The 288,358-nt window shown below is 41.2% G+C and overlaps 1 protein-coding gene across 5 annotated transcripts; it reads left to right on the top strand.

Moving 5' to 3' along the window:
* Positions 1 to 147,354: 147,354 nt before the first annotated feature.
* On the top strand, positions 147,355 to 260,664 carry itgb8 (integrin, beta 8). 5 transcript variants are annotated; one of them, XM_087987088.1, is made up of 15 exons: positions 147,355 to 152,428; positions 152,655 to 152,740; positions 154,405 to 154,573; positions 164,079 to 164,325; positions 164,413 to 164,578; positions 175,055 to 175,213; positions 191,077 to 191,172; positions 191,601 to 191,690; positions 219,701 to 219,835; positions 230,521 to 230,929; positions 247,435 to 247,657; positions 250,660 to 250,757; positions 252,419 to 252,538; positions 254,516 to 254,625; positions 254,753 to 260,664. In XM_087987088.1, exons 1-15 carry the CDS (start codon positions 152,305 to 152,307, stop codon positions 254,861 to 254,863), a joined length of 2,343 nt encoding a protein of 780 aa, XP_087843214.1. In that variant the 5' UTR covers positions 147,355 to 152,304; the 3' UTR covers positions 254,864 to 260,664. The 5 variants fall into 5 exon arrangements, 4 of the variants coding, with proteins under 4 accessions (XP_087843214.1, XP_087843215.1, XP_043545722.2 ...); XR_015757172.1 differs by lacking the exon at positions 254,753 to 260,664 and adding an exon at positions 254,124 to 254,249 and having other exon boundaries at positions 147,357 to 152,428; positions 254,459 to 254,595; XM_087987089.1 differs by having other exon boundaries at positions 147,357 to 152,428; positions 254,459 to 254,625; positions 255,676 to 260,664.
* The last annotated feature ends 27,694 nt before the right edge of the window (positions 260,665 to 288,358 follow it).

The raw sequence follows: 288,358 nt of genomic DNA, 5'->3' as shown, positions 1-288,358 counted from the left end.
TAAGGGAATCCGGAGGCGCTTTGTTCAATGAAATCCAAGAAGAAGTAATCTGTTTTATTATTAGTCACAAAAGATCATTTAATATCGGTTGTGCCATACTGAGACTCAGAGAACATAATAAACATACACTTGTTATTCAAAATCTGATCCTTGCATCAATTGCATTATTTAATATCCCTCAGTATGGTTCATAAAGACAAGCAAAGACCTTCGACTGTAAAGAAGTGAGTTTGGTTGTGACCAGCATCGCTGAACAGTTGTCATACACCCAGAAACATCCTGCACCTTTCTTAAATTTTGTTGCTCTTCCAATTCCAATGGATAATAGGCAATGACTGCCATGAAGTGCTGCTAGTGAGTCAAATAATTTGGGAAAGGAATCCCTTCCTACATCTAAACATCTACAAACTCTCTTTTGGGAAAAATTAAAGGCAGGACTGGAAATCTGAAAGAAACTGCCACACCTTGAAACATCTGGCTATCTACAAGAGCAGGTTGAAACCTAATCTTTCAGCTCCAACTTACTTCTTATCTCCCCAAAAATATTCACCGTCTAGAAGACACATATCAGGACTATGATGGAGTGCTCTCCACTTGTTTGGAAGAGTGCAAATAAAACAATGGTTGAAACTTGATATCATCCAAAGCAAAGTAGCCTGTTTGGTTGGGTGCCAATCAACCATCTTCAACATTCGCTTCCTTCAATACTGACACACAGTAGCAGCAATGTGTACCATTCGTGAGATTGACAGCATTAACTTACCAAGTCTCCTGTCAAAACCTACAACCTGGCCTTTCTAGAAGGACACGGGAAAAGCCATCATCTGCAAGTTTCGTTCCAAGCCACACGCCATCCTGAAATGGAACTGTATTAACTGGGTTAGGGTTAGCGTTAAAGCTTCGCTGTTGCTGGGTCAAAATTCTGGAACTCACTTCCTAACTGTGCTGTTGGTGTCTATACACTCCAAAGACTACCACAGTTTACGGAGAAGGTAACTCTCAACAAATTCTCTAGGGCAAATAGGGGTGGGTAATAATGTTGGCCTAGCAAGGGATGCTAAAACCACTTGATTTTTGTTAAAACTGTATCAGATTGGAAGTTCAAAATTTAATCCAAAATTAACCTAACAAGGTGTTTATCTTGAATAGATAAATATCCAAAATGGCTGAGGAATTTCAGTTCACTTTTTTTTACTGTATTGTGCTATAGTTAGAACTTGAATTAAAAAGAATTAGTATATTTTTAAGTGGAATATTATCTTCATGTTAGCAGAAGAACAATTTTCATACAGGATCAAATAACTGCACGTATCAAATTTGTCATTGACATTATTTTAAAAACTTCTAGTTTATCAATTTAAGAAGTCTTTTTGTTGCTATTTGGTAATTGAGAAAAAAAGTACATAAATCTTCATTTAACAAAATTAAACAGTAATGTTATAATCAGGAAGTGACTGCTCAAGGGGTGATGATATTATGTTACAAATGTGGAGGCAAATTAGTTTTTTTTTCTTTATAAAATTACAGTATTGAATACAAAGCAAAAATAGCAGACTTTTTAAACAATCTGTTTGAAATAAGAAAGTACAAGGGGGTGGGGGGAGATGGGTGGGAGGAAGCAAATTTGAATTTGCATCTCAGGGGATAAATTCAGTATTGAGGATCAACTATCCATTATGCACCCCAATTAATCAGACTTAAATAGAAAGAATTATTGATAGTTGATCTTCAATGCTGAGTCTATCTCCAATTAGTAAATTTAAAATCTATACAAATGCAGTTAGACATCAAAAAACTGGAATTATAAGAGTGAAGGCATAAGTAACCAAAAATGTCTGTAGAGCTGAGCTATAAAACATGAAAATACTGAACTTCATCAGTTTCTGGCAGGGTCTTTTTTTCAAAGATTTTAAGCATTAAAAAAACTGGAAGTTTTATCACTTTCACATCATAAAAAATGTACTTGGGGAAAGTTTGTGCATGTTCTTGGGCTTTACTCCAGTCAATTTTACAGTAATTTGTGGACTCGTTCTATTGAATCAAGATGTGCCTTCAACATCAGAAAGTTAAACTTATAAATTAATTAAATCTCCATATCTGAGTTCTGAGGTTGTTGGACACAACCACTAGATCTGTAGGACATCTGCAGAGATGTAGCTCGACTCAGACTCCACATGATCTATTGATGTCTCTCTCTTCAGTAAGACATGTTGCCATGAGAAGTATTATAAAATCCAAATAAGGTTATGGTTATTTTGCCAAGTGAAGAATATGAGCAATAAACAGGAAATCTATTTATCAGCAAATGAAATGAAATGTGAAATTTTTTGGAGTCTTTATTTAATTTAACCATTTTCGCAGAAGCAGCATTGCTACATCACAGAAGATGGTCATTCAGCTTGTCAATCTGCACCAATACTCTCAACAAAACTTACTTCATGCTACTCCCCACCTTTTTCCTGTTGGCGTGGCCATTGTCCTTTTAGATAACAATTCAATTCCCTCCTGAATGCTTCAATTGGACCTTCCGCCATTATGTTTTCAGGCAGCGCGTTTCACATACTAACCACTCAGTGTGTGAACGTTTTTACTTATGTTGCTATTGCTTCTTTTGTCAATTGACTTTAAGTTTGTGCCAGCTTGTTCTTGATTCTACCACCAATGGAATCAATGTTTCCTTTTTGAATCTGTCCAGACTTCTCATAATTTTGAATATCTCAATCAAATCTCAAGCTTCTCCAAGAAAATAAAGCATCCCAGCTTCTCCAATCTATTTACATAGCTGGAGTTTCCCCCCCTTGATCCATTCTCAAGAATCTTTTCTGTATTGTGTATTATCTTTTCTAAGGTGTGTTGAAAATGAATCTGAAGGGTCTGAAAAGGTTACGACTCGACTGTGTTCAGTAGCACTACTCAGTATAATGATGTTGTGTGGATTTGTGCAGAGCTCAAAGTAGGATCTTTTGGTGAAAGATATGTCCTCCCAACAGTTTTTGCAGCATGGGTGCTGATACAGGAAAGGTTGGGAACCACTGCTCTAGAAGAGTTGTCGCCTTAGAAAAGAGGAGGCTACCCTTACACACACCAGACTATTCAGCCCCCCAAGGACTTACACAGGTAGAAGATATGGATGATAGCACACAATCAAAATGTGACACCTTGAATTAAGTGTAATACTCCAGTTGGACAAACTAGTTTCTGAATAGGTTTCATCTAACATTCTGGGTTTTATACTCTATGGTCCCAAGAATAAAACCCAGCGTGCAGTATGCTTTATCTCTCAATTTGTCTTGCCACCATCAGTGAATTATGCACCTCTTAACCATGCCTTTCTACTACTGTACCCTTTGCTATATATTGTCTCTTGTCATTCTTCAGGCCAATGTGACATAAAGATAGATAGCAAAGTAAGTTGTGAAGAGAACATAAGGTGTCTACAACAAGATTTAGATGGGTTAAGTAAGCAAGCAAAGATGTGGCAAATGGAATATATTGTGGGAAAAAAATGAAATTATTTATTTTGGCAGGTAGAATGAAAAAAGAAGCATATTATCTAAATGGTGAGAGCTCTGAGATATGGAGGGATCTGGATGAATGCGCGCATGCATCACAGAAGATTATACAGGTACAGCAAGAAAGTAGGAGAGCTAATAGATGTTATTGTTTAGCACAAAGGTTGGGAGATTATGTTGCAATAGTCAGGGTACATGTGATACTGTGTTTTGTGTATTGTGCACGAAAATGAGACAGGATGTAAATATGGAGGGACCATTCAGAGAAGGTGCACCAGACTAAGATATGGCAGCCCTGCATGCCACAGTATGTCTTCCACTTATCAGCATTACACTCTCTGTGCCAATTCTCACAGCTCCAAATAAAAGGAAAACATGGAGGATGCTGGAAATCAGAAACAAGCACAGAAAATCATGGAGAAACTCAACAAGTCTGGCTGGCAGCATCCATAGAAAGAGTAATATAGTTAACATTTCCTATCCAACATGAATCATCTTCAGTGCTAAAATGGTTGTAAAATAATTAATGTTTTTTATACTTTTGACACAGGAGGAGCAAATGGAACAGATGTTGGGGGAGTCCAGTACAAAATACTGTTGTCTTATGAGAAAAAGTTGGACAGGTTAGGATTGTATCCATTGGAGGTAAAGAAACTAAGAGCTGACTAAATTGGAACACATAAGATCCCGATCGGTCTTGAGAGGGTAGATATGGAGAGGATCTTTCCTCTTATGTGACAATCTAGAACCAAAGCATGGTGGTGAAATATAAATAGACATGTAAATTAAGGTGTGAAAAGGAGACAATGAATCCTCTCTAGAGAGTAAAATATTTTGCATTGGACTTGTTTCTGATTTCTAGCATCCTCCATGTTTTCCTTTTATATGGATACTGTGAGAATTGGCACAGAGAGTGTAATGCTGATAAGTGGGAGACATGCTGTGGCAGGAGGCCTGCCTTTTCAAAATACAGCTAGAATGAAGTCCTAGAGCACTGAGGCTGGCCTTGAAAAAGACATGAGGGTTGCCTCCATATTGTTTCCATGAGGCGGCAGGCCTGACACCTGTTATAGCCAATGTTCTCCTCAAATGAAAATACGAAGATCTGAGGCATTTTCTCACAAGTCAGTTTGTGAATTTTTACGACTCAGTGCTCTGTAATCAGAAATGAATACTCAGGGCATAGTGTAGATTTAAATCTTCCAGACTGGCCTCTAACATGGTTCTTGTTGCTAGACAAATCCAAGAAAAATGTCTAGAGCAACATCAAGAACTCACCATTGCATTCATTGAGTCAAATATTTTGTTTATGTCAATAAAATATGCAAAATTTTGTGTGAACAGGAAGCTTCATAAAATTTGTGTAATTGCTTCATGATAATATGACTGCAATTTTCTATGGAAAAGGAGAACATTTACTTACATCAGTCATCTTTTTAATACCAAATATCTTTGTGCCTGAGTATTCATCGATGGATCCTGTCTTATCATGAATATTCATCCTTTTGATCCTTTTCTTCACTGGGACATATAGTAAGTTAGGGGAGAAGCATGACTATACTGACTTCAGTCTGATCCTCGTCCTGCAATGCCACTAGCCTCTGAGCAAAATAATTGTCTAGAAGTACAGTGAGACAAGAGAGCCTCATGGTCTTCAGTACTAGAGGCAGTAATCCAGAGATAAATTGTTTTTTTAAGGTGTTTGTCGTCTTCTCAAGGTTGGTGCAATCTTGTTTGTGAACGTTGTGATTTGACTTTGTTCTTCTGTGCCTGAGAGAAGAGGACACAATAGGATAGATTTTGGAAATTTGCCATTCAGCAGGAAGAAAAATCAGAAATAGAGCATAGAATTTAGAATGAATACCTGAAAAATCATGTGGAATTGGTCATTTTCATGACCCAATTCCAAATATATATATATCCAACATGCAAAATGCTACATGTATGCACCAATGCATACAACCTGCCATATATTGACATGCTGTCTCAAGATTCATGATCAGCAGTATTTTTATTGCTTGGTATGTCCTGTCAATTATTGAATTGATATAATTTATGTATGTTTATAATGAAATCATCAGGGTTATGTGTGGTATAAATATAGTATAATAATTGTTTAATTGATTGTTTGAGTATTGTGATACCTTGGAAGTATTTATGATTTGGTTTAAGACCATAAGGCATAGGAGTGGAAGTAAGGCCATTCGGCCTATCGAGTCCACTCCGCCATTCAATCATGGCTGATGGGCATTTCAACTCCACTTACCCGCATTCTCCCCGTAGCCCTTAATTCCTTGTGACATCAAGAATTTATCAATCTCTGCCTTGAAGACATTTAGCATCCTGCCCTCCACTGCACTCTGTGGCAATGAATTCCACAGGCCCACCACTCTCTGGCTGAAGAAATGTCTCCGCACTTCTGTTCTGAATTTACCCCCTCTAATTCTAAGGCTGTGTCCACGGGTCCTAATCTCCTCGCCCAACAGAAACAATTTCCTAGCGTCCACCCTTTCCAAGCCATGTATTATCTTGCAAGTTTCTATTAGATCTCCTTGTAATCTTCTAAACTCCAATGAATACAATCCAAGGATCCTCAGCCCTTCCTCATATGTTAGACCTACCATTCCAGGGATCATCCGTGTGAATCTCCGCTGGACATGCTCCAATGCCAGTATGTCCTTCCTGAGGTGTTGGGACCAAAACTGGACACAGTACTCCAAATGGGGCCTAACCAGAGCTTTATAAAGTCTCAGTAGCACAATTGTGCTTTTATATTCCAACCCTCTTGAGATACATGACAACATTGCATTTGCTTTCCTAATCACGGACTCAACCTGCATGTTTACCTTTAGAGAATCCTCGACTAACACTCCCAGATCCCTTTGTACTTTGGCTTTATGAATTTTCTCACCATTTAGAAAGTAGTCCATGCTTGTATTCATTTTTCCAAAGTGCAAGAACTCGCATTTGCTCACATTGAATTCCATCAGCCATTTCCTGGACCACTCTCCCAAACTGTCTAGCTCCTTCTGCAGCCTCCCCACTTCCTCAGTACTACCTGCCTGTCCACCTAACTTTGTATCATTGGCAAACTTCGCTAGAATGCCCCCAGTCCCTTCATCCAGATCATTAATATATAATGTGAACAGCTGCGGCCCCAACACTGAACCCTGCGGGACACCGCTTGTCACCGGCTGCCATTCCGAAAAAGAACCTTTTATCCCAACTCTCTGCCTTCTGTCAGACAGCCAATCCTCAATCCATACCAGTAGCTCACCTCGAACACCATGGGCCCTCACCTTGCTCAGCAGCCTCCCGTGTGGCACCTTATCAAAGGCCTTTTGGAAGTCTAGATAGACCACATCCACTGGGTTTCCCTGGTCTAACCTACTTGTCACCTCTTCAAAGAATTCCAACAGGTTTGTCAGGCACGACCTCCCCTTACTAAATCCATGTTGACTTGTTCTAATCCGACCCTGCTCTTCCAAGAATTTAGAAACCTCATCCTTAATGATGGATTCTAGAATTTTACCAACAACCGAGGTTAGGCTAATTGGCCTATAATTTTCCATCTTTTGTCTTGATCCGTTCTTGAACAAGGAAGTTACAACAGCGATCTTCCAATCATCTGGGACTTTCCCTGACTCCAGTGACTTTTGAAAGATCTCAACCAATGCCTCCACTATTTCCTCAGCCACCTCCCTCAGAACTCTAGGATGTAGCCCATCAGGGCCAGGAGATTTATCAATTTTAAGACCTTTTAGCTTTTCTAGCACTTTCTCTTTTGTAATGGCAACTATATTCAACTCAGCCCCCTGACCCCCTTTAATTGTTGGGATATTACTCATGTCTTCGACTGTGAAGACTGATGCAAAGTACTTATTAAGTTCTCCAGCTATTTCCTAGGCTTCCAGCATCAGTTTGAAGTGGCCCAATGTCTACTTTTGCCTGTTGTTTGTTTCTTATGTATTGAAATAAACTTTTACTATCATTTCTAATATTACTGGCTAGCCTACCTTCGTATTTGATCCTCTCCTTCCTTATTTCTCTCTTTGTTATCCTCTGTTTGTTTTTGTAGCCTTCCCAATCTTCAGATTTCCCAGTTCTCTTGGCCACTTTATAGGGTCTCTCTTTTTCTTTAATACATTTCCTGACTTCCTTTGTCAGCCATGGCTGTCTAATCCTTCCCCGGATAATCTTTCTTTTCTTGGGGATGAACCTCTGAACAGTGTCCTCAGTTTTACCCACAAACTCCTGCCATTTTTGCTCTACTGTCTTCCCCGCTAGGCTCTGCTTCCAGTCTATTTTCATCAGCTCCTCTCTCATGCCCTCATAATTACCTTTATTTAACGGTAACGCCATTACATCCGATTTTGCCTTCTCTCTTTCAAACTGCAGACTGAACTCTACCATATTATGATTGCTGCTTCCTAAGTGTTCCCTTACTTTAAGATTTTTTTATAAAGTCTGGTTCATTACATAGCATTAGGTCCAGAATAGCCTGCTCCCTTGTGGGCTCCATGACAAGCTGTTCCAAAAAGCCATCCTGTAAGCATTCCATGAATTCCCTTTCTTTGGATGCACTGGCAACATTATTTACTCAGTCCACCTGCATATTGAAGTCTCCCATGATCACTGTGACCTTGCCTTTCTGACATACCTTCTCTATTTCCTGGTACATGTTGCACCCCTGGTCCTGACCACTGTACATAACTCCCATTATGGTTTTTTTGCCTTTGTAGTTCCTCAATTCCACCCACACAGACTCCACATCATCTGACACTATGTCATTCAGTGCCATAGATTTAATTTTGTTCTTAACTAATATGGCCACCCCGCCCTCTCTGCCTGTCTCCCTGTCTTTTCGATAAGTTGAAAATCATTGGATGTTTAACTGCCAGTCCTGACCCCCCTGCAACCACGTCTCTGTGATGCCTACCACATCATAATCATTCATGATGATCTGTGCCATTAGCTCATTTGCTTTGTTACGAATGCAATGAGCATTCAGGTAAAGTGCCTTAATGCTAGCTTTCTTATCATTAGAGTTATTGGAAGTCATAAGATGTCTTAATTTATCCTTCCTTTTTTTTGCATTCCCAGTCTGCCTCAAGTTTAAATCCGCCTGCACACATGCTATCCTGCTGCTTATCTTTCCATTAACTCCATACTCCCTGTTGCTTTCACTTTCCCTTCTCCCCAACACAGAAGTTTAAAGATCTACTGACCACCCTATTTATCGTCTTCCCAGAACATTGGTACCCGATCGGTTCAGGTGGAGACCGTCCCAACGGTACAGATCCCCCCGTTCCAAAACTGAAGCCAATGCCCCATGAAGTGGAATCCCTCTTTCCCACACCAATCCCTTAGCCACGTGTTTACTGCCCTAATTTTCTTATCCCTATGCCAACTGGCACGTGGCTCGGGCAGTAATCCAGAGATTATGACCCTTCAGGACCTGTACTTCAATTTCCTTCCTAGTGCTCGATAATCCCCAAACAGGTCCTCCATCCTAGCTTTGCCTATGTTGTTAGTCCCAACGTGGACCACAACAACTGGATCCTCCCCCTCCCGCTCCAATATCCTTTCAAGCCGGTCGGAGATGTCCCGCACCCTGGCACCGGGCAGGCAACACACCATGCGACACTCCTGATCCGGCTTGCAAAGGATACTATCTGTCCCCCTAATTATAGAATCCCCTATAACAACTACTTGTCTTTTTGCTCCCCTCTCTTGAATGGCCTTCTGCACCATGGTGCCGTGGTCAGCTGGCTCATCCTGTCCAGAGCCCTTTTCCTCATCCATACAGGGAGCAAGAATCTCATACCTGTTGGACAAGGTCAAGGGCTGAGGCTCCTGCACTCTTGAACTCAGGTTCCCCCTGCCTGCCTCACTTACAGTCACACTCTGATGTCACTGATCACTAACTGAATGTGAATTACTTAATCTCCCAGGTGTGACTGCCTCCTGAAACAAAGTGTCCAGGTAACTCTCCCCCTCACGGATGCGCCGCAGTGTTTGAAGCCCAGATTTCAGATCATCAACTCTGATCCGGAGTTCTTCCAGCAACCAACACTTGCTGCAGATGTGGTCACTGCCATTCACAATGGGATCAGCCAGCTCCCACATCATACATCATTTACTGTTATCCTTTAGCAATTTTTATAGAGTAATCAGAAGACTTTGAAATGTTCAGGATTTTTTTTAACTTGTATTCAGCTCCTCAGCCTAGGATGGTGAACTGGTCAAACTGTGCATTCTCTGAACAATTGTGACCTAAAATGGCCAATAGAATCCTCGGATTTGCGTATTTAAAATTGAAGATGATTAAGTGAATATTTCAGGCATCTAGCAAGCTGCCTCTTTCAAGGTTTTGCCTCTTCATCATGTTAACTGCATTTTGAGGCCATTCCCTTCCTGCTCATACTCAAGGATAGAAGGAAAATTAACCAAACATTTTTATTCTTGAAGTTTTTTTTCCGGTGTTTTAGAGTCATAGAGATGTACAGCATGGATACAGACCCTTCGGTCCAACCCATCCATGCCGACCAGCTATCCCAACCCAATCTAGTCCCACCTGCCAGCACCCGGCCCATATCCCTCCAAACCCTTCCTATTCATATACCCATCCAAATGCCTCTTAAATGTTGCAATTGTACCAGCCTCCACCACTTCCTCTGGCAGCTCATTCCATACACATACCACCCGCTGTGTGAAAACGTTGCCCCTTAGGTCTCTTTTATATCTTTCCCCTCTCACCCTAAACCTATGCCCTCTAGTTCTGGACCCCTCGACCCCAGGGAAAATACTTTGTCTATTTACCCTATCTACGCCCGTCATAATTTTGTAAACCTCTATAAGGTCAACCCTCACCCTCCGATGCTCCAGGGAAAACAGCCCCAGCCTGTTCAGCCTCTCCCTACAGCTCAAATCCTCCAACCCTGGCAACATCCTTGTAAATCTTTTCTGAACCCTTCCAAGTTTCACAACATCTTTTCCCTAGGAAGGAGACCAGAATTGCACGCAATATTCCAACAGTGGCCTAACCAATGTCCTGTACAGCCACAACATGACCTCCCAACTCCTGTACTCAATACTGTGACCAATAAAGGAAAGCATACCAAACGCCTTCTTCACTATCCTATCTACCTGCGACTCCACTTTCAAGGAGGTATGAACCTGCACTCCAAGGTGTCTTTGTTCAGCCACACTCCCTAGGACCTTACCATTAAGTGTATAAGTCCTGCTAAGATTTGCTTTCCCAAAATGCAGCACCTTGCATTTATCTGAATTAAACTCCATCTGCCACTTCTCAGCCCATTGGCCCATCTCGTCAAGATCCTGTTGTAATCTGAGGTAACCCTCTTTGCTGTCCACTACACCTCCAATTTTGGTGTCATCTGCAAACTTACTAACTGCACCTCTTATGCTCGCATCTAAATCATTTATGTCAATAACAAAAAGTAGAGGGCTCAGCACCGATCCTCGTGGCACTCCACTGGTCACAGGCCTCCAGTCTGAAAAACAACCCTCCACCACCACCCTCTGTCTTCTACCTTTGAGCCAGTTCTGTATCCAAATGGCCAGTTCTCCCTGTATTCCATGAGATCTAACCTTGCTCACCAGTCTCCCATGGGGAACCTTGTCGAATGCCATTACTGAAGTCCATATAGATCACATCTACTTCTCTTCCCTCATCAATCTTCATTGTTACTTCTTCAAAAAACTCAATCAAGTTTGTGAGACATGATTTCCCACGCACAAAGCCATGTTGACTATCCCTAATCAGTCCTTGCCTTTCCAAATACATGTACATCCTGTCCCTCAGGATTCCCTCCAACAACTTGCCCACCACTGAGGTCAGGCTCACTGGTCTATAGTTCCCTGGCTTGTCCTTACTACCCTTCTTAAACAGTGGCACCACGTTTGCCAACCTCCAGTCTTCTGGCACCTCACCTGTGACTATCCATGATACAAATATCTCAGCAAGAGGCCTAGCAATCACTTCTCTAGCTTCCCACAGAGTTCTTGGGTACACTTGATCAGGTCCTGTTGATTTAGCAGTCAATTATGAGAGAGCATAGTTTTAGGGTAAGGGACAGGAGATTTGGAAAGAAAAATGTTTTTACTCAGAGGATGGTGGGAATCTGGAATGCACTGCCAGAAACCATGCAACCTTTCAAAAATATTTGGATGAGCACTTGAGATATCATAATATTTGGGGATATGGAACAAGTGCAAGAAATTAGGATTAACGCACCTTTAGTCTTAGTTATGTTGGTGCAGACTCAATGGGCCAAAGGGTCCTTTCTACACTGTATGAATCCATCTACAAGAGCAGGAGGCCAGTGAATTGCCTCAAGTCAGAGAAAAATTATTTTGTGTTACTCCATTCATTGGTCAGAGACCTTAGATCATTAATGATTAAACACTGAGGAAAAACAAGACACCCACTTCTGTGCCCTTAGTTACATGGAGAGCATCCTTGGAGATTATTGATCCAAAGCCTGTCATTATCCCTATCCTAGAGGTGCCTAGGGTGCATAGAAGCAGGAACTCAAGAACATGAGTTGATCTACCAGGCTCCCATAGTTACTTATATTTTCACATTTTGTACATGAAATTTATCCACCTTTACCTGTTTCAAGACATCCAGCACTTACTCCTCTGTAATATGGACATTTTGGAAGATGTAACCATCTATTTCCCTACAGTCTATATCCTCCAAATCCTTTTTCACAGTAAATACTGATGCAAAATACTCATTTAGTACCTCCTTACTGTTATACTCTGTGCCATGGCTGATGAAAGCAAGTGTCCTATATGGCTTTTTAACTACTAAATAGAAACTGAAAGAACTGTGAATGCTGTAAATTAGAAACAAAAACAGAAGTTTCTGAGGAAGAATCATTAACTTTGATTTCTCTTCACTGATGCTGCCAGACCTGCTGAGCTTTACCAGCAACCAGTTTTGGCTTCTTAACTATCCTATTAACTTGCTCTGTTGACTTCAGGGATCTGTGAATAATTACTCCAAGGTCCTTCTGTCCCTGTAAGCTACCCAGCGTCCTGCTATTTATTAAATACTCTGTCATCTTACTTCTACTTTCAAAGTGCATCGCCTTGCACTTACCAGGATTCAATACCATCTGTCACTGGTCTACCCATCTGATTAACCTATTTATATCATCTTGTAGCGTACAATGATCCTCTTCACTATTAACCACTCTACCAATCTTGGTGTCAACTGCAAATTTGCTTAACATTCGCCCACAATTTCATCTATATCATTAATGTATAGAACAAACAATAGGGGTCCCAATACGGATCCTTGTGGTACACTACTAGACACTGGCCTGCAGTAAGTCAAGCAGCCTTCTACCACTACCCTTTGTGTCCTATTACTAAGCCAGTTTATAATCCATCTTGCCAAGTTTCCCTCAATTCCCAAGCAGTCTTCTGTGTGGCACCTTGTCAAAAACTTTGGTAAAATCCATATAAAGTACACCAACTGAACTTCCCTCATCAACACATTTGATCACATTTTCAAAAGATTCGAGCAACTTTGTTAGGCTTGAACTTGACAAAGCCATGTTGACTATTCCTAATTAACCTATGCTTTACCAAGTGGTTGTTAATTTGCTCCTTCAGAACTTTCTCCAATAATTTCCCACTACTGATGTGAGATACACCGGTCTGTAATTTCCTGGTTCATCTCTACCACCGTTCTTGAAAAGTGGAATCACATTAGCCATCCTCTTGTCCTCTGGTACTTGCCCCATGCCCAGAGACGGAGTGAAAATATGCATCAGAACCTCTGCAATTTCCTTATTCGTGCTCCCGCAGCAATTCATCTGGGCCAGGGGACTTGTCCCTTTTTTAAAGCCTGGCAAAGCCTCCAATACCACCCTCTTAGCAAGGTCCAACTGTGCAAGTTCCTCGCAGTCCCTTTTCCTGAATTCCATACCTGCATTCTCCTTTTCCAGAGTAAAGACCAAAGTATTCTTCTAACACTCTTCCATTATCCCGTTGCTTCACACACAAGTTGATCTCTTGATTCCCAATGGGCCCAACTCTTTCCTGGGTTAACCTCTTCCCTTTAATGTATATATAAAATATCTTTGACTCTCCCTAATCGTGTTTGCACGTCTTTGTTCATGTCCCCTTTTTGCTCTTCTAATCAATTTTCTTAATTTTCCCCTTGCACTTTCTGTATTCCTCTAGGGCCACAACTGAATTGTTTCATTTGGACTTGCTAAAAGCCCTTCTCTACTTGATCATCCAGTCTTAAATGTTCCTAGACATCCAGGGTTCCCTGAATCTATTGTTCCTACATATCCCTTTAAAGTGTACATGTGGGGTATGTTCTCTTCTCAGCTTCCTTTTGTATGCTCCCCCTCTGCACTGTTATAGACTTAACTGCAAGGATCTGTTCCCAGTCAACTGTGGCCAGATCCTGCTTTATTTTAATATAACCTACCTTCCCTCAATCCAAAGCCATTTTCTGCAGGCCACCTTTTTCCGAGTCCAAACCAAATTTAAACCATACCATGTCATGGTTCCAGCTGTTACAAAGCTCCCCCTTTGCCACATCGATCACTTATTCACTTCCTCCCATAGAACTAGATCCAGTGCTGCACCATACCTTATTGGACCTTCTACATATTGATACAAAAGACAACCCTGAATACATTTCAAAGCATGGAACTCCTCTAAACCCTTAACACTATGCCCGTTCCAATTATGTTGGGAAAGTTGAAATCCCCTGGTATAATTTGTGGAACTTCAAAAGCAAAGCTTGTTTTCTTATTGTGTTCCCTAGAGGGATGCAAATTCCATCCCTCTCTTTGGGAATAGCCTACGTCTGTCTGTTCACAACTATAGTTCCCCATTTGAACCCAAGATGAGCTTCCAATTTCATATTCCTCCTATCATGAAGATACTGTTTTCACTTCTGTTAACATCACTCAACTTTGTTACTGTCTCAGTTCATCCACTGCTGAAACCCTCATTCACATCTTTGTCTCTCCTAAACTGAACTATTTTAATGCACATCTTAATGACAGGCTTGCATTTTATTAACTTGCAAAAGTCCTTTCCCCTTCTGTCTTGTATGTGTTGACTTACATTGACTCCCAGTCAATTGATTTCAAAATTCTCATCCTTGTTTCCTCCATGTAGTTTTGCTTCTCCCTCTGTCTATAATCTTCTCCAGGCCCACACCCTGTGAGATTTCTGTGCACCTCTAATTTTTAGATTAGATTAGATTAGATTTCTTACAGTGTGGAAACAGGCCCTTCGGCCCAACAAGTCCACACCGCCCCGCTGAAGCGCAACCCGCCCATACCTCTACATTTACCCCTTACCTAACACTACGGGCAATTTAGCATGGCCAATTCACCTGACCTGCACATCTGTGGGAGGAAACCGGAGCACCCGGAGGAAACCCACGCAGACACGGGAAGAATGTGCAAACTCCACACAGTCAGTCGCCTGAGTCGGGAATTGAACCCGGGACTCTGGCGCTGTGAAGCAGCAGTGCTAACCACTGTGCCACCGTGCCGCCCTAATGTTGGCTTCTTGTGCATTCCCAATTGTAATTGCTGCACCATTAGTGGTAATGCCTTCATTAACTAGGCCTCAAGTTCTGGAATTTTCTCTCTGAACCTCTCCACTTCATTTGTTTCCTTTAAAACACTTCTTAAAACAAATCCTATTTAACACATCTGATCTAATAACTCCTTTCTATGGCCCGGTGCCATGCTTCATTTTATAATGCTCCTCTGATGTGCTTTGTGATGCTTAGTATTCCAAAGGTGCTATTTAAATATAAGTTATTATTAATGGCAACAGGTTCACTCATTACACTTGGGAAACCTTCCCTGCAAATTTATAATCTTCAAACCAGGAATATTAAGTATAGATGTGGCAGTCAGGGTGGGAAGCAGGCAGATGTTCCCTAACTTGATCCTCCTCCAATTTAGCTGAAAAACAAATCCAGCTCTTGGATGCAAATAATTCATTAAATGATGTTTACTACAAAGAGCACATTTCTTTTCACTCTGTTCCCTTATTTAGAAAAAAAAGTGTAGATGATTTTGCTGTATTTATTTTCTGCCCTAGAGCGCCATCTTACAGAGAGAATTGTTATTAACTTCACTTGACATCACACCTATCTCCTTTAAAGATACAACTTTGTGATATATAATCTGGTAAGCTTGATCATTATAACATAGTGTTCCTATTTTTGTCTAATGTTTAGCCAACCAATATTTTTTAACACTGAAGTTGGGTTAGAATGAAAATGAATGTTGTCAGAATTGTGAACTCTGCTTTGGCAGTTGTTTTAAAAGAAAGTACATTATCTATCTGTGCTCCTGGAAGAGGGTTCTTTTGCACTGTGGTAGTGTCCCTACCTCTGAGCCAGGAGGATTAGCTTCAAGTCCTATTTGCTCCAGAGGTGTGTCATAACATTTCTAAACAGTTCGATTAAAAATCTATGTGCTAATTGATTATTTGATACATGTAACATTGGATAGCAATTTAACACTATTAGATAGTTATTGCTCATTAAAAGAGGGACTATCCTTGGTGTTCTCAATAGCCTTAAGGCCATATAAATATGTTCTTGGGAACAAAATGCTTCTCATCAAGAATTTATGACTGATTTTCAAGAGCAAAGCATGGACAAAAGTTGGTACTGAATTCCAATTTTATGCTCCCAGTTCATGACTTCTAATATTCTGAAGATTAAACATAGCATAAAATATATTGGGGGAGTTTCCAATTCCATGCAGTTGAATCCCATCACTGTGTGTTCCATCAATGCTGGTGTCCAGTTATAAGATTATTTAATTTATATTTATCACTGGCACAAACAGACTTAGTTCTCAAACATTGTTCTGACAATGGACATGGGGGGGGCACACCATGACCTTAACTGCTGAAATTATTTAAAGCTTAGGAATCAGAGTTACAACAAGGATGAAGAGTGAGACAGTCATGTTATTTGAACAAATCCCATCTGAATGAATGTGTTCGGTTTTGGTTGCAAAACCTCAGGAAAGATATTTTGAATGAGGAATAGCACAAATTCACCAGTATAATAACAGAGCTTAAGGACTAAATAGTGAGCACAGTGTTTCTTTATTGACTAGAAAGGACTTTGAAATGCCCAGTGATCATAGAAAACACTACAGTGAGGATTCATTGACTAGGATGGCTGGTTTGTGATGCAGATCATGCATGGTCAATTCCCACCCCATCTAAGGTTACCATAAAGGCTCCACCTTCTCAACCTCACCCCTCACCTGAGGCATGGTGGCCATTAGTTTACATTCACTGTTGGTCATTTCTCTCAGTTGAGAGAGCAACTTATGATCCTCTGGGACAATGGTGACTTTTGCAATTAAAATGCTGTCTTTTCTTTAAACAGCTTGGGGAAATTTAGCTTTTTTTATGAAATGGAGACAGTTTAATATTAGCAAGTTCATGCATATTTATTTAAATACATGAGAAAAGATAGTGAACTGAAAATGAACTTGTTAGTTTGGACTTGAGTTCTATGGAAATTGCAAGGCACAGCCCAAGATTTCAAAACCTGCGTTCCAGAATTACAATCTCCAACTTCAGTCAAACAATTGATAATGATTGATATTATGGAATTATTGATAATTCTTCATGGAGCATAGTCAAAGCATTTCATTATTATTTAAGTGCCATTTATTTGAGAACAAATAGCATATTTGACACTTGACACTGTGCAGAAATATATTTGAATTTTGCATTTAAGTTCAGATCCAGATAATCTAATCCAATGCCTGAATAATGAGACCAGTTTACAGCCTGAAAAAAAAACACTGTTGACCCTCATGAATTTGGAAACAAATATTACCAAAGCCATCAAGAGTCAGATACGCATTGTTTGTTCGACTAAAGTTTAGTGTCATTGCTTTCATTCAACAATAGTTGTATTGAAGTTACAATGTGGGAGGCCCAAAGTTTTGCAGCTCAAGGCATTAGGGAGCAACAGAGAACACAGTGGGAGTCCCAGGCAAGTTATATACAGTTGAAGTGTCTGACATTTTCCTTTTCTTTTTCAAACACATCAAAGAGAAATTTCAATTGTAAAACCCATTCTGCTAGTAGTATTGCAGGCAGCAAAACAAAACCTATATCAATTGGCACCAAGGTTACCTGATAATGAACTAAAATATATGAAAAATGTTGGCCATAAACTACATACAATTGGGGTTTGACAACTGTGCCACTTACATGAAGTTTTACTTCAAGAATGGCACAAGCCCAACATAAACACTGTAAAAACATTCTGAAGGTGTGAATCTGTGAAATTAATGCCTGAGTTTTCCAGAAATGTACATCATGTGTACAAAATGTTGTGCATAAGAACTTCTGTGAGGAGCAAGAACCTTTTCAGTAAAACTGTTATTGAAATGGAAAGCATTTGTTAAAGTTTTGAACAGTAAGATTCCTACAGTCAAGTCATGCAATGACAGGAATCCTCAATTTTAGTTGCAAGAAAATGGGGATCTTCCATTTTAGCTGCAAAACAATGGAAAATGAAGAGATTTGAGTTATTTCTGCATGTTTGGATGAGAGTGAGTGAGGGCCCCAGAATGGATGAGCTAACTCACATAGCATCACAGTACAAGAAACCATTCAAGTAGAGAGAACAAAAAGCAATTTAGTGGTTGTAGAGGACGGTATAGTGAGGGTGAAAGACACTGTCCTGGGCAGCCAACAGCATGAGTTGAGAATGCTATGTTGGTTGCCTCATGTTAGGGTTTGGTCCATCGGCTCAGGGCTAGACAGGAATTTGGAATGGAAGTGAAAAGATCTCATTGTCATGGTCCATGAAGATAGTAATAGGCAGGATGAGGTAAGAGGTTCTGTTTCGACACTATAAGAAGCTAGGCACCAAACTGCTCTTCCAGCACCACTGATCCAGAATCTGGTTTCCAGCATCTGCAGTCATTGTTTTTACCAAACTGAAGAGCAGAATCTCAAAAGTTATAATTCAGAATAATTATCTGAACAATGTGCCAATTGGCAGGTGGGCCATCAGATCACTGAAATGAATAAATGGCTCAAAGGCCTGTGAGGGAAAAGTGGATTCTAGTTCATGGGTCACAGGTATCAATACTTGAGAAGGTGGAATTTGTATCATTGAGATGGCCTAAGCCTCAATTATGTTAAGACTAGTGTTCAAGTAAACTGCAAAGCTCATTTAAAAACTAAACAGTAAGAGTGAGAACTTAAGCTTGTATTGATGTAGAAGTCAAGAAGTTGAGTCAGTCACATAATGTTGGAAACAAAAATCAGACAATACTAAGAATGACTGCAGTACACATTAAAGTTGAATGCTGTCCATAGTCTGAATGAATGCTCTGCAGCATCACAAGAAGGTTAACGATAAGTGCGACCAAATTCTGTCTGATACCTCATGCTCACTCTCTTTGGTACTGGATCCACCTCTGAGCAAGGTTCTGTCAATATGACTATTACATACAGCATTGTCAGTCAATGGTTCTCATTGATCTCATCCTCCTAAACTACTAAGCCAATGGTGCTTCCAACTCTCTCACTCGGAAAAATATCACCATCTTTGTTATGTCTACATCATCACTAACAACAGTGCCTGCACTTTCATCTTCCTCAATCTCACCCTTTGTCTGATTGCAGGAGAAAATGACCAACAACGTGGCTGAGATGCCAAAGGAAGATGGCAGGGAGATGAACATTTAATTTCTCACCCAGTATGAGGTTCTTGAGCTCATGGATGTACAGTCTACAGTGTTCAGCAACTGGGGAAGCTGGTATTGCTGGCAAAGTCCACTACTCAGGTTTGTACCACTGATCTCAGCACAGGCAAATAAAGAGCAAAGAAAATTACAGCACGGGAACAGGCCGTTGGGCCCTCCGAGCCTGCGCCGATCCAGATGCTCTATCTAAACCTGTTGCCTACTTTCTAAGGGTCTGTGTCCCTCTGCTTCCTGCACATTCATGTATGTGTGTAGATACATCTTAAATTACGCTATCATGCCCACCTCTCTACCACCTCCCCTGGCAACCTATTGCAGGCACCCACCACCCTCTGCATAAAGAACTTTCCATGCATATCTCCCTTATACTTTTCTCCACTCATCTTGAACTCGTGACCCCTAGTAATTGAGTCTCCCATTGATGAAGTTGTGCAATTTGGCATAAGTTGTATCAGTCACTGCCCAGTTAAATTTGAGAGTTGAGGATTGGGAGATTTCAACAGGATCCCAGAAGATCCTTGGAGACAGCCAATCACATAAGTATTAAGTGCTGCTGTCTCTTTGTTGGACACTTAAATTAGGATCGCCACCCCTTCCTTCACATCAAAAGTGCTGCTCCAGCTCACAACACACTTGTGTTGCAGTCTCCCGGGATGTGCCCACTCTGTGATGGCACACCAGTTCACGCATCTGAAAGAAATGATACACTCTCAGCTTCCTGAACCTCTTCCATAACCTGAGGGCTTTCCAGTGCAGCTTCTCCATGAGGAGGTTGTTCAGCAGCTGCTGGAATTTCCTGTTAGCCCTGGGCTTGCTGAAGTCTCAGTTTCTCTACAATGTCTCTATGTTATGGTACCATAGTGATAGTAACATCTCTATGTACAAGTACCTAACTGACTGTCACCAACTCCCCTGAACTAAGATCAGATGGTACATGTACTGGGTGCAGTGGACTGACCACTATTCTGCCCTCAAACCCCATCCCTCCAAATGCAACAGGGACAGAGACCCTCTAGACCTCACCTTCCACCTCACAAATCTCTGGATACAGTGCATTATTCTCTGCCACTTCCACCACCACCACGAAAGATATATTTCCTTCTCCACCCTTATCTGTGTTCCGCAGAGACCATTCGCTCCGTGACTCCCTCATTAGGTCCTTGCCCCTCACCAACCCAACCTCCACTCCTGGCACCTTCCTTTGCTGCCGCAAGAGGTGTAAAACATGTGCCCACACCTTCCTCCCACCCCTCCCCACCTCCGTTCAATGCCCTAAAGGATCATTTTATATCCAGCAGAGGTTTTGCTGCACATCGACCAACCTTACTTACTGCGTCTGTTGTTCTCGATGTGGTCACCTCTACATTGGGGAGACAGGACGCCAACTCATGGAACAGTTCAGGGAACTTCTCTGGGACACGCACCAAACAACCCCACCGCCCTTTGGCTGATCACTTCAACTCTCCCTCCCACTACCAAATCAAAGCTACCTGACCTACCATACATGGACTTTAGTACGAATTTGATAAGGTTCCCCATGGTAAACTAATAGAAAAAGTGAAGTCACATGGTGTGCAGGGTGTTCTAGCTAGGTGGATAAAGAACTGGTTGAGCAACAGGAGACAGAGAGTAGTAGTTGAAGGGAGTTTCTCGAAATGGAGAAAGGTGACCAGTGGTGTTCCACAGGGATCAGTTCTGGAGCCACTGTTGTTTGTGATATACATTAATGATCTGCAAGAGGGCACTGTTGGTATGATCAGCAAGTTTTCAGATCACACGAAGATTGGGGGAGTAGCAGAAAGTGTAGGGGACTGTCAGAGAATACAGGAGAATATAGATAGACTGGAGATTTGGGCGGAGAAGTGGCATACAAATGTGAGGTGATGCATTTTGGAAAGTCCAATTCCAGAGCAAATTATACGGTAAATGAAAGAGCCTCGGGAAAAGTTGATGAGCAGAGAGATCTGGGAGTTCAGGTTCATTGTATCCTGAAGGTTGCTGCACAGGTGGATAGAGTGGTCAAGAAGGCAAATGGTATGCTTGCCTTCATCAGATGGGGTATTGAGTATAAGAACTGGCAGGTCATGTTAAAATTGTACAAGACTTTGGTTTTGCTGCATTTAGAATACTGTATACAGTTCTGGTCACCACATTACCAAAAGGATGTGGACGCTTTGGAGAGGGTGCAGAGAAGGTTTACGAAAATGTTGCCTGTTATGGAAGGTGCTAGATATGAAGAGATATTAAGTAGGTTAGGTTTGTTTTTATTAGAAAAAAAGGAGATTGAGGGGGACCTAATTGAGGTCTACAAAATCATGAAGGGTATGGACAGGGTAGATAGAAACAAGCTTTTTCCCAGGTTGAAGGATTCAATAATGAGAGGTCACACTTTCAAGGTGAGAGGTGAAAAGTTTAAAGGGGATACATGCGGCAAGTACTTTACACAGAGGGTGGGAGGTGCCTGGAATGTATTGCCAGCAGAGGTAGTAGAGGCAGGCATGGTAGATTCATTTAAGGTGCATCTGGACAGATGCATGAGTAGATGGGGAGCAAAGGAATACAGATGCTTAGGAATTGGGCAACAGGTTTAGACAGTAGATTTGGATCGGCTCAGGCTTGGAGGGCTGAAGGGCCTGTTCCTGGGCTGTAAATTTTCTTTGTTCTTTGTTCTTTGACTGGCGGAAGAACACCTCATCTTCTGCCTCAGAACCCTTCAATCACATGGCATCAATATTCCTGCCCCCCACCTGATCCCAGATCCAACCCTCCAACTTGACACCGCTCTCTTGACCTATCATACCTAGCCCTATTGTACTTCCCACCTATCCACTCCAACCTCCCCACTGACCTATCGCAATTACCCCCCACCTGCATCCACCTATCACCATCCCACTGACCTTCGCCCCACCCCCACTCCCTCTATTTATCTCTCAGCCCCCTTCTCCCTCCACATTTCTGATGAAGGGCTGATGCCCAACACGTCAACTCTCCTGCTGTTCAGATGCTACCTGACCTGCTGTGCTTTCCCAGCGCCATTCTTTTCAACTTTGATTCAACTAAGGATTATTCCCCTCAGACTTTCAAACATTGCTGTATGATTGAAGCACATGTAGATTGTTTGCTACATGAGCTGATAGCATATACTGTCGTTGTGACATTACTGTAGCGCAGTACTATACAGCAGTATGTTCACTTACTTCACTATTGAGTGCTGGCACCCATGAAAAGCTGCCTGACTTTCTTCCTGCGCTAAAAGAAAGCAATGACAGGACTGTGAGCATGTAAATTCTGAACAAAGTAGCAATATGCAAAAAGGCAAAGCAGGGCAGAAATGCTGGCAGTGTCCATGTAAGTACAAAGTGAGAGAGTCTTCTGAAAGCAAGTAAAGAACCCTGACATATATCAAGTACCAATTCATGAGATAGGTTTATATTCCTGAATGCAAGGTGGTCTGGCAATGTCACTAATGCAATGTATGGGTAAGCTCTAAAATGCAGTACTGGAGTTCTGAACTTTATCATAAATTATTGTAATCATATTGTAATTGATAGTGATTGCAGGGTTATATGAAATCATTTGTCTGGCTATTTAAAAGTCCTTTTATTCACACCCAGCTGATTTCCATAGAGATATCATACAGTTATAGAGTCATAAGTTATACAGTACAGAAACGGACCCTTCAATCCAACTGATCTAGTTCCATTTGCCAGCATTTAGCCCATATCCCTCTAAGTCATTCCTATTCATGTACTCATCCTGATGCCTTTTTGAATGTTATAATTGTAACCGCCTCCACTATCTCCTCTGATAGCTCGTTCCATGCACCACCCTCTGCTCCTCAGGTCCCTTTTAAATCGTTCCCCTCTCACCATAAACCTACATCCTCTAGTTTTGGACTCCCCTACCCTGGGAAAAAGACCATAGGTATTCACCCTATCCATGTCCCTCATGATTTTATACACACCTATAAGGTTACCCATCAGCCTCCAAAACCCCAGCCCATTCAGCCTCTCCCTAGAGTTCAAACCCTGCAATCCCAGCAACATCCTTGTAAATCTCTTCTGAACCCTTTCAAAATATGTATAAGAGGCAAGCAATATGCTTAATAAATGTTACCGAAAACAAAAAAAAGTCCCTCCTGGCCTGTTTACGATAGGGAGTGCATGTAAACGTAGTTGTGTGGCTAACCAACATCCATCCACAACTTGGTTTAAAAGATCTACAAAAAGAGTGGTGGGAAGTAAGCAGTGGTACCTTCATCAGGGGAGGATGCCCTCTGTGCCCTCAGGAGCACCCCACTGAGACAGTTACCCTATTTCTCCTGCACAAACTGCTTTACACAGCCTCCTGGCCCAAAATCCTTAGGTGTTACCTTCTCAGGGAAGCCTTTATCTTCCCGAGTCTTTCCCTGCATTATCGATAGTGTCCACAACTGAGCTCTGGCACTGCTGGGAGTGAAGGGGTGAAGTATTAACCAATTAACCAACGTAACTGGCCTGCAGTGTGGTACCGTTGTTGGAAAGGCACAAGGAGGTGGGGTTTGGAGGGAGTGAGTCAGTTTTCAGCTGCCTTTCCTTCCTGGGTTGGAAATGAAATGGTGGTTAGCAGTCCACCAACCCCCCACCCCCGCCGTAAAGTCCAGCCCCATATACAGCCAAACAGCTGGTTTCTCTGGTGTAGGATGGAAGTGTCATCTCCTCTGTGATTCATGCCAAGGTTTATTTATTTACCTGTCAGTGATCTGTGAAAGGAACCAGTTTATTTATTTCTCCATGGGCTGCAGATAAACAAAATGCTATTGGTTCAACTTTTAACTCACCTCCTTTGGTGAAGTCCAAAGCCAAGCTTGCAGTGTCTTCTTCAAATATGCAGGTTAGGCCCCATTGATGAAGACCTAATCTGACACCTAACCAGAGGAGCAGAGATGGATGCCTGAATGCAAAGTAAGTTTACTTCCTAAAACAAGTCCTGCTCTGGGCCAAGAAAATCAACATTGCTGCACAAGGACCTAACAGGAAAGTTTGGAACTCCTGCTGAGTGGGCCTCACTCTCTCCTTGCTCAGCTGGGATTTCCTTCTTACACAATCGAAGTTGCACAACCAAGATCACTTGTCTGCATCTGCTTGTGATTACCCAAGCTTTATCACCTTTTCCCTCACTATGGGAGAGTTTCTTGGAATTGCGTTGCTGAATCTGATTGGGTCAGTCTTATGGCTTTTTATTTCATTCATTTTAAGTCAATAAGAGGAATTTAGGCAAGTTGCTTAGAGGTGTTCTCTGACCGTCCAAGTTTCCAATATTCAAAAAATAAAAACAAAAATTACTGTGGATGCAGGAAATAAAAACACAAAGTGCTGAAGAAATGCAGGAGGTCTGACAGCATTGTCTCCCCATAAGTGCTGGGTTTTTCCAGAATTTTCTGTTTGTACTTCAATTATTCATGACATTTGACCATAAGATATAGGAGCAGAATTAGATCATTCGGCCCATCGAGTCTGCTTCACCATTCAATCATGGCTGTTGTGTTTCTCACCCCCATCCTCCTGCCTTTTCCTCATAATCCTTAACCTCCTAACTTAAAAAAAACTATGTATCTCTGTCTTAAAGATACTGAATGGCTTGGAGCAGGGATAATGTAGTATAGGAACTCTCCCATAATTCCTCCATTATCCTCTACACTGCTGTCCTGGTCTCCATTATCTCTAGTTAATCTAAACCGTAACTGTCCTTCTCCTGGCTGTTAGCTCACCCAAGCACATTCTTCCTTGCTGACTTAAACTAGTTTCCACCATCCGATTTTAATTATAAATAATATGCATCGTATTCAAATTCCTCCACAGACTCACCCTATGTAGCTGTGCAAGCTCCTCCAGCCTTCAGTCCTCTGACTGTGGACTTTCCGTATTTCCATCTACCTTCACACCATCATTCAAGCAAAGGTATTCAATCATTTTTCACCTGCTATTTAAAAGTTACTTTGTTAGTTCTCCCCTTAGTACAGGCCGATGCTACAGTACAATAACAAAGATGTACCATTTTGTCAGAATGCAATCTTCCATCTGAGACCAATCTGTCTTCTCTCGTCAACACAAAAGATCCCATGACACTGTTCAAAAAGACACAAGGCGCTACTTTTGGCATCTTGATTGAGCATTTAGCTAATTGATATTTTTGGAGACCACACTGTATGTGACATGGAGAGAAAAAGAAAATCCTGAAGTACTTTAGAGGAATAATGAACTTGTGGCTGCCATTTTACATATTTTATAATATTGCCTTCAGCACATTCCTTATATCTTTTAAAGTGTCGTTCTTTAGGTGTGACCTGCTTCAGAATATTGTAAAGACATAAAGGGCATCATATTTCTTTTTCATTGCTACAAAGGCAAAACATTATGCTAGATTAGATTAGATTAGATAGCTGGAAGTATAAAATAAAAATAGAAAATGCTGGAAATGCTCTGCAAGTCAAGATGCATATGTGGAAGTTAATGAGCTGAATTTTATCAAAGTGTCAATTTCAGGCAGTTTTATGGAAAGTTTCTCTGCATGAGCTGTAGCAAGTTTTTTCTCACCATTTTCTGGTGTTCTCCTTATTATGTATGCATCATGCTTCCATGGCACTGCTGTTGCATGATCTAGTGTTTCCCAGCAGCAAAGATACGCACCACTGCCAGAGCTTGCCAGGATTTTCACCAACGGTGCCATATTTAAAGCCCAGCTGTGCAGCAGATTAATAGCTGCCCACCACTTAGAGACATTCATAGGACACGTAGCAGGAGGGAATCAAGAAAGAAAAGCCTCTGAGGGCGCATAGATGACACGGTGACACTTCATTGCAAATAGAATCTCACATTTTAAATGTAATACCACTTTATATCATCAGCTATATAATTGACTGATATTGTAACTGCAGCTACAAGAATCAAGCTACAAACTACCCATCCTTAGCACTACACCATGTTTGAACACTGTCTAATCAAGTGCTACACTTTCTCAAATTCCCAACATTCTTGTCATTGTTCAGGACTGACAGTGCCACCCCCCCCCCCCCCCCCCCCCCCCTCCCGCCCCATCTGACTTGGAAGGAGAGCCCTGGTTGATCAATGACCAGACCCATGACTGATCTCTGTGCAACTCCTACCTGACTTACCACTAATTCCCAGTTTGATTGCTCTGGACTTTCAAGATTGACATGACATACTCCCTAATGGTATGGAACCCTGTTCCTGACAACTCCTAGCACCTGACTGACCATGCCCAAACCTCTGGACTGATATCAGTTGATGCCCTTGACTTAGTGTGGCATTACCCTGTATGGTGTCAATCTGCTTTGACTTGACTGAGGATAATTTCCCTTAAAATTTGAGACACTTTAAATAATATGGTTGAAACACATAGTGTGTGTGCCATTAGGTTGCTGGCACATCATGTAGGCACGATATTGAAGAAACATGTCTGACCCTGTTGCTAACTCATATAAGAGGCAAAGCAAGACAGAAGTAAAGTGAGCCTGTACATTCTGAACAATGTGGTAATGTGCATAACAACCATGCAAGGAAGTGGTGTGAGAGTCGAAGTAGAGTGAGTATATACTAAGAAAGGAAGCCAAAAACTCTGAGATGTATCTTGAACTAATGCATGAGATGAGTGCCTGTTCTGTAGTCTGTCAGTAACATTACAATGAAAAGTGTCAGTGTGCTCCAAACCACAGCATTGAAGGGGTGAATTGTATTTCATTTTGCCTGAAACATGCCATGATGATGTCGTGAGGCTGATGCATGTTCAATGCAAGTGGTTTTAACCTTTTATCCCCTCTTCAGACTAGTAAGACTCTGGTTTCTTTATTTAAACATATATCTATACATGCTTGGGTGAAGTACTTATCGAAGGTGACATACAACTAAAATCTTTGCTATCAAAGCAATAGTTGTAAATTATTTTACGGATAACAATCTTCCAATCAACTATTTCTATTGATAATTTCCAGTCAAAAGACTGCACATTTACTCACTCTCTCTCTATCCAACAACACTCATACTGTTGACATTTCAGGTTAGGGCATATGACTGTATCATCCAATCCTATTCAAACTAATACATGGTTATATTATCCAGTCATCTTCTAACGGTAAGTGTGTCTTCTAACTTTAAGTACATTTGGGGTGGCACGGTGGCTCGGTGGTTAGCACTGCTGCCTCACAGTGCTGGGGACCTGGGTTTGATTCCCGCCTCAGACGACTATGTGGAGTTTGCACATTCTCCCTGTGTCTGTGTGGGTTTCCTCCAGGTGCTCCACTTTCCTCCCATAATCCAAAGATGGGCAGGTCAGATGAATTGGCCTTGCTAAATTGCCCATAGTGTTAGGTCAGGGGTAAATATAAGACTGGGGAATAGGTCTGGGTGGGTAATTCTTCAGAGGGTCAGTGTGGACTTGTTGGAGCTGTTGGGCCTGTTTCCATACTGTAGGGAATCTAATCTAATGTAGGCATGTACTTGTGATTATCTGAAAGCCTTTACTGTTCCTTTTATCCCCTTTTAAATGCTAACCTCTGTATACAGGGGGTGCAGGCAGTTGCTGCCTATGGAGTATACACTGAGATGATGCAATCATACTGCACAGAAGAGGCTCTTTGGTCCATTGGGTCTGTACCATCAAAAAATATGCTAAATCTACACTCGTCTCCCCTTCCAGCTTTGAATGATAAGACATTTCAGGTGCTCATCCAGACCCCCACTATCTGGGTGAAAAATATTTTCTTCAGATCCTTTCTAAAATTCTTGCCTTTCACCTTTAAATTATGCCCCCTTTTTATTAACTCTTCAACCAAAGAGAACAGCTGTTTTCTATTCACCATGACCCTGTTCCTCATAATCTTATACACGTCCATCAGATATGCCTGGTGCTGCTTTTGGCATCAGATGTTTTGAACATAAGCCCTTCATCAGCTTATGCTCGAAACATCGACACTCCTGCTCCTTGGGTGCTGCCTGACCGGCTGTGCTTTTCCAGCACCACACTCTGACTCAGCAAAATCTGCAGTCCTCACTTTCTCTGAGCTGCTTTTGGCATGCCCACTTGAGGTCTGCAATAAACCAGAGTTGATTTCCTTAATGGTGATGATGGAGTGGAGTATATGGTAGGCTATGAGGTTACATATTGTGCTGGAGTACAGTTCTCCTGCTGTTGATGTCCCACAGTGTCTCATGGATGCTCAGACTTCAGATGCTAGATCTGTTCGAAGTCAGTCTCATTTAGCTTAGATTAGATTCCTTACAGCATGGAAACAGGCCTTTTGGCCCAACAAGTCCACACCGACCCTCCGAAGAGTAACCCACCCAGACCCATTTCCCTCTGATTAAAGCAGCTAACACTATGGGCAATTTAGCATGGCCAATTCACCTGACCTGCACATCTTTGGACTGTGGGAGGAAACCCAAGCAGACATGGGGAGAATGTGAAAACTCCACACAGACAGTCACCCAAGGCTGGAATCGAACCTGGGACCCTGGTGCTGTGAGGCAGCAGTGGTAACCACTGAGCCACCATGCCGCCCCGGTGATAGTGCCACAAAATACAATTGAGGGTATTCTGAATGTGAAGACAGGACTTTATCTCTACAAGAACTGTGTGGTGGTCACTGTTACAAATACTGTAATGGACAGGTGCATTTGCAGCTGGCACATTGGTGAGAATAAGGTCGAGAATGTTTTCCCTCTTGTTGGTTCCCTCACCACCTGCCGCAGACCCAGTCCAACGGCCACGTCTTTTAGGACCCGACCAGCTCAAACAGTGGTACTGCTGCTGAGCCACTGTTAGTGGTGGACATGAAATCCCCCACCTAGAGAATATTTTGTACCCTTGCCACCCTCAGTGCTTCCTGCAAATGTTGCTCAACATAGAAGAGTACTGTTTCATCAGCAAAGGGAGGAGGGTATGTGGTACATTGTGAGGAGGTGATGATTCCGTGAGTATGACATGTAAGGCTATTACTTGACTGGTTTGTGAGACAGATCTCTCAATTTTGGCTCTAACCCCAGATATCGATAATGAGGGCTTTGCAGGGTCAACAGGGCTGTTTTTGCCTTTGTATTTTCCAGTGTTTACGAAGTGTACCCAATTTCATTTCTTTGAGACTTTGTAATAATTGATTCAATTGAGTAGTTTCTTCAGTCAATTCAGAGGGCAACTGAGAGTCAACCACATTGCCGTGGGTGTGGATTCACATGTAGGTCAGACCAAGTGAGGACGATAGATTTCTTACCCTGAAGGGAATTGGTGAACCAGAAGGGTTTTCCAACAATGGTCATTAGGAGATTCTTGATTCCAGGTTTTTAAAATTTGAATCCAAGTTCAAACCTGATTCCTAGAACATTTACTGGGTTTCAGGATTAATAGTCTCGTGATAATGTGACCTGACCATCGCTTCCCCGTATAGTTGCTTTGTCATTTTAATTCATCAGCTTGCTTCCATTCTGACATTTCTGCCCATGGCTTGTCTTCTAATGATCTCAATGTAAGTTCAAAGAACAGCACCTAATTTTTTATCTCTGTACTCAATATTAAATTCAACAAAGTTAAACTGTAATCTCTGGCTCTAACATGATCTCCGTTTTTTGGGACCTTTTTCTTTATGCTTCAGTCCTTTCATGTTTCATTCTTGTTCATCTGTCATCTGGATACAACCTTGTTCCTTTACTATTTTCATTACCCCTCTCTTTGGCTTTTGCATCATTAAATATGTTATTGGTTAATAACTTCCGCCCTTTGTCCCATCTCAGACCTAACCATTAATCTTCCTACTCCCTCCTCCCCTCTACTGGTTTAAAACTCTTACATTTGTATCTTCCTTCTGTTCTGATGAAAGGGCATCGACCTGAAATGCTAACTTTGTTTCTCTCACTGCAGATGCTCCCTGACCTACCTAATATTTCTGGAATATTATTTTCTTTATACATCATCTGTTTTCTTAACATCATTGGTTATCCCTAGCTTATCAAAACTCAAAATTTGCTCCTTTCAGTCCTTGGGTTATATTTTGTTTCTCCACATCAGAAGTGCTACATAAATGCATGCTGTTTTTGGAATGGAATTTAATTGGTTTGGAACTGTTTGAATCCGGAAAAATAAACCTCAAAACATCAGCTGATTCTGTATTGTATCTGCTGAGAATCATCAGTGACTTGGCAGAACATTGTTTAACCTTTATCGCTAAAATTGAGTTGCCAAAACTACCCGACATTTAGTTTCTAAGAAATAAACATATTTTCCAGTACTTCATTTTGAAATTAAGAAGCTGAAGAAAGTATCACAGAGGAACTGAGCATATCTTCCTACTGCCCAAGCACTTAGTACGCAGAGACTTGTAAAATCAACTGATGTCAGTATATTCGAGAGAAGTTACTTTTGTACTCTCTACCATGTAAAGGAAATTTGGGGTCAATTTCATAATGACTGTGCTGTTGTACAAATGTGACATTTGTGGAGCCTCATTACTTTCTATTTGAGTGTGTGACATTAATAAATTGGTGTCATCCCAGTATCCATGACATTTCTCAGATTCATTTGTGCCGAGCGATATTGTTAAACACTCCCCCCCCCCCCCCCCCCCCCCCCCACCGCCATCCACAATGAAAGCAGAAAATTGGTGTTCTTCAAGTATTAAAAAGAAACTAAAAGTTTAATTTTCTATTTTGCAGCAACAGTTCATCTTCATGCTAAAAATGAACAGCTGTGATTTAAAAAAAACTAGTGCAGTCTTGTTTTAGTTTGCGCAAGAAATAGCTTATTTTTACCCATGATTCAATCTGAAACAGTCTGCCCTCACAAGGTAAGATATCAACTGCACATTTATTTTCTCCTAAAGAGGGTGACCAAAATTCTTAGCATTCATGGCTATTTATTTCAGTTTGTACTCTTTTAAATGCTGTTGTCAGCAAATATAAAGCCTGACAAACAATTTAAACATAACCATATGCAATAGTTGAGATAAAACTTAACGTGTGGTTGCTTTAGTTGTTTTGCCTTTAGGGATAATGAATGAACTGGAGTTTTCTTGGAAAAGGTATGCATCACTGATTTTTATCATGAACTACTACCAATAGAAATTATTGAAAAGTATGGTCACACAACATAAGTAGGTTAAATTACAACTTACTGAACTAAGGAAAATCACTTAGGTTTATATGATTGCCAAATAATTTTAATGAACAATAAGAAGTAAAAGAAATCACTACAAAAATGGATTGTAAGTTACTAAGTAACAAGGAATCTTTTATGGGAACTGAAACATGTTTGTGATTGGAAACACATGCTTTACAAATCCCTTAAATATCTCACATCTCTGCCTGTTGTTTCAAAGAAATCTGCTGTTCATGAGCTTGGATGACATAGCATTAAAGTCATAATGTTATACAATAGTTTGTACAGTGATGCAATGTTAGTTTTCCCGCCACAACCTCTTTATTGTACTGTTAATTATAAATGCTCTTAACTACCAATTATGATGGTAACAAAAACTTGCATTTTCCATCAATCTTTCAACATGCAAAAATATTTAAAAGCATTTCACAAATAGGCATAGAAAAGAACTGATGCTAAACTAGGAAGGAAAACATTATAAGAGATAGTTGGGTGTTTGGTCAAACGATGGATCTTGAGGATGCAGAGAAGCAGTAAGTATAACCAAAATGCACAAACTTTCTTCCACTAATGATGGGATAGTAGAAAGGTAGACAGAAATCAATGGAAGGCTGACAGAAGGGTGTGAGGGTTTGTTTAGATTAGATTCTCTACAGTGTAGAAACAGGCCCTTTGGTCCATCAAGTCCACACCGGCCCTCCGAAGAGCAAACCACCCAGACTCATTTTCCTACATTCACCCCTGACTAATGCACCTAACACTATGGGCAATTTAGCAATTCACCTAACCTGCATGTCTTTGTACTGTGGGAGGAAGCTGGAGCACCCGGAGGAAACCCAAATAGACATGGTGAGAATGTGCAAACTCCACACAGACGGTTGCCCGAGGCGGGAATTGAACCCAGGTCCCTGGCGCTGTGAGGCAGCAGTGCTAACCACTGACCCACCGTGCCGCCCCAAATGTACTTAAAGTTAGAAGACATACTTACCGTAAGAATATGTGAACACGTCATGACATGACTGTACTAGTTTGAAAGGGATTGGATGATACAGTCAAATGCACTAACCTAGAATGTCAATTGTACGAACATTGTTGGATAGATAGGGTAAGTAAATGTGTAGTCTTTTGACTGGAAATTATCTATAGATATAGTTGATTGGAAGATTGTTGTCTGTAAAAATAATTTAGAACTGTTGCTTCTAAAGGTTCGGCCATTTACTGTTTACTATCGTCTGCATTAGACCTCCCAAAATTTATCCTCTTGCATTTGTCCATATTAAACTTCATCTGCCATTTCTCCATCCAAGTCTCCAACCTATCTATATCCTGCTATATTCTCTGGCAATCCTTCCAGCACAGATCCCTGTGGAACACCACTGGAAAAGATATGATGTGGAAGGCCATGGTAGACAAGAATGAAAACTTTGACATTAAATCATGATGGAACTGTCAGTGTAGCTCAAATAAATAGTTTTGCAGGTCTTAGTTTGGAAGATGATAGATATACTATACAAACGTTTCAGTTGTAAAGAATAAAATACCAGGAAGGAGAGCATTAGAGTTGTAGAGTTGTACAGCAATGGAAATAGACCATTTGATCCAATTCATCCAACCCAATCTAGTCCCACCTGCCAGCACCAAACCCTTCCTACTCATATACCTATCCAGATGCCTTTTAAATGTTGTAATTGTACTAGCCTCTACCACTTCCTCTGGCAGCTCATTCCATACATGTACCAATCTCTGTGTGAAAAAAATGCCCCTTAGATCTCTTTTATATCTTTCCCCTCTCACCCTTAAACCTATGCCCTCTAGTTCTGGACTCCCCCACCCCAAGGAAAAGACTTTGTCTATTTATCCTATCCATGCCCCTCATGATTTTATAAACTTCTATAAGGTCACTTCTCAGCCTATGATGCTCCAAGGAAAACAGCCCTAGCCTATTCAACCTCTCCCTATAGCTCAAATCCTCCAGCCCTGGCAACACCCTTGTAACTCTTTGCTGATCTTTTCAGGTTTGACAATATCCTTCAGATAGGAAGAAGACCAGAATTGCAGCAATATTCCAAAAGTGGCCTAGCCAATGTCCTGTACAGCCACAACATGACCTCCCAACTCCAGTACTCAATACTTGGATCAAAAAAGGAAAGCATACCAAATGCCTTCTTCGCTATCCTATCCACCTGCAACACTACTTTCAAGGGGCTATGAACCTGCACCCCAAGGTCTCTTTGTTCAGCAACACTCCCAAGGACCTTACCATTAAGTGTATAAGTCCTGCTAAGATTTGCTGTCCCAAAATGCAGCACCTCACATTTATCCAAATTAAACTCCATCTGCCATTCCTTAGCCCATTGGCCCATCTGATCAAGATCCTATTGGAATCTGACTTAACCTTCTTCGCTGTCCACTACACCTCCAATTTTGGTGTCATTTGCAAACTTACTAACTATACCTCTTATGCTCACCTCCAAATCATTTATATAAATGACGACAAGTAGTGGACCCAGCACCGATCCTTGTGGCACTCCACTGGTCACAGGCCTCCAGTCTGAAAAACAACCCTCCACCACTACCATCTGTCTTCCACCTTTGAGCTAGTTCTGTATCCAAGTGGTTAGTTCTCCCTGTATTCCATGAGATCTAAACTTGCTAATTAGTCTCCTGTGGGTACCTTGTCGCACGCCTTACTGAAGTCCATATAGATCATGTCTACCGCTCTGCCCTCATCAATCCTCTTTGTTGCTTCTTCAAAAAACTCAATTAACTTTGTGAGACATGATTTCCCACACACAAAGCCACGTTGACTATCCCTAATCAGTCCTTGCCTTTCCAAGTACATGTACATCCTGTCTCTCAGGATTCCCTCCAAAAACTTGCCCACCACTGACGTCGGGTTTACTGGTCTATAGTTCCCTGGCTTCTCCTTACCACCTTTCTTAAATAGTGGTGCCACATTAGCCAACCTCCAGTCTTCCAGCACCTCACCTGTGACTATCAATGATACAGGGGAGCAGCAATCACTTCCCGAGCTTCTGAGGTACACCTGATCACATCCTGGGGATTTATCCACTTTTATGCATTTCAAGACATCCAGCGCTTCCTCCTCTGTAATATGGACAGTTTTCATGATGTCATCATCTATTTCCCTACATCCTATATCTTCCATGCTTCTTTCAATGCTATTGTCCTTAATGTATTTGTAAAAACCCTTTGGCTTTTCCTTAAACCTATTTGCCAAAGCTATCTCATGTCCCCTTTTTACCTTCGTGATTTCCCTCTTAAGTATACTCCTACTGCCTTTACACTCTCCTGAGGATTCACTCGATCTATCCTGTCTCTACCTGACATATGCTTCTTTCTATTTTTAATCAAACCCTCAATTTCTTTAGTCATCCAGCATTCCCTATATCTACCAGCCTTTCCTTTCCTCCTAACAAGAATATACTTTCTCTGGACTGTTTTCTCATTCCTGAAGGCTTCCCATTTTCCAGCCATCCCTTTACCTGCAAATATCAGCCCCCAATCAGCTTTTGAAAGTTCTTGCCTAATACCATCAAAATTAGCCTTTCTCCAATTTAGGACTTCAACTTTTAGATCTGGTCTATCCTTTTCCATCACTATTTTAAAATTAATAGAATTATGGTCGCTGGCCCCAAAGTGCTCCCCCACTGACACCTTAGTCACCAGCCCTGCCTTATTTTCCAAGAGTAGGGCAGGTTTTGCACATTCTCTAGTACATACATCCACATATTGAATCAAAAAATTTTCTTGTACACACTTTACAAATTCGTCTCCATCTAAACCCTTAACACTATGGTCATCCCAGTCTATGTTTGGAAAGTTAAAATCCCTGCTGTAACCACCCTATTATTCTTACAGATTACTGAGATCTCCTTACAAATTTGTTTCTCAATTTCCCTCTGACTATTAGGGGTACTATAATACAATCTCAATAAGATGATCATCACTTTCTTATTTCTCAGTTCCACCCAAATAATTTCCCTGGATGTATTTTTGGGAATATCTCCCCTCAGTACAGCTGTAATGCTATCCCTTATCAAAAACACCAGTCCCCCTCCTCTCTTGCCTCCCTTTCTGTCCTTCGTGTAGCATGTCTATACTGGAACATTAAGCTGCCAACTCTGTCCATCCCTGAGCCACGTTTCTGTAATTGCTATGATATCCCAGTCCCATATTTCTAAACATGCCCTAAGTTCATCTGCCTTCCCTGTTAGGCCTCTTGCATTGAAATAATGCAGTTTAATTTATCAGTCCTACCTTGTTCTCTGCTTTGCCCCTGCCTGCCTTGACTGTTCAACTCACTTCATTTCTCAACTGTACTAGTCTCAGATTGATCTCTTTCCCCACTATCGCCGGATCCCACCAACCCCCCCCACCCCCCCACCTTGCTAGTTTAAATCCCCCCAAGCAGCTATAGTAAATCTCCCTGCCAGTATATTTGTCTCCTTCCAAGTCTGGTGCCATCCATCCTCCTTGCACATGTCACTTCTACCCTCGAAGAGATCCCAATGCATTGAAGTGATCAGGCACAGTTGAGGGATCCTTTTATATATTAGTATTCAAGACAGAGCTGACTAATTTTGACCTAGAGTGGAAAGTATGAATTCAATTATTTGGTCTTCATGACATTTTTATTTCATTCCTTTGTTTGAATTAGTGAAAATCAAGGTGAAATGTGAAAGGGAAATCATTTTGACCAATAAGTTCGAGTTTTTTGAAGAAGCAACGTGTTCTCGAGATAAAGGGCAACCTGTGGATGGATTGCAGTTCGGTTTTCAGAAGCATCTGATGAAGTGCCAAATCAAAGGTTATTGCAGAAAATGAAAGCTCAAGGTGTAGGGATAACATATTGACATGATTAACAAAAATCAGGGAGTAGACACAGATTGTTTTCAGATTTGTTAGATATAATGAGTCATATGCCTCAACGATTGGTGTTGTGACGTCACAGTTTACAATCTTTATAAATGACTTGGATGAAGGGAAGGAGATTATGGTTGCCAAATTTGCTGATGGCACAAAGATATGTGGGAAACTAAGCAGTGCAGCAGACATAGGATGTAGGTGAGTGAGCAAAGATATGGCAAATTGATTATAATGTGGGAAAAATGTGAAATTGTCCACTTTACCAGGACGAATAAAATATGCATTACAGCAACTCGCAATGACTCATTTGACAGCACCTTCTAAACTTGGGACCTTTACCATCGATTGTTAAAGGGGAGCAGAAGCACAAGACAATCACCTTCCCAAATTATACACTTGGAGCTGCATTTCCATAACTTCAGTGTTGCTCCCTTCCTAACAACAGAATATACCTACACTACAAGGACTGACAGTCCAAGAAGGCAAATCACCATCACTTTCTCACAGAATCATAGAATTGTTAGAAAAATTGCAGAAGAAGGCCTTTCTGTAGCAAAATTAGGGATGAAAAGTCAATGCTGGGCTCGTCAGTGATGCCCACAGCCCATGAAGGAAAGAAACACAAAGTGTTTATGATGCTGCCATATGCTGTAGATGAAGTTTCATGAATCTTTCATCTATTCAGATGGGGAGTTATAGCAGTACATCTCTGTGTTAACACAATGACACTTGTATTTTTGATGAGAAATTTGAAGGTTCAAAGCCTTGTCTGCCTCACCAATCCTCCTTCTCAATGCACATTGATAGGTGGACCCTGGTATGCATGATTTGTTTAACCTGGAAACTAAGCGCACCATTCAAGAGTTTGTGATCAGGTTTCCAAAACACATTATACGACAGTAACTGGCATTATCGTACTACTTCTTCCACCATCTCAGCCAGTGAGATTTATAGTCTTTATTTACCAATTCTGCAGTTGAGGACCTTTTGGAAAGTCATCCTCTTGACTGTTAAAAATTCCTTAAGAATGGTCAGCTGCTCATATAAGGTAACCAAGGAAGGTCACAAAGACAAATGTAACATTGGGAGGGAGGGAGAGTGTGACAGAGGAGTGGGAAGCAGGTCAGAGAAGAGTAGAGTCTGGGAAAGGGAGAGAATGAGAAGCAGATGCAAAAGAGTGAGGGAGGAAGAAACTCTGTGAGAGAAAGAGTAAAAGAGATGGACAGTGTGTGAGAAAGTGTGTGAGAGAGGAAGAGAAAGTGTGTGAGAGAACCTGTGTATGAGATAAAGAGTGTGCAATAGAGATAAAGAAACTATGAAAGAGGGCAAGAGAGATTAAGAGACAGTGAATGGATGTGTGATATGGGGGAAGAATGTATGAGAGGAAGGCAGGGTGTAAAAGGAAGTGTTAGAGACCGTGTGCATAACAGAGAGGGGAGAGTGTTTCAGACAGGGAGAACAAATGTCTGCTAAAGAGAGTGTGTGAGAGAAAGTCTGAGAGAACGTGAGCTATGAAGTCTAGGTAAGAGTGTGACAAAGGGAGAAAATGTGAGAGAGAGATGGAAGTGAGAGTGAGTATGAGACAAATAGACTGTATGTGAGGGAGAGAGAGAGAGGGGGAGAAAGAGGGCAGCCTTTGGATAGTTTAACTAAACCTTTTCACATTTGTGTGACTCCAGGAATAGTGAGGTTTGATTGACTGCATACCCCAGTCAGTCATCATAAATATGAGCAAGAGTGTGGGAGAGGTTCTGAGAAAGAGAGCATGTGAGGATGTTGTTGCAGAGCACTGTGCTATGTTTAGTCCACACCTACAACATGCGCTAGCAACAAACACAAAAAAACACTTAACCAAAAGTCTCGAGGGAGTAGTCCTCAGTCAGGTCAGGGAGACAGCCTTCTAGCTTTTTTTTTGGGGGGGGGCGGCGAATTGTGGGGGGAGTCGGGCAAGAATAAGTCAATGGAATCATCAATATCTGTCCAGGGGCTTAGACGCGGTTAGTTGGCTGCTTGGGACAGAGAGGGTTACTGTACACAAGTGAGTGGCTCTGGTCAGTCCAGTGCAACCAGTCTGGGGAGTCACAGTAAGTCAGTTGGGAAGCTGCGCAGAGATCACTTTGTGGTCTGATCACACATAAGTCCATGCCATCCATTCAAGCCATCAGAGAGTGGGTGATGGTCAATCCTAGTGTCTGCTCAATGTACATTAAGGGGCAGAGGTGGGGAGGGGAGCCGGGTGGGTTGATTGGTGTTATCTGGGCCCATTGCTGCAGTAGGGAAGTTGGCAATATAAAATTCTGGGATGCAGGGGGGAAGATGATATGAGGCAAGGAGATGATAGTACATCAGAGGACATGAGTTACATTGTGAAGATTGTCTCATCAATAGTCACAACCACCCTGACTTCGATGGAGAAAACAGCGCAGCATGATGGTTAGTATCTCTCAGCTGTAGACTAGCTCTCCACTCAGAGAGGGTTCTAAGATGGATGAGGCTCAGAATGGGTGACCATAGTTCCCGAATCACAATACCTTCATACAGTACTCTTGTGTGTGCAGTGAAGTGTCAGCCATTTCAGCTGAATGCCCTGAGAAGTGTTTCTTTTGGTTCCCTTCCCACAACATGCATTGTGAAGGACAACTCCTGACTGGCAGCATTGACATGGGGCTTGGCTGGTCTTTAAAGTTGGCACTGGTCCCCTTGTAACCCCAGGAGATCCTGGCAGTGATAACTGTGATACCTCTACCTCTGTTGAGAGGGAAACTAGACTGAGTGGATTGCCTTTGAAACCTGGTACATAGGTAATGAGAGAAGTTTGAAGAAAAGTGTGAGGATTCTCACAGAGAGAAGCCCTCCCTGCAACTCACTAAAATTGTCATTTAGCTGATTACTGGGTAAAAATCAGCCCAGCGTTTGTGAGAGAGTACATATGAGAGAGTGCTTATGAGACAGTGAATGTGAGAGAGAGTGAATGAGAGAAGGAGGTTGGAAGTGAGTGAGAGAGGGAAAAAAGAAATTGTGAGAATGAAGGACAGAGTGTGGCAAGGGTGAAACACCAAGAGTGACAGAACTTTTGTGCATGAGACTAAGAGAGAAAGAGTATCTGAGAGCGGAAACTTAGAGAGCATCAGACTTGTGGGAAAGGCAAATGTGTGAGTTACAGAAAATGTCTGAGAGAGAGTCTGTGTGAGATACTGTATGAGACAGAGAGTAAGAAAGTAAGTGTAGTAATGGGATTATGAGAGAGTGTGTATGAATGAGCAGTAATGTAAGAAAGAGAGAGAGAGATCGCGTGAAAGAGAGGAAGAGTGGGAGATGGAGGCCTCGAGAGAGTATGAGAGATAAAGTGTGGGGGAGAGTGGGTTTTTGTGTGAGACTGAATAAGAGAGAGGGAGAGTGGGTCAACATAAGCGACTTAGTAAGAGCAACAGAATTGTGAGAGAATGCGTGAGTGAGTGTGTAAGCAAAACAGTGTGTGAAAAACAGAATTCAGAGAAGGGGGAGAGAGAAAGTATTGGAGGATGTGAAGGTGAAGGAGAATGAATTTAAGGGAAAAAGAATTTGAGGAAAAGTGACACCAAGGGAATACATGTGGGAGAAAGAGAAAATGATGCAGCAGGCAGTGAAGAAGGCTAACTATAAGTCAGCATTTATAACGAGAGGAGTCAAGTATCGAAATAAGGCTGACTTGCTGTTATTGTCGAGGGCATTAGTGTGATCACACCTGGAATATTGCAGCTTCCACCGTTTTTGAGGAAGGATGTTCTTTCTTTGGAAGGAGTGCAGCAAAGGTTTACCGAATTGATTGAGGAGCTGGCAGGACTGATGTATGAGGAGAGATTAAGTCAGTTAGGATTATATTACTGAAGTTCAGAAGAACGAGGGGGGCTCTCGTAGAAATGTATAAACTTCAACAGGCCTGGACAGGATAAATGCAGGAAGGCTGTTCCCAATGATGGGGGAGTTGAGAACCAGGGGTCATTGTTTAAGGATAAGGTGGAAACCCTTTAGGAATGAGATAGGAGAAATTTCTTTACCCAGAGAGTGGTGACCCTGTGGAATTCACTATCACAGAAAGTGGGTGAGTCCAAAACAATCAGTGCTTTGAAGAGATGGCCCTTGTGGCCAAAGATATCAAGGGATGTGGGGGTATTGTATTGAATGGTGGAGCAGGTTTGAGGGGCTCAAATGGCTACTCCTGCTCTTCCGTCTTATATGAGAGATTGAGAGAGAGAGAGCAGAGATTGTGTGAGAGGAAGTCTATAAGAGTGCATGAGAGAAACCAGAGGCAGAAAGAACACAAAGGAGATGGAGAGCGAGTACAAGAGTGAGTGTGAGAGAAACTGAGGGTCCATGAGAGAGAGTTTGAAGGGAATGAGGGAAAGTGTGAGACAGAAAGGTTGAGTGTGTGTCAGGGGAACAGCAAGATGGAGAGAGGGAGATTAAAAGATAGTGAAAGGATGTGAAGAGGGACACTGTGTCAGAGGATGTACAGTGAGCAAGAGAGAATGCGATACAATATAAGAGAGTTATGTGTAAAAGAGAGGGAGCATACACGTTAGAAATAAAATTAAAGGAACTATAAAAGTAGAGGGAAAGTGTGAGAGAAGGTGAGGGTGTAAGAGATACACTGTGAAATAAGTTTTATGTGAGAGGGAGACAGATAGAGAGTGTGCTTGTGGGAGACAGTGAGTGAAAGAAGTAGAGATTGATTGAGAGAGTGAGTGCGTGTGTGTATATGTAAGAGTGTTAAAGAGAGTATGAGTGAGTGTGAGAGAGAAACAGAATGTGTGAAAGAGGAAAAGAGAGTAGGAGAATGAGAGAGAAAGAGGGTAGAAATGAAATGGAACATGAGAGTGAGGGAAGGTGAGTGTGGGAGTGAGAGCATTTTAGAACCAAGAGATGGAGATTATTAGAGTGCATCTATGAGAAAATGCACTGTGTGAGGACAGAAAATGAAGTAGGAGAGTAAAAGAGTCATAGAGATGTAGAGCACGGAAACAGACCTTTCGGTCCAACCCGACCATGCCGACCAGATATCCCAACCCAATCTAGTCCCACCTGCCAGTGTCTGGCCCATATCCCTCCAAACCCTTCCTATTCATACACCCATCCAGATGCCTTTTAAATGTTGCAATTGTACTAGCCTCCACCACTTCCTCTGGCAGCCCATTCCACGTACATACCACCCTTTGTGTGCATACTTTGCCCCTTAAGTCTCTTTTATATCTTTCCCCTCTCACCCTAAACCTATGCTCTCTAGTTCTGGACTCCCCCACCCCAGGTAAAATACTTTGTCTGTTTACCCTATCCATGCCCCTCATGATTTTATAAACCTCTATAAGGTCACCCCTCAGCCTCTGACGGTCCAGGGAAAACAGCCCCAGCCTATTCAACCTCTCCCTACAGCTCAAATCCTCCAACCCTGGCAACATCCTTGTAAATCTTTTCTGAACCCTTTCAAGTTTTACAATATCTTTCCGATAGGAAGGAGACTAGAATTGCACACAATATTCCAACAGTGGCCTAACCAATGTCCTGTACAGCCGAAACATGACCTCTCAACTCCTGTACTCAAAACTCTGACCAATAAAGGAAAGCATACCAAACACCTTCTTCACTATTCTATTTACCTGCGACTCTACTCTCAAGGAGCTATGAACCTGCACTCCAAGGTCTCTTTGTTCAGTAACACTCCTGAGGACCTAACCATTAAGTGTATAAGTCCTGCTAAGATTTGTTTTCCCAAAATGCAGCACCTCGCATTTATCTAAATTAAACTCAATTTGCCACTTCTCAGCCCATTGGCACATCTGATCAAGGTCCCGTTGTAATCCGAGGTAATCACTGTCCACTACACCTACAATTTTGGTGTCATCTGCAAACTTACAAACTATACCCCTTAAGCTCACATCCAAATCATTAGTATAAATGACGAAAAGAAGTGGACCCAGAACCGATCCTTGTGGCACTCCACTGGTCACAGGCCTCCAATCTGAAAAACAACCCTCCACCACCACCCTCTGTCTTCTACCTTTGAGCCAGTTCTGTATCCAGTCAACTAGTTCTCCCTGTATTCCATGTGATCTAACCTTGCTAATCAGTCTCCCATGAGGAACCTTGTTGAAAGCCTTACTGAAGTCCATATAGGTTGCGTCTATCACTCTGCCCTCATTAATCCATTTTGTTACTTCTTCAAAAAACTCAATCAAGTTTGTGAGACATGATTTCCCACGCACAAAGCCATATTGACTATCCCTAATCAGTCCTTGCCTTTCCAAATACATGTAAATCTTGTCCCTCAAGATTCCCTCCAACAACTTGCCCAGCACTGATGTCAGGCTCACTGGTCTATAGTCACCTGGCTTGTCCTTACCACCTTCCTCAAATAGTGGTACCACATTTGCCAACCTCCAGTCTTCCAGCACCTCACCTGTGACTATTGATGATACAATGAGGCCCAGTAATCACTTCCCTAGCTTCCAACAGAGTTCTCGGGTACACCTGATCAGGTCCTGGGGATTTATCCACTGTTATGCATTTCAAGACATGCAACACTTCCACCTCTGTAAAATGAACAGTTTTCAAGATGTCACTATCTATTTCCCAACATTCTATATCTTCCATGTCCTTTTCAACAGTAAACACTGATGCAAAATGCTCATTTAGTATCTTCCCCCATCTCCTGCAGCTCCACACAAAGGCCGCCTTGCTGATCTTTGAGGGGCCCTATTCTCTCACTAGTTACCCTTTTGTCCTTAATGTCTTTGTAAAAACCCTTTGGATTCTCCTTAACTCTATTTGCCAAAGCTATCTCCTGTCCCCTTTTTGCCCTTCTGACTTCCCTCTTAAGTATACTCCTACTGCCTTTATACTGTTCTAAGGATTCACTGGATGTATACTGTTTATACCTAACATATGCTTCCTTTTTCTCTTAACCGAACCCTCAATTTCTTTCGTCATCCAGTATTCCTCACACCTACCAGCCTTTCCTTTCACCCTAACAGGAATATACTGTCTCTGCACTCTTGCCATCTCATTTGTGAAGGCTTCCTATTTTCCAGCTGTCCCTTTATGTGAGAGCGATGATAAAGTTTTGAGAGATAAGGTATGCATGAGGAGAGAGCCAGGGAAAGAGTGTGTGGGAGACTTTTTGAAGTTATGCCAAACCAAATCTCAAGCAGCTTCTACCGGGTTTCTTATTGAATGGGAATGAGAGCCTGAAAAGATGACTGATAGTTTCTTGTAGCAATGACAAGAGGGATTACTTTTGCTCAAACTAATTGGGCCATTATGGTATAGACTTGTACATTGAACTGAGGCCAGTAGCACCATTGGTCAAACTGGTGTCAGAGGTAGCTTCGTGGATCATCATCTACTGGGATCAGTATCCAGGGATGATCCAATGAAAGTTGCTGTCATGATGGCTACAGTGAAGAACAGGGCAGTTAAACATGCTGTAATATCCACTCCTGTGACAGGAAGATCAGGTTGATTCAGCAGCAGCAGCAAGGCTGTACAGTCCCAAGTTGTTGTCACAGATATTCCTACCTTCTTAATGTTTCTCCTTGGCCGACTGGAAGAAGACCTCAAGTATGCTCCACTTTATTCAGATGTTGATTGAAAGGAGCCCTCAACTGGGAGAAGCAAATGATGCACTCCTTTCCCAGCTTTCTGCGCATCACTAATTTTGAAAATGTTTGATTTTTGTTCCCCTAAACATTCCTGCATTAGATGCTGTTCCAAGTGTAGTATAATAATAGCTAAGAAACCATCACAAATTCTCATTTTCCATTGGTCTAATCAATGACGGAATTCATGGTGATCAGTTTGGTTTGTCACACTCCCCTTTGGGAAGCCCCAGTAAAGCCCTATACTGCTGTACCAAAATGGTTTTGCTTCCCTTTATTTGGAGGATTATGGTAGCTGAATTTTAATTAGGTTAATCAGCTCAGGAGGCCATCATGATCATTTTGGTTTATCAAACTCCACATCAGAAAGTTACAGGAGGGCTCCACAAAATAAAAGTCTCTTATTCTCAAACAGGCACAAACACATGACACACCACAGACCTTATCCATTTATAGTAGATAGAAACAGGAAGTAGTGGAGATGCTTACCAAGTCTGTAGCATCTGTGCAGAGAGCATGACAGGTCAGTGAACCTTTGTCAAAGCTAGTGCAGATTGTGGATCTGAAACATTCATTCTGTTTCTCTCTCCCCACAGCTGCTGCCTGGTCTACTGATTATATATGGCATTTTCTCTTTATCTTTTAAATTTCCTCCACCTGTAGTAATCTGCCCTCTTACTGTATACCATGTACTGAGCATTTGTAAGTATGTTTAATTTCAATTTATAGTAAGAAAATATTCATCACAGATTGCAAAGCATATGTTTTTTATCTGTTAACAAAGCCAATGTCTAGATATTACGATAGGGCCAGATTCAATGTTAAGGCCTGGGAGTGTGGGGATGCTGCAAGAAGGAACCAGCAGGTGTTTCCTTCCCTAGGCTTCATGGAGTCAAAAGTCAATGTTCAGGACTCCCAGGATATCATCTGTCCCACTGTATAATGCAATTCTGATGCCTCTTGGTTGATCTGCCTTGCTGGTGGCACAGGAAGTAACCAGAATTGGTTATGTTGGTGTCTGGGTAATGCTGGTCTGTGAGGTATGAATCCATGAGTATGACTATCAAGCTGTTTCTTGACTAGCCTGTGGGTCAGCTCTTACATTTTTGGCAAAGATGCCCAGACGTCAGTAAGGAGGACTTTGCAGAGTTGACAAGGCAGGGTTTACCATTGATTTAGGGTTAAGGTGCATCTTCCAATTGATTTCATTCCTTTTAATCTCTGTAGCAGTGTGATTTAACTGAGTGGCTTGTAAGATCACCTAGCAACAACCATATTGTTGTTGATCTGTTGTCAGATGTAGGCCAGAATGTGTAAAGATGGAAAATCACCCTCTACAGGGCATTATGGTACCAGATTTTTTTAATGACAACTGACAATTAATTCAAGGTAAATATTACTGTGTGTGGCTTTAAGTTCCAGTCATTATTCATTAAAATCCTAAGACCATAAAATGGAAAAAAAAATAAAACGTATGCCATTAAGCCCATTGAGTCTGCTCTCCCACTCAATGAGATCATGATGAATTGAAAGTCCTCCACTTTCCTGCCTTTTTCCCATAACCTGGGATTCCCTTACTGATTAAAAATGTTAAATAAACTGAGTGCTCTAGGACCAACAGCCCTCTGCAGTGAAGAATTCCAGAGATTCACTACCTCTGAGAGAAGAAACTCTTCCTCATCTTTGTTTTAAATTGGCAGCTCCTATTGCCTAGAGGAATTGTACCCATGTTCCCACAGCATTAACGTAGGCCTCTGGACTGTTAGCCCAGTGACATTACCACTGCACCACTACTTCTTGCCCCTGACCCAGTAGAAAATGTTTAGTAAATGTTCTATTCTGTACTTGGTGACGCACTCACTGACATCCCAAAGAGGAAAAAGAATTATCCTTCTCAGGAACTTTAATGACTGGGTTTGCCATGATTCTGAAGTCTGTAGTGGAACCATTAGTTTAAAAACAATGGCATGATAAAGCCAATGCACATGGCGCCCTCCTGCTGACAAAGTGTGCTCAGCATGGCCTCTTTCAAACAAACAGCTTCTTCTACCAAAAGTTGAAAAACAAAATCACATGGAGAAATTGGTGGCAGATGGATTTCAATCTGGATAAATATGAGGTATTGCATTTTGGTACGACAAACAAGGATAGGATTTATACAATTAATGGTAGAAACCTAGAATAATAGAAAATATTTACAAAAATGTTGCCAGGGTTGGAGGATTTGAGTCATAGGGAGAGGCTGAATAGAATGGGGCCATTTTCTCTGGAGCACCGAAGGCTGAGAGGTAACCTTATAGAGGTTTATAAAATCATGAAGGGCATGGATAGGGTAAATAGACAAAGTCTTTTCCCTGGGGTGGAGGAATCCAGAACTAGAGGGCATACGGTAGCATAGTAAAACAGAGAGACCTAGGGGTTCAGGTACATGGTTCTTTGAAGTTTATGTCACATATAGACAGGGTGGTTAAAGAGGCAATTAGCACACTCACCTTCATTGCTCAGTCTTTTGAGTACTGGAGTTGGGACGTTATGTTGTGGTTATACAGGACATTAGTGAGGCCTGTTCTAGAATACTGTGTCCAATTCTGATCGCTCAGTTTTAGGAAACATATTATCAAGCTATAGAGGGTTCAGAAGAGATTTACCAGAATGTTGCCAGGTTTGGAAAGTTTGAATTATAAAGAAAGGCTGGATAGGCTGGGACTTTTTTCACTGGAGCAGTGAAGATTGAGAGGTGTCCTGATAGAAGCTTATAAAATAATGAGGGGTATAATTAAAGTTGATGGCAGTTGTCTATTCTCTAAAGTGGGGAATTTCAAGACTTGAGAGGAGAGAGATTTAAAAAAGACACGAGGTAAATTTTTTACACAGTGTGTGGTTTGAGTGTGGAATGGGCTTCCTAAGGAAGTAGTGGATGTGGATACAATTACAACATTTAAAAGACATTGGAATGGATACATGAATTCTAGTTTAGTTTGGGATTATATTCGGCATGGACTGGTTGGACCAAGGACTAAAAGGTGTGTTCCCATGCTGTATGACTCTATAGCTAGATATTCCAGATCAAAACATTGGCACCTCAGGGAATATATTATTATTCGACTCACAGGTCCAAGTGATGTTTATCTTTCACTTCACATGGGCCACTGATGCTTTGTGAAGAGGTTATGACATGTTCAATTGCTGATGTGCCCCTAATAAGCTCCAAGATATCACAAAGCTCAGAATTCCAAGGGGAAAAAGCATAATGTCTTAACCTAAAATAGCCACATTTAAGAGAAGATTTCCACGGACAGCTCATGACAAATTTGGAAAACATTCACACATACAACTCTATTCCCAATCAGCAGAATCAGGTTTAGTTAACTGTTCTAGAATTCTATGCCCAAATGATATGCCCAATCATCAGCACCAAGATTGATCAGACAAACTGATTTTATAATATGACTTCCTGGAAGAAAACCAAGCAGGTTTCATTGTCTGGTGGAGCAATGCAAGGCTGCAAATCAAGAAGACAGACTTCCAAGACTAATGTCCAAATACAGAAGTCAGACAAGACACGGTGGGAAAATCTGACAGATCCAACAATATAACAATATTGTTATGATGTACAAAGCTTGTATGAAGGCACCAGGTTCATTTATAGACCGTGATCAAATGTGTAGCATCGCCTTCATTCACAGGATGATGTTTCTCTTCTTACAGTTAATAATGTCATTAGTCATTGCTGGAAAAAACAGTTATTCAAATGTGGTTCCTAATTAAGCTATTCCCTTATTACAAAGTAGTAGAATCTGTGGATGAACTGCTCTTGATGGAAGAAATGCAAGAAGCAATCAAAGAAATTAAAAATCCTGTGGTCTTTATGGCATTCCTGCTGAGGTCTTCAAAGCTCGGAGATCTTTGCCATATATAGACTCCATTTATTCATCCAATGGATTTGTGAGGAAAAAGAATGACTTCCCAACTTCAAGAAAGTGATATTTGTGACTATCTCCAAATAGGGCAGCTAGTCTCTCTTTCAGAAGTTGCAACCATCTTTTAGACTGGCTAAAATAATAAAGAGCAAGATAAAACAAGAGAAGGTTTTGCTCCTCCCAACATTATTCCGCACTTGCTACTCTCCTCCACAAAGATGCACAAATGATTGACGTATGATATTGCAACTTACCCTAAACAGGAAATATCATGCTGTCAGCAGCTGCAAATGTTTGCTAACCTAAATCCTGAAAGGTTGAAAGACTAGTTTGATCAAAAGCGAGAATATTTGATTGCTGCTTGGCAAGATCACAGAATCATTGAAGAATCCCTGCAGTGCAGAGGTCATTCAGCCCATTGAGCCTACACCCAGGCTCAATGAAGAGCATCCCACCCAGACCCACTCCCCCACCTTAACCGTGCAACCGTGCACTTACCATGACTAAACCCCCTAGTCTGTAGATCCCTGGATGTTACAGGGCAATTTTGTGTGACCAATCCACCTAACGTGCACATCTTTAAACAGTGGGAGTAAACTGGAGCAGACAGCAGAAACCCAAGCAGATACAGGGAAAAAGTGCAAACTCTACACAGACAATCACCTGAGGGTGGAAGCAAACCCATGTTCCTGGCACTGTGAGGCAGCAGTGCTAACCACTGAGTCACAATGTCACCCTGACTGACCAATCATCTTCCATGATTTCAATGCCACAGGTGGCACAGAGCATGAGATTTGGTAAGGACTTATTGAGATTAACAGATGTAGAGAGGAAAATTAGCAGGAGAAACATTTGACAAGTAAATTAGTAAAGGCCTTCTTCTGTTGAAGATGTGCAGAGCATGGACTTCTCATTGTGAGCCCTGTATTCTATCTATCAAACTGGTACAAAACAACTTGTAATCACTGTGCTCTTAGGGCTGGCATCAAATTGATCATATTATTGCGAGAAAGAAGTTATTGGTCAGAGTATTGAGTACAGGCATTGGGAGGTCATGTTGCAGCTGTACAGGACATTGGTTGTGAAAATATTTCCAAAAATGTTGCCAGGGTTGGAGGATTTGAGCTAAAGGGATAGGCTGAATAGGCTGGGGACGTTTTCCGTGGAGTACCGAAGGCTGAGAGGTGACCTTATAGAGATTTATAAAATCATGAAGGGCATGGATAGTTTAAATAGACAAAGTCTTTTCCCTGGGGTGGGGGAGTCCAGAACTAGAGGGCATAGGTTTAGGGTGAGAGGGGAAAGATTTAAAAGAGACCTAAGGAGCAACTTTTTCATGCAGAGGGTGGTGTGTATACGGAATGAGTTGCCAGAGGAAGTGGTGGAGTCTGGTACAATTGCAACATTTAAGAGGCATCTGAATGGGTATATGAATAGGAAGGGTTTGGAGAGATATAGGCCAAGTGCTAGCAAATGGGGCTAGATTAATTTAGGCTATCTGGTCGTCATGGACAAGTTAGACTGGAGGGTCTGTTTCCGTGCTGTATAGCTCTGTGACTCTTATGTCTCAATGACACATGTGAGAAGCCCAAATGCAGCAGGGCCATCTGAACTTAATGCTGAAGCAAGGGCCATATACTGCAGTATATGTTACAAAATGTTAAAGTAGGTATAAATGCTGGAGCAAGGACCATATACTGCAGAGTATGTCATAAAATCTTAGAGTAGGCATAAAGGTTCAAGAAGGATATCAATGGCATATAGAACTGTCAACCTTTCAAGGTCTTCAAATAGCCTGACTTCTAAAAATCGCAAAACAATTGCATTCCTATATCTGTGAGTTGGTAATAATTGTTTTCTAGCAGGTTCAATGGCTGTTTGTTGACATAATTCCAAACATTATCATTATTGCATTATTAATGCTTGACTGCTTTCTGCAATTGATTAACATTGCAGTAGGGGAGGATGTCTGCACTGTTGAATAGGCAGATCAAAGAGATTACTAAAGGATTAATGGAAATATAGAAAATAAAAGGTGACCTATTTGAAAAATGCATGATTCTTAGAGGACTTGACTTGCAGAAAGATTGTTTCTCCTTGTGGCTAAGATCAGAGGGCATTATTTCAGGATAAGGAGTTTATGATAGAGACATGGAGGAATTTTGTTTCTTAGAAGGTGGTGAATCTGTGTAATTCTTTAACACAGAGAGTTGTTGAGGCTGTGTCATTTTGCTATATTCAAAGTTGAGGCAGACAATTAAGAATTATAGAGAAAAGACAGGAAAATAGAATTGAAAATTATCAAATCAATTATAGCCTTATTGAGGCAGAGCAGACTTGATTGGCTGAATGGTCTGCTTCTACTCACAGTATTTAAATGTCTGGTCCAGTTCAGTTTCTGATTTATTGTAACACCAAGGATGTTGATGAGGAGGGATTCGGTAATACCATTAATGGTAATGCTATTGAATGTCAAGGGGAAATTGTTGGATTCTCTCCAGTTACAGAAGGTCATTGCCTGGTACTTGTGTGGCACAAATATTACTTGCCATTTGTCAGCCCAAACTTGAATGATGTCGAGGTTTGCTGCCTATGTATACAGACTACTGAATTAACTGAGGAGTAGTAAATGCTGCTTTAAATTGTTCAATTATCAGCAAACATCCTTAGAATGGAGGGTTGGACATTAATGAAGCAGCTGAAGATAGTTGGACCTAGGACTCTACCCTGAGGGACTTCTGCAGAGATGTCCTGGAGCTGAGATGATTGAGCTCCAACAATCACTACTAGCTACCAATGTGCCAAGTACAATTCCAATCATAGAGTCAGAGAGATGTACAGCACAGAAACAGACCCTTTAGTCCAACACGTCCATGCTGACCAGATAGCCTAAATTAATTAGTCCCATTTGCCAGCATTTGGCCCATATCGCTCTTAACCCTGCCTTTTCACATGCCCACTCAGATGCCTTTTAAATGCTATAATTGTACCAGCCTCAACCACTTCCACTGGCAGCTCATTCCATAAACACACACCAACCTCTGAAAAAAATGTTGCCCCTTGAGTCCCTTTTAAATATTTTCCCTCTCACCTCAAACCTATGCCCTCTAGTTCTGGACTCCCTTATCTTTGAGAAAATATCTTGTCGTTTCATCTTATCTGTGAGTTCAGAAACTTCTATAAAGTCACCCCTCAGTTGTTGACACCCAAGGGAAAATGGCCCGAGTTTATTCAGCTTCTTTATATAACTCAAACCCTCCAATGCTGGCAACATTCTTGTAAATATTTTCCGAACCCTTTATAGTTTCACAACATCTTTCCTATAGCAGGGAGACCAGAATTGTGCACTGTATTCAAAAAGTGGTCTAACCAAAGTCCTATGCAGCTGCAATATGACCTCCCAACTCCTATATTTAGTGCGCTGACCAATAAAGGCAAGCATACCAAACCAGAGGAGAATTTTCCCCCGAATCCCATGGATTCCACTTCTGAAGACCTGATTGCAGATGACTCAAAGTCAGATGGAAGTACCAGGTTCCTACCATTGACATTCTGTCTTTGACTGACATGCTCAGTAACCACACTGTACTGAAAACAGCACAGATGAGTTGGGAAAGATACATCGCAATAATGTTTAATGAGCATTTGCTAAAAATGAGCTAATTAAAATCTTCACATTGAGGACAGAAATGAACTCTTCAAGAATCAGTTCTTACTGAGAGTTTCAACATTGTTCCTGAAACATACATGGGATCACAACATCATATGTTACAGTGTTATCAGCAAAGACATCACCTCTTATAAACAGAAGTCACACTGACAGATAATATGAATTTCACAACTCCAGAGCTTTTTCTCTGTCCAAAAAACAACAGATCTTTTCATGGTTAAATCACAATAACTAGTCATCTTTGAGCACATTGCACCTGAAATTTATTTCACTGATTTCTAGGTGATCTCATGGTTATCTTTGACTGCAAAGGATGAAGACACTTTTGTTATATAGTACAGTATCTTCTGACTCAGCCTAAGAGGTTCACCAGTTTTGAAAGCACCCACCAGAATATAAAAACACCACAATCCATTTGTAACTTCCATAACATGTCAACAAATCATAAACAGTCATTGAAGAAGAGAAAATAAATCCTATAATTTTGTTCCTTTAAAACAATGTGGAGGAGTTGTTGACATTGATATTTGAGTTTATGAATTGTTACTTGAGAAAAAAGCTAAGAACAACAGCAGGAGTTAGCCTGCCATTGAATCTTGGATCCACTTAGACCATTTTCCCACAGGCAGTCTCTGAATAGTAAACTTGATGGGATCGACTGAACCCACATAACTGTCATCTATATTCCAGTATAATCAATGGCACATACCACAGATCAGTTAATTCTCATAAAATGGTGAATTTCTCCTCATAAATCTAAATTGTAACCTCAACCTAGAATTACTGCTGTTACATTTTATGTGAGTGAATATTTACATCATTTTTCATTGCCTATTTAAATGGAAAAATGAACAATTTTATTTTAGATTTATTACTGCCTTATATAGAATTAGAATTCCTACAGTGTGAAAACAGGCCCTTCGGCCCAGCATGTCCACACCGGCCCTCTGAAGAGTATCACACCAAGACTCATTCCCCTATTACTTGACATTTCCCCCTGACTAATGCACCTAACCTACACATCCCTGTACACTACGGGCAATTTAGCATGGCCAATTCACCTAACCTGCACATATTTGGATTGGAGGAGAAAACCCACACAGACACAGAGTCAATGTGAAAAATCCCCCAGACAGTCGCCCAAGGCTGGAATCAAACCTAAGTCCCTGGCACTGTGAGGCTACAGTGCTAACCACTGAGTCACCATGTTGCCCCTATATATAATATAGAAAATAAAGGAATTTGATAATAAACCACTTACTCATTTATGCAACATGATTTCTGAATTCACTTAAAAAACCATTCTGAAATAAAATCACAAAATGTAAAGGAAACACATACTAACCTTGTAACCCAGCTGACTGCAGGAAGCCAGAGAACCAGAGTTTATGCACAGACAAGCTCTACTTTCAAGTTCAAAAACACCTGAATATAGCTTCACAACATTGTAAAATATTATGCAATGTACTGGTAAGTCTGTTGTCATGTTGTATCTTAATGTTTGGTGTGCACTGCACAATGGCAGAGGTAGAGGTATGACTCAAATCCTTCTCAAAGAAATTCATTATCCAAACCCTATACATTCTAACTGAGTATAAGGTCCAAGCTATTGCTTCTGTTTTCAGAGACTCACCATCAGCATGTGGTCATAGCATCCTCATTAACAAACCTTCCTTTAGGCATGCTGAGCAGCTAACCCTTTACAAAAGAGCCATCCTGGAAGGTAGTATTTTCATTTGAGTAGATTATTAAAACTTGAAGTGTGAGTAAGACTGGTAAATCCAGTGTTATTGCCATCTTCAATTGCCTGACTCTGAAACAAGGTAATTTATAAACAAAACTGGGAAACAAACTACATTGTTGCTGCTTTTTGCACCTCCACAATCTTTCTTTTAACACTCGGATACTCTGCACATTATAACAGGTCCAACAAATTATTGTATGATATAGCTTGATAACATTTGTGACAATGGTATTTTGTTAATGGTATTATTGAAATGGACTGTTCCACTAATGCTTTCACAGATGGCACTGAGAAAATGCTAGATGTGTAACCAGATGTCCAGCTCGCAGACACCTCACCAGAATGCAACATTCAGATATGAAGCTTGAGCATCAAATCAAGAACATAAAATCCCAGAATCGTTATAGCGCAGAAGGAAGACATTCTGCTTATCATTTCTGTGCCAGCTCTCCCAATGAGTACCCCACCTCATCCCATTTTCCTGCTTCACCAGGAAACCCTGCACATCATTCCTTTGCAAATAACCAGTTGTTTCCCTTGTGATTGAATAGAAGTGAGTCTGTGTAGTAGAAGAGGAGCTGACCAGAAGGCCAGCTCAAGACAATTGTCTCTGCATACAAAAGAATATGAGGAAGATACCAATGCTAGAACACTCTGTTAAGGCAACTCGAATCTCCAAAATACCTCACTTCCCCCTTCAAATTACCTTTCTACAGTCAGAAAAAGTACATGTTCAAGATGCTGTCACAACATCAAGTGCGATGTCGGCAGTTGCAGGGATACCATATGACCTAGCTTGTAGATGTAAAGAGTCATATACCTCCTAGGAAATACTCAGCAAAATCAATGAGGCAACCCTCCTTCTCTCACAGCTCTTTGACACCCCACTTGTCAATTCTTATACGTGCAGTCAACAGGCATTCTCCTTACTGCTGCTATGACTGATACTGCTACCCAGCTGTGCATCCTGTTTTACGTTGGCATCTGGAGATGTCCTTCAGTATTCATATGGTGGGACAGGAACCACAAACCAACACTTCTCAGGGCACATAGATGGCATGGCTGACACTTCATTGCATATGCAACTGCAGATTCCTCCAGTTATCACTGTTTGAGTACCAAGTCACACATCTTACCTGTCCTTAGCCACATCCCAACTTCTAAGTCACTGCTACTCTTTCCCCAGTGCCCAGCATCTTATCATTGTTCAAAGTTAAAGCATTACATACAGGAGAGCTTTTGAACATCTGAAAGCATCTGATTTATTCACAAAAGCTTACTGAAAACAAACAGAAGCCGCATTTGCTTCTTGAAACAGAAACAAACTGCTTTCATGTTTGAGCACCAGCCATTTTACAGTCACTGAGTGATTACTGCACTCAGCTTTCAGCTCCTGGAAATCGGTATCAATTCAATTCTTTCTAGTTTGTAGCATGGAATGCTGCTGTGCTTTTTTTATTCAGATGGTAATGTTCTTTCGGTTTAGTGTCCTTGTCTTTCTCCATGGAAGATTGATACTGCTCTCTTAGCTCTTCAGCTTCAAATATATCCCCTCTTTGCCTGTTCTGATTGTGCATAGCCTGTAATTTTTCTTTTATTCATTCACAGGATAAGGGCCTCACTTGCTAGGCCAACATTTATTGCCCATCCCTAATTGCCCAGAGGGGTGTTAAGAGTTAATCACATTGCTGTGCGTCTGGGGTCACATGTAAGCCAGACCAAGATGGCAGTTTACCTCCTTAAAAGATATTCGTGAATCAGTTGGGTTTTTCCAACAATTGACAATGGATTCATGGTCATCATTAAACTTCTAATTCCAGATTTTTATTGCACTAAAATTCCACCATCTACCGTGGCAGGATTTGGCCCTGGGTCCCCAGAATGTTACCTCAATGACTGGATTAAAAGTCTAATGATAAATGCACGCTATCTATAGTGTACAACAAGGCTGCACAAGCTGATTCAAGCATCAGAACCTCATCTTCAGGAAGTCAATCACCTGCTCCATTATGGCCCTGGTAGAAGAATTGGCTACATTTATCTATACTTAGCCTTAGTCAAGTTGTTGTGTAATGGGGTCATTAGCCATGGTTACAAAGGATATTCCTTGTCCCCCAGTAACCATCCTAGTAAAGCATCTGGCCACTTAAATGCAGCAACATAAGAATTCTCAAGAATACAGTATCATGGTTGCTCCCAGGGTACCTGGCACAGACTTCCAAAATGTGGTACCAATGATCACAGATGATTTGTACATTGGTGGAGTGGAAATTTTTTCTATTGATGAACACAGTTGTTTTATGGTATGGGTCCCTCTATCACAAAATGTGTACAGTTTATTGTAACCTACACCTGAGAGAAATCAGCAATATTGGCAAATCTTACTGCCCAGGCTGCAGCACTTATGTTTTTGTTTTGAAATGAGATGAAGAGGCAGGATGAGACTCAAATAGATGCGGTAGCAGGATGGTTACATTTGTGGGTGGACAATTGATCTCTCTCTCTCACACACACACACACACACATCTCCAGTCACACCTTGGTGCAGCCATAGCAAAATGATGGCCACCCACTCCTTCGTAGACTTTTACAACACTGAAAGAGATCATTTGTCCCATTGTGTCCATGCCAGTGAACAAATATCTGACTATGCTAATCCCATTTTCCAACACTTAGTCCTGGAGGCTATGGAAATGCAAGTGAAGTTCTAAAACCTGCTTAAATGTTACAAGAGTTTCTGATCCAAATGGCCTTTTAGGCAGTGCATTCCAGACTCCCATTATCTTGTGGATGAAAAACATTCTCCTCAACTCTCCTCTGAGCTTTCTGCCTCTTACCTTTAATCTATTCACCCTGGTTATTGACCCCTGTACTAAAGCCAAAAGTGCCTGTCTATCAAACCTCAATGTCCCTCAATCCCTCTAGCAGGTCCCATCTCAACCTTTGCTGCTCCAAGAAAAATAACCCCAGTCTATTCAATCTTTCCTCACAGTTCAGATCACCTAGCCTGGGCAACATCCTGGTGAACTTTCTTTGCAACCTTTCTTGTGTAATCACATCCTTCCTCTAACATGGTGACCAGAACTGCACACCGTAGTCCAGTTGTGGCCTAACCACCATTTTAGACAATTGCAGCATAACCCTCCTGTCCTTGTACTTTAATGCATCAGCTAATAAAGGCAACAATCCCACATGCCTTTTTAACTAGCTTACCCTACCTCTCCTGGTACCTTCAGGGATTTACAGATATGCTCCCTCTGATCATCAATGTTTTCTGGAATTCTTCCATTTATAGTGTAATCCCTAGTCTTGCTAACCAGTCCCAACACTATTACCTCACACTTTTCCAAGTTGATTCCATTTATGACTGCGCTGCCCACCTAACCAACCTATTTCCTCTCGAAATAAATGACTCATCAATACATACCATAGAGTCATAGAGATGTACAGCATGGAAACAGACCCTTCGGACCAACTCATCCAAGCCGATGAGATATCCAAACTCAATCTAGTCCCACCTGCCAGCACCCGGCCCATATCCCTCTAAACCCTTCCTTTTCATATACCCATCCAGATGCCTTTTAAATGTTGCAGTTGTACCAGCCTTCAACACTTCCTCTGGCAGCTCATTCCACACACATACCACCCTCTGAGTGAAAACGTTGTCCCTTAGGTCTCTTCTATATCATTCCCCTCTCACCCTAAACCTATGCCCTCTAGTTCTGGACTCCTCCACCCCAGGGAAAAGACTTTGCCTATTTATCCTATCCATGACTCCCATGATTTTATAAACCTCTTTAAGATCACCCCATAGCCTCCAATGCTCCAGGGAAAACAGCCCCAGCCTGTTCAGCCGCTCCCTATAGCTCAAATCCTCCAACCCTAGCAGCATCTTTGTAATTTTTTTCTGAATCTTTTCAAGTTTCACAATGTCCTTCTGATGGGAAGAAGACCAGAATTGCATGCAATATTCCAACAGTGGCCTAACCAATGTCCTGTACAGCTGCAACATGACCTCCCAACTCCTGCACTCAATACTCTGACCAATAAAGGAAAGCATTCCAAATGCCTTCTTCACTATCCTATCTACCTGCGATTCCATTTTCAAGGAGCTATGAGCCTGCACTCCAAGGTCTCTTTGTTCAGTGACACGCCCTTGTATCTTACCATTAAGTGTATAAGTCCTGCTAAGATTTGTATACCTAAAATGCAGCATCTCACATTTATCTAAATTAAACTCCATCTGACACTTCTCAGCCCATTGGCCCATTGATCAAGATGCTGTTGTAATCTGAGGTAACCTTCTTTACTGGCCATTAAACCTCCAGTTTTGGTGTCATCAGCAAACTTACTAACTACACCTCTTATACTCACTTCCAAATCATTTATATAAATGACAAAACATCATACTAATTTTCAAGTAATTTGTGAACATCTTGGTCATACCTTCTAGATTTAAGACCAAATCATTAATGTACAACATAATCAGCACAAATATTGCAAAACCCTATTAGAAACAGACTTCCATTTACAAAACCTCCCTGCACCATCACCCTCACCTTCCTGCCTGTCAGTCAAGTTTAGATACAACATGTCACTTTACCTTATACCCTGCAGACAGCTTATTTCCTTAATCCATCAGCTATTAGGAACCTCATGAAAAGCATTGACAAGTTCATGTAAACCACCACAAATGCTTAGCCTTCATAAATATTCCTGGTTAACTTCTCAAAAACTTTGATTCAATTCATCAAACATGACCTTAGCATTTGCATGTTGATTATTTCTGATTGATCACTGTCTCTCCAAGTGCAAATATATTCTGTCACCTAGACTTATTTCTGATAACTTCCTCACCTTGAAGTTGGATTGACTAACCAGTAATTTTCTGGTCTATCCTTTCTTCCTAATGGGACAATGTTAGCAGTCCTCAAATCCTCTGGCATCTCACCTGTTGCTACAGAGGAAATGATAATTACTGCCAGGGTCCCTATCATCTCTGTGTTTGCCTCCTTCAATAGTCTGGGATACATCCCATTTCGTTCAGTGGATATATCCACATTTACGCCTGCTAACCCTGTTTATACCTCCTCCCTCTTTATGTTAATTTCTTCTGATATTTCAGTTCTGCACACTGATATCTGTACCTCCGTCAGCTTTTCCATTGTAAAGATTGACACAAAGTATTCATTAAGGACTGTGCCCACATTTCTGTGTCCACACATAAATGACCTCTAGGTTCTACTCTTTCCCTAGTTGATCTGTTGTTCAGGTCACCCGTTCTGTGCCAGTATCCTGGAATATGCCCAGCCTGGTTGACATGACGCCTCACTCTAGTTGAGGAACTGGTATCAAGAGTGAAAGGCTCTGGCTCTCCTGCACCTTCTGCACATCCTGGAGGGATTTCAGGTGTGACCTCTTCCTAAGGAGGCTGTTCAGCTACTGAACTTGGTCCTGAATTTGCTGGTGCATCTGTTCCTCTTCCATTTCTCTATTCCTTTGTTATATTGCAGCAACAGTGATAATAACCCCTGGTGTGGTGGATCCGTCAGTTATACTTGTAATGAAGCCTTTGTGGGGAACAGAAGAAATCGAACAGGCCTTTAGTAATATGAGTAGACAGCATTCATACGCCTAACACTGTATATTGCTCTGTACTGTGTGACTCCTAAAAATCTTCCCCTCAATTTCAAAGAAATTACTTTTGAAAATATTTCTATTTTATACTGGCTTTCAACAGTATAAGTTACACTACCATCAAAAATGACTGAAGCGACACCAAGGTAGCCCAGCTGGAGAAAAAGGGTCATGCAATTCTGACGCAGAAACTCTAATTCTCTCTCCAGTTACCCACGTGTCTTTAAACAGTTCTGATTTAAGGCTATTGCATTTTTACATTTGCCATACAGTGAGCATAGCATTTCCAGTCCCCTTGCTGAGGTGCCAGGATTATACCACAGTGAGCTTTGCACCCATTAATTTGTGTACAAGTTGACATCAGTGGTTTCTCATGACCATCCAATTACAGTAGTTATTTAAATTTAGCAGGACTGTCACTGGGAGCTGGAAGAAGAGAAGATAATGATAGGTCAACATTCCTTAAAGAGGTGTTATAATAGGAAATAGACTTCACCATCTAAATATATGACAGTGTACTGTATATGGGAACAGAAATTTGTGTATGCTTTAGGAACCCTGTATTAATGTCTTAACTGGGTAATTATTAAATGGTCTTGATGAGGCAATGTAGGGCAAAACATTGCCTATATTGATAGAGACTGCGAATGGACTCTTGGTCAATTGATGGATGGCTAAAACACACAAACTCTTTAATGGATATGCTGTTGGATCTGAGAATAATTGTTCTGCTTGGTGTACCAGGATATTGTCCACAGAAAGTATCACAACAATATGGCTGGAAGGAGGTATTGCTTATCCGCAATGTGGTTTGCATTCTCTCACTTACAACCTTCTGATTAATATTGAGTTAAACACCTTCAGATTGTGAATTCACTCCCATACCTTCCCTTTCTTTTAGCTTTACCTGTTGCATTCTCTGTCACCATGTCCTCTCTCCTCTCTCCCCAACTCCAGTGGAATCATCTTTTCGATCTGGCAGTGGGACACACCATTTGTTCTGCCATTCTCATATTCTGATCACTTAATATGCACTATCAACACACTTTCTTCCCAAGCACTCCACCCCACCACACCACTATTTCACAAATGCTGCCCCTTCCACACTTCATGTCAGCTCTGATGAAGCGTCACCTAGACTCGAAATGTTAGCTCTCTCCATGGATGCTGACTGACCTGCTGTGATTTCCAGCATTTTTTGTTTTCAATACAGATTCCAGCATCTGCAATAATTTACTCCAACCTTTCTTCTTTATTTGTTTGATCCAAAAAATTGCTTTCACATAAACAATGAATTCTGATAACATCACTATGGGAATTGGTTTTCAGAAGTTACAGAGTTTAACAATGCGATTCAAGTGACTTAATATTGTTGTTGATACTGATGATGTATAATTATAGGTAGCAATCCTATTTATGTATTTGATCACTTGGTGTCTTGGTCTTGGTCATTTCATTGGCTGCAGTGTAATTACATCTTGATGTAAAGCCAACTTTTGAAACTTGCAATAAACTGACTGCAAACTTTTCAAAATTAATTGAAAATCATCCGCATCCACCAATCAACAAGTGATTCACAGTTAACTGCCTTTTGGATGTTGGTGAGCAAGATTTAATTTCCTTGGGTTCAAAATTGTACAGTATCAGGTGGCTTTGTTATTATAATGACATAGATGGAGAGTGTGTTCCAGAAGGTAGGAAAAAATGGATTTGTCTGGTCGGATAATCCTCCATCTAGTACAATACATATCATCTGTATGTCAGGTAATACAGATGAGGGAAGCTTTTCCCACTGACTAAGAAATTATTGTAAGTTTTGGCCAGCCTGCATTAATATACTCTGCAATATCTCCTTAATGAAGGCCAGAAATGTCTTTGTTTTGTACTAACGCATTAAAAATATGATCACTGGACTGGAGGACATTGAGTTTTTTTGAGGCTGCGTTTTGCTGTCATCCACTGCAACTTCATCAGCAAAGATTTAGCCATCACAATATCACACATGAGAATTTAATTCCTGTGCCATTTCTGTCTGCCTTCATTTTTTCCTAAATCTGTTTTCTTCAGTATGATTTTCCTAGGGTGGGGGTATCCAAAGAGGGCATAAGCATAAGGTAAGAAGGGAAAGATTTAAAAAGGACCTGAAGAGTAACTTTTTTATGCCGAAGGATGGTGCATGTATAGAACGAGCTGCCAGGAGAATTGATGAAAGGGGGTAGGTGTAACATTTAAAATGCATCTGGTTGAGTATATGAATAGGGAATGTTTAGAGTGATATGGGCCAAATGCTGGCAATAAGACCAGCTCAGGTTGGGACCTCTGGTCAGCGTGGATGAGTTGAACCGAAGTGACCGTCTCCATGCTGTATGACTCTATGAGTGAACAACAGTGTCTCTTTTTCGTTCTGTCTGTACAGATTGGGTACCTTCACCAGCTTTTCTCTAACATCCTAGTCAGCAAATTTAAACAGAAATTTTGAGCTCTAACCAAGCAGGTAGCTATCTTTGTGTCCTGGGCTTGTTGTGATATTGGATGCAGCAATCAAAAGCTGGCTTTTTAGAGGAACTTAAAAGGTTTTGAGGAAGCAAAATGCATTCTGATAGAGATTTTAGATGTTTATCTGCTCAACATCAGAAGAGACTGAATATATGATTGAGTGAAAAAAAATGCATTGTGATTGTCCATCATGAGCCATATTTGATTATGGATATTTTGTAGAAGTGACCAAATGGTTTCCAGAAAGCATTGCCATGTCAAACAACCACTGATCCGTGAAAAATGCTCTCTATGCTGAGATCATTGGATAAAGAATAGTTCATACATATGTAACATGACTGACTGAACCTTCAGATGATCTGTGCCAAAGCATATTATTTCAAATTTCAGGCATGGTGAATCACCATGTAATGCTGATAGATTCTACAGAGGTCAGCCAGGCAATCTCAGAAAACAGTACTTAAGAACATTTTTTAAAAACCCAGCAAATAATCCAGCCTGCTCCACAATTCAATACTATCTTGGTTGATTTTTGACTTCCATTTCACTCCCTATCAATCAATTCCTTCAATCCCCAGGACACCAACATTCTGTCTGTCTCAGCCATAGATGTAGTCATTGATGCAGCCTAGGGTAGAGAATTCTCAAGGTTCATAAGCTTTAGAATGCTAGTCACACCTCTGCTAGAGAAACATTATTTATTTATCTGTTACACTACCGTTTCCTGAGGCTTTCCAAGATGGAATCATTTCATTTTTAATCTCTCTTGCCCTTCACACAATCCCTTTTATTCCTTTCCCAACCCTTCTTTCGCTTTCCACAAACCCATCACTTGCTTAAATTCCGTTACATTTCCAACAATGGGAACACATGCTGCTGACTGTGTTTGGAATGTTGACCTTATCATTTTTAAGCCAGAGGTGGAAAGCCTCCCTGTTTTGGCCACAGTATGTGAAGTGATTTGGAGGTCTATGGTGAGCCAAAATTACCGTGATGCCTTATCTCCTGGAGACACACCCATTGAGCTCTGTCTTTGGTTCCACAAATTTCACTGCATTTAAAATGTACTTGCGAACTTTTTAAAAAATTTTAAGTTCTTCCCACCAACCTCGACACACAAAACTCTGCTCAAAGCCCTCCCGATCCTGCTCACACCTTCATTGTGCTCCTGACATAGCTCAGCAACTCCCGTGCACTGATAAACACAGCCTGCTGCCCTCCTTTCCCTCCCATTGGGATGAGCAGTGTCAGGGGAGGAGGTGTGGGAGTGTTGACCAGTGTTGGGGCAGGGGAGAGGAGCAGCACTGGGGTGGGCAGGAACAATGGCTGGAAGCAGTGAGTTGTGTTGATGGGTAGGGCGGAGGGCAGGGTTGGAGGGGGTGAGCAGTGTCGGGAGCGGGTGAGGGGGAGGGTGAACAGTGGCCACAGGGGTTCGCAGCTTGGGAAATGTTTAAGCAGTCTCAGGCTTGCTGGGATGCTTTGACACCCTTGTTAATTTAAAGAGCTGCAGTCTTGGCACCAAAATCAGGGTCAAACTAAGTACTGGGAAAGCAGCTCAGGGTTCTCATGCAGACAGGTCCTGGATCAAATCTTCAACGACTCCCATGGAATCTAGCATCAGCAGAAATCCGCTTCCTGGAACTTCTGTTGCCAGTGAGACCCTTGCTAGAGACAAACATCTCATCTTCCTGCACAATTAACACTGTTTTTCTGTCCATGGATTTTACCTGAACAGCAAAGTCTTTCCAACCTTTCCTCCTTTTGTTAAACATTAACTTGTGGTGATCCAACAGAATTATGCCCTTGTCTCAATTATACACATTAAAATAAATGTTTAAATAAGAAGAAGCGTAACACCATATTGAGTTACTGTTTACTTTTAGTGCACTTCCTGGCAATAGCTGGATACAACAGCAGGCAACAAATTTAAATGTGTTAATTTAGCTTCCTATTACATCAACGCATGAGTAATATTGCAACTGAGATATGTAAAAGGTTCCAAAATACAACAGAGATTAGCAAGAATAATGACATTTTAATCATGGATATTTTAAACTGTTTGATTTTGGAGAGAGGAGCCCCATACGTTATGGAACAGGTTTCTGTGAAATGGGGGGTCTGGGGGTGAGGGTTGAGTAATTTTAACCTAAAGAACCACTGAGCTTTGGCCATATTGTGGGGAGGTGGGGACTTAAAAGTCTATAAAATCTGTTTCCTGACCAAACCCACCTCCAACTTGACCAATTCTGGCTTTTATTGTGACTGAAAAGTGGGCAGGTTATCGACCAGGAGGTGGGCTGGAATTTTCAATATGACAAGGCTGCAATTCCTATTGTGGATCCAGTTTACCACTTTACTTTCATAGATCGGATTTCCTGATCACTTCCTCTGATTAATCATCCCAATCAAAGTGCTCTTTAGTTTGCTCCTCCTTTGATTACTACTAGCTTCCCAAATAAACCCTCTTCTCCCTAAATAAAACTCGAAAACAGCCTGTATGATTGGCACTCCATTCACCACCTTAAAAATTTGCTCCTGCCACCACTCATAACCAGTGGCATCAGTGTGTGCCATGCACAAGGTACACAGTAATAATTCACTGAGACTTCCTTAATAGCACCTTTCAAACATGCAATCTCAAACAGACAGGAAGACAAATGCAGCATAAGCATGGGAACACCATCACCTGAAAGTTCACCTTCAAGCCACATACCATCCCACCTTATAATTTTATCTTCATTCTATCACTTTCATTATTTTTAAATCCAGGAGCTCCCACTTTAATAGATCTGTCGGGTACCTACCATCTCATGGACTTTAGTCATTCAAGAACGCAGTTTGACACCAACTCGCACGGACAATTATGGGAAAGCAACAAATTCCAGTGACACATATTTCATGAAAGAATTGAAAGAAAAAATTGTTAGCCAGAATATCAAAAGCAAAATACTACAGATGATGGAAATCGAAAATGAAAACAGAAACTTAAGATGACTCAAGTCAAGGCACCTAGGTGCTCAAATTGATACACTAGCTCCAACTCATCCTAAAGGAAACAGTGGTGTATTTGTAGAGGAGTCATCAATTAGTTAAGCAATCCTAGTATTTGATTAGTTTTGTGGTTAATAACTTCACACAGACGTGAGAATAATGATGCATGATTAACATCAATATTGATTCAGTTTTCCTTTTCCACATTTGGCAATTGATCCATTCACTGCATATACATTTACTATTTTATTGTTCTAATTTGTGTTGCTTTATTGTCATTTATCTTAAAATTCTACTGTTATTGTGTACTCAATTTGTTTTCTGGAAGTTACCAGTGTTCAGATTTTAATAGGTCTGACGTACATTAGATCGAGGGGGAGAATAAATTTTTGAAGTTTTACAGGTGCTGAACAAAACACTGTATAACTTTAGCAATACCACTATCTATATAAGTCATCAAATTATCATTTGGGCGGAAGGACTCTGATGTCATAACACCAATGCATTGGCTACGTATGACTGTCATTGAACCACAGCACCCACTGTTTAAATGTAGCTGAGCCACAAAGTGTGTTTAGACTTTGCAGTCATGAGAAAATGTGAGTAGTGCACCTAGATGAGTCACAAATGGAAACGCATGAACACTTGAAGTTGTAATGGAGATGTAGTGGAAAATAATCGCATGGTCTGTAGGAGTAAAATTAAGAAGCTTGATTAAATCTCTAATTTTTAAGAACGTACAGTCTATTTTCTGCACAAGTCAAGTAGAAACAGTGAATGATCTGGGGGAGAATTAGGAAGTTGTATTCCAGCTGTGAGATTCCTTTGCAGTTGGATAATGTGAGAGTGCAGCTGAAATAGTTTGTGAATGGTGGACCTTTGAATTGGCTGCCTCTTTGAACTTGTTTGCAATTTTATATTAAATACTTGATAACTTAAACTTTCTGAGTATGTGCCAACAACCCAAAACTATGCTCTCAAGCCAAATTGGAAAATTGTTGAGAATGTATTCGTGATTTTCTGAAATCAAGGAGCTTTGTTGCTGGCACATACTTGGAAAATGTATCCTAAAAATAGTCCATTATAAACATACTTGAGAAATAAGTTAATTTGGATAATGGTTTATAATTGAAAATGTGTTGCTGGAAAAGCGCAGCAGGTCAGGCAGCATCCAGGGAACAGGAGAATCGACGTTTCGGGCATAAGCCCTTCTTCAGGCTTATGCCCGAAACGTCGATTCTCCTGTTCCCTGGATGCTGCCTGACCTGCTGCGCTTTTCCAGCAACACATTTTCTGCTCTGATCTCCAGCATCTGCAGACCTCACTTTCTCCTTAATGGTTTATAATGTCTTATTAGGTTTTTTTTGTCAATATCACAAAATAAATTGCACTCAATTAATTACTTTTGAAATAATGTACCTGCTGGTGTTTGTGTAAGTAATACCTTGCAAGGCAATGTGTGACTATTTTTGGTGTTATTGGTTGAGAAACAAATATAAGTCAGGACAATAGGAGAGCGGCTCTACAAGAAGATTTTTTCTGAGATGTTTTTGGGCAGAGATAAGGCCTTGATTTAATGCCTTGTATGTGGGATGATACTTTAGACAGTGTAATATGTTCATACACTCAGTCACTAACAAACTGAAGAGCTGCTTAAATGTCTGCATGGGCACCCTTTGCTGATGGCTATGAGCTCCATTCATTTGGAGGACTGTTCCTGGGCAGAGCTAACTAACCAGTATTTTCAAGTTATTGTCCTTGCTCCATCAATGTAACTAACCAATAATGTGGACTTAATCTTAAACTGAGCCTGATGTCTGACAAGAGACCAGCATGTATCTGAGACGGTACGCAGAATCGTATAACTGAGCAACGTGAGCTATGGTAAGACATGGTGAAATAGGTAAGATGATCATCTTGACGTTAAGATGATGTCACCACAATATCCCCCCCTTTTTCTCTAGTGGCATGGCAAAATTCTTGCTGGCAAGTGGAGAGTTCCCAATGGCGATCTTTATTGTTTGTTAAACAGTTCGTTAACAGCCCAACGCGCCATGGGTTTCAATGTTACTCAAAGTGACATAAAATCTAGTTATTTGAAAAACTCAACATGGAAATCAAAGCAGGACCCTGAGGTTCAGCTCACCACCTGCTCCAAACATTCTCTGTGTTTCCCACATCCAAACAGAAGGGCAGGGCATGACCCATGATCACCAGCTAAATATACTTTTTTCACCTTGGGCACTGGAAAGCGACCTTCTGAGAACCATTGTCACCATCCTGGCATCTATGTAATGCCCTACATGTGCCCTCCAATCCTGCACTTGTGAAGAAGAGCACAACAGAATCTACAAGTACATGACTGCAGTGAGTACAGTTAGCACCCAGGTGAAACAACCGATGAAGCGCATAATCTACAGTTTGGTCAGACTGCTCTGTTAGTGCATACTCCCTAGTACATACCGCTATGCCCACAGTATGCAACCTTGCCAGGCTAAGCCTTGCACTGATAATTGGCACTGACACACACCAGGCATGGGCACAGCACTGTGCTGTGCTGTGCAGCAGTGCTCAGTCGAGGGCATCTACATCTTCTTGCTTGTCAGTCAAGCTACCAGAGATTGCACCAAACTCAGGGCATCTGCAGCAAGCAGTGGGATATATCTGAAAGTCATCAGGGAGTGATCTGCACCCAATCCATGTGGACGCCCGTCTGTCAGGGGAGTCTACAACAGTTGGTCAAGGAGCTTCCAAACCAAACCTGGACGCGGGCATTGGACAGGCATCCGGTGGGGTAGCTTTGCTCAGCAGGTCTGTGCGTTTGTGCATTAGGGACCAGATCATGGTCAGCCTTTGACTCTGTAGGGGCCATGCTGGGGACAAGACCTGCCATAGAGAGGGCATTTGTAGCTACCAGTCAGGGGTCTGTGTAGGTATCAGCCAGGGCTGATGTGGTGGGTCGCAAGGGTGTGGGTCACAGTCAGTTTGTCACAACCGGCCACAGCTGTTAAGGAGGAAGGGGAATAGGAGTCGGATGGGCAGAGAAGTGAGGCAGGTTTTGATACTTTTACCTGGTTTGGGTTATGAACTGGGGAAGTATGAAGCCTGTGGTGTTCATGAAAATGGCACCTAGGGGAAATGAATAGTGTTGCAAATCTCAGCAATGTATTAAACCTGAGGCTGTAGGTCAGTAGTGGAGGACCACTTGCTGTCATTTCCATCATGATGCAAATGGATATGGCGCAGTGTCCAAGAAAACCACCAGAAATACATTCATGATGGGAGAGTTATGTGAGCCAGGATGTATTTGGAATGATGGGGGGGCCCCATCTACAATCAGTCACTGGGCGTTCATAGGGGAAGAACTCTGGCACTGCATAAATGAAATGCTGATGACATTGGTTGACAGGTTGTGCATTCCCTGGCCATGGTGCAGCATTAACCCTCACTGTGTGTGGCACTCCACCAGCACCATCATCACTGGGCAACAGCTGAGGTAGACACTCTGGTGCATGCAGACAGCTGACCTGTGGCAGGTTTTGAAGGTGCGGAGATTTAAGGTGTCAGAGGATGCTGCAGGTTATAACAAAGCATTCAGGCCCTATACAGAAACACAGCTAACCGCGAGAACAATGAAAAACAAGCTTCCTCACAAAATCAAACTATGTCCACAAGTGTCGGCTGTGGGCCCCACCCCCAGAAAATATTTCTTTCTTTTATCCCTCCTGCTGTACCTGACTGAGCTTGTCTTTTGTGCTGGTGGGGTGGACGGAGACCCCACTGGGGCTGATGATTTTGTCAAGTGATTCCCAAAGCCATTTTGTCTGGATGTATCAATCCTGCCAAGTGTCTTCTTGTCTGAGGTAAGGTGACGCTTCCCAGCATGAACTTTCAACGATTGGATGGGGGTTGGGGGAGGCAATCAAGTTGAAAGTTGGAAGGCTCAGCAATCTCTGCAATCACCTGAGTATTCACTGCCAAGGGAGCTGTGTGTGACTCGTCCTCCAGCTAGGTGCGTCCTGGTACCACCCTGCCTCCATGTGAGAGCGGAACACCTGGACAGTGGCCAAGGTTCCCCACCTCCTACCTCCTACCCTCCTGAGGATCAATGTCTAGAGTGCAATTACTCAGAAGATTGAAACCAGGGACTGCTAGATAAATTCACAGTTGACATCAAGATATGTAGCAAAGAACTTGGGAAGACAACATAAGGAAATTCCAGAAAGATTTAGATAAGTTGAGTGAAAGGTTAAAATCCAGTATGGGAAAATGTGAAGTTATTCTCTTTGGCAAGTAAATATTTAAAAAGTCTCGTATTAATTAAATTATTTAAAGGACATAATATTTATTTTTTTAAAAAAACTTAAATTACTTAAGTTACACCATTATGGATCCATTAACACCAAATCAACTGCAACAGTTCAAGGAGGCAGCTCACCAACACCATCTCAAGGGCAACAAGGAGTGGACAAGAAAGACTGGTCTAACCAACAATAGCCATATCTCATTAATGAATAAATAATTCAAGAACAACTGAATAATTCTGACGTGCAAAGAGATTTAGCTTAGATTACTTACAGTGTGGAAACAGGCCCTTCGATCCAACAAGTCCACACCGACCTGCCGAAGCACAGCCCACCCATTCCCCTACATTTACCCCTTCACCTAACACTATGGGCAATTTAGCAGGGCCAATTCACCTAACTGCACATTTTTGGATTGTGGGAGGAAACCGGAGCACCCGAAGGAAACCCACGCAGACACGGGGAGAATGTGCAGACTCCACACAGACAGTTGCCTGAGGCGGGAATTGAACCTGGGCCTCTGGCGCTGTGAGGCAGCAGTGCTAACCACTGTGCCACCGTGCCGCCCATAAAGGTGTTCTGATGCAGTCACAAAATTTAAGCATACAGCTAAGCACATAATCAGGAAAACTAGTTTGTTGCAAGGAAGGTTGTGAGAGGTAATGAACAGAAAAGTAAGGATTTAAGCTTCATTTATACAGGACATTGCTGAGACCACATCAAATATTGTGTGCAATTCTGGTTTCCTTATCTAAGGAAGGCTGCAAATGGTAATTCAGAGAAAGTTTATTCAATTGATACATGGAATGAGAGTGTTGTCTTATGGGGATAGGTTGATTTAGCTGGGCTTGGTTTGAACTAAGGCTTAAAAGTGTGAGGGGTGACTTGATAGAAATTGTACGATCCCGAATGGTCTTGAGATGGTGGATGGGGTTTCCTCTTGTGAGTCCCTCCAGAACAAGGGCCCACTATTTTAAAATAAGGCATCTCCCTTTCAGGACAGGAATGTGGGGATTTTTTTTCTCTCTGAGAGTTGTGTAACTTTGGAATTTTTGCTTCAGAAGGTGGTGGAAGTGGAGTCACACAGGGTTATATGGGAATGGAAGATTCAAAATGCAAATTCGCCTTATTGAATGGCAGAGCAGGTTTGAAGGACTCGATGGTCTACTTCTGCTCCCATTTTGTGTACTTTCTACAGAGGGCGTAGAAGGATGGGTGAGTAAATTTGTGGATGACATAAAAATCAGTGGAGCTGTGGACAGTTCTGAATGGTTTTGCAGGTTACCTGGAGACATCAATAAGCGGCAGGGCTGTGCTGAGAGGTGGCAAATGGAGTTTAATGTGGAAAAGTGTAAGGTGATTCACTTTGGAAGGAGCAAGAGGAATAAAGAGTACGGGGTTAATGGTAAGATTCTTGGTAGTGTAGATGAGCAGATATATTTTGTTGTTCATGTACATAGATCCCTGAGAGTTGCCACCCTGGTTGTAGGGTTGTTTAAAATGGCGTACTGTGTATAAGTTTTATTGGTAGAGGGATTGGGTTTCGGAGCCACAAGGTCATACTGCATCTGTACAAATCTCTGCTGTGGCCACACTTGGAGTATTACGTACAGGTCTGGTCACTGCATTACAGGAAGGATGTGGAACCTATGGAAAAGGATCAGAGACGATTTATGAAGATGTTCCCTGGTATGGAGGGAAGGTCTTATGAGGAAAGGCTGAGGGACGTGAGGCTGTTTTCATTAGCAAGAAGAATGTTGAGATGTGACTTAATTGAGGCATCTCAGATAATCAGAGGGTTACATAGGGTGGACAGTGAGAGCCTTTTTCCTTGGATGGTGATGGCTAGCACGAGGGGACATAGCTTTAAATTGAGGGGTGACAGATATAGGACAGATGTCAGAGGTAGTTTCTTTACTCAGAGTCGTATGGGCGTGGAATTCCCCACCTGCAACTGTCGTAGACTTGCCAAACTTATTTCCATTTAAATGATCCTTGGAGAAGCATATGGATGGAAATGGAATAGTGTAGGATTGATGGGCTTCAGATTGGTTTTCACAGATTGGCGCCTGTACTGCACTGTAATGTTCTATGTTCTATGCAAAATAGCTGATAAGGAAACTCTCCAGCTCTTAGCGCCTGTCATCAGCTGTACTGGAAGGAATGACAGGCTTGCTTCTTTGGCCACATTACAAGCTCACCTTCTTTGGCTAACACAATCTGGCGTATACCTCAAATCTGGACCTTATGGTGGGGATGTTACCATTGTCCAATCGGCTCTCTTCCCAGCCTGTATCTATCAATAAAAAAATGACTGCATTTATTTAATTTGAATAGGAAGTTACTTTGACAAATGTCATTGTCACAAATGTATGGAGGAACAGTGCATTCCAAACAGGAATGTTTGGAATGACACATTTACTGCACAACTAGGCAGTTGATAGGAAGGGTGTGAATGCATTGGAGAGAGTACAGAAGCAATTTGCAAGGGTGGTTCCAAGAATGAGAAACTTTAGTTATAAGGATGGATTCAAGAAATTAGGACTGTTCTTCTTAACAAGAAGAAGGATAAAAGGAGATTTGATAGAGGTTTTTAAGATTGTGAGCAGGCTGGATACAGTAGATTGGGAAAAGCTGTTCTTGTTCATAAAAGGGAAAAAAACACAAAGGCATAGATTTAATGTGGTGCACAAATAAAACAAGGGCAATTTGAGGGAAAAAATATCACACACCGAGTGGGTAGGATATGGATTGCATTCTCTGAAAATGTGGAGGAGGCAAGTTCAAGTGAAGAACTCAAGAGGGCATTGGATGATTATTTGGATATAAATAGTGTGCAGGAAAAGGGGGAAATGGCAGTAGGTAATAGCACTGCTGCAGACATGATGGGACACATTGCCTGCTTCTGCACCGTAACAAATCAATGATGTTGTTGTCTGTCTTCTCCAGCTGGAACTTGCTGTGTCATTGTGCTTACCAGTGAGCAGTGTTGCCTCATCATTACTTTCACAGCTACATCTGGACCAACATAGTTACTACCACTTTCTTCCTGTGACATTCCACCAACATTGCTTACAATACTGTAAATAGGATGGGAAAAAATTGAAAATTGTTTTTGCAATTAGACACTATATTTCCATTTCCAGTTTATTTACCTGTTTAGTTTCTCAAATTGATATGAAGTACTTACAAAGAGTACTTAAAAAATCATGGACATTGTGAATGGTCCCTGCTACCTTATGCATATAATAGTTTTACATGTGTGCTCACTAAATAAGTTAGTAATCAAATGCATTCACTGACTCCAAAATAACTTTAACCAAAAAACAAAATGAAGATGAAAGGAAGTAAAACTGGAGAAGATGATGCATGAACAATTTTCAGATCCAATTAAATGAGCAATTTGATATTGGGTTTCAAATCTCCTGCTCAGCACTAATTCTGTGCTGGGAATTGTTTAGGATGCTCCCCACTATCCCTGAATTCCCAATTCCTTCCCACCTTGGCATTACTCTTCCTGATTTCAGGTATGGTGCAGGAGCTATAATAACTTGGGCTTCATGTTGAGCTCGCTCTGAGGTTTCTCTGTTCTTTCTGCTGAATCCACAATCCTAAAAGCAAGTAAACCAAATTAAAAAATCAATTTTTTTGATTTTCTTTTATGCATCAAATCTGCTAACTACGATAGACTAATAAATAACTTTTTCTGGTACTCACTTTAATGGCAATGTTTTATTAACTCTTTCATTCACAGGACACAGACATCAGAACTCAACTAATTGCCCGTTTGAAATTGTTCTTGAGAAGGTAGTGGTGAACTGCCTTCTTGAACCGCTGCAATCCATATGTTGTAGGTTCACCCACAGTTCTATTAGGATGGGAATTCCCAGAGTTTGCCTCAGTAGCAGCAAAGAAAAGGCACTTCAGTTCCAAATCTGTGATTCTGTAAGGTCAGGATGGTGCATGATTTGGAGAGACATTTTGAAGGTCTTTCTATACATCTGCTGCCCTTATTCTTCTAAATGGTGCAAACCAAGCATCGGACAGTGCTGTCAAAGGAACTTTTACACATAACCTAGAGCACAAAATCAAAACCTGGGCAACATTTCACAAAGGTTCAAATATATCAAAACAAAGATTCTCCCTTCAATAACCTCTCTGGAATACCTACCTTTGTGTTATCATTGTGCTGCACATACCATCACTTAGAGAAGAGTTGAATAAATGAACAGCTTCCCTAAAATGTGGTTTACAGGATGAGAGGAGACCTTACTGAGATATGTAGGATTCTTAGGGGGCTTGACAGGGTAGATGTGGAGAGGTCATTTCCCCTTGTAGGAGAGTCTGGACTGGAGCCCATAATCAAGTTTCCTGATGAAGGGCTTTTGCCCGAAACGTCGATTTTGCCTGTCCTCGGATGCTGTGCTCTTCCAGCACCACTGATCTAGAATCTGGAGCCCATAATCACAGAGTAAGGGGTCACCTTCGAAATGAGGAGTGATCTCCTCTCTCAGAGGGTAGTGAAGCTGTGGGATTTTTTTTACTACAGAAGGTTGTTGATGTTGGATCATTAAGTACATTCAAGGCTGAGTTGGACAGCGTTTTAATCAAGGGTTATGGAGAAAAGGAGGAAAATGGGGTTAAAGTCTATCAGATCAGCCATGATCTCATTGAATGGCAGAGCAACTTGATGGGCAAAATGACCTACTTCTGCTCCTATGACGCTGAATTTTTTTAAGGAAAGACTGAAGACTTTTGAAGGTGAGATTCATCCAGAAACCTGAAAAACCCTTTGTCAAACGTTGAACAATGAGCTGTTGACCAGGCTTGTCCAAAAGCTGGCCCGCAGGCCAGAATGTTACCGCATTCTGGTCGTAAACAGCCCACCATCAGATTCCGAGTGCAGGGAAACATACTGTGTGGAGGATTCCGCATGGCAATGTTCCTCCAATCAGAGGTCTTCCTCCTCTAAACCTGTCAGCTGCAAATGAGGAAGTGACAGAGCAGTGAGGTAATGAGAGAGTGTAGGAGGCAGTGAGAGAGAGATTGTGTGGGAAAGAAAGAGTGTGTGGGAGGCAGTGAAAGAGAGGCAGCATGTTGTCTTTTTGGGTCTGAGTCAAGGATGTCACAGAACATCTGCGGGACATTCTTCCACAAAAAGGTGAACAGTAAGAGGTTGTGGTCCACATTGGTACTGACAACATTGGTAGAAAGGGAAATGCTGTAGTCAGAGTTTATGGATCTTGATAGAAAACTAGCAAGCAGGAGCTTCAAAATAATAATCTCCGCACAGACAGAAACAGGAAAAAAGATGGATGAATGTGAGGCAGGAAAGACAATGCAAGGAGGAGAGCCAGAGATTCCTGGAATACTGAGACTAGCTCTAGGAGAAATGGCTGCAGTACACGGAAGACAGTTTGCATCTGAACAAATCCAGGACTGAGTTGTTCCCAGGGCAGTTTGCTCGTCCTATTAGGGAGAATTTGAATTTGTTCAACAGGATATGGAAACCAGGAGGAACAAGTACAAAGTAAAACCAAAGCGCACAAAATGCCAGAAGAGGCAGAGAGTCCTGGAGTAGAGAATTGTGAGTTAATATATCAAGTGGAATGTTATAGGGATCTAAATGATGTGGGCTGTGGGAAAATGTGTGGTAAAATCAGCTGATTAGTGCAGCAAGACCCATCTTGACTTTAAGAAGAACTCGTGACATCTTTTATGATGTGAAAGATGTGAGGTGAAAAAATTCATATTAAACTGTGGTGAGATACCAATTCACTGGAAGTAGCACTTATTAAATGCCTTATTAATGGCACAACTCACTTCTAACCAAATCATCACCCACGATTGGATCCATGGACACAGGCCCCTCATATTCATTGTCACAGATATTGGCATCTGGCAAGAGATAGCTTTGGCAAATAGGATTAAGGATAATCCAAAGGAATTCTACAAATATCTTAAGGACAACAGAGTAACTAGGGAGAGAAAAGGGCCCCTTAAAGATCAGCAAGGCCATCTATGTGTGGAACTGCAGGAGATGGGTGAGACAATAAATGAGTATTTTGCATGGAGGGTTCAGTGTGGAGAAGGACATGGATGCTCGAGACCTTGGGAGAATAAATAGTGATATCTTGAAAAGTGTCCATATTATGCAGGAGGAGGTGCTGGACTTGTTAAAAAGCATAAAGGTTGATAAATCCCCGAGACTTGTTCAGGTGTAACTTACATGTTTGTGGGAAGATAGGGAAGTGATTGCTGGGCCCCTTGTTGAGATATGTGCATCATTGATGGCCACAAGTGAGGTGCTAGAAGACTGGAGGTTGGCTAACATGGTGCCATTGTTTAAGAATGGTGGTAAGGACAAGACGAGGGAGTGATAGACTGGTGAGGCTGACATCAGCAGTGGGCATGTTACTGGAGGGGATTCTCAGGGACAGGATTTACAAACTTTTGGAAAGGTAAGGACTGATTAGGGATAGTTGACATGGCTTTGTGCATGAGAAATCATGTCTCATGAACTTGACTGTGTTTTCTGAGGAAGTGATGAATAGGATTGATGGGGCAGAGTGGTGGATGTGATCTATATGGATTTCAGTTTGGCTTTTGACATGGTTCTGCATGGTTAACAAGTTAGGTCACATGGATTACAAGGCAAACTAACCATTTGGATACAGAATTGGCTCGAAGGTAGAAGACAGAGGGTGATGGTGGAGGATTACTTTTCAGAGTGGAGGCCTGTGACTAGTCGTGTGCCACAAGGATTGGTGCTGTGTCCACTACTTTTCATCATTTATGTAAATGGTTTAGATGTTAGGAAGTTTGTAGATGACATCAAAATTGGAGGTGTAGTGGACAGTCAAGAAGGTTACCTCAGAGAACAATGGGACTTTAATCAGATGGGCCAATGGGCTGAGGGGTGGCAGATGGAGTTTAATTTAGATAAATGCGAGGTGCTGCATTTTGGAAAGGCAAATCGGACCAATACTTATACATTTAATGATAAGATCCTGGAGAGTGCTGCCAATCAGAGAGTGCATGTTCATAGTTCCTTGAAAGTGGAGTTGGAGGTAGGCAGGATAGTGAAGAAGGCACTTGGTACGCATGCCTTTACTGGTCAGTGAATTAAGTATAAGAATTGGGAGGTCATATTGCAGTTGCATAGGTCATTGGCTAGGCCATTTTTGGAGCCCTGTGTTCAATTCTGATCTCCCTATTATAGGGAATACGTGTGAAACTTGAAAGGGCTCAGAAAAGATTTACAAGGATGTTGCCAGTAATGGAGGGTTTGAGCTATAGGGAGAAGCTGAATAGGCTGGGGCTATTTTCCCTGGAGCGAAAGAGGCTGAGGGGTGACCTTATAGAGGGGCATGGATAGGATAAATAAACAAGGTCTTTTCCCTGGGTTGGGGGTGTCCAAAACGAGGGAACATCGGTTCAGGGTGAGAGGAGAAAGATGTAAAATGGACCTAAGGGGCAACATTTTCACACAGAGGGTGGTGTGTATATGGAATGAGTTGCCAGAGGATGTGGTGGAGGCTGGTACAATTCCAGCATTTAAAAGGCATCTGGATGGGTATATGAATAGGAAGGGTTTAGAGGGATATTGGCCAAGTGCTGGCAAATGGGACTAGATTAGTTTAGGATATGTGGTCAGCATGGACGAGTTGAACCAGAGGGTCTGTTTCCATGCTGTACAAGTTTATGACTCTGCAAATCTATCTAACAACTCATCAGGGCCATCCTGTCAGTTCACCGATGAACTGACAGTGCACTCTAAAAACACAAAGTTTCATTTCTGCTGGTGTACCAACAGCTCGCAGCAACATGTTGTGGCAGGGATACATTGCACACAGCAACAGGCACCTAGCTCACAGACTGGGCTCGGCATAACTCAGAGCTGCTTGTTTGCTCTCTTAGACCCTCACTCAGTCTGCGCCTGCTTCATGCATGCTCCCATCATGTCTGCTTTGCTGGCCAGTTAGCGCAGTCACAAAACACTGGTCAGCAGTGCTCAGTGGACAGGGCACATGTCTTGCTGTGTGGCAGTGCTATGTCAATCTCACATCTGCTCCATGCACCAGCAGCTTATGTGGCAAACGCCCTGCATGTGCAGCAAGGGGGCTAGACACATATCCAATTCCTGCAAGAATGGTCTTCAATGAAGTTCATGGAAGCGCACACCAGTAAGGGGATCCAAGTGTAGAGGAGAGGCATCCAGTTGGGGTGTTTGCAGTCAGGGCACCTGTTGCCTGCAAAAAAAAAAAGAATTGAGTCATGATCAGTCCAATAACTATTGCAGACAATTTCGGGGAAAGGGCAAATGTGGTCAGGTAAATATTTCAGCACCATTCTGAGGTCTGAGCATTTCTTGCCCAGGGTTGTTCATGATGCAAATTGAAGCCGTGTAATGGGGAAGAAAATGGTGTGGGTTACGCTTGCAGTGGGCGAGGTAAGTGACTCAACTGTGAGGGAGAGCTGGTTCAGCAACCATTAATCATAGGCCTTTTAAAAAGGAAGACCACTGGCTACAGGTCCATGTAGTGTGAAGCAGACATGTTTGGAGGCTGCCCAATTAGCAGACCATCGCACTGTATTGACCCTTCCTATGAGTTACACCTCCCTACCACAGTCACTGGTGGTCAGCTCTTTGACAGTTGCATCTTTGTGCACAGAGGGAGCCATTTGGGATGTTGAACAAGAAGGGTCAGAGGTGCCACCATTGGACAATGAATGTGTACTACTACTTCCAGATGGTGTAGTAAGCTTTCAGCACAGAACTCCATCCATTGAGTCTCATTTGTGGCCATGAATAGTTCCTTGATGGTGCAAAAATGAATTTTCTGCCTGTACAGACAAACTCACAATCACATGAAAGTTGAACTCAGGAACATTTATGCATAAACTGAGAGTGAGGTTCAAACTATTTTCACTTGTGCCACCAAAGTGCCATCAATTTATAATTTTCTTCATCTCCTTCCCACCACATGTTAGTGCAATCTCTGGTTCTGCAGCTGGGGCTGGAGGGAGTTTGTTCAGCTGTTAAACCCATTGACTCTCATCCCCAATGTTGTTTGTGTCCAGATGTGCCAGGAGCAAGTTGACATTCCTTAGCTTCAATCTCTGAGGGTCAGAGAGTGCTGGCAGAGTGGAGGTAAAGGGCCCACCCACCTCTGCAGTCTCCTGAATGGGAAGTACAAAGTAACTTCTGGCAGGTGCCCCCTGGCATTGCCCTGTCGCCTTGTGAAGAGGGGACATCTGAATCAGGAAGGTTCCCAACCACCCTGTCACCATGCCTTCAGTCCTCAGGACCAATGGCTGGGACGATGATATGCAGATTTATGTCCTGGTAATCACTTCTTCAACCTGTCACTTTTAATGAATCATAGAATTGTTATGGTGCAGAGGGAGGCCATTTGCCTCTGCCTCTCTGAGCTTTTCAACCCCTGCCTTTTCCCATAACTCCACATTCTCTGACCAATGAAAAAAAATCATCCATTGTCCTGCTGAATGCATCAAGTGAACTTATCTCCACCACACTTCCAACCGGTGTATTCCGGGCCCTTGCTACGTGGAAATGTTTCTTCTCAACTCAAATTTACTTACTCCCCCAGGATCCCACTGTTTGTTTAGAAATATGTAGAATTGTGTTCCTTGTTTGACATTGCCTCTTTGGCCTCTCGCTCTTCCTTCCAAAATGAATCACTTCACATTTCTTTTTAATAAATCTGTCACCTCTCCGGCAATGCCACCAGCCAATCAACATCTGTTTAATGTCAGTCATTTTGCGCCTTGCAGTTCACAATATTTCCAAGATACGTGCATTTAACACATTTCAAAACTGCACCCCCAAGTCAAGGTCATGAATATAGATGAAGAAAAGCAGGTGTGATTCAGACTGTCCTTGGAGGAAAACCCATATTCCCTCCCTTCTGCAAAACAATGGTCACCACTGCACAATGATTTTTGTCACTCTGCCAAATTCATATCCATGCCCTAGTCAGTTAATATTGTCCTGGAATTTCTGTAAGTTTTCTCCCAAGGTTAAACTGAAATCCTTGTGTTTGCTGGGCTTACGCTTACACATATTTTCTTATCTAACCATCCTGAGATGTTGTTTTATACTTCTGGAGCAGGTGGACTTAAACCCAGGTTTCCTGGTTGAAAGATATGGACAGTATCACTGTGCAACAAGTACCTCTGGATTCATTCTTATAATTGCAGTTCTCCAGTTTTCTGGCACCACCTCTTTATCTCAGTAGCATTAGAAGACTATTGCCTATCCTTCCATCATTATTCTCTTCTGCTACCTCAAATACATCTCAGTGAGTCTTGGTGGCTTGTCACCTTTAAGTATACCCAGCATTTATAATACCTCGACTTTATCAAGTTTTAGACCATTCACTGTCTCAGTTACATCCTTTTTCACGATAATTTCAGCATCTTTTCTCATTTTAATGACAGATGTAAAGTAGTAATCATTGAGCGCTTCAACAAGGCATGCTTCCACCATGCACAAATCTTATTTTCACTTTGAGTCAGTCTATTTCTGCTTTTACTGCTGTTTCTCTACTTATATACTTTTTGAATTTTATTTTTTTAAGCAGCCTGTTAATTTTTATACCATCACAGAATCAAAGAACATGTTATTGTGCAGAAAACTACTTGTCCCATCATCTCTGCGCCAGGACTTTGTAGGAGCAATTTAGCTGGTGCCACACTCCCAGCTTCTCCACATAGACCTGGACTTCCTTGTTTTTCAGATAGCAATTAGTTTGTCCCTGGAATAGTTGGATTGAACCTACCTCCACCACATTCCAAAAACTAACCACTCACTGTGTGAAAAATCTTTTCCTCATGTCCCCATTCCTTCTTTTGCCAACTACCTTAAACATGGTCCCTCTGGTTGTCAACTATTCCACTAACGGAAATAAATTTTCCCTACCCATTCTGGTCAGCCAACTAATAATTTTGAAAAAAAAAAATGTTTTTATTGTCAACTTTCTCTTCTCATCTTTGCCTATCTACATCCATAATTGAAGTTCTTCAAGACTACAGCCTTTTTTTATAAATTGTTTTGTACTTTCTCTAATACCTTTACATCTTTACCTCAAAAAGAACCTGCAAGTTAGTTAAACCTGCCATCAACAAATCCACGCTGGTTTACCTTAATTAATCTCTACATTTTAACAAAAGGCTGTTAAATTTGGCCTGAATTACCATTTCTAAACATTTCCTCACCACCTCAGCAAAATCTCTGACCGTAAGAATGGCTGGTGTAACAGTTCCTGCTTCTTTTGGTCACCAAAACATTGCCGCATATGTTTTACTTATCATATTAAGTGATCTTTTTCTTGATAACAGATCAGCATGGTTCAAATTTCCAAAATAGAATCACATTTATAATATATTTTCCAAAATAGAATCACAGTAATAAAATATTTGCCAATGTCAATAACATAAAATGTGTAGCAATTACGAAATTCTCCAATCTTGCCAATGAATCTAGGAATATACTTCTGCTTTAGCTCATTTTATTTGACTAATAGGCTGTTTAGACAAACTGGTATGAAATCTGATGAGTGAAAAAGATCAGATTCACTTCGAGGTTTGGCAAAACTGATGGAATCTGAACCTGTTTTGAACCACGAAGATTACTTCCTCCTATGGTTTCATGGCTAAATCAAAATTTGGCTCAGCTTGTTGAGTGTTTGGAACTGAATGAAGTGTTTTTGAAGAACTAAGCCTTGGGTAGATGAAACCAATGAGAAAAGATCAGTCTTTATTCAAGTGCATGCAGAACAGTGCAATGTGGAAAGGAGAATGCTCTCTGTTACTTGTTATGACTGACTTGTTGCTAAAATTTTGCATCATCTTATTTTTGACTTTCCTTGAGTTTTCAAGACTTATGCCCTTGATTTCTCAATTTTAAAACCTGACTTTATTCTTCTTTCATCAAATCCACACACTGTGCTCTCAATGAACTACCGTTCAAGCACCTGCTACAGAGCTTTGGGTATTACATGAGTAGTTTTCCCTCCCACACATAGGAAATGTTTCAGGCTCCAGTCAGCATGCCTAACAGTTCAGATGAAAACTAAAAATAATTTATGTTGATCCCACTTATGGGAATCCTATGTTAAGCAGGGCTCTTGTTCAAATTATCATCCAGCATTCTCTTTCAGAATGTGTGCATGTATTTGTTTTTATATGTCCTTGTGTACGTGACTCTGTACATGAATCCGTCAATGTGTGTACCTGTGTCTATGACTGGATGTATCTTTGTGGGTGGCTCTGGGCATGTCAGTGCATATGTCCTTTGTGGGTGTCTCTGCGCATGTCAGTGTATATGTCCTTTGTGGGTGACTCTGGGCACGTTGGTGTATATGTCCTTTGTGAATGACTGGGAATGCCATTGTTTGAATGGGTTTGTGTTTCCCCATGGTTACGAATTTGTATATTGGTTTGATTTTTCACTGCCTCCTGCCCAAAATCCACAAACCTGACTGCCCCGGCCGACCCATTGTCTCAGCCTGCTCCTGCTCCACTAAACTCATCTCTGCATACCTCGACACAGTCCTGTCCCCTTTAGCCCAAGAACTCTCCACCTACGTTCGGGACACCACCTACGCCCTCCACCTCCTCCATGATTTTCGCTTCCCCGGTCCCCAACGCCTTATCTTCACCATGGACATCCAGTCCCTGTACACCTCCATCCCCCATCATGAAGGACTCAAAGCCCTCCACTTCTTCCTTTCCCGCCATACCAACCAGTACCCTTCCACTGACACCCTCCTTCGACTGATTGAACTGGTCCTCACTCTGAACAACTTCTCTTTCCAATCCTCCCACTTCCTCCAAACCAAAGGAGTAGCCATGGGCACCCGCATGGGTTCCAGCTATGCCTGCTTCTTCATAGGATATGTGGAACAGTCCATCTTCCGCAGCTACACTGGCACCACCCCCCACCTTTTTCTCCGCTACATTGATGACTGTATCGGCGCTGCCTCATGCTCCCACGAGGAGGTTGAACAGTTCATCCACTTTACCAACACCTTCCACCCTGACCTCAAATTTACCTGGACCGTTTCAGACTCCTCCCTTCCCTTCCTAGACCTCTCCATTTATATCTCGGGCGACCAAATCAACATGGACATTTACTATAAACCGACCGACTCCCACAGCTATCTAGACTACACCTCCTCCCACCCTTCCCCCTGTAAAAATGCCATCCCATATTCCCAATTCCTTTGTCTCCGCCGCATCTGCTCCCAGGGGGACCAGTTCCATACCGTACAACCCAGATGGCCTCCTTCTTCAAAGACCACAATTTCCCCCCAGATGTGATCGACGATGCTCTCCACCGCATCTCCTCCACTTCCTGCTCCTCCGCCCTTGAGCCCCGCCCCTCCAATCACCATCAGGACAGAACCCCACTGGTCCTCACCTACCAGCCCACCAACCTCCCTATACATCGTATAATCCACCGTCATTTCCGTCACCTCCAAATGGACCCCACCACCAGGGATATATTTCCCTTCCCTCCTCTATCAGCATTCCGAAAAGACCACTCCCTCCGTGATTCCCTCATCAGGTCCACACCCCCCACCAACCCAACCTCCACTCCCGGCATCTTCCCCTGCAACCGCAAGAAATACAAAACTTGCGCCCACACCTCCCCCTTTACTTCCCTCCAAGGCCCCAAGGGATCCTTCCATATCCGCCACAAATTCACCTGCACCTCCACACACACCATTTACTGCATCTGCTGCGGCCGATGTGGCCTCCTCTATATTGGGGAGGCAGACCACCTACTTGCGGAACGTTTCAGAGAACACCTCTGGGACACCCGGACCAACCAACCCAACCACCCTGTGGCTCAACACTTCAACTCCCCCTCCTACTCCACCAAGGACATGCAGGTCCTTGGACTCCTCCATCGCCAGACTATAGCAACACGACGGCTGGAGGAAGAGCGCCTCATCTTCCGCCTAGGAACCCTCCAACCACAAGGGATGAACTCAGATTTCCCTAGTTTCCTCATTTCCCCTCCCCCCACCTTGTCTCAGTCCCAACCCTCGAACTCAGCACCACCTTCCTAACCTGCAATCTTCTTCCTGACCTCTCCGCCCCCACTCCTGCCTATCACCCTCACCTTTACCTCCTTCCACCTATCGCATTTCCAATGCCCCTCCCCCAAGTCCCTCCTCCCAACATTTTATCTTAGCCTGCTTGGCACACCTTCCTCATTCCTGAAGAAGGGCTCATGCCCAAAACGTCGATTCTCCTGCTCCTTGGATGCTGCCTGACCTACTGCGGCTTTCCAGCAACACATTTTCAGCTCAGTGGTGAGAGACATGACAAGATGGGGAACGAATTAGTTGAGTTGGCTGTGGAGAAAAAATAATCACCCCTTCCTAACCTCCTTAATCAGTAACAAATTGTTGGATGAGAAGGTATTTTGGGAATTTTCTCATCTCATCAATGATTAAATCCATAAGTGACCAATTAATGGCTGTTAAAGGGCTTTAATACACCAACTTCTTTAGTGACTGTTTTCCAATTGGGAAACCATTGCAACCTGCCGACAGGATTGTGGGAGATGCCTTCAAATCTGCTAAACTGAGTATTCACAGACACACAAGTGGGCGAATGTAAGGGGGTAGACAATAAAAGCCATCCCCTTGCTTTTCCTTCAAGCACCAACCATACCATCCCCCACCCCGACTTCCTTCTCTGTGCAACAAGAAGATGAAAATGATGCACCAGCTCTCAATTGGATCTTCCAGGGAGTAGGCTTGGACTGGCAGATTGGGTGATAACTGATCACCAGTGTGATAGGGCGAGATACTCTCCCTTGCTCGCTTGAAGTTTGGCGAGGAAATCAGGTCTTTATTGGGTGACAGGCATAGTGAGGCCTTGCAGGTTAAGTTGTTGAGAGAGGCTCCAATCATGAAAGCTCTCAGATGGGAACCTGGATCCAGGGAATGGGTGTCAAATCACATACCTCCTCTTTCCGGCATGGCTTTTCCTAGTGGATGCTTCTGGATATCCCAAATTTCAGAAAGCCAGCCAACAGTAGTAAAAGCTCAAAAGTAAAATGACACAGTAGCTTGCAGCTTCATGATCATATTCAAATTTGCAGTCTAGTGCCTTTAATCAGGTTGGTTTCCTGTTTATTTTCCAGCTATAATTAAAGCCAAAAATGGACAGTGTGAGATGGATTTGGCTTGGGAATCATATTTCTGAGAGTTTGATCCATCTTCTCTGATTGGAACGAGCTCAGCCAGGCGGATCTCATAGAATATGAGTTACCTGATTGGGGCTGTTAATCTGGTCCAATCAGATATAAACATAGGTGGCAGGGGTTCTGCTCACTGTAGGAGCCAGCACTGAGCTCACCTGGTCAGTGTCATGTACTACACACATGTAAATAAAGGGTAACTTGGTGACTGGATACCGGCCTTGTAGAGTTATTTCAGTCCCCACCTTAAAACCTGCCCATTACTTTCAATACAAATTCAGCCTTACATCGCAGCCAGTGTGTCTCTGTATTAGACAAAGAATGCATTGAGTTTGGTTTGATTCTCTTGTATGACTGACTAGCCTGCTGAAGCTCAGCACAGAGATACTCATTTTTCAGTGAGGTATGGCTTACTGAAACTATAATCTTTACCCTAAAATCATACACTCAGCATTCCCAGAAAAAGAGATGGAAAACATTGGGGATTTTTTTTGTTTTCAATTGCTATTGTCGACCTTCCTGTTTTTTGATTTAGAAAAGAAACACAATTTATTGGTGCCAGGCTATGGGTTTTATTAATTTCTTCTGTCTTGATAACTGGAGAGACTATTTTTGAACAACTAAAAATATAGAAGAAGAACTCCTAATGTTCACACTCCCCCATAGCATTGGACCAAATGTAAGATTTTATAACAGCATTAAATTATCTTGTGCTCCAGGGATGAATGGCATTTCTATCATTTACAGACTTAGTAGTGAGGTTATTATACGAAAATAATGGTAATACCATGGTATTTTAAACAAGATTTTTCTAGTTTGACAGAAGTTAACCTTTACCCTTATTGTAATACTATCCATGGGAGCAAAGCAATTCACATGCTATAAAAAGGTGCATGATCCAGAGAAAGTCCCCCTCCATAATGTAACATGAAACTCCTGGCAATCACTGTCTGGTAGCCTTCTAAGAAAGATAATGTTAAATGGAGAACTATGCAGTGATGATGGAATGCATGCTTAAATAACTAGGATTCATGCAAAGTTGACAACAGGCTTTTATCATATTGTGTTACCTCATTTTTAAAGATAGGTCATTACAAAAAAAACAGTGGCCCAACCTACAATTTCTTGGCTTTACAAAGACCAGATGAAGAAGAATCTAATTTCTGGCACAAGTTAATTTTGACTGTTTTTTTTCTATTTAGCTTTTAGTTCACAAAATGATATTGGAAGAAGCACTGGCAGTAGTTACTGAAGGGACTTTATTTTTCTTATAATAATGTAATTAAATGCAACAAAAATGTAAATAAGAAAATAATTTCAAATACTTTGTATCGATCTGCCTTATCCTTCATTTAACCTGTTTGTCTTCTACAGTTCTACCTTAAAGACAACAAGTAACTCTGGTACACACTCACTTACATTATTATCCTCAACATTAGGTGCAGACTTAGGTTAATGAAAGGATGACATAAAAATCTGAATTTTCCACTCTTTATAGAAAAAGCTACAGCACTAGTATTTAATTATAATCAGATGACAGGTATTAACTGGGGATTCAGTTGTGCACCCATATTTATAATAGCGCCAAGCATGTTAAATTAAATTGATAAGTTTCTTTTCTAAGTTTGTCTTTTTTTGTTACAGGGGGGTAATAGTGCCCTTTCAAATGGGACATTTATTTGGTCATTGGTTATTTTGATTACGAATTTAGTAGAAGTTGTAAGTCTGTGAGAAAACAGGTTGACGAGAAGATGGATTCTGTCTGAAGATGTTAGGTTGCTTGTTAAGACGTTTGGTTTCTTCCTGTAGGCTTTCAGCAGCTGAAATCATCATAAAGCATATCTTGAAACAATCTTAAATGCCCCTGAATGATGTGGACCACAGAGAGAAATTTGGAGAAAACCACATGGGCATTCAAGTTAGGCCTTTCTGGACAGTGTGTGTAACAAGTCCAATTTTCCAAGAGAGTTTCAGGCATACTTGATTTCTCGCTAGTGAGATACCTATTAACAGAGATTAGTCCTCATACTCACCCTCATTAACACTGAATATCACCTTATTAATATGTAGCTTTCTATTCATAGGCACCAAATAGAAACTGAACACTGAGAATTCCCAACACAAAACCAAATGTCTACCTGGTGACACCAGCTCATCACTCACTCTTCTGGTCTGCTATCTTCTGCACCCAGCAATAATAACTCATGGGATGCTCCATGAGATGTGACTGCAAACACACCACATCTATGAATGCTGGCACCCAACACTTGCTAACTTCTCTGCACCATCATGGCACATTTCCAATCAACTCACTGTCTACTTCGGAAATGTAATGCTGCACCCCAAGGTGAATTCCAGGGCTGCTTCCCTGCTCTCTTAGTGCACCTTTACTTTGTGCCTACCTGTACATTTGGAATGTTCCTGCCTTGCCTTGTCCCCTTGTGCCTTGGTTCCTCAGCCAGAGCATAAAAAGCTTTCTTTGCTGCTTAGCACAACCACAAAGCCAGGCAGTTTGTTATGTTTGTCAACAATCATCAATCAAAGAGTTGTCTTTTTGTTGTATGTCAACATGCTACCTCAATATCACACCTAAAGCATGGGCCAGCTGATTGTGCAGCAAACACTCTGCATTTTTTCAACCTAATGGCCAACACTTGTAGTTGAAGAGGAATAGTCCTCAGTTATTCAAGAGAGGCTACTGTCAGTCAAGGGATTTTGATGATGTCTGTCGGGAATAACATCCATGAACAGTCAAGGGGCTTGGGTGCAGTCAGGCTTTGCTTGCTACAGTCACAGTTGGGGGTCTGTCTCAACACAGCCTGAGGAATGGGCCACAGTCAGTTCTGGGCGTCAGTGGAATGAGCATTGATGGGACCATCAGGAGCACTGTAGGGGTAGGAAGGCGAAGGGGATTAACACTGGGAATTGTAGGCACAAGCCTGGGATGTGGAAGGGACAAGGTCAGTGAAGAGTTAACCATGGTATATAAGGGAATGGGAAGTCAATAGAGTGTAGGTGGACAGGGGATGCTGTATGGAGTAGGGAGACATGACGGGCAGATACTATCACCATGGCCTTGACAGTGGTGGGGGTGGAGTGCGAACTGTGCTGCACGATGGTGGACATCACTAACCTAGAGTGACAGGGCTGAGAGAGTGAGGAAGACTGTTCAAGTTGGTGGGTAGGACCATGTAAGGTCAAGATGGGCCGTCCAGGGATACCAAGTAGAAAGGGTCACAGAGATGTGCCCACAAGGTGTGGGCGGCACGGTGGCACAGTGGTTAGCACTGCTGCCTCACAGCGCCAGAGACCCGGGTCCAATTCCCGCCTCAGGCGACTGACTGTGTGGAGTTTGCACATTCTCCCTGTGTCTGCGTGGGTTTCCTCTGGGTGCTCCGGTTTCCTACCACAGTCCAAAGATGTGCAGGTCAGGTGAATTGGCCATGCTAAATTGCCCATAGTGTTAGGTGAAGGGGTAAATGTAGGGGTATGGGTGGGTTGCGCTTTGGTGGGTCGGTGTGGACTTGTTGGGCCGAAGGGCCTGTTTCCACCCTGTAAGTAATCTAATCTAATCTAAAAAAGACATGCAGTGAGGAACCCTGAAGCACATGCTGACTGTAAACTCCCATCATCTGTCAAATACTGAAAAACAAGTAAGAGTGGAAAATGGCTGCAGATGGCATCAGTGTCCATTTTGATGAGCAAAACCACAAACTCCACAACTGTACAATGGGAGACCCTTCGAGTGAAATTGTCTCAGTCATGCACCTGCAGAGTGTGGGTTCACATCATTTGCAAACACATCATCATGGATGTGAAATAAACAAGGTGTGTACAAGTCTGTGGGCTATAAACGTTGGTCACAGGCAATGTTGACCATGTCATTGGCCCTTGTAAATGACAGACTAATATCTCTATGAAGCAGAAGTGATTACAGGCAACCTTAAAAGAGGCACAAATGGGTTACAATGTATAGAGGCAAAACTTCCTAGAACTCACCAAAATGATACTCCACACAAAATATCATAGAATTCAGCCCAGTTTACACAAACAGTGGTTTGCGTGTGAAATGAACTTCCTGAGGAAGTGGTGAATGTGGGTATAATTACAATGTTTAAAAGACGTTTGGATAATTACATGAATTGGAAAGGTTTGGAGGCATTTGGGCCTGGAGCAGGCAGGTGGGGTGAGTTTAGTTTGGATTATGTTCAGTGTGGACTGGTTGGACCAAAGATCCTGTTTCCATGCTGTATGATTCAATGACTCTATGTTCTCTGACATGGAAATCAAAAGACTGAACTGAACAATTGAGTAAGATATCTTTACTGGAAATAAAAGGAACGGAATGATAACCTATAAGGCGCCAATTTGGATTGTGCAATGATTTGAAATAGTAAAAACAACTTGATAGAGAAAATATGTCAACTTATGGGGATTCCAAATCTCAAAGCCATAAATAGAGATCAAGGCATGGTTAAAATGCGAAACTAACTAACATGAAGAGAAGTTGAGGTGAATAACATTGATGCATTTATGGGGAAGTTAGGACAAGAGGGAGAACAAAACTAAATTAGAAAAAGATTTTATTTTACATGGCCATCAGTCATCCCAAAGTGCTTTGAAGCCAGCAAATTACTTTTGACATGTACCCCAGTACTCAGTACTGGAGTATCACTTCAAATGTTTTGTTCAAGCAAAGGCAAAATTCTGCACTTGCCAGAAATCTTAAATAAAAGCAGAAAATGCTGGAAATGCTTAGCAGGTCAGACAGTATTTGTGGGAGAAACAGAGGGCTGAACCTTACATTTTGTTTGACTAAATGTGAATTATGCTGATTCATTTGGAGGGATTCTTGCCATGAGATCGAGTGAGATTGTTGTAATATCTGATTAAACCTGACTCATTAATTAGCTAACCTCCTCCAGAGTATCATTCACATCTGATTCTATCCCCATCTTTAAACCTACCATTTTCCCCAACATGTCGCCACTCACTGTATATCTGCTGAAACAGAGGCGTCCTGGCGCCCAGGGCATCTTTAACAGGTGGCTCTGCTCTTGGATGAGCGCTGGCATGCTGAAGGTTCCCTGCTCATTAATGAAGAGAACAGAAGCATGTTAGCGGGGAAAATGGTGCAGCATTTCTCCAATTGGAGGTTGTAGTTAAGGGCTGGCACAAAAATGAGCAGCTCTCTTCCTGGATGTTGGGCAGAAGAGGCCTTGACACCAGACCCTGCCAACTGGGTGTGAGATTACTACCTGCAGTCTCTATGGTGTAGAGAAACAGCCAGCATTTCTATGTGAAGGTTAATGTCTTTTCTTCATTTTGCCACGGTATGTGCCACATTCTTCCCTCAGCTACCTCACACTCACTCTATATCCTGCATCCATCTCCCACCAAGGCTCATGCTCTACTATATGCATTATTTTCCTTCACCTTCCTGTCAGCCCCCTGCCCTCCCACAGCATTACCCCTGCATGGCCTCAGCTGCCACCTGACTCCTCAGGGCACTTTGCCATCTTTACTTCATTTGCACTGGTACGAACAGCTGTGCCATGCACTTCCATCTCACTCAGTCCCTCCCCTTCTCACATTACAGGAAAAGACAGCCATGGAATAGAAAGGGTCAGACAGGAGGAAGAGTGCCCGACAGTCAGCTCCTCTGCCCCTACAAGGAGAGATTACTGAACCTTGCAGGAGAAGAAGCGAGCAGCCCTGAGATGCAGCCTGGTTCAGTGTGTGCCTGTTCCTGTGTGCAGTGTGTCTGTACAGAGGCCTTTTAACAGTTAGCATTTGGTGCACTCTGTACTGACAGTTTGAGCTTCCCAAGGGTCCTGTAAGTGGATTGGAAGTGATGACAAATGTCAGGTGGCAATGCCCGCGGCTGATGGGTAATTGCAACTGATAGCGTACCAGCTTGGGTGATGAGCAACGTGGCGACTCTTCACAGCCAGTGGTGAGCTGAAGTTGCCAAGTACCCGATTTGACTTCCATTTTGAGACAATGGAATAATGGTGAAGAATACCATTGGTGATTTGGTGGTAATAAAAATGCCATTTAGTTGTGCAAGCGCAATTCTGGATATAGAAAAGGAAAAAATAAATAAACAATTAGGCACAGTGTTGGGGGTAAGGGAGGGGCAGTATGGGGATGGGATGCATTAGTTCCCCCACCAAAGCTATTTTGATTTAGTCCCTCCCTTGTTTTCCCTGCCTTTCTAGTTTGTGTTATTGTTACACTACGCCTGGTGGTCACTATTTGTAATTTATTGTTCATTAATGGTGCAATTAATGGAGGGCTTTTCGAGAGGTAAGTTAATCAAATAATTAGGCACAGTGACCAATCCTCTGGGCTAGAAAGTCCAGGTTCAAGTTCCACCTGCCCTGCAGGTCTGTTATAACGTCTTTGAATAAATTGATTAAAAATACCTAAACAGGCACAAAATGCATAATCTCCTCCCAAAGCCACATCTAATTTAAAGTATTAGGTCTCCTTTGAGATTTTATTCAGAGTGCATTGTCAGGGGCTATTAGCTGCTTAATTTGGCCCAATTTAGTATGACTTGGTTCGATTTGGATTAGTGCAGGCTCATGGTTTTAATGGTTTTATTAAAAAGAGAATAAATAGACACAGACTAAAGCAGTGGCTTTAGGATGTGTAATGCTGTCAATAAAAGCTTATAGAACTGTGAAAGATTGACTCCAATATAGTCATTGCTAATTTGGACTTTGACCTATATTTTCCAGAGCAGGACAATGGGCAACAAGACTCCATCATTAGCCCTGGCCCATCACCATCTCTTTTGCCTCAATCCAAATGGTGTCATGCTCTTGGTGGTCCTCTTTAAAAGTATTTTGCTGGATCTTCTTTGCCTACTGTCATCCTCCATACCCTCCCCTACCGCACCGTTTTCTACCTAGTGATGTTAAGCCTCTCAAGGGGAGTATACATTCTGGAAATGTCCTGCCAGCATCAGGACATGTCTCCATCACAACGTACCATGGGCATCTCTGACCAGTACTGCATCACACTTCCTCACTGTTAATGCCATATCTCCAATTGATTCCCAGGATCTTATGTTAGCAGAGTTGATGAAAAAAGTCAAACTTACATGATATCTTTGCTGTTCTTGTCCATGTCTCACTGGCGAAGATAACAGTTGTTACCCATATGTAGAGTCATGGCCATGTTTGTGCTGACTCAACTAGATCATGTTGAGTCAATGAAGATTGTTGCTCTTTCTTGTGTGGGTAGTGGGTTCTACATCATCCTCCCTGGAGATGTTGCTTCTGAGCTGAAGTGGTTGATATCCTCAATGATGTGTTGCCCAGTTGTGATGGGGGTGGGAGTGGAATGTCTTCGGGGTCTGGTTGCTATTCAGGCATTGCTGCCTTGGTCTTTTCACAGCTGAACCATAAACCGATACCACTATCTTCAAAAATGGTGAACATATCTTGGGCCACATTTTGGCCAAGACGGCGATTTTACCTGCATCATACAGATCTGCCAACCAATGATGTTGCTGCAGGTTTAGTTATTGGCTTTCTCGAATTTTGCCTGCACCATCAATGACAGTGGTCCTCAGTTAAATCCTAGAAGGTGTGGTGAAGGGATTGCAAGGGAAATTATCATTATCGGAGAAGAAATAATCAGAGTGATGTGGAATGATCAGGTTAGAGAAAGGTGACAAAGAAGGAATGGGATGATTGGGAAATGAGCCACTTAATTGAGAGAAGAGAGCTGACAATGACCAAAAAAGATGAAGTTTTTTTGTATAATTAGTATTAGTGTATGTAGTACAGTGTTGTGTATAAACTCGTTCCTTATGAATATGCAAAACAGCTGCTCATGAGGGAAGCAGTGGGAAATATTGCAGAGTGGGTTTATTTTCTTCTGGGTCAGATGCAGGATTGACTATAATTGGAATCTGGATTTTATACCATGTGCTATAAAAAGTAATTACTTTACATATTTTCCAGAATGTAAGTGAGAAATAATTTGAAGAAGTTTACAATAGCAAGATAATTGCAAGAGATGGAAATGTGTTGCTGGAAAAGCGCAGCAGGTCAGGCAGCATCTAGGGAACAGGAGAATTGACGTTTCGGGCATTAGCCCTTCTTCAGGGCTAATGCCCGAAACGTCGATTCTCCTGTTCCCTAGATGCTGCCTGACCTGCTGCGCTTTTCCAGCAACACATTTCCATCTCTGATCTCCAGCATCTGCAGACCTCACTTTCTCCTCCAAGATAATTACAACCCCTTTATGGGAATCCTGTGGCATATGGGGGCTCCTCATTAGTTGCAGCATCTGAACAAACAGCTTTGTAGGAAGTATCTTCAGCTGCATTCACTCAGAATTGAAATGAATGATCTTGAGATACAGATCGTTCTGTTATAACACACATTTCGTCAACGTGAATTCATTGTAACGTGATTGACAATTTAGGGACACTGTTTCTAAAGTGAGTAGTTTTAAAAGGTATGTTGGCTGCAACACAATTACAGTGCCAAGACATTAAGTGCTGTTTCTCAAGTGTAATTTTTCTATAACTGGGGTTGCGCAGGAACACAATCATCACATTATAGAAGAACTGACTGTACAGTAGGAGGCAGTCCATGGTATATGGGAGGTGATACGAGGAGCTTTGCACAGGACTTCAACCTTAACTTTGAGGGCCCACACAGTGTTTGGTCAACACTTCTACTCAGCGCATGGATTTCTTCTCAGTTAGCCAAAGATTGGTCGGATTTCTTAACCTCGTCGCAACTTTATTGTTTGAAATGGTGGGAGAAAGAGTAAAGGAATATATTACATTTTTAATGGTCAGTTACATTGCTTTTACATCTTCTAAGATTCCTGACGAGGAAAACTGGATATGCAAAATGATATTACGTTATAGAATCAATGTGCTATCACAGAGAACCACGTGACAAGTATGTGGCAGTGCAGAATGATTAACAGGAATGTGTTATTAATGTCAGTGTTCATATTTCCACTGAATGAGCTGACTTTTAGTGGAAGCTATCTGCTGGAACTAAGTAGGAAACTTAATCGTTGCCTGTCGCCAGCCTATTTAACTCAGCACAACTTTAGCATCCTTCAGTGACTAGTTACAGATTGCTGATGTGATGATAATCTGCAACTAGCAATGGAAAGATTTCAAATTAAAAGGATACCATTAAAAGCCAGAAGGACTCTGTTACAGATCTACCAGTGAAGATACATAAACCGGAAGAATAGATACGTGATGTTGGATGACTCCCCTTCCCCTGCATCCTAGTTATCTGATGCTTCCCTGAAGATCATGTAATAGAATGATGTCTCATGTAGAAGCATTGGCACTGAAATTACTTGGAGAAAGTGAGGACTGCAGATGCTGGAGATCAGAGTCAAAAAGTGTGGCTCTGGAAAAGCACAGCAGGTCAGGCTCCTCGGATGCTGCCTGACCAGCCACACTTTTCCAGTGCCACACTTTCGACACTGAAATAACATGACTTTGTTCAACTGTGTGATAGACAGGCCGCATGATGGTTCAATGGTTAGCACTGCTATTTCACAGGTTTGCACAGGTCTGCACAGGTTTCCTCTTCCAGTCCACAAAGGTGTGTATGTGGATTGGCAATGCTAAATTGCCCATAGTGTCCAGGGTTGTCGAGGTTAGCCATGGGGTAGGGGATGAATCTGGGTGGGATGCTCCTTAAAGAGTTGGTGTGGACCTGTTGGGCCAAATAATCTGTTTCCACACTGTAGGGATTTGATTCTATATATTTTTGGGCTGAATACATCTTATTAAAGGAAAATACCAGACACATGACCACTCTTAGTAGTAGTTTAAAATGGTTTGCTAAAACTATTGTTCAAATGTTTGGGATATGTAAACTTTCCAAAGTAATTTGAAGCATACCAAGAACTTTTCAGGTCCTAAAGTAGTGGCCTTTTGACCCATTTGAGACTTTTCTCAATTTGTGACACATAATGGTCTGATTAGGGGAGCCATTGTGCTCAAAATAACCAGGACAATTTGAGGTACACAAGCCATAACTCCAGTAATTGGCTGATTAATGAAAATAATACTTGGTTGTTCCTAATAGGCAGATAATAGGGTAAAGACCAAACCCAACCATCCTACATTTTTAATCTACCTTCCACCACACAAGAAAAATAAGGTATTCAGCTAAGTTCAGATGCAACATATTTATACTTACTAGAACTGACAGACAAAGATATTCAGTGCTCAGAATTTCCCAGAAGCCTGGGGAACCTAAAATTCTGTGTTGCCTTCTCACAGCAATGACTCACAGCATTGTCAAATTGTCAGACAATTGACAACTTTTCTCGTATAGGATAAGTTGTTGTTATAAATTTGAAATTTGGCCATGTTACAGTTATCCTGACAAGTGCAAGATGAAAAGTTTTGTAAACATGTGCCCCTTTCAGTAATATTTATGAGTGTGTGTGATAAGTATAAGCAAATGAGACAACACAACCTCAAGGTTAAGCTATTGTATTTGTAATCTTGGTGGTTAAATCATCCAATTTACAGCATTTCTGATTTCAAAATATCAATGCTGCAAAATAGACACACTCACCTTTGCATCTGGTTCTCTGTTCTGTACTCCTGTTAAAGACAGTTCAGAGTTTCATGTTATGAGCTGAAACATGCAACATGTAACCTTGATCAAATGTATGAGAGAGCAGGAGGTAAAGGTGAGATTTCTGCCCTCTTGTAAGTGATCAGTAACTGACTTCACTAAACGGAATTATTTTCAAGACATAGAGCTGACATGCTGCTGAAGCCTTACAGACTCAGTTTCAGTTCCATGTGATTTGATGTCACTAAGACATAGCTATGTGTGATTTGAAAAGATGGGAAACATTAAAATAATATCTGGAAAATTATGTGTAACAGAAGTGGCAATTCCTGATATGCACAGAAACAGGTGGATCTCTCTTCATGAGATTTTGTAAAATCAGCTTCCTGAGATAATATTCCTTGATTTGAGGTATCTAACTAATACCTAGAATTAACTATGGACCAGGCATGATATTTTAGACTCTCTGTCTCTCTTTTGTGTTCTTCTTGTTCATTCTTCAAAATGAAGATGATCATCTTCAATATCTGGGGTATCTTGTTTCCACTAGCTTCTTTGGTAACATTTAAGACTGTTTTGTACACATAAGCTTAATCTGTAAATAGGACAGGATACTGCAGACAATTGAGTTTTGAATGAGTGAGTCTCACAATTTACTGTCCTTGCAATCTTCAGTAACACTTGTATTGAAATCAGAACAATGCAGAAAAGACTAGATGGCCCCAGCACAAGGATGTATTTTTGATATGTAATGCTGATCAGAATTGAATCAAAAATGCAGAAAAAGTGAGAAAGGAAATGAGCAGCGATTGCATGGGGGCGCTGTACGGACTGTGGGAAAGGGGAAGCTTACAAGAAGGAATGATGCAATGTGTTGTTAAAACATTGAACATCCTGAATGCCTCCCCTGAGGGCTGTATTGGCTTTTGCTCCTTGCTTGTGGTATGTGGAGAGAACAAAGAATTTCTAGTGTTTTTAACTTGTAACATTTGTCTTACAAGCAAGAAAATTGCAGTGTCATATGGTTCTAGAAAACCAGCTCCAGATATTTTGCAGACCATGCACTGACTCTGTCTGGCAACTTTGTCAGGCTGAATCATACACTAGTATGATATCTGACCCTGAGATGAACACTCATCTGGGCCACTAGTAAGACTGTAGATCACCAACATTATGGAATTGCCTGACTTCCTTTTTATTCATTCACAGAATGGGGATATTGTTGGCAAGGCCAGAATTTGTGAGAAGATTTGTAGCTCGGGTGCTCGTTGTTGTAGTTCTGTTCGCCGAGCTGGGAATTTGTGTTGCAGACGTTTCGTCCCCTGTCTCGGTGACATCCTCAGTGCTTGGGAGCCTCCTGTGAAGCGCTTCTGTGATATTTCTTCCAGCATTTATAGTGGTTTGTCTCTGCCGCTTCCGGTTGTCAGTTCCAGCTGTCCGTTGCAGTGGTCGGTATGTTGGGTCCAGGTCGATGTGCTTATTGATTGAATCTGTTGGGACGACACTACTATTATAGGACAAGCCAAACAGAGAACAGCCAGGGAATTCCTAGAGGCATGGCACTCATCCACAGATTCAATCAATAAGCACATCGACCTAGACCCAATATACCGACCACTGCAACAGAATTTATTGTTTATTGCTAATTGCCCTTGAGGAGATGGTGATGGGCTTCCTTCTTAAACTGAGATATTTGTATCATGGATAGTCACAGGTGAGGTGCCGGAAGACTGGAGGTTGGCAAGCGTGGTACCACTGTTTAAGAAGGGCAGTGAAGACAAGCCAGGGAACTATAGACTGGTGAGCCTGTCCTCGGTGGTGGGCAAGTTGTTGGAGGGAATCCTGAGGGACAGGATGTACATGTATTTGGAAAGGCAAGGACTGATTCAGGATAGTCAACATGGCTTTATGCATGGGAAATCATGTCTCACAAACTTGATTGAGCTTTTTGAAGAAGTAACAAAGAAGATTGATGAGGGCAGAGCAGTAGATGTGATCGATATGGACTTCAGTAAGATGTTTGGCAAGGTTCCCCATGGGAGACTGATTAGCAAGGTTAGATCTCACGGAAGACAGGGAGAACTAGCCATGTGGATACAGAACTGGCTCAATGGTAGAAGACAGAGGGTGGTGGTGGAGGGTTGTTTTTCAGACTGGAGGCCTGTGACCAGTGGAGTGCCACAAGATCGGTGCTGGGCCCTCTACTTTTTGTCATTTACATAAATGATTTGGATGTGAGCATAAGAAGTACAGTTAGTAAGTTTGCAGATGACACCAAAATTGGAGGTGTAGTGGACAGCGAAGAGAGTTACCTCAGATTACAACAGGATCTGGACCAGATGGGCAAATGGGCTGAGAAGTGGCAGATGGAGTTTAATTCAGATAAATGTGAGGTGGTGCATTTTGAGAAAGCAAATCTTAGCAGGACTTATACACTTAATGGTAAGGTCCTCGGGAGTGTTGCTAAACAAATAGACCTTGGAGTGCAGGTTCATAGCTCCTTGAAAGTGGAGTCGCAGATAGATAGGATAGGAAGGAGGTGTTTGGTATGCTTTCCTTTATTGGTCACAGTATTGAGTGCAGGAGTTGGGAGGTCATGTTGCGGCTGTACAGGACATTGGTTAAGCCACTGTTGGAATATTGCATGCAATTCTGGTCTCCTTCCTATCGGAAAGATGTTGTGAAACTTGAAATGGTTCAGAAAAGATTTGCAAGGATGTTGCCAGGGTTGGAGGATCTAAGCTACAGGGAGAGGCTGAACAGGCTGGGACTGTTTTCCCTGGAGCGTCGGAGGCTGAGGGGTGACCTTATAGAGGTTTACAAAATTATGAGGGGCATGGATAAGCTGAATAGACAAAGTCTTTTCACTGGGGTCGGGGAGTCCAGAACTAGAGGGCATAGGTTTAGGGTGAGAGGAGAAAGATATATAAGAGACCTAAGGGGCAACATTTTCACACAGAGGGTGGTACGTGTATGGAATGAGCTGCCAGAGGAAGTGGTGGAGGCTGGTACAATTGCAACATTTAAGAGGCATTTGGATGGGTATATGAATAGGAAGGGTTTGGAGGGATATGGGCCAGGTGCTGACAGGTGTGATTAGATTGGGTCGGGATATCTGGTTGGCATCTGGTTGGACTGAAGGGTCTGTTTCCATGCTGTATATTCCTATGACTCTATGACTCTATGTTAAGGCCCAGAGGGCTGAATCTGTCACAGTGATGCTAGGACGTGAGTTTCAGAGTTTTTATCCAATGACAGTAAAAGAACGGTAATATAGTTCCAAATCAGGATGGTGGGGTGGCTTGGAAGGGTGCTCCCATGCATCTGCTGCCTTGGCTGTCTAGGTGATGGAGATTGCAGGTCCAGAAGGTGCTTTCAAAGGGGTTATAACACTCCTTTAAACATCGTGGAATTTTATTATAATTAAAGGTGCTATATCAATCCAAGTTACGTTATTGTTGATTTGCCTTTACTTAATAATGATGGGTATTTTCACCTGCACAGTATGTCATATCAGACCTGAATGTTTCTTCCACGTCACTGCGTTATATAATTGCAAAGATTGTTACATAGTTTTGTTTTGAAAGGAACTGAGCAATTTCCTTTTGGTTGGGATAGTAATGACTCATACTGAATTCAGTGAAATGGAATGGCTAGTGACTGAAGGGTCAGTCAAGGGTTGGTATTCAGAACAGCCAACAAAGACTGCTTAGTTTTGCAGCACAGTAGGATTTTATGTCAAAGTCTTTAGGACAATGAATACATTTTGTCATTGCTGTGTGTAAAGAAGTGCAGCAATGATAAAGCCTTCATTGTTGAAGTTAATATATGGGAAGTACACTTGAAGGAATTATAATATTTCAGTATGAGTCACCATGGTCAGAATCCAGTGGGAAGGTAGCAGAGTTTTTTTTAACCAGGTCACAACTGATTACTTCACAGCCTTATATGGGTATGCAGGAACAGGATAGTGCAAGGAGCATGCTAAATGATTCAATATTACTAATCAGCTGCATTTTTATTAAAGGATCTCCATCTCTGATTATAATTGTGCTAAACTGTAAGCTAACAAAGAGTGATTGAAGTAATGAAGAGAACATTTGCTAATGCTGACAAAAAGCTTACATGTTCCTGTGAAAAGAACCACTTGTTAACCTTTCCTGGGCCCTACAGGGATTTGAAAGTTCTGCAAACACAGATTTAACCTATCGGAAGCTGACAGGATTGGATCAAAATGCCGATGAAGTAAACGTAAAATAAGATTGGGGGATGCGATTCTGACAGATTTCCTTCAGGTGAGTTAGGTTTAAAATATCTCTATTTACTTGGGAGTCACCTAGCATGGAGGAAGACACAAATCACATGATCACACATTGGAGCCCCACTTTTCATAGGCACCATTTAAAAGCAGCATACTCATTTATTTCATTTTCCTACGCGCTTTTACTTTCAAAATGTATCATTTCACACTTCTTTTCCCATTGTGCTGCTCCTGACACATATCTATGTCTTGTCTCGTCTTGTATGTTGCCGTTTTTCATAGTGGTCATCACACTTTGACAGATAACACTCAATTTGGTGATATCAGCAAATTTCAGTCTTGCTCTCTCAATTCATAAATCTAAGTAAGTTATGCTTATAATTGAAAAGAAGTAGAAACAGCAGTTCATCTCACCACATCCTTCCAGTTAAAAGGAGTACATAAAGGTAGTGCTACAGTCTGGTAAACCAGAGGCCAGAAACATGATTTCAAATCGTTCAACAGATGAGCCAGTGCTCCTCATTGTGAGGACAAAGAGCTGGGAAACCTCAATGTCTATCACCCAGGATGGCTGAATTGGACCACTCCTGAGCAAGGTGGTCAGGCTGTAGAGTCATAGAGTCATACTGCGTGGAACCAAACCCTTTGGTCCAACTCATCCAAGTCAGCCGAGTTTCCCAAACAAAACCAGTCCCACTTGCCTGCGTTTGGCCCATATTCAACTAAACCTTTCTTATTCATGTAACTGTCCAAATGCCTTTCAAATGTTGTAACTGTACCTGCATCTACCACTTCCTCTGGCAGTTTATTTCACAAGCAAACCACCCTCTGGGTGAAAAAGTTGCCCTTAAGGTTCCTTTTAAATCCTTCTCCACTCAACTTGAACTCCCCAACCCTAGGGAGAAGACCTTTGCTGTTCACCTTGTCTAGGTCCCTAATGATTTTGTAAAACTTTATAAGGTTACTCCTCAAACTCCTAGTCTCCAGTGAAAAAGGTCCCAGCTTATCCAGCCTCTCCTTATAACACAAATCCTCTAAACCCGGTAACATCCTTGTAAATCTTTTCTGCACCTTCTCCAATTTAATAATATCCTTCCTACAGTAGGGTGACAAGAACTGTACACAGTACTCCAGAAGAAGCCTTACCAACATCCTGTACAACTGCAACATGACATCCCAACTCCGATAGTCAATGGTCTGAATGTCTGCCAGAGCAAACCAGCAGTAGTAAGTGAGAAATCCGATAATAGGGAAGAATTCACCTTGAACATATTGTCACCAATCCACTGGTCACATATGTATTGTGTAAAAACCAAGTCTCATCTTCATGTTGAGAACAAGCTCCATTGTGTTTTGATGTTCAACTGCTATGATAAATATCACAGCTCAAGACTACGCATCCATGCTGTGCGTGAGGTGTTAACTGCAATGGAATTGTATTCCGCCACTATCTGTAATCTCACACATTGCATTTAATCCCATGCTGTCATTGCTATCAATTCAGAAATCAGCTCTGCATCAATGAAGAGGTCAGTACAAGGAAGCATGTCAAGGGGAGCACCATGTGTACTTAAAAATTGGATGCTGGTCTGGTAAACTACAATCCAGGACTTCAGGTATGCCAGAGAGTGAAATTAACTTGCATCCGGTTGAGTTAAGTGATCCCACAACCAATGGCTTAGATCAACATACTGTGAATGTGGACAATTAACCAACTGATTGGTGGAGAAAGTTCCACAGATTAGCAAAATGCAATAACTGCTGGACTTACCAGTAGCAGTCATATCTCATAAATATATAAACAAAAATCCCTTTACCCTACCATTTGCTTTACATCCTTAATCATTAATGTGATTATATTCATCTTGATTAATGTCCCATTGGTCTGAGTCTTAGCAGAAATCAGCTGAGTGTCATTGTTGATGAGTTTTGTGGAGGGTTTCCATCTGTGAGCCCTAGTGAGCTTTCTCATGCTATCCTCCCAAATTTGCCTTCTTACCAGTGTACCATACTCCTATGGCACTCCACTTCTTAAATTCTCCAACTTGTCACAGGCAGAAGTACTCATCACTACCAGGACCTCACTGGACTCCTGAAACTGGCACGACTTTTATAGCCCAGCTATGCACCCAGTCATGTGCTGGCAGTCTGAAGCTGTCCCGCACAGTGCGTTTTATTTGCCCTGAATTTACCACAGATGGTAATAGGCACCCTACTTTGCCAGTGGAGAACTTCAGGTCCTGCTAGGTAGGAAGATATGTGTTGTCACTGTCCATGGACTGTGTCCTGAGATGTTGGTGACTGGTCATGGTAATGACACTGAACTCTATTTCAGGAATTGTCACCACCTCGTTGCTATGTGATGGGTGAGAGAATGACAAACTGCACATCAATGAGGTGAGATGATGCCATAGTGTTGATGTGAATATATGTAAATAGGCCTCTCGCTGCAAGAATCTCATCTCACTGTTTAACACTTTTTGCTCTCAATGTTGAGAATGCCTTTCAGACTATCTCACATAGTTTTCCAACTTGCTCGCCAATGCTCCTGCCATTCAGGCTCTGGGAAAACTTTGCCCTTGTTTCTGACAAAAGGATTTTCCACTTTGAAGGGACTTTGAATGTTTATAAAAAAATCTGATAAACCACATCTACTTTGTCTCCATTTATCTATGTCTATTTTATTCCAGGATTGATTTGGAGATGCCGGTGTTGGACAGGGGTGTACAAAGTTAAAAATCACACAACACCAGGTTATAGTCCAACAGGTTTAATTGGAAGCACTAGCTTTCAGAGCGCTGCTCCTTCAATAATGGTTGTGGAGTATAAGATTGTAAGACACAGAATTTATAGCAAAAGTTTCCAGTGTGATGTAACTGAAATTATACATTAAAAAAGACCTGGATTGTTTGTTACGTCTCTCATCTGTTAGAATGACCTTGTTGGCTTCAGTTCTTTCATACGTAAATTGCAAATCCCGGACTGCTGAAATGTTCTCCCACTGGGAGAACTCCTGTCTGGTGATTGTTGTGCGGTGCCCATTCATCTGTAACCGTAGCCTCTGCTCGGTCTCACAGTCAGAGAACACTTCAGCAGTCTGGGACATTCGACCTCGGACTTTCAGGTGACCATCCTCCAAGGCAGACTTCAGGATACGCAGCAATGAGAAATGATGAAAATGTGTTGCTGGAAAAGCGCAGCAGGTCAGGCAGCATCCAAGGAGCAGGTGAATCGACGTTTCGGGCATGAGCCCTTCTTCATTCCTGAAACGTCGATTCACCTGCTCCTTGGATGCTGCTTGACCTGCTGCGCTTTTCCAGCAACACATTTTCAGCTCTGATCTCCAGCATCTGCAGTCCTCACTTTTTCCTAGCAATGAGAAATGGCCGAGCAGAGGCTGATAGCCAAGTTCGGTACCCATTGGAATGGCCTCAACCGGGACCTTGGGTTCATGTCACACTACAGGTGACCCCATTGCACTATACACACACACACACTCCTATACACACACACACCTAAGTTTGTGGGGTGAATTTGTACTTGCAGCGTTTACACCACTCAAAAACTGCATGAATCCATGTAAGATTCTGTAAATTCATTTTGTAGATTAGAATCAGTCCAAACATTATGGCACAGATAGTATCACACAGGGGAGCTCACACCTTCAATACATTATCTGGGCTGACAGACTCCAATTGTTAAAGTTCACTTGAGAATGCAACTTTTTAAAAAATGTTTTGCGATTTACATTTGAAAGAACCAAAACCAACATGGTCATTCTAACAGATGAGAGAGTTAACAAACAATCCAGGTCTTTTTCAATATATAATTTCAGTTATATCACACTGCAAACTTTTGCTATAAATTCTGTGTCTTACAATCTTATACTCCACAACCATCTGATGAAGGAGCAGCACTCTGAAAGCTAGTGCTTCCAATTAAACCTATTGGACTATAACCTAATGTTGTGTGATTTTTGACTTATTCCAGGAAGTTGTCCAACACCGTTATTTTTTTAAACTTCCTGCCAACTGGCCTTCATTTATTTCATGTTTCTCCATGGATTTAGTAATTTCATTCCACATTAAAAACTCTATGAAGTCATTTCTTATTTCTAAGTTTCAATACCAGAAGGTGGTTGGGAATGTGCTGGTGAAGGGCTTAAAAAGTGTACATGTGAATGAATATGCTGGCACAGAAACGTTTTGGCTGCTGTTTTTGAATATCAATGCAAAGGTTTTGTAACTACTTAACGATATTGTTGCTCATTTGCTCCACAGGCTTATAACACTGATTGCTCTTCTAGTTAAGGATTAGATCTGTCCCTGCAATATGCTGGGCCCATAGAAATGTCTTGAAACTGGAAGTGCAGATGTATATCAAATGTGCTCTAACTGACTGATAGCTAGGCTGTGGGGTTTAAGATAGTGGGTGTGCTGGAAAGTATAAATGAAGATTAACCCTTTGTCATTTAGCAGCAACAAAACTAATACAACTGGCTTACAGTTTCATAATTCATACCAATGAGACTCATATAAAATATGGTCATGTAACCGATGATACAAGCATCAGTAAGAGAGATATAGAATGAGCAGGTGAAGAGAGAGGTCTACACTACAGAGCTGCATATGATAACTTACTAAGTACGGATGTAAATAAAAGAATACTTCATGGCAAGGAGCAAACAAACTCAAGGACAGTATATGTGCAGCCACCCATAGCGTCGAGATGCTCCAGACTGGTATCTCAATGTGCAGGAAGCAGCATTGGCTTATGGGACAAGATACAGCAAGGTTGCATCTGGGGAAATAAAATAAATCTTCAGTACCAGAAAACAAAAATGAATCCAAGAGTCACTCCTGAAAAGAGAAGACTCCTAAGACTCCAAAGGTCCTCAGAAAATTTCAAAGAGGCAGCTGGTAAAATGTGGGAAGAGTCTGAAGATAGGTCAAGTCTCAGAAGGCATTGAGAAAAAAAATTTCAGAGGCAGCAAAAAAAACCCAGAAGACAACAAATTACGCAGCTCCAAAATAAACTTGGAAGACCTAAAAGCCTAGCCATGAGGCACTGATAATCTAGACTGTAAAATTGCAGAATCAAAACACACTAAGAAGGAAAATCTCATGTACTCCCCCAGCTCAGTCAGACTTGATAACCCACTAGGATGGCAGCTCCAGTACTGACCTTGCCAATATCTCAATCATTTGATAATGTCGAAGATTGACAATGAGGTCAGAGTGGGAGCTCCGAATGCAGCAGTTTCAGAATTATAGAATAGATTCAGACTTGATGGGCGGTACGGTGGCACAGTGGTTAGCACTGCTGCCTCACAGCACCAGAGACCCGGGTTCAATTCCCGCCTCAGGAAACTGTCTGTGTGGGTTTGCTCTGGTTTCCTCCCACAGTACAAAATAAATATGTAGGTTAGGTGAATTGGCCATGCTAAGTTGTCCGTAGTGTTAGGTGAAAGGGTAAATGTAGGGGAATGGTCTGGGTGGGTTGCTCTTCGGAGGGTCAGTGTGGACTTGTTGGGCCGAAGGGCCTGTTTCCACACTGTAAGTAATGTAATCTTACAAAAGAAGGTGCAGTGCTTTCAAGTCAATGTATTTTAGATGCTATAGGTACAATATTGGTGGGCGGCACGGTGGCACAGTGGTTAGCACTGCTGCCTCACGGCGCCAGAGACCCGGGTTCAATTCCCGCCTCAGGCGACTGACTGTGTGGAGTTTGCACGTTCTCCCCGTGTCTGCGTGGGTTTCCTCCGGGTGCTCCGGTTTCCTCCCACAGTCCAAAGATGTGCAGGGCCAGGTGAATTGGCCATACTAAATTGCCCGTAGTGTTAGGTAAGGGGTAAATGTAGGGGTATGGGTGGGTTTCGCTTCGGCGGGTCGGTGTGGACTTGTTGGGCCGAAGGGCCTGTTTCCACACTGTAATGTAATCTAATCTAATCTAATCTAATCAATAGTTGAGATGGTAAGACAAAGCGTGAAAGAAGGAACTACAGGATACAACATATTTATTTTGTGCATATTTCCACCTACAAAAAATTAAGTGATAGAATGGATGTGAGTCAATCAATTATCTCAGCATTTTGAAAAATTGATAGAAGCTTTAGTAGCAGACTTTCTCAACTAGCAGGATGTTAAAGATATGGAAAGACTGTATAATAGCTGTTAGTATAAGAGTTGGGATGTCATGTTGTGGCTGTACAGGACATTGGTTCGGCCACTTTTGGAATACTGCATGCAATTCTGGTCTCCTTCCTATTGGAAGCATGTTGTGAAACATGAAAGGGTTCAGAAAAGATTCACAAGCATGTTGTCAGGTTTAGAGGATTTGAGCTATAGGGAGAGGCTGAACAGGCAGGGGCTGTTTTGCCTGGATCATCGGAGGCTGATTGGTGACCTTATAGAGGTTTATAAAATCATGAGGGGCGTGAATAGGATAAATAGACAAAGTCTTTTCCCTGGGGTGGGGGAGTCCAGAGTGGTTCAGGGTGAGAAGGGAGAGATATAAAAGGGGCAACTTTTTCACGCAGAGGGTGGTGCGTGTATGGAATGAGCTGCCAGAGGAGGAAGCTGGCACAATTACAAAATTTAAAAGGAATCTGGATGGATATATGAATAGGAAGGGTTTAGAGCGATATGGGGCAAGTGCTTGCAAATGGGACTAGGTTAGGTTAGAATATCTGGGTGACATGGCGAGTTGGACTGAAGGGTCTGTTTTCGTGCTGTCTATCTCTATGACTCTATGTTGTGAGGGATGAAAAATTGTAAGACTTTCTTCATTCCATAGTGGATTTAATACCAGAACATGTGACTCAAGGCACATTGGCTCAGTGGTTAGCACTGCTGCCTTATAGTGCCAATGACCCAGGTTCAATTCCGGCCATGAGCAATTGTCTGTGTGGAGTTTGCACATTCTCCCGTGTCTGCGTGGGTTTCCTCCAGATGCTCCGGCTTCCTCTCTCAATCCAAAGATGTGCAGGTAAGGTGAATTGGCCATGCTAAATTGTCCATAGTGTTAGGCACATTAGTCAGGGGTAAATATAGGGAAGGGGAATGGATCCGGGAGGGTTACTCTTTGGAGGATGGGTGTGGACTTTAGGGCAGCACAATGGCTTAGTGGTTAGCACTGCTGCCTCATAGCACCAGGGTCCCAGGTTCGATTCCAGTCTCGGGCAACTGTCTGTGTGGAGTTTGCACCTCCTCCCCATGCCTGAGTGGGTTTCCTCCAGGTACTCCGGTTTCCTCCCACAATCCAAAGATGTGCAGGTCAGGTGAATTGGCCATGCTAAATCGCCCATAGTGTTAGATGCATTAGTCAGAGGGAAATGGGTCTGGGTGGGTTACTCTTTGGAGGGTCGGTGTGGACTGGTTGGGCTGAAGGGACAGTTTCTACACTGTAGGGAATCTAATCTAATTCGCGACACAGTGGAAATCAGAACTTAAATTCGGTCAGTGCTCTGACATCAGTGATTCCTCTGACATGGTCAGGCTGCTAGACTCAAGATTGTGTATCAGCCATCCAAAAGCCCATTAAAATAACAAAAGAGTGGGAAACACTGTCATCAGCCATATAAAGTTGCAAACACAATGAACAACCAGCACAGGAGATCTGGGTGCTATAATGTAGCCAGTTTGGACACTTGAAGAAATATTATAAGTTTATGCATCGTCATTACCTCAAAAACAAAGTCCTGCAAGATGCAGACAGTAAAAATTATCCCATAACAAAAACCTTTTCAAAGTTAAAGATGTAGAAAAAAAGTAAAGACAGCATTGTTTTGGGAGATCAATGAAAGTCAAACCAAATTTTGGACCATCAACTTGAATATATAAGGGCGTGAATCAGAATTTGTGAGCGACACAGTGCAGCAGCTGTTTCTATACTGGCAGACAGCTAGCCGTGGTTGAAAGCTATGACAGTCAGACCTGCAAACATAAAACTCCAAAATACTTTGAATCCCTAAGGTGTAGGAACAAACCATTCACCCCAACAAGTCTACATCAATTCTCCAAACAGCACCCCACCCAGACTCACTCCCCAACCCTGTATTTCTGATGGCTAATCCACATATTCCTGGGCACTTTGGGTAATTTAGCGTGGCAAATTCATCTAACCTGCACATCTTTGGATTGTGGGAGGAAACCAGAGCACCCAGATGAAACCCACACAGACACAGAGAGATGTTCAAGCTCCACACAATGATGTGAGACTGAAATTGAACCTGGGTCCCTGGTGCTGTGAGGTAGCAGTGCTAATCACTGAACTACAGTGGGGGAAATTTTTGAGGTTCCAGGTTACAAACTGTGAGACCTGTAGGATATTTTAAGAATCAAATTAAAAACTAAGTAAATAAAATAGAAATGCAGGGCCCATCACTGAATTGTATTGACATGACATGGGAGCTGGGGGATTGTGTTGTAGTTCACAGTGACCACATCTGTTTGACGAATTCCAGTTCAGAGTTGATGGCCAGTCACAGAGAAAGAAATGCCAGTAAAACATGACATGTACTGTGGACTTAGTTTAAATGATTGTTAAAAAACTGGATGCCAACAGTGGTTTCAAACAGTTGTCTGTTGACCACAAATCAAGTCTGCTGGCTACATTTATTGTAACATTCAGGTGGTGTTGCTTCAATTCTCCACAATCTGGGATCTTCTTGAGATTTTCCAAAGGGCAACGTCTTGAAATCCTGTGAAGGAAACGCATAACTATTTGAGATATCCTATGGAATGGTAAAATGAAAAAGGTCATAACTAGAATCCCTACAGTGTAGAAGCAGGCGATTCTACCCATCACGTCCACACCAACTCTCCAAAGAGCATCCCACCTAGACCCACTCCATCCCTGTAACCCTACACATTATTGGCCATTTAGCATGGCAAATTCACCTCAACTACACGCCTTTGGACCATGGGAGGAAACTGGAGCACTTAGTGGAAACCCACTCAGTCACAGGGAGAATGTGTAAACTCCACACAGACAGTCACCCATGGGCAGGTACACCAAGGCAGCAGTGTTAAACCATGCCACCCAAGGTCAGGGGCATGATAAAGATGCTACTGAATGCAGGCCTTACAATAAATGGGAAATACCTACTCACAAGAATGATGAACATTTCCAGGACACATTATTCCAAAACAATGCATTATGGTAAGGCAAGAGCCAATTCCAGATGTTTCAATGTTTCTTAAACTTGATAAATCAGATGAGAACATTTATCCCATAACTGAACCAATCTTCATCAACTCATTAGGGAGCTTTTGTTAAAGGGCCAGCAAAGACACTAGAGCCAGGAATAGACTGCAGGCCTTTGAGAAGATTAAAAATAATTTAATTTTTGCTGATCTTTAGTTTGCTACAATCTGGACGTACTCATATTTGTAATTGTGGATGTATCATCCACCGGACTAAGTGTAGTCCTTATTCAAGTGGCAGTACACAACAAAGTCCATTACTTGTTGAGAGCTTTGACAGAGATTGAACAGACATACATAACCATGACAAAGGAATCTTTGTCAGTTACACGGCGATGTGAAAGATTTGCAGACTACTTTATGGGACAGAAATTCAGCTGTGAATAAACCACAAAACTTTAGTAATATTATTGGGATTGAAAGAAATATCAGAAAAATATTTCCATGTGGATGTAGATCCAAGCTTAGGCTGAAGAAATATGATTATAGAATAGTCTACATTCCAGACAGGGTACAAGTAAAGGCAGAACCACTATTAATGTATCTGTGAAACTATTAATGGGGATGAGGAGAAGGTTAAAAATAGTTGTACCAGTTTTACAAAACACCTCAGGCAAAACATAACCCCTCAAGACTACAAAATTGGTAAATTAACTTGAGAAAAATCACAGAAAAAAAGCAGCAGAGGTGGTACAGCTCTCTGCACAGGCGAAAAACACTGTCAGCACAGAAAGTCTGCTTAAAGGACATGAAGACATAAATCACAGCCATCAGGAAAAACAGATCAATAGAAATTGTCTGAAAGTCTGAAGGGACATCCAGAAGGGACAGGAAGCCAAGACGTGTGACTGAGTATGACTATTACAGAATATCCAAAACCATACCTGTACATGTACAGAGTGACAGAAATATTCTAGACACAGTACAACACCATCATCCTAGTGAACTCAAGTGAATCAGATTGAGATGTCCAGTCAGAGTGGGAGTGAGGACAATGGTGCTAACAGGGAGGAGAAAGTGAGGACTGCAGATGCTGGAGTTCAGAGTTGAGAATGTGGTGCTGGAAAAGTACAGCAGGTCAGGCAGCATCTGAGGAGCAGGAGGATCGACATTTCCGGCATAAGCTCTTCATCAGGAATGAATTCCTGATGAAGGGCTTATGCCCAAAACGTTGATTCTCCTGCTCATTGGATGCTGCCTGACCTGCTGTGCTTTGAGGAGAAAGTGAGGTCTGCAGATGCTGGAGATCAAAGTTGAAACTTTATTGCTGGAACAGCACAGCAGGTCAGGCAGCATCCAGGGAACAGGAGATTCGACGTTTCGGGCACAGGCCCTTCTTTGAAGGAAAGGCCTGTGCCCGAAACGTCGAATCTCCTGTTCCCTGGATGCTGCCTGACCTGCTGTGCTGTTCCAGCAATAAAGTTTCAACTGCTGTGCTTTTCCAACACCACATTCTCGAGATAGTAATAACAGCAGGAAATGCAATACTGTTATCAATAATTTGATAATAATATAATAATAGACTACATAAGTAAGTGAAAGTGAACTTCTGGAATAATGTGGACAAAATAGAGAAACTTTAGGGGAGAAGTCGAATAATGAGATTCATGTAAATCATGATGATATAACTGATAACATGATTCCGATATCAGTAAGGGAGAAGACCCCAGTTTAGAATGAATATGTGAAGAGAGGTATCTTAGACACCACACTGGAAAGCTGTGTTGGGTAACCTACCATTTACAAATGTGAAAAAGGGGCTTTTCAGTAAACAAGCAGTGGAAGAGCCTTACTTAGTGATAAGGAGCAAGCAAACTCAGGGACGATATACTGTATGTACAAATCTGTCCTTCAATGTGCAGGTTTTGGTTTAAAGCACAAGATTAAACAGTCTCTATTCTCTCCTGTTTTCCATCTGTCTTGTTCTCTTGTACAAGCTTGCTTTCCATAGATCTCCTCTGACATTCTGAATCACCTGACCAAATGCAGGAATTAGATCAGAAAAGGAAGTAATGTGATCCATGTGTGGGAGGACAGGAGAGTAGAGAGTTCAACAGGCCGAAATAGGAATGGAATGTCAAGGGGAAGAAGCAAGGTAAATCGGAGAGAGTGTGTGTGTGAGATTAGATGAGAAGCTAGGTTGACATAAGACAACAGACAGACAAAGAAAAAGCAACATATAGAGTATGGGGAAGAGGGGAAGAATGGAGAAGAGGCAGACTCTAATTTTATGGCAGGGAAAGGAGGTGAATGGGAAGGGGGAGAAGAGAAGAGAAAGATCTACAAGATAGAAATGGAAAAGAAAGTGTAGTACTGAAGAGAGAAATGTTGGATGCTTCTGGGTCAATTTTTTTACCAATGGGAGGAGTGCCTGTAATTGACGATGGAGTAATCCCAAATCCATAGGGAATGGAAAGGTCTTCCTGTGAATTATTGGAGACTACAGACTGTAGAACTTTAGATCAAGATATAGGTTGGACTGCTTCTGAATGAGGGAGCAGAAGAAAGGAGAGTTGTTTCTGACAGTTGGAGAATTAGCTGGTGCTAACTTACTGCACACTGGGGACATAAATAAGCTTGTAGTGGCTCAAAGGGAGTACATTTCTTCAGGTTTGATTTAACGGGTCCCCCAGGAAAAGGCTGGTCCTCTGTGCAGTAACGTTCATGAGATAGGGCTACATGGAGCAAACGCTGATTGTTATTTTGACTGAGGGCCTCAAAGTAATCTTTATTTTCAGTGAGGACAAAGATTAGATTTGTCATCAGTGAAGAGCAATGATTTGGCCAAATTTCTGTGAAATGAGTGAACTTGGCTTAATTGCTGGTGAGTGGGAAGAGACGATAGTGTCCTATTATCTATTCAGATGGAAGTTAATGTCTTTATTTCTGCTCAATTTGTGGGTGTTGATGATCAAATTTCTACTCAGTGGGTGGGGTATTTCTGGTTGTGAATGATTGGTGAGTTAGATTGTGGAGCTTTACAGTAAGTTTCCTAACATATGCAGTAAGAGCTGGCATTTCTTGAACTTTTCAATGTGTTTAGAATGCCCCAAAACACTAAGGAATTCATTGCAAGTTGCAGTCACTGTTGTGCGGTGATCTCCCATTGTGGAGGTCTTCTTCGTCTTCGCCGTTCGGGCATTCCAGCAGCCCAGCAGATGGCCTCCCCAGAAGTGGTGGTCTCGGCCCAGCATGGCAATCTTCTTCGGCGGAAGACCCCTGCCCAGTATTCTAGCGGCCCAGTGTGGCCATTTCATCCTGTCTTCAGAGTACTCCATCATTCCTTAATCACCTTTCCCCAAGTCCAAGAACTGTTATCTGAACTGTGACGAACTTCATCTTAATTTTACTCTTTTTTAAATCATTGATATAAAAAAAAATCATTAATCCGTGGTGAGGCGATTTATAAAACTTTTCACTGTAGCTTTCATGTAAAAGTACATGTAACAATAAATTTCTATTCTATTAAAAAAAACCTGTCAGCTTGTGCACTAGTTTCTCTGTGTAACTCTACAACTTGGATGATGCCATCTATTTTTCTTCACAAGTATGCCAAGGGTCGACAGTTTCACAAGTATTCTTAGTGCAAAAGCTGTAATGAACCCTTTCAGATGATTATATGTTTCTTGTTATTTATTTCAATTGTAAACAAGTTTCTAAAACTAAAATTTGTTACAACGTTATGACCTTGGCTACAGTCTGCTGCACCGAAATATCTCATAAGCTCAGAAAAGATCAGCAAGCAGCAGTGAGCTTAATACACAGCTTAGCAAAGGCATTTCAGCTATGCACTAGTCATACTCCAAAATACCCAGTGTACTGTACACTCTGTACACACAGCAAGGACTGAATGTTAACATGGTGCAAAAGTTTGAAAATGTTTTAAATCATGAAGTTTAACAAGTCACAGCATGTCTTTGGTTAAGATAGAGAAACAAAGCTTCACAATGGACATTTTATTCAAATCTAAAGATCCCATCTGGAACTTGCAAAGATCAAACAACAACTGGTTAGGTCTGCAATGGAAAGTTATGATGTTCCTCTATGCCCTGACAATCTTCAGAAATATCATCAGCATTCTGGCTCTAAAAGCCTTTGATACAAATATCTTACATGCCTTCAGATGACTTCCAGTGTTGATTTTGTCAAAGCTGATGGAATGTTAATACTTCAGCATTCCAGCTAATCCAGGAATAACCGGGATTTCCACCTGAGGCATGGATATTCCAGGATTCAGTCAGAGTTTTCAAACCTAGGGGGAGGAAGAGGTTGGTTCTGGTCAATCTAAAAGATCTAAAAACTACTGAAGGATCTCGTTTATGTCATGGTTTTTACAGTGTCTCTTCAAACTCTCATTTTTTATCGACATATTTCCCTTTGGCAACATGTGAATATGTTTCTCCGTATGGCGGTCCATGTGAGGGCTGTAGTTAGAGGTAACTGAGGAGGATTCTGGGAGAAGTCGACCCACTCACCCCAACTGAGAAGGGGATCACGGAACACCCAGTGTCAAGGAAAGGTGAAGCACCCAACATTACACTACTGCAGTGTTCTCTTCCCTTCCTCCTCCTTCAACCAAAAAAAAGGCGATCGAGGGCACTGTTAGAAATTTTGCACAGACCCAGCAGTATACATTATTGTGACCAGTAAAGATGGCAGGGATTCTGGGAAAGCTTGTGATGTGTGTGGCATGTGAAATGTCGGAGGTTTTGGATCTACAAAATATCCAGCACAGTCACAATCTGCATGAAGGGCTGAAGGGTAGCAGTACTTGAACAATATGTGGCTGATTTGGAGCAGCAACTCTCCTCATTATGCACCATACAAGAACGAGGGAGGTTTCTCGGGCTGTCATACCAGAGAGTGGTCACTCCACATTCTGCAGTCAGGCAAGGAGGAATGTAAAGTTGGCAGGTGGGTGGGTGACCATATGCTGAACGGAAAGGAGACAGCAGTTCCAGGAAACCCTGGACACCTTGGAGCTGTGTAACAGGTATGAAATTTTAGACACCCATCAGCACTCTCCATCAGAGATCCATTTTGGGGCCACTGCAGCAGAAGCCTTCAGTGAACTCACCCTCAGAGAAGCTGGAACATCAACTATTCGTTCCCCCCACCACCACCACCCCCAGCTTGGCTGCAACTCTCTCATGCCTGGCAACTCACTTGTTTCTGATTCTGGTATTACCCTGTAAGGTATGCAGTGCAGGTATCTGAGTTGATGGTTTCAATTGACAATTCATCGAAGACCTGGTATAGCTCTCACTCCTCATGACAAGACTGCACTGGTTGGACATGTACAACATTTTTGTTATCTGAGGGCCAAAATAGAGAAGTATGGGTAAGGGGAAAACAGGAAGTTTGTGGTCAAGCCCCCAGTAACGTATACTTCCTGCCAGATAGCATGTGGTGTGAGATGATGTGAGATTGAGGAGGGGCAGAGAGGCAGGAACGTAGATCTTTTAGAATGTTTTTGGTGACAACAAATGCAGCCAAGCTGGGGGTGGTGGTGGTGGGGGGAACGAATAGTTGATGTTCCAGCTTCTCTGAGGGTGAGTTCACTGAAGGCTTCTGCTGCAGTGGCCCCAAAATGGATCTCTGATGGAGAGTGCTGATGGGTGTCTAAAATTTCATACCTGTTACACAGCTCCAAGGTGTCCAGGGTTTCCTGGAACTGCTGTCTCCTTTCCGTTCAGCATATGGTCACCCACCCACCTGCCAACTTTACATTCCTCCTTGCCTGACTGCAGAATGTGGAGTGACCACTCTCTGGTATGACAGGAGATGCTGCCGTGTGACTGTCCCTTATCACCTCTCTGTTTAGGTCCTTTAGGTATGAGCCATTTGCTCTTCAAAGAGTGGTGGAAGAATCCCAGTGATTATACTGTGTTTAGGTAATGTGTCTTCCTTAGCAGAATAGTTGCAGATATATGGAAGAAGCAAGAGATGAGTGTGATACTGAGGGAAAGTGTCTGAATGTTAGACATGAGTTCTGGTTGCTGACCCATGAGGATCAGGGATGTTGTGCACTGAGCAATGGCAAAGACTGGTGCTGTGTGAGCATGAGATCATTTGATGATTATTCAATAGCCACGACCATCCATTTGCACCCCCATTAGACTTCTTGTAATGCTACTGCTAACAATTCAGGAATTGATTTACTTGCTCCTTTGCCCTCCACACGGTATGCCTTGAGAGCCTTTTGACTCTCCTTTCAACTTCCATTACCCAGGCCTTCAGTGCCACAACAGAAAAACTGAGGGTCCTCTCTCTGTGACCTCTCATTGCAGTTGTTTTCCTGTAGCTTCCAGCATTTTCTTGATTATTCAAACTGTTCTTGCAATGTGAGTGTGGCTTCAGTTTAAGACTGTCTTTGAGAGGTGTAGGCTAACTGTGCAACATGTAAGTCATGCACACACCTGAGGCCCTTGCTGAGCAAGCTACCAAACCACAGTCAGATTCAATTTGGGTGCTGACTCCTTCAATAAAAACGTCCACAGATTTTTATGCGTCACGACCTATATTAAACCTAGTTTAGTCTTTCCATAATCATTAAGCCATTTTCAAAAAAAGGAAATGAAGTTGTTCACTGATACCCATTTAAATCAATTTACATTTATGTGGCATAAATGTCACTTTCGACTTGACAGCACAAATTTGGATATTGTTAAGGTCTCACTGCATTTGGACATAAATTGCTCCAGTCATAAATTATTGGAGGGTGAATAATTTCTGTAATGCGTCATGAGCTGACATTGTTTGAGTTCCCTTTTCTTTAAACATGAATAAAACTAAAAATGCCTCTGATAGAATAACAAAATAAACAGGCACTTTGGAAAGACAGTAATTGACAGGCCATCTGGGGTAGTTCAGAAAAAGAAGCCATTATCATTAGTTTGTGCAGTCTCAATACAATCTATTGACTCTATTTCCCAAAGCTGAATTTCAACAGTTTCTAAAGCTCTTGCTTTTGTAAGGAGGGCTGAGTTCACTGTTTGATTGACAGTTTTTAAGAGTCAAGAGTCAAGAGTCAAGACAGTTAAGAGTAGCTTTATTTGTCATTTCTACCATATACAACTGATATAGTTAAAACGAGACAACGTTCCTCCAGGACCAAGGTACTACATGGACAGCACTAAAACTACACGATCATACACAGAGTGGCATAAAGTGCATAAGAAGTGCAAAAGACGCAAGACAGCACAGCAATTCTTGACACGTCAACACAGTGGTGTACAAATTACAGTGTAATGAAAGAATGATAATTAATAAACATTGGTCTAGCAGCAATTCAAAGTTGTGCAAAGAGTTTCACATGGAATAGAGTCCAATCATACAGTGTTAAGGAGCCTAATGGCTTGGGGAAGAAACTGTTGCACAGTCTGGCCATGAGAGACTGAATGGTCTGGTATCTTCTGCACGATAGCAGGAGGGAGAAGAGTTTGAGTGAGGGGTGTGTGGGGTCTTCCACAATGCTCTTAGCCTTTTGGATGCAGCGTGTGGTGTAAATATCTGCAATGGAAGGAAGAGAGACCCCGATGATCTTCTCGGCTGTCCTCACTATCTGTTGTAGAGTCTTACGATCCGAGACGGTGCAATTCCCAAACCAGGCAGGTATAAGAAGGTATAAGGATTATCCATCTTTGATGTATTTACTTCAGGTTTTCAAAGCAGATTAACTACTTGAGGGAATTTACTTTTAATGCCTTTCATGAAGAGATTTTAGAGTTTTTACTTTGCAGTTACATATGCGTGAGATGTCTCTGAGATTTATGTAGTTTTTTTATCATCTCCATATGACTCCCGAAGTTTGTGCATAGCACATACTGGATAAATGGGTGCAAGGTGGCATGGACTGGTTACACAGAGGTGAATTTGGAGGAAATAGACAAGCCCTGGGCAGTGAGTAGGAGGTACAGGGCAGAGGATTAAAGGACCTAAGCATTTTATAAAACTGTGCTGAATTCCCAGAGACCTGGGGCAGGCCATTCCTATGTCAGTGACGGTCTGCCCCATTTCTGCTTCTGAACTGATTCCAGAGGCAGCAGGGCTCAAGTCAATCAAGCTGCCATGTGTCAGGGGTTAATTTCCATAGAGAGAGGTCTGACACGTCAGAAGATGTTTTGACTCAAGTTTCCCAAAGTCTGACCTGAAGTACCTTTTCCAGGCATATATGAAAGCTTTTCTCTGCTCATTTCTGAAAATGAGACTGTGTTATTGGGTGAGATTTCTGATATGCTATCTGCCATCTCCAGCTATAAAGTATATGGCAGAAGCATTGGCTCTAACCCATGCTTGTAATCCATATCCAGTTATGAAATATGCTTGTATCCTGAGAGAGATGCAGCTCCAGAAAGAGTGGGCATGACCCAAGAGAAGAGTCAGTCTTCTGTCAGTTCTGCCTCTTTGCCAACATGAATTGCATATGAATGGAATTTAGTAATCCATGATGAATAAGCATGTGCAGCAATACAGGATTTGGATGAAGACTTCAGTGTCAAGTTATGCGTTATGAAGTTCTGATAAGGAAGCTCTGAGAATTAGATCCATCCCTATTATGATTTAATTATAAAAATGTAATCAAGGCTACTGCTAATTTGCACTTCCAACTGGAGGAACCGGTTCATAGCTGGTATCATTATATTGCAGGTACTGGTTTCATGCTGCTATCTGATTCATGACGCTATCTGATTTAGAACACTGCCAACTGGCAGAGCAATGTTATAATTTCAGCTTCCTAGTGTCAAGTTGATATCTTTAATTTGGCTAAAGAGCTTATTAATATGCAGTTTAATCAGTAAATCGAAGCTGGTTTCACAGCAGTTGTAGCCAGATGGTGAAACCTGAGTAAACAAAGATACAACTTAGGCTGCTTTGTATTTCATAACCACAAACTGCATTTCCACTGTAAAAAGCACTTAAAGTTAAGTCAAGAACTACTGCACAGCTGGTGTGTCTCAGAGACAAGAAAACTTCATTCTGTTAATTAAAGTGAACTGGTTCATTAAGGCTTTTGCTTTTTGTTCAAAAGCTACATGTTTATGTTCGAAAGAGTGCCCGACCTGCTATTATCTGTGGCATAAGGTAAATGGGATATTTGTTGCCTCACTGAAATAATGGGAACCACTGACTGACTTGGTGCTCAGTCATTAATGAAGTGTGTGACTACGTTGCAGGAAACACAAACACTTAACATAGGAAGACACACATATGAAGATAGGTGTCATCTATTTGGTAACTCATAAAATAACATTGCAGATGTGCCAGCCATGAATATTTTGAGACCTAATGCATGTATGGGCCATTGCTAATAAAATTCAGCCATAGAGCAGGACCTTCTCCTCTCAAACCTATTCCGATCAAAAGCTGGATCTTTTTACACTGCACCAGGTTCATCCTCTCTGTCTGAGTCACTTGCAATCAGAATTACACAATAGTCAACTTGTCTGGATGAATGTATGAATTCTCAAAGTAGAAGGTGTTCCAGTCTAAAGTATTCAGAGCTGTTGGCAGAAGGTGGAGAAGGAGGAGGGGGAGGGGAATCTAATCTGACGCATCAGCACCTGGATTCAGATCAAAGTACAACTAAGTGGGCAATGTATAAGTTATGTTATTAAAAATGTACACAAGAGAAATTGATAGCAATGAAAGAATGACTAGGGTAGGAATAGGTCCAGTCAAGGATAGTAGTGGGAAGTTGCATGTGGAGGCTGAAGAGATTGGGGAGACACTGAATGAATACTTTTTGTCAGTATTCACTCAGGAACAGGACATTGTTGCTGATGTGAATACTGAGTCACAATTAAGTAGAATGAATGGCTTTGAGGTATGTAGGGAAGAGGTGTTGGAAATTCTGGAAAGGGTGAAAATAGATAAGTCCCCTGGGCCTGATGGCATTTATCCTAGGATTCTCTGGGAAGCAAGGGAGGAGATTGCAGAGCCATTGGCCTTGATTTTTATGTCCTCGTTGTCTACAGGAGTAGTGCCAGAAGACTGGAGGCTAGCAAATGTGGTTCCCTTGTTCAAGAAGGGGAGTAGGGATAACCCTAGTAACTATAGGCCGGTGAGTCTCACTTCTGTTGTGAGCAAAGTCTTAGAGAGAATTGTAAGGGATAGAATTTATGAACATCTGGATAGGAATAATGTGATCAAGGATAGTCAGCATGGTTTTGTGAAGGGCAGGTCGTGCCTTACAAACCTTATTGAATTCTTTGAGAAGGTGACTAAGGAGGTGGACGAGGGGAAAGCGGTAGATGTGGTGTATATGGATTTTAGTAAGGCGTTTGATAAGGTTCACCATGGTAGGCTACTTCAAAAAATACGGAGGTATGGCATTGAGGGTGAGTTGGAGGTTTGGATTAGGAATTGGCTGGCTGGAAGAAGACAGAGGGTAATAGTTGATGGTAAAGATTCTTCTTGGAGTGCCGTTACTAGCGGTGTTCCGCAAGGACCTGTTTTGGGACCACTGCTGTTTGTCATTTTTATAAATGACCTGGAGGAGTGGCTAGAAGGTTGGGTGAGCAAGTTTGCGGATGATACGAAAGTCGGAGGAGTTGTTGACAGTGAGGAAGGATGTGGCAGGTTACAGTGGGATATAGATAAGCTGCAGAACTGGGCAGAAAGGTGGCAAATGGAGTTCAATGTAGCTAAGTGTGAGGTGATTCACTTTGGTAAGAGTAACAAAAAGATGGGGTACTGGGCTAATGGTCGGATACTTGGTAGTGTGGATGAGCAGAGGGATCTTGGTGTCCATGTACACAGATCTTTGAAAGTTGCCACCCAGGTAAATAGTGCGGTGAAGAAGGCATATGGCGTACTGGCTTTTATTGGTAGAGGAATTGAGTTCCAGAGTCCTGAGATCATGTTGCAGTTGTATAAGACTCTGGTGCGGCTGCACCTGGAGTATTGTGTGCGGTTTTGGTCACCATACTATAGGAAGGGTGTGGAGGCACTGGAACGGGTGCAGAGGAGGTTTACCAGGATGTTGCCTGGTATGGTAGGAAGATCGTATGAGGAAAGGCTGAGGCACTTGGGGTTGTTTTCATTGGAGAAAAGAAGGTTTAGGGGTGACTTGATAGAGGTGTACAAGATGATTAGGGGTTTAGATAGGGTTGACCGTGAGAACCTTTTTCCACGTATGGAGTCAGCTGTTATGAGGGGGCATAGCTTTAAATTAAGGGGTGGTAGGTATAGGACAGATGTTAGGGGTAGGTTCTTTACTCAGCGAGTCGTGAGTTCATGGAATGCCCTGCCAGTAGCAGTGGTGGACTCTCCCTCTTTATGGGCATTTAAGCGGGCATTGGATAGGCATATGGAGGATAGTGGGCTAGTGTAGGTTAGGTGGGCTTGGATCGGTGCAACATCGAGGGCCAAAGGGCCTGTACTGCGCTGTATTCTTCTATGTTCTATGTTCTATGTTCTAAAAGTTAGAATGGGAAGCAATGAAAGAAGAGAATGTATGGTAATAAATATTAACTTTTTGTGATGTTTTGCGGGGGAATAAGAGCAAAGCTATAATTGAGCACAAGAGGGAAGGTGTGTACTGTGTCAACTGAGAGCGTATGGGGAGGGAAGATGATAGAATTAAGTTGTAGTTTGATCAAGGGAGCATGTATCTGAAGTAGAATTGCAAGGCAAAAGTATTTGTGATCTAAGTTCAGAGGTGGACTTCCTGCATGAACTGCATACAACAAACTAATGTTGGTTTATGGAAAATCCTAACGCCATTTTTTTTGTTTCTCTTACATTAAAAAACAATTATAGTTTATGAAAGTTTGTGAACTAACACAGTTTATTATGTGAAAATCCAAAATTTTCCAGGACAGTATTTCTCAGGCTGTTCTCCTCTCAGTTCCCAAAGCTATACATTACCAATTTATGTTTCCAATAATACCATATGCTTTTATTGTTTCGACACAAGTGAAGAAACATTGTGCCTGAAGCTTTAAGTCCTTGTAATTGCCTGGTTTCACATCCTGGGGACATTCTTAGGCTTTCAACTTTGTGGATGCAATGATGATTTCGATTTTGACTTCTATTTTATCAATATCTGGTAATATCTGTGCGGCAATTTTGAACATTTCTCGGGAGGTACAACTTTAGCTGCCTTGATTTCCTTTGTTAATTGTTTTCAAGCCTTCATAATGCATATAAATCTCTACTACCATTACAGTCTGCTGAGTAACTTGATAAGCACCCAAAGCCTTTTGTTTCTTCAATCAGTTTTCCATGTGTTTCAGGTATAGACAAAGTTAATTTTAACTGAAAAGTTTCTCAACCATAATTTACTCAATAAAACAGGGTTGGTTCTGATCATAATCATTTTTGTTGAGTTTCAGGGAAATTTCTCACCATGAGACTGAGTAGAGTTTAGTTTGAAATTTGACTCATTAATGAGGTGCCATGCCCTATGGTGCCCCACTTGTTTGTTGCTAGACAGTTTCTTTCACTTGCTGTGGGCAGAAGTACTTGCCAGGCTAGGCCAGGGTCCTGGGTCCCAGGCCTAGGCCACATTTAAATGGCCATTGTGAACTCAGTAAAGTGCTGTCAGCCTGTAGCTCTCTTGTGCTGCTCTCTTGCTCCAGACATGGCTATTAAGGAAAAGTGGCACCATGCATCGCAGGCAGGGATCGAGAGATCTTGGTGGACTAGGTGGTGCAGAGGAAGGGTGTCCTCTTTCACCAGGACTGGCAGAGAAGGCTATGGCACCCAATCTTGCCAGCCTGGCATGAAGTTGCCAGCCATGTCATTGCAGATTCAACTGACCAGCTGAATGCCCAGCAGTGCCACAAGAAGGTCAACGACCTTGTCCTCTCCACGAGAGTATATGTCACCACCTTCTCTCTGCTGCCTCACATCACTCTTCCTCTGCGACTGCATCAACCTCCCACCAGGTTGATGCTCTATCTCTCATTCACTATTGAATGCAGCATCTTCTCTCACCTGCTGTCACCCACCACAACCTCCCATATTAGGAATCTTGTGTGTTACCTGTACTGTCTACTCATTCAGTTGGGACACCTCACCATATTTCTCCCACTTTACCAGCACTAATTTCTGTGCAAATTTCATCTCATTCAATCTTCCAGAGATTCTCATTACAGGAGTTGAAGAACCAGGATGGGTGGTGGGGGTATCTGACATTTGGCTCTTCACCCCCTTATGAGAAAAGGATGCTAACTCTCCCAGGTGAGGATTGGTTCTGAGTCCTGTGGAGATGCTGAAACATCCACTTTCTGCAAATGAAATAACACACGTGGTCCATTGCTATGTTATTCTCCATGACCTCACTCTCAATGTATTCTTAACATGTTACATCTACCTCTTGGTCATGACTTTTTCCTTTCTGTCTCCTGCAGCTATGAGTGGCATTCATATGAACATAAGAAATAGGGACATGAATAAGCCATCTGACCTGTCAAGCCCGCTCTGCCATTCAATAAAATCATGGCTGATATTTTCATGGACTCAGCTCTATTTACCCAGCCACTCACCATAATCCTTAATTCCTTTACTGTTCAAAAATGTAACAATCTTTGCCTTAGAAACATTCCACAAGGCAGCCTCAACTGCTTCACTGGGCAGGGAATTCCATAGATTCACAACCCTTTGGGTGAAGAAATTCCTCCTCAACTCAGTCCTAAATCTGCTCCCCCTTATTTTGAGACTATGCTCCCCCCCTCCTCAGTTCCATGGAAAGAGGACAATGTCACAAGATATCCCCTCCTGCACTTTTGTGGGTGACAGCATGGATATCACAGAGGATGCACCAGCAAAACTGCCTCCCACACCCACCACCAGCTCAGATTGAGCCATGGAGTCATATAGTATGGAAACAGATCCTTCGGTCCAACCCAAAGTAAACTAGTCCCACCTGCCTGCTTTTGGTCCATATCTCTCTAAACTTTTCCTATTCATGTACCTATCCACAAGTCTTTTAAATGTTGTAACTGTACCTGCATCTATCATTTCCTCTGGCAGTTCATTCTGCATACGAACCACCCTTGTGTGAAAAAGTTGTTCTTCAGGTCCCTTTTAAATCTTTTTCCTCTCATCTTAATAAATATGCCCCCTAGTTTTGAACTTCCCAACCTTAGGGAAAACACCTTTGCTATTTACCTTGTCTATGCCCCTCATGATTTTATAAACCTCAATAAGGTCACCCCTCAATCTCCTATACTCCAGTGAAAAAGGTTCAAGACTATCCAACCTCTCCTTATAACTCAAAGCCTCAAGTCCTAGCAACATCCTGGTAGATCTTTCCTGAACCCTTTCAAATTAATAATATCCTTCCTACAGCAGGGTGATCAGAACTGTACACGGTACTCCAAAAGTGGCCTCAACAACATCCTCTACAACCTCAACATGACGGCCCAACTCCTAAACTCAATAGTCTGAGCAATGAAGTCAAGCACGTTAAACACCTTATTTACCACCTTGTATATCTATGATGCAAGTTTCAAAGAATTATGCACCTGAACCCAGAACCCAGATTAGAACCACTAGCCCCTGCTGTGATCCACGTCACCATCATAACTCTGCAGCTAGTCAAGACAGAAACAACCCACACTGTGGTACTAGGAAGGTGCCCAGAAGCCAGGCACTTGCCCAGCCCCAGGCAGGACAGGATCCCATGGTGTCAACAATTTGTGATTTCATTGGCATATACAAACACAGGAGCAGCAGGCAGGTTTGTCAGGGGCAGTGGACACACTGTGCAAAGGTTGCAGTACTGCAGCAATGCTGTTGGGATCCTGCTACCTTGGGCACATGAGAATCTCACTGCATCCATGGACAGATTGGCAGTTGCCATGGGGAGCCAAGTTCAACATTCTGCTGGATATATGTACAGACCTACATTCTATCACTCTGGCTATTGCTGTTCAGCACAAATAGAAAGGATATAGGAGGATGAGGGACCATGAGCTCACTGCAGATACACCTTTCTCACAAGGAGAGAGGGCAGTACCAGTAAACAATCAGCCGTCAGAGAAACCACACACAGAAGTCTTCTCTCAGGACACTCCAGAGGTGGTTGGGCCTTCCACCTACACCCTATCTGCCTCCCGCTACCCCATGGGTTCAAATTGAGATGGATGCACCTGCCTCTGGTCTGAACACACTCAGCATGTCTGGGCTCTTTAGACCCAACCATCCCCAGGGTCTCTACATCAAAGGGCTCCACCTTCCAGCCCATCTGCAGATTCTGCATCAATACCTAGTGGGAGGGAAATAAATGGGAAGATCTTCTGAGGGCACAAAGATAGCAGAGAGGTGACATGTCACCATAAAACGTTATCACATTTGTGAATATTTGTTCAATTTTCACCATCAGCTGTGTGTGAACATCTGTCTAATAGCAACCACTAACACTGAAAATACAGAGAGTAGCCATCTGTTGTGCTACATGATGTTTGATGGTCCAAGTTGTGAAGTTAGGAACTCCTGCACCTTGTGCAGGTTAGGAGCAAACAGCAGGTCATTGCCATTTTGGCAACTAAGGTCAATCTTTCCAGGTGGCAAAACATTGTTGTGCTTTACAGCTGGTCATGTGACTGATTATAATATTGTATGATATGGTCAACAAGTGTGGGGTAAGAATTTGGACTCGACACAATAAATTAATGTCAAAGGTTCATGTAGCATATTGTGCTCATAGTTCTGCTTCAGCTTCAGTGCATGGGTGTCTACAATAATCATTTTGCCCTTTGAATGGTGTCAGATTGCATGAGTTTTAATCCCCCTCCCTCACAGAATGAAATTCTTACCCTGCCCACTCTGAGTGTGATCTGAGCCATTTTTCAGCTGCATTCTGCGCTTATTATTTGCAGCACGATAGAAAGAAACAGAGGTCACCACTCATACAGTGAGTTTCAGGCTCAACCTCTTAATAATGTTGAACGCCCAAATTGCTCTTCTTGTCAATCCTTTTGGGTTTAACCTTCCCCAAGATCCCATCCAATCGGTCCATCTCAATCTTTATTGAGCCCCCATTAAACCACCAATCCCAGGTGATTCATGTGAACAGGTGATATAGGAATGAACTGGCCCCTCATCAAAGCCAGGGTCTTGCATTACTCCTTTCCATTCAATGTTCTACCATCTCCCCCATTACATTTTGAGTTGCTGTCCTTCACAACTATAATCCTCTCTGCATCCCAGCACTCTGCCTCCAATCTGCTTCCATCACACAACAGTGGCCCCTGATAACCCTCCTTTCACTTTTAATGGAGGGACCCCTAAACTGACTGTGACTCACCGCTTTGAACCACTTAGCTGAATAGTCTGGAATGATAAGTGACCAGGCCCTTGCTTCTCATTTGTACGACTCCCCTACTCTATTCCTGTATCTCCCTGGACTGGTATCACATGATCCCTGAGTAATACCCTTCCTCAAACCTTCAACTAGGTGTCAGCCCTTATGCATAAATTGGCCTGATAATAGAATTTCAATGAAAGATTTTGGTATGCTCCAAGGTGGAGCACTGAAATGCAGCAGTGCACTGTAAGTGGATCAGAGATGTGCCATGATGACATGGTGAAACTGGTCCCTGTCAGATACCAAGGTCCATGGATGTGGTGCTTGTGCAGTCATTGCCCATGAACTGTGCCCTGAGATGCTGGTGGTGGATGTCTAAGAAGGAGCTCCAGCGAAGCAAGTGGCAACCTCGAGTCACAGGCGACAGCTTTGACTTTTAGGTTGGGAATACTCAGTGCTTAGTTTCTATCCCATGTGAGTAGGAGAATTGAAAACTCCACATCAATGAGGTGGGATTAAATGGTAATAAGGGTAATAATGAGCAATAATACATGCAAGTAAGTCTGTAATTGCTTACGAGTGTGAACCTTGCCTTGGTATCCAACACAATTAAAAATCAATACAGTTTAGTCTCGATGTTGAGAAAGTCTTTGGTGGGTATCTCACCTGATTTTCCCAACTTTCCCATAATGGCCCACATCATTCAGAGTCTGGGAACATTATGCCCGCTGAATTTTTAAATGCAGTTGTATGTAGAAAGATGTGTTACAGAATGCATATTCAAGTATAATTAAATGGACAGATTTCCAGTATCTGAATATGGAGAGTGGGGATTTCAGAGGGGACTATGATCAAAGGCTGTCCAGTAATGGTAGGATCAAATAGAAGTGTATTGTACATTCATCTAGCCTCAGGTGAACAGACAGCATGAACTGAGCATATCACTGGTGGTAGTTGTAAAACATGGTCGAACCCAGCTGCAATGTTATGCAATTTCACTATGTATTATTATTGTTTGAAAACGTGGATTCTAACATGGAGGGGAAAAAACACAATTTTAGCTTTCTGTATTATGAAGGTCTGACTTTTTCTAAGGTTAGAAAGTTATTTTAAACAGTGACTCCAAAACAACATTTATAAGAAGTCATTTATTAGCTGAATGAACTGCAATTTATCTGGGCAGTTAATTGATAAGCTGTTTGCTGATTTGAATGTTATGGTCAGCAGTGAGGAAAAGAGAGAGAAGAGGTTAAAATAAGTTCAATTAAGGGAAGAGGTGTAACAGTAGCTATGCTGTTAGCAAGCTGCAAGCCATCAGGGCTGAGGGGAAATCCTGAGAAGGCTCCTAAAACAGAACACTACAGTGTGAGAGAAAGCAAGACATCCTACAAATTTGTTGAAACATGAATTTAAGAAACATATGTTAAGGAATAAGTATGCTTGGTTAGCAGCTTTAGGGCCTTGGGGAGAAATATTAATTAAAAAAAGTAGTGTCAATAGAATACACAGAAATTTGCCAAAACGAAAATTATTGCAGCCATACCAGATGAGCAAGGAACATTAGCATTCTGATAGAGATGACTCTTCACTGAGTTCCACAGCTACAAGGGCATTGCTATGATGTAAGGGATAACTCTACCTTTCTGATGTTTGCAATGCAGTCATTCCAGTAGTTCTTAAATATATTTCTTTTGTGTAATAAACCTTTATGATCGTTTGTTAAAAGTACATTGGCAGACTCCTGTGAATGCATTCAGTGCCTAAAAATAGGATTATGGATCTATTGAAGTTTGTACAAGGTGGGACCTTTGAGGATGACAAAATAGTTGTAAAATTGAAGTCAGACATGACAAAGCTATCCTGGAATTCAGTATAACTGGTGTTGTGAGGAATAGGGAAATGGGTGAGTTAAGGACAGAGACTGAAGAGATTCGAAAGGCTAAAAGAGGTGGTCTTGATAATATGCCATTGTGAGTTTGAATCTTAGATCAAGACAATGTAGGACACCAAACGTGTACATTGGCAAGTTCACCTAGAAACAGCAACTGGAAAGGAAAATGGAATCAAGAAAATATGATCATGGTCAGCAGTGCTGTTCAGACCATCCAACTGGATGATTTACCCTTAAATGAAAAAAAAAGAAGATCCTTCAATATGTGCATGTTTGTGGCACAAATCAGAAATTCTGCTGAAAATACTTACAGAGAAAGATGCTATTGGGTCCAATTTGTCAATAAATAAGGAATCCGAAAACAATAAACCTTTGTTGAAAAGCTTTGACTTTACAAAAAGTGAGAGTAGCCAAGAAGTGACAACAAAAGACAATAACACCAATGAGTTGCAGTTCACTACGTGTCTGTACTACTAATTGAAATATCCCAATGCCAAGTGAAGAAGCACAGTTTAGGATGTATTGAAATGAAGAGATTTTGGGATAGACATTGGATCATCCAATTTTGTACTTATAAAGGTCAGAGTTATTAGTGACAGTCAATTAAAAATTTGAAGTCTCCAGTTTCAATATTAAACACTCCCATTATAGAGAGAAAGTCCTTGTGCTCCCCATCACATGTCGCTGATTTCTAAATCATTTTAAAATTGAACACCAGCAGAAAGAACAAGTTTTTAATCAGTTCCATGATAACAGGTTTCTCCACTATTTGTTACATGTCTGCATTACTTACATATGTTTGTAGTATGTGCTATTGAAGGATAACTTGGAATCAAAGAAGGTTCAGAACAAAACAATGATCATTTGTCTATTATACAAGTGCTGTGTAGCATTCTATTTACTCTGATCACTTCTCAAATCCTGTTTGAATACTGTTACAAAGGTGCATGATGTTGTACTTTGAATTCCCTACATCTAATCATAACAAGCTGCTGGCCTTACGCCATCAATTAGGGTCAACACTTTCAAATAATTTTGTTCTGGAGCAGATCTGTATTTATAATGTGGTAGGAGCACGAAAGCAATAGGGACCAGATTATCATTTGGCAGCAGCTGCTTTATGATTTGGCGTAGCAGACATAGCTATGGAAAGAATGGCTCTAGCATTGATGGTCCATGAAACTGTGGGAAATCCAGCAAGACAGCGTGTTCCCTTTTGAATGAGAGTACCATCCAGGACAGTAAAGAAGGGGAAGCAACAGTTTAGTAGTATTATCACTAGACTATTAATCTGGGGATGGAGATAATGTTATGGGGACCTGGATTTTAAACCTGCTATGGCAGACTGTGAAATTAAGAGTATAATGACAACTGTGAAAGCACTTTTGGGGAAAAGAAAACATCTGGTTCACTAATGTCTTTTAGAGAAGGAAACTATCATCTTTGCCTGGTCTGGCCTACATATGACTCCAAATCCACAACAATGTAGTTGACTTTTAACTGCCTCTGAGCAATTAAGGATGGTCCATGAACACAGTTCACATCCATGAAAGAATAAAAAACAGATCATTCCTTCCTTGAAGTAGATATTTTAAATAGGAACTGAAAGAAAAAAAAGCTAAAGCCTACCAGAAATATCACAAGGTGTTCCATTTATTCCTGTTATAACTGAAACCTCAATGATTCTTTGTACTGAAATTACACACATTTTTGTGCATAGTTCGCATGAGGACCGTGCATTAGTGAAGAGTATGCCTCAAAGGTGATCGAAATAAGTTTGGGCGACTCCAGTTTCTGCACAATAGTTTCTCTCTTGATCAGCATCTGTGGCAAAACATTGTGTGATCTAACAATGCTCTCTCTGAAAATTTTCATCTATCTTTTCTTTTCTGATGTTACTCTTGAGTTTGCAACCTTCCTATTTATTATGCTCGCTGTGAGGTACAAGCTGGCTTTATCTCAAGCTGATGTAACTCAATATTCAAAAGAATGTGAGAAAGAAAATGTTTTACTACAGTTGCGAATTCAAAAATTTCAAAAGGGAAGCACCTGTGCTGATGATACAGATAATAGCCTGAGGAATATGCGCTTTCGAAGAATATTTTGGTTGTTGACACTTTTTTCTGGTGCTTCTTGGAGTTTTTTGTCAGTCTTCCTTTCAAGCAAGAAGACATTATCCTGTAAGGGCTGCACACATTTTAAATTGTTGATCATAACCTTGAGGTGAATTTAGTGCATATCCCTCCCCCAACAGAAAAATCAGTTATAAGGCTGCCAACTTAGAAAAGCTGCTGACGGAACCAAATGATCCCACATGAACTCCGGACTACATTCAGACCAACACAGTTTGGATCTAAACAGGACATCCAGTACAGATTACAAATTCAAAACCTCCAGAAACGGTTCAAAATTTCACCAATTTCCTCATTTCTCTTCCACCCACCTTATCCCAGTTCCAACCTTCCAGCTCAGCAGCTCATGACCTGTCCTATCTGTCCACCTTCCTCCCACCTATCCGCTCCACCCTCCCCTCCGACCTATCAGCATTACCCCCCACCTCCATCCACCTATCGCACTTCAGCTAAATTCTTCTCAGCCCCACCCCCCTCCCTTTTATCTCTCTACCCCTGAGGCTCCCAGCCTCATTCCTGATGAAGGGCTTTTGCCTGAAATGTTGATCTTCCTGCTCCTCAGATGCTGCCTGACCTGCTGTGCTTTTCCAGCACCACACTCTTGACTCTAATCTCCAGCATCTGCAGTCCTCACTTTTGCGAACTTGGAAAAGCTGGTTACTCCCACAGCAATTTCCACTCCCAACTCCTCAGAGATGAAGTCCTGCCCTGGAGAGCAGCCAGTAATTTGATTGGTCAGTGGTCTAGGCAGCACCACAATTGAGCAGTAGGCACAGCCAGCCACCAAGAACACAAAGTCTCAGATTGGATACCATTTCAGGGAAAATGATAGGGGGGAAAGTTAAATGTTGGTGTTCTATGATCTTGGATGGCTTGCCTCCAATGAGCACAGGAGTACATCTAAATACTATTCAACCATCCTGATATAACAGGAACTTGTGCAGTCAAACTGCTGGGCTATTGGTCTCCTCACCATCCTTCCCTGTACATGTAATTTAATAGTGGGGGTGGGAGCAGATTGAGATCCTGAAATGTCCATTGATTAACCACTCAAGAACCCCTACAGCCATCTCCACCACCTATAATATAGGAATCAGATTGTAGGTGGGCAGGAAGACCCTTGCAGCTTCAAATATGCCACCTAGACAGGGGGGTGGGATGGGGGAGCTGCAAAATCTGTCTATTTGTCCCCAGCTTTCAAGCTTTGGTTTGGAATGCTGAGAATCCAAACCATAAAGGCAATCTATCCACATTTTTAAGCAGATTTCAGACCCAGTTACCAATCTTCAGAAAAATTTAAATGTTATGAATTTCCCATCAAATTTAGACTTCAAAGATTTAAGGAGGTGGAGTGATGACACTAAACCCAGTGAGAAAGCAAATCAAAAATTCTGTCTTACCACAGCTGTGTGTATGACTACTGGAATATCCTGTGGTAAGACAGCTCAGGATGCAGCAGATTGAAAGGCATGATACAATGTGGTGACTGATATAAAGTGCTGTCACACTAGCTCCTTCCAGCACAGGCATGAGGCGTCACATTCTAATTAAATATAAACCCATAATCACAGGATAAATTATCCACTTTACAGCAGAGCAAATATCAAATTTCCCTTAAAATCTACAACAGGCTTTCCTTGATTTCCTGCTTTTCTTTCTACCAAACTGTCTATTTTGTTTCACAAAGTGTATGTGACTGGGTGTGGGAATCCCATCACTCGCACAAAAGTCACTTAATTGAATTTTTCAATCGTGTAACATTGACCTGTAGCAAAAAGTGGTTCAGTGTCATGATAAAATGATAACCCACCATTTAGCAACACAAGTCTTGAGACTGTAGTCACTTTCAGCAACTTAGTTTTAGCTTTCTAAAAAAAAAGTAGGATCAGCATATTAAAATGTAAGATCCATAGTTTATATATCCCAATTCATACCTTTCCTTCCGAGATTCAATGTTTGAGTACACTTTAATTCACCATATATAGCTTTTATTGAGACAGTTTATCCTTAGGGTTAGTGGCATCTCTAACTTCTAACTTGCTGTTTCTCTCTCTCCACCAATGATCCTTATGTAGTCTGTGAAGACAGCAACTTGAGCTATGGGGGCACCCTCCCCTTAACTGTCTCCCTCAATTTATCAATGTTAGAGTGATTCCTATCCTTGTAAAGTGGGTAGATGTTTTCAGAGGTTACTAAAAATCATTTTGTTTTGCTATTGCTTGAATTTCACAGAATCATAGAAGTTTTACACCTCAGAAGAAGGCTATTTGATCCATCGTACTTACATGGAATTTGACTCACATAGCAGAATTTGATCTTTCAAATAAAAATAGCAGCAGGAAGAATCCAAAAGCAGCAGTGAAACTGAATTTGGATGATGATATCAAATAGGACAGAAAGGAGACAACAATTTTGAACTCAGAAATACTGAAACACCAAGGATCCACGAAGCAACCTCAGGGTAGAAATGAATGTTTAACTTCTTGGTTCTTCTCTCAAGGATGAGCAAAGTTACAATAGACCCAAAGCACTGGTTGTGAAACAAAGAGACAGTTGGTGTGCACACGCAGGAATACGGGAACAAGAGTAGGCCATTAAGCCCAGCAGCCCCATCCTGCCATTCAATTATATTATGGCTGATCTTCTAACTCAATCTTCTCCCTTAATTCCACTTTCCCACACTATCTCCATATCCCTTGCAGTCATTAGCTACACTCTCTCTAATTTGCCCAGATGCTGCACTGACCTCCAAGGTCCATTGGCAGGAGAAACCAGAAGAGAATGCTTCTGTGGGTGATGGATCCTCAGTTTCCATGCAACTACTGATTTCAGCCTTGCGCCTACTCCAATGAACTATCAACCACAGCCCTGTGGGGTACAGAATTCCAAAGATTTACTACCCTGTGAGTAGTAGGAATTCATCCTCACTTTAAAATGCTTACCCCTTATGTCCCCTGGTTTAGAGAAACTGGTCAGGGGAAACATTCTATCTATAGTCACACTGTAAGAAATTTGTAAGTTTCAATGAGATTACTTCTCATCCTTTGATGCTCGAGGGAATACAAACCCAGTTTCCTCAATTTCTCCTTATAAGACAATCCTGCCATCCCAGGAATTAATCTGTAAAAACCACATTGAACGCCCTCCATGCTGGGTATATCCTCCCTTGAAGATGAGAAGATCAAAATTGTTCACAACCCCCCCGGTGAAATCTCTACAAGGTTCTACATAACAGCAGCAAGACATCTTTACTTCTGTACTTAACTGAATGACAAAATACTGTTTGCCTTCTAATTGTCTGATGCACCTGCATGTGAGGTTTTAGTGACTAATGGACAAGGACACCCAGATCCTTTTGGATACTGCACTTCCAATCTTTTACCATTTAAGAAATATTATAGCTTTCTTTTTTTTTCTTACCAAATTCAATGATTTCATATTATTCACATTAGGGAGATGGAAAATTATGGTGCCTTACCTACAGCCCATACTGACTGCCAGAGGATTTCATATGGCCCAGCATCTGTTTTAGTGGTAGACAAATTTGCAGATCGTTCGTAGGATTTCCGTAACTAATAATTGTATAACCTTTTTACAGAAGGTAGATCATAGACCAGAAAGCCAAGGAAACTTTTTTTCATATATATTCAATGTGAAGGTGGAGTTTCAAATACAAGTAAATATCAGGGAAAGATTTTGCAAGGAGCTGCTTTCCTATCTGAGGCCCTTCCTCTCATACTGATGTTGCCAAGGACTTAATGATGAGCTTACAAGTAGGAAGTGCAGGACAGAATCAACCTGTGATTGGACGAGCAGAGAGCGGCCTAAGGCCTGGTGAGGTGTTGGCGGGTCTATAGGCTGGGCCTGGCAATGGGTGGCAGAGTAAGACAGGGAAAGTGAGAGGGCTAAGAGATGAGGACAACTGGGTGAGAAAGAGAGAGATTGGTGTGTGAGAGAAAAATGGAATGTGAGTGAAGGAATGGAGAGATGAAAAGCTGGTTCTAAGATAATGTAAGCACCAGGATAAAGGTCAACTCATTTTCCACCCCACATACTTGTGAATTCTGCTGAGGCCAGCTAGGAGTGTGCCTCACCAGAGGCAATTGAAAATCAGCGTTAGTTAAACTAACTTATATCTCCGCTCCAGTTGCCAACCTACTCCCTAGTGATCCTGAATTGGGGCTGTTTCCTTTCTCTCTCTAGCTCTGCTTCTTAACCAAAAAAAAGCAAAGACAAATTGGTGTTATAATTAAGCTTTGCTTCTTAGCACTTTTTAATGGTCATTTCTACCCAGTTCTACCAACTCTTCATTTCTACCAACTCCTTACCCATTTTGGTGTAATCAGCAAATTTTGTAAATAATACAATTGATCCCCAATATCCAAGTCATTTATGAGATTGTGAGCAATCCATGTTGAATGCACTTCCCCTTGTTGTACCCCACTATCAATAGCTTGCCATCATGAGAATGATCTGTTTATTCCTACTCTCTGTCATCAGTCTGTTAATCCGTTCTTAATCCCCATTCCCATGTGTTCTCATTGTATTTCCAAACCTGCTCGGTGTGGGATCTTATTAAATCCCTTCTGAAAATTCAAATACACCACATCCACTGATCTAGTTAGATCATTTTCAATCGACTGATAATCATAATTAAGTTAGGCAATACATTTGAATAAGTCTTTTTTTAATAAAACAAATTAAAGTTTACACAAACTGCTAAGCAATAGGAAGAATTACAATGCATTATTTTAAAGTTACTATCATCTTTTAATTTGGCCAGCGACTGATAAAACTTCTTTAGTTTGTTAATCAATGAAAGTAGATCACATAAAAGCTACTTTGAAAATTTATTTGGCCAAAAACCAAATGATTTACCAAAAATATGGTTTTGAAAATCCACAAGGGAGAACATTTTAGCATAATTTCCCCAGTACATGCACCATGAAAAACCTACTAAAGTTCATAAGGCATGGTAGAGGTGTGTTATGAGATGAGCCTGTGGTGATTTGGTTATGTATCTGTAATATACTCAACTGAGCAAGTTTAGAATACTGGTTGAATGTTCACTAAGATGAAGGAGAATTTGTTAAAAAAAACTTTGAATTTTAAACACTTATAAGAAAGGAACCATGGGCTTAGTTGAAATGGAATTCAAATGGCTGTTTTTTAAAAAAATGTTTATCGGGGTCTTAAAGACAAAATGGTATTGTGTGAAAATGAAAGCACTGCAGTAACTCACCGAGGCTCCTTAATAGCATTTTGCAAATTTTTTTCTATCTGAAGGGGAGCAGATGCATGGGAACACCAACTGCAGCAAGTTCCTCTCCATATCGCATGCCATCCTGACTTGGAAATAGCCTGCTTTGTTTCCTCACCAGTCACTGGGTTAAAATCCTCAAACTCCCTTTCTGAATGCACAGTGGGTATCCCTATAGTAAATGGACTTGCAACAATTCAAGGACGTAGTTCTGTACCAATTTGTCCCTGCTATTTAGGGATGGGCAATAAATGCTGGCCTCGCCAGCAATATCCACATCCCGTGAACAAAGAAAAATATGTAACTGCAAGTCAGTCAATTGATGAATCAACTTACCTGATTTTATCTTGTCCCTTGCACTGCTGCTGTTCAGCAGAACAAGTTAACATCAACCACATCTTATCTAGCAACTGGTAGGATTATCATGTGATCATTGGCTTTGAAAACTCTTGCTTTCTGTGTAAGATACACTGGCTAACCACATCAGTAATTTGCACTGCCATACAAAGCCTGAACAGGACATCGGTTACTAACGACTTGACATTTTTCATTTCCCTAGTGTCTTTGATGTATTTTTATCAACTGAAGTATTTCTGGCAGACACAAGAATTTTGGAACAGTTGAAATTATCCCCTTTTTAATAATTACTTCATCTTTGTCAGTTTCAGCACTATTTAACTCAAGGTCACCGTCAGAGTTTAACAAGGAGTTTCTAAATTGGACTGAATCTTCAATCCGGATGCAAATTGTGATTAAACTCTGCTGGTTTTCCAAATTGATTTTGGGATTCAATTATGTAATTGTAAGCAAAAGAAAAGTCCCTAAAGCAATGCCATTGGACATAACTTTTTACTTTAAAGAATCCCTGCTATATTTAAAACTTGTAATGTATTGTAGTTTATTAATATAGGTAAACATAGATTTATCACAAAAATAACATTTTTAATAAAAGTGTCTTGTCCATCATCTGAGTAGTACAATTTTTGAAAACGTAAATGACTTAGAACAAAACTGTCTAAATGATTTACCACCCACTTGTGTCCACCGATCAATTTCACAGTAAATTAAGGCATGTTTTAATGCTAAAATATTTATATACTAAATAAGGAGGTGCTGGAGACAAACCAAATGACTGGAATAGCATGATAGGTATTAGAGTCACACGCTGAGGATCTATTCAAAGTAATAAATAATCCAAAACCGTACAACCTAATTAAAGTAGAGAGATCATAATGATTTATCAAAGTGGTGATATCAAAACAGGACAATATGAAAACTTTTCCAGATACAGGACAGTGTGGTAGTGTCACAAGATTACGGGTATGGAACTTGGCTATTAGTTTCTGTTTGGTGATTTTGTATTACTGCGTATCTCGAAGGAAGCCTTGGAGGACGCTTAAGAGAAGATCGAGGCTGAATGTTGGAGCACCACCTTATTTTTAAATTTTTATAATTATCTCTCTGCCTCATTTAACCAGATTATAGCTCATCTCTTCACTTGATATTCAGCTGTTGACACTTTACTCACAACATCTAACACTTTTGATTACCTGTAGAGACTTACTATTCAACACTCCACTCATACTATTTGTAAGATCTTTTGATCTGTCTGCCTATAAATTCTGTGTTCTGTGTACTTCTCTCTCACTTCAGCTGATGAAGGGGCTACGCTCCAAAAGCTTATGATTTCAAATAAACCTGTAGGACTATACCTGGTGTTATCTGACTTCGGACTTTATCCACCCCAGTCCACCACTAGCACCTCCACTGGCACAGACTCACTATAATTCATGCAGGTTAGCTTTAACTTGTAGGAGAAAGTGAGGACTGCTGGAGATCAGAGTCGGAGAGTGTGCTGCTGGAAAAGCACAGTTGGTCAGGCAGCATCTGAGGAGCAGGAGACTCGATGTTTTGAGCATAAGCTTTTCATTAGGAATGAGGCTTATGGGCCAAGGTGGCTGAGAGATAAATGAGAGAGAGGTGGGGCTGGGGGGAGGGTAGCTGGGAATGCGATAGGTAGATGAAGGTGGGGGTGAAGGTGATAGGTCAGAGAGGAAGGTGGAATGGATAGGTGGGAAGGTAGATGGAGAGGTAGGATGTTCAAGAGGGTGGTGCTGAGTTGGAAGGTTGATCTGAGATAAGATAGTGGGAGAGGAAATGGGGAAACTGGTGAAATCCCCATTGATGCCATGTGGTTGGGGATCCCAAGGCAGATGATGAGGCATTTCTTCCACCGGGTATAGGGTGGCTAGTGTTAAATGGTGGAAGAGGCCCAGGACCTGCATGAGTGGGAGGCGGTGTTAAAGTGGTTGGCCATAAGGTGGTCGGGTTGGTTAGTGCGTGTGTCCCAGATATGTTCCCTGAAACGTTCTGCAAGCTGCCATCCTGTCTCCCCAGTGTAGAGGAGACGACATCGCAAACAATGGACATGGTAGATTATGTGTGTGGAAGTACAGGTAAATCTCTGTGGGATGTGGAAGGATCCTTTGGGGCCTTGACAGAGGTGAGGGGGGAGGTGTGGGTGCAGGTTTTGCACTTCGTGCACTGGCAGGGGAAGATGCCGGGAGGGACTGGTGGGTTAATTCGATTCAATTCGATGATTAGATTCGATTACTTACAGTGTGGAAACAGGCCCTTTGGCCCAACAAGTTCACACCGACCCTCCAAAGAGCAACCCACCCAGACCCATTCCCCTATATTTACCCCTTCACCGAACACTACGGGCAATTTAGCATGGCCAATTCACCTAACCTGCACATTGTTGGACTGTGGGAGGAAACCGAGCACCCGGAGGGAACCCACGCAGACACGGGGAGAATGTGCAAACTCCACACAACAGTGAGGGGCTTGGACCTAAAAGAAAGTCACAGAGGGAATGATCTCTCTGGAACACAGACAGGGGTGAAAATATATCTCTGGTGGTGGGGTCTGTTTGTAGGTGGCGGAAATGGAGGAGGATGATGTGATGTATCCAAAGTTTGGAGGGGTGGAAGGTGAGGACTGTTGAGGATGGGGGTGGGTTATGTCTTTATTGCAATTGGAGGGGTGGGATTCACGGGTGGATGTACGGGAAGTGGAGGAGTTGCATTGGAGGGCATCGTCGACTACTTGGGAGGGGCAATTGCGGACTTTGGAGAAGGAGGCCAGCTGGGATGTTCTAAAGTGGAATTGGTCCTCTGGGGAGCAGATGCAGTGGAGGAGTTGGAAATAAGGGATAGTGTTTTTATAGGAGGCATGGTGGGAGGAGGTGTAGTCCAGGTAGCCGTGGGAGTCGATGGGTTTGAAGTAGATATCCTTGTTGAGTCAGTCACCGGAAATGGAGATAGAGAGGTCCAGAAAGGGAAGGGAGGTGTCTGAGATGGTCCAGGTGAACTTGATGTTGGGGTGGAAGGTGTTCATGAAGTTGTTGAACTGTTCAACCTCCTCATGGGAGCATGAGGTGGTGTCGATACAGTCATCAATGTAGCAGAAGGAAAGGTGAAGAATGGTGTCAGTGTAGCAGCAGAAGATGGGCTGTTCCACATACCTGACAAAGAGTGAGGCATAGCTAGGGCCCATGCAGGTGGCGACCCCTTTGGTCTGGAGGAAGTGAAAGGATTCAAAGGATAAATTGTTGAGGGTGAGGACCAGTTCAGCCAAACAAATGAGTGTGTCAGTGGAAGGGTACTGGTTGGGTCGGCAGGTGAGGAAGAAAGGGAGGGCTTGGAGGCCTTCGTCATGGTGGATGGATGTATACAGGGACTGAATGTCCATTGTGAAGATGAGACATCGGGCGCAGGGGAACCTAAAGTCATGAAGGAGGTGGAGGATGTGGATGGTGTCCCCAACATATATGGGGAGATTCTGGACGAAGGGGGACAGGCCAGTGTCAAGGTATGCACAGATAAGTTCGGTGGGGCAGGAGAAGGCTGAGATGATGAGTCAACCAGGGCAATCAGGTTTGTGAATTTTGGGAAGAAGGTAAAACTGAGCAGTGCGGGGTTCCGGGACTTAACTTTAACTAGTGCTAAACTCACATCATTTTATACCCCTGCTTGGGCTTGCAGGTGTTCAACAGCATTTTAGTAATCTCTGCACGCTACAATCATATATGCTTTCTGCACTGGAAGGAATGGGTATGGCTAATCCTGCAGTTGGATCCCCCTGAGATTAAGTTCAGATATTGCCTTTTGCAATGAGTACAATTTTCAATTTCTGTTACAATTTCATTTAGTCTTGTTTGCAACACCAGAAGCCTAAATACCATAAGCAGCCATTTGGTCATCGGTTCACTGATACTAGTTGCATGTCAATGGTTTTGACTCAGCTCGACCTTTACTGTTACATAGTTTTGCAATTTAAGTTACGTACACTGTAGTTTTGCTGGGGTTTCATGCATTTTTTAAAAATAATTATCTTGTGGTTTTGAATCACCACAAATTCATGGAAACACATACTGATTGTATTTCAAACCAATTTTATAACTATATATGTAGATTTGGTATATGTGAATTAAACTACTGCAAATCGCTGGGAAGTGCTTGCCAAAAGTTGTTCACTCCAGCCCACCCCCATATACAGCCCATGGTAAGGTGGCGCCCATTCCTGAATAAAAAGCATCAGTTATAATCATCACCAGGTGCTGGGGCTGTTGAAACTCTGACTATGCTCATCACTTCTTCGCCACAGCCTTTACTTTGCAAGTAGCTTTCTCAGCAGTTTGTAGATTCTTATAATTCAGCCTGGAACTTGCCTAAAAAGCTCAAGACAAGAAACTATTCAAGACCTTTCTTTTGTTTATTTCATCTATATTTGATTAACCTTTACCTTTTTCAACAACCTGGAGACCTCATGCTGGAAACGTAATCTCCAGCTGACTTACTGAACTTCGAAACTCCAAATTCATATTCAGCGTCAAATTACATTCTCTTGTTCAAACAACTAAATAGCAACTTATATTTATATCATATCTACAGTCAAATAAAACATCCCAAAGTGCTTCAGTATAAAACAACATGACATTGAGCCATCAATGAAATATTGGAAAATGACCAAAAACTTGGTTCTAAGAAATGTCTTAAAGGAGGAAAGCAACGTAAAAGGGGTCAGAAGTTTAGGGAGGGAATTCCAATCTTTAGGATTTTGAATACCCAAGACATAACCGTCAATAGTGCAGTGATTAATGTTGAAAGTTCTCAGAATTAGAGAAGCACAGATAGAAAGGAGGATTAAAACAAAAAAAAGAATTTACTGGCAAAACTCAGCAAGTCTGACAGCATTTGTGGGAAGAAAACAGAGTCAACGTTTCAAGTCAGGTGACTCTTCATCGGAACAATTCTGATGAAGAGTCATCGGATTCGAAACATCATCTTTGTTTTCTTTCCACAGATGTTACCAGACCTGCTGGGTTTCATTTTATTTCAGATCTCCAGCATCTGCAGTGCTTTATTATCCCTTAGTCTGGAAGATTATAAAGCTGGAGAAATTACAGAGATAGGAAGATGTCAGACTATGGAATCATTTCAGAAAGTAAATAAGAATTTTAAAATCAAGGCATTGATTTATCAGGAGTGAGTGTAGATCAGTAATTACAGGAATGATATATGGACAAAAGTATATATAGGTTTGGTTGTGGAAACAAAATTCTTAATTAACTCAAACTTATGGATGTTTGAATGTGAGAAGTCAGCAAGAAATGATCAGGTCCAGAGCTGGAAATTGTGTCAATGAGGATTTCACATGCAGATGAACAGGGGCAGTTTAGAATGGGGTAATGTAATGGAGGTAGAAATAGCTGAAAATGTGTTGCTGGAAAAGCGCAGCAGGTCAGGCAGCATCCAAGGAACAGGAGAATCGACGTTTCGGGCATAAGCCCTTCTTCAGGAATCGGGCTTATGCCCGAAACGTCGATTCTCCTGTTCTTTGGATGCTGCCTGACCTGCTGCGCTTTTCCAGCAACACATTTTCAGCTCTGATCTCCAGTATCTTCAGTCCTCACTTTCTCCTGGAGGTAGAAATAGCCAGTCTTGGTGATAGTGTGAATATATAGTCAGAAATTTATTACATTATCAAATATGACACCAATATTGCAAATATTCTAATTTAGCCACAGACTGTTGTTACAGAAAGGATGGCGTCATATAACTGAATTTAATCTTTTTGATATTTCAGGGGTGGAAATTTATGCTCATCCAGTACCAAATGTTGGACAAGTAATTTTATAGCTGAAAATGTGTTGCTGGAAAAGCGCAGCAGGTCAGGCAGTATCCAAGGAGCAGGAGAATCGACATGTCGGGCATGAGCCCTTCTTCAGGAGTAATTTTATAATTTAGATTCAGTGAAGCAATCAAGGGAGTTGTGTAAAACTGGATGTCAGCAGCGTATATGAGGTTGCTATCTTAGATGCTGTTGCTGAGGGACACCATGTTAAAGTTGAAGAATAGGATAGGGTATCCTTTGGGGTCACCAGTGGTAATGGTGTGGGAACAGGAAGAAACTCCACCACAATGATTCTCTGGCTACGTTTGTGTGGATATAGAATGGAATCAGGCAAGTACAGTCCCACCCAGCTGGATGACATTGAAGAGGCATTAGCGAAGGATTGTGTATCAACCATGTTAAAGGCTGCAGAAAGGTTGAAAATGCTAAAGGGAAGTTCAATTCTGTCACTGCTTTTTACAGCGTCATTTGTGCTTTACTTCCATGCTGTAACAGAGGCAGAATCCTGATCGGAGGCTTCAGACTTGAAGTTCTGGGGAAAATAAGCACAGATTTGGGAGTCAACAAAACAGACAAGGGATTTGGAAAGGAAAGATATATTGGAACTGTTTCAATAATTTCCAAGGATGGAGGTATCATTTTACAAGAGATTTTTTTTTCCATAGGTGGGTCATGATGGCAGAGTTGAACGAGAGAGTCTGACTTGAGACAAGAGAATCATCAACAGTATGAATAAAATCAGAGCCAGGAAAGGATGTTGTGTGGACAGCAGTTTAGTTCCATAAGAACTAGGAACAATGGTAGGTAATTCAGTCCCTCAAGCTGGCTCCAGAATTTACAATGATTGTGGATGATCTCATCACAGACTCAGCTCCACTTTCCTGCCCATTCCCCATAACCCTTTAGCCCATTACTAATTTAAAAATTGTCTACCTTTTCCTTAAATACCTTCAGTGACCCAATGTCCACTGCATCCCGCGGCAGTGAATTCCACAGGTTCACAACCATGTGAGCAAAGTAATTTCTCCTCATTTTTTTTTTAAATTTGTCATCCTTTAGACTCTCTCATTCCAGATTTCCCCACAAGGTAAAACTTCTGCTTTATATTTACTTTATCAAGCCCGTCTTCTAGATCTCAATTAGATCTGCTCTCATCCTTCTAAACTCCAGAGAGTAATGGCCTAAGCTGCTCAATCTCCTCAAAGGATAGGCCTTTCATCTCTGAAATTAGTCAAATGAATCTTTCCTGAACTGCCTGCAATGCAATCATTTCAATCATATTGAGGGTGCAGGAAACCCAGTGGACACAAAAATGTGGGGAGGTAGGGAGAAACTAGAGAACATTGCGGCTTTAGATTTTGGGCAAGTAAAACATTAGAGTTTCCTTCACTGAGTTAGTGGAAGAAAGGGAATTGGCAGAGTCAAATGACCAAATAGCCTTAAATTCCATGGAATAGGGGTTAATGCGGTGTTCATGCCTAAATTTAGAGGTGAGGGTGGAGGGGACAGGGGAAAGTGATTTTAGGAATTCTTTGTAATTGAAGAAAAGAATCCAGGGGTTAGTTTTTAATTCTGTGATGACCCTGAACAGTTTCAGAAAAAAAAGAAAGAAGGCATTGCATTACATGGTCCTATCAGATCTGTTGGAGACTGGCTATCTTTTCAACATAGGCTTCGTGACAATGGGTCGAGAGTGTGAGGCTGGAAATAGCACAGCAGGTCAGGCAGCATCCAAGGAGCAGGAGAATTGGCATTTTTAGCATTAGCCCTTCATCAGGAATGAGGCTTGTGGGCCATGGGGGGGAGGAGGGGGGGAGGGGCTGAGCGATAAATGGGAGGGTGGTGAGGTTGGGGGGGAAGATATTCTCCTCCTTGGTGACAATGGGACCCATGTTGAGAGAAAGGCTGGAAATCATAGAATCCCTACTGTGCAGCAAGAGGCCATTGGGTTTGTCAAGTCTGCACCAACTCTTCGAATAACGTCCATACCAGATTCAGTCCCCTGCTCTATCCTTTTAACCCCACATTTACCTTGGTTAATCCATCAACTTACACATCATTGGACTGTGGAAGAAAGCAAGAGCACACAGCAGAAATGGAGAGAGCATGCAAACTCCACACAGACAGCTAGAATAGAATCAGACAGTGTGGAAGCAGGCCATTCGGCCCAATGGGTCCACACCTATCCAGCCCCATCCCCCTACCCTATATCTGTAACCCTACTTTTCCCATGGCTAACCCACCTAGCCTGCAAATCCCTGCACATTATGGACAATTTAGCATGGCCAATCCACCTAATCTGCACATCTTTGAGTTGCCCAAGGCTGGAATCAAACCTGGGTCCCTGGTGTTGTGAGACAGTAGTGTTAACGACTGAACCACCATTAGAAAGGGAGAGAGTGTTGATTTTAATGGGTTCTAGGGCATTGCAGATGGAGGGCAGGGTGTAGACATACCTGAATAGGTCAGTCACTGTCGAAATGTGTGGTCAATTTAGGGCCAAAATCTAGAGAACGAGGACTTAGAAAGTGAATTGGGAAGAGAGTGACTTTCCAGAAACAGTAGAAAGTAGGGCTGGCAGGGAGTGCAGGAATGTCAGTTGTGAGGGTGCAAAGAAGTGACAATGAAATGTCATTATCTATGATTGATATAGTAATTGGTGATTGTAGGATATCAGCGTTTTCCCACCCTTTGGTAAAACTTTAATTAGTTTTCTACCAAATACAGGAAATCAGAATATACCAACAGCTACTTCAATTTTGTCTGGTATAATTATGACATTTATTGCAAAATTTCTGAAGCTGAGGTAATTTAAAATGTTTTCTGTGTTTGCATATCATGCCAGTAGCCACACTTGCATCCAGCTTGGTCCAGATTTTGATGTTTGACAACCACGGAATTCTTGTCCCTTTACTTTGTATTCATCCATGAAATATTGTAGCCTTGGTGAAGCTGTTTTTTTTCCCTGTGACTTTGCCAATTCAGTCGGATAACTTAAGGCACAGTTAACATTGCAGACATGCCCCAAATGAGTCACACTGGCATGCCAATAGCTCTATTGTTGTTTTTTTATTGTGTGGTTTGATGTTCAAGACAGACTGGTTGAAGAGAGGGCAAGGTCAAGAATTGTCTTCAGGCTTAGACTTCAATTCAATATGCATTATTTATTATACACTGATATTAAAAACTGCTATACATAGACATCATAAATAGTTCTGACCTATAGTTGTATTAGATAAGTTGTTTGTCTTGTTCATGTGAGTCTTCCTTTGTTCTGGTGTAGAATGACTTAATTTTGCCAGAATGTGCTCTTTATGTTCAGTGAAGGGCAGCTCCATGACTTCATTGCAAGGTTGCTCCAGGAGCTATAGTCTTCACACAACTGTAGGTAAAAGGACTGATTTATTTATTGCATAGTCTTAAAAACATTAATGCTCACAAGCTGAACTAAACAGTGTTCCTTGTAATTGGTTCACCTGCTAGAAACATCCAGGTCAGAATCACTCCAACAGATAGTTTTGCTCTTGGATGACCAACTCAGAAACTAATTTCCCTTATTCTTAGACAATCGCATTTACTGAGTTTTCAAAAGAGCTTTACTATCAAGGATGCACCATCTCCCACAATTGTATTACATATTCATATTCCTTGAGTATGCAAATTGTTATTAATTACGTAATATTTGTAATATTATTGAAGTTGTGACATTTGACTTTGGTTTCCCCAGTAATATTTCCAGTTTCCATTTCTTTTGTGTTTTTAATCCCTATGGGCCTAGCTAGTGATGCCCACATCCAGTGAAAAAGTTTTTAAAACAATGCATAAATGTATTGTTTTTCCATCCACATCTGTTGTGTATGGTAAAGTGTTATTCTATGCTTCCTTGTTGCTATTGCATACATTTGAGTTGCTCCCCTCTCTTCTTTGTCCTTCCATAATTCTCATTGTTTGGGAGCTTTAACTCTCAAATGGTTGCACGTTTAAGAATATTAGCTTTTGGATTAGTTATTAAATTATCTGCACTTTTTTTGGACGTAAGAGATCCCATTCTACTATTTGAAGAAAATTGAGAAAATTCTTCCTGGTTTCTTGGCTAATAGTAATTCACAAACCAACATTACAAAGGAGCATCAATAGTTATTTATGTGACCAAATTGGCTGTAATTACATATGTCTTGTAAAATACTTCCATTGGAACAGTGAAATACTTTTAGACACCCTGAGGAAGAGTCAGGCACTCTGTAACTTCAAGCATATTCTCACTTAAGTGAAAACAAAGTAACGGCACCCAATATATTTCCCATCAGCATGACAAGAATTTGGTTTTACGTTAGCCAGTATGTTAAGTGTTGCATTGGTGAGAGAACTAGAGGACCGCTAATGCTGTTCCATTATTAAAAATGGGAGAAAGGGATAGGTTTGGAATTTAGAGGCAAGTCACTCTAACCTTGGTGGTGTAAATAATTAAGTAAGAATTCTGAAGGGTGGAATTTAGCTGCACTTGCAGAGACAGGAATTAATTGTGGACAGTCAACATGGATTTGTTAAAGGAAAGGTGTAGTAGAAAAATTTGATTGAATGTTTTGAGGACTTTTTTTTCTCTTCGTATGGTTGTGAACCTTTCGAATTCCCCTCCTCAAAAGGCAGAGGATGCAAAATCTTTAACTATCTTAAGGCAGTGATAGATAGATTATTGATTACCATGGGCATGAAAAATTATTGGGGGTGTGCAGGAATGTAACATTGTGATTAAACTCAGAGCAACCATCATTTTATTGAAGGGCGGAAGGTCTAAGGACCAAGTGGCTTATTCTTGTTACTTGTTCATATATAGCTAGCCAAGGGTAATGAAGAGAATGCATTTGTTGTAATGTACATGAATTGTAGCAAGGTTTTTGAAAAGGTCTCACATTGCAGACTGGTCAAGAAAGTTACAGCAGATGGGATCGAAGACAAACATGGATGACTCAAAGATTGGTAGAGTAATAAATAGTGCAGAAGATAGCCATAAACTGCAGCAGAATATAAGTGGACTGGTCAACTGGGCAGATAGTCAATAGAATCCAATCTGGAAAAGTGCGAGGTAATACACTTGGAGAGAGCTAACAAGTGAAGGGATTATACTATAAATAGTAGGACCCTGAAAAGGGTCTCTGAAGTTAGAAGAGCAGGAAGTTAAGGTGGTTAGGAAGCATATGAGATACTTGCTGAGGCATGGTATATAAGGGAAAATAAATTATACAGTACCGTACAAGATGCTGGTTAGGCTACAATTGGCAAGCTACCTGCAGTTCTGGTCACCACATTATAGGAAAGATGTGATTACACTAGAAGTGGGGTAGATGAAATTTATCAGGATGCTGACTAGCTTAGAGGTTCTGAGATATTGGGAAAGATTGGGTAGACTGGACTTGTTTTCTTTATAGCAAAGGTTGAGAGGGGATATGATAGAATTGTGAAAGATTACAAGGGAATAAATGGGGTTGATCAGAAAGCACATTTTTCATTATTAAAGAGATCAACTATGGAGCAAAAGTTTTAAGGTAAGAGGTAGAAGGCTAAGAGCAGAGCTGAGGAGATTTTTTTTCAGCTAGAGAATAGTGGGCGTCTGGAACTCCCTGCCTGAAAGGGTGGTTGAGTCAGAAACTCTTGTAACTTTTAAGCAGCACTTAGATATTCACTTGCATCATCATAGCCTCCAGAGCTATGGGCTAAAAGTAGGAAAATGAGAGTAGTGTAATCAGAGCTTCATTGATCAGCATGAAGATGATGGGCTGAAAGATCTCTTTCTGTTTTGTAAATGCATCCATGGGTCCATGATACAAACTTGTGTCAAATTATGGAGCATGCAATAAAATTGATCTATAATTTGTAGTCAATAATTCACAGGTAATAATGCAAGAAATTACAATATTGATTAATATTCATTTGTAAAGAGTATGGCACTAGACACAAAGCAATTTTCTAAACAATAGTAGCTAATAATAGAATTTGTAATTGCAGGATATATTTTACAAATTCACATGCCCAATTTAAATCTTTGCCACCAAGTGCCCATATCATAACAAAAACTTGGGCAGAATCGATTCTATGAAGATTATGATGCCTTTTATGCCAATACTATCGGCAAAGCCTTTGCTCAGGTCATTTTGACTCGCCTGCAGAAATTGGCAGAACGTGCCAGAGTCAAAGTACGGCTTCCAAGCTAAAAGGTCAATAGTAGACATGATCTTCTCCCTTCACTAACTGCAGAAGAAGTGCAGAGAACAGAAAATGTCACCTTCGTCAACCTCACCAAGGCATTCGACCTGGTGAGCAGAAACAGCCTTTTCAAGGTTCTTCTGAAGATCAGATGCCCACCAAAACAGCTGAGCATGATCGAATCCTTCCACAGTAACATGAAGGGGACAGTGCAATTTAACAGCAGCTCCTCTGAGCCCTTCGACATCTGCTGCAGCGTCAAAAAAGGCTATCTCCTCGCTTCCACACTCCTTGGCCCGCCTCAGAACCAAAAGTACGTCCAGCACTCATCAGGAACATGCTGTTTGCTGATAATGCTTCAGTTGCAGCACACGCCCATCAGGAACTCCAGTTACTGAGAGACCACCTATCCCACGCTTGCAAAGGTTTTGGGCTATTAGTCTGAAGAAGATGAGCGTCCTGGGACAGGACACAGAGGCACTGCTGGTCATCACCATTAACAACCACAAACTCAATGTCATCCATCAAATTACTTACCTTGGCTCTGCCATCACTGACAACCACTCTTTGGACACAGAGATCAACAAGAGGATGGGGAAAGCAGCCTCAACTCATACTTGCCTCACGACTTGAGTATGGACCAAACCTAAGCTGACAGTGAAGGCAAAAATGTCAGTCTACAATGCCAGCATCATAAGCACACTGCTGTATGGCAGTGAAACGTGGACTTCATATGCCAGACAAGAGAGAAGACTTCCACTTGAGGAGTATCTGCCGTATCCTGGGCATTTTGTGGCAAGATAGATTGTCCAATGCAGTGGTCCTATCGCACTCTGGTCAGGCAGCAGGGACTGTACTGGCTGGGTCTTTTCAATGTCGTGGAGAGCTTGCACCCAGGAAGGGACCCATTGGACATCCCCAGCTGTGTTATAAGGATATCTGCATGAGGAGCATGAAGGCACTTGATATCATTACAGAGTCCTGGGAAAGGCTTGCAGCTGACTGCATGAGATAGAGAAGTACCCTGAACCAACACCTCAAGACAGGGGAAAAGAGGCTGATGAGCACTGCAGCAAACAAGTGGGCACGGAGGAAGGAGTGCAGCGGCTCTAGCAGATGTGACCTCTGTGACCTGGATTGTCACTCCAGCATTGGTCTCTTCAGTCCCAAGCAACGTTGCTTCAGGGAAGCAGAAAGCTAGAACAACGAGGATGCAGCCCATGGTCAGCCATGACTGAAATAGACCTCACCGTATGCCTGAATTTCTGATTGTGCTTCCAGCAGATGAAGTCGAACGTCAAGAGTGAAAATTTGTAAAATTATGTTTTTATGAAGCAGAAACATTGGAACAGAAATGTAGTTTTTAGTCCATTCAGCCAGTTCCACCATTTTATTATATCATGGCACATCTATATCATAGTTACATTGATCTGTTTTTACTTCGTATCTCTTGATACCTTTACCACACATTAGACCATAAGAAATAGGAATAGTTGACCCCTGGAGTCTGCTCTGACATTCAATAGGTTCATGACTAATCTGACAGTCCTCACATTCACTTTCCTGCCCCTTCTTCAAAACCTTGATTTCCCTGACCATCAAGCATGTATCTATCTTTATTAACCTGTAAATCTGAAAATATTAGTGATAAAAAGTAGTCAGATTTCATTCAGTGTGATACTGTTTTCAAATGTCAAACAATATCTATGAACACCTTGAGTATTGCCCTCATCATTTATGACAAACATTCATGGTTACAGCACGATTTCATACTTTTCAGGTGCTACTTATTCTGTGTATTTTCACCTACATGATATTATTATTGTGAATTGTAAAACTCCACTAATTGTTATGAGAAATAGCTCATATATGTGAAATATGCTGCAATATGTACCAGCATAATACTAAAATGAAAACCTATTTTTAATTACACAATTAGTAATCCAATATATTTCTGTCAAAACTGACTGAGCTCAGAATTAATTAAAGATCTATTGTGATGTATGGTGTGCACGTATATCAAAAGTTTGAATCAACAATCAACATTAATTAGGAGATACATTTTTCCACCACACTTTCAAGTTTTGCTGGAAAAGCTCAGCAGGTCTGGCAGCATCTGTGAAGAGAAATCAAAGTTAATGTTTCATGTCTGGATACCTTTCCGCAGAACTGATGATAAGGAAAATGTCAGATTTTAAACTGGACACAAAATATTAACTCTGATTCCTCTTCACAGATGCTGCCAGACCTGCTGAGCTTTTCTAGCAATTTCTGTTTTTGTTTCGTATTTACAGCATCCACAGTCCTTTCAGTTTTTAGTTTCAGGTTTTATTTGGTTTTGATCTCAGAGAAAATTCAACTCATCTGTATGTGAAACAACTGGAGATAATGAATTAATTCCATATTTTGATAAGACCATTAATGGATTTATAGCAATTATTTCAGATATAAGTTTTTTTTGTACTTCTTAGTTCATAATATTTTAATAATTTTTAGCTAGTGATCTATACATTGTTGCATTTTTATTAGATTAGGAGATTTGGGAATCTCAAACTAAAAACTATGATTTGTCTGTATAAATACAAACCAGATTCTGTGAGCCTTTTTGATGAACAGTAGGTATTTTAAAATAAAGTGTATACCAAAAGAGATTAAGTAGATTTCAGATGATTTCAAATGGCACTGTACAATCAATAAAATCAAGAACACCTGAAAGGCCAATATTACCCAATACCAGTTTTAGCTGAGGGGTGCGTAGGTTAAGTTACTATATTTTACATTAGGATTAAATTTTGGCCTGTTCTGTGCTGTACTTTTCTATGTTCTATTTCACTATTTAACACTTGCACTCAGAAACAGCCTCAGAAGAGGTCAGAAAGACAAGAATTAGACCCTTAAAATATTCTGTCCTCACTCCTATTTAATGTTAACAATGTAAATACTCCTATTAAGCTGTACTCCCCTTTTGTCAACATAATTATGGATTGTCCACATTCAAAAGAAACCTATTTTGTAGTCATCTGCTAGTATCAATTTCAGGGTGTGCATTTTCTTTGCACCATATCAACCAACTACTGTTTGAGTAACTAAGGGCAAATAATTTGTGCAGCCCTAAACAAAAGTGTTTAATTTGGCTCGAACGATAGGACTTTATCCTATCTATCGACAAGTGAGTAAGAATAATAATATAGATTCAGCTGAGCTGGTAGTGGAAAATAGGAAATCATCACAGTAGGTTCTGCAAAATGATTTGTTTTCCTATACTAAGTTATCAAATGCTTATCAGATTAAAATGAATTTTGAGGATTTCTTTTGGTAATTGTCACTCCACAAATAAAAACATTTAATAGTGCATGTACAGCATATTTGGGATATTTTTCTGACTGTGATATATTTTGAAATCATTAATTTAATTCAAGGAGAAGTCAGGCAGATTCTATAATGGCCTTTTGATCATTTTCATTGGATTGTATGATATTTCAATTAATAATATTTAGCAAAGGTATTAGCATCTCCAAGTTTCCCCATCACTGACTTTAGGATGACAAGCCAGGTTTCTCGGTTTATCCCTCTTCCTATTTTGAGCAAGGATGTAACATATGTAATCTTCCAGTCCTCAGGCACCACTCGAATAAGAATTCGGCTAGGCCCTTTGTGATATCCACACTTACTTCTCTTACCAACTTGGGATGTATTCCAATTGAATTGGGTGTCTGTTCTACATTGAGCACTGGCAACATTTTAAATAATTCCTTTTTATTTATCCAATTTATTTGCTACTTTCTTCAATTATTTGATGTTGGCAGTACCATCTTCTTTTGAGAAGACAGATATGTAGCACTTGTTTAGTATCTTAGTAGGACCGCTGACTTCATGAGATGATCTCTGTTCATGTCCCTACTCTGTCCCAAATCACTTTTGACTATTTATAAATTTAGAGGATTTTTAATGCAATGCCATCCAATAATATATTCTCCTCACACTTCTTATTTCAATTCCAGTTCTTCTCTTTACTTTCTGCACACTGCTTGGTTACCTACTGTCTTCTAAGATTCACATTTATCTAATGCCTTTTTCATTTTATTTTTTGTATCTTTTAGCTATTTGGTATTACAGAACTTAAATATTGCTGACAAAGCAGATCTTGCTGAAGCTTTTTGTTGTGCATACATCAGGACTTTTACAAGAATACTGATATGAAGAGCAGCAATGTTTCATACCGTATGATGAGAATGATGATTGCAAGATGAAAAGCTTCAAGAAAATGTCTCTTTTTCCCCACAACACTTTGTATCTTAAGCCATTCATGGAATGGTTAACTTTGGGTGTCCTATTGTTTCTCCTTATGGAATATCTGTTCTCCGTACTGAAACACTGAAAATTCCCATTGCCCATATACTGTATTGTTTTATTTTTATCAATGTGATAACGTTGTCACTGGCAAGATGTGCACTTATTGCCTATTCTAATTTCCCTTGAAAACGTGGTGATGAGCTGTCTTCTTAAATCCAACTGAATGGCTTTAACGGTTAACAGTCATTCACTTGGAGGCTTTAATTGTAAGTAGGCCAGACTTGGTAAGGACAGTATATTTCCTTCCCTAATGGACATTATTGAACTAAGTGCTTTTTTACAACAATTTGGTAATTTCATGTCTCTATTTCTTGGACTAGCTTTTAGTTTCATTTAAATTTATTTTAATTCACTAGCTGCTGTGATAGGATTGAACCAGACCTCTTGACTCCAAGTCCAGTAAAATGATTTTTCTGCTCTACCCTTTTCACCTACTAACTTGGTTCCAACACAACTGGACTGATCAGTTTCTTTAACACTTGAAATTAGATCTCCTACAGTTAGGAGATTCACATGTTGAAGAATCTATCTCTTACTCTAAATCTTATTTTATTAGAATCACTGTTTCCTAAATGCCTTTCCTGCAGCAATATCCTCCATTTCCTTCCGTTCATTCCCCTAGATTGGATTCAGTTTGATCCTCATTGGACTGGAAACACACTGATTAATGTTTTCTTGTGAGAACTTGCGTCCATCTTTTTTTCGTTCATGGTGGTACTGATGGATATATTCGACTGTTATGGTGGCTCCAGAGAAATTCTAGACTTGTAGGAGAATGGGCCATGATAATGGATTGGCTTGATGGGCCAACTGATGTTAATGGTTTCTCGAGTCATTTATTTTCCAAAAATAATACTGAACACATTAATTTAGGAACCAATCCCATTGACTCGGCAAAGAAACATATCATTTGACACAATTTTACATCGTTTTTCTAACTAAATAAACTTGAATAAAAACAGGAAATACTGGAGAAACTCAGCAGTTTTGGCACCATCAATAGAGAGAGAGAACAACAGACTTAACGTTTGGAGTCGAAAGACTTGTTCAGAATTCAGTTTCTCAGTTCAATTTGAGTTCAGTTGCGAAAGAGAGTCGTATCCTGCCTCTGCTTCGTTCTCCACAGATGCTGCCAGATCTGCTGAGTTTCTCCAGCATTTTTGCATTTCAGGTTTCCAGCATCCACAGAATTTTGTTTTTTTTTAAAAAACAAAACTTTAATCTGCTGATAAAACATTCAGCTTTCGACATTCCTCACTGGAAGAAATGGTTGTGCTTAAAGGTAAACTATTAACTTTTTCTCAACTATTTTAAGAGCACTTATTTGAGTTGTTTGTTTTAAAGAGGCTACGTTGACCAAGTAAAATGGAACAGACCGGCTTGGTATGCGATGCTATTGACTGGGGAGTGAGGACAGTCTTTTGCACCTTTAAAGAAACTGCCTTGTCGAGCACGGTCTCTGCTCCGCGTTTCCGTGGCAACAATGAATCGAGCTTCAGACAATCTGAAAAACCGAGGGAACATGTTTGCAGAAGCTGCGGCTTCAGACGTAGCGGGGGTCGGTCTCTGAACCTTCTGTTAAAACTTTATTTTTTCTGCCCCAATTCACTGATCTGTCTATTGAGAGAGAGAGAGAAAAGTTGCCTCTCTGTTCTCCGAGAGAGAAACTCCTAGGAGGGACTAAAGAGAGTTCTTTAAGCCGCTGGGGGAGTAGTTTCTTTCGTCCCTCGATTTACGATAGGCTTCTGGGTGAATGAGTGGGTGATTAAAGGGATTTCCAAAGCTCAGTACACAATAGACAGACAGAGAGAGAGAGAGAAGGAAGGAAGGAGGGAGGAGAGAGAGAGAGAGGGAGAGGGAGAGCTCCGTCTCTGGGCAGCTTGTGCTGGGAGCCCTTGGTGCTCTGGGATGCTTCATTCTACGGTCAGTGCGCGACTCGCCGCAGCCCGAAGCCCCTCTCAGTCGCTTCGCCCGGGCGCTTCTTCACGCCATGCAGCAGCGCGTCCTCATTCTCGCAACCGGCTCGCTCCCAAAACCCAGGCACTTCCCGGCCAAGGTATTCTTAAGCGTCGTTCATATTTTGACCATCGCAGTTGCAGCCAGCAAGACAGGTGGTGAGTGTCAGCTTGACATGACGTTTGTAATTACTTGCAGTTTTTTTTTAAAAAGAAACAAAAGGATTAATGGTTAAAATAGCTGCAGCGTGTCCGGATTGAATGGATGTACTCCTCAACCAACTGTGCAGCTATCAAAACATGTAAGGTTCTGATTGATTGTTCGCGCCTAAAGAGGAATCTAATCGCTTTACGTTTTAATCGCTTACGTTTTCTAACATTCCAGTCAGGAACAAATGCACTGCTGAAAAAACGAACCGTTGCAGCGATTGCCTCCTCCTGGGTCCTGAGTGTGGATGGTGTTTTCAAAAGGTGATTTGATTGTTGTTGTCTTGTTCCTGATGTAAGATTTGTGCAATGCATATTCTAGTCCTTCTGGAAAATCATCACAGATTAAGGGTGTACGAATAGTGACCCAAATAATTGAAAAAAAATCAGACTCAAAACCAAAGAGTTGATCGTTGTGAATTAATTAATTTAATTAATTAATAAGATGCGTGTTTTAAATTGAAGTAATTTTATGCAATAAAACACATTTACATTGGGGGACCATAGTAAATGGTTATTCTGTATTACTTCATATTGATTTCATTAGCCTTTCCCGTCTGCACTGCTGACACACAGACCACCTCACTATTAGCCCTGTTGGTCTCAGCATTAGCACTGATTTGTCATACAACTTGTCTGATTCGAGTATTAAGGGGGTAGAGTTCTTTCCAGTTGGATATTGGGAAGAGCAAAGCATCATCTTTGGTCATTTCCACAAACCCAGTCCGCTAAACACTAACTAGGCCACCATCTGAGGCAGAACAAGACAGATCACAGCTTCAGTGCTATGTAATTCTGAGCTAAGCATTTTTTCATACTTCCTGTCCATCCTCCAGATTGCCAACTTTTACATTTGTTACATGCACTTTCTCCTCACCTCATGTGATGCTGACACTTTCAGCTGTACCTTTGTTATCTCCTAAGACTTAACTATTTCAATACATTCTTGTCTTGGCCCCACCTTGCAGCCTCTGAAAACCTGACCTCATCCAATGTACTGCTGCTTGATTTTAACTTGCACGAAGTCATGTTCACCAGTCCCCCAATGTTTACTTTAGAGCTTAAAAGTGTGTTGCTGGAAAAGCGCAGCAGGTCAGGCAGCATCAAAGGAACAGGAACATTAACTATCAGTCCAGCTACCTCTTGTTGTCCTTGTCATCAAATCCTCCAATGGCCATACAGCATCTTTTAACTTCCTTCAACAATACACCCTCTGAAACTTCTGCACTGTTCTTGGCTTCTTGCCTTTCCTCAATTTTCTTTGCTTCATGACTGGCAGCTGTGACCTCAGTTGCCTAATTGTTAAGCTGTGGAATTACCCTGCCAAACCGCTTCATCTTTTTAAAGATACGCATTACCTCTTGGATCAAGCTTTGGGTTAAATGTACCAACATTTCCTTGTATGGCTGGTTGTCAAATTTTGTTTGATAACTACTCCTGTGAAATACCTTGGGATGTATTACTACTTAATGTTTGTGTGAACCCTGAAGACATTTAAGGAAAATTTAGATGAGCACTTGAAACACAGTAGCATAATGTCCCTATCTCTGAGCCAGGAGACCTGGGTTCAAGTCCCACCTACACCAGAGGTGTGTCATAAAATCATTGAACAAGTTGATTGGAAAATATAAAGCTTCAGGCCAAATGCTGGGAAATTGGAGAATAGATGGATGTTTGATGACCGATGGAGGCACAATGAGCCAAAAGGCCTTTTGTATTGTAAAATCGTTACAACTCTGTGTTAAATGTGTTGCATGAGTATTGTTGGCTTCATTTTGAGATAGTATTCATTAAAGTTAATGATGAGTGGTTAGTGAATAAACAAACAAAATAGAAGGGGGGCATGTTATGAAAATCTCAGTAAATTAAGATTAATTTTAGATTTTCAATTGTTCTGCATTATAATGTCGAAATATTTTGCACTTCAGGAATTTTCTGATAAATCACTGCATAGATGTGACTTGGTTGCCAATCTAATTGAAAAGGGCTGCAAATCAGATTTCATTGAATTTATTGAAGTCGAAAAAATAATAGAAGAAGAAGAATCACAAAATTCTCAGCTGACTCCTGGAAAAGTCTCTTTACAGCTACGACCAGGTTTGAATCTTAAGTATTTTGTCTCATAATGTGGATAGCATTTAAAAAATGACTAAACACATTTTTACACTTGTGGCTAATGTTGCTATAGTTTGCACTTGTCTTAGTTTTTAGCTTCACTTTTTTCTTGCTGAAAGATTTTAATGACTAGGAGTAAATCTAAAGAATGTGAAGAGTAATTCATAATGTTACAAAATAATACTTTGCATGTTATAGCTAGTTTTCTGAATGCTGGAGTGAGCTAATAATTCTTTTTGCCTTTACACCAAGTTTGGCATTCTGTATTCACTTGTATTTTCTGAAGCAATCATGTTTTATCTTGTTACTGATATTCGTTGTATCAATTACACCTAATGACTGTAAAAAGAAAAACCAATTGCATTTTCAGTTCACAAGAAAACCAATATTACGTTTTGCATCACTTTGAATTAATAGGATAATATTCACAGAAAGAGAGAGAGAAAAAACCTTTAATCCTCTGTCTTACCTATAGAAAGATTGTATAAATACAGTCCTGTATTTGAGTGTATAGTGGATGATCACATTGTCAGCTCAGTCTGCCGCTGGATTCCCATCAATCATTTTCAATATCCAGTTCTTGTTTCACACTCCCAACAGGTTGTGAATACAGCTTGGACATGTGTTATACTTCTGGACCATTTTACTATCTTGAAGGGCTCTGTATATATTCAAATTGTTGTAGTTGTTAAGCAGCACTGTTTGAAGAGCCAAATCGGAAATTTTCTTCTAGATTGGGATGGAGGGTTGAAAATGAGACAGAGGATTGAGGGTCAGGAGAAATGGAAATTCTATCTCAAGAAGAAAAATGATGCGTCCACTTGCGAAGAATCACACGCCACCATTTCTGTCACCTCCAGCAGGATGTTACAACTAGACATATTCTCCTTGCCTCCCTTGTCAGCTTTTTGCAGGGACTGTTCCCACTGGGATACCTTGGTCTACTCCTCCACCCCCAACACCTCCCCACACCCCCATGGCATCTTCCCAAGCATTGACAGAATGTGCAACACTTGCCTGTTCATATCCTCCTTCCTCATTGTGCAAGGGTCCAGCCACATTTTGCAGATGAAGCAGTGATTTACCTGCACTTCACTCTGTCTAGTCCACTACATTTGCTGCTCACAATGTGGTCTCCTCGACATTGGGGAGGTAAAACACAGATGCTTTATTCTGTTTGTACAAGTGACCCTGAGCTTTTGGATGCCTGCCACTTCAACACACCATTGTGTGTCCTTGGTCAACATTTCCGTCACTCCGTGCAAGCTGAAAGAACAGCATCTCATCTTTCATTTGGGGACCCTATAGCCTTCAGGACTTAATATCCAGTTCAATAATTTTAGGGTCTGAGCACCTCCTTCTATGACCTTTACCCATCCCCACACTCCTAGCTCTGACATGACATGGCACTTTTAGCACGGCCAACTCGTTTTCACCTACTGATTGCCCCCGTTATCAGCTTTTCTTCTTTCCTGACTTATGATCAACCCTCCGTTTGTCTCCCTAACTTTCGTCTCTCGCTTTCTGTTTGCATTCCTTCTCCATTTATCTGCTCCAGTACCACCTGCCTCTCCACCCTCCCCACTCCCTGTCATCAACGTAAATGACAACTATTCTGTGGTACTATCAGTTCTGAAGAAGGATCTCTGGGCTCAACACATCAACTTTGCTTTCTCTCCACAGATGCTGCCAAACCTGCTGAGTGTCCTCAGCAATTTCTGTTTTTGTTTCACTATCTTCAGCATCTTTGTTTCCTAAAGTAAATGTTTTGTTTAACATTAGCATATCCTTTAACCTAAACAGCCCCCAGTGGTCTGATTTGTTGGACCTGCTGATATGAGTAAGTAGAGTGTGCATGGTGTGTACTCAAAATATTAGAACATTAAAGTAGTTTTGGGTTACATAACCACTGTAGTGCCCTTGTTTGCATATTACAGATAAGCTGCCTAGGCCACTCTACTGAAAGCTTTCAGGAGTTCAGAATGAACCATTACATGCTATGCTGTGACTTTTCACCTACAGCCACTCTGTTCCCCCGAATGAAAGCTGTGACAACTGATGCTGTTCAGTTAATATGTTATTTTTGTCAAATTAGGTCTGCAGTACAATACAAGGTGCTAATTATTCAACTTCATCATAGGCTAAATAAATGAAAAAGAAAATGGTGCATCAGAGAATGTTATACTGATAGAAATGTCAAATTATGTTTTTAAAAAACCCACTAAGATTTTCAAGGGGATGCTGCCAATCTCCAATGGCGTTCTAGAGTTTTGCAGAAATCTAGATGCCCTCATTTCTTTTTGGAGACAGTCTGTTTTATTTTAGGGCAAAGGGAATCAGTCATTTGAAACTTAAATTTAAATAGACCCCATTTTCACTTGAGCAAGGACCTTTTCCACAGGTTGTAAGTTCAAATTTTTTGGAATAGACATAAATTCATAAAACGTGAATAATGTCTGCAAAACCATTTACCTTTGAAGTTATTTGAATCCCCTGCCCTTTAAGTTTGGGGGAAAAAGGTTTCAGTTTTAATAGCCATTTGTTGACATTGGTCTAAGAGCATTATTATAGTTTAAATGCTTCTGCAATATACCAATCGTACAGTGGAGGGCTTTAAATTAACAGATTGATAAACAATAGCTTTGCGGTATTATCATTGAATTGTTAGTCCAGAGACCATGATAATGTTGTGGGAGCCCAGGTTTATGTCCCACCACAACAGATAGCAGAATTTGAATTCCATTCATTAAAGACTGTGTTGATGACCGTGAAGTCGTCGCCAGTTGTTGAGGGAAAAAAGATCTGGTTCGTTAATATTCTTTAGGGAAGGAAACTGCTAACCTCACTTGGTATGGACTACATGTGACTCCAGACCCACAGCAATGTGGTTGACTTTTAATAACCCTCTGGGATGGACAATAAATGTGGCCGAGCCTATGGTTTCCTCATCCCGTGAATGAATAAAAAAAAAATTCCCAAGAGCTTAATGAGGGATCTGTGTTTTTTTTTGGTAGGGTTATAAATGATATAGGTTTGTTTTTATATGAAATTGAGCACTTGAAGATTGATTGATTGTTGTCACATGCACCGAGATACCATGAAAAGTGTCGTTTTGTGTGCAATACAGGGAGATTGTACCATACAAGGTGCAACAGACTAGCAAGACAGATTGCAGAATACATTGTACAGCCACAGAGAATGTGCAGAAACGGAGAGAGATCAGAATTAACATATGAGAGGTCTGTTCAAAAGTTTGATAATAGCAGGGAAGAAGCTGTTCTTGAATCTGTTCGTACATGTATTCAAACTTTTATATCTTCTACCAGACAGAAGAGGGTGGAAGAGGTCTTTGATTATGCTTTACTGAAGCAGGTGGAAGTATAGATGGAGTCAGTGAATGGAAAGCTGGTTTGCTTGATGGAATGGACTGGTGTTCTGTAGTTTCTTGTGGTCTAAATGATTGGATTAGATTCCCTACAGTATGGAAATAAGCCATTTGGCCCAACAAGTCCGCACCTACCTAGACCCATTAGCATCCCCTACATTTACCCGTGACTAATGTACATAACACTTTGGGCAATTTAGCACGGCCAATTCACCTAACCTGCACATTTTTGGACTGTGGGAGGAAACTGGAGCACCCCGAGGAAACCCACGCAGACACTGGGAGAATGCACAAACTCCACACAGTCTATCGTCCAAGTGAAGCCGGGTCCCTGGCGCTGTGAAACAGCAGTGCTAACCACTGAGCCACCATGCCGCCCTGTCTTGGGAAGAGCAATTGTCATACCAAGCTGTAATGGATCAGGATTGGATGCTTTCTGTGGTGCATCCATAACAATTAATAAGTGTTCTTATGGACATGCTAAATTGCCTTAGCCTTCTGAGGAAGTAGAGATGTTGTGTGCTCTCGTGACTGTTACATCAACATCAGAGGACCAGGACAGATGTTTGGTGATCTCTCCCAGGAACATATAGCTCCTAATAATCTCCCCCTCAGTACCATTGATGCAGTCAGGGATGTGCCCTTCCTGAAGTCAATGATCAGATCTTCGTTTAATTGACATTCATGGGAAGATTGTTGTCTTTACACCTTGTCGATATGCATTCAATCTCTTTCCACATTCTGAATCATCGTTGTTTGAGATCCGACCTACAATGGTGGTGTCATCAGCAAATCTACTGGAGTTGGGGTGGAATTTGCCCACACAATTATGAGAGTACAAGGAGTAAATTGTGTACACAGTCTTTTATCAGTTTTTAGGACTATGGAGGAGGTGTTATCACCTATTCTTACTGATTGCAATCTATGGGTCAGGAAGTTAAGAATCCAGTTACAGAGGTGGGGAGCCGAGATTTAGCTCTTGAAGTTTAGAGATGTATTTGTTTGGAATTCTAATGTTGAAGGTGGACCTATCGTCAATAAGTAGGCGCCTGATATAGGTATCCCTATTATCCAGATGTGCCAGTAATGAGTGTAGGACCAGGGAAATGGCACCTGCTGTGGACTTGTTGCACTGCTCGGTGCAAAGGATCAAGGCATATGGGAGATGGGAGTTGATGTGAGCCATGAGTAACCTCTCGAAGCACTTTGTAATTAAGGTGATCAAGCTACTGGACAGTAGTCATTGAGGCACGCTGCATTGTTTTTCTTTGGCACTGGGATGATGGTGGTCTGTTTGAAGTTGGGGACTTCAAATCGTAATAAGGAGAGGTTAAAGATGTCAGTGAGTACTTCTGCCAGCTGGTTCACACAGGATCTGAGTGCACAGCCAGGACTGCATCTGGGCCAGTCACTTTCCATGGGTTCAATCTCAAGAAGGCCAATCTGAAGGCTCGGCCGTAACAGCGGGTACATGTGCATCCAAGGCTGTGGGATAAGTGACATTGTTTCACGGACCCTCTGTTCAACGTGGGCATAAAATGTATTGAGCTCATTGGGTAGGAATGTACTGTAGCCTGTGATTCTGTTTGACTTCACTTTGTAGCCCATTATATTGTGTAAGCCTGACCACAAACAATAGGTTTTCATGTGTTTGGTCTGGATCTCAAGCTTAGTTTGGTATTGCCTCTTGGTGTCTCTGATGGTCTTATGAAGGTTGTACCTGGATTTCCTGTAAAGGTCAGAGTTGCCTGACCTGTCTGCCTCAGACCTGGACTTCAATAGTGAGTGGATCTCCCAGTTCATGTGTTGAATGGGCTTTTAGGAATTAATTATTTATAATGGACTGAAGTTTGTAATAGATACTTAGAACTTTATTTCATCTTTGCATTGCATCCTGAGATCTGCCCTTGGTGCAATACAGGGTAAGTAAGCATCATGAGTGAAAGAGCATGGATTGGCATGAGTTGACACTGAGGTGGTATAGGAGTTTTAAGGGCGAGCAAAGTGTCATGAGTTTCAATATCTTTGTTATCGGAACAATAAGGTGTTGGGAGTCAATAGATTGGCATGGGTGAGAATACCTGAGGGATCGAAGGCGCGATGTTGAATGAAGTCAATATTGGCAAATCCCAGGGGATAGAATAAAATAAAGGACTGAAGGTGCTGGAGATCTGAAACTAAAACAGAAAGTGTTGAAGAGACTCAATAGGTATGATATCTTCTGTTAACATTTCCAGTCCAGTGATCCTTCGTCAGAACTGAGGATCGAGGCAGGTCGATTAGAAGGCCCAGCTCAGCAGGCACCCTCGTCATTTCTGAAATGTTTTCAAGGCTACAGGTGCAAATCCAGTAGCTGTCCTCTGTATCAGGATCCTGCAATTTGGGCATTTTTTTTTACTCAGCTGGAAAACTCCCTGATTTAATGCATCCAATTTTAGACAAACATCCAGACCTGCAACTTGGAAAGGGGATAACAGAAAATCCACGTGGAATTATGGAAATTATTCAACTGCTGAAGTGTGGAGTTCAGTACAATTATGTTACATGCCTGTAAATTAAATCAGCATGGGTTCAGATGGATCTCATTTAAGGGACTGCAGATATTATGGCTCCATTATTTTGTGCTTCTATTAAAGTTATTGCATTGGTAATCTGAAATCTTTTGCATTATTGTGATATACAGCTATGTGCACAAATTAACTGTTTAAGGTCTTTGATAAACTACTGCCTTATAGGGATAATCAGAAAAGGTGCACTTAAAAATCCATTAGAAGCTAACTTCTGTTCTGACGGGAGGTTCTTTGAATGACAATACTTGTTATTCTGCTCAAAGTTGCAGGAAACTATCAGGAAATGATTGATTTACTTTCTTAATGATAGTTCAGTTGTGGTTTTTTTTGTTGTTGTTCTGTAAGTACAGACTTTTGACCAGCAAAATATATGTGTGACACATGACAAAATAGGTCAGGTATGCATTAATACTATGCATAAACAGAAATAAGTAGCATTGAAGCAAATGAATTTGTGTGCAATTCGTGAATTTTAATTCATTTATTATTTGTATACGAATGTGTTGGATGATGCTGATTTGTGAATATTTCTGTTTTTGACTTCTGTTGTTGAGTGTCTGCCAAGCAGACTTGGCGCCAGGGAGTCCAAAATGGCTATCTCAGCATGAAATGATGTGTCCATATTGGGATGAGGGAGTTTGTTTCAAGTGAAGCTGTTATTCTGTGTACCTCATGCATATAGCTGAATGGGGGCCATCTTGTCTCTTCCTTGCCTCCTGTTCTTCCTCCTCCTGAGGTGGCATTTGTGTTGTAGGTGTAAATAGTTGTGCCCTAACATTGATGAAGTTCTGGAGGACCCAGCGCCTCAGCATAATCCTGGCGACCCTATCTGGCACACCTTGCAGAATCATATGTTCTTTCATCCCGATTTTGTCTCCTGAGGGTGAAGAAAGTGGAGCTTTTTCATTCAGCTCATGTTACGTCTGCTATGTCCCAGATGCTTTGATGAACTCCACTGTGTGATGAACTTTGATACATACTTGCAGTGTTCCTGCTGCTGCCTGGAAAGATTCAAAACTGTGGGGGAGGGGAAAGAAATACCTGAGGGCAGTGGTGATCTTCATGACCAATGGGTTCACTGTTCCTATCGTACTATGAAGCTACAGATTGGGCTGAATGGGACAGAACAGATCTGATTACCTCCTTGGCATTGCTGGGATGATGTGGATTTGGGTTTGCTCACTGAGCTGAAGGGTTCATTTTCAGACGTTTCGTTACCTTACTAGGTAACATCTTTAGTGGATCTCATGCGAAGCAATGCTGAAAATTCCTGCTTTTTATTTATATGTTTGGGTTTCTTTGGGTTGGTGATGTCATTTCCTGTGGTGAAGTCACTTCCTGTTCTTTTTCTCAGGGGGTGGTAGATGGGATTTAACTCCATGTGTTTGTTGATAGAGTTCCAGTTGGAATGCTGTGCTTCTAGGAATTCTCATGCGTGCCTTTGTTTGGCTTGTCCTAGGATGCATGTATTGTCCCAGTCGAAGTGGTGTCCTTCCTCATCCATATGTGAGGATACTAGTGAGAGAGGGTTATGTCTTCTTGTGGCTAGTTGGTGTTCATGTATCCTGGTGGCTAGTTTTCTGCCTGTTTGTCTAATGTAGTGTTTGTTACAGTCCTTGCACGGTATTTTGTAAAACTCGCTAATTGCTGAGATGTCTGAGACATTGTTCTTGTTGGATTTAAATTTGGAAGTGTTCATCCCAGGATGTCCATGCAGGGGAGGCCTTCAGTGGAGAGCCTTGCATCTCTTCCCTTGTTGTCGATCTTCCATTTCTTATCTCCTCCATTCTGTCTCCTGGTCACGTTTCACATCAAGTGGCACTCAATAACTGCCACATTATTGCCTTGCTCCAGTACTGCTCTACCTGATTTATTTCCAGGAACTGACCTACTATGGTTTTACAAAACTGTCTGAGCAAAAGTAAGTCATAAGCACTTTACCTGTAACTTGTTGCTTTTTAAACCATCTTAATACAGAATTCACCTCGCTCATTTGTGCTTGTGTTTTCAAGAGGTATGTGTGATATTATTGGTAGAATTAGTGTTGCTTCAACTTGGAGTCCTGGAGATAAAACAGTGAGTTTTATAGATGCAGTAGACACTTCTGCACATGCCCATCTTCTGCTGCAACACCACATGTAGTTCAGAAGAAGTGGCCAGTAGCACAGGCCTTAATACAAGTAGTTGAGTCAGCTTTAACATCACATCCGGTGGTGCTGTTCATAGTTTTCTTAGGAATTCTGAGCACTGAAATTACTTCCTTGAAATTTTGTATTGAACTTTACCGAAGCTGATTGAAATGCTTTGAGAAAAATGGGCTGGGAAATTTCATTGGTGTCACAACTGTACATAAGCAATATGGTAGGCTGGATTCATTATGAGCCTGAAATGCACCCTGTTTGTGCCTCCCTATCAATGTGCAGGGTCTATATTGGTCCTGTTCAAGACAACAACTAAAATGTTCAAACTGGAGTGCAATATTTATTATGGAACACTTATTGATATTGATAAGCCTAGTGCTGATCTTCTTAGTAATTTTTGGAGCCATCTAAAGTCCCTTTCAGCGGCACTATAGAACTCAAGAGGGGGTATAACAGTCATTTCACACCGTCTTATAATACAGTCAAAGCAGCTGATCAGGAGCCTTTGTTTAACAATTACAGAATATGATGTGGAGATGCCGCTGTTGGACTGGGGTGGACAAAGTTTAAAAATTACACAACACCAGGATGTAGTCCAACAGGTTTATATTGGAAGTACTAGCTTTCGGAGCGCTGCTCCTTCGTCAGGTAGCTGTGGAGCAGGATCATAAGACACAGAATTTATAGCAAAAGATCACAGTGTCAACACATAGGTATCATGGTTGCTTCTGTACCTGTAAATGTTATAAAAGCCTTCCTTGAGCTTCAGTCAGGAAACTATGATACAGCTTATGGTTTCATTGTATCAATCTGGGAGGGCTACCAGAAAAAAAGAGGCAAAAGATATATTCGTTGTACAAGATTATTCACTTGTGTATGTATATAGCCATGTTTTTTGTAAAGGAAAGTAACATTTGTAATTCAGTTGATCTCAAACGTTGACAACAAGCTACAATTACTGTTTGGATCACTTCTCCATCAAAATGTTTGGGACAAGTGACCTTTGTGGATAGGTTAGGTCAACTACTAAACATTACAACTATACTCCAGACCTCAACGACCTCTGAGGAACATCATGTAATTTCACTAGAAGAGCTAAATCTTTACCAGTGCTAAAGATAGTTTCTATACAAATGTGCACATAATTGAAATATCAGTTTAAAAGCTGCAGAAATATGACTGACTGCAAAATCCTATGGTTTATCCCTGTATCACCAGTTCTATATAAATGACGTCCCCGAACAGAAGAAAATAGATTTAAAGTGTATCTTGTTTTTAATTCCTCAGATACTAAACATGTTTTCAGCTTTCTAGTATTTGCAACTTTCTCAATTTTCTGTCACAAATATCCTCTGCTTGCAGATAACTTTTTATTCTTTTTTTTAAAACAGGCAGTGAGATGAACTTTGTAGTGAGAGTTCAGCAACTAGACAAGTACCCAGTGGACCTCTACCATTTGGTTGACACATCGGCATCAATGGTGGCTAATCTGGAAAGATTACACTCAATGGGACATTTTTTATCACAAAAAATGGCTAAATATTCCAGTGATTTCCGATTTGGGTTTGGATCATTTGTGGATAAGCCAGTGTCTCCATTTATTAACATTCATCCAGAAAAACTTATTAATCCTTGCAGGTAATAGTTGCTGACTGTCAATGTGTGTAATAACAATTTTATTTATTATCAAATATCAATTTATGTTTTTATTTCTTTTAATTGCAGTATTTATGAAACATCTTGTCTACCAGCACATGGGTTTAAGCATGTATTATCTCTGACAAATAATATATCTGAATTCAGAAAAGCTGTAGAGAGACAAAGAATATCTGGAAATGAGGACACACCAGAGGGAGGTTTGGATGCAATGCTTCAAGTTGCAGTTTGTGAGGTGAGGTGTTTCATTGTACAGAGCCAGCCAACTGATGTTAAAGCTTCTTTTTTACTAAAGAAACTCAGGTTTATCTGAATGTGAAGGATCAGTTTATATTTCATTACATGCACTAAATGGAATTTCATGTCTTCATCCTGACCTTCATCCTAATAGGCTTCCCCGTTATCACACTGGAAACCACCTAAACAATGAATTTCTTTGAAGCATTCAGTACATGCAAGATTACAATTTATTGTTCCAAGGACATGGAGCTAAAGAGACTTTGTGGCTGAATGTCTTGAACGATATAATTGTCTTGACTTAAAGTAACCAAAACAATGGTGCTTACTTTCTATTTACCTTTATTTGATCCTGTTTTAAAATTCTCTCCAATTCCATTGTTCCAGTAATTTGGTCTAAGTGTAATGTTATTTTCCTTCTGGCAGAAATGTTAAAATCTAGTGGATATTTTATGATTTCTTGGCTAATGTTTCTTTGCTATATTGCAGTATGAACAGTGTGTTCTTAAAAGTGAATAGACTAGAACCTCCATTCAAAGATAAAAGAATTATCTGCTGTAACTATTTGTATGCTAATATTACAAATAGCAATTTCTAGTCCCGTGAAGCTTTGATTTAATACAGAGTTTCAACTATAATTTTACCCTTTCTCTTTGGAAAGTTGCCATTGAATCATAAGGGAAGATTAGAAAGAAAATGGCATGAGTTCATTTCCAGGCATGTGCCCGTAGCCATCTGATTTTTTAAAATAATGCTTATGTTTAGGGCTACTTTGCACCTGGGTCCAAATCCTAGAAATTTTTCCTGATAGCATAAAAAGAGACCCTTCAGCCTAGTGTATATTTGCTCACTTCATAGAAAGACCAATCCCATAATCACTCTTTTTTTGCCTGTCCTTTACACACTGTCTTTGAAATGTTTCCTTGTTTCCATTATTTATCCACCTTTTAAAAAACGAATTCAAGTCCGTTTACAGAAGTGTAGCTAAAACCTAATGTGAAAGAACATTCTCCTAATGGCTCTTTGTTCTTTTGGAGATATTCTTTGAATTATGCCCTCTCATCACTGATTATTGACCTATGAGTTAACTTTCTATTTACCGAATGAGAATTTTGAACACTTGAATGAGATGTCAGGACAGTTTCTTTTGCTATTTTGGTCTTTGTGAATGAAACATTTCGTCCCTGGAGCCATCACTATTCTGCCTCCGCCATTGTCTTTTTATTCTATATATAATTCCCCAAAAAAGAGATTATCTAACTGATGGTTTATGTACATAATGAATGACCTTTTTTGTTTTGCACTGTACATGCTGATTTATAAAATCTAAATGCAGTGTTGCTGTCTCCTTGAAGTCTTTCTACTCATCTATTAATTTCAGTATGAATTGAACTTCTTCCTTCCAAAAGATATCACATTTCTTGACACTGACTAGATAAACCTCAGATGAAGTTTAATCTACTAACCTCAGATGAAATTTAACCTATTAATATGTCAATGCCCTCCTCCTATTGATTACAGTTTGTAAATAATTAAATGTTTTATAAAATATATGCAAGGTTGCTGTTTCTTAAATGTTCCTCTACCTTTCCTTAGTTTCCAGAACTAAATTCAATGTTGCCTGTTTGTCTAAATGAATGTGTACCTAAATTAACATTCTTGGACATCTTGCAGTAGCTCCTCTTTACCATGTACATTATACTTGCTCTGTTTGGCTTTGGGTAATTATATTCACCCATGTATGACTCTGTTCCTTTTCCCTAATTTGTCTCCATATTTCATTTTCCATCTACCTTGTTTAGCTTCTGATCCTCTCCAAATAGAGTTCCCCTACAATTTGATATGCCAAAAAAAACTTTGACACAAGCCCAGTATTGTTCTTATTTCTTGTAAACAGAATTGATGAAATCATACAGATTGACTTGATGTCCATCTGGATGTTTTGAGGTTTGGACTCCAGTTCATTGCAAAGGACACTTGCTGTCATACGGTCATGCAGCAGTCACAGGAAAATTGTTTTTTTTGGGATAGTTAAAGCCTTTCAAAATGCTTTGCAGTGGATGGGGTCAAAGGCTTTTCACAGAAAAAATTAAGGCAATGTAAAGCTCTTCATGTTGTTCCAGATGTTTTTTCTTGGATTTGCTTTGTGATAGAGATCATTTCAAAGTTCTTTTCTTAAATGGCTAGAAACCACATTGGGTCTCTGGAAGCAAATCTTGAGGAGAAGGCAATTGAGGAGAATATTCCCCTCAGTGGACAGAGTGAAAATGTCTCTAAAATTCCCAAAAATTGCTTTTAATACAATTTGAAGAAGGGTTATAGAAAAATAGAACTATAATACAATTGATGAAGTTGGGACATAGTACCTCCTGTTCTTCCTGTACTTTTGTAAAAAGGTTTGAGATGTCACGGTCATTGGCTTCATGGGTAGAATCATGGAATCCCTACAGTGTGGAATCAGGCCAATTGGCCCATCAAGTCCACACCGCCCCTCTGAAGAGCATCCCACTCCCTGGCCTTATCCCTGTAACCTGGTATTTCCCTTGGCTAATCCACCTAGCCTGCACATCCCTGGGCACAATGGGTAACTTAACATGGCCAATCCAAATAATCTGCACATCTTTGGACTGTGGGATGTCTGCAGGAGTATTATCCAGAACATATGTCTGATACTGTAGTGATTGCAACAAGGTCAGCCAGGTAGACCTCATAGAAAATGAGTTTCTTGATTGTGACTGTCAATCTAGTCCAATCAGGGAGGCCTGGCTGACAGATAAGAACAGGAGTATCAGACATCCTGTTCACCGTGAGAGTCATAGGGATATACAGCATGGAAACAGACCCTTCGGTCCAACCTATCCATGCTGACCAGATATCCCAACCCAATCTAGTCCCACCTGCCAGCACCCGGCCCATATCCCTCCAAACCCTTCCTATTTATATATCCATCCAAATGCCTCATAAATGTTGCAATTGTACCAGCCTCCACCACATCCTCTGGCAGCTCATTCCATACACGTACCACCCTCTGCGTGAAAAAGTTGCCCTTTTTATATCTTTCCGCTCTCACCCAAAACCTATGCCCTCTAGTTCTAGACTCCCTGACCCCAGGGAAAAGACTTTGTCTATTTATCCTATCCATGTCCCTCATAATTTTGTAAACCTGTATAAGGTTACCCCTCAGCCTCCGACGCTCCAGGGAAAACCGTCCCAGCCTGTTCAGCCTCTCCCTATAGCTCAAATCCTCCAACCCTGGCAACATCCTTGTAAATCTTTTCTGAACCCTTTCAAGTTTCACAACATCTTTCCGATAGGAAGGAGATCAGAATTGCACGCAATATTCCAACCGTGGCCTGACCAATGTCCTGTACAGCCGCAACATGACCTCCCAACTCCTGTATTCAATACTCTGACTAATAAAGGAAAGCATACAAAACGCCTTCTTTACTATCCTATCAACCTGCCACTCCACTTTCAAGGAGCTATTAACCTGCACTCCAAGGTGTCTTTGTTCAGCAACACTCCCTAGGATCTTATCATTAAGTGTATAAGTCCTGCTAAAATTTGCTTTCCCAAAATGCAGCACCTCGCATTTATTTGAATTAAACTCCATCTGCCACTTCTTAGCCCATTGGCCCATCTGGTCCAGACCCTGTTGTAATCTGAGCTAACCCTCTTCGCTGTCCACTACACCTCCAATTTTGGTATCATCTGCAAACTTACTAACTGTACCTCTTATGCTCACATCCAAATCATTATGTAAATGACAAAAAGTAGAGGACCCAGAACTGATCCTTGTGGCACTCCACTGGTCACAGGCCCCAGTCTGAAAAACAACCCTCCTCCACCACCACCCTTTGTCTTCTACCTTTGAGCCAGTTCTGTATCCACATGGCTAGTTCTCCCGATATTCCATGAGATCTAACCTTGCTAATCAGTCTCCCATGAGGAACCTTGTCAAACGCCTTACTGAAGTCCATATCGATCACATCTATCACTCTGCCCTCCTCAATCTTCTTTGTTACTTCTTCAAAAAACTCAATCAAGTTTGTGAGACATGATTTCCCATGCACAAAGCCATGTTGACTATCCCTAATCAGTCATAGAGTCATAGAGATGTACAGCATGGAAACAGACCCTTCGTTCCATACTGTCCATGCCGACCAGATATCCCAACCCGATCTAGTCCCACCTGCCAGCATGCATATCCCTCCAAACCCTTCCTATTTATATACCCATCCAAATGCCTCCTTAAAGCCCTTGGTTTTCTAAATATATGTACATTCTGTCCCTCCGGATTCCCTTCAACAATTTACCCACCACTGAGGTCAGGCTCACCGGTCTATAGTTCCCTGGCTTGTCTTTACTGCCCTTCTTAAACAGTGGCACCACATTTGCCAACCTCCAGTCTTTCGGCATCTCACCTGTGACTATCGATGATATAAATATCTCAGCTGGCTCTGAAGGAGCCGGATCAGAGTTAAGGACATTCTCCATGTAAATAAAGGGTGACTTGGTAATGGGATACTGGTGATATTATTGATTCTTGATGGAGAATGCTTCAGTAATTATTGAACAGTGTTGAACCGCAGTACTTTGTGCTTCAGATTGGCAGAAGTGGAGGATGCAGAAATTGTTTCTTTTTAAGTCAATATGTGATCCTGTTGGCCTGGAAGATAAAGTGTATCGCGTGCAACTCTGCTTAGCATTGGACTTCTTTGGTCTTCTCTCACCACCAGTTATTTTTGTTGTATTAGGATATAGACATTCTTCTCATTCTCTCAACTTTGAACAAGGTTGTGTGATTGTTCCAACTGTCAGCACTATCTACTTCAACCTGGACATGGAACACCTTTTGTGATGAACTTCTACAACGGACCATCATTGACTTTAGACTCAATGGAAAGTTTTTCAACTTCAAGAAGCTGAGAGCCCAGATTTGGGTAATGGTCCAGCTCATCCACGATCTGCATGAGGTGCTGATGTGGCCCATACTGCTGGCAAAATTCAGTCAACTCTCAGCCTCTCCAACTCGTTTACATTACAAGCATTAGTCTTTCACTTGGACCATCAGCATGACCAAAATCCTTCAGCAGCTCATCCTGGACAAGCACCAACATCTCTAATTTTTGTATTAATGGGAAGATTGTAGGAGTTGTTCAACATTTCCCACATCTCAGCCGTTAATTTATTAAACAGGGCACCATCAAAGAAGATAATAGGCTCGAAGGATTAAATGGCCTATTCCTGCTCTGATTTTCTTTGTTTAGAGTCAGCTGCACCAATGCAACCTTCTAAAAACTGCAAAACTAGCTTTCCCCAGTAGGTATCTCCATTTGAGGACAAAAGCTCTAATCCACAATGTTGTTGTCATTATTGTTGCTACAGCTTGCTCTCTATGACAGTGAGCCTACCAATGAGATCTGCTGGCATTGGATCATTTTCACCAGTCAAACTTCCACAAGAAACATAGTCGAGTAAGAAACAAGAAAATCAAACTCCAGCATTCTCCAGAAGCCAATTCATCCAGTGTCACTGTTTACTGCACTGGTCTTGTTACTGCATTTGCATGTCATACTTTTGAAGCACAACTTGAAGGTGGAACTCAAACTGGAGGGGAATAGAGAAAATGTTTTAAATCCACTCAGAAAATCTATTTGAAAAGGGGGCGAATTGATACCTGTGTCTGAGGAACCTGCAGCAAATGGTATTCTGTGTGGTACTGCCTTGAATGTATTTCTGCATTCAAAAAGTCACACCATAGATTCTGATTGCGTAAGCTGCAGAGAAGTGGCAAAAGTGGAAGGAGAGAAAGCAGAACTCTGGCTTGAGAATCCCCTTTCCTCATGGCAATTCTGCTCAAAGCCCTATAGCTCCAAAATTAGCTTGCTGATTCACCTGAGGGCAAAAAAACCTTGAAGCTTGGTAGATGTTTTGAATGACCAACAATGCTGACAACATCGGGTGCTGTCATGCAATCTCTCACACTATCAATCCTCTTTTTCCTGATTTCTGTCCTCTTTTGTAATGTCACCCTGGACATTTAGCTCCAAATCCTGCATTGGTCCAAGCCATTTCTGTTACCTCACATTGTATTTACTTCACGTAGAAAGGTGTGTCTTCAGTAAGAACATGAGTCCCAATCTTGCTTAGATGAATTGAATTCATTCTGTGCAAATTACTTGTATTCCAGAACTGCTCTGCTTGTCATGGAACTGGGATTTTTTTGTTTCCCTCCTGCACCATTTCCCCAGTCACATATTTTTCTTCAAAGGAGGAATCCATCAAAACTTGTACAGTCAAGATAGTGTTCCACTTCAAACAGTTGATTCTTCCAATCTCTTAATGCAATCCAATTCCCTGGCCTATTCATGGAAATTGAAGAAAATCCTACAGCTCTTATATTTTCAGTTTCAGGGAGCAAATGGGAAACATTATGGGCATTTTTTGAAGAAATCCTTTTGCAAGTAGATGTCATTAAGGACAAGTTGTTGCTGTAATTAAAGTAGAAAGCTGGTTATGCTGACAGATACTGAATGGACTAATGATGACAGAATTTTAAGCATGTGTGAGTTTGCCTCTTTCTCGTGGTGCAGCAATTAGTTTAAGTTATCCTTCATTTGATGGAGGAAAGGCTTGTGGCCAGCTTGCAAGTGGATTCACATGTGAATATCATCCTGCAGCAGAAATATCAATTTATTAATCAAAAATCTTAAATTGAATAGAAAAATTTGCTCAGCTTGTGATTTGCAGCCTTCTTCTGAAAGAGGTGTGTTTCCCTCTTAGAAGCTGCACCAAGTGCCTCAAAGCCTAAATAATCATAGTGCTGGAGGTTCTACATTTGGGTTTATGTGAATCGACTCGTGTAAAACCTTTAGCATAACTTTCATCTCTTTAACACTGGTGCAGTGTCGAGTGCATTGTGGGCATATTTTCCAGATAATGTTGCATGCTAACTGCTTTTGCTTGTCAGTTTCTCATTCCTCCTGTTAGTGAAACTAATAGCATTAAAATGATAAAACCTTTAGTCTTTCAAGAACCTTATAACGTAATGTACAAATTATCCATTTTCCTTCTTCAAAACACCATAAGAATAGCTGTTGTGAAGCACAGAAATACCAACGTGGTGTGACAACACTTTGTCCTGGACTTATGGTTGAGATATGTTGTGAATGTTTTCCACTTCTAAAAACGGGAATGTGAATGTTAGTATGCTTTGCTTATTTAAATAACAAAAACTAAAAATGTTTCTTAAATTTTCTACTTGTTCTACTTTGGATGCCAGTCAATTCATTCCAATTGAACAATCAAAATATGCAAACGACAATATTTAATTTATGTATTTTAAATGGTCCATTAACTGCCTAACTGTCCATATCATAACCAAGACTGTAAATCTAGCTCTGGATGATAGAAAACTGTTCAATTGAGCAAAACAAATCATTTATGTAATGGCATTCTTGGCGGCTTTTGAGTTTTGAAGGATTTTTTTAAAGAAAATTCATATTTGAGTCTCTCTCTAACCAGCGTTCTGCCTTTGCCACTGTACTGAAACAGACTTTATCAAATTCACAAGTAGCATCCTGTGAGTGTGATAAAAGTCAAAACTCCTTCTCCAATGTTTCTCCAATATTGTTCTGCTTAGTATGACAGTTTTCACCTCATCAATCAAATTGGAGCCAGAGAAAAACCATCAGTTGTTCCTTCTCCCATTCCGACAGTTCCCTCCTGGGAATTAATCTGTGGCCCCCTTTATCATGTATGAGCTATAGGGAGAGGCTGAATAGGCTGGGACTGTTTTGCCTGGAGTGTCGGAGGCTGAGGAGTGACCTTAGAGGTTTATAGAATCATGAGGGGCATGGAAAGGGTAAATAGACAAGGTCTTTTCCCTGGGGTGGGGGAGTCCAGAACTAGAGGGCATAGGTTTAGGTGAGAGGGGAAAGATATAAAAAGGACCTAAGGGGCAACTTTATCACGCAGAGGGTGGTGCGTGTATGGATTGAGCTGCCAGAGGAAGTGATGGGGGCTGATACAATTACAGCATTTAAGAGGCATTTGGATGGGTATATGAATAAGGAGGGTTTGGAGGGATGTGGGCCAAGTGCTGGCATATGGAACTAGATTAGGTTCGGATATCTGGTTGGCATGGACGAGTTGGTCCGAAGGGTCTGTTTCTGTGCTGCACATCTCTAAGTGCTGCCCTTTTGTCAAGAAGATCTGAAAGCACATTAGTTTCCACATATACACCTCATCATTAGCAGTAACATGCCCTCTACTGTCTGTGAATTGCCAGAATGCTTATCTGAAATTCAATACTGGATGTATGAAAGTTTCCTTGTAATACTTGTTGGTAGGGTGAAAGCAGTGGTCTTCGCGATAAACTTCATTCCTTTCCTACTTCCTTTCTATTTCTGACAAAATATCTGAAGTTAGTCTAGACCGTTTGAAACCTCAATACCATTTCCAACCCTGTGATGACTTTGCAGCGACCTATTTGCACTGTCAAAAGACCACCCGGTATCACCAATGTATCTGCCTACCTCTGTCCTGCCACAGCTCTGCTGCCCCCCTCCTTCATGCCTGTTGCTACCTCTTAACTTGATTACTCCACTGCACTTTTGGCTAGCCTCTGCATGAACTTGAGGTCATTAAATGTATTGGTGGTTAGATTTCAACACCTGAATACTGTTCCTCCAATACCGTCCCCTTTCTTCTCACCCCTGTGCTTGCTGAACTATGCTAACTCCAAGTTAAGCTTCTTAAATCCCTCTTTGACACGACCTTGCCCTTTCACTCTCATCTCCAGCACCACCCCCCTTGAGATTTTTGCTATTGTCTAATTACAACTGTGCCTGAGTAGCACACTGTGAGTCAAAGGTTGTTTGTTTAAGTCCCACTGCAGCATCCAAATGCAAAATTCAACAACAACACTCCAGTGCAGTATTGAGGGCATCCTAAAATGTCAGATGTGCTGTAAGTCAGATGAAATGCTTAACTAAAGCCCGTCAGTGCAGTCAGGTAGACTTCTATTTCAGAAAGGAGCAAGGCAGGTATCCAGATGTCCTGACAACCCTTTCACCTCAAAAAGCATCACATACAAAATAAGGTTATCAGACCATTATCACACTGTAGGAGCATGCTGTGCAAAACTTGCTTTCAACATTATAGCAATGATTACAGCTGAAAAATATTTCAATGCTCGCAAAATGCCTAGAGTCATCTGATGACTGTAAAAGGAATTTTATAAATGCTTGTCTTTTTTTTTTGAGCATCCCCAATTTTTAGTCACTTCACCGTTAATGTTTGCACCCTGAGCAGCCTAGGCCCGAAACTCTGGAATTCCTTCCTGAAACATCCTCACTTCTCCACATCATTTTCCTTTTTGCAACACTCCTTAAAACATATGTCTCTAAACAGGATTTTGCTCCAATATTTCTTTGTTTGGCTTGTTTTACACTACATCTGAAAAGTGCACTGGGATTAAGGCATGATATAAATATACATTATTGTTAATATTATAGATACATCATTAAAACTAAACGCGTGTCTAATTAAATTCCTAAAATTTGAAATCTGAACCAATGAAATTCACATTTTCAAGTTCCATTAGCTGCTGCATTGCTTTATTGAAAATTACGTGTAGTTTTTCTTTTTGGGTGATTTTTAGCCTACTTCCTACTTGCATAGTTGGAAAACTTGTTTGATTCCCACGAGGAAGAATGAAACATACAGTTCAGTTTCTCAGCAGTTCATCTGGTCAGCTGATGAAAGTGTTAATCATTCATGGGACGGGTGTTTAGTTTCAGTCTGCGTAAGTATTATATAGCAGACCTTCCCCACCAGCTGAAGCACTGAAACAATTAATGTAACAATTGCACTAGAATCCATGTTGAACAGATGTTGTGTCAGAGTTTAACTGTTCTCCTGTTGAATTCCCTCCAGCTTAGTGGGTGAGCTAATTCCTGCAAAGTTTTAATTGCTTTATTTTGGAAAACTGATGTGAAGTACTCTGCAAGTTCATTTGTAGGACTCCAGTCTTAATAAGTGATGTATGAGCTTTTTTAAGGAAAAAAGACAAAATGACACAAAGGGAAAATGTTTGAGATGTTGGTTTATCTCCATCCTCCAGGCCAATGTTGCCATTTTTGTTATTCAATGATAGCAAAACCTGCCCTTCATTTTTGTGGCCAATTTGAGATAGCTTTATTCTGTGTCTAAACTATGCTGTCCCTACTGTAGGAATGCTTCATACTAGTGCTGAGTTCAAAAATGTTAATCCAGGGGCTTTGAAATAAGCATAAAAAAATTTGGACTATGTAATGTTGTTTCCCTTTATCACCACTTTTTGACCCAAAACTCAAGTTCCATTTTTGTCTGAGATTTTCTGACAAGTCAGGCGACATTACAGTCTAGCAGTACAAATGGTTTCTATGTACTTCTTGGTTTATTCAATTTGGCCTTTTCTTTGCTTTAGAATCAAATAGGATGGCGTAAGGAAGCAAAACATTTGCTGCTGATGATAACTGATCAGCTATTTCACTTGGCGCTTGACAGCAAATTGGGTGGCATTGTCCTGCCTAATGATGGGAACTGCCACCTACAGGACAATATGTACACCCATTCAACTATTATGGTAAGGTAACTTGAGTACCTCTTATTGCTTTAGCTAAATACAACGAAAATATATTGTAGTACCTTTAATAAATGCATGTAGAAGATGCCCTTCACCTGCCGACACTATATTTTAGCAACAGTACAACAATGTAATAATTTTCTGTCCAAAGGTGTCCATTTGTCTGCTATAAAGGGATTTTAAAAAGATATTTATGCTTTCAAAACACATAATCGATGTCACTAGTTCAAGAAAAGGAGGTCAGTGAACTGAATTGGCATAAAGTCTTTTCACATTGGAGAAACTGGGTTTGACCTCATTGAGGTTATATTACTTTTCCCCCCCCATATTCTTGAACTGTATCTGTCAATATCTGCATGATGATTTGGACCAGATGAAGAGGTGTGTAGGAAGTGCAACACTTTTTTTGTTTCCCAAGAGAGATTTTTGATTTAACTTAAAGAACATTTCAGGATTTGTCATTTGATACCCTGCTGATTGGTATCTGATATGTCCAGCATCAGTACCCAAGTGTTCCAGGCATGATCTGACAAATATTTGTATAATTTGTAACAAGACCTTCCTATTTTTATACCCATTCCCTTTGAAATTAAGGTTAACCATTTCTCAACCCGAGAACCAAAGAACAAAGAGCAATACAGGGCCCTTCTACTCTCCAAGCTCACAACGCCACATTTTGCTATTCCATGCTAAAACTGTCTTCATTTACAGGCTCCGTATCCCTCCATTCCCTTCCTATTCATGTATTCATTCAGGTACTTCTTGAATGCTGCTATTGTGTCAGCTTCCACCACCTCCTCTGCTGACACGTTCCTGGCACTCACCACTCTTTGTGTGAAAAACTTGCCTTGCACCTCTATTTTAACCCCACCATTCTGTGAAAAAGCCTCATACCTTTCATTCTATTTATGCCATTCACAATCTTATGAACTTCTATAAGGTTGCCCCTCAACCTCTTGCATTCCAGTGAAAACAAACTAAGTCTATCCAGCCTTTCTTCATAGCTAAAATCCCCCATACCAGGCAACATCCTGGTAAACCTTTTCTGTACCCTGTCCAAAGCATCCACATCCATTCTCATAAACCTCTTCTACATTCTCTCCTTCCTGAAATATGGTGCCCAGAACTGTACTGAATACTCCAGCTGAGAGCTAATAGTGTTATTTACAACTTTAGCATAACCTCCATGCTCCTATACACTATGTTCCATTAAGAGTACCCAGGATACTGTCCATTTTAATTGCTTGCTCTATCTATGCTGTCAGCTTCAGTGACTTATGCATATATTTGTCCAAGTCTCCTTTTTTGTACACAACATTTAGTGTGGTGTCACTTATTTTATAATGTATTTCCATGTTCATTCTATCAAAATGTTCAGGTTTCCTCTCTCAGTCCAAAGATGTTCAAGTTAGGTGAATTGGCCATGCTAAATTGCCCATAGTGTTTAGGGATATGTAGGTTAGGCGTATTAGTCAGGGTAAATGTAGAGCAATGGGGAATGGGTTTGGATGGGATACTCTTCGAAGGGTCAATGTGGACTTGTTGGGCTGAAGGGCCTGTTTCCACACTGTAAGGATTCTATGATTCTGTGAAAATGTATGGTCTCACACTTTTTTCTGCATTAAACTTCACTTGTCATCTATCTGCCCACTCCACCAACTTGTTAATGTCCCTTTATAGTTTTACACTGTCCTTCTCACATTTTATAAAGCTTCTAATGTTTGTATCATCTGCAAACTTTCAAATTGCTCCCTGTATGGCAAGGTCAACTTTTATAAATTTCAAGAAAAACTACGGTCTCAAAACTGACCTCTGGGAATCTCGAGTACAAACCTTCTTCCAGGCTGAAAAATAACCATTAACAATTTCTCCTTGTTTTCTATCCCTTGGCCAATTTTCTTTATATGTTACTACTGTCCACTTTATTCCACAAGCTTCAAATTTTCTTACATCTTCTTTGAGTCACTTGCAATACACTTGTTAACTCCTCATGTTACATTTATCAAGAACAACGGCAAGTTAGTTAAACAGTATTCTCCTTTAAGGAGTCCCTGCTGGATCCCCCTCATTTAACTCCTGTGATTATAAAGTCGATCCTGAATGATTTGGTTCTAGATATTTCCCCACTACTGAAGGTAAAGTGACTGGTCTGTAATTGTTGGGTTTATCCTTACAACCCTTTCTGAACAAGGGCATTGCATTTTATTTTGTGTCAAAATCCTGGAACTGCCTTCCTCATGGTATGGTGGATCTACCTATTCCAAAGCGGTTCAAGAAAGCAACTCACCACCACCATCCCAAAGGCAATAAGTGCCGCCCATATCCCACGAATGGGTAAAAATTTGCAATTCTCCAGTCCTCTGGCATTTCTTCTGAGCCTTGGTCCTGGTGCCTTGACAACTTAAAGGCTAACAGTATATCCAATACTTTATAATCTTTTCAAACCCTTCCAGTGACTGAGTTTCCTTCACTGTTACCATCACCTGGGCAACATCTCCTTTATTGTGTGAAGACGCATGCTAAGAATTCATTTAATATTTCAGCCATGACCTTTACCTTGATGAATAAAATTCCCTGTGGTTCTGGCTTGCCCTACTCTTCCTTTTACCACTCTTTTATTGCTGGTAGGCCTGCAGAAAAATTGGGATTTTTTTTATTAGCTACCAGTCTTTCTTATCATGGATCCTCTTTGCTTCTTCTGTTTTCTTTCTCATCTCACTTCTGAACCTTCTGCATTTAGCTAGGTTCTCAGTTGTATTTTTTACCTAACAGCTGTCATAAATACACATATTCTCTTCTTTATTGTAAACTCTGTCTCTTTCCTTGTGTTGTAAGGTCTGGGTTTATGTGCTCTAACTTTTTCCTTTTGCAGTAACATATCTCGAATGTGCACAAGCCATTTCTTCATTAAGTACAGCCCAATGTTCAGCCACAAGTATCCCCATCTGCCTTTTCTTCCAGTCTTTCTGGTCTCAGCTGGCTCTTGTCCCATTCTCTCTCCCTCTTAACTATTCTTACTTTAGATTATCCATTATCTTTTTCCAAAGTCTTCCTCAAACCTTGTGCTAGACTGATCACCATTCTCTAAAAGCTCCCCTTGCACATTTGCTGTACTTGGCCAGCCTTGTTCACAAGACCCAGGTCCAGCAGTGTCTCTTTTCATGTTGGACTCTGCAGACACTTTTACAGAATTCTCCTGAACATAGTCTAGGAATGCTCATCCCTCACTGCTTTTTTTATAGACAATCCCAGTCTATATTTGGTTAATTAAAAATCCCTCATTGTAAATACTCATTGATGTTTGCACCTATCTGTAACCTTCTTGTGGATTTGTTCTGTTTGTAAATGTCAGGGAAAAAAAAGTCATTTTTTTTTTAACCTGAGCCATGCCCTCTCAGATGCTCAGACTTCAATGAAAAGTCACTCTTACCTCCACTCTGAAGCTTTTAGTTCAATTGGTATGGCTGTGATCATTTCCTTAAGGCAAATTGCTGTCCATTAACTTGATGCTTTTATTTTCAGTTAATGTCGCTCCCTGAGACTCTTAATCAAGTTGCTAATGCAACTCACTACTTTTTTCAATCATGGGTTCAATAAACACATATCTTCCACATTCTTATAAGGTGTCTTCGCTTTTAACACTTTTATAATCTTCTGCTTTGTGCATCCTTCTTCCCACTGACTCCCGTATCATCAGAGTTGCTGTTTTTAACAGTCTCCAAGCTGTTGACTCCCAGTCCTGACAGTTTGGAGACATAATAACAGATCTGCTGATCTGTGCCTCTTTTTTTTTTCCGTCATGAATCTCTTCCTGTCCCCTTTCAATCCTCTCTCTAATGGATAAAATTCAAGTCAGCAAACACCTTAGCAATTATCTCCCCATGTTGATTAGTCATTTAGCTGAAATCACATGATTTCTAATAAGTGATGTTTTGAACTTGATGTTCAGAAAGGCTTTCTGACCTTTACTTTGTGAAAAGAAAGGGAGATCTTTGCAGAAGTGGAAACCAAAATTCATATTTTTTCCTCTACTTCAAAAACCAAGGTCACAAATAAACGCATATTATGAACCTCCATAACATGGCTTATTTGCTGAATAGTGCATACTGGGTGAGTGGACAGGGAGGACGGAGATGAAATTTGAGTTTGCTGAAAGATAGGGTGCCAAACAGCTTTTAATATAACTTAGACAAAGTTTCAGAGAATTGTCCATTGTCAATACTTGTGCATCTCTGCACCGAAACTGCTTCCAGGACTGGCAAGCCTAACCTAATGCCATTTAGAGTGAGGATAACATTCCTGATTATGTAATAATGGGTCTGCCTGGATGGGAAATTTGTTGACACCAGCATTCTATCCCGATGGTAGAAATCCAGCCCTAATTTTCTTGCTTGTCCTTCTCCTCTTCCTGTTGCCTAATTAGAAGTCACACAATACCAGTAAAGTCACCTAATGAAGGAGCAGCACTCTGAAAGCTTGTGATTTCAAATAAACCTGTTGGACTTTAATCTGGTGTCGTATGACTTCTGACTTTGTCCACCGCAGTCCAACACTGGCACCTCTACATCATGTCTTGCTTAATTGTGCAGAGCAGGCCTGTGTTCTTTGGGAAGGCCACTCCAGATAGTTAATAGTTAGAAACAAATGGGGAATAAGGATGAAGGAGAACATACAATTTCAGGTTTCTGGCACTTTTTGGTTGACAAGTTTTCAAACCTCCATCAAGGAAAAGTTTTAAGTAAATCATGACGATCAACTTCAAACTTTAGAAAACCCGATTGTACTGATGTCAAGTGAATATAAACATTAGATTTTGGGCATAACCCTCCCTCTCTCTCTTTTTGCTTAAATTTTGAGAAAATATGTGAGCTGTTCTTTGCGGTGATGGGGAGCTACATTATTGAGCAGAAGTTGCAACAAACGTATGGATATAGGTTTGTTCGCTGAGCTGGAAGGTTTGTTTTCAGATGTTTCATCACCATACTAGGTAACATCATCAGTGAGCATCTGGATGAAGTACTGCTGGAGTGACCCGCTTTCTGTTTGTGTTTAGGTTTCCTTGGGTTGGTGGTGTCATTTCCTGTGGTGATGTTATTTCCTGACCTTACCAGAGGAAATGACATCACCAACCCAAGGAAACCTAAACACATAAACAGAAAGCGGGCCATACCACCCGTGCTTCATCCGGACGCTCACTGATGATGGTACCTAGTATGGTGACAAAACGTCTGAAAACGAACCTTCCGGCTCAGCGAGTAAACCTACTCAACCTGAGCTTACAAATCTTCTCCAAACTCGCAAAAAAAGTATCTTGAAGCTATGAATGTGATTGAGGAAATTTGTATGTGGAGATGTTTCAATGGTAGAAATTAGTTAAGCATGTTATTAACCTCTGAATTCAACAGGGAAATGCCACTCTTGTGCCATTATTCCAGACCCTTCTGGGAAATTCCAGATGAATGACTCAGCACTTGAGTGTTTATTTGTGATTGTTTAATCTGATACATGAGTTGTCCTACACCGTTTATTTTAGAAATTTCCCAAAACAAATTGGAATCCAGTAGAAACTTATGCACTGTCTTTCATCATTTAATTCTGCTCACTCAAAAGGATTGCAAATTTTGTGTGTTATTGTTGGCAAGTAATTTATTGACTGCTTCAATATTCATGGATAATCATCGTAATTTAAAAAAATATTTGGAATAACAATAGCATATCAGCTGACCTCCATTCAATATATCATAGCTCAAATATGAATTCCAGAACATCTCTGCATGACTTTATTTGATATAGCACACAATTTTATTCAAAAAATGACATTGCAAAGATTTCAGTTTTTAATATGACAGAAAACTGCCAGTAATAGATCAGCCACCCGTCACACACACTATGACTTTCTTCCCAAAGGAAAAAATAGAGGGGTTCTACAACTAACAATAAATCTGCTACATCTAGATTCCCTTATGGCTTCAAAATTAAAACCCACTCCGTTACTTACTTGTTAGTCCTTATATGTTGGAATGAGAAGTAGAAATAATCTCAATCCTGGGTTAAACTCATGTTTTGATTGTTGTTAATTCCTATGACATCGATGGTCATGTAGCATATCGTGAAGCCTCTGTCCTTTATAGTGCATTGCTGGAAGCATGTAAAGTTTTCAAAATATTATCTTTGGTTTTCCTTCCTCTTCAGTAGTCATCTGTTCCTAACTTTCTGTGTATGATGTTGAAATGCGACTGACACTAATATTAGTCTGTATTTCCCTTTCTGAGGTAGCTGTTAGATTTACATTGCATATTGCCTATTCCAATACCAGCAGTATAGCAGTCAAACTTTATAAATACTACCTCTCATTAGAGTTTCTGCAACCCAATGATGAGGCCAATATTATAGGCTCCTCTGGCACAAATATCTATTCTATGTACCTGTTTGTGTCTGGAATTTCTATACTCCTGGTTTTGCTGCCAAAATGTAAAGGTAGGAATTGTGAGGTGGTTGAATAAGACAGGGGAGTCTCAGAAGCGAAGTAATGCACAATCTTATGTTTTCATTACCTGATCACTTAGCATAGAACGTGTTAGAATATAGATTATATATATATACACACACACACACACACACACACACACACACACATATACACACACACACACACACTCTGGTTGAAGGCATCAAAGGATTGCAATGGACTGACTGAGCTCTGACCCCAATGGTGGAAACTGACAGAGAATTTAAATGGCTATGGCAAAATCGCTCGTCCTCCTAAAAATTCCAGCTGCTTACTTATAACTGTATCTTAATCTCAGTAATATGACCCTGTGCAGGAATCTCCAAACGCCTTTGTGATCATTATGGATCAAAGAACCAACTGGGAAGACAACAAGTATTCAGTACTAGTAATACATTGAAAAGGATCTTGAAATATTTGCAAACTTCAAAGAATTTTTCCAGATTAGAATGGTGCAGAAATTGGAAACCAGAATACGCAATTAAAAAAAATTGTTTCACTGTATTGACATCCATCAAATTAATGTACACTAGCAGCTATGCATGTCACAGTTTTAAAATACTAGTTAAGCTAGATTTTGGCAAAGAGGGTTTATTGCCCTTTAATAGGAAATCTCAAAGTGCTGTATCATACTAGCCAAGTTTACGAAGACAATAGCCACTTATTGAAATTGAAAATTAAGTTATTTTTAATGTGTTAATTTTAAAAGTATTGACTTTCAGTTTCTAAATTTTGTGTTTTTTTTTGTTATACACCAAAATTTGAATGTTTTCATTTTAATTCTGTTTGTGTTACTTAAGTAGTATTTGCCCCAACTACCTCCCACTGCCCCCTTTCTCCCCCACCCCTCCACCAAACTTTGGAAGAGAAATAAAACCCAAACTCCAGATTGAATTTAACAAGAGAGACGCTTAAAAAGGCAAATAACTAGTCCAACATTTTAATAGTAGGGTGTTGTATCCAACCTGCATTCCAGTAACTGTTTCTCAGTAATACACTGACAAAACAAAAATGCCATGATTCACAGCTAATTAAGGGATGGTGGGTGCAGTAGTGCATTGTCACAATGACCAAAATAGATGGCCTGGCTGGTTCTATAACTCAATTTACAAGGCTATTCAAACAGTGATCAAGATAATATGTTACCACTATTTCGCAAAGGAAAATGCAGCCAATGTGGTGATCGCAAAGTGGCTGAAAAGTGGAAAAATAAATGCTTTTCAATAGAAATCTGACCAGCTTTTAGTTCCTTTTTTGTCACCCTCTTCCATTTACCATCCTGGGTAACTGGATTAAATTCTGCCCAAAAAATGTGTCATGGGAAATCATAGATAAAAACGTATCCTTTTACATTCAATTCTTCAGAGTTTCTCTCTCGGCATTATTCCTTGTCGGGGATATAGGTGAGGAGGCAACCCTTTGCTGAGTTGGAGTTGGTAAAACTACTGAGAGAATTTGTGCGAAGTGGAAATGCAAAATGATCAATTGTACAATGAGCAACGCAGAAAGATAATAATGTAGATTATAGTACATCCTCTGTATCCGTGAAACCACAAATCGCAAATTCACTCGTCCACACCAAAAAATAAGTAACAATAAAAATCCACATCCGTGTATCTGTGATATTTTAAAACTATTTTTAACAACCTTCGCACTTACGAATTTCATCATTTCCGGGGGTTATCAGGACTGGAACCCTCGCAGATAGGGAGGAATGACTGTACATTGTAATTAAGAATCCTGTAAGCATTGTTAAACAATTTTTACAGCTGGAAAACCAGCCTTCAGTGAACTTTGTCAGTTGCTGTTTTTCTTGGCTATTTTGTTGGGAGTGGCACAGTGACCCGTGACACTGAGTTGTATAGTTTGTACAGCAAGAATTGTAGCATGAAAAATGTGTTGCTGGAAAAGCGCAGCAGGTCAGGCAGCATTCAAGGAGTAGGAGAATCGACGTTTCGGGCATAAGCCCTTCTTCAGTCATTCCTGAAGAAGGGCTTATGCCCGAAACGTCGATTCTCCTGCTCCTTGGATGCTGCCTGACCTGCTGCGCTTTTCCAGCAACACATTTTTCAGCTCTGATCTCCAGCATCTGCAGTCCTCACTTTCTCCTACAAGAATTGTAGCATGTTTACTTAAATTCTTTAAAAATGGGGCATCAAACTACATTCTTTAAAAATTTTAAATGGTGTTCAATGGCATGCAAGAAAAATACCTTGCACCTAAAGGAAAGAGCAAACTCAATATTATCTCATTATTCATGCATGGAGTTCAATTAATGGAAAAGTTGAAAATTAGGAAAGAAGAATCCATTAAGTTTGTAGCTAGCAGAATACATGATAAGACACAATGCAATGAGATTAGAAGAGAAAAGAAACAACATTATGAATGTAAAGAGGAATATAAAATTAAATTATCAAGCAACAGTAAACAAGAGAAACATATTTTACAGGTACATCATTTAAACATAAAAGGCAATTCAGCAACTGCTAAGTCCTTTAACATACTGACAGGTTAATATCAAATTAATGACAGAGATGGCACCCAGGCTTTTGGTGTCTTTCTTTGGAGTTATACATCCAGAGAAGTGGAAGTCTTCGCCACTATCAGGATCTTCTGATTGATTTTGATACCTTGCTGCCATATTTGAAATCCAGCTGCACACCACTTCAGACAGCATACACCAGGAATGGCCCCTCACTCTGTGGTGCTCAAGCCTCAACAGAGCTTTAATAAGTTGAAAATGCATGGAGGTAAAGTAATTACTGCTCAATGGTGAGAGGCTGAAGCCGCCATTTCCTGCTTGAGAGGAAACTTGTAAAAAATGTTGTCAAAAATCCGATGTTTTCATCGTCATTTGTATTTTCTGACCTTCCTGACAATTATACTATATTGGGTAGGAGAAAATGCCATGCATTATGTCAGACTTGACTGAATGGCAACAATCTTACCTTTTTAACTTGTATTCCAGTTGAGGACTTAGCATAAAATCAGGTTTGATAGTATATTCCAGTATGAAAGTGTTTGATGTTAATGGTACAGATTATCAAAAGAAATGCAGAACTATTGATCCATCTGTCCTTTTAGGTGAAAGTAGAAGATCCTATGGCTTTTGCTTTTAAATAACGCAGGGTATTTCTGCTTGTGTTCTCTTTGACATTTTATCTCTCATCCAACAGCAGATTATAAACCTGATTAACCTACAGTTCTTTGTGGGAGCTTTCAGTACAAAAAACGCCCATTACATTTCCCTAAATTACAACAGGAACTGTACTTCAAAAGTTCTTAATTGATTGTGAGACACTTTGAATGACACAAATTGTCCAGTTGTTGCTCACTTGAGAATTGATTAAAAGTTGCTGTGGAGAACAATCATATCAAAATATTTTGCTGAGAATTTGGTTGAGATATTAAACTCAGGAAGGATAGTAAAGGCTAAGTATGTGTTAATAGTCATGTAATTTTTTTTTAATTGATGGCATTGTACAATTATATATTCCAATGTTCTATAGTTGTCAAACCATCGGAGTTATTGTAACACTGAGAAACTATGTGCCTCTGAAGAACTACATGGTTTAATGAAATCAATGGTGGCCTTTGCAGTGAGGGAAGGGGAAATCCCTTCACAAGAAGACTGGTCACTGTAACTTTGCAATACTGAGAGTATTTCAACTTCTCTGTAAAACCTGTTGCATATGCTAAGTTCTTGCATATACTATATTAAGCTCTTTCTCGAAACAACAAACACAGTATAAGAGTACTAAAATGGACATGGAATCTAAGGCAGGAGAAATTATAATGGGCAGAAGGAAATGACATTAATGTTAACTAGATATTTTTAAGCAGCTTATTCCTGGTCCCATAGAGCATTCTCCCTACAGGACAGTGTTAGGGAGGCAGCTCATCATTGACAGAGGATCTCTGTCCAGCATCGGGGAGCAGTCAATCCACCCAGTTTGTAACCCACCCTAATCCAGGACAAACCTGACAAATCTCTCGGTGGCAGCTAGCCTACAGGGCCCATGAGGCTCTATCCAACTGATCTAATGCCATGGGTATGAATTTGTTTTCCCTGATCCTGCCTTTCAGACACCTGGGGCAGCAGGGTGGTTCAGTGGTTAGCACTATTCCCTAACAGCGCCAAGGATCTGGGTCTGATTCCATCCATGGGTAACTGTCTGTGTGAAGTTAGCACATTCTTCCTGTGTCTGTGTAAGTTTCCTCCGGTGCCCTGGTTACCTTCCATAATCCAAAGATGTACAGGTTACATGGATTGGCCATGCTAAATTGTCCATTAGTGTCAAGGGATGTGTAGGTTAAGTGGATTAGCCATGGGAAATGCAAGGTTACAGGGAGAGGGTTGGGGAGTGGATCTAGCTGGGATGGTTTTTGGAGAGTCAGTGTGGACCAGATGGGCTGAATGGCCTACTTCCAAGATGTAGGAATTCAGTGATTCATGAGACCAGGAAGATTAGTTTAAAAGTATTGGGTTAACTTTGATATCATTTCCTTATGCTCATCGTAATTTCTCCTGTTTCAGATTCCATTTTCATTTTCCAGGATTCTTAAGTTATATTTGTTGTTTCAAGGAAGTAAATATAGTGTATGCAAATGTGTGGTTTATTGAGTAGTTTGTACATAGAAGTTGAAATGGTATTATCTAGACCCGAATATGCAAAGCACGATTATGACCCAGATATTGCAATTACCATCAGAACAGATTGACTGATGGTAATCCTTCTCATGATTGCCCACTTACCTGTCAGTGAATTTTCTAGCCACGATTTTGAGTCTGTCTGTCTAAAATGCATTCATTGGAGGAAATCACAGAGAAATGCAATCAAGCTGTTGTAGGCCAAAAGAAGTCCTTATTTTTTTCCAACATTTGCTGGTATTTTTCAGGAGTTTTGAGGTTCCACACTTTGACAGCAACTGAGGAAAGATACATCTACAAGGTGGTGAGGGGCTAGGATGGCAGGAGAACATAAAAGATGGCTTAGGTGGGCTCATTTGATGAGTGCTTAGAATAGGTTGGTGTGGATTGGGGGTGTATTGTGGTGAGTGTTAGCAGGTGCATGCCAGGTCTGGCATATTTGAAAACAAAGAGACCGGTGTCAAGTCCGGCAGTGTTGTGGGAGGAATGTAAGCTGGGTAGCTGTTCCTGCAGGACCAGTTGGATCTTGAGGATGGGGAAGTCAAGTCTGGTAGGTGGGGGAGGGGGAGGAGGTAGAAGTTGAGGCCAGGCAGTGTCAGGAGTCTGGGAATGATTTGGAGCTGTAGGTGGTGAGGATGCTCAATAGTAAATCAGGGGGTCTGTTTAATTGTTACCCAGAGGTTAGAGAAACTTTTATTTAGGGTCGTAGAGTTGTACAGCATGGAAACAGACACTTTGGTCCAAGTCTCCCATGCTGACCACAATTCCTCAAACTTTTCCTGGGTAAGTGTTAGACTTTAGTGAGTTGGAACCTTCCAAAGTCTCAAAATTTAAGGGACTTCATCTGGAAGTTTCAATTCCGATGGAGTCTGTTGCTTGAAGGGATTCCACATGGTTCCAACAGTCTAAACTGTTTCAATGACTTCTAACTATTGTAATATTGTTTCCTTTTGATTATACAACTGTCTAGTGATAACATCTTCTTCACTAATCTCTCTCATATATATCAGCTGAATGTGCTTTTGACTTGAACTTCAGCATAGAATTAAATTGGCTATCTATAATGGCCTGTAGTATTTAGTCGTCTTTCCATTGACTATAACACCTCACGAACACAAGTATTTAGAATATATGACTTTGTAGAAAAATTTGACCATTATCTTTTCCATCCTTACTTAGCTAATTTCTTGCTGCAGTTATTCCAGGGGGCTTCTATGTTCTGTAAAGTCTTTGTTTTCAAAGGGACAATAATTATAAGTGAGAGTGGTGATTTAGCTGTGGGGATATCATGATTGAATCCAGTCCAAAGCTGAAACAACAGCTATCCAGCCCAAAATTGAGATTAGGAACTCTGGTTCCTCCCTTACCAAGGAATGTAGAGGTGAGTTGTAGTTCCTGTCACTACATTGGTAGCTTTGTAGGCATCGAGGATCAAATCTTCCTCGCTATTGTGGCTCAATAATTATTGGTAACCTCGGCAGAACGATTGAGTTTCAAATGTTTCTCAGCTTTAAATTATTATTGGGATTAGTCAACACTTGTTTGCAAAAATAATAACCCAGAACTGAATAAAACCAAGATGACGGTACAAAAAAACATTTTAAAGGTTTTTATGCCACTATGGTCTGTTTTTTAATCTCTAAGGTATAGCAATGATGCTTCCTGTCATGGACACGGTGACTACCTTACATTTGGAATATAGTTACAATTCCAAGCATCTCGCTGTGTGATGTATGAACCAGGGTGTAAAAATAAGATCCCTTTGTGATCAGAAGTGAATATTGTCTTTTAAAAGCAATGTCACGTCAATATCTTAACAGCTGATCTTACGTTTTGTCTTCCAATGTTATGATTAATTTCTGAAATGTTCCCACCGGTTAAATAAATCATTATTGGTAATTCCATCCTCCTTGTAACGGTACATCTTTCTTTTTCACCTTTCTTTTGTTCTAAACTTTCACTGATAAGATTTGATTTACTGTTGGGAAAAAAAATCTAATTTTTCTTGCTGGTTTAGCTGCCATACGTAATATTATCAGTCAGACCTTTACTTCTTATTTCTTGCTTCTTTCATTCCTTTCACTTGTGGGTTTTTAAAAAATCTTCTCTTTTAAATTTTCTCTGTTTTGGCTTTTGAAATAGGGCTTAAGGGAAAGTAAGTTGACAATTGTAAAAGAGAAATAAAACAATAGACACAAAAATAAATTGCAGTGCAGATTGTAGAACCTTAATCTTGTAAATACACAAGACCCCACAACCAGTCAAATAATCTGTAACGTTAGAGGCTGCAGTTCTTGGCTATAGACCAGAAAGGAAGGCTTCACAAATTGGACTCAAACATATAAAGTTGCAAGTTAATTTACTTAAACAACACCTGGCAATGATTTGCTCCTGAGCACATGTAATAATCATTGAAGTCAAATTTCTAGATTGTGCAACAATTTAGTACTTTTATATTCTCTCAAACTGAATTAACTCATGTTTGTTTTATAGTTTTACACACTTTTATGTGAGTTTATATCAATCAACAATTTCCAAGCTCTCTCAACCTCCATTATCCTTAGATTGTCTATCTGATGTTCTTCGTCCTAGAGCTTAACAACCGCTAGTGTTTGCGGTTTAATGGGTCATAGTGTTATGACTATGTTGGGATAGCTGAGCTTCTAAATGTTTTATGAGTTGTGAAAAAGTATAGAAATAAATGTAATCAATTTTGGTTCATTTGACTGGACCACGTGTGGTGTCTTTGTTAGATTGCTACCAAGGAAGTTCACAGATTTTAAAGTTATGGGTTTAATGCAACATAAATTTCTTCCTTAAAAGACAGATGATTGAGTTAATAATGAATCTATCTGTTTCCTTCTGACATTAAATTTTGCAAAAGATATTCCTTATACCACCACCAAATCAAATATTATTACTGCTTCGGACATGCTCATAAAGATTGATTTGTTAATTAGATAACTTGTGAGGCAATGAATACAAGTTAGGAATTCTGGAACCTTTGCTATCATGTTCTTTGAAATTATTTAATGAAAAAGTACAGGGAATGATTTCAACCACTGAGTTGGTGAGCATTTATAAACAGAATGAATTTCTTTTCTTTATATTTTGACCTTTCATGGGCTATTCAGGGCAAGGAACTTGCAGAACTGTGAAACTCAATGACCTATTACATCAAAAGGACTTTGCATTTGACTATTGCCTGAGTAGTAGAATCCCTTTAGCGTGGAAATAGACACTTCAGCCCAACAAGTCCACACTGACCCTCCAAAGAGTAACCCATTCCACTACCTAATGCACCTAACCTACACTATGGGCAGTTTAGCTTGGCCAATTCACGTAACCTGCACATCTTTGGATTGTGGGAGGAAACCCACACAGACACAGGGAGAATGTGGAAAACTCCACAGATAGTCACCCGATGCTGGAATCAAACCAGGTCCCTGGTGCTGTGAAGTAGTAGTGCTAACCACTGAGCCACTGTGCCAGACAATCAGGTTTCCTACAGGCTGAAGCAGTTCTAGAGCTGGGCTGCGAGCAGAAAAGATAACTTGTACTAAGTATAGCACTTTCCTTGATGGCACCAGGAGAAGCAGCAATGTTCCTCTGGCTGCTACAATGAAAGTCACAACCTCTCATGCCATAGTCTCACTCACGAGATCTCTACCCCATTTCCTTACCATGAGAACTTTTAAAATTTCTGTCCTTATCAATTACTAGCCGCCTTAAGGCTAAATTAAATTCTAAAATAGCTTCATACAGATCCTAATTGTTAGCTGCCAAAGATAACGTTAACATACCAGAACTCCTATCAAACTTGGAAACTTGCTGCATGGATCTGGCTTTAACATTGTGCCAAAGGCTTTGTGCTGTTGTTGACATTCTTTGATGAGTAATATGTTTTTGTTTCCTTTTGCCAGCCTTTGTATCTCTTCTGTCTGAACATCCTGCTGTTTTCTTCCTGTGGGTTGGCAACATTTATTTGAAAAATGGTAACTGATTCAGGGCCTCAAACCTCAGAACTTACCTGGCCAAAATATACTTGAGGTTAAAATGAACTGTGGAGATGCAATTTCTTAACTTTGTTAAGATTGCTGTTTCCTGGATGTGTCCAGTCAGGGAATCAGCCTTACAGTACTTATTATAGTAATAGTTTATCATACCATGTCAGTATTACGACAGCAGGACTAACATACATGTGTGCATTTATCTGTTTCAAGATGTTGGCTGGAATAATGCAGTTTCTTTTTTTTTTTGTCAGCCTTTTTTCTGCAGCAGCTTGTTGGGGGCACTTACCCAGCTGGCAGTAGGTCCCTGTATTTTACTCATCCCTAGATTTCAGTGATGTAGGTCTGAGTTTCAGCAGCTCAAAAATAAGATCACACACAGTTGTGTTCAATCTTCCCAGAATCATATCAATTAAATAATGTCTATTTGTGAAATGGAACAGATAGGAAATAGGAGCAGGAGTTTGTTGTTCAGCCCTTTGAGCATGCCCTGCTATTCAGTGTGACCATCACTGGTCATCCATATCAGAACCCTCTTCCTCCTTTATTCCCCTACCCCTTGAGCCCAATGTTATTGTTCACTGAGTTTTCCAGGACTTTATTGTTCTTATATATATATACACACTATAGTTCTGAATGACATCCACTACTTTGCCATGTAACGTATGTATCCTTGTGTCCTGGCTTGTAACAGGAGCATCCATCTGTGGGTTTGCTGGTGGATAAGCTGCTGGAAAACAGCATCCATGTCATTTTTGCAGTTCAGGGTTCATGCATCAGCTGGTACAAGGTAAGACCTATGTTGTTACAATCAAATTGAGTCAGTACAGTGTTGGGTTTCCAAGGAGAAGTGAATTTGGGTCCACATGATAAAATTATATTTAATCACTTCTGTGAAATGTTGTTTAAAATCGAATTAGATTAGAGCTTTCCACTAACATTAATTGGAAATAATTTCTACCACTTGACAAAATTATTGTCAGAGCTTCACTGTCAATCAGATAATTTGTGACTATAATTGCTTTTGAGGTATCTGTGGTGGTTTACACAGGCTTAAACAAACACTTATATTGATTGAATGTAAGGCATAGCAAAAAAAAATGTTGGTGCTTCGAAGCTTTGTAGTTTGTAAAGCTTTTGCAAGATCGTTATTTATTTTCATCATAATTGTCTTTCTAAGAAGCCTTTTTGTAAAAAATGTTTTTCTTTATTTAACAGGATCTTCTTCCATTGATGCCAGGTGCAGTTGCAAGGCAGCTAAATGCCGAATTATCTAATCTCTCTGAACTAGTGGAAAGTGCCTACCGGGTATAGTGCAACCTTTGCTATCCTTTTATTGCATTTCTGTGTTAATAGTGGAGTATTTCAATCAATGATAAAATGCTTCATGTATCACATCCGGAGACGGAAGTTAGGGTAGCTGAAGAAACATCTGTGATTTACTGTTTTCTGATTCATACATAAAAATCATTTTATGTAATGGTCGCTGTAACTTCTTCCAGGAAAAAAAACTTTTAATCTGTGAAGGTAACACTTCCAGCAAATTACTTGTTTTCTTTTTAATTGGCTACTTGTTTGTATTATTTCTTAAACTTCCATTTTTGATATAAAAATCAAACATTAGTATCTCTAAACAATTCCAAATATCCTGATTAGTTTAGCCTCTACAACTATGCTATTTTGCAATGTTGATGCTCTCACAGTGACAAATAACCTGAATGGAAAAGAACATTGGTAATGTTTTCATGTATCTAAGTTCAGGTGTACCTGGTGTTGGCTAACTTCAAGCAGATGAAAATAAACATTGTATCAAAATTAAGAATTATTACTATGCTGATATCAAACATTTGAGTGCATTGATTTCTCATTAGTTGAAGAATAATAGAATTCTCAATAAATAGACACAGATTATAATTTAAAATTGCATTGAGAATTAACAGCATTTGTTGCTGCTTTTTCTTTGCACCATCTAAATTAATTTTATACTATCACTGAACATATAAGATATCTACTTGCCCTTTTTGAAGTATGTCCTCAAGTTGGCCAAACTGGTTATTGTACAAAGGAGTCGACCTTTTTCTGTTGCATTATTAACTCATTGACTTTTATGACTATCTGATACAACTTTCAGGACAGTGTGTTGTAGGATAAGCAAATATATTTTACTTGTCTGGGTACATTTCCTAAAGTATGTTGCCATTGGCTGAATAAACTTATAAGGTATTTTGATTCATAATCTGAATTGTTGGACCTGAGAAAATTGCTGAATTGTGCTTGGCAGACATGTTTCGAGAGAACTGGAAACATTGTAGCTCATTAGTATCCATTTCTTAGATCCAATGACTGGCCAGATTGACTGGCTATGTAGTCAGGGATGCTTAGAAGTTGGAAGCATTATGGTTGATTGGGAAGGTGGAAATTGGAAATTGAAATGGGGATCAGTGGAAAGTGCAAAAAGATAGCAGGTGTACAGTCATAGAGTTACAGAGAGCTGCAGCATAGAAAAAGGGCCCTTCTGTCCATTGAGTGCACTGGTCAAAAACAACCACCTAACTACTCTAAACACATTTTCCAGCAGTTGACCCATAGTCTTGCATTGCCTTGGCATTGTCAGTATATATCTAAATGCTTCTTCAATGTTATGAGGGTTTCTGCCTCAAACATACTTCTGGATGGTGAATTCCAGATTCCCATCAGCCTCTGGGTGAAAACCGTTTTCCTCACATCTCCTATTAATCTTCTATTCCTTACCTCAAATCTGTCACCCCAGTCATTGATCCCTCCATCAAGGGAAACGTTTCTTCCTGTCCACCCTATCTATGTCCTTAATAATTTTATACATCTCAGTTTTGATATCTCCAAATCTCCTCTGCCCTGAGGAAAACAACCCCAGTTTGTCCAATCTCTCTTCCTAACTGAAAACCTCCAGCACAGGCAACATTCTGGTAACTCTCTCACCACCCTCTCCACTGCTCTCAATCTCTCCTATAATGTGGATTCCAGAGCTGCACACAATACTCGATCTGTGGCCTAACCAGTGTTTTGCACAGTTCTAGCATAGTCTCACTGCTCTTAAACTCCATGCTTCAGCTAATAAAGGCAAAGGTGATCGTTGATAGATTTGGAATCATGGTGAGGCACTCCTGCTCTTCTTGGTCACCAAACTGTGCTTAAAATAGCTCTTAACTGCTGTGTCCAGTTTTCTGAAACTTGTGAGATCCGGCTGGCCAATGGTAAATTCACATCATCGCTCAAATCGGAGAAATGGAGTCCCACTAACATATAATAATGGCAGACCTACCTCTTTCGAGGAGCTCACTCGGATGCCACAAACATGGATGGATTTAAACCAGATACATAACGCGTTTGCAACAGGTTAGGGTCAAGCTTCAAATATTTACCAAATTAACAAGCAGCTCATTGGTGAGGATAGAGGAAACGAAGGGAGTGTTGTTTACATTTCAGCCAATAACGTTTCTCTTGTAAGCCGTATTTATTTCTGGATTTCTATTTAGTGAGAAGTTGGTCTGTCCAGCTAGCATGGAATTGGGTGATATTTAACTCACAGCCCCATTTTCCATTCTCACAAATGAAAATAAAATCCGGCACAACCCAACTTGGGCTGCTGGTTTACTGTTGCTGATTTCTGTACTCCACTGGCACAGACTGATTGATTGATTTATTTCCCTTTATCACCTAAAGACACTGACTGTTATTAGGGTACAGCAGATCCACAGGCTCTAGTTCTCTTTGCTTCTTCTGTAAATGGGCATTTTTGATTTTAGAGTTAAACTTGCCCTGAATTTGATTACTTTATACTTGGAGTTCTTGTCATAATTATGTTGCTGTAATTATGACCAGGCAGAATTTCTGACCAGTAATAAATTCTGGTGTATAGTCAGGTCATGGTGGCTAGAAACATTGGCCGCTGAATAGCCATCCTTTTATTGTGAAGGAGAAGAGGAGTAAACCACTGGACTATAACAAAATCTGAGACCAGTTCCCTGATCACGAGAAGAATTTTGCTTGCAGTTTTTTGCTAGTGAGTGCAATCCCAAACTCTCTGGATTTCACGGGGGTGGGTCATTTACATATTCAACATATGCTGACTGCATTTTTTCCACAAGCACAAGGACCTCCTAGCTAGCTGTTTGGCAGGGGCAGTCAGTGTGCAGCATTCTTAAAAGCTTGTTACATTTATAGGAAGGAAGAGTGTGTTTTTGAGGGTTGTGCTGTTGTGCCTCTCTAATGCCATATGTTACAACTTTACCAACTCACTTATAGCTCATGTAAATTCCTAGTTCCTCCCACACATCTTGTTATGCCTCATAATGTTATCTGCAAACTTAGCTACAATACACTCAACTCCTTCATCCAAGTCAATGTATATGGTAAAATTCCCAGAGAATGTTAATGGTCACATCTCATCAGAGTTACTGTTATCCCTACCTACTGTCTCTGCTGTGTACTTTGAAGTTATCAACAAAGTTACATACAGTTCTACACACGCTCATATTTTGGTAATACATATAAATAAATTAGGGAAAAAAATTACGCTGTGATGAAGAGCACCCGTCTAAGTGTGACCAATTAGTAGGAACTGATCCCAAATTACATTCAGGACATAATAGTATTATTTTTGTGTGTTCTTTGGTGTATTCCTACTTAACCAAGACCAGCAAGGAATCTCTGGATTCCTGTTAGGCTCCATGCTGCCTGTCGAATTGGATTCTACCCATGTCTGAAATGTTCAAATGTTCATTCAGATAGGTGGATGCCTGCCCTACAGATCTGCCCGGGAGTTGTATTTGATATGCTTTAGGTTATCAGTGGGATTTTGTGTTATTCTCCTGATTGCCAAGTGCCCATTTTGATGTCAGAAACAAATATCCAGACATTTATAATTTTCCCCTATTTCTATAGTGTTGCTTTTGCTCATCTGCATTCATTCCTCAACTCTCATTAAATCCCAATACTTAGTTGTCTGTATCTTGTTCTGTACAAAATCCTGAGGAACAATTATACCCATCTTTGCTGATCTACATTGGTTCACCCTTCCCAACTTGTGCATAAATATCCTTGGCCTTCCTCTGCAGCTTTATTTTCAATCCTGTACATTTCATTAGACCATTTCTGAACTTTATCTGTACTGGAACAGCCTCTAGTTTCCTTTCCTTGACTCTGTAGAATTTTGTTTGCATTGATGTTTCTATCTCTCCATTTCACTCTTAATCTTTGAAAACTCTCTTTTAATATATCCCACCCAGCCCGCCCCTTTTATTAAAGTGCTTCAGCCTAGTCTTCCAGACCATAAGGTTCAGTATTTTTCAGCCCTCTGCAATGGACTTTGGGATGTTACAGAAATGTGAAATTTTGATGCTGTTTGTTTCAAAGATGTTGAATGATGCACATATTATTGAGATTAGTAAGTGTCTTGCACTCAAAGTTGGTGCCAAGTGCACTCTGAGAAAGGAATGATTTATTTAATGTCCTGGGAAATCAAATGCCAAGGTAGACATGGCAAAGTAGGCAATGATTAAAACTAAACGAAGCTACGGATCTATCCAGGAGATATCCAGTCTGGGATAGCATCAGATTAGCAGATTGGCAAGAGTGTAAGAATGTGGGTTCAGAGTCTTGTTGGAAGACCAACTGGTTTTCATTCCAGTTGTTTGAAGATGCAGTTATGCTGTCTCGCCCTCATCATGTGCTCACTCTCGAATTCCTATGCCTCATGACCCCTTTATATCTCCATCCTGTGAACGTGACAACTCATTCCTCTAACCAAACCCTGTCAACTGAAACAATAGACAACGTAAAGATCGTTAATGCCAGAAGGGAGTGTGACAGAGTGAGATTGACAGATTGGTGATTTTAAAAAGAAAATGGATAAAGCTTGGGTGGGTTTGTAGCAACAACCAAAATCTAAATGTAATTCACTCATTGAGTAGTGGTCCTGAATTTTGTGGACAAACTCTAACTTGAACAAATCATTGATAAACGCTGGGGGAAAGCATTCACAGTTGGTTGATCAGAGTAAGGGTGCCTGAGCAGCAGAATAAAGTGCTGTTTGTTGAGAGTTTCTCGAGAGCTTCTCTCAATTCTTTTCCTCCCTTACCTTTTGTTGCCTTGGTACCCTTTTCTGTTGACATTTCTCTAATGCTGACTAATTCCGACATTGTATGCTTACTAATCCTCAACTTCTGTTTGGGGCCTTTGTAACAACTTGATTATGTTTAGTAACTTTAAGTACAGCTGAAAAACTGGGCTGATTTGAACAGATGCAGCAAAATGGGCTCAAGTCTGAGTTGCATGCTGAAGCTGGACTGGCCAGAGGCCAATATTAATTGGGACTAGACTCAGGTATGTACAGGAGACTGTTGATTTTTAACTGGGCAGTGCAGAGCGTTGGGCTATTGATGTTTAGGTGAATTCTATTTGGCTACAACAAATGCCTTCACTAAAATCATTAATCTATCCAGCCCTAGCCTTAGAAGAGAATCAGTGCAACATTTCCAACTTTCTACATCAGGAATCACAAATTCATCAGTATGTCCACAGGAAGAAGACTATTTGTCTAAACATGGTTTATTTAGCCAGAATCGACCTGCAATAACCTCATCATTGCAGCCATCAGTGACTTAAAGCCTGTTGCATAAAGAAGAATTTCTGGGCATTAGCTTTGAGTTATTTGTTCTCTGACCTACTGTCTTATGTTAGTTGTATTTTATACCCTAAAATGTGATCAAATTACTCTAATTACATTTCAGTTATTACATCAAAAAGTTCAGTTTTGCAGAATTGTATTTCTGGTGGTAAACCTTATTAGGAATGCTGATAATCAGTTCATGGTGGAATGTGCATTCATTAGGTCCTGTATTAAAATTGTGGTTGTATTCATGAAAATTGTAAGTTTAATTCAAGCAACTTTGACGCATTGTTTCTTATACTTTGATTTGATTCTGTACTGTCTTCCTTTTAAAAAAAATCAAAATATTGTACCCTGTAAATTGAGGTACTCATTACATTATTAAATCCCTACATTTGTAAATGAAATACCATTTCAATTTTGTTAAATATTAAAGAAAAATGTAATTTTTTTACTTGAAGTACTGTACCTCTTGCTTGCTGCTGATCCTCCTTCCTGACCTTCCTGGGGATCATAGTTTAAAAATAAGGGGTTGCCCATTTGAGGTGGAGATGAGGAATTATTTTATGCTGCATGTTATAAATCTTTGCAATTCCTTCCTCAAGAGGCCATGGATGCAGAATCTTCATATTTTGTAAGTCAGAGGTAGATTTTTGATGACCAGAAGAATAAAAGATTTATGCAGGAATAGAGAGTTGAGGTTAAAATTAGATCAGCTGTGATCTTATTGAATGGTGGAGCAGGTTCGAAGGACAGAGTTGCATATTCCTCTACCTTGATTGTATGTCCTGCATGCTGATTACTGCAAATCCTTCCACTCCTGACACCCCTAATGTGGCTTGCACAGAGAAGAAGGCAGAGACAGGGACAGATGCCTGATTTAGTCAGGGTCACCAACTTATTGGCCAACTGGAAAAGGGGGAAGGCCAAGGCCCAGCAGTCAATCAAGAGGAGCAGCTCCATCATGTTCATGACCAGATCCTGGAAATGGTGGTGTTCAAAGTTTGTGAGGTGGTGGTGACCGACAAGAAGGGACATTGTGGCCTCTTGCTAGTGGCTGCCTCAAGGCTGCTGTCAGGCAATAGCTATGTCATGGTCCAGAACATGTGGTCTGTGGTCAAGCAAGCACTCTGGATCCTGATGAAATAAGTCTCCATGGTGTATGCCCTGGACAGCAATGCCTCAGGCTCCAATCTCAAGCTGCAAGTCAGAGGGTTGGGCATGAGGAAAGGACAGTGTCAGAAGGCTAGCCACCGAGAACAGCCTTAATTTAGTGAGTTGGAGAACAGGAGAGATCATTCAATAGTGATGAAAAAAATGTGGAAAGCAATATTAAAATGAATTTTCCAAATAAAGATAACGGGCCCCATTAACTTACAAACATTAAAGTGCAACAGTATTAAATGGGGAAATTTTAAACAAGGACTTACCGTACTCAATTACTTAATGAGTGTTTCCTGTAGCTGAGGCTCCATGCCAGAATTGCAAATTCATACAATTGGCTTCACAATGTCCAAAATTTCTCTGTAGTCATGAACCACATGTGTTAGTTAATAGGTGGAATGTTTGCACATCATAATAGATTATTCTGCACATTTCTGGTACAGTTAGGATAATGATTTTGAAATTTTGTTTTTTTTTAGCACTCTGGTTTCTTGTGTATTCTTTTAATAATGTTGCTGAATTACTTAACAATAGTAATTTGCAGCATATGTGTACAATAGTGTTTAGAGGTGTTTTAGAAACACGGAAAAAATAGATGGTAAGTCAGAGAGGAAAATTAGTTAAATAGCAGCCAAACCCTGGCCGATGAGTAAAGGAAAGTGAAAATACAAGCGGGCTTAGAACAATAATTCTAGTACATGAGGCCCAGTCATTGGTGGGATAAAGGTGATCTGATGCACAAGAGGCTGGAATCACTAGTAAGAGGTGGGAGTTTTCTGTAAATTGGAAAGTCTTGAGGTTTTGGTTGAGCTTTAATCTGATTAAAGCCAGCAAACAGCACACTGCTGGTGAAGAAGCTTATGAATTCCTTGTGCTTGTTGATGGTGAAAAGGAGATTTAGGAAATAATTGATAATGCAGAACAATATTGTGAATTATCTTTGCTATTCAGTGCGATGAGTAGTTTTGGCAAGGGATAGTAAGACCTAATAAAATTTGACATGGTGCTGGCAGAACTTGCAATGGATAACTAAGCATGAATTGCTGAACAGAAAATAAGCCGGAAATCCAGAATCTTGAAAATATTTTGGGTTTTCTGTAGCACTTTATTTTGTAATAAGAACTTTTATTTCAAGAATTGCAAATTAAGCATCTGGTTAGTATCAGAAATGAAAGTATGGATAAAATTGTTTGTACTGTTAGTTTTTTTTATTTCCTTTTTTAACCCAGTACAGGCACCAATACTTGGGAATATCTGCACTGATAGGAAGAGATAGCATAAATTTAAAAGTAAACCAACAGCTTAGACAAGAATTTATGAAAAGAATATAACTAAAGCTTCTGTATCTGAATGCATATAGCATTCAATGTGAAACAGATGATCCAAAAATGTGAATACAAATGAATAAAAATGGTCTAGTCACTATTCCAGTCATGTGGCTGCAAGATAACATAAATTGGGACCTAAATCTTGAATTATACAAGGATTTTAGGAAGGTACAAAAATATGTGGGGTGACTGTGCTAGTTAATGATATATATGAGCATAATAAAGAGGGATTACCATAAATCCAGGAAATCAGGATGTTGAATGGTTTGGGTGGAGATGAGAAATGTTAAAGGAACAAAATGAGTGATTGGAGTGGTGTCCAGTTCTCCCCAACTAACCATACAAGGAATGAACAATGGGAGCTTGTCAGAAAGGTACAACAATAACTATAGGAGATTTTAATTCATACATTGACTGGAAAATGCAGATGGACAAAGGTGATGAGGAGCTCATAGAATACTTTGGGATAGCTTCTTAGAATATCTGGAGCTGACGAGAGAGCTGGCTACACTGAACCCAATACTATTCTCCAAGATAAAATTAGTTAACGATCTCATAATGAAGCCCCCTACATAGCAGTGATCACTTTATGATTGAGTTTTGCATTCATTTTGAGGGAAATAGAAGTAGTTATGATGCTTTTTTTTTAAGAGAATGGCAGTTATCAGGGAGTGAAAGCACACTAATCTAAGGTCAATTGGTAAGTTAGTTAAAAGGTGGGTCAATAGAGGTGCACTGGCAGACATTTAAGGGATATTTCACTATACACAAAATTGTTACATATGAAAGAATAAGAAAAATTCCAAGCGATTGACCACCATCCATGGGGAGCTAGAAAGGTTAAAGATATCAAATTAAAGAAGAAAACTATAATTGCGGAGACCGGTAGATCAGAAGATTAAGCAGAATATGAAAAAAAAAACACAGAATGACCACTAAACAAAAACGGAAAAATGACCTCCGTGGTGGGAAAGTTGTTGGAGGGAATCCTGAGGGACAGGATGTACGTGTATTTGGAAAGGCAAGGACTGATTAGGGATAGTCAACATAGCTTTGTGCGTGGGAAATCATGTCTTACAAACTTGATTGAGTTTTTTGAAGAAATAACAAAGCGGATTGATGAGGGCAGAGCGGTAGATGTGATCTATATGGACTTCAGTAAGGCGTTCGACAAGGTTCCCCATGGGAGACTGATTAGCAAGGTTAGATCTCATGGAATACAGTGAGAACTAGCCATTTGGATACAGAACTAGCTTAAAGGTAGAAGACAGAGGGTGGTGGTGGAGGGTTGTTTTGCAGACTGGAGGCCTGTGACCAGTGGAGTGCCACAAGGATCGGTACTGAGTCCTCTACCTTTTGTCATTTACATAAATGATTTGGATGCGAGCATAAGAGGTACAGTCAGTAAGTTTGTAGATGACACCAAAATTGGAGGTGTAGTGGATAGTGAAGGGGGTTACTTCAGATTACAACAGGATCTTGACCAGATGGGCCAATGGGCTGAGAAGTGGCAGATGGAGTTTAATTCAGATAAATGCAAGGTGCTGCATTTTAGGAAATCAAATCTTATCAGGACTTATACACTTAATGGTAAGTTCCAAGGGAGTGATGCTGAACGAGGAGACCTTGGAGTGCAGGTTCATAGCTATTTGAAAGTGGAGTCGGAGGTAGATAGGATGCTGAAGAAAGCGTTCGATATGCTTTCCTTTATTGGTCAGAGTATTGAGTACAGGAATTGGGAGGTCATGTTGTGGCTGTACAGGATATTGGTTAGGCCACTGTTGGAATATTGCATGCAATTCTGGTCTCCTTCCTATTGAAAAGATGTTGTGAAACTTGAAAGGGTTCAGAAAAGATTTACAAGGATGTTGCCAGGGTTGGAGGATTTGAACTATGGGGAGAGTCTGAACAGGCTGGGACTGTTTTCCCTGGAGCGTCGGAGGCTGAGGGGTGACCTTATAGAGGTTTACAAAATTATAAGGGGCACGGATAGGGTAAATAGACAAAGTCTTTTCCCTGGGGTGGGGGAATCCAGAACTAGAGGGCATAGGTTAGGGTGAGAGGGGAAAGATATAAAAGAGACCTAAGGGGCAACGTTTTCAAGCAAAGGGTGTTATGGGTATGGAATGAGCTGCCAGAGGAAGTGGTGGAGGCTGGTACAATTGCAACATTTAAGAGGCATTTGGATGGGTATATGAATAGGAAGGGTTTGGAGGGATATGGGCCAGGTGCTGGCAGGTGGGACTCGATTGGGTTGGGATATCTGATCGGCATGGACAGGTTGGACCGAAGGGTCTATTTCCATGCTGTACATCTCTATGACAGTATGAAAGAAAGCTCGCCAGAAATATAAAATCAGATGGTAAGCGATTCTATTAAAACTTTTAGAAGATAGAGTTAACAAAGTGAGCATTGATCTTATAAAACGTGAGACTGGAGAATTAACAATGAGAAAATAAGGAAATGGAATGGGCAGGACTTTTGCATTGGCCTTCACAGTAGATGATGCAAGTAATATCTCAGAAATAGCTATAAATAAGGAAATAGAAGGGAGGGATAAACTCAGGAACACTACAATCACGAGAGATGTGATAATGAATAAATTGATAGCGCTACGAGTTAAGTACTTTGATCCTGATCGACTTCATCCGAGGGTCTTAAAAGAATTGTCTGGTGAGATAGTGTCTGCATTGCTTTTCATGTTTCAAAGCTTCTTCATTTATTGGATCATCTTATTAGAATGGGAGTTAGCAAATAATAACTTTTTTATTCAAAAGGGAGGGAGACAGAAAGCAACAAATATCTATATATTAGAAATTATAGCAAGGCAATTAAATAAATTTAAGGTAATCAGGCTGAGTCAAGATGGTTTCATGAAAGGAAAGTCACGTTTGACCAATCTATTGGATTCCTTGAGGAGCTAATATTTACACCGGACAATATTTACATCTGGTAGATGTACTTGGATTTCCAGAAGGTATTAGATAAATTGCTACGCCACAGATTAGTATGGAAAATAATTACCTTTTTATACTGGTGATATAAAGGTAAGTTAGAAATTAAGTATAAAGAGGAGGCTGTAATATATACTGTGATTGGGAAAGGATGTGGGATCTACATGGACTTTAGTAAGGCATTCAACAAGGTTCCCCATGGGAGACTCGTTAGCAAGGTTAGATATCATGGAATACAGGGAGAACTAGCCATTTGGATAGAGAACTGGCTCAAAGGTAAAGACAGAGGGTGGTGATGGACGGTTGTTTTTCAGACTGGAGGCCTGTGACCAGTGGAGTGCCACAGCAATCGGTGCTGGGTCCAGTATTTTTCATCATTTATATAAATGATTTGGATGTGAGGTACAGTTAGTAAGTTTGCAGATGACACCAAAATTAGAGGTGTACTGGACAGCGATTACCTCAGATTACAATGAGATCTTGATCAGATGGGCCAATGGGCTGAGAAGTGGCAGATGGAGTTTAATTCAGATAAATATGAGGTGCTGCATTTTGCAAAAGCAAATTATAGCTGGACTTATACACTTAATGATAAGGTCCTCGGGAGTGTTGCTGAACAAGACACCTTGGAGTGCAGGTTCATAGCTCCTTGAAAGTGGAGTCACAGGTAGGTAGGATAGTGAAGAAGGTGTTTGGTATGCTTTCCTTTATTGGTCAGAGTATTGAGTGCAGGAGTTGGGAGGTCATGTTGTGGCTGTACAGGTCATTGGTTAGGACACTGTTGGAATATTGCGTGCAGTTCTGCTCAACTTCCTATGGGAAAGATGTTGTGAAACTTGAAAGGGTTCAGAAAAGATTTACAAGGATGTTGCGAAGATTGGAGGATTTGAGCTATAAAGAGAGGTTGAATAGGCTAGGTCTGTTTTCCCTGGAGCATCAGAGGCTGAGGGGTGACTTTATAGAGGTTTATAAAATCATGAGGGGCATGGATAGGATAAATAGGCAAGGTCTTTTCCCTGGGGTGGAGGAGTCCGGAACTAGCAGGCACTAGGGTGAGAGGGGAAAGATATAAAAGAGACCTAAGAGGCAATGTTTTCATGCAGAGGGTGGTGCCTGTATGGAATGAGCTGCCAGAGAAAATGGTGGAGGCTGGTACAATTGCAACATTTAAAAGGTATCTGGATGAATATATGAATAGGAAAGGTTTGGAAGGATATGAGCCAGGTGCTGTCAGGTGGAAATAGATTGGGTTGGGATATCTGGTCAGCATGGACAAGTTGGACCAAAGGTCCGTTTCCGTGCTGTACATCTCTAACTCTAAATGGAACATAATGTGGGAAATGCAAAAATGTATTTTTTGTGCAGAGAATAACAGTATATTATCTAAATGGTGACAGTTTGAAAAGCTCTGGGATGCAGAAGGATCCAAATTCCCTAGTGCATTTGTCACAATAGGTTAGTATGCAGGTAAACAAGGAGGTAGGGAAGCTAATAGAATGTTATCCTTCATCGTGAGGGGAATTGAATTCTAAGTAGGGAGACTATGCTTAAGTTATAAGGGACACTGGTGAAACCACATCTGGAGTACTGTGCACAGTATTAGATCACCTTATTTAGGTAAAATGTGTTGGAAATAGTTCAGGAAAGACTTACAAAACTAATGAGTGGAATGAGAAGGTTATCTTAGGAGAAAGGTTAGGATAGGCTGGGCTTGTTTCTGCTGAAGTTTAGAAGAGTTCAACGCAATTTGTTAATAATGTTAAGGATTCTGAGTTTTGACAGAGGGGGTGATAAGGGGAGTGGATGATAAGTAAGTTTGCGATGAGACAGTAGATTGGCAGGTATTGACAGTGAGGAGGAAGGTCTTAGGATGCACTTCACCTGGAGCAGAATGGAGCATTTCAGCTTTGAAGAGAGGCTGGATGAGGTTAGGTTGTTTGCTTGGCAAGATTGAGTTGGATCTGATAGAAGTGTAGAAGATTGAGGATGGACAAGACGAATAGAAAGTAGCTGTCTTTTTAAAAAAGATAATTCATGGGATGTGATGACACTGAGTGGAACAACAATCATTGCTCATCCCTAATTGCCCATAGTGCAGTTAAGAGTCAACTACATTGCTGTGGGTCTGGAGTCACATGTAGGCCAGAACAGGTAAGGATAGCAGATTTTCTTTCTGAAGAGATATTAGTGAACCAAATGGATTTTCCTGACAATTGGCAATGGTTTCATGGTCATCGTTAAACTCTTATTTAATTACCTGGATCTCTGGAATAATAGTCTAGCGATAATACCACGAGGCCATTGTATACACTTGTGGTATTCCTCTTAGTTAAGGGTCAAGAACTATGGCACACTTTTAAGGTGAAAGATTTAGAGGGGATTTGAGGAAAATATTTTTCCTCCAGAAAGTGATGGCAAGGCTGGAATGCACTGTCTAGGCGGGTAGTTGAAGTGAGTAACTTTACAATCTTTAGAAATACTTAGATTAGTACTTAGGGTCATAGAGTGATAGAGATGTACAGCATGGAAATAGACCCTTCAGTCCAACCAGTCCATGCCAACCAGATATCCCAACCCAATCTAGTCCCACCTGCCAGCACCCGGCCCATATCCCTCCAAACCCTTCCTATTCATATACCCATCCAAATGCCTCTTAAATGTTGCAATTGTACCAGCCTCCACCACATCCTCTGGCAGCTCATTCCATACACGTACCACCCTCTGCCTGAAAACGTTGCCCCTTGGGTCTCTTTTATATCTTTCACCTCTCACTCTAAACCTATGCCCTCTAGTTCTGGACTCCCCGATCCCAGGGAAACGACTTTGTCTGTTTATCCTATCCATGCCCCTCACAATTTTATAAACCTCTATAAGATCGCCCCTCAGCCTCCGATGCTCCAGGGAAAACAGCCCGAGCCTGTTCATCCTCTCCTTATAGCTCAAATCCTCCAACCCTGGCAACATCCTTGTAAATCTTTTCTGAACCCTTTCAAGTTTCACAACATCTCTCCGATAGGAAGGAGACCAGAATTGCATGCAATATTCCAACAGTGGCCTAACCAATGTCCTGTACAGCCACAACATGACCTCCCAACTCCTGTATTCAATACTCTGACCAATAAAGGAAAGCATACCAAACACCTTCTTCACCATTCCATCTAACTGCAACTCCACTTTCAAGGAGCTATGAACCTGCACTTCAAGGTCTCTTTGTTCAGCAACACTCCATAGGACCTTACCATTAAGTGTATAAATCCTGCTAAGATTTGCTTTCCCAAAATGCAGCACCTCCCATTTGTTTGAATTAAACTCCACCTGCCACTTCTCAGCCCGTTGGCTCATCTGATCAAGACCCTGTTGTAATCTGAGCTAACCTTCTTCGCTGTACACCACACCACCAATTTTGAATAACATTCAAAATTGGGCGGCACAGTGGCACAGTGGTTAGCACTGCTGCCTCACAGCGCCGGAGACCGGGTTCAATTCCCGACTCAGGTGACTGACTGTGTGGAGTTTGCACGTTCTCCCCGTGTCTGCGTGGGTTTCCTCCGGGTGCTCCGGTTTCCTCCCACAATCCAAAGATGTGCAGGTCAGGTGAATTGGCCATGCTAAATTGCCCGTAGTGTTAGGTAAGGGGTAAATGTAGGGGTATGGGTGGGTTGCGCTTCGGTGGGTCGGTATGGACTTGTTGGGCAGAAGGGCCTGTTTCCACACTGTAATGTAATCTAATTTAAGGCTTTGGCCTAGTATTGGATAGTGGAACTAGTATAGGTGATTGTGTAATTTTGGCAGTACAGACTCGATGAGATAGAGGACCTCTTCTGTAGCTATGATTCCATGTGGATCTTTCCTCCGATGGGAGAAATTAAAACTGATTAAAACCGGTTCATTGTTTAAAAATCATGGGTCATTCATCAGGGTATTTTCTCTGAGGTACATGCATATTTTGAACCTTGCTTCAACCATCTTTTCAAAGCGAGAGTCTGAACATTTTAAAAGCAGAAGTACATAGGTTCTTGGAAAGTAAAGGGGTGAAAGGTTATCAGAGGTAAGCAGGAATGTAGAATTGATACCGCAGTCAGATTATCCACGATCTTATCCAATGGCAGAGCAGGCTCGAGGGCTTGAGTGATGTACTCTTGCTCCTTGTTGTTTTAAAAAAAAAGTTGAGAATAGCGTATGTGGGCTTAACAACAGATTTCTAATTTGTGAATAATGTCTTCTTTTATCTCATGAGTACCCTGAGAAAAGACCTACATTTCAAATCCTCAAAAGTCTATCGCTCCTCAGATCTACAAATCCGACGCTGTACATAATAAAACACTCTCTAATGCTAATTATCTAGCTGATTAAGCACATTAAACAGCAAGAACAGAATGTATTTAAGGGACGATTTTGAATTTATAGAAGCAAGTGAAGAGATGAGGTAAACAAATATGGCTTGTGTTTATACTGATGGGATCTTTCCAATTACACAGGAATGAAACAATTGGCAGTACATGAAGATTTCTTTTGCATGTTTACTGGAAAGCTGCACTAAACGATTGCCTTCCAAAACTTTGGAAATCTGTTTCATGTCTAATCTATCAGTAGGATCTACACTCGACCTGGTGTCCTGAAAATCTTCTAAACATTGGCAAAACATCCATTTGGAAAAAAAACAACAAAGCAGGAAATTCAATAGAAAAATAGAAATCATCCATATCAGCTTGGCTTATTTGGCAGCAGTCTCACTTTTTAACTGAATATTGAGAGTTGAAACACTGTTTTCAAGATGGATTTAAATCACCACTTAAGCTGGAGATTGCCCAGGAGTGAGATGGGTGCTCCGCCTAGAACATGTCCTCGTGGAGATACTGTCGGCCAGGAAATCATATATAAAGTGCTTGTGTGCAGTGATTCCATTAAAGGTTCAGTGGTAGACTTTTTTTTGTTTACCATGCCGGAGGCCTGGGTTTGATTCCCGGCCAGTGCATGGTACTCCTATCCTTCCCTTCTTCGGGCAGCATCGTGGTTCAGTGGTTAGCACTGTTGCTTCCCAGCACCAGGGACCCAGGTTTGCGTCCATCCTCGGGTGATTGCCCATGTGAAGTTTGCACATTCTCCCCGTGTCTGCGTGGGTTTCCTCCCAGGTGCTCTGCTTTTTTCCCCATTGCCCAAAGATATGCAGATTAGGTGAATTAACCATGCTGAATTGTCCGAAGTGTCCAGGGATATGTAGGTTAGATGAATTAGCTATGGGATACGCAGGGTTGTAGGAGATGGGTATGATGGGATGCTCTTCTGAGGGTCAGTGTGAACTTGATGGGCCAAATTACCTGCTCCTACACTATTGGGATTCTATAAAGTGCCCAAATACTGTTTGATTTTGATGGATCTTTGCTGGTTGTCCAACTTGTCAGCTTAACAGAATCTTGCTAATTTATTCATTTGGCATTTTCAAACTATTTTATGGTTTCTCTTTGCACTACTGTTCCTTATAGTTCATTACATGTAATAGATAAATATAATAATCTTCCAACTACTCTCGTTACCTTTTTGCATTATTTTTAGCACATGCATCAGTTCTTCTGTTAATATTCTCTACTGTAATTACATTAACATAATTCATAGAGTTGTACAGCACGGAAATAGACTTTTGAACCCTTCCTGTTCAATCCAACCAGGTGCCTTTTTAATGTTATAAATTGCACCAGCCTCCACCACTTCCTCTGGCAGCTTGATCCACACACGCACCATCCTCTGTGTGAAAAGGTTGCTCCCAAGATCCCTTTTAAATCTTTCTCCTCTCACCCTAAACCTATGTCCTCTAATTTTGGGCTCCTCCACCCCAGGGAAAAGACATAGGGTGAATAGCCAATCAATATCCCTCATGATTTTGTAAACATCCACACGGTCACCCCTCAGCCTCTGATGCTCCAGGGAAAACAGCCCCAACCTTTCAGTCTCTCACCATAGCTCAAAACCTCCAACCCTGGCAGCATCCTTAAACCTTTTCTGAACCCTTTCAAGTTTCACAACATCCTCCCTGTAAGAGGAAAACCAAAATTGCACGCCGTATTCAAAAAGTGGCCAAACTAATGTGCTGTACAGCCACCCCATGACCTCCCAACTCCTATGCTCAATGCACTGCCCAATAAAGGCAAGTGTACAAAATGCCTTCTTCACTACTCTATCTACTTGCAACTCCACTTTCATGAACCTGCATTCAAAGGTCTCTTTGTTCAGCAGCACTCCACAGGACCTTACCATTAAGTGTATAAGTCCTGCTAAGTTTTCCTTTTCCAAAATGCAGTGCCTCACATTCATCTAAATTAAATTCCAACTGCCACTCCTCGGCCCATTGGCCCATTTGATAAAGATCACATTGTAATCTGAGTAACCTTCTTCGCTGTCCACTTCACCTCCAATTTTGGTGTCATCTGCAAACTTATGAACTATACCTCCTATGGTCACATCCAAATCATTTATATAATTGACAGAAAGCAGTGGACTCAGCACCGATCCTTGTGGCACATCACTGGTCACAGGCCTCCAGTCTGAAAAACAACCCTCCACCACCACCCTCTGTCTTCAACCTTTGAGCCAGTTCTGTATTCAAATGACTAGTTCTCACTGTATTCCATGTGATCTAACCTTGTTATCCAGTCTACCATGGGGAACCTTGTCAAATGGTTTACAGAAGTCCATATAGATCACGTCTACCTCTCTGCCCTCATCGATCCTCTTTGTTACTACTTCAAAAAACTCAATCAAGTTCGTGGCACACAATTTCTCACACACAAAGCCATATTGACTATCCTATTCAATTCTTGCCTTTCCAAATACGTGTACATCCTGTCTCTCAGGATTCCCTCCAACAACTGGTCCATCACTGATTTCAAGAACACTGGTCTATAGTTCCCTGACTTGTCCTTACCACCTTTCTTAAATAATGGTACCACGTTTTCCAACCTCCAGTCCTCTGGCGCCTTACCTATGGCTATTAATGATTCAAATATCTCAACAAGGGGCCCTGCAATCACTTCCATCGCTTCCCACAGGGTTTGAGGGTACACTTGATCAGGCCCTGGGAATTTATCCACCTTTATGCGTTTTAAGATGTCCAGCACCATCTCCTTTGTAATGTGGGCATTTTTCAAGATGTTTCTATTTATTTCCCCACATTCTCTGTCTTCTATGTCCTTCTCCACAGTAAATACTAATGCAAAATACTCACTTAGTATCTCCCCCATCTCCTACAGTTTCACACATAGGCAGGCTTGCTGGTCTTTCTTTCCCTAGTTACCCTTTTGCCCTTAATATACTTAATGTAATCCCTTTTGCATTCTCCTTAATTCTATTTGCCAAAGCTATCTCGTGTCCCCTTTTTGCTCTCCTGATTTCCCTCTTAAGTATACTCCTACTGCCCTTATACTCTTCTAAGGATTCAGTCAATCTCTGCTGTCTATATCTGTCTATTCCTTCTTTTTCTTGACCAAAACCTCAATTTCTTTAATCATCCAGCATTCCCTACACCTACCAGTCTTGCCCTTCACCTTAACAAGGACATACTGTCTCTGGACTCTTGTTATCTCATCTTTTAAGGCTTCCCATTTTCCAGCCATCCCTTTACCTGCAAACATCTGCTCCCAGTCAGCTTTTTAGATTAGATTAGATTAGATTACAGTGTGGAAACAGGCCCTTCGGCCCAACAAGTCCACACCAACCCGCCGAAGCGAAACCCACCCATACCCCTACATTTACCCCGTACCTAACACTACGGGCAATTTAGTATGGCCAATTCACCTAACCTGCACATCTTTGGACTGTGGGAGGAAACCGGAGCACCCGGAGGAAACCCACGCAGACACGGGGAGAACGTGCAAACTCCACACAGTCAGCCGCCTGAGTCGGGAATTGAACCCGGGTCTCTGGCGCTGCGAGGCAGCAGTGCTAACCACTGTGCCACCGTGCCGCCGACTTTTGAAAGTTCTTGCCTCATACTGTCAAAATTGGCCTTTCTCCAATTTAGAACTTCAACTTTTAGATCTGGTCTATCCTTTTCCATCACAATTTTAAAACTAATAGAATTGTGGTCACTGGCCCCAACTGTCCCCAGTGCTCCCCCACTGACACCTCAGTCAGCTGCCCTGCCTTATTTTCCAGGAGTAGGTCATGTTTTGCATCTTCTATAGTAGGTACATCCACATACTGAATCAGAAAATTCAATACACAAATAACAAATTAATCTCCATCCAAGCCCTTAACACTATGGCAGTCCCAATGTATGTTTGGAAAGTTATAATTTATTCTTCCAGATAACTGAGATCTCCTTACAAATTCTTCCTCAATTTCCTGCTGACTGTTTGGGGGTCTATCGTAAAATCCTAATAAGTTGATCATCCTATTACTATTTCAGAGTTACATCCAAATAATTTCCCTGGATGTATTCCCAGGAATATCCTCCCTAAGTATAGCTGTAATGTTGTCTCTTACAAAATTCACCCCTCCTTGTCCCCATTTCTATTATTCCTATTGCATCTATACCCTTGAACATTAAGCTGCCAGCCCTGTTCATCCCTGAGCCATGTCTCTGTAATTGCTATGATATCCCAGTCCCATGTTTCTAACCATGCACTGAGTTCATCTGCCTTAGCTGTTAGACCACTTGCATTGAAATAAATGCACTTTATCAGTCCTACCTTGTCTCTGCTTTGTTCTGCTTGTCCTGACTGTTTGACTTGTCCCTTTTCCTCATTCTACCAGTCTCAGACTATTTCTTTCCTCACTGTGTTCCTGAGTCCCATCCCCTACTTACTAGTTTAAATTCTTCCGAGCAGCGCTCTCAAATTGCCCCAGCTCATATAATAATCCACTTCCACTTCAGGTGCAATCTATCCTCCTTACACAGGTCACTTCTACCCCCGAAGAGATTCCATTGATCCAAAAATGTGAGTCCTTCTCTCCTGCACCAGCTCCACAGCCACACATTCATCCGCTCTATCCTCCTATTCCTACCTTCACTAGCTCATAGCGCCGATAGTAATCCATATATTACTACCCTAAGGACTTACTTTTTAAATTCCTGTCTAACTTCCTAGATTCTGTCCTCAGAATCTTGTTCTTTCCTCGTCCCATGTCATTAGTTTCAGTATGTACATTGACCTCCGGCTGATTGTCTCTTTGAGAATATTCTGCACCCTCTCCAAGCTATCTGTGATCCTGGTTCCAGGGGGGTAACGCACCATTCTGATGTCTCTTGGCTGCAGAAACACCTGTCTGTCCCTCTGACTAGAGAGTCCCCTATTACAATCGATCACTTGGAACCTGGCTTACCCCTCATCATGTTAGAGAGAGTCTCCGTACAGAAACCTGGCTGTAAGTGCTACATTCCCCTGAGAGTCCATCATCCCCTATATTTTCAAAAACAGTGTCGCTGTTTGAGATGTGGACAGCCACAGGAGACTTCTGCACAACCAGCCTCCCTCTCCTACCTTTCCTGACTGAAACCCATCTACCTAACTGTATCTTTGACTTTTCTCCCTCCATGCAACTGCCATCCATCACACCACCTAGCTCCTGCAAATTCCTCATTGCCTCTAACTGCCGCTCCAACTGATCCATGTGATTCAATAGAATTCACAACCAAACACAGCTGTGCAGGTAACTGCTGGGTCAGACAGCAGTGTAGGTTTATTTCTCCGTTTGATTCCTTCCCATTTGGTCACTGCTTTTGTCTCTCTTCTTACTTTTTAAAGTGCCGTTTTGATAACTTTATTTTTTCCCCCAAAGTTCCAAAACAATGCAACAGCTTATAAAACTGTAATTAGTGGGTGGCACGGTGGTTAGCACTGCTACCTCACAGCACCAGAGACCCGGGTTCAATTCCCACCTCAGGTGACTGACTGTGTGGAGTTTGCACATTCTCCCCGTGTCTGCGTGGGTTTCCTCTGGGTGCTCCAGTTTCCTCCCACAGTTCAAAAATGTGCAGGTTAGGTGAATTGGCCATGCTAAATTGCCCGTAGTTTTGGGTGAATATAGGGGAATGGGTGTGGGTGGGCTGCGCTTCGGCGGGTCGGTGTGGACTTGTTGGGCTGAAGGGCCTGTTTCCACACTGTAAGTAATCTAATTTAATCTACTGCTTCTAATATTTGAGGAAAACAACTCAAACACTGCAAATACCTCAAAAAAAGTAGCAGCACTTAGAGCCACAATTTTTCCCATCGTTCCTATTATATCACTGAGCTTTTGAAAATCTACTTTGGGTGATAGGTGGATCCAGATGAAAATTGTACCTCTTTGGTCCCTATGTAAAATCAGTGAATCATTAAGAATTATTTGAAGAATGATTGATTATTGATTTTTGAACATTGTTTTCCAATTTTCATAAATGACAAGTAATCTCTTCTGAAACATATTTTAGTGTTTGTAAAGCACTCCATGATATTTTGGGAAAACAATTAGTTTTAATACAATTGGTTCTTTTGAATTGGGTAACTGCGAACATGTATCCTTCCTGTTTACTATGCCATGTGGAGTTGTTTCAGAGAAAATTATTGCACAAATTTCAGCTAGAAATATTAAATTGAAAGAATCTAAGAATGGGAAGAATAAGTATTGCTATTTTGCACAATTTTATCTTTTGGTAACAAATCCTTTTTATTTATTCATGGGATGTGGGTAACACTGGCTGGGCCAGCATTTACTGCCCATCCCAAGTTGTCCATGAGAAGTGGCAGTGGGCTATCTTCTTGACCTGCTGTAGCCCACATGCTGTAGGTTTACCCACAAGGCCGGTTGAGAGCGAGTTCCAGGATTTATATACCATGATACTGAAAGAATGGTGACATTTTTCCATGTCAGGATGGTGAGTGATTTGGAGTGTAATTTGCGGGTCATGGTGTTCCTTCCTATCTGCTGCTTTTCTCCTTTTGTAGGTAGTAGTGGTTGTGGGTTTGGAAGGTTCTGTTTAAGGAGCATTGGTGAACTTCCATCTTGTATGTGGTACACACTGCTGCGACTGAGCATTGCCAGTTGAGGATGTGATTGTTGGTGAATGCAGTACCAGTCAAGCAGATTGTTTTGCCCTGGATGATGTCAAGCCTCTTGAGTGTTATTGAATCTGGGGAGTAATCCTTCTGATTTGTGCCTTGAAGATGGTGGACCGACTTTGGGGAGTCAGAAGATAAGTCACTCGCTGCAAGCTTCCTTGCACCTGACGTGCTCTTCTAACCACAGCACCTGTGTGGCAAGTTCAGTTTTTGGTCACTGGTCGCCCCCAGGATGTTGATAGTGGAGGATTCAGTGACAGTAATAGCATTGAATGTCAAGCGTCTGTTTTAGATTCTCTCTTGTTCATAATGGTCATTGCCTTGCAGTTGTGTGGTATGCATGTTACTTGTCACTTATCACCCAAACTTGCTGCATTTAGACGTGGACTGCTTCAGTGCCTGATCATTGTGCCGGAATTGGCATATGTCCACATTCTGACTTTATGATAGAGGGAAGGATATTGATGAAGTAGCTGAAGATGGTTCAGCCTAGAACACTACCCTGAGGAACTCTTGAAGAAATGTCGTATAGCTGAGGTGGCTAACCTCCAACAACGACAGCTATTCTCTAATTTATTATATTGTAGCTCTTAATACTGTTCTTTTGAGTGGGTTAACAACTAAGCTTTAGCAATGCTAAGATTAATTTGGTAGAAGCGCATGCAAGATTTTGAAAAGAACTGTGGCATTCCTAATATTTATTTTGAGATCAAGAGAAACACCATTTTCTGAATGGCAAGACCTGAGTGTATAAATTCATATTTGCACCCAAACTGTAAAGCATTGACACTGATGGCACTTTTACCAGTGAGCCAGCCTGTTCCAGATCTGAAATGCAAACAGAAGTTGCTAGCGAAACTCTGCAGGTAAGGCAGCATCTGTGGAAAGAATGCAGAATTAACATTTCGATTCCAGTGACTCTTCATCAGAGCTCTTCCAGAGCTGTATGTGTTCAAATCAGAAAGAATTTTTGTTTGATGCACGTTGTTGCAAAATGATCAAAGCTCATTTTCAATGTGCTCCCACAACTTTTTCTCCTGTAGTTTCCCAACCACATCGTTCCTGATTGTCTCTGGACAAAAATGTGTCCCTCATCAGATCCAAACCTTTTAGAACACAATTGAACTCCCAGCTCATTCTCCCCATGTGATGAGATCTGAGGATATATATGGTCCTTGGACTCTGTTGTAGGACTTGTGGCCGAAACATTGATTCTCCTGCTCCTCCGATGCTGCCTGACCTGCTGTGCTTTTCCAGCACCACACTCTTGACTCTGATCTCCAGCATCTGCAGTCCTCACTTTCTTCTGTTCAATGCACACTTGGTCATGTTATCACAGCAGCTAATGCAACAGCATTTCTTTTTTATTCTCTCTACATTGGCAATAATTTCTATCCCAACAGAATATTTTACTAAACTGTGGCAGAAAATGATCACTTTGATCTATAATTTTTGTGTGTATACACAGTTTTTATTGACATTACATGCCAATGTCATTTTGAGAACCGAGAAGATAATAAGGAACATTTTGATAAACTTGTATGAATCTGATATTTGAAAGAATACTTTTATATGAGTATGAATCTGATATTTAGTTAAACTGGAGAAATATTTATTTTAGCAAAATGCCAAATGAGGCCCCACAACCTGATCCAAGCTGTTGAAAAGTCAGTGGAATTTCAGAAAAAACACTTACTCTGCTCCTTTGTAAAGTGCTTCTTTAGTTATTCCCTATTCTTTCAGCCTGGAAGGGCAATTCAATTCATTCTGCGCAGTCATGAATGTTTTACCTATTGAAGTATTTTATCCAGTTCTCAATTGAAGATTGCTATCAGGTAGAATCACACAGGGGTCTGAGAGAGGTAGGTGAGGTCAGGATTTGTGACAGAATCAGATGGGAAGCCCAGAAAGGCCTATCTTGACATTGGGAGCATCCTTGCTCCATCTGTCATGGTTTTCACAAGCACTGAAGCCAGTTTCTCAGTACTGAATGGCGAGATGCCAATTTTGCAGATTACCACATGTTAAATGCTTTATTAACAGTCACACGCCAAACAAGCTAGATCTCAAGAAACCTCAACTATGAAATCAGAGTGAATAACCAGCGACTTCAGCACCTCAATGACTGCAGCCACCAGCCTCGTGGATCCCTCATCTACCAACATTGGTATCCATCAGTTTGCACACCCTCACAACCATCATGGTACTTCTCCAGTCCACTTGGAGATCACCCGAGGAAGCACAGACTTGCACTGTAGGGTGCACCAGCAACTAGTATTGAAAGGCTGCTACCAGGATACCAGACATACAGGGACAGGCACCTAGCTCAGACTGGACCAGGCTGCATCTCAGGGCAGTGTGCTTGCTGTATTGCTGCTTGGCTACTTAACACTTACCATTGTAGTACCAAAACATTGCCTTTCCTTTTCTTTCTTTGCTGTGTCAATTAGTGCAGTCACACAACCAGACAGCTTGCCTTGCTGGTCAGCAATCCTCAGTCAGTTGGGTGTGGAGCAGAAAGCTTACTGCCTGCTAGTTTGCAGCATCCATCTCACATTTGCACCATATACCAGCAGCCTAATGAAGCGAACTTACAGAGAAAAAAATAGGTATGTTCCTGGAAGAGGGGACAGTTGTGTCAGCAGGAGCCATTGCGCAATCTATACCTTGTTCATCTTGCTTCTGTATGCTGCAGCAGGGTCTGAACCCAGACGTCAATAAATGGTACATCCCATATAAAGAGCAAGTTAGGCCCCATGCTTGTGCAATTAGATTTGGGACAACATAGAGGCCTCAGCAAGATGTAAGGGCAAAACAGTACGCAGATTCTTTACATTGTTCTGCCACCCAAGTGCCCTCCATTGATTTTCTTCATTCTCTCCCTCCCACTGTATGTCAGTATAATCACTGGATCTGCAGCTGCTGTGAAGGGAGCCTGCCTGGCAGTGGAGCCCATTGGTCCTGGGAGACCCCTGGGGCTTTTGTGTCTGGATGGGCCCGACATGCTGAGAGGTTTTGCTTGATTTCTGATCTGCTCGGATGTTCTGTGCCATCTATGGTGAAGAACTAAAATTTATCCCTGAATTCTAAGTGGGCACTTAATAAGACAGATGGGCAGAAGTAGGCCATTCAGCCCATTGAGTCTGGTCCACCATTCAATGAGACCATGGTTGTTCTGATCATTCTCAGCTCCACTTCACTGCCTTTGTCCTATAACCTGAATTCTTTTACTGATAAAGAGTCTGTCTGTCTCAGGAGACAGTGAGGTCTGCAGATGCTGGAGATCAGAGTTGAGAGTGTGTTCCTGGAAAAACAGAGCAGATCAGGCAGCATCCGAGGAGCAGGGGAATCAAGGTTTCGGGCAGGAGCCTGATGGAAGCGTCGATTTTCCTGCTCCTCAGTCCATCTGTCTCAGCCTTGAATGTAACGTAATGATCCAGCCTTTACAGCCCTCTGCAGGAGAGAATTTCTCTAATTCACTACCCTCTGAGAGGAGAAATTCCTTCTCTATTCTGTTTTACATGGGTAACCCTTTTATTCAGAGGTTATGCTCTTTGATCCTAGACTTTCCCACAAGAAGAAACAATCTCTCTGGGTCTAGGTTTGCTCGCTGAGCTGGTAGATTTGTTCTCAAATGTTTTCTCAACATGCTAGGTAACATCATCAGTGAGCCTCCGAAGAAGTGCTAGTGTTCTGTTCTGCTTGCTGTTTATGTGTCTTGGATGCTGCCTGACCTGCTGTGCTTTTTCCAGCACCATACTCTCGACTCTGATTTCTAGCATCTGCAGTCCTCACTTTCTCCATGTGCCTCTGTGTGTTGTGGTGGGTAATGTCACTTCTGGTTGTTTTTCCAAGAGGTTGGTAAATTGATACATTTGTTAATGGAGTCCTGGTCTGAATGCCAGACCTCTAGGAATTCCCGTGCGTGTCTTTGTTTAGCCTCTCCAGAATAAATGTAATATCTTAATCGAAATGTCTATGTGTGCATGGATACTAGTTGGTCATGTCTTTTGGTGGATAGTTGGTGCTCATGTATCCTGGTGGCTAGTTTCCTACCTGCTTGTCCAATGTAATGTTTGTTGCAGTCCTTGCAGGGTGTTTTGTATATGGTGTTTGTTCTGCTGGTTGTAGGTATAGGGTCCTTTAAATTAAATTAATCAGGAGCCATTTCAGTGTGGTGGTAGGATTGTGGGCTACCAAGATGCCTAGGGGTCAGACTAGTCTGGTCATTATCTCCAAGATGTCTTTAAAGTATGGCAGGGTGGCTAGAGTCTCCGGATGTGTTGTCTTCTTGTTGAGGTCTGTTGTGTAGGAATCGGCGGACTGCGCTTATCGGGTACTCGTTCCTAAATACATTGTATAGGTGTTTTTCCTCAGCTTCTCATAGTTTCTGGGTGCCACAGTGTGTTGTGGCTCATTTAAATAATGTTCTGATGCAGCTCCATTTGTGTGTATTGGGATGGTTGCTCCTGTAGTTGAGTAACCAGTCAGTGAGCGTGGCTTTCCTGTAGATGCTGCTCTCTGCACCTCTCCAATACATTGAAGAAGCAAACACACTACTCATAAATGTCGACACCCCGACACCTACTAACAGGTGGCGACGGACCCGTCTACACAGTTAGAAAACCGTATTACAGCATCCCTGAGGAAACTACACAAGGCAGGTGAAATTAACAAGACAGACCTCCAAAGAATAAAACCTGAAGGATCCAATAAACCCCATTTCTACGGATTACCAAAGGTACATAAACACGGTTCCCCCCCAGACCCATAGTCTCCCTTCCCGGTACACTGACATACAGACTAGCAAAGGAACTGCAACGCAAACTGAAACACCTAGTGGAAGACTCGAGACACTCCATCCACTCCACCCAGGAATTCCTTATCATCAAAGACACCAAGGTAGAGGACGACGAGATCATGGTTTCCTTCAACATGATGGCCCTATTCACATCGATAAACATCACCCGAGCCAAAGAAACACTGACCTCACTGCTAGACGAACCAAGGACACAAACGCCTAACAGCACCAACTCCATCAGCAAGGACAGCATCCTGAAACTATAGACTTGTGCCTCACAACCCACTTCACCTTCAACGACAAGATCTACAAACAAATCAATGGAATGCCTATGGGATCACTAATATCAGGACTCTTAGCAGAAGCAGTTATGCAGAGATTAGAACGAACAGCCCTTCCCACAATCCAGCCCAAACTTTGGGTCCGCTATGTGGATGACACACATTAGAAGAAACCCATAAACACATAAGCAACATCCTTACCGGTGTAAAGTTCACCAAAGAGGAAGAGTACAAACACAGACTCCCCTTCCTAGACGTCACAGTAGAACAAAAAGCCAATGGAGAGCTGCACAGCAGCATCTACAGGAAATCCACACAAATTGGCCAGATGCTAATCTACAGGAGCAATCATCCCAGCAACCACATACTGCACTGCATCAGGTCGTTATTTAAATGAGCCACAACGCACTGCGGCACCCAGGAACTACGAGAAGCCAAGGAAAAACACCTATACATTTGTCTGAGAACACATCTACCAGCTCAGTGAGTCAACTTACAACCTGATCCACAACAAATCTTCTCTAAAATCGCAAGCAACCTCTCTGCATCTTTCCTCTCAAGCCCCTTAAGAATATTATATGTTTCAATAAGATTGCCTCTCATTCTTCTAAACTCTAATAAGTAAAGGCCCAACCTACTCAACCTTTCCTTTATAAGACAGTCCCTTTACACTGGTATCAGTGTAATAAACCGTCTCTTGGACTGGCTGCAATGTCAGTTTATCTCTTTTTAGTTAAAGGGCCCAAAACTGTTCACAGCATTTCAGGTCTGGTCTAACGAGGTGAGTTATTATTCAAACTGTTTTTGAAAAAGCTTTAACAGAAGACTGATTCCATATATTATTCAAATACAAAGAATCATTGATGATTCCTACTTGGACATAATTCAAGAAAACACTGACTATTTAATACAAAACTGGTAGATCATTTGTCATTTTGTGCTGGCTCACTCAAAAGTAAAACAGTGTTGCATGTGACAGAAGATTTATATATGTCACAAAGCTTTTCCTTGCTGAGTCATTCAGCTTGTTTTACTGTTTATAAAACCACTGCATCACAGTTCGTGGGAAATTGATTTTTCTTTTTGTGTGTGTTTTGTTTTCATACAGAGACTGCTTTCCGAAGTAGAACTGCAGGTGGACAACCAAATCAATGGGGTCTATGTGAACATCACTGCAATCTGTCCTGATGGCACCAAACATCAAGGCCAAATTAAGTGCAGAAATGTGAAAGCGAATGATGCAGTAAGCTCCATGCAGTGCTACATGCTTTTGCTTTTTTTTTAGTCTATCCTCCCTCAGATTACACAATGCATACCATAATAACCACACAGACATGTCTTGTCATTGAGTGGGTTAATATTAAGTGTACTATTATGTTTCTTAACAGCTTGATCTTTCATTTCCAGCAACTACTTAATTTTTAAATTGCGAAACTTTAATTATTAGCAAGTTTAAGGCAAATTTATTAATACTGCTCATTGTAGGTTTTGGTTTGCGTAACAATAGGATTTTTTTTCTTGTCTGTCACAGGTTTTTCTGTTCTTGAATTACGAAAAAAGGTTTCATCTGGAAGAGCTAAATATTTTCTCACTTCTATGTGCACCCATTATCAGCACAAGTATTAATTTGTTTGTAGAGTAGAGTGAGGGATTCACTTACAAACATAAGAATTAGGAACAGAAGCAGGACCTTTAGCCCTCCAAATCTGCTTTGCTATTCAATAAGACCTGGGCTGATTATTTGTGTTCCAAATTCCGCATTCCCGTCAGTCCCAAAATAAATAGGAACAGGAGTAGGTCGTTCTGTCCCGAGACCCTCACCACCATTCAGTAAGATCATATTTGATCCAATATTCCTCATGTCAACTTTCCTATCCTTTCCCCGTAACACTTGATGTCCTTACTCATCAATAATCTATCTATCTCAGCCTTAAATATACACAAGGACTCTGTCCCCACAGCTCTCTGTGGTAAGGCACTCAACTCGCTGAGAGAAGAAATTCTTTCTCATCTCATTCTTAAATGAGATGAGAAAGACACTCAACTCGCTGAGAGAAGAAATTCTTTCTCATCTCATTCTTAAATGGGCAGTGCTTTATTCTGAAACTGTGTCCTCTGCTCCTAGATTCTCTCATGTGGGGAAGCATCCTCTCAGCATTTTCCCTGTCAAGTCCCTTTAGAATCCTGAAAGTTGTAATGAGATCACCTTTGATTCCCTTGCCCATCAAGAATATATTTCCCCGCCTTAATGTTATTCCCCCACCAGCTTCTGAGACAAAGAGTTCCAAAGTTGCACAACCTTCTGAATACAAAATATTCCCTCAGTTTTATCTTAAAAGGGCAGCCCCTAACTTGAAAATGATATCATCTAGGTCTGGACACACCCACAAGAATAAAATTCTTCCCATTGTCTGCCTTGTTAAGGCCATTCAGGATCTTACGAACATCAGTCAAATCAAATTTGTTCCAAGACGTTCCAGTGTTAATTTGTGGCATTAAAAATTAGACGTAATTTTGAAATACGGCAATTCCCTGTGGAGTGGGTACTGGCAGAAATTACAACTCCAGACAATCATGAGCTTGTGGCTAGTGTTCATCTTTCCCAGTCCACTTTAGTGAATGAAAGATCACAAACGATGAACTCTTTTGTGAGGGAAGATTACAAAATTATATTTTCATGTACAAATCAAGGACCAACATCTTTAAAGCTCTTTCACAACTTCACAATTTCACAATTCCTGAATCAATTCTAAAGTGTAGTTGTCATTTTTTGTGAGAATGTGACATCCAATCAGTAATGTTAAGGTAGTTAGTGTCTTTTAAGGGTAATTAGTGGGGCTTTTGGAAGCGTCTTACTACTTCGCTGACTTCAGTGTCTCCATGTTTATTCACCCATCTGATTTTAATTCTTCCTCAATTTTTGTCATATTCTCCATCAGGTATTGCCAGAAGGTGTCTGTTGCATCTTTGTTTTCACTATCTGTACAGTAGGTCTCTGTTTTAGATTTTTCCAGCATTTCATGTTATGGCGATAACTGGGCCAGAATGTAAACTTTTGCGGGAGAACCTTTTCTTTAGCTTAATCTTACACCAGGGCCCACGGAACATGTCTGGGTGGTTTTCTCTTGCTCCCCATGCTCTCTCGCTTGCTGACACATGCACACACTTCATGAGCAAGTTTTGAGAAGATTTGTAGCTCAGGCTGCGGTTCATGATGTAGGTTTGCTTGCTGAGCTGAAAGGTTCGTTTTCAGGCGTTTCATCACCATATTAGGTAACATCATCAGTGAGCGTCCGGATGATGCAGTGGTGGTATGGCCCACTTTCTATTTATGTGTTTAGGTTTCCTTGGATTGGTGATGTCATTTCCTGTGGTGACATCATTTCCCATGGTGACATCATTTTCTGTTATTTTTCTCAGGGGGTGGTAACTGGGATCCAAGTCAGTGTGTTTGTTGATTGAGTTCCAGTTGGAATGCCGTGCTTCTAGGGATTCTCATGCGTGTCTCTGTTCGGCTGGATGTGTTGTCCTAGTCGAAGTGGTGTTCTTGCTCATCTGTATGTAAGGATACTTGTGAGAGTGGGTCATTTCTTTTTATGTCTAGTTGACATTCATGTATCCTGCTGGCTAGTTTTCTGTCTGTCCAATGTAGTGTTTGTTACAGTTTTTGCAAGATATTTTGTAAATGACATTAGTTTTGTTTGTTATCTGTATAGGCTCTTTCAAGTTCATTAGCTGCTGTTTTAGTGTTCTGGTGGGTTTTATGATGCTATTGAAAGACACCACTTCAGTAAAGTGTAAACCACGTAATGTGCTAAGGTCACTGGCATTTGAATTTGTCACTTGAACCTGACTTCTGACTTGTATGTATAGTGTGCGCTTGCTTGCTGAGGGGTACATTGCTGCCAGCTTAACTTCGTTTTAAAATGCACTTCTTTGTTTTTGTATCTATGCCTGACTTCATCCCTTGTGCTCTCTGCAGCCTCCTCCATCCATAAAACCCTCTGGAATATCTGAACTCCTTCTTCCAACCTGTGTTGTGAATCTGCATTTTGATTGCTCTAGTATTGTTAGCTGCCTAGGGCCAATACTCCCTAAATTTCTCTGATTCTCTTCGTATTTCTTTCTTCCTTTCATGTGTTCTTTAAAACCTACCACTTCGACCAATCTTTTACTTCCTGCTGTAATATGTCCAGATGTGATTCATTGCAGCAGGGTCACCAAATAAAAGTTGCCAGATTGCCTTGGGATGTTTGCTGTATGAGAAGTTGATGTTGTTGAAGTATTCTAATAGTGGCCATGAATGGCCCTTCTAATTTTTTCAATGCTTTCTAAAAGTTTAATCTTCCTTTTGTTTTGATTTTGCACAATGATAATCACTGCTGTGGACTTTAGAGTTGGGTGCTTTCTGCTTGCACAAATAGAGTATTGTATGAAAACACGGAGCAGAATCTCAGAGCTCTGAATGGCGTGGCCTATGGCTGGGACAAATGCGAGAGTCGGGAGAGATGTTCAGCGAGGCCAATCTCAGCTTTGTGATAATCTTGTTTACTTTGTTCAATTGGTGTGGCGAGATTTGATTATTATTACTTGCCAAGTACCGTATTAATAGCCCACCCCATCACAGGTTGTGATCTTAACAGCCTCGCCACCCAAACCAGGAAAACCTGACATGGAAACCAGAGCAGGATTTTGGAGGTTTCATCTCCTTGCTGGTTCATGTTAGCAACAGAGCAGGGCACAATGCACCAGCACAAGTTGCATTTACACTTTCATTTCACTTTCAGGGGGACATTGCCACCCATCCTGGCATCCTCCAGTGCAGTGGAAGTGTGCCTTGTGAGAGCAGACTGGTCTAGCAGGGCACACTGTCAGTCAGCAATGCACAGCTGCGTTGGGTACAGGTACAAGGCGGCACAGTGGCTCAGTGGTCAGCACCAGGGTTCGATTTCAGCCTCGAGCGACTCTGTTGCGTTTGTATATTCTCTCCGTGTCTGCGTGAATTTCCTCCAGGTGCTCCAGTTTCCTCACACAATCCAAAGATGTGCAGGTTAGGTGAATTGGTCATGCTAAATTACCCATAGAGTTCAGGAATGTGTGGGCGAGGTGCATTAGTCTGGGTAAATGTAGAGTAATAGGGTAGGGGAATGGATCTGGGTGGATTACATTTCAGAGGGTCACTGTGGACTTGTTGGGCCGAAGGGCCTGTTTCCACACTGTAGGGATTCTGTGATACTAAACAAGGAAAGGAACATACTACACAGCTTTGACCAGGCTATCCCTCAGTGCTGCTCCCTTCCTCCCTAAGCATGCATTCACCTAGTACCAACCCATATGATCATAGCAAGCGCACATCCCTTTGCCCTGCTGTGCCTTGCCTTGCATTGACAACTGGCACGCTGAATGCCCAGGCAGGTGGTCGTGCTCTGAGTTGAGGGCATCTGCATTTTGTCTTACCTCAGCGTGCAACGTCACTTAGCACCTGTACTACGTGGCTACAGTATTTGGCCCGAACACACGCCATCTGCAGCAAGCAGGGTGAGGGGAGTAGTCTGCAATGAGGCCCGTGGGGGATTGTCTCAGCCTGGCTGGGCTAATACTGGTCGGTCACATCACCTGGGGGGGCTGGGTTAAGGAGCAAAGCAAGGCCGGAGGAACAGAGGAGGGCTCTGGGGAAAGGGTGTGACATGGCGGCAGTTGTAGTCTCATGGACACGGCTTCAGTGATGAAATGAGGAAATGCGGATTGGCCGTTGGGCACCGAGAGTGTGATGTTGCAAGTCTCGATGCCATGTCAACACTGAGGCAGAGGACCATCTACTGTCATTCCAATCACATGGAGAGGACGAAGTATTGAAAACAGTAGCTGCAAAGGGGCTCACAATGGGTGGGGTGAGTGAGCTAGCTTGTCAGGGACTTGGCTGCATCTACAGTCAGTCAATGGGTGCTTACAGGAGAGCAACATTGGCAGCATGGGTCTGCGAGGTCACTACTCACTGGCCAACCTGCAGCACTGACTGTCTTAGTTACAGCTCCCCTTCATTGTCACTGCTGGGGGTCTTCTACAGATGTAAACTCTGCACACACAAGCAGAAATGTCTGATAACATCAACCACCTCCTCCCCAGCGCCCCAACCCCTAAGAAGCTTCACTCAGTTTCTGTAATGACGTAAAGGGGCTAAATAGTAAGACATGAGTGAATGACACAGCTGTTAGGGCTAGTGCATGTGGGGGAAAGCTGTTGAGATGTTCTGAAGGAGTCGGGAGGCAGTACGGAAGGCATACAGGGTCAGTTTTGTGCGAGGAGGATGGGGGTAATGAGAGTGAGTGAAGGAAGGTAAGGTGGAATGGAAAGCAATATGGTTCTTGCCGTGAGAGTTTAAATTGCAAATCATGTGGTGGATTTGGTGAGATACAGTGAGAAAACGTGTTTGGCTCTGCAGCTAAAATCACTGCATCAAACACAATGGGGCTTTGAGCTTAGCTAAAACAACTGTAGGATTCAGCCCAGGGCTTTGGTGACTATTTGGGGTTTAAGTTTCTGTGTAGGATAGAAAGCATCAATATCGGGAGATTTCCCTAGCCCTGTGTCAAGGTGCAGTTGATTGCTAGGTTTAGTAAAGACAAGAAATTCAGGTAGGTGCAAACAACTGGAAGAATCCCATTCAAGTTTCCTTCTATTTAAAGATTTTAAATGAAAGTACAATGAGCATGCATTTTGAGCCACCAGTATTCTGATATTCCTTGTGCCTAGTCAATCCAATGCACCAAGGTGCAGACCCAAAAGAATTTCACCCAGTTTGTATAATCTTAATTTGAACTTGGCTCATTTGAGTGGCTACGTAATTGTTTTTGATCCAAGTTTAGATCCCCCTCTTGTTTCCTGGTTGTTTTGTGGAGTTTGAAAGTAAAAGTAAATAGGACAGGAAAACCAGCTCTGACCCTCTGACAGTCGAGAACTCTCTTGACAGCTGAATCTCTTGCATCCTGAATATGAGCAGTTCACAGTGCCCTCTGCAGAACTGACTGCTGAAAACACATTGCACATCATCACCAAACATGAATGCAATGTTGAATTCTGTTCCTATTATGCCTATGACCACCTCAAAGTAATCTACCTATACCTGCAAAGGAAAAGGCATTGCTGATTATCACATGGCACTAATCCAGTAGAAAGTTATAGCCTGAAGTTATTGCCATTGTTTCAACTTTGTGGCTCAAGGCATTTCTTGCAAACTATTTATTTGGGGTTTGCCTTGAATCTAATCTTATTGCCTTTTCCCAAGAATGGGGGATTTCAAGACTTGGGGGTCACATTTTTAAGGTAAGAAGAGATTTAAAATAAGACACAAGGGTCAAATTTTTTTACACCGAGGATGGTTCGCATGTGGAATGAACTGGAATTGTGTGTATAATTACAATGTTTAAAAGACATTTATATATAAGTACCTGAATAGGAAAGGTTTGGAGGGATATGGGCCAGGGGCAGGCAGGAGGGACTAGTTTAGTTTGGGATTATGTTCAGCATTGACTGGTTGGCCCAAAGGGTCTGTTTCCATGCTGTATGACTCTAAGAAGAGACTGAAGAAGAACTCCGACGGACACAATTTGATCAGGCACATGCAAACTGGGATCTGCACAACTGCATTTCTGCCTGAGCGACTCTGATCCTAAGCTACCTGGACTGTGTGAGAAGCCTGCAGTCCTGCCAGAAAGCAGTACTTGCATTGCACTACATATTCGCCCAGACTTGGAGCAGTTCCATTGGGCAGTGTGTTGAATAAGACGGTGACTATAGCTGCAGCTGTCAATTTGTTATGCCTCACTGTTCCCTGAGAGGGTGTTAGAGGACATCTGTCATTTACTCCCAATGAGTTGTAGATTAGTTTGCTTCAGTCCTCACTGTGCTATTTTCTTGAACTTGTTGGATCATTGCCTTCCTTATGAACATTGTTCTTCAGCAAGAAAGAATGGCTTTTACCTTCTGATTGCTGCAAATGTACATACTTCTCACGGATGCAATTCAAGGAGACCCTAAAAATGAAAACAGTTACAGGCTCCTGACCATTCCATCGGGGTGATGCTCTTTTTCTGGCCATCATCTTTTATTTAGTACAAACCTCTAAATCACAGACTGCAGTTAGATTAGACTACCTACAGTATGAAAACCAGTCCTTCGGCTCAACATGTCCACATCGATCCTCTGAAGAGTAACCCACCCAGATCCATTCCCCTACCCTTACTAATGCAATGGGACAATTTAGCATGGCCAATTCACCTGGCCTACACATTTTTGGGCTCACGCAGACACAGGGAGAATATCTGTGTGGAGTTTGCACAGTCGCCCAAGGCAGGAATTGAACCCAGGTCCCTGGCACTGTGAGGCAGCAGTGCTAACAACTGAGCCACTGTGCTGCCCATTGATGTGATTAGAAAAAATAACTAAGATTTTTATTCAATTGTTTGTGAATAGTTGCGGTTATTAGCATGGAATGTTTAAATATCCCACTCTTGCATAGAGTTAGATTTCAAACTTACCCTTTATTACTCCCTCCACAAATGCTACCAGAGCTGCTGAGTTTCCCTCACTCCAGTTTATTTCAGATAACCAACATCCTCAGTATTTGGCTTTTGTTTGAGCTTTAACCAGAAAATAGAAAACAATCCCAATATACATTTTCCAGTGCATACTGAATTGATTATGTGTGAACTTGATTGTCAGTAGATGTTTAACAGCTAAAGAGGTAGCAATGTAAAATTGTCTACATCTTGTCACATACAACATTGCCAAAGCTGCATTGAGAACTCCACTGTTTTCTGGAATTTTGATATGTTGTATTTGGTTATTGTTGTAACTTTCAGGCCTGCATTAAGTATTTTCTCAGGTACAATGGTGCTGGTCAAGTACTAAGCATTCCCATTATTTAGTTGTGTTATATTGTTAATTGCTGTGCTTGTAGATCATGCACTGTTCTACCACATGGGGGAAGCAATGGCTTAATGGCTTTATTGCTGGAGTGTTAATTCAGAGATCCAAATAATGCTCTGGGAACCTGGGTTCAAATCCAGTAATCAAGTCTCCAAAGATTATTCAGTTTTCAGCATCTGTCTTCATTAACCACTTAAACAGCAAAGAACATCAGATTCTTCATGCCAAAGTCAAAGGGCCAGCCTAAAGTTGGGTGCCATTGTTTAGTGAATCCTCTGGCACTGTGATAGTGTCCCTAGTTCTGGGCCAGGAGGTCTGGGTTCACGTCCTACCTCAGGATATAATGGCCATGGAGGTACGGCATAACATAGTCAAACAAGTTGAATAAAAACAACTTTGACTCGTACTATCCAACTGTGACCGAATCAGATTTGAGTACGTTATGATTATCTGATCACATTTTGTGATCTCTCAGGTCTATAGTAGTCAATGGAACAAGTGACATTTATTTAAAACCTCATCTCCTTGAACAATGGCAGACTGTTATTAGGACTTCAGGCCATGACATTATGGCTACCATATCCTTCCAAGATGAATGGGGGTTAGCAGAAGTCTAGAATGGATAGCATGGGGCAATCCTGGAAGCTGTTTCATGCCAAAGCACATTATCAGTTGTTGGGGCAACATAAATGAGTTCGGGATAATTATTGTCAATGGGGATGAGGTACAGTCAGGCTTGAAGATATTCGAGCAGGAGCAGTGCCTGAGCTGTTGATGGCAAGGAGCTGTCCTCTGAAGCCACAGGATCACACTGAGTGCATGCTGGTCTGTGACCTGGCCAGGTCTGTGAGGGATTGACCTATGGCCTTGTGGGGAAAAGTAGCAGGGGTTAAATGTACCCTTGATAGCACTATATCCTTTCACTTACTGTTTTCGCAGATTTCTTGAAAGCAAAAGGATCACAATACAGATCCATGCTGTTATTTTCTTTTCCTCCTTTTTCTCCAAAATAATTGCTGCCAAAGACTGTTACAAGAACAGCAGCAGTAGCAGTTATCATGTTAAAGGAGAAAGCATGTGTGAAGCAGGATCTTCAGGCTTCGATGTAATTTTCTCTGAGAGACCGTGTAGAAGACCCCTCAGGATGTCCTGAGCCACTGTCTGCTGGATGAGGACACGTGGACCAAATGGCATCTTATCCCAGTAGCTTGGTACCCCACCTGCCTTTAACTTTCCTTTACCAGTGATTATTTCAGGAAGCACTCTGTGGTATTTCACAGGCATCAACTCTTAAAGTGCATCTGGGAGACACTGTCTTCCAGAGAGGCAGCCAGTTCACTTTGTTTCCTTGACTATGGGGAGTCCAGCAGTGCAGACATTAGGATTTTCTGTCAATGCCAATTCTCTGTGGAGTCGCTTGCGCCTACACAGCACCTGACTTCTTGCCCCTCTTACATGGCTACACTTTGCACCTGGGTATCCTTACAGAGGGAGCATATGGTGTTCACCAACACCCTTGAAGCCTTTAGGAAGAGATTGACAATTCAGGAATTGGGGTGCATTATTTCTCCTTCCAGTTCCATTTTAATTTAGTTTTCTCCCTCTTTCCCTTCCGTTGCATTCCCCCTGCTTGGCAGCACATGTAATTTGTTTATTTTTAATTAGTGACATAGGTGATTTAGTGATGGTTTTACAAAAGCAAAAGATTCAGCGAAGAGTGTGTGGATGGTAGCTCATGTGGAACATCATAATACTTACCATCCATTTAGACTAAATTTAAACTGTCCTGTGCTGTGAAATGCCAATATGTAATTTCATTTCATTTCTTTGTTAAAAATTGGATGACATAAATAAATCCTATATGAAGTAACAGCAAGGCCTCTCCAACACATCGTTTTTTTAAAAGAAATGCTGTAATTAACTTTAATTATGTTTTAGTTCATTTTTACCATCCAATAATTTGAAATAATCAAAGATTGAATTGCAGATAATTGCACTGACTCCATTATTTATTTTAGTCATGTGGCGATGGGTGCTAAATGTTATTTTATGAATGTAAAAGGCTGGATATTAGCTGGAGGTGGATTGTTCTCCCTGCAGTGAGACAACCAACCAGAAAGATGGCCACCCCAACCCCCAGCTGGCATGCATTGTGCCAACCTGATTGGTTGGCAGTTCCAACAGTCTCAGTAGCGCCACTGGCTCTGTTGTGGGGGATGTTGGTACTGCCTGCAAGACCAAAAATAAAAAAGAACAAAAGCAAAATACTGTGGATGCTGGAATTCTGAAACACTGAAAAACTTAGTGGGTCTGGCAGTGTCTGGAGAGAGAGAAAAACAAAAAGTAAAGTTTTGAGTGCAGTATGACTCTTCTTCAGAACGCCAATTGACGCTGTTTCTCTCTCTGAAGAAAACCAGAATTCTGGCGTAAAGTCAGTCCATGGTATTGGATGGGAAGGTTGGGAAAATCAGTGGGAGGGTGCGTAATGCTGTTAGGCAGTTAGGGAGGGATTTTAGGAAGTGGGTTTTGCAAAGAAAGTAGAAGCTCCCCCAGAGCACAAAGAAAAGCTATTACTAGATTCCATTCTGCTGATTTTATAACTTCTGTTTAAACAAAAATAACCACTCCCATCTAGCTGCTCACGGCAACTGTATTATGGCACGGGCAGCATAATTTCAGCTTTGAACAAGCTCAATTGACACTTTAATTATTTATTTATCTATAGTGGGTAGGCTATTGATTTTAGAGACCTCCTTTTTATCCCCCCCCTCCCCCAATTCTGGGAGTATGTTTGGGAGTGGTGGATTAGCAACTTCATCTATATTATGTGCCCACCCACCAAAAAAATGTCAAGCTAAATAATGTAGTTGAACAGACATGTGAAACACTGTGCTACATGCACAGAACAAAAAAAAATATTTTCACACAATTTGCAAAAGCATTTATTATAAAATAATTCTCTTCAATGGATTACTAACTTTCACTTTTATTTTGCTTTAGGTTTTATTTAATGTAACAGTTGGAATGACAGATTGTTTTGAAGGAGACAACTACATCAATTTAAAGCCTGTTGGATATAATGAAACGACTGTTATTTCCATAAGTAGCACTTGTGCTTGTCAGTGCAAAGGACAGAAAGGTTACAGTGCTGGTAAATGCTTCAATAAAGAGCTTGACCCAGACTGTAGACTTTGCCACTGTGAAGACAAAGTTACTAATTCTTCCTGCAAAGAACAATGCCTCATTGAAAATTGTCGACAGAAAAAAGATCAGGCTGTGTGCAGTAATCGAGGGATTTGCAACTGTGGGAAATGTTTATGTTACCAGAGCAATCTAGGTCGAGTGTTTGGAAAATATTGTGAGCTGGATGACTTTTCTTGTCCTTATCATCATGGGCGTCTTTGCGCAGGTAAGATAAAAAAACGCATCAAAATTACTAACTCCTCTAGAGTTAACTGCTAGTATGTTATGCTTTTCTTTAATTACTAGTAAATTCAACAATACTGGTAAGCATTTTGTTGCACTGGCCGTTAAAATGTCAGACCCTTAAAAGGATTATGGAGACCTTTCAGACCTTACTTGATTCTTTTCCCTAATATTGAATTTAGTGCTGTACTGAACAGATGGGACATAACTGCTCCACTGTGATTTATTGTCTTTCCTAGTTTCCATGTGAGCACTTCAGTGTTTTGAATACTCATGAAAAGATAAAAAGTTTGAAGGAACAGAATAGTTTTCCATCTGCGCCTACTTTACTCACTTTTTGTGCTGTCCCTCTTTTTTTCATTCTTGCTTTCTCTCTCTCACTCTTTTCCACTTTTGCTCTCACTCTTGCTCTCTTTTTTCCTCTCGCGCTCACTCTCCCATGCTTAAACAAACATATGCTTCAATAAAAATCTTTAATTTTTAAAAGTTTATTAATCGAATAATTAGATTGCCATCTTTAGTGAATTGCCATTTCTTAAAACAAAATATGATGCAGGATAATATTTCATTATTTCAGTATGCTCTTAATAGGAAAATTAAAAATACTAGCAGGATCCACTCATTGATCATGCCTTTTGTCCCTGTGCACATTGAGGCATGTTGTCATCAAATCTTCAAGAAATTGCAGCATCAGTCTTCGAATGGAAAATTGGAAATTACAATGATCTGACGTATACAGTATTTTTGGTATTTGTGACACTGCAGCAAATTTTAGACCAATATAAAATCATAGTTAAATGAGAACAGATATTTCACTTCTTATTTTTAGATGGGAACTAAAGTATATCTGCATGTCTTGGCATAATTAACTTCCATCCTCGAGCCTATTTCAGATAAAGATGACATTTGCTCTTATCTCTCCTTAAGTCATGAGTTGATGTCTAGTATTACACTAAATAGCTGGTATCTGAGGTAATTCCTGATGACTAATTTTGCTTCCTGTTGTCATATAATTTGGTTACTGCCCTGTCAAATGTTCTCATTGTGAATTTCTGTGTCTTCATATTTCATACAATCTCCTTATGTCAAATTTCAGCAACAAACTTTGTCAATAAATCAATTGAATCACTTAATGTGCTTCTTGAAGGTACATTGAGGAGAGAAATGAAGTCATTGAAATTGCTTAGGTTTTCTTAAACGAAATGAGAATAACTGCGCAACTTAATTATTTTACTTTGATACCTTTTAATATGTCAATTTAATTTGACCCTTTTTTTGGATCATGGAAGCTTCTACATGAAGACTTTAACCTCTCTCAAAAAAAGAGAACGGTTTGATATTTTGTGACCTGAACTGTGGCTCTGCCTAAGCCAGGTTCTGCAGCCTGAACCTGTGAAGTGTGCACAATTTTCCTGGGATGCATTTGTAGCATTGAAACTATCCAGATGTTACAATCCTCCAGCCAAATATATTTGGTAAATTTTCAGTGTGTCTTTTTTTTTAAAAAAAAAGAAAAGCAAAGGATACATTTGCAAAATTTTATTCAGGTAAATTTTGTTTTGGCATTTTTATTAACATAGAGGTGTGTATGTGTGTGTAAGTACCGAAGAGTAAAAAAAAATCATCCTGTATAATTAACATAGGCTGCGATTATTTTCACCAGTTACAGCTTTATTTTGTGTTTGACTTATACGTTGGACTTCAGAAAGCATATAATGCTGTGAGGAAAAGAGACAAAGTTGTATCCAAATTCCAGTGTAGTTTAGGGGAGCAGAGAAATCAGCTGGTAGACAGCAGTTATAAACAGGTCATAGCTTGCCAGTGGTATTACTCATTTATTTTTAGAATATTGCTTTCTGACCAGAAGACCATTTCAAAGTTGTTCATTAATTTGTATTTTTGTATTTCCGTTGTAAATTCCAATGCCTGTATTTATAATGTCCATGTATACCTATTATTGTAATGCTCCCAATTGTGGTGTTTATTTTATTCAGATTCAGTAAATTACTGATCTAAGTATGATTCCCTTCACTTCAAAAACATCAAGTAAGGAAAAGAATGCCACAGTTGCAATAATTGACAAACCAGAATTCCTTACATTACGTAAATGATATGTGGAACTTGTTGTAAATGATATGTGGAACTTGTTCAAGGGGCAACTATTGAGTGTCCTTGATAATTATGTACCGGTCAGGCAGGTAGGAAAGGGTCGTGCGAGGGAGCCGTGGTTTAATAAGGAATTGGAATCCCTTGTTAAATGGAAGAGGGCGGCCTATCTCAAGATGAGACGTGAAGGTTCAATTGGGGCGATTGAGAGTTATAGGGTAGCCAGGAAGGACCTGAAGAGAGAGCTAAAAGCAGCAAGGAGGGGACATGAAAGGTCCTTAGTAGATAGGATTAGGGAAAACCCTAAGGCTTTCTATAGGTATGTTAGGAATAAAAGAATGACTAGGGTAGGAATAGGTCCAGTCAAGGATAGTAGGGGGAAGTTGCGTGTGGAGGCGGAAGAGATTGGGGAGACACTGAATGAATACTTTTCTTCAGTATTCACTCAGGAACAGGGCATTGTTGTCGATGAGAATACTGAGGCACAAATAAGTAGAATGGATGGCTTTGAGGTATGTAGAGAAGAGGTGTTGGAAATCCTGGAAAAGGTGAAAATAGATAAGTCCCCTGGGCCTGATGGCATTTATCCTAGGATTCTCTGGGAAGCAAGGGAGGAGATTGCAGAGCCATTGGCCTTGATTTTTATGTCCTCTTTGTCTACAGGAGTAGTCCCAGAAGACTGGAGGATAGCAAATGTGGTTCCCTTGTTCAAAAAGGGGAGTAGGGATAGCCCTAGTAACTATAGGCCGGTGAGTCTCACTTCTGTTGTGGGCAAAGTCTTAGAGAGAATTGTAAGGGATAGGATTTATGCACATCTAGATAGGAATAATGTGATCAAGGATAGTCAGCATGGTTTTGTGAAGGGCAAGTCGTGCCTCACAAACCTTATTGAATTCTTTGAAAAGGTGACGAAGGAGGTTGATGAGGGGAAAGCGGTAGATGTGGTATATATGGATTTTAGTAAGGCGTTTGATAAGGTTCCCCATGGTAGGCTACTGCAGAAAATACGGAGATATGGCATTGAGGGTGAGTTGGAGGTTTGGATTAGGAATTGGCTGGATGGAAGAAGACAGAGGGTAGTAGTTGATGGCAAAGTTTCTTCATGGAGTGCCGTCACTAGCGGTGTTCCGCAAGGATCTGTTTTGGGACCATTGCTGTTTGTCATTTTTATAAATGACCTGGAAGAGGGGTTAGAAGGTTGGGTGAGCAAGTTTGCGGATGACACGAAAGTCGGAGGAGTTGTTGACAGTGAGGAAGCATGTGGCAGGTTACAGCAGGATATAGAGAAGCTGCAGAGCTGGGCAGAAAGGTGGCAGATGGAATTCAATGTAGCTAAGTGCGAGGTGATTCACTTTGGGAAGAATAACAAAAAGATGGGGTACTGGGCTAATGGTCGGATACTTGGTAGTGTGGATGAGCAGAGGGATCTTGGTGTCCATGTACACAGATCTCTGAAAGTTGCCACCCAGGTAAATAGTGCGGTGAGGAAGGCATATGGCGTACTGGCTTTTATTGGTAGAGGAATTGAGTTCCGGAGTCCTGAGGTCATGATGCAGTTGTATAAGACTCTGGTACGGCCGCATCTGGAATATTGTGTGCAGTTTTGGTCGCCATACTATAGGAAGGATGTGGAGGCATTGGAACGGGTGCAGAGGAGGTTTACCAGGATGTTGCCTGGTATGGAAGGAAAATCGTATGAGGAAAGACTGAGGCACTTGGGGCTGTTTTCACTAGAGAAAAGAAGGTTTAGGGGTGACTTGATTGAGGTGTACAAGATGATTAGGGGGTTAGATAGGGTCGACAGTATGAACCTTTTCCCGCGTATTGAGTCGGGTATTACAAGGGGGCATAGCTTTAAATTAAGGGGGAGTAGATATAGGACTGATGTTAGGGGTAGGTTCTTCACTCAGCGAGTCGTTAGTTCATGGAATGCCCTGCCAGTAACAGTGGTGGACTCTCCCTCTTTATGGGCATTTAAGAGGGCATTGGATAGGTATATGGAGGATAGTGGGTTAGTGTAGTTTAGGTGGGCTTGGATCGGCGCAACATCGAGGGCCCAAGGGCCTGTACTGCGCTGTATTCTTCTATGTTCTATGTTCTATGTTCATTATTTGGTTAAAGGGGAAAAAAAGGAAGTGAAGCAAGATAACTATTAGATACAATTGTATATGCAATCAAGACGCATTGTAGATGTGCAGTGGGGAGTGGTGGGAAAGGTAGAAATCAATCTACAAAAACCAATGTGGAATGTCTTAAGATAAAAACTTCGTTTCAAATGCTGGCAAAATTCTTAAGTGAGCTTATCAAAAGATAAGGACCCAAATAAAATAGTGACTCATGACACTGGAATTAATCTTTGTTAGTTATTTCAAGGCACCAGAAGATTAATGTGTTCTCTCCAGAAAGGTAGCCACATTAATTTCTACTGAATACAACAGAAGTAAATGTGAAATCTTGTTTGTTTAAGTCCCTGTCTCGGCTTTTAAGATCCTGGTTGAGCCCCTAATTTGCTAAAAATTATTATGGAGATCAGTGACCTATAAGAGAAATGAATTCCCACAAAATCAATGGGAGTAGAAAGTGGGGTTGTGTAGGTTATTTTGCATTGACAAGCTGTAATCAGTAGAGTGCTGCGACTCATCTACTTACAATCTACATAAATGATTTGGATGAAAGAGTTGATCTTAGTTGTTACTTTTCCTGACAACACAAAGATGATTAGAAAAGTACATTTTGAAGAGGACATAAACAGTCTATAATGGGATTTAGATAGTTAACTGAGTGGGCAAAAATAATGGCAGGTTGGCTCTAATGTGGGAAAAGAATGAATTCATCCACTTTTGCAGGCAAAGTAGAAAAGCAACACATTACATAAATGGAGAAAGATTGGAAATTTTTGTGCTGTATTGGGAACTAGGTGTCCTGGTAGCTAAATCACAAGAAGTTAGAATGTAGGAAAAAAAAGAGATCAGAAAGGCAATGGCATTTATTTCAAAGGAATAAATAGGATTAAAAAAAAGTAGGGATGTTGTTATGATTGTACATGATGTTGGTCGGAGTCACAGAGTTATAAACATCTACAACTCAGGAAAAAAGGCCCTTCGGCCTATCATACCGAGGCCAGTGAAAAACAACCACCTAACTATTCTTACCTCACTTTTAATCTCCTGTTCCTTAGTCTTATCTGGAGGAGAAAGTGAGGTCTGCAGATGCTGGAGATCAGAGATGGAAATGTGTTGCTGGAAAAGCGCAGCAGGTCAGGCAGCATCTAGGGAACAGGAGAATCGACGTTTCGGGCATTAGCCCTTCTTCAGGATGAAGGGCTAATGCCCGAAACGTCGATTCTCCTGTTCCCTAGATGCTGCCTGACCTGCTGTGCTTTTCCAGCAACACATTTCCATCCCTTAGCCTTATCTGCCTTGGAATCGCAAGTGCACATCTCAATACATTCTTAAATTTTATGAGGATTTCTACCTCAACTCCCTTACAGGCAGTGACTCCAAGATGCCCACTACCTTCTGGGTGAAAAAGCATTTTCTCCCATTTCCTCTAAGCCTTCTGCCCCCTACCTCAAATCTATGCCTCAATCATTGATCTCTCTTCATCAAGGAAAAAAGTTTTCTTCCTGTTTACCCTACCTATGGCTGTCATAATTTTATATATCTCAATCATATCCCCTTTGAATCTCCTCTGCTCTAAGGAAAACAATCCCAACCTGTCAGATCACTCTTCATAACTGAAACTCTCCCCCAGTCCTAGCAACATCCTGGTATATCTGCTCTGCACCCCTTTGAGTGCCATGACATCCCTTTTTTATTGTGGATCCAGAACTGTATAGAATACAGTTTCGTGCAGTTCTAGCATAACCTCCCTGCTCCTAAACTCTCTGCCTCGAATGAAAAAGGCAAGTATACCGTACGACTTCTTAATTACTTTATCCACCTGTCCTGATACCTTAAGGGCCCATTGAACGTTCACACCAAGATCCACTGATTTTTGGTGCTTCCCAGGATCCTTCCATTCATTATGTCCTGTTTGTCCTGCATCGCCTCACACTTACCTGGATTGAATTCCATTTGCTACTTACCAGCCCATCTGATCAACCTATCTATATCTCCTGTTATTTACAGCTATCTTTATCACTATTTACCACTCCATTAATTTTCAATTTGCGAACTTACTGATCAACCCTTCCACGTTCAAGTCTAAATAATTGAGAGAAATCACAAACAGCAAAGGCACTAACACTGAGTTCCGTGGAATCCTGCTGGACACAGACTTCCAATCGGACAAACATGCCTCACCCATCATCCTCTGCTTCCTGCTACTCAGCCAATTGTGGATCCAATTTGCCGAATTTCCTTGGATCCCATTGGCTCTTACCTTTGTTGTCAGTCTTCCATGCGGGAGAAAGCTTTACTGAATTACAAGTAGACTACATCAAAAATATTGTCGTCATCCACACACCTGGTCACCTCTTTGAAAATTTAGTCAAGCTGGCCAGGCATGGTCTTGCCTTAACAAAACTGTGCTGACTGTTAGACAGAAGGACAGCACGGAAACCGACCCTTTGGTGCAACTCAGCCATGCCGACCAGATATCCTAAATAAATCTAGTTTCATTTATCAACATTTGGCACCTATTCCTGTAAACCCTTCTTATTCATATACCGATCCAGATGCCTTTTAAATATTGTAACACTACCAGCCTCTACCTCTTCCTCTGGCAGTTCATTCCATACACTCAACACCCTTTGTATGAAAACATTGCCCCTTAGGTTCCTTTTAAATCTTTCCCCCTCACCTTGGATTTCCCCACTCCAGGGAAAATAACTTGTCTATTTACCCCGTCCACGCCCTTCATGTTTTTGTAAACCTCTACAAGGTCACCCTGAGCCTCTGCTGCTCCAGGGAAAATAACTCCAGCCTATTCAGTCTCTCCCTATAGCTCAAACCCTCCAGCCCTGGCAACATCCTTCTGAATATTTTCTGAACCCGTTCAAATTTCATAACATGCTTCCTATCGCAGGGATACCAGAATAGCACGCAATATTCCAAAAGTGGCCTAACCAATGTACAGCCGCAACATGACCTCTTGACCCCTATGCCCAATGCATTAACCAATGAAGGCAACATATCAAATACCTTCTTCACTATCCTATCGACCTGTTCTCAATTAATCCCCGCCTCTCCAAAGCAGACTAATTCTGGCCCTCAGATTTGCTTCCAATAGCATCCCACCATTGAAGTCAGGCTAACCAGCCTGTAGTTTCCTGGTTTACCCCTTGTGCCCTTCTTGGTTAATGGTACCATAAAGGTGGGACCACATTTGGAGCAAAGCATGCAGTTCTTGAGTCCTTACATAAGAAAGTGTAATTGCAATAGAAGCAGTTCAGAGAAAGTTCCCTTGGCTAAATCCTGTGGTGATTGTCCCATGAGGAATGGTTGAACAACTTGTGTCTGCATCTATTGAAGATGAGAAAAATAAGAGGTGTTCTTCATGAAACAGGTATGATTCTAAAGGGAATTAATGGGGCAGAAGCTTGAGACCTCTGGAATTCTGTGCAATTGACAGCGAACATCAATGTTTATTCACACAAGGCTAAGAGATTTCAATTTCTTGCAGCTTCTGCAATAGAAATTTTAAAGCATTTGTATAGTTGGTCCTTGTATTGGGTTATAGTAAAAGGAGATTTAGCTTTAAATGAAGTGGAAAACACTGAATTTTTTAAAGCATTTCTTTACCATCTTATTTCAATGTGGGTTAATTGCTTCTATGCATTGTAAAGTATGTGAATGAGTAAGGGTCTCTCATTGCCTGACATTGGAGCCTAATGGACCATCAGGGCTGGATGGAGTGGCATAAACTGACACTGGGGACATGGTAGGCCATAAAAGGTGGGGGTGGGACATAGCCTGGCTTGAGTTATATGGGTTTTGATGTAGCTTAGCACAGGGATGGCATGAGAGGCTCTTTTTGGACATGTTTTTCAAACTGTTTCCTCATGTATAGTGTGATTCATCACAGTTCTGAGGTGCATGACCTACATGTCATTGAAAGGCTGACCTGACTCCATTTGAAAACTGTGGCAGAAAAGATCATGCCTACATTGGCAAGAGAGTCAGTCCAGGGTGCAGACTCATGACACGAAACAACTCACATTCTTAAAGCACATTGCTGAAAAAAAGGACTATCACAAGTGTTCCCTGAAGGAATTCCTGAATTTTTACAGAGCTCACAAGTCAGCCCAATAATTAATGAAAATCCAGGCTAACATTTATAATTTTCTTAGAGGATAATTTCTTGCCCTCTCTATTTCAATGACTTGTTTGTTCTGATATATGCCAATCAGTCTTAAAATAATGGCTCAGTGGTGAGTTACTGCAATGGTGTTGGAGGTCTTTTGTGAGCAATTCTGAGATGAAGCAGAGGGACCTATCTTATGAATGTGTCCCCAAAATGGATTCAAATCTCTCTTTAAACATAGTGAGCAGTTTTCTGTATTTTTTTTTTCAAAACTGTGGTGCTTGACTCACATGAGGTGTGGAAATGTGTGAACAGCAAGTGAGCTATGGCTCTCCAAGACCAAAATTAATCTTTAGATTCATTCCCTGGTTGTTGTGTAATGGCATGGCAAAATGGTGATGGTTATTTTCACATTTGACATAAGTGCGAAATGGCTGCTCATTATTACTTGTCACACACTTCATTTGGCTTTCCCTGCCATTGGGGTCAGTCAAACTTAAGATCATGCAGGCTGATATTTGAGAGACAGCTGATTCAAAACTAGTGTGTTGTTTGCCCATAGCAAGAGTGAAAATTAGCCCACAGTCTCTCATAGCGGAAAACTATGATCAATTACAATAACCAAGTCAGTCATTAAAACCACTAGGACCATAGGAGCCCAGATGTCCCCACCCTCAGTGTTACTAAGATAGAATTACAGGGAAATGCACAATCTTATTTCCCTTTATTTCCACACTATCAAAACCTACTTTTATAGTGCAATTTCCAAAATCAAGATTTTTAACATGGACTAAATTGGATTGTGGCCTGTCCCAAATTCTACATCTGTAAAAATTAAAGTTCTTGCTGTGAATTTTCATAGAAAGGTATAGTCCCAGAATTTCTCTGCACTAGCTGTTTACAAGGTATTTTGTCAATTGTTTGTAATATATTCTCTTGCCACAGTCTCCAAAAGGCTGCTTTTTTGAACATCACTCTGTATAAAGCAGTGTAGAGCTGGAGCCCTGATATTGTTCAGGTAATACAGAGATATGGAAGGTAAGGGAGGATTTGAATTTAATGCAAAATGGTGTGCAAGAGAGAGCAGTACAATGTAGACTTTGACAAGAGAATGCTACATACCTTTTACAAAATGCCTTGTAAAGAGCCAGTGTAGAACAATCGTGGTACTACAGTTTTATATAAAAATTGACAGAAAGAACCTTATTTTGCTTTCCTAAAGACTGAAGGGATCCAGGTAAATTTTGATGACAGTGGTTACATGGTCATCAAGAGGCATGCTCTAAAATCTAGATATTTCACCATTCAAATTTCAACATCTATTACTGTGGAACTTGACTCTGTCCTGATGAACACTAGCCTGGACCTTGACTCCTAGTGTAATGACATGAACACTACACCATTATGTTCCCACATTGAATGCTGATTTTTTGTTTTAGAAGGATGAAATTATTGTAGCCAGTTTAAAACTTTGCATTATACCATAAAGTTTCCAATATTTTCTTCAAAAAGGCAGCTTTGGAAAGGAAAGGTTTTAATGAATAAACACACCTAAAGCTCTGGTCATTCTGACTCCCAGTCAGAGTTCCACAAGGTAGATACTAATTCATAATTTGTATGTGTATTTTCTATGTCAAACTGTCAAATTAATTCCTGTTTACATTTGTACTATAATGAATTAAGTGTCTTCCCCTGGTGGTTAGAACAAGTTGTATAATCTGTTAAGGGCAGGAGCACATGATTTCTAAAGTTTGGTAGAGAATTGGTTTTGTAATTAATTATATGGCTGACATTTGACTAGTAATGAGCAGGGTTTAATGCCTACATTTTACAAGCTGTGCTAAAGAATATAGAGGGAAGAAAATCTTGTCAACATACACTTTTAACAAATAAAATGGTAATTTTCATCTTTACAGCTTAAAATTAACATGCTGCTACAATCACTGCCCTTAAACCTACCTCTGTAAAAACACAAGTGTGAGTGAGAAATTCAAGTACACAAGATCCAGAATCCAAGAACATAAGTAGCATATTGAAGGAAACCATCCAAAAATGAAGTTTTACAAGGTTTCAATCTAGACATGTTAACATTTCAGTTTTTGAACTGTAAAATGGAAACATTATATTCTGGATAAAACATAAGACAAAAATGCTTAAAATCTTGGAGAAAGGAGGTAATGCAGCTGAGGTATTTGACTGCCACTGAGAGCTCCCACAACCCTGTCCAAATTCTTGCAATTAGATATTTAAGTATTTGAAACAGGCCGGGGACAGGAGGATGGCCAAGAGGCAGACTAGAATGCCTCTGCTTACTAAGATATTGGCCCAGTTTTAATGATGAATATCGGCCCTCAAATCCTCACCCCAAAACACACCCCACATACCGTTATCCATCATACTCCCCATTGTACTTCCATGGCCACTCCTGTTCAGTGACATCTCCATACCACATTTGCCCCCTCTATGCCATTTCTGTACCTTCAATTTTCTTCCAAATGCCACATTTATCCTCTATAACCATTCAACAGTCTCCCTATGTACAGGCCTCAGGAGCAATGTCCTTAAAATGCACATGAAAACAATAAATGTCAAAGAATCTCATAGAATACTGACTCAAACACATTTTAGAGTGATAAACTTTCATTAATAAAACTAATTTAAAATATATATCCTCTCTTAGAGTCATAGAGATGTACAGCATGGAAACATACCCTTCGGTCCAACCCATCCATGCCGACCAGATATCCCAACCCAATCTAGTCCCACCTGCCATCACCAGCCCATATCCCTCCTATCGCTTCCTATTCATATACCCATCCAAATGCCTTTTAAATTTTGCAATTGTACTAGCCTCCACCACTTCCTCTGGCAGTTCATTCCATACACTTACCACCCTCTGCATGAAAAAGTTGCCCCTTAGGTCTCTTTCATATCTTTCCCCTCTCACCCTAAACTATGCCGTCTAGTTCTGGACTTCCCCACCCCAGGGAAAAGACCTTGTCTATTTATCCTATCCATGTCCTCATAATTTTGTAAACCTCTATAAGGTCACCCCTCAGCCTCCAACGCTCCCAGGGAAAACAGCCCCAGCCTATTCAGCCTCTCCCTATAGCTCAAATCATCCAACCCTGGCAATATCCTTGTAAATATTTTCTGAACCCTTTCAAGTTTCACAACATCTTTCCGATAGGAAGGAGGCCAGAATTGCATGCAATATTGCAACAGTGGCCTAACCAATGTCCTGTACAGCCGCAACATGACCTCCCAACTTCTGTGCTCAGTACTCTGACCAATAAAGGAAAGCATGTCAAATACCTTCTTCACTATCCTATCTTCCTGCGACTTCACTTTCAAGGAGCTATGAACCTGCAGTCCAAGGTCTCTTTGTTCAGAAATACTCCCAGGACCTTACCATTAAGTGTATAGGTCCTGCTAAGATTTTACTTACCACACATTAAATACAGGTAGTCCTCTTAAAACTGAATCAAAATGTGAACATAGCACACTACTAACATAAGTGGTCTAAAACTCTTGAAAAGCCAAGCAGTTATAATGGACTCGGCTATAAGAGAGTAACCTTAGGCAATATAAATAATGAAGCTTGTTGAAACTGAAAGGTCAGATAAATTTTTTTTTGTCTCAGCTTTGTCAGATGCCCTGTCAATTAAAGCAATCCAGAAGCATGTGGGAGTTCTGAAAGCATTTGAAAGTTTCCTTTGCAGTTGAAAAGACTCTGGGCATTTAAATCACTTAAGTTTATCACAGAAGTGGTGGAGGCTGGTACAATTGCAACATTTAAGAGGCATTTGGATGAGTATATGAATAGGAAGGGTTTGGAGGGATACGGGCCGGGTGCTGGCAAGTGGGACTAGATTGGGTTGGGATATCTGGTCGGCCTGGACGGGTTGGACCGAAGGGTCTGTTTCCATGCTGTACATCTCTATGACTCTGACTAGAATTGCCAAGCCATGGTTTATTCAGTGCATAATGCATTACAGCCCTTTTCTATTTTGAGAAGACTTACACAATTGTAATAGTCAACTTACCTTTACGGGACAGCGCCCTATAATCAGTCACTTACAATACAGTATCTAATTATTGAAACTGAAAAGTTTTCCTTTTGATGGACCTTGAAATACAAAATAAGATTCCAAAACCAGATGATTTCTTGTCTTTCTCTACTTGGTGCTGAAGATCTCCCTTGATTTAACACTTCCCTAAGGTACCACAGTGTCTTCAAACAAAGCAGGCCTGACTCCGAGTATAGTTGAGAGTCTATAATTCCCAACCCCCCAATAGATTAGGCCGGGTGCGATAGCTGTGGGCCATATCCCAGGGCACATAATGAGTACAAGTATCCCAGAATTGAGTCTCATCCTCTATTATTCAATAATCCGCTGCCTCTGTCCAATGCAGTCAAAGTCATGAAGGTTTAGGCCCTTCCATTTGTAAAGGCCAAACGGATACAGAAACTTAATATTTTCTGGAAATTTGGAGCAACATCCTAAAATAATGAGAGCAAGAGCCCAAGACCTGAGACCTACTAAAGATTTGGACCCCTCTTCCATATGCAATTGATCCTTTTGAAATTGATTGCCTTTTGGCATCTCTGTTGTGGGTCGTACTTAAAGTGCACCACTTTTCAGTAGGTATAGCTTTGACTGGGACAACATGGGTCATTTCTGAAAATACAGCCTGGGATTGTCAGAAAGGTGGTAGGCAGCAGAATCACCTGCCACTTCTGAAGTAAACTTTGCTGGGCAACATGGAGGAATAGAGATCTGGTAATTTCAGATTCTCCTCAAATTGCAACCTTCATCAATCTATAATTCTGCTAGAGTCAAGATTTCTAGCTGTTTTCAAGGGACTCAAATTTATTAGTAGGATAATCACCACCCACCCCTCCAACCAGCCAAGCAACAATTCCCAAAAACTAACATCTGCAAATATAAAACTGTGTGGAGTTTTATATCTGCCATTGGTGTACAGCCATTTGTACCATTATTCACTGATAATTAGTTGTTTTATTGATAGTTAGGTTTCTTGTAAAATTTATGTAGTAAGCCCAGCCATTCTCACAATAGTGGATATATGGTATATTAAAACACTTAGTTGCACCTTGGTTCCCAAGTCCCACCGTTCGTAGACTCGCTCACATATAAAATGTTCTTTCCTGTAGCAGCATTTCCAGTGCCCAAGGTTAATTGTGTCTTCTGGTTTTTTTTAGCTGCTAGTTCCAAATTTGAGTCAGTATCACAAATTGTGTAACTTACAGTAAATGATGTTGTTAATGACATTCCAGAAGGTTTATGGGAATCCTGTTGCTTAATGTAACAATCATTGGTGAGAGCGTCGGATGCTGCCTGAATTGCTGTGCTCTTCCAGCACCACTGATCCAGAATCTGGTTTCCAGCATCTGCAGTCATTGTTTTTACCACAATCATTGGTGAGAACCTTGCCCACTATATGTTAACATGACAGTTCCATCCAGTGCTGGTTGAGTGATTTTATGAGGCATTTTAGCATTTGTCTGGTCTTTATCATACTTACTTTATTCATCCAGTACAGACTACAATACACTGAGCAGGATTCACATAGAACCACCAATGGATTTAGCATGATAATAAATGGACTACCAACTCCCACAAATAACTGCTGTTTCCAGGATTTTATCCAAAAAGAGCCTTTTCAATATTGTTCCCTTGTTTCACGCCCTTAATGTTAATAATTGCCAGAGGTCAGGGAAGATATTGCTTTTTTCATTTTTAATGATGGCAAAGACAGTAGAACGGGGCTTTTAAATATGCAAGTACAAAATTATTGATTCGTTAGGCAGGGTGTTCTTTTCAGATATTAAAGAATATATATTTTTATTTCCGTGTAAATGACCACTGAGAGGTCATTAAAAACTGGCTGAGCCTGATCTGCAAGTTTTGCTAGAATTGAAAAACCAAGATCGTTATTTATTTTGTCTACGTCTTTAAGGCTTATACTTAGACCCGACAAATGTTTTATTCACTCACTCTGTTTTCCCCTACTGGTGTAAACATTTTTCATTTTGCCTACTCATTTCCTTTGGTTGAGAAACCACAAAGAACAGATCCTCCATCCATTTGGAGATGCAAGGGTAGGAACCTTAACACCAGTATCTTCAAGTTGATAAATCAGATTGTAATAGATGACAGCAACTTGCACAGTGGCTGTGTCATCAGTGATGAAGCTATCTCAGTATAGGTTTGGCCCTTGATAACATTGTCATTAATTGGAGCTGTGCTGACCCAGATCTGACAGTTGATGCAGGAGGAATTGTGGATCTGCTTACTTGTACACCCTTGGTAGAAGCATTGAAGGCCATGCTGCCCTTATCTTTTACACTAGTGGCACCCTCCTGTTCTTCACAACTTTGAGTTGGTTTTCCACCGTCCATACCAGCAGGAATGTTTCTGACACTCAATTGCATCACCAAGCTAAGTACCTCAGCTGGTCTCTCAGCCAATCTCAATATTAATGTTAAATTTTGTGTTAATAATATGTAGTTCATAACCTAGAGAGGGAAAAAATGCTTAAAATGAACTTGCTGGGCATACTTCATTTTGAAATGTACAAGATAACTTGGACGAATATGTGTCATTTGCAAGTTTTAGATTAGATTAGATTCCTACAGTTCAGAAACAGGCCCTTTGGCCCAACCAGTCCACACCAACCTTCCGAAGAGTAACCCACCCAGACCCATTCCCCTATTAATGCACCTATCGTTATGGGCAATTTAGCATGGCCAATTCACCTGACCTGCACATCTTTGGACTGTGGGAGGAAACCAGAGCAAGCCCACGCGGACACTGGGAGAATGCGCAAACTCCACGCAGACAGTTGCATGAGGCTGTAATCGAAGCCGGGTCCGTAGCGCTGTGAGGCAGCAGTGCTGACCATTGAGCCACCATGCCGCCCTGGCATTTCCTTCCAAGAAGACTCTTGGTTTACTTTTGACTTAATGTTTCTAAGTATACATCAGTGACATGGAACCCAGTTTCTCACCAGCCATTAGCTCCTGTCATTTTCATTGTATTCTGACAGTAGGTAAAGGCTTGTCATTGGTGAGGTACATTTTGGGAAATTTAAGATCACAGCCTGTTTTTTTTTGTATGTGCGTAACTGAACTGCATGGAACAATTTGTCTTTTGTATAGAAAATGTGTCACTCACCACAAACATGTTCCTTGCGCAATTATCAATCCATGCAGAGAACATAAGCCGTATACAGTTATGAATAATTTTTATATGAAGAAATCATTTCAATATCCACTCATTATTCTTAGCATTACAATGTACTGCCACCATAGTACAGCCACACAGATTACCCTTAAGTGCCTAACATGAGTTACTTTATTATTGATTGCATCATTTCCAACAAATATAACATTTAAACCTGGAAACATTTTAATATCAGGTGTTCTTGCCAGTAACTTATTTCACAGTTTTGAATAATGATATCTCAGAGGGTGCTAATGCTGGGGGAGATGACAGACGTAAGGAAGAACTTGAAAATGAGGATGAAAATGTTAAAATGGAAATGATGCTTAACTAGGAAACAATGTATATCAGGGAGTACAGGGATGATGGGTAACCAGGAGTTGCTGCTTGCTAATATCTCTTGTCACCTGTTGCTGTTACTATTCAAAGGCCTCCAAATTGTCTTTGGACCCAACATACAATGTCCATCTTTGATTTGTACCTGAGGTTCATTTAAATTCTGCTGATGTGGTCGATCAACTCCGTAGTCTAGAACTTAATGTTTTATAACTAAGTCATCTGACAATATCACATTTGAAACAAATCCATGGTGATTATAAAATGACAGTAGTTTTTAAATTAATGCTTGATAGAAAAAATAATAAGCTTCTAAGTCGATGTTTTGTAAAATTTGGTTTCATACTGTTTTCACACAGCTGGGAAACCTCTGAAACTTGGCATTTTCGTTAAATTAAAGGGAAAAGTCTTGTGAAATGACGTATGGAAGAAGTTAATTGTGGTGAATTGGAGTTTTTGACTTCAGCCAAGAAACTGCGATCTTGCATGCCTATTTAATTAGTGTTCTGATCTCTAACATGTCTTGTGGTCTTATGGTCTCTTGTTTCAGGCAATGGAGAATGTAAAAGAGGTGAATGCCAATGTTATGCCGGTTGGGAAGGTGAAAGCTGTAACTGTTCGTCCTCCCTAATGTCCTGCAGGACAGGACATGGTCAAATCTGCAATGGAAGAGGGACATGTATCTGTGGTAGATGTCATTGCACTGAATCCAGAGCTTCTGGTCATTTGTGCGAGGTTTGCCCAACATGTGAAAGTTCCTGTGAAAACAGCTGGTATGTTTTTGCAATTCATACATTCACATAATTTTTCTGTTTTTACACATTGTTGAGATAGAGTCATAGATTCATACAGCATAGAAACAGACCCTTAGGTGCAACGTGTCCGTGCCAACCAGACATCCCAATCTGAACTAGTCCCATTTGCCAGCATTTTGCCCTTATCACTCTAAATCCTTCCTATTCATATACCCATTCAGCTGATTTTTAAATGTGGTAATTGTACCCACCTCAATCACTTCCTCGGGTAGTTTGTTCTATACGCATACCATCCTCTGCGTGAAAAAAGTTACCTCTCAGATCCCTTACAAATCTCTCGCCTCGCAACTTAAACCTATGCCCTCTAGTTTTGGACTCCCCCACCTTAGAAAAAAGACTTTGGCTAACCACCCTACCCAGTACGGCCCTGGGGAGTGTGGCCGAACAAAGAGACCTCTGGGTGCATAGTTCCTTGAAAGTGGAGTCGCTGGCAAATAGGATGCACGTGTTTGGCACGCTTGCCTTCATTGGTCAGAACATTAAATGTAGGAGTTATACATCATGTTGCAGCTGTACAGATAATTGGTGAGGCCACTTTTGGAATATTGCATACAATTCTGGTTGCCTTTCTATAGGAAAGATGTTGTTAACTTGAGAGGGTACAGAAACGATTTACAAGGATGTTGCCAGGACTGGAGGTTTTGAGTTACAAGGAGAGACTGAATAGACTGGGGCTGCTTTCCTTGGAGCATTGGAGGCTGCGGGGTGACCTTAGAGAGGTTTACAAAATCTGTTCAAAAACAGAACAGGTATACAAAAAGATGCCACATAATGGAAACTCAAACTCTTATTGACCATGTGATATGTGTGTAGATAAAAAATAAGGCTGTGGTTAAGTTTAAGTAAAACAAATAATTTATGATGATGATAAATAATGCTCAAACTGCCTATGGAGTCACTTCATGATAAAATACCATCCATCTGTACAAACCATTCAATGGTTACACCATCTTGTTGCCCTATTTGTTTGCTTTGACGACAGAACTACTTCCTTTCTAAAACAAACAACAGTTTTGTGTTGAAATAAACATAATTTTGGTAAAGTAAGCTTAGCAATGAAGTGTGTAGTGTTGAACAGTGGAACTGAAGGAAATATTTTAGAATAATCAATGCATGTAGAGAATTCAAACAAAGTGCATTTATAAAACTGAAAATTACTACTTTAACCTTTTGCAGAATAAGCTGCTAATGAATCAAATTTATAGCTTACTTTTTGCATTAACATAGATGGTCTTCATTAAAACTTTTGTTTAAATTTACCTTTATTGCAAGTCCCTGTGCAATAACTGCCATAAAAATTACTTCTATAATTGTGAGGATGGCAACATGGAGGATCCTATGACACAACATAAGCAGTATGTGTCTATATTTATATATCAATTCATAGGATGAGGGCATCACTAGTTAGGCCAGCATTTATTGCTCATTTCTAATTGTCCAGAGGTAGTTAAGAGTCAAAGGCATTGGCTGTGGGTCTGGTGTTACATGTAGGCCAGACCAGGTAAGGATGTCAGATTTCCTTTACTAAAGGATATTAGTGAACTAGATAGTTTTTTTTCCTGACAATCAGCAATGGATTCATGGTCTTCATGAGACTTTTAATTCCAAATTTTTATTGAATTCAATTTCCACCACCAGCCATGGTAGGATTCAAACCTGTATGCCCAGAACACTACCAGGGTCTCTGGGTTAACAACCCTGTGATAATACTGCTACGTCATCACCTCCCCTCTGTGCTTCTAACGCAAGCCAAAATACAAATGTCTGGGTTTATCTGAGCACTTGAAATCTTATCTAGTTATACAAGGTACCTGCTGATCCTCAGTGCAAATCAACCAGGTACAGGTGTGCAAGTCCTAGCTTTCCCTCCTTTGTTGTTGCTGAGTTGAATGGATGAAGCGTCCAGGAAGAGCGCTACCATCGTTCATAGTTAAAAATCACACAACACCAGGTTATAGTCCAACAGGTTTAATTGGAAGCACTAGCTTTTGGAGTACTGCTTCTTCATCAGGTGGTTGTGGAGTATAAGATCGTAAGACACAGAATTTATAGCAAAAGTTTACAGTGTGATGCAACTGAAATTATATATTGAAAAAGATTGTAATTTCTAAAAACGTTTTGCGACATACATATGAAAGAACTGAAACCAGCATGGCCATTCTAAAAGATAAGAGAGCTAACAAACAATCCAAGTCTTTTTCAAATCATAACCATCAATCATAGGGGGACTTTTTGCAGAGGAGAAAGTTCCATTTGAAGAAAGGCTAGATGGTTGGCGCAGGTACTCACTCTGTTTTACTGGCCAGGTTTTTGTGTTATCATGTTTCTCAATTGCCGAAAAGCAAGTTGGACGTGCAGTGTTAATGCTGTGAGTTGGCTAAATAATGAGGTGCAAATAAGCTTCTCATCCATACGTTAAACTAGCAAAGAAATGTCAAGTTCTATATTACAATTTTCAATTGATCCACTATCCACAGCCTTTTGGGGGACCATTTCCAGATTTCCACTACTTTTACATGAAAAAAAGTGTTTCCTCATTCCTAAATTAAACTGCCACAACAATACTGAAGATGCCCCAAATATTATAGCTTCAATCCAAACCACTTTCTACAAAGAGTCCCAAAATAGATGATAGACGTCTCATTTACACATGCAAACAGCCTCATGCCCATTTAATGAGCTGTCCATGGCAGTTGAACTGGAATTCCCCTTATAAATAAGGACCAAATGTCCATTTCAAAATGTTAAAAAAATTATTAAACAAACACATCTTTGCACCATTCCCTTTAAGCATTTGGCATGTATGGTGAGCTTTAGTTTTAGTTGAAGATTGGTTAAGGGTCTTATAGTAACAAAATGATATACAAATTTCCCCAGGCATGAATTTGCAAATGTGCTGAAGTGAAATGTATATACCCACAACTATATTAGTGAAAGTTTATCTGACTTATGCTTTCTAGGAAGTGTGTGCAGTGCCATGTGTTAAACTATTGGGCAGTGTATCCTGCCAATTGCACAAAAGCATGTTCTCAAATGGTGTTGGTGGACCAGCTTTCAGGTACCTTTTTTTTAAGTTCCACTGTTTCACTTTATGTTATATATTTCACATTTAGAGTTAATACCTGATTTAATATTGTTTAGAATGGAAAAAAAATGCTCCAACATCTTTTTACAAGTGCATTACCATGCTTGGGATCTCTGCTTCGTACTTAATCATACTTAATGTCCCTGGCTGTCAGCGTTCTCTCTCTAAAATGTTTACACCGGAAGCAGATTTGGACCCGACAGTAACATTGTTTGCATGTGACGTTGTAAAGGAGCAATATTTTCTTCTCACAAAATGTGATTAGTATCACCTATGGAGTAACAATTCAGACACTTCAAGATATATAAACCTGTATAGTATAAACAACACTCCTTTTAGAAGAATTTTTTTTAATGCAGGTTTGCTGTCACAAAATCTCTGTCAGATAGGCAACATGTTGCTTTGAATTTGTTGAACAGTGGTATCAGTGAAGAAACAAAGATAAAAGTCTTATTTTTAGCAGTGGTGAAGTGTGTGCAATACTCTCCCTCTGACATCCTGTTAAATTGCCATTTATTTTCCTCCCTTTTGTTCTACTGGTCTAATATTATTCTGTTTACCCCATTGGTCATGTTGAGGATTCTGATACATATTTAAATATATTATTTCTCTTTTTTAGGAAAATAACATTCATAAAAGTCATGTAACCATTCATATGTCACATTGAATGTTTTCCTTTTAAAATAGATAAAATGTCTGAATAGGTTCTGACAATTACTGGTACATTTTTATAGCTCCCAGGATTTTTTTTCTATTCAGGAAATGATGCACATTCCTAACACTGAACTTTGTGAAGTGAAAGTGCAATTCTCACAATAAAGCAGTGATCAATGTTTGTTTTTAAATGTAATTGTATTATTTTCATTGATTGCCAGAACAGATAATATAGGTGAATGAGATTATTAAAAGACAGACCTTTTTGATTTTGTGTATTAGCACTACTGTCTGACATTCAAAGATGATTTTATTCAGATATTTTGATTGACCGAGAATTTCTTTGAACATTTTGCTTGAACCATAGCAAATGAGTGACATTTTGTTCTGTTGTTCTCAAGGAAATAGTCACAAAACTGATTTTGATTTTGTTTGATACTAACAAATATATTTAGTCATTTCTCTGATTCTAAGTTACTTATACCAAAAGCCCTCCCTTCATTTCTATATCCCATCCTATTTTAAATAGATAGTATGTTTGCATAGCTGTAACAGGAGCTGTGAATCGGAATTTTAGATGACATTTTGAACATAACTATAAGTAGAATGCTGTTAGTTTCCATCCAGCAAAAGCTTTTTAGACCTCCTTTCCTCAAGAAACTCAAAGCAAAGTTAATGGCTAAAGACAGCATTTATTAATCATTACCTCTTTTCATAATGCTGCATTTGACCTTGTTTTGTGTCTTTATTTTTACTGTCAATCATAGGCAAATAAGATACTCAGGAAATGTGAGTGCATGTTCCTATTGCAAGACTTACACATGTCAGTGGAATTTATATATGGGTTGTAATTAGGAGAAAGCTATGTTTTCGATATAATTAATTTTCACTTTAACTTAAACAGTGGGAATTCTCTGAAGGCATGATAGCATTGAGAAAAGTTTTGTTGACCATGCCATTAACTTGTGTTTTGTTATCAGAATCGGAGGAAGAAAAAGCACAACACTGCATTTTTCAAGCACAAAACAACTGCTTATATAAATTTAAGATGGTAGCAACTGACACTGAAAAAGAATATCTTTATATATTGAGAAACCCAGGTAAGTATTTTACATAATAACATTAAAATATTAAGAAATGTTCTGGCTGAAAAATTCTATTAGCTCCTCAAAGATTATCTTTTCATTACATGAGTTTTAAAAAATAATGAAGCCATTGTCACTTTTTTTTTTGTGCCCTTGCTTCACAGATTATTTCAAATATTGCATATTCTTTGAGTAAGGAAGCTTTGTATATCAATGCTCAATTTATTCATGATGAGTTTTAATATGCTCCTACTTTTTTGGCTGCTTTGAAACAATCCTGTGGTTTACCTCACCTGTATCTTGATAATAAGGGACATTTTAACACTTCCTTGCCTAGATATTAGCCTACAAGCTGTATTTTTTTTCAAAAAGCTTACTGTTCTTTATACTTGTGGATCAATCTGAATTTCTTAGTGCAATTTCTAACATAAAGGATTTTAACTTTGTCATACAGTCATTGCATTTAAGAACTAGACATTTATTTGGACCTCATTTCAGACACAAGCCAGCAGTCTCAGCTGATGTGTCAGAATACCAAGTGGGTGGCATTTTTGCATGCTTATTAGGTGACTTCAGAAATCACATGCCATTGTTTGAATCCTTGCTCTGGGTTGCTGCAATGCAGATTAAACCCCGATTTCACCTGACAACTTCCTTGTATAATAAGAATGTGAAATAAAGTGAGATAGTGGAACTGTGTGGTAATGTTTAGAACAGTAATTCAGAGGCCAGACATAATGCCAACCATTGTTACATCTGTAAAAGAATAAAAACAGTGGAGGATTCAAGTATCTGCACTGTAAGATTCAATGAGGAGGCCTTTAGCAGAGATCCCAGCCACTGGCTACAAAGCAATTATGACCCTCCTTCAGGAGTTTTGACAATCAGGCAGGCCTTCCACGAGATCAGGATCTATGGTGTTAAATCCCACCCATCAAGAATTAATGCCCATTCAAGTACTGCGGCAGCTCTTTTGCTGAGCAGCATCTGGGAGGGGTGATGACTGCAGCTGGTACAAGGTTTACGGAATGCCCAGGGTGACGGAGCGACAAAAAAACTGTAGCTGATAGAATCCAAAATAGACAGGCAGGAGGCTGGAAGAACACAGCAAGGAAGGCAGCGTCAGGATGGTGGAGAAGTCAATGTTTCGGGTGTAACCCTTCTTCTGGGTGTAGGTGTAGGGGGAACTGCAGATATAGGGGGAGGCAGGGGCAGAGTGGTAAAGTGGGAATAGGCGAAGACAGGTAGAGGGTAGAAGGTCATACCCTTCTCCCCCTCTCCCTGTGCCAGCTCCTTCAATCAGGCCTCTTTCCAAACACTTGGCCTCCATGTTTCCCATCAAAAATTCCAGCTGGATCAGCATTGTGAAATGGTGACAATGTGCTGACCTGAAGGTGTTACGTTTTTTTTTTATAAATCACACTCGCTTATCATTTTTCTCTCCTGAATCCCTGCTGGGAAGGGGATATCTCCTGAGACTTCACTCCCAGGGAAGGTCAGGAGAGGAATGCAGTGGGCCCAGGAAGATGTAATAAAAACATTTGGTTATAACAGCCTCAGCTCAGCACACCCATACGATTGGGACCCTCTCTTTTACAAGCCTAGATATCCAGCTTCGGATCAAACCTGGATCTCGACCTGAGATAAGCAAATTCAGGCGAAGCAAGCAACCTGCAGCAGGACTGGTGTACGGGAGGTTCAGTGATGAAAAGCAGTTGGTAAAAAGGTGAGTGTGGGAGTGATGAAAACCACAGTTGGAGGGTCAACAACAGGATGACTTAGATGGCAGAAGAGGCTGCTTCAAAATGGTGCTGATTTGATGAGTATTTATTTAATTACAGTAATGGACATTATATTAATTCATGCATTAAAGTGATATTTTAAATATTAATCACAGAATGTTTTTAATGTTTTGTTTTTATTATTATTTTGCAGAATACTACCCTAGCCACAATATCGTTGCAATGTTTCTTGTCTTCTCTGTTGGTACAGTTATTACTGGATTATTCATTGTGATGATAATCAGACAAATAATGATGCACTGGAACTCAAATGAAACAAATCATCCTGGAACCAATTGCAAAGTATCTCCTCCTCAAAAGGTAGAACTAATAGGTTATCGATTTGCAAATGGTCAGAAAGTTTAAAACCATTTTGATTATTAATTCATCATGAGGGAAATATACTGGGAAAAACTACTGAAGGTACAAATGTCTTTTCTTTTTCAAGGGAAAAACTTCATTACCTATAGTTAGTTCAGAAACTACAGCATTCAGGCGTGACAAGCCAGAGGAGCTCCATGTGTACATCAACAAAATGCAAGTAATTTCAGAAGCTTGACTTGTAACAAAAATATCAGAAAAATATTACAGGATCCCATCTTTCATGGGTTCCAGACCAAATGACGTGCTCACAAGACTGATATGATGAGAAGGGCATGTTCAATCAATTCAAGCTCACCCATCCAGAAACGACAAGAGTTCCCACTCTTTTTAGTATCACCCAAATGTTTCTGAAGTCAGTCTTGCATTCATGTATCCTATTGGGATGACCTAATTTCAAGTTGTACTTTCATGTTTTTGTGCTATTTCCTATTATCTACATCCATGGGTAGCCCCCTCAAACATTTTCTACCGACCCTGAAAAGATGAACTTCCTCCTGTCTTTCTACATAATTCAGTGGTACTGAGAATTTTATTGAGAAGATTAAATAAATCTGTTTCCTTGTCTGTTTCCCAATTGATGACAATTCCAAAAAGTGTGTGCAAAATGTTATCAAGAATGCAGCTAAGTACAAGGTTAACATGAAGTGGTCAAGATCGCACACAGCATCTTGAGCAACAGTACTGTTTTGTTACGGCAATAATCTCAAACAGTTTAAAAACATTTCAGGCTCAAATTAATTGCAATTCAATTTGAATTAACTGAAAATGTTTTCCAAAACAGAACTCTGTAGAGCTATCCTAGAGTTCTGCTAATATTTAGTATTTCAACAGAGCATTTTGTATGTTATGTCTTGTACTTACAAGAGCTACCAATCTTGGAACTGAAGAGATAGATGTAAGATAGACCAGCAATGGATGACTCTCTGTGCAATAATAATATTTGTAAGCAAACCACTGGAAATAATTGCATTATTGTTCTGATTTTAGTTGTCACTACTGGGGAACTAAGTTTAATCGAATTCAAAATCATCAACAATACTGCATAGGTACTGAAATCTGTGAAATTATTTTCTCCAAGAAAGATAATACTGTGATGGTCCAATGACTGCTTAGCTTTTGTTTACTGAAGTTAAGAACAAATCTAAGACTGGTAAGGTGTATACTTCTGGATTCCTATTTTTGTGATTATTTATTTTAAAGATGATAAAATGTTGATGAATGGAATTCAGTGTGTACTGACTCTCTGAAATACAAGTACCAAAACTCTCAACTGGGGTCCACTCCTGCTGGTATAATTAGTCACTTTAATCATCCACATAATGGTGTAGATGCTGTTGATAATTTTATTCTGGAATTTCCCTGGTTTTTTTGCCAAAGGTACAGTAAACAAATGGAAAAGTATCTATGGATATTCATCTCTGCATTTTTAAATGTAAACCCAGGATTTTTAAAAGGGATCAAATCAGAAGTAGGGATACCAGATGGTGCCACCAGCCTCTGCACCAAGTTACTGCTGTGATTCCAACACCGAGCCATTTTGAATGAGGATATCAAGGACAGATGCCAGCTGGAAAGTAACTGAGCCAGTTATTGGAAATGGTAGGGCATATTAATCCAACATTCCAGTGCCCCTGGAATTTACAATTTGTAGAATTGATAGCCCATATTGATTGGTCCATTTCTGGACCAAGCCATCGTAATTGGCTTAGGTGTAGAAGTAGTGGTCGCCAAAAAATCAAGTAAGACAAACACCCCCCAAAAGGACACATAATTCCCCACCCCCAAAGTGATGGAGCGCTCTCCCTGACTTTTAATTAGTTGGAGCATTGCAGTGAGCATGGTTAAAGGCTGCCATGTTGACCCAATTGAAAATCCAGCCCATGATCTACAAAGGAACCTCAATTATCTGAACGATTCAGGCAGGAAGTATTTTGTTTGGATAATGGAACATTTGGATAATCGAATGCCAGATAACACAGTTTAGCCAAGCATCGGGACCTTGTGGTCATGTTCAGATAATCCAAAAATCGGATAATTGAATGCTGAATAGTAGAGGTTCCCCTGTATATCTTTCCATTCACCAATTTTAGAAATATCTAAGTTGTAAAATATACTGTGTATTTTCACAGAAAAAATGTATAATTTTATCCTTGAAAACCACCAACATTGGCTGGTTGAACAGTCAATGAAACTATCAAAGATGGTTGTATTTCAACTTCTATAAACTAGGAATTTCAGTACTTGATATTATTCTATGAAGTTAGCATTTTTTAAAACTCCTCTGCTGCTTTTATGTTGACATTGATGGTGTAATGTTAAAGTCTAATTTAAAAGCTTATGCTTTTGTTTGTGGGAATCCCTTAAAAATGCAATTCAGGCTTTCTCTCACATTAGAACTGCATAGAATGCAAAGAAAGCTGTTGTCAGCAGTTTCAAATCCATTTTTGTTACTCATTTAAGTAAGATAGTCCCTCACTGACACTTCCTATCCTTATTCTAATTTATACACATCTATTCATACTACACAAGTGCCAGACAATGATCATCTCCAACAAAAAAGAACTGAACAATCTTCCCCGATGAGATTCAGCAATGTTACCATTGTTGAATTTTAAATCCTTGAGAATCACCATTGATCAGAAACAAAGCTGGACCACCAAATAAACACTGGCAAGCCGAACAGGTCAGAATATGCAGATCTTGCTGCAAGTAACTTTCTGACACCCCAAAACCTGTCCACTACCGATAAGGAACATCAGCATGTGATAGAATACTCTCCGCTTGCTTGGATTACAGTTCCAATAACATTTAAGAAACTTTGACAGCATCCAGAGCAAGGGAACACACTTGATTGACACTACAATCACCATTTTGAATATTCAGTCCCTCCACTAACTGCACACTGTGTCTGCAGTGTTTATCATAGAAAAGACACACTGCAATTCCATCAACATCACTTTACAAACTCTGAACCTCTGTCTGGAAGAACATGGGAAGCAAGTGCATTTGCGCACCACCAATTAATATTTTTTTAAAATCTAGCATTAAAAATGCTCTGTAATTCTGTGCCCATCAGTTTATTTTAAGAGAAAGAGTAGATTTAAACTTTCAGTGGTGGCTCTAAACAATTGGTCATGAATCAGCCAGTATATGCACCCCACCCAACTTTCCTTTCCTACAAACTGCTATTGTTTTGCTTTTACTGAAATGCTCAGATTTAATTTTAAGGGAATAGTGGGCGGCATGGTGGCACAATGGGCGGCACGGTGGCACAGTGATTAGCACTGCTGCCTAACAGCGTCAGGGACCCGGATTCAATTCCCGCCTCAGGCGACTGACTGTGTGGAGTTTGCACATTCTCCCCGTGTCTGTGTGGGTTTCCTCCCACAGTCCAAAAATGTGCAGGTTAGGTGAATTGGCCACACTAAATTGCCCATAGTGTTAGGTGATGGGGTAAATGTAGGGGAATGGGTCTGGGTGGGTGCGCTTTGGCGGGTCGGTGTGGACTTGTTGGGCAGAAGGGCCTGTTTCCACACTGTAAGTAATCTAAGTAAATATTTAGAAACTTGCAATTCTCGTTACTGGGGCGTGCTAGATCAATTTGGAGCCTTATTAAAAATCATTTAATTAGTAACATTTGGAAACATGAGTTGGCAGCATTTACCTCTTCCCTTATGCGCAAGTATATATCTGTCGACATTTGTACATGTTTATGTATGTATTTTTTTTTCCTGTAGAACTGTGAGTAATTCTAAGATGCACTGATGACAGTCTAGCCATAAAATAATGTTATCACAACCTTCAGCTGTATAATTTATCTAAATGAATGATCCATCAAGACAGGGAGATGTTCTTCTGAATCAAAAATGAAGAGAAGTTTTGAAGAATTGATAAAGTCAATATTAATATAAAATCAAGGATTTATGGATGCTGGAAATATGAAAAAAAAAACAGAATATGCTGGAGAAGCTCAGCAGGACTTAACAGGATGTTAATTTCTTTTTACTCTGTACAGATGTTGAGTTTCTCCAGCATTCTCTGTTTTTGAGTAAATGTTTGTGTTCATTATTATATGGCAACATGCTTCCTGCAGTGGATTATTCTGTTGTTGTTCATTCCCAGCATTTATTGCACATGCTGTGATGTATTACTGATATTTGTCAATGTTTTATGTTTGAATATAAAAATAATGGTTGCCCAAATCAGCAGCCAAGCACTTAACCCTTGCATTATTATTCTCCCTGTGCCATTTTAGCTTTAGCAGTCACTTGTTTAAAATAAACTATTATTGCTATTGGAATGTTGTCCAGATGAATGTCAAATGATACATTAAGTGTTTGTTAACTAATACTGCAAAGAGTAATATCTGAATATATGTTCTCATATATACAGTACCTTCTAACAGTTGAGAGAGAAATAGTGTGATTTTACAAAGTAAAGCCCTAAAGCTTGAGTCAAATGGGCCTGGAACACTTAGCATTAATAACAAGAATTCATGTTCCCTGACAAGAAATGAAAAGCATTAATATCATCAAAATTATGTTATGATATCTCTTCAGTTTACAAGTTGCTTTATTAAGACTGTTTCTTCCTGGCAAAGCAACATGCTATTTTCTTGTTTCTTACCTGTATCGTTATCTTTCATGCCTTTAATAAGTGCATTGATACTACTGATGTAATTGAATAAGGCACAAAATGTGGAATAACAAAATAGATTGAGGGCAACTGTTGGAGAATAATTATCGATGAAGTTTGTTTTGCAATAATATTTAATGTTCAATTATTTTACAGTAATTTTTCTGCTATGAAGTAATTTGGTTAACACTGTGCACTTTAGAAAACAATGTAATTAGCAATTGAATACAACTGTTAAAATTTTTCACATTAAATACAAAATTTGGCCAATGGTTTTAGATGTCAATCCAATTTCTAAAAGAATCCAAACTTGCACTAACAATTAAAAAGACTTTATTTATTATGATTTATAGTTATAGTAGTTTAAATGCTCATTTAATGTCTTATCTTGAGTCATTCTGTTAATTTATTGGATTTCTTTGTATTAGAGATAATATTTTTAGGTTTACTTTTGATCTTGTAAAAAGTTATGTGTTGCAAATGTTTAATAAAACCATATTAATAGTTCATTTATCTTAAGATGTTGTTTAAGCAAAATCTTACTAAATGGTTTATTCTTTCTGTTTGTCATCATGGAGATAGATATATCTTTCACAGTTGCTGCTAATGACTCATCACATACAGTTAATCTAAAAGAAAAATTGCAAAATTCCCTAATCAATTCTATGTGCAGAATAAATGAACCATGACCTCTTAACAAGGGCTGGTTAAGTGAGATAGAGAGTGAGTGGATGTAGGGGGGGAGGCCATTGGTTGGGGGTGGGGGGGGGGGGGGGGGGGTGGAGGTTGGAAGTGAAGTTGTGCTCTGATGAATGCAGGGTGCCTGGGAATGAGGAGCTCCACATTTTGTTCACCACAACATCACATGGTTAAATCTACCAACCTAACAATGAGTGCAGGTCTTTCTCTTGCTGCCCATGAAGTGGAATGGTGACAGGTTGAATTGAGCCACAGATAGTTGGTCTACCTGATGCGTGTTCAACAATCCATAAAAATTGGACTACTGTCAAAGGACACAACTCTTCATTAGTGAGGCCACCTAACAGTTTTTCTGTTTGTGTGTGGGTGGCATGTATTCAGCCCATATTCATGTCAGATATCAAATCTGAGAAGACTAGATTAATAAAGCATTTATTTTATTAATTATTACTGGGTAGCTACTGAGCTGGGCTATCCTTACAATGTATTGGCTTTTGAATAAACCAGTCTGGTTGCTTAAACAATGAACCTAGCATTGAATATGTACATTTTTGTAGCATTGTGGTTTTATTTGTTTGAGTAGCATTGTTGTAATATGACATAGTTTTAACCTACTTTTAGAATAAAAAGAATTAGATTGTGTGGCTCAGTTTTTCTTTTCAAACAGTTTTGTAAATACCTCACCAAAAGTGTGAATGGTGTGCATAGATATAAAGTTTACAAAATACTGTTACTTAAATATTTAATTGATATGTTGTTAATAAATAAAAAGACATGGAGAGCCAGACCTAATAAGGATATACCTGTATTAGGTCAGATGTCAATAAGAAGTGTCGCGGAGTATCTGAAAGAAGAAAGGTGAGGGAGAGAGGTGTAGGGAGGGAACTCTCGGGCTTGAGGCTGAGGTAATTGAAGGCATACATCCTAATGGTGAAGCAATTAGAATTGGGAATGTGCAAGAAGGTGAAGAGCAACACATTTCTCTGAGGATGTAGGCCTGGACTATATCATAGGCATAGGGAGGGGTAAGGTCATTGGAGAGATTTGAACGCAAGCTGGCAGATTTCAAAGGCTGGGAGCCAGTGTCGCTTAGCAAGTACTGGCATGATGAGTGATTTGGACAATCTGCAGGTTTAAATGAAGCCAGCAGAGTTTTGGATGAGTTCCAATGCACAGAGACAGGAATGTCGAAAGTCAACCAGGTGTATGTTGCAATAGTCAAGTCTAAAGGGAATAAGGACACAAATGAAGATTTCAGCAGTAGATAAATTGAAACACAGGTAGAAGTTTGAGTTAATTATAATAAGAATGAGGTCAGTAGCTTAACCTAGAGTCAAATGTAACACCAAGATTGCAGTTAGATTGGCTTAATGCAGGGAGAGGAATGGGATTAGTAACTAGATGTTTAGAACAGGGACTGAAACAATTGCTTCAATAATTCCCAGTATATACTTGGAGGAAATTTCTCCTCTTCCAGTACTTGATGTTGGATAAGCAGTGTCATAATTTAGCAAAAGTGGAGAAGGCAATTAAAGTGCAGGAGAGGTAGACCTGAATGTTACCAACATACATTTTGCTAGCAACAACTTTCAAAAAGTAGACAAATTTCCCAAATGACCAAGAGAAATGCTAAACTACAAGATTTGATGTCTTATGACTTCTACTGTAACAAACAAATCTAAATCTGCATAAATTAAACATTAGTTAATGGAGTGTTGTGAGCTGGCTTTTCCATATAACAATTAGCATTTTGTTGAAAATATGGTTAAGGTAACAAAGATAGGTTTCATGGAGTTGAGATGAATTCAGAAAGTGTGTGGAGGAAGACAGAAGAGAAACTAAAGGACCTATTTGATATTCAGCTGTAACCAAAGCAATTTTAAAACCAATATTAAAGTTCTATTCAATATAGGTTCCACAGGTTGAATTTTTGTAAATTGACGAGATTCTGGGAGGGATCTTATAGTGCAGCGATAGTGTCTCTACCCCGAATCAGGGTTCATGTCTTACCTGCTCTTGAGGTGTTTAATGACTGAAACAGTGTCTAGTCCATTGTGATTGATGTTGCAGGGGTTTTACCTGAATGCTTGTAAAGCCAACTTCAAGAAGGAGGTTAGCATCTGTTTAAAAATCTTCCCAGTGAATCTGAAGGATACAGCAGAGGCATTGCTGATTAGATTTCTCTAGCACTCTGATGTTTCAGACCCAGTCTCACTGCAGTACAGTAATTTACAGTAGGACACTGGGATCTAGCAACACGTTTAGCTCTGCTCCAAAGGAGAAGAGCAAAAAGTGTAGAAATACAGTAATCATAAGGATTCCGTTTTAAGGGGAATAGATAGGCATAGATACTCCAGGATGGTATGTCACCTCTCTGATGCTAGGGTCAACGATATCTTGAAGCAGGTAAATGACATCTTGGGGGAGACGGTGAGCAGCCAGTGGTCATGGTATTCACATTGGTGTTCACAATATAAGTTTAAAAAGGGATAAAGTCCTAAAAGCAGGATATAGAGAGTTAGGAAGCAAGATAAAAAGTACGACTTATAGATGGGGTTCGTAGGATTACTAACCATGTCACATGCTAGTCCATAGAAATAGCAGGATATATCAGATGAAAATGTGGCTAAAGAGCTGGTGTGGGGGCAAGAGTTTCAGATGGCTGAGCAATTGGAAATAGTTTTCGGGGAGGTGGGAACAAACTGGATGAGTTGTACCTGGCCAGGATCAAGGCTGATGCCCTAGGGGAAGTATTTGCTTGAATGGTTGGGGAGGGTTTAAACTAAACTGGCAGCGAGGTGGGAACCTATGCCAGGAGTCCGAGGACAGGGAATTAAGGACAAGAATACAACAGAAAGGGGAATAAGACAAGTGGCAGGCAGAGGAATTAGAGGCCAGATTAAACAAGGCCACAGTAAAAAAAAATGTGGGAAAGAAACAAGGAACGTTAAAAAGACAAGGCTTAAGTTTTAATTTCTGAATTCTGGGTGCATTTGAGATAAAGTGAATGAAATGAATCATGTAAATAGATATAGCTGGGGTTCTGGTGACATGGCTATAGGGTGACCAGGGTTGTGAACCAAACACCTGGGACTATTCAGAATTTATGAAGGACTGAAGAAAAGGAGAGATTGTGGAGTCAAAAAGGACATATTGAGGAATGATATTAGCTCAGACAATGTTGGATTTGTCTGGATAGAAATTAGAAATACCAAGGGGCAAAAAACAGTGGGAAAGGTGTATAGACCACCAAACTGTAATGGAGAGGTTCCAATTGGTATTAAACAGGAAATCAGGGATGCATGTGGTGAAGGAAAACATCTGCAGTTGTGGGTAACTTTAATCTGCATATAAATCAGACAAATCAAATTATTTAAATACCATTGAGGAAAAATTCCTGGTGTGCATAGAAAATAGTTTTCTGGTTAACAAAAATCTAAATAGTATCAGTTTCAATAATAACAATTGACCTAGTATCTGTTGTTGTTCCAAACCTCTACCACCCTTTGTGTGCAGGAACGTTTTCTAAATTAATTCATAAAATATCCAGTCAGTTTTTATGTCATGCCCCAAGACTCACCAATCAACAGAAATAGTTTATCTCCATGTACTCCATCAGTTCCAATATTAACTTGAAACAATAATCAAATGACTCCTTAACATTTAAAATTCCAGGGGATCCAACTCCACCTTGTGTAACCCTTTCCTGTGTTTTAACCTTTGGAGTCTAGGTCTTATTCTAGCAAAACTGAACCGTGCTCCCTGCAATACCAAAAACATTTAGTCCTCAATTAAATTTGTGCTTCAATCCTGAAAATTTTGACGGCTCGAAATGAAGTGACTTTATGTGAAGCATGCTTTTCGATAGGAATTAACGTTAAAGCCAGAGTTAGATTCTGGCTGACAATTATTGCTTGAAACAGGTTTGAACTATGGTATCATATATGTACATTACTATATATTCCTTGCTGAAATGGTTTTAATTTTGAAATATTGAAGAAATTAGTTACTTCAAGACACTTCCCAGCAGAAAACAACTTTTAAGACATTAGTGGAAATGATTACATTCCTAAATATCTTCATTCAGGAAGAAAATAACCTTTTAAATTAAAATAAATTTTAAAATACAGAATGAATATGATATAAATGTAATCGCCATTATTACATGTTAAAATTAAGTCATCTGAAATTTTAATTAACCAAGCTCTGGCTAGTAGTGGATGTCAGTCAGTGCAGGAAGAATTACCCACACTGACTAATGTCTGGCTCTTTATGGATCCCAGTAATTCAGACCAAGTTTGCAACAGGAACCAGCTCAGAAAAGGAACAACAGAAGGCAGAAATAGGAGTTGGGAGGTAGGGTCAGGAGGTGAGTGTGTTGTGTACCTCACGACCATTATGGCAGTATATGTGCTCATTGTAGGTATTTTCCAGTTAAACTTTTCAGACATGTAGCTACACACCTCTTGTTTAGGTGGGACTGGAACTTAGGCTGACTGGTTCAGAGGTAAGTACATTACTACATCACAAAGCTCCCCATGTTCATGGTACCATTATTATAATATCGAGTGACCTGAAGATATGAATATCTCATTCTCCATCGTACACCAAAATCACTTGAAGCATAATGCACTACTGGAAACACATTGCTCAATGTTACTCTGTTGCAACCCCCTAATCTATTATTAGCCCAGACATATGGAATCTGAAAATGCAATGTTTGAACATGATATTCAGCAGCAATACACGTTTTGGATTCATCAAAACCAGAATATCCGCACTTAGTGTTTTGCATTACAAGGGATAATATAAGCATTGCTGTATCAGGTAATATCCTCTTCTAGATTACATCAGGGTGAAGAGGGACCGAGGGCAGGGCTGAAACAAGTAGAAGGCCAGGGCTCTGACTAAAGTAGCTGAGGCATGAACAAAAGGCTTTGACAGCTGGTAGGCAATACAAAAAACAACTTTAAATTCAATCTTTCTACATTGAATTACTACATTGTCATTATATTATTGACAAAGTTAAGGTAAAACAATGTTAACTGAGTCAACTTTAAATGGAAACTTACTGTTTCTCCTGTCTAAATGTGTGGTGCCTAGTACTGCTAACAGTAGCCCAGGTGTGGTTGAAACAGGGCTTTGCATTAGCTAAAGCATTACTCCTACTCTCATGGAATCTAGTCCTGCAGATATAAATTCAGCCTTCCATTACCCTGAGAAGAATGAGAGGAGATCTTCTAGAAACATGTAAAATTATAAAAGAGATAGATAGGATAGATGCAGGCAGGTTATTTCTGCTGGTGGGTGAGATAAGGACTAGGGGACGTAGCCTCAAGATTAGGGGGAGTAGATTTAGGACAGAAATGAGGAGGAACGGTTTTTCCCAGAGAGTAGTGTATCTATGGAATTCTCTGCCCAAGGGAGCAGTAGAGGCAGGTTCATTAAATATATTTAAGAGACAGTTGGATGAGATTTTGCATGGTAGGGGAATTAAGGGTTATGGGGATAATGCAGGTAGGAGAAGCTGAGGCGATGGATAGACCATCCATGATCTTATGAATGGAAAAGCAGGCTTGATGGGTCAAATGGATTCTGGATTAGTGGTGCTGGAAGAGCACTGCAGTTCAGGCAGCATTCAAGGAGCTTCGAAATCGACGTTTCGGGCAAAAGCCCTTCATCAGGAATAAAGGCAGTGAGCGTGGAGAGTTAAGCTAGAGGGGGGTGGGGGTGGGGAGAAAGTAGCATACAGTACAATGGGTGAGTGGGGGAGGGGATGAAGGTGCTAGGTCAGGGAGGAGAGGGTGGAGTGGATAGGTGGTAAAGGAGATAGGCAGGTAGGACAAGTCCGGACAAGTCATGGAGACAGTGCTGAGCTGCAAGTTTCGAACTAGGGTGAGGTGGGGGAAGGGTAAATGAGGAAACTGTTGAAGTCCACATTGATGCCCTGGGGTTGAAGTTTTCCCAGGCGGAAGATGAGGCGTTCTTCCTCCAGGCGTCTGGTGGTGAGGTTACGGCAGTGAAGGAGGCCCAGGACCTCCATGTCCTCGGCAGAGTGGGAGGGAGAGTTGAAATGTTGGGCCACGGGGCGGTGTGGTTGATTGGTGCGGGTATCTCGGAGATGTTCCCTAAAGCGCTCTGCTAGGAGGCGCCCAGTCTCCCCAATGAAGAGGAGACCGCAGCGGGAGTAACGGATACAATAAATGATATTAGTGGATGTGCAAGTAAAACTTTGATGGATGTGGAAGGCTCCTTTAGGGCCTTGGATGGAGGTGAGGGAAGAGGTGTGGGCGCAGGTTTTACAATTCCTGTGGTGGCAGGGGAAAGTGCCAGGATGGGAGGGTGGGTTGTAGGGGGGCGTGGACCTGACCAGGTAGTCACGGAGGGAACGGTCTTTGCTGAAGGTGGAAAGGGGTGGGGATGGAAATATATCCCTGGTGGTGAGGTCTGTTTGGAGGTGGCGGAAATGTCGGCAGATGATTTGGTTTATGCGAAGGTTGGTAGGGTGGAAGGTGAGCACCAGGGGCATTCTGTCCTTGTTACGGTTGGAGGGGTGGGGTCTGAGGGCGGAGGTGCGGAATGTAGATGAGATGCGTTGTAGGGCATCTTTAACCACGTGGGAAGGGAAATTGCGGTCTCTAAAGAAGGAGGCCATCTGGTGTGTTCTGGTGTGAACTGGTCCTCCTGGGAGGCGGAGGAATTGGGAATACGGGATGGCATTTTTGCAAGAGGTAGGGTGGGAAGAGATGTAATCAGGTAGCTGTGGGAGTCGGTGGGTTTGTAAAAAATGTCAGTGTCAAGTCAGTCGTCATTAATGGAGATGGAGAGGTCCAGGAAGGGGAGGAAGGTGTCAGAGATGGTCCAGGTAAATTTAAGGTCAGGGTGGAATGTGATGGTAAAGTTGATGAATTGCTCAACCTCCTCGCGGGAGCACAAGGTGGCGCCAATGCAGTCATCAATGTAGCGGAGGAAGAGGTGGGGAGTGGTGCCGGTGTAATTGAAGATCAACTGCTCTACGTAACCAACAAAGAGACAGGCATAGCTGGGGTCCATACATGTGCCCATGGCTACTCCTTTGGTCTGGAGGAAGTGGGAGGATTCAAAGGAGAAATTGTTAAGGGTGAGGACCAGTTCGGCCAAACGAATGAGAGTGTCGATGGAAGGGTACTGTTGGGGACGTCTGGAGAGGAAAAAACGGGGGGCTTGGAGGCCCTGGTCATGGCGGATGGAGGTGTAGAGGGATTGGATATCCATGGTGAAGATGAGGTGTTGGGAGCCGGGGAAACGGAAGTCTTGGAGGAGGTGGAGTGCGTGGGTGGTGTCTCGAACGTATGTGGGGAGTTCCTGGACTAGGGGGGATAGGACAGTGTCGAGGTAGGTAGAGATGAGTTCAGTGGGGTAGGAGCATGCTGAGACAATGGGTCGACCAGGGTGGTCAGGCTTGTGGATCTTGGGAAGGAGGTAGAACCAGGCAGTGCGGGGTTCCCGGACTATGAGGTTGGAAGCTGTGGGTGGGAGATCTCCTGAGGTGATGAGGTTCTGTATGGTCTGGGAGATGATGGTTTGGTGATGGGGGGGTGGGGTCATGGTCGAGGGGGCAGTAGGAAGAGGTGTCCTCGAGTTGACGTTTGGCTTCAGCGGTGTAGAGGTCAGTGCGCCAGACTACCACTGCGCCCCCTTTATCCGCTGGCTTGATGGTGCGGTTGGGATTGGAGCAGAGGGATTGGAGGGCTGCGCGTTGTGTGGGTGAGAGGTTGGAGTGGGGGAGGGAGGTAGACAGGTTGAGGCGGTTAATGGCCCGACGGCAGTTGGAAATGAAGAGGTCGAGGGCAGGTAATAGGCCAGCACGGGGTGTCCAGGTGGATGCAGTGTGTTGGAGGTGGGCAAAGGGGTCCTCGGAAGGTGGGCGGGAGTCCTGATTGTGAAAGTAAGCTCGGAGGTGGAGGCGGCGGAAGAATTGTTCGACATCACGGCGTGTATTAAATTCATTGATGCGTGGACGGAGGGGAATGAAGGTAAGTCCTTTGCTGAGGACTGATCGTTCGTCCTCAGGGGAAGGTCTGGAGGGATGGTGAAAACTTGGCAGGGCTGGGAGCTCGGATCTGGTGTGGGTGTCGAGCTGGGAGTGGGGCGGAACCTGTAACTGGAGTGGGTGTGATGGTGGGGGGAATGGGGGTGGAGTCATGAGCAGGGGTAGTGTTCCCCTCGGAATTCTGGGGGGTGGGGATAGTGACAGTGAGGTCTATGGGGGGCATGTCAGCAGAATGCAGGTGAGTGCCGCTGGTGGGGGCGGAAGTGGTGGTGACAACGGCAGTAGGGGTGGCGAAGTCACAGAGCATGTGGCATCAGCGATGATGTGAGGGGCGAAAGTGATGTCACGTGTGATGCATGAGGAATTGTGAGGGGTGGAAGTGGTTGTGGGAGTGGACATGATGGGGGCGGAAGTTACATCATCAATCAGCGTGGGGGTGGCAGCTGTATTAGCCGCATGGCTAATGGCGGAATAGGTTCCGAGGCCAGGGGAATCTTCTGAAATGTTTGAGGAGCGCTGGTTATGGAGGTGGGTAGATAAAAGTTTGTTGTACTTACAGTTTTTGATGTTTGAGATGGAATTGAAATACTGTTTGTTGAGAGTATGAATTCTCCTGAGGATGTAGTACAGAGTGGGTCCTTTGCAATTCTGAGAGAGTGTGGCCCTCAGCTGAGGCAGCGCTGACTGTAGAGAGGTTAGGTGCCGGCGCATTGCTGCAAGTGTGGAGCGGAGGATCTTGAAGGAGAACTGTTGCTGGTGTTTTTGAATCTGTAGTCTGTAATGTTTGTCCTGTTCGTGTCCGAACTCTGCTGGTTTAAAGGTGGTCCGGAGTCCGTGTGGGGTGAGTTGGTTACGGAGACAGGCACTGAGGAAGCAAATGTGGCTGTGGTAGCGAGTTTGTTTCACGACATGGTTGAAGAGCTTCAGGGCAGAGGAAATGACATGGGAATGCGGTGGGAGAGGGACTCCCTGAGATTCTTGTAGAGAGAGGAGGAAAACTTCTTCAAGGCAGGCATCCTTGCAAGAGGATTCGCAGTAGGGTTAAAATCAACGAGGTAAAAACAATGACTGCAGATGCTGGAAACCAGATTCTGGATTAGCGGTGTTGGAAGAGCACAGCAGTTCAGGCAGCATCCAAGGAGCTTCGAAATCGACGTTTCGGGCAAAAGCCGTTCATCAGGAATAAAGGCAGTGAGCCTGGAGCGTGGAGAGATAAGCTCGAGGAGGGTGGGGTAGGGAGAAAGTAGCATAGAGTACAATGGGTGAGTGCGGGAGGGGATGAAGGTGATAGGTCAGGGAGGAGAGGGTGGAGTGGATAGGTGGAAAAGGAGATAGGCAGGTAGGACAAGTCCGGACTTTCGAAATCGACGTTTTGGGCAAAAATGGGTCAAATGGCCTACTCCTGCTTCTATCACTATGGTATTGTAGAAATTATTTCATATTACCTGTTCATGTTTGTTGGATCCCAATTCTGTTTGGAACACAACTTATTCAAGCTTCTCATCTTTTATAAAGTACCCTATTTAATATATTTTTAGATCTAAAGTGAATGAGCTCAGATTTGTCTACTTTAAAGTCTATTTTGCCCATTCACTTAATCAATATTGCTTTGTAATGTTGCATTTCATCTACATGAGTTAAAATGCCACCTATCTTTGTGTCATCAGTAATTTTGGTTATGTGGCTTTTTAATCCCATCATCTAAATTATTAATGAATATAGAAAATATTTGAGGCCCTAATACCAATTCTTGTGGGACAATACCAGTAGCGTCCTGCTAATTGAACGACCTGCTCATTATCCCCACTTCCATCTTTGTCTCAACTAATTTCCTAACCAGGGCAGCAATTTGCTTTAAATTTAGACAAGTCTTTCATGAGGAATGAAATCATATTCTTTCGAGAACATCATATAATTAAAATACATTTTACTATGTCCATTAGTTTAGGGCCTTCGGGGAATTGGAATAGATTTGTAAGGCATGGCTCATATTTTTTTAAAATGTGGTTCTTGTTAATCAGCTGAAGATTAACAATAGACTTTGATTATTTCTTGAGAAAAGAGGGTAGGCCAACTGTTCTATGATTCTATGATTTCCCTGTCTCTCTTTCCAATTAATAGGTGGTCATGTACAACTCTCCAAACCAATGTTCCAGGAACAACAGAAGATTCTAGGTTCGGGTACATGCAACATTTTCAGCAATTTCTTTTAAAACCTTGGAATGGGAATCATCTGGTCCTGCTACTTTGTCACTCTTTAGTGCCAGTATTTGCTTTATTGCTGTTATTTTGGTAAGTCTCTACGCCTTCATTATTAATTAATTAACTAATAATTTCTATGATTTCCAGCATGCTGTACTGTAATAACAAGCAATGGAGAAGTATCATGTCCTTATTTCACTGAAGTCAGAAAACCTCTGTGGGCTTCGATGGGGACTACTCCCCTCAGAGATTTGAGACATGGCAGCCTTTTTGCTGCACATGCAGTGTGTTTGCCATTTATGCTGCTGGCACAGGGAGTAGTTGAGGGCTTGACATAGTGTACCGCCATGTAGCAAGATATATACTCCTTTGACTGAGGACTGCTGACCAGCAAAGCAAATTGCCTGTTTCTGTGACTGCACTGTTTGGCACAGCATGGGAAAGCAAGGCAAGGCAAGCAAGATAAGGAAGGTGGGCATGCAGGTAGGCGCTAAGTGAGTGAGCACTAAGAGAACAAGTGAACAGCCCAGAGATGCAGATTGCACGCTGGGTGCCTCTTCCTGCCCTCCCTGCTGTGGCCTTTTAAAGCTAATTGCTGGTGTGTCCTGCAAAACAAGGTTGTGGTGTCTGTGCACTCTGCCAGTGCAACGAAGCAGTAGTTGTGAGGGGTTCTCAGACAACAGAAGCAAGTCCATGGAGGGGGAGTGTGTTCAGCTCATGCCTGACGATCGTGCCCTGGGATATTGTTGCCACGTGACCAACATGAAGGTGCTGCAGAGCAAGCAGTGATCTGAATCTGCCAGGTACCAGCTCTGGCTTCCTCGTCGATGTTTCCTGACATCGAGCTTGTTTGGTAAGGTGGGAGTCTGAATATTAATGAGGGAAGTTGTGTCATTAACAGGGCAGCTAACAAGAGTTAAGCCCCGTCAATTGGGGATTATTGATAATCTCACCAGATTGCTTGTGAAAAGCGTAAAAAAATGAAATGAGATGACCTCATTGCCAGGAGGGATTTGCTGCACTTGTCACCCAGTCCTAACAGATCTCACCATGACCCACGTCACTCCGACCTCGATAAGAGTCCACCCATAATGTCATTAATCTTCTAATCTTGTGCTCTGGTGGACTTCATTCCAGCATTGTTTTAGTGAAGCACAGACAGTATGCTGCCCTCTCATTAGAGAGAGATGACTGGTGGTGGTTTAACCTGAGGGGCAGCCCAACTGAGGTAAGAGGAGAATTTGAGAAGGAGAATCCTTCTAATGCTGATTTGTTAGATCCTGAAATGTCTTGTTTCAACATCTTTTAACAATTAAATGAAACTACAACAATTAAGAAAGAATATATTATCAAATGAAAAATTGAGAAATATGCGGCATTTTACAACCTCTTGTGGTAGTGAAGACCCTGCATTCAAACACAAGCTTTGTTGAATGAATTAATCTTTGTTGGTACAGAGTTTAAGGTGTTGAAACTAGTTTCATACCACTGGGTTATGGAGAAGCCTCTCATTTAATTTGACTGCTGCTCTTTTTAACAGGAACCCTGTTCAAATTCTATGTGAGTATTCAAAAAGGATGAGAATGCAGGTAGCAGTGAAGTAACTGCAATCAAATAACTACATTGCATTCATAGTTAATGTTCACAGATTTACCAATGAACTGGTCGGTGAGGTATTAGAAGACTGTTGCTACTATTAAAACTGTATCTGAGCAAATAATTAACTCTTCAGATCAGATAGGAGACAACTGGGGAAAAAAAACATCAGTCCCAAGTAACAAGTACCTTGTCTATCTGCACGTGTGTGATCCAGGTATGAGGCCTCACAGTGGCAAATGAAGTTCAAAACAATTGAGTTACACAGCATTATTTACTACTGCACTCACCAGTGGCATGGCTGTGTGATAGGAGCATATTCTATGATTAGGAAACAAATTGCAGTTGAGCAAAATTTTTACATGCTGTTTCCAGCAAAATCCTAATTATAAGGATTTACATGTATGTTACACTAAGCACACAAAAAAACACAGGAAACTACAAATATTTACTGCCAGCTGATAGGTCTCATCGCTATCAATGTGGAAACAAATTTAGCCCACCAGAGCAATGATAGTTGTCTGAACACTGGGATTGACAACTTGATCACATAGTGATAGAGATTCCTTCATGAGAAGACATACTGGAGTCTGGTCCTAGCAGATGAAATGAACTCCGCAAGGTGACAAGCGAGTGGGAAACAGTCCAGCTGGAGTATTTGACCCCATTATGAATATTGGGGCCCTTTGAAATTGTGATTGTGATGGTAAGGAGGGGCTTCTGATGTTGTGTGAGAAAGAACAGAAAATTTCAGAATGACTGTGGTGTTTTAACTCAATCATTTAATGATCGTTTTACTTAATGGTTTGGTGTCACATGCATGCCAGTTGATGTGGTGATGACTTAAAAACACTGCTGCCCCAGGTTTTACAGCACCTTTTCTTAAAAGAATGAGGTAAAAGCCAGACACTCAATAACATTATTTTGGTGAACGTGACTGTCAGGATGGATGAATTGCAATAGTGCGAGCTGTGAGATATATGTGTCAGGTTCACACCAGTATCACTGTGAGGTGCGGTGAAGTATGTGAATGTGAGACATGCGTATTGTTTATGAAATAAAGTTAGGTGATTACTTGAGGTAGATGGAATTTGAGCAATTTGTCAGGGTATTGGAACAATTAATAATATATGACAAGATTCCACATGGCTCTATTCCTGATGAAGGGCTTTTGCCTGAAACGTCGACTTTCCTGTTCCTCAGATGCTGCCTGACCTGTTGTGCTTTTAGAACATAGAACAGAGAACATTACAGCACAGTACAGGCCCTTCGGCCCTCGATGTTGCACCGCTCTGTCATACTAATATGAAGCCCATCCCATCTACACTATTCCATGTACGTCCATAGGCCTGTCCAATGACGACTTAAATGCACTTAAACTTGGCAAATCTACTACCGTTGCAGGCAATTGTACACAATACTCCAAGTGTGGCCGTACCAGAGCTTTGTACAGCTGCAGCATAACCTCCTGGTTCCAGAACTCAATCCCTCTTTCATAAAGGCCAAAACACTGTATGCCTTCTTAACAACCCTGTCAATCTGGGTGGCAACTTTCAGGGATCTGTGTACATGGACAGCGAGATCTCCCTGCTCATCTGCGCTCCCAAGAATCTTACCATTAGCCTCGTACTTTGCATTCCAATTACTCCATCCAAAGTGTATCACCTCACACTTGTCCACATTAAACTCCACTTGCCATCTCTCAGCCCAGCTCTGCATCCTATCTATGTCTCTCTGTAACCTACTACATCCTTCATCACTATCCACAACTCCATCGACCTTAGTGTTGTCTGCAAATTTACTAACCCACCCTTCTAATCCCTCATCCAGGTCATTTATAAAAATAACAAACAGCAGTGGACCCAACACCAACCCTTGCGGTACGCCGCTAGTAACTAGACACCAAGATGAACATGTTCCATCAACTGCAACCCTCTGTTTTCTTTCAGCAAGCCGATTACTGATCCAAACTGCTATGACTCCCACAATCCCATTCCTCCGCATTTTGTATAATAACCTACTGTGGGGAACCTTATCGAACGCCTTGCTGAAATCCATATACACCACATCAACCGGTTTACTCTCATCTACCTGTTTGGTCACTTTGTCAAAAAACTCAATAAGATTTGTTAGGCACGACCTACCCTTCATAAACCGTGCTGACTGTCCCTGATCAGATTATTCTTTTCTAGATGGTCATAAATCCTATCTCTTATAACCTTTTCCAACACTTTACCAACAACTGAAGTGAGACTCACTGGTCTGTAATTACCAGTGTTGTCTCTACGACCCTTTTTGAACAAGGGAACCACATGTGCTACCCTCCAGTTCTCAGGCACTGTTCCTGTAGACAATGATGATTTGAAGATCAATGCCAAAGGCTCAGCAATCTCTTCCCTTGCTTCCCAGAGGATCCTAGGATAGATCCCATCCGGCCCACGGGACTTGTCTATTTTCACACTCTGCAGTATTTCTAATACCTCTTCCTTATGAACCTCAATCTCTTCTAGTCTAGATGCAAGTATCTCTGTATCTTCCTCGCCAACATTTTCATTTTCTATAGTGAACACTGTCGAAAAATATTTATTTAGTGCTTCCCCTATCTCCTCTGCTCCACACAACTTCCCACTATTATCCTTGATAGGCCCTAATTTAACACTCGTCATTCTTTTATTCCTGACATGTCGATGGAAAGCCTTGGGGTTAACCCTGATCCTATCCGCCAACAACTTCTCATGTCTCCTGGCTCTTCTGAGCTCTCTTTTTAGGTATTTCCTGACTTCCTTGTAACCCTCAAGCGCCCTAATTGAGTTTTCACATTTTGTCCTAACATAAGCTTTCTTCTTCTTGACCGGGGATTCCACTTCCTTAGTAAACCACAGCTCACGCGTTCTACATCTTCCTCCCTGCCTGACAGGTGCATACTCATCTAGGACACACAGGAGCTTTTCCTTGAATAAGCTCCACATTTTTAATGTGCTCATTCCCTGCAGTTTCCTTCCCCATTCTAGGCTTCCTAAATCTTTCCTAATTGCATCGTAATTTCCCTTCCCCCAGCTGTAACTCTTGCTCGGTGGAGTACACCTATTCTTTTTCATCACTAAAGTAAACCTGACAGAATTGTGATCGCTGTCTCCAAAGTGCTCACCTATTTCCAAATCTAACACCTGGCCAGGCTCGTTACCCAGTACTAAATCTAAAGTGGCTTCGCCCCTTGTTGGCCTGTCTACATACTGTGTCAGGAAGCCCTCCTACACACACTGGACAAAAACTGACCCATCCATAGTACTCGTACTGTAGTGATCCCAGTCAATATTTGGATAGTTGAAGTCCCCCATGACAACTACCCTGCCTCTCTCACTCCTATCGAGAATCATCTTTGCTACCCTTTCTTCTACATCTCTGGGACTATTCGGCGGCCTATAGAAAACTCCCAGCATGGTGACTTCTCCTTTCCTGTTTCTAACCTCAGCCCATACTACCTCAGTTAACGAGTCCCCAAACATCCTTTCTACAACTGTAATATTGTCCCTGATCAACAGTGCCACACCTCCCCCTCTTTTACCATCTTCTCTGTTCTTACTGAAACATCTGAATCCCGGAACCTGCAACAGCCATTCCTGTCCCTGCTCTATCCATGTCTCCGTAATGGCCACAACATCGAAGTCCCAGGTACCACGCTGCCAATTCACCCACTTTATTTCGGATGCTCCTCACGTTGAAGTACACACCCTTCAAACCAGGTTCTCGCTTGCCAGTGTCAGATACTTGATTTGGGAACTCCCTACTCTCATCCTCTTCTGTACCTGTCCTACAATTTTGGTTCCCATCCCCCTGTTGTATTTATTTAAATCCACCTTAATAGCTTTAGTAAATTTCCCACCCAGGATATTAGTACCCCTCTAGTTTAGATGAAGACCATCCTCCTTGTAGAGGTCCCACCTACCCCAGAAAGAGCTCCAATTATCCAAAAACCCAAAACCCTCCCTCCTTCACCATCCCTGTAGCCACGTGTTCAACTCCTTTCTCTCCCTATTCCTCACCTCACTAGCACATGGCACGGGCAGCACCACTCTAATCTAGACTCTGGTTTCCAGCATCTGCAGTCCTTGTTTTTACCTGGTAGACTGGTTAGCAAGGTTAGATCACGTGGAATGTTGGGAGAGCTAACCATTTGGATACAGAATTGGCATAAAGGTAGAAGACAGAAGGTGGTGGAAAAGGGTTGTTTTTTGGACTGCAGGGCTGTGACCAGTGGTGTGCCATAATGATCGGTGCTGGGTCCATTGCTTTTTATCATTTATATAAATGATTTGGATGTGAACATAGGAAATATGGTTATTAAGTTTTCAGATCGTAACAAAATTGCTGGTGCAATCAACAGTGAAGAAGGTTACTGCAGAGTACGACAGGACCTTGATTAGATGAGCCTATAGGCCGAGGAATGGCAGATGGAGTTTAATATGGATAAATGTGAGGTACTGCATTTTGGAAAGGCAAGTTAGGGAAGGACATACACTTAATGGTAAGGTCCTGGGGCATGTTGATGAACAAAGAGACCTTGCAGTTGCAGATTGACAAGGTGGTGAAGTAGCTTAAAAATGTGTTGCTGGAAAAGCGCAGCAGGTCAGGCAGCATCCAAGGAGAAGGAGAATCGACGTTTTGGGCATAAGCCCTTCTTCAGGAATGAGGAGGGTGTGCCAAGCAGGCTAAGATAAAAGGTGGTGAAGTAGACTTTTGATATGCTTACTTTTAATGGTCAGTGCATTGAATATAGGGGTTGAGAGGACATGTTGTGGCTGTTCAGGACATTGGTTCAGCCACTTTTGGAATACTGCATTGAGTTCTGGTCCCCCTGCTTTCAGAAAGATGTAGTTCAACTTGAAGGGGTTCAGAAAAGATTTGCAAAGATGTTGCCAGGGTTGGAGTATTTGAGTTGTAGGGAGAAGCTGAATAAGTGGAGGTTGTTTCCCTGGAACGTCGGAGACTGAGGGGTGACTGTATACAGGCTTATCGAATCATGAGGAGCAAGGATAAGGTGAATAGCCAAAGTGTTTTCTCCAGCGTAGTGGTGTCCAAAATTAGAGGGCGTAGGTTTAAGGTGAGAGGGGAAATATTTAAAAGAGACCTAAGGGGTAACTTTATCACGCAGAGAGTGGTGCATGTATGGAATGAGCTGCCAGAGGAAGTGGTGGAGGTTGGTACAATTACAATATTTACAATGGATCTAGAAGGATACATGAAGAGGAAGGGTTCAGAGGGATATGGGCCAAGTGCTGGCAAATGGGACTAGATTAATTTAGGATGTCTGGTTGGCACGAATGAGTTGAACAGAAGGGTCTGTTTCCGTGCTGTACATCTCTATGACTCGATGATATTTGAAGGTGCATTCACCGATCTTGGCCACTCTCAGTTTGTACAGATGTTTGTGTAACACTGCAACCAGGTCCCTTGGACTTAATTCCTGACATTGACCCTGACACTTACTTGGTCTCAATATCTTCTGGACAAATCTCTGAAGGACCTCCTGCTACTTATGGATCCTTTTTCCATTGTAACAACGCTTCATCAAAGCCTAAAATGCTGCTTCTGAAGCATCGAGCCCCACACTCTGCCATGTTGTGCAACTCTTCATTGTTCCAAAGCTGGGATTCACTTCATGTAAATTTCCAGGACGTCCTCAGGCTGAAATCACCAACCCTTTCAGAAGTACAGCTAACATTAGCTTGAGCTAGCAGCTAATAATATTGGTCCCAATTCAGATGTAAAGCCAAATGGCTAACATTGGCTGAAGACTGGACAAAATGTAAAACTAAAAGCAGCACAAAGTCAAATACTAACCCTGTTGCAGCCAATGGCTGCAGGTTAATTGTACATTGCAATCCCTGTTCCTGTCTTTAGGAGCTGTCAAATTTGGAACTTCTCCTGTGTCTCAAGGAGAACTCTTATTTTTGGAACATTAACATGGAAAGCTATCAGAAGCAGTCATCCCTCTAATTGAGTTACTTCCATTGTAATTTGGAGACAACTGACAATATGGATTTAGTTAAAAACCACACAACACCAGGTTATTGTCCAACAGGTTTAATTGGAAGCACTAGCTTTCGGAGCGACGCTCCTTCATCAGGTGATAGTTAATATCATCTGATGAAGGAGCGTCGCTCCGAAAGCTAGTACTTCCAAATAAACCTGTTGGACTATAACCTGGTGTTGTGTGATTTTTAACTTTGTCCACCCCAGTCCAACACCGGCATCTCCACATCATGACAATATGGATGATTGTCTGTCAGCCTGTGGTCCCTGCTTTTTCAGTGGTTAAGTCCTCCCAAGCCAAGTAAAGGCAAACTGTCTCATCAGCACCAACTAAACAAATTGACCACTGGACCCAGGCAGGATAAACACCAAACAGATGCTAATCTGTCCTGCCTTTACTGTGGAAAGTAATAATGAGCCACAAAACTGCAGAAATGGACAACCAGCTCATTTCCTGCATCTTATGGTTGCTCTTCTGTCCATACCTCTTACAGCAGGGAGATGCTGTTTATAATCACTCTGCATTTTGAATTGGCCCTCTAGTTTGCTGAATAAATAACCATGATGTTCCGGTCTTATTTCAGAGGTTTTTAAATGATCAGTAGAATTAGCTGCAAAGGAACAGGAACTGATGGGGCGACTTCGCTTTTTGTGGGAGGTGGCTAGAATACTTTCATCTCTACATCAGCGTCAACAGCATGTACCAAAACTAGTTCTAATCCAGTTTTTCTACTTCTGTCCCTCCCTCAAATTTATTTTCAGTAGATATTCATGACCTAGCCCTTGACATACAAGACATGGTTTCAATGTGCACCAATGTTGTGAAACAGGGAACAGTAAAAAACTGGAAGAAATCTTCAGGAATACATGGTCTGGTGGAATTAGAGACATGGCATTTGAAACTTCACTCAGAAAAATACATTTCAGTGGGAAGAACGCAAGAGGCAAGACAAATGATACAATTGTTCAAAAGTTCACAGAGGCCAGTGTCCCAGCACCAACCCACCATTTATTTACACTTCTTGAGTCTTTGATGTTTATCCAGCTCCCTCAGAGCCAACTCTCAGAGTGAGCAGGATCTCTGAAACTCCTGGACTCCCGATTGGACCGGATTCACAGGGTCGAAAAGTGTGGCGCTGGAAAAGCACAGCCAGTCAGGCAGCATCCGAGGAGCAGGAGAATCAACATTTCGGGCAATGGTCCTTCATCAGGAATGTAGGGTTGGGTGAAGAGGGCTGAGAGATAAATAGGAGGGTGGGGGTGGTGGGTGGGGCTGGGGGAAAGGTAGCTGGGAAGGCGATAGGTAGATGCAGGTGGGTGAGTGAAGCAGAAGGGTGGAAAGGAAGATGGACAGTTAGGGTAGGTCATGAGGGCGGTGCCGAGTTGGAGGGTTGGATCTGGGATGAGGTGGGGGGAGGAGAGGTGAGGAAACTGATGAAATCGATGTTGATGCCATGTGGTTGGAGGGTCCCAAGGCGGAGGGGGAGTTGAAGTGGTCAAACATGGGGCAGTGGGGTTGTTTGGTGCATGTGTCCCAGAGATGTTCCCTGAAACATTCTGTGAGTTTGTGTCCTGTCTCCCCAGTGTAGAGGAGGCTACATCGAGAGCAAATGAGGTATTTGACTAATATACTGGCATGGAGATTAGCTGGAGCTGCACAGGAGGATTTAAACTATTAAGGTGGGGTGTGGGACTAGGGAGATAGTGAGGAAAGAGATCAATCTGAGACTGGTACAGTTGAGAACCGAAGTGAGTCAAACAGTCAGGGCAGGCAGGGACAAGGTAGGACTGATAAATTAAACTGCATTTATTTCAATGCAAGCGGTCTAACAGAGAAGGCAGATCAACTCAGGGCATGGTTAGGAACGTGGGACTGGGACATCATAGCAATTACAGAAATGTGGCTCAGGGATGGACAGGACTGGCAGCTTCATGTTCCAGTATAGAAATGCTACAGGAAGGACAGAAAGGGAGGCAAGAGAGGAGGGGGAGTGGCATTTTTGATAAGGGATAGCGTTACAGATGTACTGAGGGAGGATATTCTTGGAAATAAATCCAGGAAAGTTATTTGGGTTGAACTGAGAAATAAGAAAGGGATTATCACCCTATTAGTCAGTGGGAAATTGAGAAAAATATTTGTAAGGAGATCTCAGTTACCAGTAAGAATAATATGGTGATTATGGTATGGAATTTTAACTTTCCATACATAGACTGGGACTGCCATAGTGTTAAGGGTCTAGATGGAGAGAAATTTGTTATGTATGTACAAGAAAATTTTCTGATTCAATTTGTGGATGTACCTGCTCGAGACGGTGCAAAATGTGACCTACTCTTGGAAAATAAGGCAGGGCAGGTGACTGAGGTGTCAGTGGGGGAGCACTTTGGGGCCAGCGACCATAATTCTATCAGTTTTAAAATAGTGATGGAAATGGATAGACCAGATCTAAAAGGTGAAGTTCTAAATTGGAGAAAGGCCAATTCTGACGGTATTAGGCAAGAACTTTCAAAAGCTTTTGGGGGGCAGGTGTTCGCAGGTAAAGGGACGGCTGGAAAATGGGAAGCCTTCAGAAATTAGATAACGAGAATCCAGAGAAAGTATATTCTTGTTCGGGTGAAAGGGAAGGCTGCTGGATGTGGAAGGATCCTTTGGGGCCTTGGATGGAGGTGGGAGGGGAGGTGTGGACACAGGGTGCAGGGCACAGTGGGGAGCAGCCCCAATCAGGGAACCCATATTCTATGTGTTTCACCCTTGTTACCTTGTTGTCATCAATACAGATAGAGAAAACTGGATGTGCATTTACACAAAATTGGGAGATAGCAGAATATGTTGAGAAAGTTGTTTTGTTTTTAAAATGAGATCATCGACTATATTAATAAAGACACACGGAGTAACCTGAAGCCTCCAAAATGTGTGAATTTGTGTCAGGCAAGATGTGAACATGACAATAATTTCAAAACCAATCTGTACTTGCCTTGAAACTGGCCGTGCTAGCAGAGGTGAGGCTGGGACTAGACAAGGGTGGCCTGGTGGGTCAGTGAGTTACCACTGCTGTCTCACAGCACCAGGGACACAGTCTGTGTGGAGTTTGCATGTTCTCTCAGTGTCTGTGTGCGTTTCAACCGGAAGATTTGGTTTCCTGCCACAGTCCCAGTACAAATTAGGTGGATTGGCCATGCTAAATTGCCCCATAGTGTTCAGGAATGTGCAAGCTAGGTGGGTTAGCCATGGGAAATGCAGGGTTACAGGGATAGGGTAGAGTGGTTGGTCTGGGTGAGAGAGTCAGCATAGGCTCAATAGGCCGAATGGCCTGCTTCCACACTGCAGAGATTCTATTAACCAATCCACTTTGAAGAGTCAGCTCAGTCGCTAACAGCTTTTGAGTTGGCGACATGCCTCCATTTTCTCAAGTGGGTATTACTGTGGGTAAAGTGAGTAACAGAGTACTGTTTTAGTCCAGGAGGTGAAATGGTTGTCTTAAACCCAGTAAGCTTCGCTGCTTCACTCCCAACAATTACCCCTGGATTGCCCTCCCCCACAAGTTGATGAAAGGTCTTTAACCACAAACTCTGGGGCAGATTTCCCACTGGCCAGACAATTATTATCCCATTGTAGATTGGAGATTTGCTCAGGGCCCCTGCAGAATTCCCAGCGGAGTACACTCTGAAGGAATTGCCCAGGGAATTGAATTTTCTGCTGAGTGATTTCTCTAGACCTTGAACTCTCCAAACATCTCCATTTAAATCAGAAATTTCCAATGAAATTAAGAAAAATAATCACTCAGGGCAATTTAGATTAACTCTTGAGTAACCACTTAACAAACATTGTCTTATATCGCACACGTCCATCTACGCTTCTCCTGCACCTCTCAGACCGCTCCCTCCACTTGAGAATTCAACCCCAGTTTTCTCCCTACCAGACCATGACCTGATGACCCCCCTGGAATGCAATCACCTCTCCTTCTCCCCTCCAATCCACCTGACCCAATCCAAATTCCAGCCCCATGCCCCTTCCCCCAGCCAAAGCCTTCATCCACCAGATCCAAAAGGAACCTCTCTCCCTCCTCCTGCATCTAACTCACCTCGACCCCACTGCCACTGGATGCAACCATCCATGCGACTGCCAGACCTGACCCAAACCCCTAGGGCCAACACCCACCCTCCTCACTACTCGGTGATCCAATTCCTCCTGCCCACCCCCATTTACTCTAAAGATGACATCATATAACCTGTCACCTTGCACCATACCCACCTGGCCTCTTACCCCTACCCTATCTGGCATCCTACCACCTGACACCCTACACGATCCCCAGCTGGTAGGCGTCCAACTCTCCCAGCACCTTAACAAAATACGTAGCTTAAAATTTCCCCATGACAACCGCTGTCAAAGTGGCTGTCACGAACTTTAATGTGAAAAAGAAGAAAATGAGTCAATAAAAAAACAAAAAATAAGTCAACAGTCAGCAAGAGGCTCAAGCCAATGCCTTAAAGCTGTTGGTAACAGGTTTATCTGCAACTGGGTTAATCTGAGTGGCAGTGAAGTGGGGCCTTTACTTGGTCTTTAATTGGTCACTTGATGGCCTCAAGTGATCAAGGGCTGGAGTTGTCGACCATGAGCTTTCTCACCCAGAACCGGTTTCTGGTGGAAGTAGAAAGGTGTTTGGGCTGGTTAAATCACTCTCACCTCGGTTACTACACTTTGTGTGCACCTCCCAGCTGACCGCCATCAAGTACAGAATGTTCCACCTAACGTGACTAAGCAATTTTTGCTACTGATTATATTTGAGAATACAATGATGAACATTCCTCTGAAAGCCTTTCAACATATTTCTGCTCCACTCCTGCATGAAACTTGTAATACTTCTAAACATTGTTTTGGAAAGCTTCACGGAATCAAAATAAATAAAGAAGAGTGATGCTAAAACACAATTTGATAAAGTGAAAGATATAAATTGGGTAAATGTAAAGGTAATTTACTGAGTAGGTCAAAGAGCATAATGTAAGTACAAATTTTCAGAAGACATTTAATGAGCTGGCTCACAAATATCATGTTCAAAAAGGTTTATGTAAGACAAAAATGTAGTTGTATTGGTGGAATACTAGCTGATGAACATGATATAAAAAAGCCTGATTTTGACGCCCCATAGATATCAATATTTGCACATCCAGAGGAGCCCTTGTAATTCACAAATGTTCCTGGATGATCTGAAGGAGCCATGGTTACATATCTACAGTGAATGACATTCTATCCCTGTGGGAAGCCAACCAGAGAGCCAAATCCAAATGCCTGCTTCTGATTGGCCTCACCACAAATGGGGTGGCATGGTGGCTGAATGGTTAGCACTGCTGCTTCACAGTGCCGGACATATGAGTTCAATTCCAGCCTCAGGCAACTGTCTGTGTGGAGTTTGTACATCCTTCCCATGTCTGCGTAAGTTTCCTCTGGGTGTTCCGGTTACCTCCCACAATCCAAAGATGCACAGGTTAGGTGAATTGGCTCCGGTAAATTACCCATAGTGTTTAGGGATGTGTAAGGTAAGGGGCATTAGTCAGGGGAAATAAAAAATAAATAGGGGAATGGGTCTGGGTGGGATACTCTTCGGAGGGTGGGTATGGACTTGTTGGGCCAGATGGCCTGTTTTCACACTGTAGGGATTCTATGATTCTGTTGAAAACTGACACAAGTGATGGCCCTGACAAAGCTTTACTCACCTGTCTTGGGTATCTTTGGGCTGCCAGCTTGGGCAACCTGCAAGTGTGACTGGCGGATTACTAGAAAGGTCCAAATATAAAACAGTCGAAGCCAAACACCTGACAACGACTGATAAAGCATCATCATTAGGTCCATTTAATAGCAGCTTTGCTTGTTACAAATCTCTGCTGTTGCCTAACATGAGATGCTGAGCCTCCAGAGGCAATGTGTTCATATCATTTGCACATATTTCATGAAGGAATCCTTTTTTTACCAAATGGCTGCCTTTTCTTCTTTAAGACTGATATTCAAAAATTAAATTTAGGAAATACTCAGCAGGCCAGGTACTACCTATAGAAGGAGAAACAGTGGAATTGTTCTAGGTCACAAGAGAGTGTAGTTTGGTGTGGATTTTGGAATTAGTGTCGTTCCCATGATCTGCTGCTCTTGTTATTACAAGTGAGCGAATCACAAGCATAAAAAGTGCCAAAGGAGAAATCTTGATGAGTTACTGCAGTGCATCTTGTAAATGGTGCATCCTACATCACTGTGCATCAGTGGTCAAACCATTGGGTGTTTATAATGGTGGGTGTGCGACCAACCAATTGTATTTTGGACCTAGATTCTGTCCAAATAGTTATGGGAGTCTGTGGGTTTGAGGTAAATGTCCATCTGGATAATGTCATCGGAGATGGAAATAGAGAAGTCAAGAAAGGGGAGGGAGGTGTCAGAGATGGACCAAGTGAATTTGAGGGCAGGGTGAAAGTTGTGGGCAATGTCAATGAACTGCTCCGGTTCAGCCTGGGTGCAGGACACTGCACTGATGCAGTCATCGAAGTGATGGCAGAAGAGTTGGGGTACAGTGCCTGTGTAAGTACTGAAGAGGGACTGTTCAATATAGCCAACAAAGAGGCAGGCATAGCTGGGGTCTAGCTGGGGTCCGTCCAGGTGGCCATGGCACCCCCTTCATTTGGTGGAAATGGGAGGAGTTAAAGGAAAAGTTATTGAGGGTGAGGACTAGTTCATTGAGGTGGAGGACGGTATTGGTGGACAGGGACTGGATGGGTCTGTTGGAGAGGAAGAAGTGGAAGGTGTGGAGGCCATCCTTGTGGGGTATGGACGATTATGCTGAAGTCAGGGATGTTGGGGGAGGTGAAGGAGTAGTGAGCATTTGGGGAGAGATGGAGCCGAGAGAGACAGAAAAGCAGTTAGGCAGACAAAGGAATGGGGATAGTATACCTGAAAGAAAGAAAAGATTTAGATTTAAATTTATTTAATATTGTCACTTGTACCATCAAGTCAGTCAATGTCCAGTGTCGGAGGAGGTGCGAGACCACCACAGCATGACCATCTCCAGTTCGGAGGTGGTGGACCCAGAACCAATAACGCTGGTGGCAGCAGGAAAGGATCACAATGCCAGGATCCTCAGGACAATGTTGGACAGTGACGACAGGTGGAACAGAGACAATGAAGGTTACTGAAAAGGAAAGGTCAATTTTTGAAGCTGTTTTGGGTTTAGCAGTATCAATTTAATATTAATTTATTCAGTATTTTAATATGTATACAATTTATTCTGTAACGCACGACGGCGCTGGAACATGGCGACATTATCCACTTTTCATTGTACCTTTCCAAAAAACATGTAAATTCTGTCCTTCAGGCTTCCCTCCAACAACTTGGCCACCACTGATATCAGGCTCACTGGTCTATAGTTCCCTGGCTTTTCCTTACCACCTTTCTTAAATAATGGCACCATGTTAGCCAACCTCCAGTCTTCCAGCACCTCACCTGTGACTATCGATGATACAAATATCTCAGCAATCACTTTCCTAGCTTCCCACAGAGTTCTTGTGTACACCTGATCAGGTCCTGGGGATTTATTCACTTTTATGCATCTTAAGACGTCTGGCACCTCCTCCTCTGTAGTATGGGCATTTTTCAAGATGTTGCAGTTTATTTCTCTACATTCTCCATGCACCATATCATTCTCCACAGTAAACACTGATGCAAAATACTTGTTTAAAATCTCCCCCATCTCCTGCAGTTCCACACATAGGTGGTCTTGCTGATCCTGAAGGGGCCCTATTCTGTCCCTAGTTGTCCTTTTGTCCTTAATATATTTATAAAATCCCTTTGGATTTGCCATAACCCTATCTTCTAAAGCTATTTCATGTCCTCTTTTTGCCCTCTTGATTTCCCTCTGAAGTATACTCCTACTGCCTTTATATTCTAAGGATTCACTCAATCTCTCCTGTCTTTACCTGTCATATTCTACATTCTTATTCTTAACCAAAACCTCAATTTCTCTGGTCATCCAGCATTCCTTACACCTACCAGCTTTGTGCTTCACCTTAACAGAAAAATACTGTCTCTGGACTCTTGTTATTCCCATTTTTTAAGGCTTCCCATTTTTCAGCCATCTCTTTACTTGCAAACATCTACTGCCAATCACCTTTTGAAAGTTCTTGCATAATACCATCAAAATTAGCCTTCTTCCAATTTAGAACTTTTATAACTGGTCTATCCTTTTCCATCACTATTTTAAAACTAAGAGAATTATGGTCACTGGCCCCAAAATGCTCCCCCACTGACACCTCAGTCACCTACCCTGCCTTATTTCCCAAGAGTAGGTCAAGTTTTGCACCCTCTCTAGTAGGTACATCCGCACATTGAATTAGCAAATTTTCTTGTAGACACATAACAACTTCCTCTCTATCTAGACCCTTAACACTATGGCAGTCTCAGTCTATGTTTGGAAAGTTAAAATCCCCTACCATAACCACCTTATTATTCTTACAGATAACTGAGATCGCCTTAATTTTTTTTTCAAGATTTCCTTCTGACTATTAGAGGGTCTATAATACAATCCCAATAAGGTGATCATCCCTTTCTTTCTTCTTGGTTCCACCTAAATAACTTCCCTGAAGGTATTCCCAGAAATATACTCCCCAATTACAGTCATAATGTTATCTCTAATATATAAATTATATATAAAATATATTATATATATATTATATACAACTTTACAAAACTAGTCTTTCCCTCTAATATCCCAAGTAACCTTAACAGTTCTTAAATGTCTATGCCCACAGACTAGCTTAGAATACGATTTGGGAGTGTTAGAAAGTGTGTACCTCTCAATTATGTTTGGTCGATCTGGATTTGAGGCTGTTCTTCCTGCTCCCAAGGTTCTTGCTTCTTGGTCCTGATTTTCTCTGGAGTGTGTGTGAGAGACCCCTTTGATTTGAGTGGCTTCTTTTAACGAAGATGAGGAGGTGCCAATGTTGGACTGGGGTGGACAAAGTTAAAAATCACACAAAACCCCCAGGTTATAGTCCTATAGGTTTATTTGGAAGTACTAGCTTTTGGAGCACTGCTCCTTTATCATTGTTGCTCCAAAAGCTAGTACTTCCAAATATATGTTGGACTATAACCTGGTGTTGTGAGATTTTTAACTTCTTTTAACTGGTTATCCAGACTATTTCCAAGTACAGTGGCTCAGCAGTAGTTTGATGTAACAATGTAATTAGCATGATTTAAGTTGCACTTATCTCTCAGGAAGGTTCTTACAAAAGACAGAACTGTCTATAGCCATCAACCAGCTCGTTGTGTATACTTGTCTGATCAAGCTGTAGTTTGCTGAAGTGTATACTAAAACCTGGACTTTATGAATAGTAACACAGAGTACAAAGCCAAGATGTTTTTTCAAAACCTATACAAAACATTTTAACCCCACCATGATGATAATTCCTAATTCTGGGTCTCCAAAAGCTGTGAAAGGGAGGGTTAAAGGTGAGGGTGGTGGTGGTGGGGAGGTGGAATGACATAGTGGGAATGTGCAATAAAGGGTATAAAAATGAAAGAAACACCAGGACCCATGATTTCTTTTCGTGACTGTTGTTCTTCTGCAAACAGTGTCTCAGTTTTGTTTATTCTGTGTGACTATTCATAAAGTCCAGGTTTTAGTACACACTTCAGCAAACTACAGCTTGATCAGACAACTATACACAATGAGCTGGTTGTTGGTTATAGACAGTTCTGTTCCTTTCTGCAATAATGTAATATCCAGACAGCAACAACATCCAAAAGACTTTAATCTCACATCTAGCAGGGAAACCAATAATCCAAGGTACAAATGAGAATACTTTGAACTAACAGTGATGCAGTAATGCAAAATCATAGTTAGACCCCACTTGGAGTATTCAGCAGATCCACGCACCTCAGTAAACTACACCTTGGTCAGACAATCTCCAGCATCTGCAGACGTCACTTTCTCCTCGAAGATTTCAACCTACTGCAAATCCTTTTACAAGGATGCCTTCCTTGAAGAAGCTCTCTGCCTCTCTCTACAAAGATTTCAGTGAGTCCCTCTCTCACTGCACACCCCAGGTCATCTCCTCTGCACAGAAGCTCTTCAGCCACATTCTGAAGCAGACTTGTTACCACAGCCATATCTCCTTTCTCAGCACCTGCCTACGGAACCGACTGATCCCCCATGGACTCCAGATCACCTTCCGACCAACACAATTTGGACCCAACCAGGACTACCAGTACCTGCAACAAATCCGCAGCCTCCAGCAACGGACCTCCCTCCGGATCCTCCACTTTGATCTCCAGACAACTGTACACAACTAGCTGATTGATGGTTATAGACAGTTCTGTTTCTTCCTGCAATAAATATCCATATTTCAGTGAATTCCAATTGCAAAATGTGACCCAGCTACAACCTTTGCTCACCTTTTTTTTGTTAAAGATTCAATATGGTATTTGAGACAAAGAAATGC

This window comes from Chiloscyllium plagiosum, unplaced genomic scaffold (genome assembly GCF_037043375.1).
Source record: "Chiloscyllium plagiosum isolate Xiang-an unplaced genomic scaffold, Cpla_swu_hap1 HiC_scaffold_5, whole genome shotgun sequence".
Classification (NCBI taxonomy): Eukaryota; Metazoa; Chordata; class Chondrichthyes; order Orectolobiformes; family Hemiscylliidae; genus Chiloscyllium; species Chiloscyllium plagiosum.
Note: the sequence above shows the minus strand (reverse complement) of the source record. Positions and strands in the feature narration are given on the sequence as shown.

Bases quoted from the DNA above. Each gene is read 5' to 3' on its own strand.
- itgb8 (XM_043689787.2), top strand. From the start codon at position 152,305: ATGCAGCAGCGCGTCCTCATTCTCGCAACCGGCTCGCTCCCAAAACCC. The intron at 191,173-191,600 runs GTAAGACCTATG...TTTATTTAACAG, and splicing joins CATGCATCAGCTGGTACAAG to GATCTTCTTCCATTGATGCC. The intron at 191,691-219,700 runs GTATAGTGCAAC...GTTTTCATACAG, and splicing joins TAGTGGAAAGTGCCTACCGG to AGACTGCTTTCCGAAGTAGA.